Source organism: Chlamydotis macqueenii, chromosome 2 (genome assembly GCF_036417535.1).
Source record: "Chlamydotis macqueenii isolate bChlMac1 chromosome 2, bChlMac1.mat, whole genome shotgun sequence".
Taxonomy (NCBI): domain Eukaryota; kingdom Metazoa; phylum Chordata; class Aves; order Otidiformes; family Otididae; genus Chlamydotis; species Chlamydotis macqueenii.
In genome coordinates, this window is record NC_141557.1 from 48,823,779 (window position 1) to 49,112,136 (window position 288,358).

At 38.8% G+C, this 288,358-nt stretch overlaps 2 protein-coding genes and 1 long non-coding RNA gene across 32 annotated transcripts; 2 read left to right on the plus strand and 1 right to left on the minus strand.

Moving 5' to 3' along the window:
• Positions 1-5,353: 5,353 nt before the first annotated feature.
• CLASP2 (cytoplasmic linker associated protein 2) lies at positions 5,354-161,191 on the minus strand. Of its 29 annotated transcripts, XM_086742904.1 has the most exons (43): positions 160,215-161,191; positions 143,130-143,208; positions 130,978-131,081; positions 127,455-127,546; positions 127,048-127,123; positions 125,461-125,558; positions 116,683-116,753; positions 95,403-95,549; positions 78,554-78,633; positions 74,250-74,342; positions 73,476-73,621; positions 72,103-72,238; positions 68,860-68,930; positions 66,784-66,843; positions 65,528-65,605; positions 64,766-64,933; positions 61,973-62,028; positions 60,687-60,857; positions 57,476-57,499; positions 54,601-54,618; positions 52,573-52,674; positions 52,412-52,438; positions 49,357-49,383; positions 47,208-47,378; positions 46,228-46,335; positions 41,423-41,485; positions 40,631-40,737; positions 37,855-37,878; positions 37,154-37,398; positions 35,947-36,010; positions 30,660-30,823; positions 29,432-29,510; positions 29,225-29,275; positions 24,051-24,194; positions 20,268-20,411; positions 19,728-19,834; positions 19,100-19,253; positions 18,138-18,366; positions 14,134-14,327; positions 13,220-13,348; positions 11,341-11,547; positions 10,082-10,198; positions 5,354-9,003 (listed from the first exon to the last, which is right to left on the minus strand). In XM_086742904.1, exons 1-43 carry the CDS (start codon positions 160,407-160,409, stop codon positions 8,917-8,919), a joined length of 4,707 nt encoding a protein of 1,568 aa, XP_086599030.1. In that variant the 5' UTR covers positions 160,410-161,191; the 3' UTR covers positions 5,354-8,916. The 29 variants fall into 29 exon arrangements, with proteins under 29 accessions (XP_086599030.1, XP_086599007.1, XP_086599010.1 ...); XM_086742881.1 differs by lacking the exons at positions 49,357-49,383; positions 52,412-52,438; XM_086742884.1 differs by lacking the exons at positions 49,357-49,383; positions 52,412-52,438; positions 57,476-57,499.
• A 284-nt stretch (positions 161,192-161,475) lies between these two features.
• LOC147601657 (uncharacterized) lies at positions 161,476-166,544 on the plus strand. The gene is made up of 3 exons (XR_015257926.1): positions 161,476-161,645; positions 162,472-162,705; positions 164,861-166,544. It is a non-coding gene; the product is annotated as an uncharacterized LOC147601657 (long non-coding RNA).
• A 19,100-nt stretch (positions 166,545-185,644) lies between these two features.
• PDCD6IP (programmed cell death 6 interacting protein) lies at positions 185,645-220,227 on the plus strand. 2 transcript variants are annotated; one of them, XM_086742878.1, is made up of 18 exons: positions 185,645-185,898; positions 192,680-192,734; positions 194,495-194,564; positions 198,013-198,140; positions 198,730-198,883; positions 202,092-202,192; positions 205,565-205,696; positions 208,317-208,539; positions 209,316-209,439; positions 210,173-210,350; positions 210,707-210,818; positions 212,278-212,447; positions 213,197-213,445; positions 214,453-214,587; positions 215,515-215,609; positions 216,091-216,223; positions 216,590-216,822; positions 217,607-220,227. In XM_086742878.1, the coding sequence occupies exons 1-18, from the start codon at positions 185,693-185,695 to the stop codon at positions 217,773-217,775; spliced, it is 2,667 nt and encodes an 888-aa protein (XP_086599004.1). In that variant the 5' UTR covers positions 185,645-185,692; the 3' UTR covers positions 217,776-220,227. The 2 variants fall into 2 exon arrangements, with proteins under 2 accessions (XP_086599004.1, XP_086599006.1); XM_086742880.1 differs by having other exon boundaries at positions 185,646-185,898; positions 205,580-205,696.
• The last annotated feature ends 68,131 nt before the right edge of the window (positions 220,228-288,358 follow it).

Here is a 288,358-nt window from a genome sequence, read left to right on the forward strand (position 1 = left end):
TGTGTCTCCAGCCCTAGATTTAGGCAAAGGTGTCAAATGTGTACAGTGCATTTGGAAGCCTCATTTCCCTTTGCACTGATTATTCTCAGGAAAAGGACTACGCATTCCTCAGATCACTTCCACAATCTTGCCTTGGAACTGACATGAGTTTCCCACATAGAGGGTAGGCATTTGTTTTGTTCTGTGACCTGTGTTTCTATTAAATGGAAAGAGTAAAACCAGAGATTCCCCTTAACTTGAAGGGCTTTCAGTCCCTGGCACAGAATGGCTCCCACCTCTATGCATATCCCACAGAGCTCATGGGGCTTTAAATTATCAGGCACCTTTTTCCCTCCAAAGTAGGGAAAAGGCTTTTGACAGATGCTGCTTTGTCAAAATGCAAGTGGGAACACTGAACACTGCAGTTTTGATCAGTCTTTGTTTTTTTGTTTTTTTTTTTTGTTTTTTTTTTGTTTTTTTTTTTTTGTGAAATCCAGGAAGAAACTTGTGAACAAAAGCAATTGAGATTCCCAGACTAATCGGTAGCTTATTTTATATATATATACACACACATACGTACATCTACATTTGTATACTAAAAAACTGCACTCCTATTTTTCATCTTTAGCACAGCAGACTTTGTTACCAGCCCTTCCAGAATTAATTTTGGCATTTTTAAATAACACAAACACAACACATCAGAAGTCCTAGGTTTGTTCTTATTTCAAGACAGACAACTTGCTGTCGTTAAAAACAGCCACCCCAGCTGCAGATTAGGCTACTGGCCTGGGTTTGCCCCACATTTTGAGTGCGGACAGGGAGGGAGAGCTGTTAGGCCTAGGTACTTCAGTTCTCCGATTTCAGTCCTCTCTGTCATTAGCTTGCCCAGCTGTTGGCAAAGCTTTGACTCTACCGGCCACACAGGTAGGTTATAATAAAACAGCAGCACCACAGCAAATGTGCCCAGTCTCCTACCTTCACTTGATTTTTCAAGTATTATGCTCATGCACACAGAGTCATTTGTTATATCCAAAAAGCTATTGCCTCGAGGAAAGGGGATGTTTATTAGTAGAGGAGGACAAAATGATGAAGGCTATTCTGATCTCATTTTCCAAGTACCTGCTTCTTATAAAAGGCAAAGTTTAAGACCTGTGTTATGGCTACCCCTCATGGTATGCAAACTACTTCAGACTGGGAAGAGTGTGGCCATAAAAGCTGCTGCTACAAACCATCATATCCCACTGTGGCCACTGTCCCTTGACAGTGCAGAGAAGCAAAGCAAAACCAAATCTTGTGGACTCCCATGCAAAAGCACAGTGGAAGAGGAAAATTCGCCTCTCTCTTTTCCCTCCAAGGGCTGACAAGATGCTTGACTTATCACTCATAGAAGCTTTGAGTTCCTTGTATGTAAAGTACTAGACAGAACATGTAGGAAGTTCAAACTGAAATTAAACACTACCAAAAAAAAAAAATCAGTTAGCGTTTATTTTCTTTCTTCTCTTCACAGTCTTGTGTTTTGACTGATCTTTGTTGCAACAGTATATGGGTAAAACTTCAATTACAGTATAGCTTAAATCAGTACAGTATAGCTTAAACTTCCCTGGTTATATTTAGTTCTGGTATTTTGCCTCGTGAAGCACTGTATATTCCCCACACCCACACCTGCTGCCCTTGACTAACCTCCAGACAGAAAGGTATGTGGTTACACGGTCTTGCAAGTTTGGGGACAAATAAGGTGAGTTTTTTACCTTGTACTGTTTATTGTTAAGGGGCTTTGTAATCTGCCTGGTAAGTACTAAACCAGATCTCGGCAAAGGAGAATTGTATACACAAACAACAAGACATTATTTATTTAAAACATCTCCTGCTTTAAGGCTTGTGTATGGCATGCAAAGTCCAACCTGAAATTTAAGGTGGGGAGGCTAATGTTCTGTTAGCAGGTGGATCTGCACTGAAGTTAAGTACTTTAGCATATGGTACCTGAAGAGTTTGTCGGATTTTTCCATGAGCAGCATCCAAAATTATGAAGTCTCCTAAGGTATCATTCAATTTGCTAATCTTTTTTTATAGTTATCAGACTTCTCATTTCATTTTCTGATTGCCCTTCTGAGAAATACAGCAATTGACATTAAATATTAGTATTATAACTGGTTATATACACAGAATGTCATCTTTGCTCTTTGTTTTTAGCAAGTAAAAATTATTCTACAGACAACACCACATGGAAAAAACTCATCAGTTACCATGTAAGACATTGTAAATTCAGTATATATTCTGAAAAAAATATATTTAAAGGAAGTTTTTGCTGTCCAGTGATGATTTTTTATTTGTGCTTGAAATGCTAAGTCAGTTTAAAATTTATATGTTTGCAGGAGCAATCCCTACATACTTCAGCCCCAAAACAGAGTATAGAGGAGAAAGTAGTGCTATTTTGATGCATCCTGTTTGATCTTTGGACTCTTTTCAGTTGTGCAACAGTTGCTGCCAAATACAGGGTAACTTTGGAATGAAGACACCTGTCAAACCTGACACTGATGGCCCTCTTCACCCGAATCCCTACGTAACTGTGAGATATGCACTTCTAGATGATACTCCCTGCTTGGATGGGCTGTGAATCCATCATACATATATGTGAAAGGTCCTGAAATGTATTTCTAGCCCTTCCTTGTTTGAATACACAACCTCTGTCTTCTGTATACCTTGGTAATGGGACTGTATTCATTCCCATTACTATAATGAACTTAAAGCACTGACAGGTAACAATCAGAAGCAAGAAAAACTTCTGCAGGCAATCCATCACTGCACTGACTTGTAGTGCTCCCCACACATCTCCTGACGCATTAAGAGCTGACCCAGCCCAGTCCTATTGCTATGTCTGGTCATCCAAAGGTGGCAATGAGTACGCAATCACCGCTAACAAACACAAACAGCAATGCAAGGTGTCTGTTAAGTGCAGTAAAGGACAAGCAGCAAGGCCTACATATTGCCCATGTCCACCTGCCACCTTTACTCTGGATTGTTGGATGGTTTTAGACATCCTAATCTGGGCCTGCTTAATGTTGAAGCACTGTAAGAACTGCTGCATTTACCGGTACTCACTCTGTGATACAGAGGAACCCTTGAGAAGCAGGGCTGCCAACAAAAAAAAAAAAAAGGGGAAATACCAACATATTTTGGTAGACCTCTTAAATTCCAGTGGAAATCTTAGGGTGCTAACACCACAGAGACAAGGCAACACATCACACAGTATCTGACCAGAATGGCATGCGTAATGGCGCTGAACATACTAAATACAAAAAACTTATGTTTGGCTTTTTCTGAAGAACGCAGGGTATATTTCTTTACTCAGGAGATCCTCTTTTACAAAGAGTCGAGAGTCTCCACTGCAGGGTGTTACTGCTCTGTAATTTATTCCTCCGCCATCATATTCCTCACATAACCTACTTCTGAATCTAAGAGGATACGATTAAGGTGCCGAGGTATGAACTGAGGAATAAATGTCATACTGACTTCACATCTTATAAGATGGAGGCATGGTACATATATTACCTTCTCATTCCTAATGGAAAAAGTCCCTTTTCCCTGAGGCTCTGAGGCAGCTCTGGTACTCTGCCAGGTCTGACATTTTCTAGCATCATGCTGTCATAGCTTGGTGGACAAAATCCTCCAGTATCTGTGTTTTCCTCTTAATTCCCAGTGCAGAAAACAAGATATTCTGTACTGCAAGAAAATTCCCTTCCTGAAAACGTTACAAACCACATGGGATTTTTAAGGTTTTTAAGCAAAAGAGCTACAACTTACAGGGGGTTAAATTAAGTATATACATACATCATGTCTCTCTCCTCATATTCTGTTAACAACTCTGCGGTTTTCCATTACCTAACAGGGCAAAAATCTCCTTTCTTACATGGTTCAAGAAGCAATGGCTCAGTAACAGACTTCTGAGAAAGCGCAGCCTCCGAAGTTACCAGCAGTTACTTTGGAGTAAGGTTTTAAAAAGTTTCATCTGACAATTTTTGAACAATCAGGTAACATCCAATTAAGATTTCTCCTCTTCAGCAAATACCGGCTACATAAATAGTGATGCAAGAAAGCTCCTTAGGGAAAACAGATAATTTTGTCTGGGTAAAATAGTTCAACTGATTAGTTGGCCAGCATGGCCACAGCTGTCATCTGAAAGACCAAAAACCTTTCAGTTTCCTTGTCTTTCTTGGTATTTTAACATGAACTACATACACTCAGGCTAAACAAACTGTGCTAAGAAATAGTTGTTTGTTTGTTTGTTTGTTTTTTACCCCCCCAATTTTTTTTTTTATTTGATAGAAATCACACAGTATTCAAACTGCTTGCAAAATACCATTTCAAAGTTTCCAAGTGTTACTGTTGAACAGCAATTTACAAACATGGTTGCAATTCTGTCTGACCAGAAATTACCTATTGGCAAACTCCTCAGTAGGAAACTCCTCAGTAAGCATGCTCATTATCCCAAAATCCTATCAGCAAATGAAGAAACTTCTTTAACTGGAATAATCCAAGCCACACAGCTTGGGAACCCTGAGGTCTTAAAATATACTAAAATATAAAAGCATATACAAAATATAGGGGGGGAAAATGTAAATTAAGTTTGATTTTTTTTTTCCATTTGCCAGACTAGCACAATTAGTTTCTCAAACTTCCCATATTACTGAAAATTTTCCGTGTTTTAACAAAAAAGAAAGAAAAATGTTAATCTGTTTCAGAGAACATTTATAATACACGCAAATCCTTAAAGTATATGCTTCCAAAGAGTGGGAAGACTTAATTACAAAATGTAGGGGGCAAAATTTAAGACATTTTCTTTAGAGAACATAATATGAATATTGCCTTTCATCTTACCTCGAAGTAGACTGCAACTGCAAAACTGACCAGTTTACTGTTTTAACTGGGAGAAAACATCAGTTTTCTTTCTGCAGATAATCCTCCAGTTCCCAAACTGCCCATTTATTCCCATCACATTTATGTTTATCGGGTTCTATGTTTGTGTTTGCCAAGTCACAACCTGACATGTGTAAGTTACCACAACGAGCTGAACTGTTCTCACTACTCCATCCTGAGAAGTAACATGTAGTGTAACTCAACAAATTTATTCCTCAAGATTATTTTCTCTTTTAGGATTGTTTTCAAAGGGACAATGTCACATTCAGAGTTTGAATCCTTCTGCTGAAAATCTGTGAGCAGTTCAGGCCTGCATTCTTAACAGGCTTTTTATGTTTGTGCTTTTATTCAAACGTTTAAACATTCATAGAAACTACTAAGAATATGTAAGTGTTTCAGGACACAAATGTTTGTTCTTTTTGCTCTGAGCCTCAGACCACAAATAATAAACACAACTCAATCTGTTCCAACCTTTATCTTCAAAAACAAGCAAGCAACCAAACTCAGGAAAATTTACATGATCAGCTCTCCTTCCAACTTACATTTACTATCCCACTTCCTTGCTAAGACTTCAGCTGAACATAACATGTTACTCAAAATTCTTTAAAGCAAGTGACATCCAAGTTAGAGACATCCAAGACATGGACTTCCTATTCTGATTCTGTATGTAGCTTTCTTTGCTTCTTCCTCTTTTTTTTTTAAGCCTGAACCCAATCTTTAAGAATTACATTTCAGTATTCAAATGACTGCAAGGACCTATCTTTACAGAATGTTAGAAAGAACATAAATACACTCGTTCTGAAAGAACGGCAACTTATAATTGTCCTAGTTTTTCTCAGATCCTTATGCTAATCCATTAAAGAAACCATCTCCAGCAGGAACATAAGGCATGACTAAATTGCTTGAATTTAGCTGAACTAATGTCTATTTATAATACAGGAAATGAAGGCAAAAAGCAAGGCAGTGAATCTGGTAAGTGGCTGCAGTGGAAATAATTTTGTTGCAAATTCTGAGAGCTCCATGTAATACAAACAGATTCTATCCACCACAGCAGCCCCATATTTGTTGGAAAGAGAACTAGGCACATCGTAAGTAAAATAGTCATTTAAATATATTGCATTTAGATTTTTAATACATGGGATATCCACACTTAGAACATTTAAAGATGGCTTAGAAGCAAAACCGAGAGATAAACTTTGTTTAAATATCTTCCTCTCTCCCTACCTGGAGCAAAAATTTTCAGTCACATACGGGATAAGGTAATTTCTTTCTTATCAACATTTGTTCACACGTAAAAAAAATTAGATTCACCAACAATATATACTTCATGCTTCAATAACTTATTTTTTTTCAGTATGAAATTGCATCTTCAAAAAGATGACAAACAGCAGTCATCTTGAAATGATCCTCTGAAAAGAAATATTACCTGTAAAAAAAGCAGGAAAAACATTTGGGACTATTAAGCTTAGAATTTGTGCAATTTTTTTGAAGTCACCTTTTGTATAATCAAAACTACAAGACTGTAGACTGAAAAATATTTTTGAAATATTAAAAAAATAAAATGCAAACAATGTATAATATACAAATAAATGAAATAGTAAACAAGAAACCTGCCTAAATGAAGGAAACTAGGTGTTCATACAGAATCTATTCAATTTCAAAAAAACATTTTTGTCTAGCATACCCATATTCACAGCATGTTTTCAAATGCCAAGTCAGATTTAGCAACAAGAGTATATAAAGAAACGTAATTTGGACACACAAAACATGAAGAGAATTTTTTTTTAAACCAATGTTATATCAATCACATTTATAATTTTTCTTATAGCATGTGATCAAATAAAACAGAAAACCAGAATGTATACATTGCTAATTTTTAAAGTAATGTTATGTACATTTTATTGCCAGTATATGCACAATGGTAAGCATAGAACTATAAATACACAATGTAATTAAACAGTAGAAAACAACAATGATGTTACAGGTAACAAAGGAAAGAAAGAGGAGATACTATTTTCTTGATGTAGCTGCTAAAAAGGGCTAGTGACGAGTTATGACAGTCTTGGTTTTAAGTCTTTACATTTATTTCTACAACTTTTCCTCCAAATAAATCTCTGCAACAGCATTGCTTCTTTAACAACCACATCTTAGCTCTTTCTACTGCATTCACTTCAAACTAAAGTGAAAACAACCTTTCATGTAACTACAAGCATCTGACTTAATTTTTATTCAGTTCTGCTTTTCAGGGTTTCTAGCAAGTAAAGTGTATAAGTAGTTTCTTATGATATTTGGCTGCAATGTTGAAGAATAGTTTTGAATACACATTAAGTGATAATTTGGGAAAAAAAATAAAGAAGATTTTCTTTAGATAGTTCTTCTACCGGGTGCTATATGCAGCAGCTCAGTCAAAAATCAGTCATCCTGAAGAGGTAGAGAGAATTTTAGCCTAGCATAGATCATCATCCTTGGCACCGCTATTATCTCTCTTATTAGGATACGCTTCCTACAACTAGACAACATCACAGTCAAAGGGAAAAAAAAAGTCAGGAAAAAAAAGTTCCATCATTCCTGGGAAGGACACTGTTTCATCCCAGTTCTCAGTTAATTAGCTTGCTGCTTATATCCAAGACCAAAAAAAAGAAAAGAAAAAATAAAAAGACAGCATTTAGGGACACATTTACTTGATCTTTGTTCTTTTTTCATTATCAAGTTCATAAATACAAAGAACCATTATTCACAATAAACTAACTCTTTCTCAAAAATGGAAAAACAAACCCTGGAAACATTTCCACATCTTAATCCAGATGGGTCTTGAGGATGCTATTCAAGAAAACCATGCAAATAATTTGGTGCAGCTTTCCCAACTCATCCAAAATATATATATTTTTTTAAATTAAAAGGTGGCGAGATCCATAGCATTTGTGACTATTCCCCCTCCCCCCCATTTAAATTCAATGCAGAAACTCTTGGTGCTTTCAGGAAGGTAACAAATAAATAGTTTTCTGCACTGTTGTCATAAAATCCCAAGTGAATTACAATACAAGACTACTTGTTCCAGCAATTAGGTTGAGAGGAAACATTCTAGTGATAAAGATAAATACATACTGAGCATGCTTAGGCAGAGCACTCCATTCTGAAGCATCCTGCTTGAAGAATGAAAGGTGACAAGGATGGTTCACGTCCATCAAGTGACCATTAAACTCTGCTGCTAAAAAGCAGACTGCCACACTATCACCAGGTCGGCAATGCTACCCCGAAAGGGCTGTCTTCCACATTAAGAGGTACTGGTTGTACCAGTCCTCTACTGCGTACACGAAATTCTTATTTATGCAACAAACATACAACCAATGAACAGTATCACTTTTACAGAACTGGATCAATCCAGCTTTTTTTTTATAGGCATATTTCTCAATCTCCAGAATATCCCAAACAAGCTGTAAATAAGATGATGAACCACCAACACAGTGAACGAGCCTCACTGCAGTTCAGACTAGTTTAGCCTTGTTTCACATCACTTCTTGTTTCTAGTGAAGGACATGATACTCAAACAAAATAGCAATAAAAAAGTAATGTTATCTGCAGCTGAATAAAAGCAACAGAATTTATATTTTAGCTTCTGAAGCTTAAAGCATATCTTTTTAATTAGCATTAAAAAAAAAATCTTTTTCTTAATACAATAACACTGGCAAAAGTTAATGGGAAGACACAGAGGATTGCGAACAAAATAACTGATGGATTAGATGATTTTTAAATTTTATTCTGCTTTGATCAACTGATGTTAATACTGCTTTTCCTTGGATTTGGAATAATTCTATTGCAACAGTCACATGCAGGCTGAGGACAGTCATTGGTTAAAGGAAAAAAAAAAACAACAAACAAACAAAAAAAAAACCAAAAAAAAAAGGGGGGAAAAAAAAAAAAAAGAAAAAGAAAAAAGTTCCAAAAGTTGTATGTAAGAATTTTCCTTTCACTGAAGAAGGCCTTGCCCTTGCTTTAGGAGACCTGGTTAACCCGTCAGCTTCATTAGCTTTGTCCAGACATATCTGCTGTTGTATCCCCCGGTCCAGAGCCTGTTTGTGCACGTTTGATGTAAAGGTTCAATAATTTCATCTGCAAATTTAAGCCAGAAATTAACTTTGTTTAGTATTTGCAAACTGTAGACTACAGGAATAGTACAACAAAGGAGGCATTAAATAATTTTATTTTTCCCAAAACCAAAATTGTATTTTACAGAGTTGATTCAAAGGTAAATACTTGCCAATGAAAATATCAAACACAGCAAAATTTGTCACAAGGAAACTGCTCAAACTTCTTTAAGGATGTAATAAAGAGAATGATCTAAGTTAGCTAGACTAAGATAGATGGAATATTTTCCTCAAATTACGCTGCTGTTCTAAATAAGATAATTTTTTGTTTCCTTTTAAGTTAATGTTGAGATTTTAAGGCTCTAGTTAGAACTGTTGATGCTGGTACTTACTAAAGCTTCCAAGACTATTGAGAATCACATTCAACACAATCACTGCCAGAGAGTATTTTTAAGATATGACTAACTATGTTATTCAAAGATATACAAAATTAATTGTCCTGTTTTATTCCCAAGGACAAAGAGATTCACAGTTAACATACAGCTGTCTGCATACAAAAAACTGTATGTAAGAGATGTTAATAAAATCATAAATTGCCTGAACCAAAAAGGACCACAGACTGATTACTATTATTCTTATTTCCAACTAGAGGTACTGAAAGGACTGATGAACGCAAAGTAACGAGGAGGGAGAATAAATAAAATTGCTGTAATATATACATATTACATTTATTGCTTTCTAATCAGAACTTGCATGAAAAACAAGACAAGAAATACTGATAGGAAAAGCCATGCTGAGTATAGGGATTATAACTACTACCAGGGATACAACCAGTAACTAAATCCATTAAATAGCAATAAGAAACATAATTTAGTGTTTATCTTAATGCTAAAGTTCATACACTTACATAAATAAAGATCTATGGATTTTCTGTTTTGAACATTTTATGATGAAATTATATTAATCCTCAGAGGGTTTCAGTAGCCCTGATAGTCTCATACAAGCATATACTTTTATGAAACTTTCTAGTACCTACAACCAAAATGCAATTGCATACATGCAATTACGAACCAAGATTTCTTTAAACGGTATCTTTTACTTACTTTACTACCAGTGAGTTGACTGAGATGTGGTTTTAGTTCATCACCAATTACTGCATGAATGGCTACAAGGCAGAAAACACATGCCTTACGAACACTGCTCTCTGAATTATCATAACCCTAGAAAGCAATAAAATTAACATTAATACCGTATCAGTTAATGATTAAAAGCCTCAGAAAGCTATTTACTTATTTACTCTAATAAACACATTGAAGTCTACAGTAAATGAACGCTAGTGTAGCCCAGCGAAGCATTCCAACAATAAAAAACCAAACACGCAAATACAGAGCATGCACTTGAAAAGCAGGCTGATTGTTAATCACCATTGATAATAATTTTCCAGACTGAAATAAAAACTCACACAATCCTGTTCATAAGTTACACTGAAAACAGAGCTGCTGTCATGCAACAGGGGAGTACATAAGAGAAATTATTCTAGATTATACAGTTATTTACTTAAAACAGAAGACCACTCAATTTAGAGTTTCCTTACTCTGAGAGAAGTACTGCCTTAACAGCTAAGTTTTGTTAACTCCCATCTCATTCCTTAATGTTTTTTGTTTCTTTTACCACTTAGCTAGTACCCCATGCCTGGCTGTCTCACTCACATCCCTTCTCAGAGGGCCCCTTCTCTGCCTCTACCTTCCTGCAGATGTATGACTGGATCACACCCATTAAAGACAAATCTGCAGAAAGCAGCTGTCAAACTCCGAAGTCTTTATCCATCACATGTAAATTAATGCATCTTGGCTCTTGATAAGGTGGGAAAGAATTTATTTTCAAAGACAAAGGAAGAGAAACCCCTGATATCCTTCTCATTTTATTAAAATTTCCCTAATCAACTGCTTCTTTCCTCTTGCTTCCCCTAAACACCAAGTGATAAAACTCTACTATTATACACAAATACAACATGGACAATTTCAGACCAATTGATTACAACTTGGAAAAAGATACAAACAACACAAAACTATCTTACAACTAAAAGTATTTACGAAACTTAACTATAACCAGTACTTTATATCCTACCGAGATGTCCTTTGAGTCCTAACCACAGTTATAATTTAGCTACTTGCCAACGGAAGAGTTTTTTTCCCCACTATGTGAGTTATTTTTGGTCAAAGCAGCCATCAGCTATCAGACAAATAAAATCCTTCATGAGAGTCAAGTGATATTATTTCTAAAAAGTCTTTGCAATTCTTATGTATACAGTTTCTTCTGTTTCTTTGTGTCTTTTTTTTTTTTTTCTTTCTTCTCTCCTTACCTGTATTAGACCTGGCACAATCTCTGGTAAAAGCTGAGTAAGGGTTTCTTTAGATACTCTTTCTATGACTTTCGTCTGCATTTTGATTGCAGCCAGATTAATGGGGTAATCTGCAGTTTGGATAATTGGACAAAGAACTTTGATGCACTGATCTGGGCTAATGGAAGTGGCCAGCATGGAAGCAGCTTCTTCAGCAGATCTCACCACCTATTGAAAGAATAAGTAAAAGACATGGAAAAACAATTTAAGAGAGACTGTTACTATTGTCTGTCATCTGGCAGTAATGGTCTTAAGCATAAAAATGTCCCAGCAAGAGGTCTACAATATTACAGAAATACGTGAATGAAGAGCCCTTTGAAGATCTGTTTACAAGATTCCAACTGTTGGACATACTTTCCTAAAAAACAAGACTCTTCCCAATATTCTGTGGCTAGTCTATGCCCTCTGCAATATGCATATCAGTTTTTCAAACCTGCCTGTTGAATTGGATCTGAAATTTCTCTACTCTGCAATACCCTCCTCCAACACATTGAAATATCACTACGTTTAAATCTGTAATTTCTTGTGTTGTCATTTGTTACTGTTCGTTAGGTCAGTGATCACTGACAAGAGATGTTTTCACATTCATCTCAAGAACATGTTTAAATTACCTCCCTAGACTGCTAATTCTAGAAGTCAATCTAGTTGGTTTTCCTCCCCTCTAAGTCTGAAAGGAACTATAACAAGAGAGTACTTTAAGCCTGAAGAATATGCAGAACAAACAGAACAAGAGTAATTAGGTAGGAAGTCAACAGGTACAGAAGCTCAGGATACAACATGGGCAAACCAGGGGAAAATCTTCATGTTAGTGCAGCTGTGGCGTCTGCCATCTAAAATGACAAACTCTTGAAGATAATCAGTTGTTTGTACATCAATGATGTACAAAAACCTCCATAACTATTTTTCTCCATCCTTATGCCCCTTATTCACTCATATATGCAAACCAAGAGAGACAAAAAGCACAGTAACAGAGAAGGAAAGATGAAGGCAAGACACTGTAATAAATACAGTATATGAAACAAATCAAGAGGGTGCAGGGAAAAGAGAAATGGGTATCAGATGAGTGACAAAAGCCATTAGTATGGGAGGAACTGCAGTCAAACTTCAAAACCTGGAACTCCACTGTAAGTTCCATATAGAGTAAGTGCCCTTGCATGGGGAGGACAGGGAGAAGTTGTACTCTTTTAATAGTAAGCTTGGATTCTTTCCGTAGCATCAGTGGCACTAACTGTCCTTTATTGTGTAGGTGTGCATCACAAATACTTCTCAGCAAGATTACAGTTATTCTTCTGCTTCTCAGTTGCCTCAGTATTCTCAGCCATAACCAACTCTTCCCTTTAGTATGTACCTGTTCGTTCTCCCCTAATAATATTCAAAGCCATGCTCTCAAATGGTGCAGAGTTGGCTAAAAAGGAACAGTTGACAATTTCCTGCCATGTTCACTCCCATCTGTCAACCACGAACCTTTATGAAATCCAAAAGGTTGTTGCTGAGCTCCAGGGCACCCATATTTGGCTTAAGACGTCATACAAAGAAAAAACTCCCTTCAGTTTCTCCTTTAAGAGCTATAATAACACATCATTGGTCACTCCGTCCTCTTGGCCAGCACCCAGGGCAATTGTTATTAGGGCTGATATTAAGCATTTGTGAGCTTATAAAACTGCAGTTGTTTTTTTTTTTCTTGCACACTTGTGTTAACAAATAACAGCCGAATGCTTGATTATTAAACAAATTACTTCCTCAGAAAGATACGACTAATTTCTCAAACCTTTTTGGACAGTTGTTTAATTTTGTAATAATCTGTCATAACCTCAAACAAATAGACTAACAGATTACTAACCTCCTTATGAGGATCCTTATGCGCTTCTAATGTCTTCATGATTGTGAGCTCTGCATAATTTTTAAATCTTGCTGGCTGGTTTCTTAGAATTTCTCTTAGAACTTTCAATGCCAAAGCTCTTATTGCATGCTAGAGATTTAATATTAAAATAAATGAGTTATGTATCTTTACATAGACGTAAGTTTTAACATTTGTTCAGCAGCTGGAAGAGTATTCAATAATGGAAAAATACTAGATTATGCTCTATGCATATATAGAGTATGAACCTAGTGTTAATAAATATAGCTAGAAAAAAAAATCTTCAGTTTCTCATTCTTTTGATCTCTCTTTTTGCAGGTAATTCAGGTACACTACACTACCCAGAAGTATCTACACTACCCAGAAGTTAAGTTGCAAACAATTTTACTAATCACATGATGCAAATAAATTGTAAAATTTTTTTTTACAAGTTGTTATTTTTTAAAAATAAAAAGCAAGTATGTCTTTTTGATTCTCAGTAATTTAAAATACACGGCCCACATAGAGAACAATTACACAAACTGAGTCTCTTCATAATGAGCATTACTGTATTGTAGAAATTTATTTTTAAATGCTTTGCCACACATGATGTTTTGATGTTCTAGATTCCACCAGGGGCTATCAACAGATAAACTTTGAATCCCAGTGAAAAATGTTTCATACAATCTATCGTGTGAGAACCAACAAATAAGAATACTTGAGAAAAAGTATTACTGATGCCCTTCTTTTTCACCATTGGGGCATTCAGACTTCATGACATTTTTGTATTTCCAGTTTTTTGTTTTTCAGAATAAACTGGAATTTGTGTCCTCCCTACAAACCACACAAATTTCAAAGATACTGAAAGTAAATCATGTGCTCTGTTAACATTCTTAACTAGATTAATCTGAATTTACCTCTTTATCTCCAAGTGTTTCAAGCAGCAAAAGTAGTATTGTTTTGAAGTGCTCATCCCAAACACCAAAAGACTCTTCTTGAGTTAACTTCATGAGCTCATAGAGGGCAGCTTTTCTTTCCTCCACTCTCTCATTATGGTTTGATAACTCTTTCAGTAACTCTGCAACCAGATCAGAATGGTCCATGGGAGGCTCTGTCAAAAAGTAATACAGAAACACAGTTCTCAGATCATTGTAAGTAAATATTAGTATCTGGTGTACAGCTGAAGGATATTTTCTCAGATGACTAGCTAGCTTTCTAGCATGCTTATATTTTTTTCCCCAAAATTTGTCTGCAAAAATTGCAATTTAGCTACTACATTTCCAGTGCAGCCAACACTGCAAACAAGCTTACAATCACCAAAAAACCACTACAATGATATCAGAAAATCCCTGTAAGCTAGTTTACTGCAAAAGTTTCTATACTTGCAATACCCAAAGGTACTTACCCAAAGGGATAAGTACTCTGAATCTTTCAAAATCTGATCTATACACAAAGTGCTACCTTTCCTATATGACAAATTTGTCTTTTCTCTGTTGTTAGTATTACAGAATTGCTTAGACTTTTGCAAGCCATGGTTCCACAGTAATAGCTAGGCTGTTCAACACAAACAAGGAAAAAAAAAAAAAAAACCAACAAAAAAAAACACCCACAAAAATGGTGCTTGGTACAAAACACGTGAAATAAAAGCAAACCAAGGCCGTCAGTCCCACAGAGATTCCCAACAGCACTCATTACAAGATGGCTCTGGATTTTAGTTTTGATTAGAGAGGATTCCATGATAAAAAAAACGCATTAGTAACATTACCCGTATTTGTAAAGACTGGACTGCAGAGAGATGTGCCAACAGTCAAGAAACTTAAAAATGGTCTTAATGAAAATTAAATACCACGTTGTTGCCTTTATTCCATCATCAAGACCCATTTAAGCTTTAAGGAAGAAAAGCATATAACTTCCATCTTTGCACTAAGACTTCTGGATAAATTAACAGAAACACTTTTTTTTTTTCCCTAGAAAAAGGTTGAAAGTATTGGCATAAAATGCAAGTGTTCCTGCATTGCATCTTTCCTATAATTATTTCATTTATTAACACATGAAATACATTCTCCATAACAAATTTATTAGGTCATACACTGAAAAACCACAGCCCTCGAACACCTTATATTACTGGATGCAATGCTGTATCTTATAAATACTGTACAAAGCACCTGTACAAGAAACAAGTAAAAGCTGAATACCACGTATCAAGTATCTTAAAATCTCACATCAGTTACCTTAAAAATAACACCGTTTTTGTACCCAACATTCCTATTTGCATACTGTTTTGCATGAATACTCAGGAGCAAGAGCACCTGAAAGCAGAAACTTTCTTCTGCAAGCACTTCTGCCTCTGTATTAATGCATGCTTTGCAGACCCTTTAAATTGATTATTAGTGTTTTCCTAAAGGACAGACAAACTCCATTAGGCAAGTTATTAATTAGTACAGATGAGCAAAATGGACAATTACTTTTACAGAAGCAAGATCCTTACTTTTATTACCAGACCTATTACAGTTGTTCTACCAAACTTTAAGGATTACAGCTAAAGTAAATCCTGTTTTGGGGAATCCATATTCTCACATAAATAGCAAAACTACCCGTATCTTTTTTTTTTAAATAAAGTTATTTTCACAGTGGAAGTATCAGAATGAAAGAAGTTGCAACCTGAACATATGGAGGGAAGGGGTAAAGAGAGTGGAAGGTAGCAGCCATGTTCATGCAGGAATAATGGTAGGAAAGAAGCTCCATTACTGGAGAAAATAGCTGGAATTCCTGAAAAACATGAAGACAACCAGGAGGGATGTGCCTTCACAGCCTGTATTTTCCATTCCTCCGTGTGACTTAGCATCCAGTGGTTAATTTCCAAATATTCTCCAGATAAGAATGAAGAAGCATAAAAGAAGCAATATTCAGAGTCTACTCACAAAATTTCTTTTTCAGAAAGAAAACAAAACACAAATGAGGAGGAGCAGATGCAACTCCTTCATTTGAATGACATAAAATATGCATTAGAGATATAAATATTTGATGTAGAACAGAAGCTATGCAAACATAGTGGCCAAAAAAAGCCAACAAAGCTGTTGCAAAACTTGATGAATCACTTGCAGGGTGACTGGACTATAAATGGCTTTCTATTAATCTAGGAGGATATGAGTGATGTCCCTGCTCAGGCCTGTGCAGAGCCTGGTCTGTTTGATGCTTTTGTTAATGATACTGAAGAACATTGAGAGCATTTATAAAATCTGCAGATTACACCAGTTTAAGAACAGCTGCAAACATTCTGGAGAACAGGATAAAAATTGAGAATTGTCATGATAAATCAGAGGAATGGTCAGAAAGACAAAAGATGGTAAGTGTAAGGCAAGACACAGAAGCAGAAGTCTTATGCCCATATACTAAGCGGTAGGTAAAAAGGAAGATGTTTGGAGAACACAATCCATGAAAGTAAACTGAAATAGCTTCTTTGAAGAGGAACACTGTTTTTCAAACAGATACTGTGGACTGCGTTAAAGGAGCCTGAAAGTGACTTAGAAAGCAACATTTCCCTATGCTTCGGACAAAGAGCATCTCCCTTGTGGGGAAAAAAAAAAAAAGTGCAAGTGGTTGGAAGATTCAGACTGTTACTCTGAAAGCCTTTTTACTGTAAGAAAGGCAAAACACTCAAATGGCCATGTCAGGCACACTGTGGTGTCTCCTCTCCAGAAAGTTTCAACTGTTAGACAAACAGTCTGCAGATTACATATTCATGCTTCAGTGCTGTTGACATGACTGTTTGAGCAGCTAAGGTTTTCCCATCTAGCCCGGTATTTCTGCATCTTTCTCCAACTAACATGGAAGGGTAGCTGGGAGTTCAGTAAAAACAGGACTTTGTGTCATTAACAAGCAGTGATTCTGTGGAGTTTCTGAAAATTAAAATCTAACATCCAATGAGTGCTTCAGGTTTATGGGAAAAGCATGCAACTCCTAATTGAGAGACTGTAGGCACAATGTATTATGCTGAGTGTATCTTTTCTCATGCAGACTTTTTCAAAGTTATCTTAGATGGAATTTTGAAGTAACACATGAATGGCAGAATGCACACGGTATAACTAAAAACTAAGGGTGGACACGGGAATGAATTCAAGTATTTTATTAAGATCCATTAAAGAGCAGATCTAAATAATATATTGCACAACTCCTCCAGTCAGGGCAAACTAATGTGGGATGGGGATGCTTCACCTCAGCCAGACATGAGTTTTTACAAAAACAGAACATGCTGGTACAGCACAGACTGCTTTTGATTTAATGCAAAATCCAGAAATATGTCGTCAAAAGGCATAATAAGGCTTATTGCCAAAGACATACTGAGAAATATTAAAAAGAAGCTCTAAAAGCCTACAAAACAACAGCCCAAGTTCCTAGATTTACATGGGCTAAATGAACCACCTTCTTGGTAAAAGCTGATTTTGGGTTTTGGGTGGGGTTTTTTTTAAGATTGTTTAGTCAACAGAAAACTCCAATGTCATGTTTCACATACAAATATATTACTAACAAAATACTTAATCTTTTACCTAATTCCCAAACTGATTTGATCCAGTTTTACTTCCTCGCTGCAAGTCTTTTCCCCTTCGCCTTTAAATTTCAATCATAAAGCAATCTGATAAGTAAATTTATATTAACAGAACGTGCTACCAGAAGTATGCAATACATTTCAATATTTATCTCATTTCTACCCTTAATCTCTACAAATACCAAGTAATCCAACAATATTGCTCAAAAGGATTACTAACAAAGAAACTAATTTGAAATACAGTATTTGTAAAAACCTCTCAAAGAAGTGGCACTGGTGATACATAATATTGCTAATAACAAATTCAGAAACCAAACTAAAAGAAGGGAAATCTCACCATTTTTCTTCTAGCACAGAATACAATTGGAAGCTTACCATCAGGAAATTGCTCTGCATCATCATCAAACATGGCTTCTTTCAAAGCAGATTTATTAAATGAACTGATACCATCAGAATAATTATATGGGTTATAATCTCGTGAACGCGGTGAAGAGTGAGGAGGCATTGTGTTGAGTAATGATGTTTTGTTATCAAGAGCGGTTCGGCCTGTATCACTCACACCACTTCCTGCTCGTAGGTCTACGATTCCAGAAGCACTGCAAATCTGCAGGAAAAGAAATATCATATGAGCGCACGAAATACACACTTGCACTTTTCAATTAACTACATTACCAATTCATCTATCTAGCAAAAACGGACAAATTTAAAAAAATTTAGAATTAAAAATTTCAAACTAGCTTTCAAATAAAAAGTCTTAGAAACAGTTCCCTAAACTTTGCTTTCCTTAAAAAAAAGAAAACAAAAAGGGACATCAACATAGTCCAAAAAAATTTATGAACTAGAAACAGCTGTCAGTATTTTATCTCATAAGTCTGATGCTAAGTAATTAAAGACATGTTTAAGCATATACATATTTGGAAAGCTCAACAAATCTGAAAGCCAAAGTTCTACAGAAACACAATTGTAAAACACTGCATGCAGCACTGAAAAACCCACAAGTTTTGTATGAAATAAAATAAAACCTTTGTAAAAACATACATTAAGGTGCAGATCTCTCAAAAAAGGAACTCCAACTGTTTCACAAGATAAATCTATTTTTAAATTGCTAACATTTTAAATAAACAAACAGCTAGTGCTACTTAGAATTAGCCTTTACATTTCCAGAATGTGGTTCAATACTAGGAATATATTTTTGTAAATCTCTGAAGCAATTTAGGAGAAATGTCCCATTTCAGAATTCGTAACACATAAACCTACTGAAAAAAAATGCTTTATAATCTGTAATAAATCAGTCATTGGCTTGGTGATACCAATATGCACTGAATTTAAATACTCACCGAATCGCCGTCTTCTTTTTTGGAATCTCGTTTTACAGGCTCATTCATATCTTCCTGACTACGAAAACTGAAATTCTGAATGGCTTCAGTGACTCCACGAAGAGAGCTGTAAATATCTTCAGAATTCATATTTTCAGTGTCATAGTCAAATGCACTGTGGACCACGGAGAAGGACATAGGAATTAAGATAGATTTATTTTGTGACCCTATAATTTTAAATAACATTAGCATGGAACTACAGAGACTCAAGAAATATTAATAAAATTATTATTTTTCTTGAAACACATTAAGGAAGAAAGTTGGCTCTCCATACAACAAAATTGTATTATTATCTTAGTAAGTGTACTGCCACTGAGAGAAAAAGCACTAAGAGTAGCCAGCTGAGGGAAGGGCAGCATCTTATGTAGCAGCATCTGCCTGAAGAAACAAACATATTTTGCTCTGTTTTATGAATATGAAACAACTGGGATTTTTACACCATTCTCTCTTTCTGAAAAAAGTTTCAAAGTAAACAGGACTGATAAATCTCAACAGTTTGTTGATTGCTAAAAGCAAAATTTAAAAAATCCACTTCACTGGCAACATCAGTACCACAAAATTAAAAACTAGCAACAACACCCTACATTACCTTGGTGACAAAGTGTTCTGTGATGTATTGGTTGGGGAAGTGAGAGGACTTGACCAACTTGCTGGGGAGCGTGGAGTAGGTCTTGTTAAAGGACTTCCCATTGATCCCTGGAGGAGAGGTGAGAAGAAATACTCCAGTAGGACTTCAGCTTCCCTTTTAAATTATTATTATATTTATTTTCTACTGCTCAGAAACATTTTAAAACCTTCTATTTAATTTCTTGGATTGGCTAACCAATTACTAGTAACCTCAAACAAGTTAGAAATAAGTAAAGTAAAAGATAAACTACTTTCAAAAAGCACATTGAAACTTATTAAGTCACTTGGAAGCAACACAGACTTAGAAAGTATCATTCTCTGGGAGGAAAAAGAAAAGGCATTCCATAAAGACTGGTATCTATTACTAAGATAGACTTCTACACAGTATTTGGGTTGCCTCATCTCCTCTACCAACCTTTCTGCTCTCAGAAATAACTCAACTGAACTGGAATTAGGTTCAAAACACCAGTAACTTCAGAAAGAATAATTAAGAGAAGCATACCTGACCACTGTTGCCTGTATTCCGGAGATGATTATGGAGAAGCTTTGTGGCTCCATCCTGAAATGTTTTTGGTAAAGCACCCAATAGCATTGTAAACTCTGGAGTGTTGAGTTCAAAAAGTGAAATCAGCACTGACTGTGCAGCCTAGAAGCAGAAAATACAGATTGATGACATTAATTTGAGTTTCTAAAGTAATTTTATCAGCGAGAGATGCTATAATGAGTGGTAATCATAAAATGTGATATAAGTCTTGATCAGCTTGAATAAAGATGTTAACACATGTGAATAAAAGCAATTAATATCTGCCAGTAGGCTGGAAGTTGAGATATTGATAAATCCAGGCACACAACAACGAGCTTACACTTTGCACAGCCATTTTAACAAGTAGCCTTTCAGAAACATGCTGCTCAACACCCCCAACAAATGATGGATAATCAACACATTAGCTTGAAAAAAAAGTTATTGCTTTAGAAATTAAAACAAAACAAACCAAAAAAACACCCAAAAAAGCAAACCAAACAGATACTCTAATTTGGAGTTAGATAGTCTTGATTTCAAGTTGTGATCACAGCACTTGATGTTCTTCACAACTTATCCTACAGCCAAACTAGTTAGTTAACTTCCTCCTCCCTTCTCGTCCTGCTTCCTTTATCTTTTTAAAAGACAGGCAAACATAATGAGGAACTTTTTAGCTGACTACATATTCTAATGATGAAAACTGGTAAGTATTGGGATTTGTAGTCTACTGGATGTCACCTCCCAGACTCTCTATTTTAATAGTTTAATGTCATCCTCATCCTACAGCATGTTTGACTATTTTTTAAAAATCTGAATAAAAAAGTCAGAGCTCTTTACTGACAAAGCAACACAGTAAGTTACACAATGGCTGGGTTCCCTCTAGTAAAGGAATGTTGACTGCATGACTTAGTAATGTTTGTACAGTCTAATGAATATTCACTGAACAGTCTAACAAACCTGTCAACATAGCAACTAAACTAACACATGCAATAAAGGGCTAGAGATTAAGCTCTCAATAATTGTTTACTAGCTTTTTTTTTTGTAGTACAAAACTCTGATTCTAAGATTAACCACCTATATCTATTTTATGCAGCTCACCATCAAGGTCTGCCATGCACTGGAGAGAACCAGTGCCTCATGCTAGACAGAATGATAGCCAGCTTGCTTAAGCAGCAATATATTTTAAGCAAGTAGTTCATAAAATTCTTTTAGACATTTATTTCCCCTCTTTTGCTTCCAGAGCAATGAGCTGTAGCATTTTTTAATTAAAAGTGGAAAGCCAAGGTATGAGCACACATACCAGCACACATCTGAGTATTAAGTTTAGTGACAAAAATACCAGCATGTTAAGATTGCCACAAATTATATCTGCACACTCATGACTGGCTGTTTTCTTTAACTTTTATTCCCTTCTCCCTCTGATAGCCTTCCCCAAGACAACACTCTGAATATCCTCTACAACCCATCTTTAGTGCTTTTCCCTGTTAATTCTTATGGTCAATCTTTTAACAAAAATTGATACAAAATAAAACCAAAACAAATCCAGCAACTGAGCAAAGGCCTGGGAGTCGCCACTTTCCTTTTTCTGTCCTATTTCCATGTCTCCACTCCATAGCACTGCGTCTATTTAAGCTGCCAATAAAATAACACAATAGACACTCCAGAGTCATATCAGGAGAGAAACCAATACCATCAAGTCTACCCAAAATGAAGCTTAATCTGAAGTATCAAAACTGATACTGACTCACAGAAGGTTTTCAACTATGCTATTATCTATTTTCTCTCTCTCTTCCTTGACACACACAAAAAATGCATTTTAGAGTATCGGCAGGTTTTTCTTCTCCTCAGCATAAGCTCTCTTGAGATTTAAGTCTAGTTATACAGATAACATCTTTAAAAGCCTGCAATAAGGATCAGAATTATTTTTTTTTGCCTTTGTTTTGCTCTTAAAAGAACTCCAAACCCATCAATTAGACAGAAATACACTTGGCAAAAACATTTAATTTACATGAATTATATTAAATGCTATATAAGCTTATTAAAATAAATAAAATTTAAAAGCCTGTGGTAGCAGGCTGTGAAGCCTACTAAAAGAATGAAACATTTTATACCATCAGTATAACTCTTTTGACTACTTATTGGTGAAATTTCGTTTTCAGAAGTTATTAAAGGCTTTTGGCAGTTTGGTTAACAGTTGTGTTAGGGAAAGAAAAAATAAAATGAGAGAACTTAATATAATGAAGGTGTTCCAGATGATTAAACTCACTGGCAATTCTTTCCATGATTCAGTTACTTATTGACACAAAAATGCTTATTAGAGATATGAACCATCAGATAAGACAGCTTGCCACGTGTCTTAGTACTAAAACTTCACTGATTTAGAAGATAGTGCTGCTTCAATTCTCCTCCTGCTTTATGGTCTTATATATCTCATTAGAACATGGTACTAGGCAAGAAAAGTCCATAGGATATAATCTATTATTGCTTTCTCGTACTCATAAAGTTATATAAAGAAGTGAAAGACAAACATTATCTCCAATATAAACTCTCCTACATTTTTAAGTACATATTACAAACATTCCAGATATCAAGAAGTTGTGGAATTTATTATTATTTTTGTTCTCTTCACATTACATGCTTTGTGAAACAGCTCCCACTATTTTCTCTCAATTCTCTCCCACAAAACATCCCTCCTAAAGAAAGGAAGTTTTGGTACTGTTTCCAGAAATTATGAAGTTGCCAAAACACAAACTTAATTGAAAACAGCAAAGGAAATCTAAACAAATGAATTGTTGCAACTCTTCAAACTGCAGAAATAAACAAAGAAAAAGAAACAGAAGAGTTAGTTCTCTGTGTCTAAGATGCTTGCACTTAACAGCCATAAACTAAATCTGTTTACTTAGCATTCAAAAAGCGTTAGCATGCTGAAAATGGCAGCTAAGACAGAATGGCTAGTGACAACGAGAACAACAAAACTCTGTTCCATTAAACTGCAAACAAAATTCAAATATTTTTCCTTTCAATAATTGGAGGGACTATGTAGAAACCCTTTCCAAAGACTGCATTAGCACAATTCTCATTATTATTCTCTATCCATGATATATCTACGTCGTGCACAACTTATTAACTTTCACTTCACAACAGTTACATGGAAAAGGGACTCTTCTACTGGAACCGCAGCATTACAAGAACAAACCTTTGATACTATCTTATTAAAACACAAGGTTTCTTTTGTCAAAGCGTCAACAGTTATGTAGCTATTTTCTGTTAAACACAAATGATTCGGGGAAAATCCAACAGAGACTGATCCGAGTTTGCTACCAAATTTACCATTCCTGTTATGAATGTGCTATTAGTATCACAGAGGGGTCTCAAGTAATATTAAAACTGTATACAAAATGCCCATTGAAGAGATTTTAATACCAGATAGTACTGGAAACAAAGTTATTCCTTGTATTATGAAAGATCATCTCAACATATTAACATACATAAAAATACAACCCTAATGGAGAGTTTCAAGAAATGCTAATTTTAAATTTTTAATGAAATATTCTTAAACATATATTTCTATGAAAAGTTTTACTTTGTCACTTCTGATACTTTATACAGAAAAATTAGGTGTGTTTGCTGAAGATATAAGAAGTATCTTTTATCTACGAAAGAATATGCTTATTTCTGAAGACTTTTTTTTGTTGTTGTTTAGGCAAGAAATACTAGCCTCTTTAGTTTGCCAAGATGCTTGGAATGTACTGCATACAAACATACCTTCCTAACATCTGAGCTTTTAGGTTCTGTGGTCCAGGTGATGATACGAGACACTGCTAATCTAGTTTCACTAGAATTTACAAAATCTCCTGGATCCATCTGTTGCGCAAGTGTCTCTATGTATTTAAGGATTGCAACTTTGACCTGCAAAGAGAAATACAGTCAGGAAGACAATAAAAATGGTGTACTGCAAGAACTAGTGTTAATTCCTTAAAATAAAGATGATTTTTATTTCCAATTAAACTAAATATATTTTCAACATTGTTATAACACTATCAATAAGTCAATTTACAAATGGATATAACATTTCAAGGGAGTTTTCCACAGAAATTAAAATATTAATAGAAATCTTAGATTTCACTAGTAGCAACTAAAAGATACACAAACCATAGCATATGCAGAAGCTTGTATTTAACAAAAAGAAAAACCAAAGTACTCAGAATATTTACAAAATAATCCGGATTTAAAGAATTATTCAGAATTAAGAACTTTTTTCAAGTACTAAACTGAAAAATGGACATCACCTGACGAACCAATAATCAGTTCCTACCATGTGGTTAACACTCAGCATTCTTTTATTAGACACCAGAGTTGAGCAGTCACTATCTTTGGGGATAAGCCACATGAATCTTCCCATCAGATACTAAAAAGGTATGGAATAGAATTTCTACAAAACACTTAGAAGATGTCACATGCACACTTCTCCTTTGAAGATATTTATAAGATGTCTAGTTTCTCCAAAATTGCACCACTGCCAGCTTTGGGCAAAGGGCTATTATGCCTGAATCTCTTATAAATACTTATCTCCTCATCTCCTGCTGCCCCAGAGATTTGTCATGCAACTCATCAACAAAAGTGGTGAACATTTATTTAGGTCACCTATTTGACTTAGCTGCTTTTATTTCCACTAATAATTATAGTGAACCAGGAACATCTACCAGGAGGGAGAGACCTATGTCCATCAGAATCAGAAAGAAAAAAAAAAAAGAGTTATGGGTGCATTTTTAATTGTTCATGGCTTGTACTACAACTGTTCCAAGCAAAGCTATTTAGAAATTTCCTGTGGTCATGAAAACTTGCAAGCTATTAAAAATCAAGACACGCTAAGTGACACACATTCGTGCCAGCTGATACATGTAAATTAATAGTGAATACTTAATTTTCATAGCTGCTGCTAAAGCTTAACTTCTCCAAACTTATACAAGCAACAGCTGGAGGCTTTCATCTTATGCAGATCAATATCAACAAATGCAGTAAACCCCATACTGTTTGCTAGATTCTTTCCAAGGGAAAAAACTCCTACAAACATCTCCAGAGCAAAAAACCTTTGGCTATATGGTTTTCCAAATACGAAGTAACAGTTAAAATTTCTAGATTACCACGTGAAACCATTATGACAGCACTATGTTTCACTGTTCAAAATGTAAATATATATAATATCACACCTTAAAAAAAATACCGTTAAGAACTGTGACAGAACATCCGGAGGCATTTCTCCCAGTGAAAAAATTCTGGAGTACTCTGAGACAGTATTATTTAGTGTTTAAATTACTCCCACAGAGTAAATCGCACAGACTTAAGGAAAGATGGAGACTCTCAAGAAACGGGAAAGCACTGAACAGAAGATGAACAGGAAAGCTCACACTAATAAAGCTCTTCACAGTGAGACAGATACCCAAAGCTAAGTTTGATAGCTATTTTGAAGGACAGTGTTTTTGACAATTTGCTTTTGAGGTAAGAAATTCTGGAAGAGGTACCTTTCTGTGCTCAAATATAATGAGAGATGATTATTATGGATAAAAAGACTACTCTGAAGTAAAGTCCCTAATAGCAGCAAATCTACTTATGATGTCTTTTTGTCACTGTTTCCAGTACGTATGAAAAGAGTTGAGATTTAGAAATAAAAGGCCTAACACAGCCTTCCAACAAACCATTTAATCTCTATAAAAGAGGAGATAAACAATTTCTAACTGCAATGAAAGTAGCTTCAGGAAGCCTTACAATGAATATTTGTCATTATTCTGAAACCACTGTCTGTGAAGTTGTTTAATACTGTCTTGACTTTCAACCTCTTCTAGGTTGAATTTATTGTACTTTTGCTGGACTATAAACACCAAGACATTTTTCCTGTACAGCATACAGCACAAGCAGACATTTTGTTTAAGAACAGCACTCCTGTAGTAAGTAAGCTGAAATATAGATCAAGCCAGAATTAGCACTACTGCTTACAAAAAAAGATTAGACATAAATGAACTAAAGTGCTTCATAAACATCTTTCACAGATAATGAAATTACAAACTCTGGGACAAAAATATGTGCAACTACCTCCAGAGTCAGGAAATACTCTAAGTATGCTACACAGTCAGTGCCAGAAGGCAAATTGTTTTCCCATCCTGTGAAAAATTTGAGATGTACAGAGTTGTATTTACTGCCTCAGGTTAGACAAAATAAACATTTTACCTCACAGGAAAAAAGAAAAAGGAGAGAGGAATGTAAAGAAGCTGCTTTACTTAAACCAGAAAAAAAAGCTCATTGCTTACAGTGCTTTCCTGGGATATGAGAGAGACTACTCTGCTTACTCAGACTGAATACAAGCAATCACGCAAAATGACTTTCAGATTGCCACACCCCAGGTGCCTGTCCACAAGTTACAGGAGTGACTGCCTCTGCCATTATTTAACCAGAAGACTAAAATATACACTTAAAAGATTAATTTCGAAGGGCTCTCATTTCTGTGGATCTGTGTCATTGGTTAGTTGGGTTTTTTAAAATCCAGAAATTTTCATATGGACTTAGGGGGAGGGGAGGCGGGGGGAATCTTCTGATCAACTGCAGAAAAAACCTCTGTCAACAAATCAGTATTTTCAAAGCAAAGAAGGGTTCAGAAACTTGTAGTGAACTTTGGTCACAATGCTTAAATCAATTCCTCACTGAATGTGAGCCATTTGATAGTCAATTTAAGAAAAAGAAAGTGATGATTTGAACTGTATTTCAAGACAACATCCATCCTTTGGAAAGCATATGTTCTGCATCTGCAAAAATAAGCTTAACAGATTATATCCAATCTAGAAAATGTTACTCCTATGCCCATCCATACATTTGACCAAAACAGATACATGCATCTGGCACCTCTAGACTGTGTTTCAGCAGTTCACCGTGCCTACATGTAAAATCACAGCAAAAGAAAGTAAGATAGATACAGCACATCACACCGCGCTGCATCCTCCATGGATCAGATCAGTAGAATTTTATCTTCTCTACATTTGGTCCTCTTACTGGCTAACAATCCAAATTCATCTCTGTAGCCACCCTAAAAGTTTGATGTTTTTTATTGTCCAAGACTTAGCTGTGTTTTTAAGTGTAAGAACAACAATGACAGTTCACTCTAAATGACTATGATTATTTACTACTACCACAGGAAAAACAAAGGGAAAAGGCATTTGTAGAAGGCAATCCTTCCACAGAGCAAATTTCTGATCTATCATCCCTTCTTATATCTGATCATCTTTAAGGATGCTGAAAATCCTTTATCTGATTTTTCCTGTCACAGTGAATGCTGTTCCTCAGTATATCTAGCCCAAAGGCACACTCTGCAACAAAATAATATTTTATCAGCGTAAGAACAAAAGCTGAAGACTTCAAGAAATGGAGTAATGCCCTAGGTTTATCAATTAATCTGTTGGACATCTGGGTGCACTGAGGATGGGATTTAGACAAAATTTTCAAGAATGTGGATATTAAATAGATACTCGTGCAATTTATGTTCAGTAACTTTACTGTCTGGATCCTGAAGTTGTAGTTACCTCATAAACATGGAAGTAGGGGGTAGATACCACTTTGTTCTGAAAAAAGCTTACCTTCTCTTAAACAGTTACATACTTTACTGTCCCAAAAATTAATTTTAAATATTCTTGACTTTATTATAACCTAACAGATGTTCTTCTATGGAGGTAGTTTTTACCAGCACCTTGATTTCAGAAGTCTCTCTCAAACACTGGAAGTTGTTTTCAGAGTGACTTCCCGTTAAGTGTTTCAGATTTCTGAATTCCTTCTAGGTCACACAGTGAATATTCTTGAACTCAGCCCCAACTCAGTCTAGTAGGAGTCCATGTCTTGTTCCAAATCTACACTCCCAACTTTGAAACATGATCAATACGTGTTTACTAGCTATACTACTATATGAAAAAAAAAGAACATCTCAACCATCAAGTTTGCCTTCCTGGGGAGGAAAACCAAGTAAAACAAAACCAAGCCAAATTCGTTCCAAGGATTTATTTAAACAACAAACTGATTTTTACTACCTCATTTACTGTCTTCAATAAATGACAGCAGTCTCTTTTTAACACAGCTCTACGAAGCAACAGTGGTCAACGTATCAACTTTCCTCAAAAGCTTAAAAATTTAACTTTTACTGTATTGTAGACAAAAAAGGCATCGTCATGTGACTTTAGGTTCAACATAACTTGGAAAAGTAGTATTCTTTTGCAGTATCAAACCATGTAAAAAATATTTCGTGCAGGATAGAGCAGAGAATGCCAGTCATCATATGCTTGTTATTTCCCCATTTACATCACTTGTAAATCTTCTTAGGATTTAACGCATTTATCTTAAAATCAACTCTCTTTGGAACTGTATAGGTACTACAAAATACATATTTACTTTTCAGTTATACTGGCAGGTCTATGAACTACAGATTCTTATTTAAAAATGTGTGTAATTATAAAGCTACACACTGCTTTCAGAAAAGTGTATGACAAAGGCAGCTCATTTTTAATATAGTAACTCAAGTTCATATTAATATTAAAATAACTTAAATTGATTTAAGATCTATCAGGCTGAACACAGAAAAAAAAAATACATGAACTAGAAAAACACGATTGGGAAATCACAAACATAAAATTAGAAAAGACTTGATAGAGTGAGTTTGCATAACCAGCTTGATGTTAGGCGGCCATATTTTTGTTGCTCATTTTTATTGTACTGTGGTTTTATTAGATCTCTCTTGCAGCAAACATTTTCATACTAGTGTAATGTTTACAATTGAATAACTGCATGCTTAAAGTTTCTCGCAAAGGTTAGTAGCAGCATACAAATGCATTCAAATAAAAATTATTGGAAACACTGTAAGAGTTTGACATAGGGTTAAGAATAAAGACAATAATTCAGACAAAAACCTTTGAGCTCCAAAAAGAGCGAAGCTGGTCCTGTAGTGCTGGCTTCACTGTCTGAAAGTTTACAAAAACAAAATCCACTAATTGAAAACTTTTTTTTTAAAAAAAAACAAAACAAACAAACATAACAATCCAAATTAAAATACCAAGACAAGCAAATGTCTTATCAATGAACACTTTTGTTTGCAATGAAAGCCTGAAAATTCTTACCTTCAGGCTGGGTGTCTGGGTCTGGTCAACAGTAAATCTCATTAAAATACTGAACTGGAGATCATTTGGAAAGGATTCCCTGCAAAACAAACATATCAAGTAGTGTTAAGTTACAGGAAATTTTCTTTTAATACCTGTTGAGAGGCACTAAATAAGCTCTTACTCTTTTCAGTAAAGAAAAGCTTTAGTACTTCTAAAAGAAAAAAAAAATTTCTACCAGTTTTGTTGATATTGTATCTGACCTTCAGAAACATTAAGCTAGTGTGTAAAGGACAAAATTTAAGAAATTCGTGCTTTGAAGCAATTATAGCTAGAATAGATAATGCAAGTAACAAGGAATGATACAATAATGATACGGTACTATTTTGATTCTAAATCTATCCCACCCTCAAATTAACATGCAGTAGTACTACTAAAAGTACGCGCCACACCCCTCCTGCACACTCCTCTGAACCATTCGGTTCCACTTTGTCTGCCTCCACTCTCTTACATGCCACACTCCAGGTACGACCCTCAAGGGCTCTGCTGCAGCAGCAAAAAAGAGGTGTAGCAGATTATACTCCCTCTCTCCCTGCAACACACACCATATCCTTCCCCAGATTTCACAGAAGATCTGCCAAATGAATAGGTCAAGCAGAGGCCTTGACCACTTAAGTACTTCAAAGGATGGAGAATGAGAAGCAGTCCAGAGCCCCTCCAATTCTACTTTAAAATAGAGCTTTCATTTGGAAATAAAAATGGTCAGGGATGGGGAGCTCTGATGGCATCCAAAACAACGTAAGATCATTCTGGAATCAGGCTATTAGTAAAGTCTGGGGAGAGTGGAGGGAAGACAGAAAGCAAATCCGTTATTGCTGTAACTCCATAAAAGCCTGCTGACACTGAGAGATGAATATTGTGACAATATTTCTATATCAAAATAAAGAAGTTGAAACACAAGCACTGGATCACTGAACACAAGGCAAGACAACAAACATACATGGCTCAGATGCACATTTTGGAATTAGATAAGCAGCATCATATTAATTGTCCAGCATTAAGGACTCGAATCCTTTCGACTAAGAGTCATTTAGGAAACCAAAATGCTTCAGCAGTAAGGTTTACTGAAGTTTCACAGTCTGTTACTAGCTCAGCATTTTCTCAAGAAAATGCAAAAATTTGGAAGTAGCATGAGGGCTTGATTTTTTTTTTTTTTTAGTGTTGTTTTTTTTTTTTAAGAACTCATTACCTTGTGACATCAAGTGCCTTCTGAACTTTTGCTTGTACAGACCCAAGCAAATCAGCACCCATTTTTTTCAACAGCTGTGTCAGCAGTACAAACAGCCAGTCCTGCAGATCTTCTTTATGGACCTGGATGAAGTCTACCAGTGTCTCCAAAAACATACTGAACACCTAGAAGGCAGAAGAAGATGGAAAGAGGGTAGGACGGGGCAAAAGAGGAAACAACACTGACGTATGCTGAACTTACAAACAAGGAAGAAAGCAGTAAGGGAATCAGAGGCAGAGAAAGGCAGTGTTTTGCAGCCAAGCAGGAAAAAAAAAAAAAGAAAAAAAAAAGAAATCCATCTTGCTTTTTCATTGGATTTTGACACAAGAGTACATTGGAAATGTTAGCCAATTCCTGTAGAAGTTTGACAATTAGGTATTCCATGCAGTTTTGTCAAGAAAATAAATGCTTACTGTGATGGCTGGCGCAACATCATTTTTTTCAGTAAAACTTAATTTTTGATCCTTTCAAGCTTTATCATTCAGTTGATTTGACATACTCCTGGAAGACTACAAAAACCATTTTCTCTCTAAAACCAAAAAAAGCTGCTAGAGTTCTTTAGCAAAATACTCACTGTAAATATCTGCATTACTAAATACTGCAAAATCATGAAAGCTGGCCAATTCCTTTACATAAAATAGTTGTGGAACAGAACAAGATTCTCCTGCTATTGCAGGTATCAAACACAAAATCATTCACCAGCGTAGGGAAAAAAGCCATGATACACTTCAGATTGACAGGTGTTTAAAACACAGAAGTACTTTCGCCTTTTCAAAACCATGTTATCTATTGTGTTCTCTTCAACAAATAATGTTTAAAAGACTGCATTCGGTATAACAAAATATGTATATTATTGTATTTATAGTAACCTCAGCACTCAGACCAGAAAGAAGGGCTTTTTGGAGGGAAGGGGTAAAGCAGGGCATGACAAATAGGTAACTGTTTAAACAGCCTTCATAGTATTGCACTAGTTTTACATTTTTTCAAGACTTACAGTGAAATCAGGATGTGTATGCTCTATACCTGTGTGGCCCATGGGTCTCTCATTTCTCTGACAAGAAAAATGGGCTGAAAACGGTGCCTTCACAACTGATGTGCACTCCAGCTTCAGCACATAGTTGGGTACAGAAGCATTGCTATGATGGAAAAAGGGTTGGAGAGATACTGCCTCTTGAGTATTTATGACATGGGTACAAGGTTGGAAACAATTGCTGCAGAGAAAGGGCTGGAACTCCACATCCTCCTGCAGCTGACCTGGCTTGTCATAAGGCCAAATTCTGCTGCTACCCGTGAGACTGGATGATCCCAAACTGTGATTATACCTTCCATGGCTGCAGAAACCAGTCCACAGAAGTGGGCTTTCTTCGACAGCACTGCTTGAGTGTGGAGGAGCTGGTGCATGCAGCTGCATGCCTTCACTGCTGAGGAAATTAGATCTCTTTTCATGTTGATAATCAAACCAGAGTAAGCAAATTCACACCATGAAGTGAAAAAATCCATACAGGTATCTTTAAAAGTACCACCTCAAAATTTACTTTAAAAATAAAAAATAAATTCAGATTCTTTCAGGATCTAATAAAGACCAGGGAGAATCTTTTAATAGCCATCTTAAACACTGAAAAACTGTGTTAAAAATAAAACAATACAAATCCTACTCAACATAAAGCCCATCAGGATGAGCTATTTGAATTCAACTTCCCTTTCTGGGTAAACTACATCAAAAATTGTAAAAAAATTAAAATTGCTAGCTCCTCTGCTACCTGCCTAGATTTTTATTCAAGTGTGAGGTTTAAAAATTACCCTCCCAGTTGTGAGAAGAAATTTTTATGCTCAGGATTGGAAATATCTTCTGTATTTGGCGGAACTGAAACAACATACCACTTTGTGGACACAATTTTAAGACCTAGGCAAAACCAAACCAAAAAGTACTTTCTGTATTGTAATATGACAGTCTTTGCATTTCACAGCCCTAAAATAAGGGGAAAATATATTGTACTTAGGTAAACAACAACAAAAAAAATCTGGTGCTGTTACGATTACACTAGGAATCTTACAATTGTATTTAAAATCCTTCAAATTAAGCTATACAGCTCAGCAGAATTTAAAAACTGTCTCTGTTTCTTCAGGTTTGCAGACACTGACACATCTTTCATAAAAATCTGCAAGCTGAACAAACTGGTTAGAACCTCTTATTTGATGGAGTAATGTGGGCTTCTTATGACAATTTAAATATGTAAAGTGGATTAAATTGAAATCAGTATGAAGTGAATTATGAATCACTATGGCAAAAGTACTCTAAAGATAATGCGACAATGCTTTAACTGTTAAAAACATATATAGCCGAGGACTCAATTTTCTTTTCAAGCTTTGTTTGATTTTAGGTTTACCACAGTGAATGTCTGGAGAAAACTCAAATAAGTTGAGTCATTTTGTTGCACTTAAAATAAATACAAATAATACTGTTTTGTCTTAGGCCACAGCATGAAGAATTTAAGGAGGCTGTAAGAGCACTTAAGGTAAAGGATGAAATTTGGAATGGAAAATGGAACTCAACCATGTTGAACAACGTATGTGGGGACTGCGATTTTTGCAGTTTCCATTTTTATGATGTAAATTAAAAAACTCTGAAATCAAGCATCTAAAGTTGAAGTTTTTAATAATTTGATAGTGGAAAAAATAAACAGATACAAGAATAATTAGAAGTGATCTACCTTTAAGGTGAATTATTTCAGATGTGCCAACCACCACAATATAAAGCAGGAACGCATAACCAAACAATGTCAGTTAATTAGTAGATAAAGCACATCTCGAAACTTTACCACACAGTTTACATAATTGTATATAAGCATTTTATGATTGCAAAAGGCTTGACACTGCATGAACTCTTTGGGGAAGAAAAATAGAGAAAAAGGGTTAATTGCACATTCATGCAAGTAAGGTTAGGTTTCTGACAAATATTGAACCAACTTACTCTCTAAAGAGAGTTCCAACACAGGGGACAGCATGCAAAATGAAACAAAAACAAAACAAAACAAAACAACAACAAAAAAGGGAAAAAGATAAAAACACACAAATTAGTGGCCATCAATACAAAGTTCCTGTATGGAATATAAAACAAAAAACAAAACAAAAAAGGTATTTCCAAACGTTTATGATAAATTTAGCAATTTTACTGGGATATCCCATGTATTTAAAAGTAAGCACTTTTTATGTCCTTCAAGTCATTCTCCCATTTTCTCCTTCAAGGGATATTACTCTTTTTTTTCTAAGCAATTCCCTACATCCAGCTATCATGTTAAAGTAAACCTTAAAAAAAAAAAAGCAATGAGAGTAATTTCTATAAACATTTGAAAAGAATCTAAGATGAAATTTGTGTAGTCATGTGTATGTGATAAAAATTCACAATTCATGAGCTCTTATACTTAAAAGATCCTCCTAATAATATATTGATAACTATTAATAGTTTTGCAACACCATAAAGCAGTAAGGTTTCACTGACTGCAACAGGTGTACCTCGTGCTATAAGACAGGCCACATTTTCAAAATCAAAGCAACATTATTTTATGTCAGAATGTCCAGTAAACAAAACAAAACAATCAACTAGAATAACTGAATGTAACATTCCTAAAGGCTTAAAAGATAAAATGCTCTTCTAACACATACAACTAAATTTTGGAAAATTTTTATTATTTTATCCTTCCCTGGCTCCTCCACTACAAAAAAGTCTCCAGGGTAGTTCTGATGTATGCATAGCTGCAATATTAATTTAACACAAGAACAAGCAAAATTAAACCAAGTTTCTATTCACAATTTTGTTATTACTTAACTTGGAAATTAGTAATATTTCAACATTTAATTTTTTTTCCTCTCCTCTGACTTAACTGTTATTTTTTTTGGAATGTTTTTTCAGTCTCCCTTGAACTGCCTGGCTTTATTCTTTCTTTCTAGATTTCTCCAGTATGTGAGCAACATTAATCCCACGTTGCTGTGTGTAATGTAAGTTTCTTCCAAAATACACGGTGTCAAAGAGAGCAGCTAAGTCACTTTTTACAGAAAAAATATGGATGACAGATGAACATTAAGTTAACCTGTCAAGACTTCATCACTCTGAATTTAATTTTCCATTGCAACAATAAGGAAGATTTAAAAATATGTAAAATGTATTGCATGATCCAAGTAGTTTTTCATAATTCTGCTGGGAAAAAGTCAATAATCCTGAAATAACTATTTTGCTGTTAATTTTTCTGGGTTATCATTTTATCAATTCTGAAATATGGACACAAAATGGGACATGTTTATACTCAACATAAAATATAAGGTTTCTTCCAAACAAGCCTGTAATTCAAACAAAACATGAAGTTACGTGTTTTTTACATGATACCATTAGAACTTTATTCAGCTCCTTATTTATCTGCAGTCCTTTTGCTATGGGAATTACTGTATATATGAAGCTGTACTAATAACCCAGCTCCCCCACAAATTGTAAAAATACTTTCAAATGAAGTAGCTCAGTTAATAAGATTTTAATGGTCTTAGAAAACAGAAAGATTATTTTCCTTGTTATATCATCCATACTGAGTCTTTACCTAGGTAAAAGTGAATAAAACATCATATTTTCTTTTATACTGAAGTATAGTCTCCACCTTACTTACTGAATACCAGCAATAACGTAAAAATTATTCAATAGTCTCAACTGCCAGCCTCATCTATGAAATTTGAGGAAGAGATCACAAGCTATGATAATACAAAATACCTTGGAAAATAAAATACGTACACATTTGGCATAGTTCAGACTTATAATGTATGATTTAGTCAGACCGCTTTATGATTTAAATTACTGTACCAGAGCCTTTTGTTTCTAATTGAGAAAAAAACATTACTTATGCAGAAGTGGCCTCTATAAACAAAATAACTTCTTAAAAATACTTAAAAATTTTGAGCACAAACTGTTGAACTACTTCAATACATTTTACATTAAACTAACCTTTACTTTGTTTCAATTATCCTGGGAAAAAGGTGTAAAATTAGCTTGTTCAAAACTGCAAATTAAATGGACTGAAATCTGATAGCATCAATGCTTATAAAATACAGTTTGTGAAATTTTTATATGTGCAAATAGAATCATAGAACAGTTCGGGTTGGAACGGACCTTTAAAGCTCATCCAGTCCAACACATTTTACCTCAACTGGCTTTCTATTAATAAATGTTTTAAAACATTTACTGCAAGTAAGAAAAACTTAAACATACCTTACTGTGAGGATCAGCAAACATTCTTGTGAAGATTTCACACAACCTCTTCAATTCAACACGACTGTCAAAGTGACAACACCACATTAAGTCAACTCCCCTACTAGTACCACGAGAACATTAATGCATAACAATCAGTGAAATCAACTGTAAATATTGCATCAAATGATCTAGTAAACACAGTAAAAAAAAAAAACAAACAAAACACCTTTTTATTTTTTTCTTAAAGACATGGATAAAAATCCAAGAGATTTTGTGTAAAACGAGACTTTCAACCCGGAAAAGTATCTTTAAACTAATTCATATATTAAACTATTCTTGACTATTTTCACAGAGCAGATAATGAAAAAGGTATTGTTAGTAGCTTGTAGCAAAGAGTTTCTTCTGAAGAAATACCCAATAAATAATAATAATAAATAAATAAATTATAAGACTGTCCTGGTTCTGGCTAGGATAGACTTAATATTCACCTGAGCTGGGAGGAGAACTGGAGCTGATGGCCCCTATGGCTGGGGCACCCAGCTGGGATAATTAACTAATTAGCTAACAGCTGGGGTTAATTTACCCAAATTAGCCAAAGGGCTGTTCCATCCCATCTGACATCATGCTCAGTATATCAGTGAGGAGGGTGCTGAGGGGAGCCTCCTGCTACTTGGAAGAAACTAGGTGTGGAGATTTGTTGTAAGCCATCATACTGTATTTGTTTTTTATAGCTGTTTTGTTTTCTTCTGTTATTGCTGTTAATTTTTTTTTTTTGTTCCATCTCAACCCACATGTTTTTGCTGTTTTTTTTTTTTTTTTTTAACCAATTCTCCCTTCTGTCCCACTGGAGGGTGGGGGGAGTGAGAGAGAGACTGCGTAGTCTGGTCCCGATTGGGGCTGAACTACAACAAAGACACATAAAAATAAAGGCCTTCCCATCAATACTAGATGTGAGCATTTTGGGAATCTTCTGTATTGCAAGAATTCTCTTGATTTTTAAATTCAATTTCTTAAACTGAGCTTTTTAAATACATCCTATACACTAGCGGGCTGAAGCAGCAATAGCTTCCTCATTCCTTCCCCCCCTCTTACTCTCACAGACACACAGCCTGCTTTTCCTCTCCCCAACTTTCCCTATTCTTCAGAACGTTAACCCCCTTTCCTGCCTCCCTTCCCTCACTTCAACTGCAAAATAAAATGTTTTTCTGATAACATGTCTTCTTACCTTAAAGTTCTCTGGTTCTTTAATAAGTTTTGCAGGCCTAGAAGGCCTTCTTTTCTCTCTGACCAGTTGGAGCTGGCACAGCGATTTAGGACTTCAGCTACATCTTCTGTCTGTCTCATATATGTTGGTATGCTTCCATTCCTAGAGCTATAGGACCTTTCTGAACAGGCACTTGATGCATCACTGTTGGCATCGTCATCCGAGTACATCCCGTAGGACTCATATCTTCTTCGCACAGGCTTCTTCTATTGAAGAGAAACACCTCACATTAGTACTGGTTTTCAGAGACAGAAAGATAATCAGTAGAAAGACCAGCAGTTCAAATAATCTGTGTGACCCCTAGTCCCTGCAGTGACAAATGGCTCCAACTGTTCAACAGGTCAAACTGAGTTAATAAAAGTATTTTAAAGAAGTATGGCTTGCGTAGTATTCAGAATATAAAAGCAAAGCTAATGCAGAGAAGACATACGTTTAATGAAACATTCAACTTAAAATTTACTTGTAAAAATCCATAAAATTGCATTACAGAGTGACATAAAGACTGTACTGAAAGTTAGTTATTTCACTTAATAACTTTATCTATGTTACAGAACATAAGAATTAGGTCTAAATCCACATATTCTGTCATTTTAACTTACTTTGCATCAAGCATGTTAATAGCAAAATATTAAACTACTGAAAAAGGAAAATAGTTTCTATACCTTAGTCCGTATGTCTCCTAAGAGCTGTTAGCAGTAAATTATTGAAAAGAAACAGAAATTGAGAACAGGAAGGTAAGGCATAGCAGCATTGTGACTTTTAAACTACCTGTCACTGGAAACCATATAGCCTTATTGTAAAATTTGTTCTTAGCAATTTCTATCTGATTAGCATATCATGCATTGCCAATAAGCAGTTTGGTGAGCTTCCATTTGCAGGGAAATATTATGTATCATCTGCTGGTGGTCGCAAGGATTTCTCTGTTAAAATCTTTGTATCTTATACACTGATATATGAGCATGAAGACTTAACATATGCAGTCAATTCCTATCTAAGTATGAAATCTTCATTTAAAATTTATTTTCCCATCAATTTCATCTGTTTGACTTAATTTCAATATCTAAATTTTGTCATTGCAAGAATTACTACAGCAATGTCCTACAAAAAAATTAATTACATAATGCAAAATCACAAATCACTTAAAATCAAAATCAAGTCAACAACACAAAACACAACATGCCACAGGCCAGAGGGGAAAACAATAATGGTATTTATTCTAAAAGGAAAAACACACATCTGCAAAATAACTCTGCCATTCCAAGTTTGGAGTTGAAGCAAGTAGTTAAAATTCAGCTTCGCCGCATACGCAAAGAAACAGTAGTTTATTTCAGTATAAGTGATTGTTTTCCCCTTATTTACCACTGCCATTTGCATAGGGTTCTCATTTTTGACTGCAGAATAACTTAAAGGATATCGCAATATAAACTAGTCAATACATCATGAAACAAGTAAGCTTCATAGAAGGTGAATATGTACATGTATAAGAGAACAAAGGAAGGGAAAAATCAGAAAGACATGAGCAATTTTGAAAAGGGTCACCATAATTTAAAAAAAAAAAAAAAAAAAAAAAAAAGAGAGAGAGAGAGAAAGAATCTGAAATGTCAAGGACTGTGCCAAAGTAAAAGGTATAAAAACATGTAGAGATGACCACATGGCTGCATTTCATGCATTTTATACTCAAATCAGATCTTAGCCAGAAGGTTGATACCCCTTTGGCTTGAGCAGTAATGTAACTATGGTATAAAAACCTATGGTACTTTTCATACCATAAAAAGTCATACAATCCAGAATATTTTTGATTTTTATATTACACCTGCCAGGACTCTACATCATACCTTTTAAAAACACTGTTCTGAGGCAGGGCTTCAGTTTATTACTAAACAAGAAGGGTGTTTATAACCAAATTTCCATCTAAATTGAGCCATTTGTACAGGACAACCTGTACATTTAGAGCACAGTAGGTAACCAGGCATGCAAATACTACAATAATAAAATGTTGTTCTTGATCCTTCTTTGTAATGGCAGATTCTAGCTAAAATATATAAACAATTTTTCCTCTAACATTTCTAGAAGCATCATGCCATCTTGGATTTATGTAACACAAACCAGTTTCTACGAACAAACTTTATTACTTTAAGAAAGCAGGACACATTCAAGCCTCTAAAGCAGTCACTGGAAGCATGAGTCTCTCCTCTATTTATATTATTTACCACATACTTAACCCAGCTAAATTTGAAGAAGCTATGAAATTGCTAAAAGTACTGAAGATACTTATAATGTAGCACCAGTGTGGATAAATCTATAGCACAGGATTTCAAATTACAGCCAGAAACTTTCCATGTTCCATGGATAGCTTCTCTATTGTTCCCTATTCCAAAATCCAGACTGACTTCCAGTTTACTAACTAGCATTCCCCATCAATGCTGAAACATTTTGCAAGTTTACAGTATCAGAAAGGGGAAAATTCACTCAATCTCACCACGACCTCTTAGGCAAGACTTCACAGATATCCTGATCTCTATGTCAGTGAAGGCACAGGAAGTTTAAAGTAGTGTGCCAAGAAGATAACAAATTGCCGGACTATGAACATGATACAGTTCTTCAGATTTTTTTTTTCTTTGAATTTTTGTTTCCTCTCTATCCAGTGATATCTGGCAATAATTAAATTTTTTAGAGTCTAATTTTTACATTTTTTTACTATTGTTCCAAATAATCTTTCTGTTAAAACAGAGTAATAACAAATTCCTTAAAGCATTCTGATAACTAGATAACAAGTACCTATAAACATTTAATGATATGCAAATAATATACAATACCTGATAAAAATGTATCTGACTCACAGTGTCTATGTTTTAAATTAACTGAAGATTTCAGCTTGCTGGTGTAAATGTCAGAAAAGCAAAATACATGGTAAGTTCAGTTTGGCTAACTGGGGCAGGGAGACAGAGGAGCCAAAAAAGGTTAAGAAAGAGGATGGCATAACCAGTTTTAAATTCAGAGTAACATTTTGAAAGCAAAAGAAAATATCAGCATCAATCTCACACACAGAACAATTTTAGATGGAACCCAAGCTTACGACAAACAGAATGCTTTAGCTGTCATTCCCAGCTCTGACTTCAACCTATCCCTAAGTTTATCTGGCTGTTGTGGGAAACTGCTGGGTAGTGCTATCTGCTCAAGTGGCTTGTTGGGTCACTCCCACAGAACGGCCCAAGACTATTCCCTGTCTGTCATGGAATAGTGTACATTTCTCAAAAGTTAGACTTCTGTAGGGAACAAAAATTCCATACTTTGCAGCTCTAGTAATTCAGTTTCTCTTTTTCCCCAAACCTGGAAGCCAACACAATAATGACAACTTCTTTTGCATACTTTAATGTATAGATACCAAACATTTTAAGAGTCTGTATCCTACACACAAGATAAACGTGAGATTCTTACCAAAGCATCTGCTACTGCCTCTTCCACATCAGAACCTGTGTTCAGAACACGCATAGCACTAACTGATGATGACAATCTACTCGACTGACTAATTCCAAAGCCAGCACCTGTTATAACAACAACAAAAATGAATATAAAGAATTCAGTCAGAATAGCAACATGGGACATTAATACCATACTCACTTAAAAAAACCCAAGCAGAAGAAAAGCATTTGCCTAATATTCCTAATAAATTCTGTAGTGAATAAATACTAGTTATTTGCATTCTGAAGTCTTTAGTGGTGCAACAAAAAGAAATGTAAAAAAAAAAAAAGTCATATACAAACACTCTATTCCAATATCACAGGGATAAAAACCCCACAAAACAATGATTTTAATGGAAAGAACCTTTCCTTTTTTTTTTTTTTTAAATTAATGTCTTCTTCATTTTGGGTTTTTGTTTTAATCTAAAAACAAAGCAAATACAATAGGAAGGCTATTGAGAGTGCTGATTAGAAAACTACATGCATAAAGAATGCTATACAAATACTGAAAAATGGAAAACTAAAAAAAGTTCTTCTGCATGTAAAAATAAAATGACTGTTATTAAGGAAGAAAAGGATTGACATTGGAGGATGGGGGTGGAGACAAATCTACCAACATAAACACATCTACCTGGATTATTAAAACCACAAAACTCAAAATAATATAAATAATGCTTTTAAAAACTGAACTATGAGAATAACCAAGTGGGTGGGGAAAAAAAATCCAGGATGACTGCACAGATGACAGCAAAGTGTACTCATCCTTCACCTGTAGCCCCATAAACATCAGGAGTGTAGAGGGCACCAGTGGATCTGGAGTGATGTCTGGAAGCTGCAATAACAGGATCATATAAACCCTATCTATTACCATGGAATCAAAGTGCTGCAATAGTTGCTTAGATGAGCAAGAGAATATTTTTCAAAAAGATTCAGCTTTAGCACAAGAAACTTAGTATTACACAGAAGGAAAAAGCTTCAGAGATGTTGACTATATAAAATATGATTGTATAGAATTATATAGATTTATGTACACTGGACATTTCATGCATAATTTTTTGTAATTTAAAAGATTAAGAGCAGATTAAAAGCAAGTATGTTTAAGTCCAAAGAAGAAAAAACGCACAGACACACATGCGCACATTCACACAAACAGAATTCTCTGAAATATCTAAAAAGTTCCACTGATACTGGTTTCCATTTTAGACTTAATTAAATTCTACGCACTCTAGTTAGAGCCAGAGCTCACATACCAAATATTATCTGCAAAAAGTGACTACTGCACAAACTTAGTGTGTTAGCAGCTGACAATTTGTATAAGTTTGAGTTCTTGCCTATATGCAGGTAAGTCAACTTCAGTTAAAACGCACCACTATGTAGATGAAAGTTAAAATTATTCAATTTTAATTAAAAGTTTCAAATAATTTAATGGAATTAATATTTCACATTTGTATTGTTTTCTTTAAATAAATAAAATGTGAAATTGAAACATTTATGTTCGTTACTGTAGCTCATTAAGAGTCTTTAAAATTATGGAAAGTGGGAACCAAAAGGACTTCTGAATAAAACTGAGTACCCTCCTCCTTCCGGCACTTGCATAACACTGGTCTTTTAGAGATTCTGAAGTTGACTCACCATGGCTATTATTTTCTTTCTTAAACCAAGTAGTTTTAAATTTAATGTGTTTTTAAACAATTAATCTCCTTTCTTCAGTTCACTAAGTTGGAATTTTACAGGCACATAAATGAAACTGGTTTTGACAATTTGAACTTGAATTCAAATGTTCACCCACAGTGACACACACCCCAGATATAATTTAATAAATAACTGTAAATGCAAATATTTTACACCTTTGGATACATAAAGTAGTATAAAAAGAAACAAAGAATAAAATGAATCATCCTTTACTCTAATAAACATAGATAATTTAAGAGTCTAATTTGAATCAAACAACCCTGACATGGACCAAATAACATTTGGGGAAGCACACCTCTTAACCTGAGTTAACTCCAAAATGACCCTAAGTCTTTAAAGGTCCCAGAAACGATACTGTGAAGTTCTCTACTCCTTACAGAAGGTACAGCAATGTATTTTATTTCAAGCTAAACCTGCATGAAGCTGTTTAGCTAGGAGATTTTATTTTGCAAATAATGCTTTGTGGAACACTTGGTTCTTCAGAAAGTATGTCTCAGCATGGAAAAACAAACAGGCAGAGGATGTCAAGACATAGGCATCAAGGCTGACAGAGCTTTAAGTATAAGCGATAATGAGATAAACCTTTCTATTGCTTTCTATCAACAAGCGCCGAAAATTAAAAGTACAATTAAAAATTCAAACTTCAGGCATATTAATTTAAGACAATCCTGTACCCATGTAAATTTGAAATATTCTGGACAAGCTTTTAGGATAGTGAGAGGAAGCATTATATTGGATCAAACATATCTCACTCCAAAGTATATTTTCAAGAGTACTCTTTGTAACCCTCAATTGCAGAAATTGTGCAAATATATTTACTTTTGTTGTTTTATTTTTTAAAAAGATTAATCAAAATAAGAATTATTTTAAATGGACTCAAAATAACAATTTCTTGGCTAAAACATGGAGATTATACTGGTCTGATATTTAGTACAAACTACATGTAACAGAAAAATAGGCACTTTCATATAAATTACAAATCACTTGCTTCTCAGAGTGGCTGTTATCTCCCAGTTTATAATCTTATACTGAGATGCAAGATTACATAAATGCTTCATACCAATGTATACAGAGAAGCAACTATATAGCATCTGGGTCATTTTATGCCCCAAAGTGCTTAGCATTTGTAAGCAAAAATTTCTGTGCTGAGAATCAAATGCAATACAAAATACATTCCCCCCTCCAACCTGACAGAAAACTGTCTAGCTACAAACACAGAGCTGAATTTGCCTTATTTCATCTTCCACTTGTACCCGTGAAAAACACTAAATTTAATATATTTGATAGAAGTTAATAGCATCACATGTAACAAAACTGGTCCAAAAAAACACTGTATGACATTCAAAACAATTCAAATAAGAATTCATACTAGAAGGACTCCTCATTTATTACAGGTATAGCTCACTGTTGTTGTTTTTGGTTTTGGTTGTGTTTGTTTTGTTTTGTTTTTTAAACAACACTGGACTCCTATACACTCTTCTTTGCATGCTCTGTGCTATCAGACAATTCAACCTATTGTACTTGTACAGGTGTTTTGATAACTGAATACAAAAATTAAACTCCGTTAATAAAACTTCACGTAGCATCTGTCCTAATAACTCATCGTATGGTATTAGTTTAATACAGATTTCTTAAGATAACAAGTATTTGACCAAATATAAAATGCAAATCAGATCTCAGATGCATGCAATTGAAGTCAAGCTGTAAGGCAGCAAAAGCAGCACAAAGATCTGGAAAATGCCCTAGTTTTTAAAATAAAAAGAGTCAAGCGTGTACTACAACACAGTCTGCCAGAAGTGTTTTAGTTAAAGATACAAGTTTACTACTGGATGCTGCATAATGTCTACTTTTATTTTAAATTCCCAAATAAGTAGCATCTGGGTGAATTAACATTAGTTAGAAAAACAGCTTTCATCAATTAAATCTGTACTTTCCCAATAAAACCGTTGCTGACGGGAAGCATACTGCCTTAACAGACCACAACAGACTTCCAAGGCTAATTAGGCGTACAGTTGAGTGCCTCAATTTGAGAGAGAAAACAGAGATTTACTATTTTCAGGCTGTGTTTAACAGTTAGTATTAAGAAGTCCTTAACTGTAAGCTACACCTGATCAAACAAAAAAAAGAGGGATACATACTGAAGACTAACTCAGACAAAGTTAACACCAAAGACCAGTTTGAGGTACAACCTTACAAAGGCAGTTTCATATTACCCAACAGTAAAAAACTCCCTCCAATATGTAAAAAGACTCGTATCAAAATATACTACCAACCTCGTACGAACCCTGACAAGGGTACATGGAGATGAGAAGCTTCCCCAATTCTTAACCAACAACTTCATAAGCTAATGTTCCTATGCCTTTTTGACATTTCAGAAACATACAACAGCTTGAGAATCTTCAAAATCTTTTAAGTGTCAGGCCAGTAAGCTGAAACACTAAGTGAAAACAAAAGTTTTGCTTACAGCAGCTCTAGGAATGAGGACTGAATGTGGCTACGTATAACTGAATGTTAAAATTTTCAATTCTTCTCTTCCCTATGTAACAACAGCTGCTACTTCAGTTACTTATCTTGTTCTACACACATTAAAAGCAAACTCTAGAACCGTACTTTGGTTCATCTACCTGGATAAGAACTTTACTACTTGCCTTGTTCATTTTTAGAAAATGTAAAGCAGCCACAGAGCACAGTTCTGCTTCAGTAGATTGGTCCCCTATCTGCACCATCATATTTACTTGGCTTAATAGCAGAAAGTTAATTTTTAAATTATTATTTCACGTAATACAGTGATGGCAATATAGCTAAGGAGACATAAAAGTGAGGCATATTTTCTTCTTATACACCAAGATGATTCATTGACTAGGGAGTAATTTTGAATACTAGCAGATCTTAGCCATTGATGCAGGGAAAGGCAAAGGACGACAGCCACACTGTATTTCTTGCTGTAGCTGGTCAGTGATGAGAAACCATTATCTAATTGCACCCAAACAATAAGTGCTGTAATAAAGACAGAAACACATTGAGGGAGGTGACTCTCCCCCCTCTACTCTGCTCTCATGAGACCCCACCTGGAGTACTGCATTCAGCTATGGGGCCCCCAAGATAACAAGGGCATAGACGACTTGGACCAAGTCCAGACAAGGGCCACAAAGATGATCAGAAGGCTGGAGCACCTCTCCTATGATGACAGGCTGAGAGAGTTGGGGCTGTTCAGCCTGGAGAAGAGAAGGCTCTGGAGAGACCCCATAGCAGCCTTCCGGTACCTAAAGGGAGCTTATAGGAAAGCTGGAGAGGGACTTTTGACAAGGGTGTGTAGTGACACGACAACAGATAATGGCTTTAAACTGAAAGAGGGTAGATTTAGATCAAACATACGGAAGAAATTCTTCACTATGAGGGTGGTGGAACACTGGAACAGGTAGCCCAGAGTTTTGGATGCCCCATGCTTGGAAGTGTTCAAGGTCAGGTTGCATGGGACTTTAAGTAACCTGGTCTAGTGGAAGGCGTTTCTGCCCAAGGCAGGAGGGTTGGAACTAGATGATCTTTAAGGTCCCTTCCAACCCAAACCATTCTATGAATTTCAAAAAACTTTCCAGAAGTAGAATTCTCCTTTCGAAAAAAAGTATCTAGGCACAGCGTATCACACACCTTTTCAGATTTGGTATTCAAGACAAGACTAACACTAGCAAAGCAGTTATTTTTCAGCTGAGCAACCCATTCACACATTGGTCATTTCTCCATGGAAGTAAGTGGTGAGTGAGTCAAAGGAAGGGAAAATAACGGTGGCTGGCTACAAGCTAAATGAAGGAGGCACGGATTCGTTAGGTGCAAATAATGAAGGGCAAAGACAGCCATGCACAATGAGGGGCTCCGAGTACTTACCAAGGGGTGGAAAAGAGCGGACAGGGCTTGTGTCCCTGCTACTTTCGCGGCTGGCCTCCCGACTGCACCCCTGACTCACACTAGGCCGAGGAATGCGGCTGCCTCGCGCTAGTATGATTCAGGGTACAGACAAACAGCAGCACAGAAGGGAGAAGACATAAGAAAAGTTGCAGTTTTAATGGAATTCTGTTTTGCAGTAAGATCAAAGACGTATTTCTAAGAAGACACTGACAATTATGTCTTATTATAAGTCATAACTGTTTCCACACACTTTCTGGATTGCGCTGGATTACACTAACTGTAGCCAGTTCAATGAAATCACACAGCTAAAAATGGGGATTTACAAACTCTTTATGGAATGGTTGAAAAACCTCTTGAAAAAGATGGAGACGAAACAAGCAGCAAAAAATATAAACAGAGTATTTAAGCAGAATTTGTGCTCAAGATCAAATTCATCAACAGTAACCCAAATGAAAAAACATAGCTTTCTAAAGAAAAATATAAAGTTAATACAGCTAAGGTAAAAATCAAAATACAAAACAAAGAACAGCAGCAATGTCATTAAAATCAACTGACATGTATGACATATCACAGAAGTATATACATGCACGCATACATACGCAAAAGACACACAGAAGTAATGAAGAAAATATTTTCAAAATGGTATCACACTTTCACTCAATGGATGTGATTATTTTGGCAGTGAGGATAAGAAGTGAAGAAATGTGACAGAGAATGAAGAAAGGGAGATGAGGAAAAGAACAACTACTGCATTCTGACAGCAAAAAATTAAAGTTTCTCCTTACATGTAAAACTGTCTTGTATATCAAAGACTAGCCGCAAAAAACAGGCACGTTTTAGATTTTTATTAATATTTATTCTACTTTAATCATCCACCTATAACTAAACACAAGTAGTAGACATCCAGCACAAAGTAAGAAGGGCTATAAAGAAACCAGGAGTTATTCAGTGATTCTTACCTACTGACAATCTAGAAGGACTAGCTTCTCTACTGCATCCCTGACTTCGTGGAATTTTGCTTCGTTTTTGTGCAGTTGCAGGATTCACTAATACTCTCTGAACTCCTGTGTTCATAGTGGAAAGTGTGGTTGTTGTCAAAACTCTTCCAGGAGACCCAGATCTGCTACCAGCTGAAGGCAAAATGAATAAAGATAAGTTACAGCATAGAAGATAAACTATGATCAAAAACAAACAAAAAAATGCTTAAAGTTAGTAGGAAAGTGGTGGTAGATTGAAATGGTCTGAAAAAACTTACAAGGTAAAAACATGAAATAGAAAACCCTGTTCCCAGTTCTTCTAGCACTACATACAAGGTAGATAAAATTATCAATGCAAGGAAGGACTTGGCGTGGTATTTAGCACTAGATATGCTCAAGAAACCATAAATACTATTTCTAGTCTTCATCAACAGTTCCAACATCCCTAACATGAACATTAGTATGCTCATTTTTAAAGCTACATGGTCTAACTAATCACATTTTCTAGTAAAAAAAAAAAAGAAAAAAAGAAAAAGAGAAGAAAAAAAAAAAGAACTGCTAGAAATCTAAAGGGAGCAATTTAAAATTAGTTATTTCTTAATTACCCCAGCTCTTCCAATGCAACCAATGTTTACAATAAAACAACATCATTTTTGTGACATTTAAACTCTTCTGCCTTGCTTTTAAAAGCATGGAGTCTTGAAGCACTACTCTCCGAGAAGTTCAAGAAAATGTCACTGAAGACAATTAAAATATTCATGTTCACTTCTGTGGAGGTTACCCCACAAATTCAAAGAAACTCTTCAATTAATTTGAACAAGCTAAATAATTGATCAAGATGTATTTAATTGTCTTTTATTTTTATTGATCAAAACGGTACATTGCTAAGTGCTATAACTGGTCATTTCAACACACCGTACCCACTACCAGAAACTGGTCACTAATCCACAATTCTGATATTTCACTTATGGAAAATTTAAGCTCTAAATCCTATATTCTTGTCTAGTTATAGCCAATTTATACCACCAGTTAAGATATATTGTTCCAGCTGCAGAATTCAGGAAGTCTGACCAAATAAAAAGCAAAACATCATTTTAACCAAAGGTTAATTACATACATATACGAACCTTTCATTAATCTTTTAAAAATAATCAGGTAACTGTATGACCACAGCTACGCTAGCAGATCTACAGACCTAACATGCAACATCACAAGTGAGTTTCATGGGTTACTTCTTATGAGGCACATTTTAGAAAGGTACAAGTTTGATTAAAGCTTGACCATATGGGAAAAGAAACAAAATCCCAAACAAAATAAAACATATGCTGGGTGGAAGGGAGAAAACTAAAACAATGTACCATGCATATACTTTCAGATTCATTGTTTGAATTCAAAACTGGAAATAATTATTTAGCAAAATCCCTTTTCCAAACTACAGACCTATTCAGCAGAAATTATAATTAAAATGTTACACAGCCTGGAAAAAAAAACAAGCATAACTTCTGTAGTGAAAAAAAAGAATGGGAAAAATCTATAAAATTGTGGTCTGCAAAAATTAAGGTTTGGCAGTTTCGTCGTGCCAGGGCATTTCAACTTAGACTTGATATTACTATGCCTTCTTCCTAGTCTCCAAGATTTTATACCTCTTTAAAACAATGAAATTATTTTAAAATTTTTCACTGTGTCAGAGGACTTTAACAGGTCAGAAACTGGAAAAACTTACTCTTCTCAGAATATACAGAAAAAATGCAACCTCTCTTTCTAATACTTCATTTATCTTTGTATATTATCTGATCTGCAAAGTGTACCACTACAGCGTAAATAAAGCAGATGAAGCTTAATATCCTGAAAATATTATGCTAATAACAGCACTGGCATACTGTTGTTGGTACTACCATCAGTAGTAGGTCTAAGTGAACTGAATGATGAGAGAAGCATTTCTAAAAGAGTATTTCAAAATGACAAAAACCTCCCATCTCCACTGCCTTCTAAATAAGGATTGTATTCAATCAAGTAAGTGCAGTATATGGAAAAAAGTGCATCAGAATTTCTGCTGAATAGGGTCCTTAAATGAAATATGTCAAACGGGTGATCAAACAATGATGTATACACAAATTCTGTAGACTCTTACCACCAATGGGGTTAGCAGACTGTGATCCTGAACAAGTGTAAAGGCAGGATTAGGGTAGGGGTTTATAATCCAAGAAGAGGGAGGGAGCAGAGCAGATTAAAAAATGGATGGCAAATGGAAATAAAAAAGCTTTAGTCATTTCACACAGGAAAAAAAGCCACAAGCGGGTTATGCTAAAGCAGCGCTTTTAAGTAGCTTCCACAGTTGAAGAATTAAACTCAGATGCTATGTACAAAGCAGATGAAGCAAAGCTGCACAAGCAAATTACAATTCTTCAGCTTTCTAATCAACAAGTGGATAATACTGAAGAATTACATTTCAATTAAGCATGAAACTATAGCCTTTGTATTACTTCAAAAGAATATTGCGTTGCTAAAAAGGTTCAAGAAGTTCAATAGCTGAACAGAAATCACACACAAGGCCAAAACATTTTTTTTTGTGTGACAGACAGTAAAGGAACTGAGCTGCAGGTGCGGTGAATGACAAAAAAAAACCAAAAAACCTCACAATGGCACAACTTAAAAGACTTGCATAAAATTTCAGATTTTCCTCTTTAAAATTAACCCAAAGTATAAAAGTAAGAATTTGTTTCCATTCAGAAATTGAAATCTTTTTCTCTGAATGAAGATTGTAATGTAATTTCAGCACACATTGCTGAATTACCTGACAGCCAAACAGGAAGGGAGAGGGAAAAAAATGGAGAAATTTTTTTCCATAGATAAGAATAAAATAATGAGCTATACATTATATATGCATTTATTTTACGTTACAATTTAAAAATAAAGAGGAAGAGTAAAGGGCTTCTGAAACCCTAAAAAGTATATTTTGTAAAAGCATTCAAATTTGCAAGTCTTTCATAAAACGATCTTTGAACAAAAGTGCTGAATTGTTGTAATCCTGAATTTACAAAAGCATCTGTGTTACAGTTGTTTTTAAAAAATGAAAGCTTAAATCTAATATGAAGCTACTCTTCCACTACAAGCTGAGGAGCTAAAACAATCCTCTGTATGGAAACATCAAGCATCTTGCTACCCACAACGCTGTGAAAATTTTCAGTCACATAAAACAAAAACAGCTGGCATACAGTGCCTGACAACTCTCCTTCGCCTATCCATTTGTATTTGCCCTGTTTATCTTCCTTAAAACATCTCAGAATTCTTGTTCTCCCCCACTGACAGGTTATAATGAGCTATCTGAAGCCATCAATTCTGAACAGAAGTAGTAATAGAAGGCTGAAAAGATGCACTTAACTTTCACACATCATCACATGCAGACAAATCTAGTTATCTCAGTATCAATTCAACTTATCTCTTTAGACATTAATCCTGTGAAAAAATGAATTATCTTAGAAAAATATTGCCATTATTCATAAAAAGAAACTGAAAAATCTTCAGTTTGTTTCCCTGAAAATACAGTTTAATTAATATTCTAAGACAATGATCATCATAAAGTCTTATATTACTACCTAAATTTAACCTCTCCTCCAGTTTATCAAACACCTTAACTTTTTAAGAATTAATCATATCTATTGAAAGTACAAAGGTATTTTCAAAAAGCTTATTTCAGAACTTTCCTAATACTAATGAAAAGTGTGGTGGATACTGTTTACAGCTTTTCATAAAAGGAAAAAGTTATTTTACAGGACTGTACCTCCCTGGCCCTTAAATTATTAAGCAAAATATTCTTTGCTTATGACATAGTATAGTCAACACTGAAAACATAAAACAAGTTTTGCACAATCTTTGTCAGAGTCAATAACTAGACTTCATTTTCAAGCTCTCATCCCACAAACACTTGTGGGATTAGAGCACTGTAAAAGCAAGAAATTACTTAAGAGAACTTCAGCTACTGGATTTTATTATTTTGTATTTATCTGTTCAGATTTTTTTGTAAGTTTTATTTCACAAAACCTGCATGCATTGGATTAGGTTTGATCCAATTGTGTGTGTTGGAAAATGATGTAAAGCAAAACTAAATGGGAAGTACTCTAACGGGGGGGGGGGGGGGAACCCAAAACCAAAACCAAACTCTTCTACCTGCTTTTTTGAGTCTGAAGTAATTCTACTTATGATGCACGCAGTCATTGCTATGAAGATAAGTGTTTCTACCATTAAACACAGAATTAAGAGGGTTTTTTTTTTTTAAGAAAGTGGATATGGTTGCTGATAGCAAAATAACTACGTTGGAAAATTCAAAACCTATATAATTTACTGGGTTTATAACATAAGGCCTGACAAACTACAGGACTGGTTAGCTTATTTTAGCTTTACTGTTAATTTGTTTTCCTTTAATTAATTTCATTACATTTCACTTCCTTAGACAAAGACGAGTATTTAAAAACACTACAGAGCTTAGTCAGATAATGTCTGTTGGAGACATCAGATGCGTGAACAAACTGCTGTAGGTCAGCCAGTGCCGAAGAATATGAGGTCTTTTTAATTAATGACAGAGTGCTCAGCTAGATTGGGAATTTTACATTTGCTTTGGTTTCTAAACACACATAGAAAATTACTGTGGATTAGCCAACATACAGTAAACTGCTTGTTTTAACCCTTTGATTTAATATAAGCTAAGTAACTGAGTATCAAGTTAGGGTTTAGTGTTTTTACTTCAAAGAAGAGTTAAGTGAAAGTAACAGCTGACAAAACAAAAAAGAGAGTATATATCCAAGAGCTAGAGTAGTGTCTAGCTTAAAATGAAAATAGGTATTTCTGGCTGAAAAATAAAGACTTTTTGAAAACTGATAAATCAGGTTTTGCAGGTAACACTAAGGACACCATTCAGCCTACCCATGGTTCTGTATTAGTCATCCACGTGTCATACGCAACTGACACAAGTTTACTGGTGTTTCATATTTGAGAGGTCAGAAAGGGGGGAAAAAGAATGTTGAGAAGTTATAACTGAAGACAGAATTTAAGGGTAGATGTAATTTCCTGTTACATTATCTAATTTAATTGGTAAACTAAGACCTAACCTAGTATTTTGTCCAGAAAAAAACAACATGAATTAGGAAAGCATGCAAATACCACTGACCCAAAACACTGAAAAAAAATACCTTCATTTTTGTCTGGCGATGATGAACCTAAGGCACAGAACAACAACTCAGTATGTAGCTTTTTTAAAAAATTAACTTTGACCGTAGCCATTGGTCAATGAATATATGCTTAAGCATTTGGCCTCTTTATCAGGTATAACTGACAAACAGAAAATACATACGCTGAGACTGTGACACCACTTTGGTTCTACTCCGTCCTCTGGAATCTGTTTTAGAATTTCCAATACCAACAGAAGGCGTTGAAAGCTTTGTTCGTACACGACCTAGAAAAGAAAAATGGCATTAAATCAGTTTTTCACAGCAATGTAGAAAGTAGAGCATAAGTAGCATTTACTAATATTTTCTTAAGTTTCTGTAGATAAAAAAAGAAGCATAACATAACTTAATTGGTGAAAATTTGCTTGGGATAATTAGTAGAAATTTGAACATTAAAATACTTCTCTGATGCTACAAGTTTCAGTAAACAATTTACACATTATCTTTTAAACACTTTGAACTAGCTAGCTATTTCTTGCTTCCTACATAAATAGGTTGATCATATTAATAAAAGGGAAGTATATTAAATATAATAGGCAATGCATACACTAATGTTGCCGTATCAGGTACATTCTTCTCATGATTACTTGTGGTTGTAACTCTACCTTTGCTGTCATAAAACTACAAAAATATGTTGACTTTTTTTTAATAAGGTTCTGAGGTTTCTTCCTAACTTAACTCCTCTTTTTCAAAACCCAAATACTAGCTTTCCTGTTACTGAAAATTCTACTCGTTTTCTGGACAGTCATATAGACTTCTATGGGATTTCCCAAGCCTTTTACAGCATTTTGCAAAGACTAAGTACACTCAAGTGCTTCTCAGTGACCATGATATACGTAAATAATATTCTCCTCAACAGACAGAAGAACTGATGAAGAGAGATTAAACTGGGTATCTACAACTAAAACAATAAAGTCATTTCTCTCTAGAATGCCAAGCCATCTTGGGTTTGAGTTAAACCTTTCTGCATTATTAGCCATGTTCCTCATAACATCTACAGTACACAATGAAATTACAAAAGAAAGGAAGATCCCAGTTGGATGAATTATAGGTAACTGAAATATTATTTATAAAAGAAAATAGTAAGAGTTGTGTACCACGTTTCCCTAAGCCAACCTCTCAAAAAACAGAAACATTGAACAAAAATCAAAATCATGCTAATCATAATTCTTATAAGTTGCAAGAACAAAATCCAAAAAGCTTGTACAGAGTGGATCTAGCTCAACAAGTAATCCACCTTTAAAAGTAGCATCATTAAAATATTTCCTAGACATGTAGAGTCAACATTTGACCCAGAAGAACTAGGTACACAGACTGTTATTTATTTCTAGCCTCTTTAGGCTTTCCACAGCAGAATTTGGAGACCAACCAAGTTAATATTATTCATCCAAGCAGAGGGAATAGCCATAGATGAGAGTCTATAAGAAGAGAATCAGGATAAAGGAGGTTATTCACTAAACTATTAGAAAATAACATACTAGCAAGAACAGTTAGATTAACTAGTCCAAACTCTACTAGTTATCCCCGTGCAATGGCAATGTTTTCCCACTGAGTGCTGTGAGACTGCAAGGCATGTAACTGCGTTCAGAATTTGGCCCCAAAACCTAGGAACACAGAGTGCCACTATTTGGATACTATGTTAAATTATTGCTTGGAACCTTGTTCAGTTTTATAGAAGTAAAAAAGCAGTTTGTATTTGTGAGGCAAATGAACTGTTAATTCACTTGAAGTCTCTACATCCATTCACCAATGACAGACTTAAGTGTTAAGAGCATATTGAAAATGAATTCCCAAGCCTCAAAGAAATGAGTAATAGTAGCACCTGCTTCCCAGAGCACGAGCACATTTGATGAAATATTCTGTGACAATATTCGCTTTAAAAAACAAACGCAAAATTATAAAGCTCCTGTATTTTCACACCAAAAATGTTAAGCAATGACATTTCTACTGCAGATGAGTACTTGAGAATTAAAAGAAAAGCAAAAGAATTCAAAAAATACTACATGACAACCAAGTATTAGATGCATAAGCTACCTGGAGTTACGAATCTCCACAAAGCCCCAGAAGTCTATATTCTATTTTTAAAGCTTAATTTGTGTCAATGAAAATATGAAGCTGAAAATATTAGCTATTCTAACAAAATATTTTCTTACCATCTTCAGAAGCTGTTCCTAAACAGAAAAAATAATAAAATACATGATATTCCAAACAATACTGTGTCTCTCCAATTCCTTTTTGAGATTAATCTTATGAATGTTGACAAATTTTATCAATATGTCTAACGCTTTTGTCTTGCAACTCCATTATCAAACTGAAGCAAAATTATAAAGAAACATCCATACTATACTGTCAGTGATTTACAGGAATACAGTATATAGCATTGCCTTCCAGACTTGTTAACAAAACAACACCCCCGTCAAAGAAAAAAAAAATAAATCTATTAAATAAGTCAATAAACTGACATGTACAGATCAAAACAGACATTAAAAATATTTTCGTGCAAGCTCTTCTGAAAACATAAAACATATTATTATAAATTATTTAAGCGAAAAACACAAGGAAAGCGTTTCCCACACTGGATAGTGATAATTTGATGAGAACTTGCAGCAAGGATTTTTCTGAATTAAGTCCACGATTACTCTGAAAATCTACATGCACAAGATCAAGTTTTGCTCAGAGAAGTGGAAGCAATATGAGCTTGCTGAAACCAGATCACACTTGAACAAGTATGCCAACCTTAACAAGGCTTGATTTTGACAAAATGAGAGTCGGACAAATGTTTTTACTGACATCAGTACCTAGAAATTGATGGGAAGCTATCTAAGCAGCAGTTCCTCCTCTAAGTTGCTTTCAAATAAATTTGATTATGAAATAAAATATATATTAGTAGTGATAAAAATGTTAAATGTTAAAAAAAATATTAAAAAAAAAATCAAAGGGTATTTCCATTTTTGTTTTCATTCTATGCCATTTCTGCTTTATAAGAGGCCTACAATAATTGAAATGTCTGTTAGTGCCTTTGGCTAGCCTGAAGTTAACTTCCTTCGCAAATCTGGCTATGGCTTTCTCATATTATATATTTCATATTATATATTTCTCGTCACTATTTTTTAAAAACACCCTCTAAAAGTTAATTAAGTGTAAATTGCAGTGCTTCTTCACAAAAATCAGTTACAATAATACGTATGTAGGAGTGTCTAAAAGTTTTCCAGATCAAATTTGCTAGTCTGTATAAAAAAGTCCAGAGCTGGTTCTTGGAAAGTAGGTTCTATGCAACACCTAAACCAGGTGAACAGCTAGATGCTTCTATAAAGGGTGGTTCTGCTTCTCCTTTCTTCTCCACCCTTGTGCTACTACCTGGTTTGGATGGCTAAAGGCTCACTGTCAGCTCCAAAAGCTAAATAACAGAATGCTATTTCACTTCTGTTTTATGAAATCAGTTTTCTGTAGTTTGCTCACCTACAGTGATTGATAATGGAGTATTACAAGGCACTAGTGAAAGAAGTGGTAAAAACATGTGGCCAAGATTAGTGGGAAAAGGAAAAATGATTAGTTCCTCCTGGTGGTGGCTAGATTAGAGCAGCTATACCATACAACTACAGTTGGAGAGCTAAGATGTGTTCATTCTGTCTCGCACATCATCCCTACAGATATGCTGTAAAAAAAAACAAAACAAAACAAAACCCAAACCACAAAATCCTGTTATTCTGATCAACTGTGTAGCACTTCCTCTACTATTTTTAAACAGATGTGTGGGACACCATTATCTGTGATTACTGATCTGAAGAAAAAGCCTTTACACATGGCCCTAAGAACCTCTATTGCTGGTGACAATGAGCAAAAGCTCAAGATTAAGTGTTTAGCAGAGACAGTTATAAATAAATCCTATTATACGCAACATAAGGAAATCTGATATGGAAATAAGTGAGACAGACACTACTATCCTGTACAAACTCCCCTGGTTTTATCAAAAGTAGGCTTCCCATCTGCAATACTAAAAAATGGCTCAAATTCTTCCAAAAAGTATCTTTTATGAAACTGATTATTTGTACTTTAAAATGATTGAGGATTCCGGATTTTAGAGATCTACCTTCTTACTGGTTTTCATTTCTACAAAAAATATCACCTGCATTGCTTCCAGTAAACTACTTATTCTTCAAAACATGTACTGTTAATAAACATGTGACAAGAATTATTAAGCAAGCAGCAAACATAACTGACTTGTTAAGTGTTCCCCAGCGATAAATTAGAACTAGAACTACCAGGCACCAAGCTGGGACTCTGTCACTTTATTATATGGGAAGCACTAATTACACACACCTGAAACAGACAACTGCTACAAGAAGCCTGATTCTCAACTGCTTTACAGTTAACATAAAAATATATGACAGCATTCTCTGTGTGTTTAATACAAAGAATTAAGAAAAAGCAAGCACTAAAACTTAACTGGAATACTTGGTAAGCTATTTTACCAGCTAGTCCTTCTTAACAAACTATTGTTTAATAAAATTAGATTTTATTACAGGATTTACAGACACTAGATTTTGATGTAGTTACTTTTGAAAAAAAGAAGATTTTACGGGTTTGGTTTTGGTTTTTGTTTTTTTAAAATCCTTGATAATGTGGTCAAGTATCTTCTGCTCTGCCATTGCTGTTCTACCAAGTCAAAAAGTTTGACTCTACAGGTAAAACTATGAAACATGATAGAACTAGAGCTAGCTAAAAAAAGCATGCATGGATTATAGAATTGCTCAGCGATTAACAGAGTTGGTTTTTTTTTTAAAAAAAAAACTGAAATAATGTTCAATTTCTGATAAGTATTCTGTTGCTTATACAGATCTATCAAAAACATCCACAAATATAGCAATAACATACATATTAAGACATCAAGATTACATAGGCGTTAATGAAAATAGCACAGTATTTTGTTAATGAACAGATAAATATATTAAACATCAATAATTTTACATGAAAGACACTTTACTAAATATTTAAGAGAATTAGAGGACAGACTAAACAATTTCTTACCATCCATCTTGTCAGAAGTATCCTCTTTGTTGAAAAAGCAGGCAAAGAAACATGGAAAACTTAGTGTGTTAGAATAAAGGTGTTCACAGCAGAGTCATAAAACATTAATTAAGGAAAATACATTAATATTAAACACAGCAGACATGTTTATCTAATTCATGCATGTATAAGCTACCTTAAGTAAAATTGGTTTCCCTCAGTCCAAGGTACAAAAACACAGAACAAGGTACAAGTACCCTGCACAGGGCTGTTGAATCTCTCTGTATTACCCAGATTTGAGCCAACTCGTACTGTAAAATATTTATAAATTGTTTCATGCTTGGTGTCAACAGTTACTAAAGCATCAGTACATATTTATATCATTACTGAACCACAATATTCTATTTCTTATAAAATTTGCTATTGAGCACGAAGCCCCTCTGGGAGTAAGGGACAGGACAGAAAAAAACATCACATCCACAAGACGGAGGACAAATGGGAGAAAGTTGCACTCTGGCTTAAAAGTATTAAAGATTTATCAGTTCAGTTGGAAGGCAGTGCATACATATTCTGACAGTAACAACTGAAATTAAAATATTTAGCATGAGACATATAATTACAGCTCAAGTCTCCTCAAAAAGGACATTAATACTTAAGGATGTCAGAGATAGTCAACAATTAGAATAACTAAAGTTGAAAATGTCCTCCTGCTTCTAAACAGTGTTTAAAAAAACTAATACATTATCAAGCAGGAGTTGTTCTATCAACAATAAAAAGGAAAGAGATGGGTGGGTACAATTATGGATTATTATGCTCATGAACTTGTGGTCCTCCGAGGCTCTAAATTTGGCAGCTGATTAAGCAAAAGGTGGATGTTTCTCTTTAAGTAAGGTTGAAAATAAATTCAGGCTCCCGGAGACAATGTTATTTCTTTTGGTATTGACTGCAACACCCGAGATGTGGAAAGCATTATGGAAATACAGTAACATTTTCCAGGCATTTTAGCACCATGGTCAGCATTATCTTGACAATTCTGTAATTTAAGTGGCCATATTTGGATTTAGTATAAACATCCCCTTAAAATGAACAGAAAGGAGAAGTTTACAAATTAGCCCATTTTCTGAAATGCTGCACTTGCTCAGATTCACACTCTATTAACTTTAAGGTTAGCTTTTGAAAATCAAGAGCAAACCATATTTTGCGGTGGATTCCATAGCTAATTCATAACCGAACACAAAACAGTCACATTCTCTACATAGCCAAGAGGGGACAGATACGTGTCATTTAGTTTACCTCATTGCTATTAAAAAACTGTTAGGAGAATGAGCCAAGATCAATTAAGCAGTACTGTTTGTTTAAACAAACCTTGGTCTTCTTGACTACCACTGCCCTTGTACCATCTGTAATAGGATTTGACTTTACTATACACTGTTAATAACATATTGTTTTGCCATTTAAAAACACCATTGTACTCTTCTCCACAAGTGACTGCATCTGCTAGCAAGGCAAAGCTTTCCAGCTGCTCACATCCTTCTAAAGAATATGACCTGGACTTAACTGCCTATTTATGTCTCTCTTCAACCTCCACTCACCAAACCTATAAACTACAAAAAGAATAAGCTATTTCATTATTTCTGTTATTTTCCTTTATAAACTCACCACTATTTACTTCCCTGATAACCTCTGCGTCCTTCTCAACCCTTGCTTACAAAATCCTGGGCATGAACCACATAGTCCTTAAAATGTTCTGAAAGCAAGCCCATACTGCAATCAAGAGCTAATTTTCTGCAAAACTCGGGATCAAAGTAGTCCCTTAATTTCAGCAGCATGAAGACGACTAACAGAGAGAGGTCTGTCTCTGTTTTCCATTTGACATTTTATTCCTTCCACCACCATGCTCTGTGTCACTTTTACTTTTCACAATAGTTGAACTCAACTTTTGTCCAAGATTCAGAATACGTCCTGTTGCACATCAAAGCAGACCAGGTAATACTATGATCTCGGAGAATAACCATCCCACCTATTTCAGGCTTTTAGGCATTAAGTTAGGAGGAACAGAGAACTCCTCAAGTGATAACCACAAACTTATCTCCTCCACCAAGCAACTGAGCAGTCTAACTTCTGCTACCCAGCGGCTTCCCTGATTTCCCCCGCTGTGCGCACTAGAGGGAGCCCACACCCAAAATTACTATTTCAAGTCAGCCATTGCTCAAACTCAATCCTAAAATCAATGGTGTTCAAACCACTTCAAGCAGGTCCTGATGATAAAAGAATCAACTAATTTAAAACAGTTTTTAACTTAAATTTTAAAAAAGCAAAACCAAAACACTTAAAAACCATAGCCTAAGTGTATCCTAACATCTCCCCAAACACAAGGTAAATCAGAAGTACATAGTTTCTCTGCCTCTCTTGTGATCAGCTTCAGCAATGCTGACATTAGGACCTGCCTCCTTGGTGATCTAGCTGGCACACAAGCTGAGAATAAAAAACAAACTGTTTTGTGAACACTAAACCTCACTTCCCCCACTGCTACCCCTGCAGTATGGATAATCTGAAAAAAAAAAAACCAAACCAAACCAAAACAACAACAACAAAACCCAAACTTTCCCATATTCTTTTACTCTCCCTTCTTAGTGAAGGTTGTAGCGTCTACAACCACCACCACTATCAAATACTTTTCTGCATTCTTATGATTTGTAGCACTATGTCTAACAGCAAGTACTCCTATCAATGAAGACCATCACCTAAATAAAAACACACATGTAATTCCATCAATATGCTTAGGAAGAAATCAATGTTTTATATTGTTGTGTAAAGCACTTCTGTGTCACGTGAAGAAGCCACCACTTACTGCCAGGATGTCTCTTTAGCATTGCTGTAAAACAGTCAGCTAAAGAGCTGCGAAAAACAGGAAATCAAGACTCCTAAAGCTCATTTCCCTATTACTTCTAGAAACAAAAAACATAATGAACACTATCTGCTTTTAAGTGAAGGTATCACTCCTTTAAAGAGCACAGTATGAATACATTCTTTGCACTGGCATTCTTCCAGTACAAGAAAAAAACCCAAACCATCTAGCAAAGCTGCTGACTTCAGAACATCTGCTCTTTTGGAATACTCCAATACTACTAAAAATTATGACAATTTTTCAAATGTAGAAGTATTTTCCTGTAACTTTTTGATCAAAAACCTCAAAAAATATTTTACAGAGTTGTAAAGATGTTTCCCTTACCTAGTGAAGCGTAAGATCCCGGAGGTAGACCGGCTGCTGACAAGCGCCCAGCTCCAGCTGTCTGTCCAGCAGCATGGCGAGCCTTTGCACCTGCGGCAGCATTGACATCAATGTCGCTGCGAGACCTTTGCAGAGTTCCTGGGCTTGGAACACTCTTGCTGCTGCCTGAAACTAGGAAAAAAAAAATTAGGAAGTTATTTGTTAATCAATAAAATTAATTAAACTTAAAAGGTAAACATTTTCTACCATTGCGGCACACCTGCAAAAAGTAGAAAAAACCATGTAAAATAATGTAGGTCAAGTTAATACTAAATAAAGTATTATTGAGGTTAGGAGGCAAACTAGACCTGATGTTACCATGAAATTCAGATACAGAACAGCTTATTTTACAGTAGTATTTATCCTAATTCAGCATGAAATTTTACCTTTATTTAATATAAACTATGTACTCCCACCCTAGTACAAACTATATAATTCTGAACATGTTATTTATTACATTATTGAATGCTTCACAAATGTAAGGAAATCCACAGCATCCCTTGTGATACTGAGGGAAGACAATATTCCCACACTTCAGCTAAGAGCTGAATGCATACCCTGAATTGCTTTAGGGCCTAATCTTCTGTAAAGTATTTTTATATTATTTACTGAATATTAAGTATTCGCTTCAGTTAATTTTAACCACTGGTTTATGTCTTCAAAACTTGACTCCTCCTTAACTGTCCAGAAAACAAAAAGACTTTCAATTATTGGCAATTTGTAAAAAGGAGTTCAGTGATCTACTCTTCAAGAGTTACAAACATGTTATGTAAAATGAGAACAAAGATATTAAATTCCAAAAGCTCAAAACAGAATTAAACTCTTTGAATTACAAATTTGTGGTTTTGTTTTTTGGTTTTTTATAAGGAGCAGCAGCTACATGGGAATAGATGAAACGTACGGATCTTTTATGTCCAATTGCCATAAGCCTAATAAACATGAAGAGAACAATGTTTTTCTTCTTTGACGGTGACTGTTCCACGACAAAACTCCAAAACAGACGATCAATTAATAGTACCAATACACAGCAAATTACGTCTTATACTTGCAACAACTGAAAATACATAAAATGTGAAGCAACTATGAGGCAATCAGCTCCAAGCGGTTTGTAGTGACATATACCATTATTCAACCTGAAAACACAGTAAATGCTTCAGATACTAAAATTTTAAGCTACATTTAAAACTTCAGTTCAAAGAACATATGGAACAACTATTGTGCACTGCACTATATAGCAACCACCTTACCTCTGCCTGCAAGGCTTGCTGGGCTGGCTGCAGACCATTTAGAAGACAGAGGCCGACTGGGGGAAGAAAAAAAAAAGTCAGAAACCAAATAAGTAAGTCTCATGTATCAGATTCAAAAGGCAACAATAACAGACAGAAATTTAAATAAATCTTCTTTCCTCCCCTTCAATTTTCTCAGTATGTTTTAGATAAATACAATAAATACAGAATGACAAGGCAAACACAATCATCTTATCTTTTGTATTTTATAAAATTACATTCCTTTGGTTACCAAAAGGCACACTTTGGTAACACAAAGTTCAGGCATTCCAGACTTGGCCACCGATACATTTAAGGTTGTCAGTACAAAGTTTTAACCACAAAGCAGATCTTCTAAATCAACTGTTAAACAAAAACAGCGGGAGCTACACAAAAAGCTTTATTTATGAGAGAAGGTATGTGAACTGGTGTCTGCAGTAAAAAGGAAAATAGGTATACAATTCATAAGCCTTCTGCAGTCCTCGGTCTCCCAATTGAAAACGCTGGAACTTCCAAGCAGCTAAACTGAATTTCCCCTGCTTGAATGTTAGAGGCTCCTACAATTTATAAAATGACCAAAAATCCTATGTCTTTTCCTCTGTTTTCTCTCTGCTTTCCCTTTACTCTTACTGCAAAAATGAGTAGTTGCTGAAGCAAAATCTTTTTTGTCTACTTAAGTTTAACTGAGAGTCCTTCCTTCTGCCTGCTTCAAAAGAGTAAAATGCAGTCAAAAGGGTGAGGGAAAAGCCAGACTAGTAGAAGACAGTATGATACTTGATTCACTGATTCATATCTAGCCATCTAAACATTTATCTGACTGGGGAGCTCTGTATTTGCTGAAATAGTTGACTATTTCATCAATAGTCAAATTACAGTCTGAGTCCAGAGTCTCAGCTTTAGTAAAAATAATCCCTTTCTGATTTTAAACCGAAAAGCAGAGAGAAAAGAGATGCATAATACCGTGTATGTCTGAGTTATTAGATCAGGTGCTCAATGATAATACAGAGGTCAGCACTGTTACCCAGCACCTCACAGAAGATCATACATTTGCAACTCACGATGAATAATACCTGCTTTTCTGACATTACTAACTAGTGTTTTGGAGGTATTTTTCTGCAAGTAAGTGGAAGAGGCCCAGGCAGAGCTCCTGGGTGTATCCTGACCTCACAAGTTGCTCCAAATAGAAGGCCCAGACAACCATTACAATTTCAGCACTTGCACAATCTATTGTGATTGACATTTCATTTAAGCTGCTTCATATAGGTAGGCACAAATCACCACATTTCTCCCATTCCACCATCCTCTTTAAAACCATTTTTGACCAAGGATCTGTAAGAGCTCTAAGTTCAAAGGGTCAAAAATCATGGAGGATTAAGACTTTTAGGAAAACCGTATCTATATTTACAAAGCTAATTTGTACTGGGAAAACTCAGCATCTATACTGGAAGTCAGAAATGTAATTTTGGGTAACACAGGGAAAACAACATGCATCTAAAAGCAAAAACAGTGAAAAATCAATTAAAAATTAATTAATTTCCAGTATCATGATCTCTTCTGTTCATCTCTTATCTTACTCCTCCCTTTCTCTACAGCAGTACTTGCATATCTTGCAATACCGGAAGTAACACTTACTTGAGGATTTAAGAGTATTTTCAGACTCTAATTTCTTTGTTATTTAGTTTTTAACATTTTATTACTAGTAACCCACTAACAGAACTTTGATTTTGAGACAAGGAATATAGATTAATTTAAAGAAGTGTAATTAGTCTTTTAATAAATATTAGTGGATAATACAGTTTTAGCAATAGGCTACATTACAGACAATTATTTTTTAAATGTTTTTTTTTTTTTTTTATAATTACAAGTATCATAGGAAACATAAGATTTGACATAGAACAGGAAAAGCCTCTGGTATTTAAGGCAAAAGAAAATAAAAAAAAAAAAAGAGAGAAAAAACAACCTTCCCATACTCTGGAAGTACTCTTTGCTTTCAAGTCAAAAGTGAGCAGACGAGTTCTCTGGCTTTGGAAACAAAGCATCTGAACTGAAATCTTAAAAGGCTTAAATACTTTGTGGAAGCTTACTAGAACTTAAAGGGGAAAAAAAAAAACCACCACCACATACTACTACTACTATTCCACATTTCTACTAAAAAGCCAGTAGATTCCTTTTGCTATTGGTACCTAAGCAAACTTTAACCTGTTCAGCTCTAGATTCTCTATACATTTTAATACACTGACTGCAGCACAGACCCACCCTCTAGGAATTTGCTAATACATATTCAATACTGTGGAGATAGGGGGGGAAAAAAAAAAAAAAAAAAAAGGAAAAAAAAAAAAAAAAGACAAAACACCAACAAAAATGATAAACCAAAAAAAAAAAACTGTCTGTGATCTGAATGAATCTCACCGCCAATGTCTCTTTCTCATACTTCCCAGTGAAAAAGGATAAAAAAAGTAGTAACTTCATTATTTCTTTCCTAGACTTATTCATTGCACTAGAATGCTAGACATCAATATGTCAACCTTGAAGATCTTTTGGTGTAACAGAGCCTGCTAAGGACTAAATATATGAATAGGAATAGCCTGCTAAAATCCAGTTAATGACTGCCCTTATTTTTCATCTTGCTGGGGTAATACTGTCATATAGGAAAACACAATAAAAGATTTTTTTTTTTTAATTACAAAAAAACTAGAAGTGAGAATATACAATTGCTTTTCTGTACACCACAGAAGTCTGGCTCATTTCCTTGAAAAACAATTAAGTGACCCTTACTTGAGGCTCTCCTGTGAGCTGGAGGATGACCTGTCTGACTGAGGGAGAGATGCTATACTGCCAGAATTCTTCAAGTAGGTCTGGAGGCTTCTTTGATAGGGTGGCTCAAGAGAATTGTACAGAGTCTCGGCTTCACTAGGAAAGTGATTTCTAAGACCCAGATAAGCTCTGGAAAATAAAAAAAAAAAATAAAAAAAAAAGAGAATAACATGTAATTGCTCTATATTTTCTTCAAAGTGTGGAGTTGGGAAGTAAAGGTTACAGAATGAACCAGGGACGGGAGGGAAAGGAACTCAGACTGAAAATGTAATGCACACAATACTGCTCATCAAATCATAAAAGAAAATAGATACATTAACTGAATTAATATTTTAAAAATAACTTAAGTCTATCCTGTGAAATTCTCACATTCATATACTGATTCTGTGGGGAAGCAAGATAATCGTTTTCTGGCCTAGCCACTAGTCAAAGTGCTGCAGTTCTTTAATGACTTAATTAATGGGGAGGGGAAAGAATGATTACGCAGCAATATCAACCTTTATGATTCCTGTTCAGTAGAATCCTCAAATGCTGCACGACAGTATTAATTGCCTCAACTTTCAGAATGTCTTTTGCAAAAGAAACTAGGTATTAATTCAGGACTCCGGGAAAAGAAACACCAGTTTGCAACCTAACTCGTGTAGTTGGCAGCTCACATCCAATTAGAGTCTTCTATCACTCATGTAAAACAAAACTTTTCAGAGCAAAATGTAGTTAACTCACTTTCTTGCCTCCACTCTTGCTTCTGCATCAGCATCGTGAATGCCCTTCTTGATTGTTTCAACCAAGACAGCTGCGTGCCTAGAAAACAGACATTCTTCATGCTATTTTGCTACTCCAAATTATATTTTAAGCAGTAAAGCTTTACACTTTAATTAACATTTCTCTAAGTAAAATACAGCTAACAGTAGTTCTTTCTAAGATATGAAGTAAACAAATACTTAAGCACACTGATGACATAATTGTACCCTCTATAAAGGTTTAGGTAAGCTTTCTCCTTCAATCTGAAAGAATTATAATCTACTTTTCAGACATACATCCACCTATCACACTTAAAAAGCTATTTAAAAATACAATTTTTAGACACCTACTTTCCTGAAGTGGAAAAACTATTTCCCCTACTAGTAAGAAAAAGGAAACAGTTTGAATTAATAAGTTTGCTTTCCTGGAAATTCACCTCTGAAATCTTTTGGTGTATGAGTTCTAAACCTCAACACATGCTCAAAGAGCAGCAAAGCACCCATCAGAACAAGCAAAAACTGTGACAGAAAGCAAATCTGATTTCAAGACATGCTTGGGGATTTTTTTTTTTTGAGGGAGCAGGGTGCTGTTTTGGTGTTGTTTTTTTTTTTAATACAGGCATACATACTCTGCCATAAATCAAACAATCTCCCCATTGCTTCCTTTCTCAGGAGCACTGTGAGGGGTTGAAAGGTAACTATGGAGTTGGATGAGCTCTTCAGAGCCTTCTCTGGAGGCCCTGTAGTCCCCTTGCTCTTACTCTGTGCTTACAGTATACATTCTGCAGAGCTGATGTATGTACTACTTTCCTGTCTACCCAGAGAAGCTACAGTGTGCTCTTAATCGTTACCAGAAAAGTCCTCCACCCTAATGCCTCTTCCCCTCTTTTAGGGCAAACACACAAATTTCCACCTTTCAGGAGAAGAGACAGACGCTTCCATGTGCATCTTTGTTGCACAGGACACACAACATAAGTGAAACTCTGGGAAAGCATGGTACGTATTGGCTCACATGTGGTATATGAGAAGAGGCAGAGGGGAAGGAGAAGAGGCAACAGGAAGTCAAGGCTGGAGCACACAGTTCTCCCTGGTACTTGAATGAGCCACATGACCTGCTGTGCTAGAAAGGTTGTCTATGCTAGAAAGGTTGGTCAACGCTGAACAACGTAATCCAATTAAAGGATTCAATGAAAAGATTTGTGTCTTAAAATTCATTAGAAGGAAAAAGTATACCCATACCTTTCCAATGAATGTGTTTGCCACTCTTGTAACAACAGGTCTAAAAATTCAAAGGAGCGCCTAGAGACAAAAAGTTATAATTAATACTCATTTCTCTAATGTGCTTGTGGAATAAACAGTAACTTTATTCCTTCCATATGACATAAATGTACTTTTGGTTTACGTATTTGTTTGTCTGTCAAATAATAGCATTGGTTGTCTTATTGCAAAGTTAAAATATTCTGTATAGAAAGCAAACACGCAGGGTAACTAACCCTAAACTTAAAAAAAATAGATGTGGTTCAATTAATCATCTGTTGCTCAAGTTATGTTATTGCACATATGCTATGTTAGTTTTATTAGCCCCAAAATATCAGACAAAAATCAATAAAGTTTAAAAATTGTATGAACATCAAAATCTTAATTTAAAAAAAAAAAGTACTTTAAAAATTCAGCTATTAAGTCAAAACACAATGTTTCTATGGCAGTGTACTTCTGTCCCAAACACTATTCCCATTCTTTCATCTGTCACTACTGAGCATGCAGCATAAAGGAAAATAGGAGACCATTAGTACAGGGCTCTGCATATAGAAAGCACTCCTAAAGATTTGCTGGCACTGCTCAAACTAAGTTATGTAACCTTATTCATTATTAATTCTGAATCCTTAACAATTTAGCAGCCATTAGCAAAAAGCATTACTTTTAAAATAGGTCTGGAGCTAGATCCTGGTGAACAAATCCAAGTGACGTGGATCAGGAGGGTGTAGATAACAAGTCTCGAAAAAGATAGTGGACTCTACCGTCTGGAACTACTACTTTTTCTGCTTATGTTGCGTGTTTTACCTGTTCTGGAGTGGCAGATTTCATTTTTATTCTACCTAAACCCTTTGGACACTTACAACACAGGGCAAGAAACCCTGAAAGGGTTTTCACTATTACAATCAATTTTGTTTTACTTTGTCTTTCCAAAGGAATGAAGTCAGTATGAAAACAATGCAATTTGAGCCACCTTCACTGATGTTCACTGGATTGTGAACTGCAGTACCAAAGCCACCTACAGTCTAATGTTCCTCAGCAAAGTCGTGGTAAGTGGAGGCAATGAAGCCCTCTGAGTTTTTCTGCAGTCAAACCAGAAGTTATGACAGGTCACTATAATTTGGGTTGAGATAATACTTGCTTTGGATGCAAAGACAACTTAGATTCAGAGCAAACAGATTACACGCTCAAGCTATTTCCTGCATACATCACTGTGTCGCCTTCAGGGCTAGTGTGGGTCCAGAAACAGCATTAATTGCTTTTGTGAGATTCTGTGTGGAAAATGACACTATCAGAAATCAATTAATTTTGTCAAAAGTCAATACAAGTGTTCAAGTATCATGTTCTTGGAAAACGCAACATGCTGAAGATGCACCTCAATTGTTAAAACACGACTACGCATTTATCCACCACATCCTATCTAAAGCAGCAGCCACTGTTTCAATCCTGCAGTTCCCAGCATGGCAGGTTTATTATCTGGGCACAGTATGAGACAGTCTAGCTGCAAGCATTCGAACTGCACTGCATAGAAGTCCTCCAGGTGTCAGGAGAGCAAGATGCTGGCACACACTGGATGCAGTATGCTGCAGTGCTTCGACGACAGCTAACCTCGCTAGGTCTGTCAGGTCTGGCCCTAACAGTAATAGGCTCATGTCGATTCTTCGCAAACACATGCTTATCTGTTTCATGCACTCCCAATGCCTCTAAATACCTGTGGTGTTTATTCTAATTAGACTAAGCATCACAGATTCAATTGCAACTTTCATTTTCCTTCCAGTTCTAAATCCCAAGGTACTTTTTCAACAAGCGTTAGGAACATATTAAATTAGAATAAATTCTGCAGAAGGATAGAGTGTACATCCCCCAGAACAGCGGAAAGTACTACTCCTCAAAATCATCCAATATAACTTTGCTGAAATTTGTTTTAGCAGTTTACTGGATAACACAGTTTTGTGTATTCAGAGTTAGTCGTAAGCGTTCAAATCTGTTTATTTTCAACATATGATCATTAAATTTAAAAAAGAAACAGCTTTAGTTAATTGCCATTTATAACATACTCACCTTCTAACTGCAACTGATTTTGAGGTACAGTTGCTTGTTATTAAAGGTATGAGTCGTGGCACATGGGTATGCTGAAAAAAAAAAGATAAAGCAGTTAATGACAAAAGCATTCCTGAATGTGTACTGTACTGATTAAGTCAAACAAAATTAGCAACGTAATAAAAATTTCAATCACTGAGAATGTTTACTGAAACTAAATGTAGAATACTATTAAATAAGACCAGTATATGAATTGATTAAACCTATTTTTTTTTCCCCAAAATGTCAAGCAAAAAACACTTCCAATGCCATCAATCACATCATGATACGCAATATTTAGCTGTCAGAAGTCACATATGAAGGCTCAAATGTCAGTGTTTCCTCAAAGGAGTTGCACACTGATGCTATTTTAGTTTTGCCACAGAAAACAGACACAACAGTCTTAAAAATCAGAGTCATGGAGCAAAAAGCAAATCAATCAGTCTGAAACTACAGGCATTCTTTTAGGGATCAATCAATACAATTAGTGCTACAAAGATCAAATTTCCTTTAATGCAAAATATATCAATAAAATAATAAAAGCATGACGACATGTAACATAAGCAAGCTTATGTAAATAATCTATATGGAATCACCTAACATCCTCATTGGAAAAGAAAACCCTTGAACTACCATTAGAGTGGATAACAAACTACATTAAATCCAAATGCAATACTTGAGTTCAAAATTAAAGCAGCCTTACTTCAGCTTATCTTAACTAACTGTAGACACAAAGTATTAACATTTTAATTCCACTAAGAGTAACATGGTTCCACAAATCCATTTTCAGTTCATTTCTTTATGCCTTTCTTGATTAAACATGTAACTTCTAAACTGGTCCCCAATACAGTGTGAAACTGTAGCCTTTAAAAACACTGCTTAACAAGTACAGTACTGAATAATTCTTAGTCTCTCATGCATCATACTTCCTCCGTAGGTTACTGTTGTGGGATATAAACACACAAATCATCAAAAAAGCAGAGAGATAATTATCAGCTCTCAGAGTACTGACAACTTCAAAGTTAGGAGGGAATTAGTAAAGAAATCTGCCTTAGAGTTGCATTTGTTTGTACTTATGTACTTTTAAACAGGGTTTTAGGGTTTTTGTTTGTGTTTTGCATAGTTTTCAAATTGACAAGTGGCACATGACTGCCAGACAGGGAACAATAAGCAATACCAGGGGAAAGAATAAAACGTTTTTACAGATGGGGAAACCTATATGTTCCAAGTCTTTGGAGCTACTGACATTGTAATCTCTAGAATGTGTTTTGCAAAGGAATGAAAGCCTCAGGCTTGTTTTTGTTCAGCTTTAAGACTGCAGATTTCATCTGTTATCCCTTTTAAGCTGTAATGATACATGCTTCCTCCCAACCAACCTAGTAGCTCAATTGGTCAAACTGAATCTCGCCTCCCTCTGGAGAAGATTTTCTGCCATCATGCCACACCTTTCCTTTGCTTTTTTTTTATTTTTTATTTTTTAAAATTGGTTTCCTGATTTACCAAGAGCCAAGAAAGAGAAATCAGACTACAGTAGAAGAATTATCTAGAGGACAAATATGAAATCCAAGAAAGCTAAGATGGAGCTCCCAAAGATCACTGGTGTAATACAGCCTCCCTCTTTTTACGTACGCTCACTCTCACATCAATTAAATACTAATGCTCCAGGATCTCAACTGGCTGTCAGTGGATTCTGGTGGGAATTTTTGAGCAAAACGTTGACTCCAAAGCTGTAATGGCTTGGGCTCTAAATATTCAATGGATCACACACTCCCTGACCAACTCTCATTTAATCCAAATGATAGAAGCCCAAAGGAGAGTGGGGCTGCATTTCATTTAACTCTGATATTTATTTCTTTCTTTTTCCACTGAAACTCTAATTTTCTGTCAGAACACCTTGCATAAGCCATTTATTGGTTGAGTATTTGAACACTAACCATCGGATTTTCTGACTTCTATGCCTCCAATCTAGTATCTTAAATTACAGCTAAGAATAACAGAAGTTTAAACAAAATCAGGGCAGCTACAGCCAATGTGTAGGCTTGTCTCCAACTGAACAGAACCAATAAAGCCAATTTAATATAATCAGCGAATTTTTATTTCATGCTGCTTTTCTGGTGCTTGATTTGGCTCCTGTGAACAAGACAAGGTCAGTTTCTTACATGCCTGAGCTTGTCTAATACTACTGCAAATGGTATTCTCTTACAACTTTAATCATCCTATGTAAGGTGTGTACTCTCCTCCACTCTCAACTCTGTGCCATTAGCCATCTCACAGTACATTGTAAGAATCTGGGGAAAAAACGCCAATGGTTCTTAGCACAAGAGCTGACGCAAAGGTAATGCAGAAGTCTTGAAGCACATTCTCAGATGCATAGTTAGACAAAGTACAGATTCTGAAACATACTGAGAATGGCAATAAAGGGTGAGAGTGATTAAACCACTTAGGTTTCCAACAACTTACTAAATCAAAGCCATGGATGAGATCACAGTGAACAGCAGTGAACGCCTACCATTAAGAACACCACAGCTTTTAATGTAGAAACTACGGGCAACCTCCCACTTCTATTTGAAGCACAAAAATGTCGGTACAAGTTCCAAAAATCTAAATGTCTTGCCTCAGACACCAGTCAGGAGCAGACGCTTAAGAAACAGACAAGAAAAAGCAGCTGGTAGACAGCCTTCACCTCTACTACATGCTTTAAGGACTCATCTTAGAAAGTTCTTAAGCCTGAGGATTAAAACCTCTGTCGGGCTTTTCTTCCATGAACTTGTGCTTTCTAAATGGATTCACATATGTCTGGCCTCTTCAATATTCTATGACTAACTCCATGGTTCCATTTTTTTTTTTTTTAAATAAATAGTTTCGAGGTTTTTTTGTTTGTTTGGTTGGTTGGTTTTTTTTTTAAACCTTACTAGCTTAACTTTGTCTTTTCCAAAAAGGCAGTAAAAACCAGCTCCCTCTGAAATACATTTGCCATTTTCACAATTAACACATTACAAAAAAAAAAAAAATTAAAACACATTTGCTTTTCATACCTACTCCATCTTTATGACAGTTAATGCTGCCAATTGGTGTCAATGATAAATTAGATTTGTCCACCACTGAGAAAAATTACTTCTCCATTAAAGAATTACTTATAATTCTAAATTTCAGAATTGTTATTATCTCTGCTAAGAGCCACTATCTGAATATTCCTAGCAAGTAAAGTGAGAGAGGAACACCTACCCGAATAATGAACCTAATGGCTGCACACCCAGAAGTTGCCATCACTTTGGCGCTGTTGGGAACCAGATTAAAAAGAGTAGGCACAATAGCTTCAGCGCCATGGTCAAACTTGTTTCCCAGAACAGTTGAAAGATGGCTATGTAAGAAGAAGAAATTAAAGTTGTTAACAAAAATCAATTTCTTAGTCTTAAAATAAGAATGCTCACTGTACATTTTAAAGATTTATATCTTTCTAAACAACAGAATTTCCTAATTTCATTATTTCCAAGTCCGTGCCTCATTAGAAATGCAGGACTTGTGGTATATTTTTGTTACTTAGCAGACACATTAAGAGGTTCAACACTAGTAACTTTATTTTGTAACCAAAAACAAGTACCACAATTTGAGAGGCTAAAGTTCTCATGTCCACATAAAATACCATGGTATTTCTGCTTTTTAACATACCTTAAGAGTATATAAATCTAAAAGTCATATGGAAATTATTGTTTTAATTTTTTCCTTTGAATGCAGGCAAAACTGCTGAATTTATCATAACTAGTCAACTGTAAAATTTGACTCCCTTTTTTATTAAAGGTAGTGGTTTTAATTTCAACAAACATACAAACATATGGAACACAGTAATTTAACTGTCCAGTGGTGACAACAAACGCTTCTTCCATGCAGACAGACTATATAAAAATAATTTGCTGTCAGCAGCAAATGACACATCTAACACATTTAAGTTTTAGTGATCAAGAAAAATTCCAGGCTTTTAGGCCTGGATAAAGACATTTACACAGTACTTTAAACTACTCCTGACTTCACATTAGGAAATGTTAACATTATTTTCTCAAAGTCTCAATTTCCCTGGCAAGGACAGCTGTACGCTCCAACAAGTCCCCACAGTCTGTTCAATTAGGAGACCAGAATAGCTATGGCTTCTAAACTCACAGACATGAAAGATACTACGTCACCAAAATGTACAATGTTCACAACACTACAGGGCAGCTCACTTTGTTATTACACATAGTCACAGCCAAGTTCTGTGCCAGTCACCCAAGTGTAAGTGCTCCCAAGACTATCTCCCAGTGTTACAGTAGTATTTACAGCGGTTTGTATTAACTTGCACTAAGAACTCGGTGTAATGATGGTAACTTGTCCTTCACATACAATCTGTTACAGGATTATCAACTACGCATATTGCCTAAAAGAATAAATTCCTTTAAATGTTTCTGTTTCTTTACAGCTTCAGACGCTGGCTTGATTTTTTTATCAGTCATACTGTACAGCAGTCCAACAAGATAATCTTTCCTGCAACACTGATAAAGCATCTTTAACCCAAATTCATACTGAAAATCTAGCAATGCACACAAACACACATAAACTATACTTACGCTACAGTAATGCACGCTTCTCTGACCACCTGAGATCTGAGATCCTTGGCTGACAACTTGAAAGCACCATCCAACAACCGTAAATGCTGGAAAAATCCATCATACTGTGCAGCTCCAGCAACAAGCAATGATCGAACTTTCTTCAGCTAAAAAATTTAAGGCATTTAGTTTAGTACACTGCCAATATGCATTCCAAAATAAAAAAGTAACAACTTCATTGCAAAAATGTATGTAAGTATGCCTTTAAAGCAAAACATTATTTTGAAATATATGGCAGTAATTTAAAAAACTGTAGAAAAATGCTATTACTTAAACTCAAGAGCCAAAAAGTCTCTGATCCCAGCCTACAAATATACAGATACATAATTCTGTTCACATACCTGTTTTCAAACACTAAGATGCAATAAACCTGATTAAAAATAGAAATGTGACATACAAACATTTTAATCCTGCAAGTTAAACTTATCATAGAGGTACTTATGCTCGCAATTTACCAGCAGAATATTAATTCTGCATTAAACGGCAACTGAAACATACATAACAGCTTTTAGAAAAGTTTCCACTGAAGCGTCAGCAAAAATTTATTTCGGCCTTTTAAAATACTTGCTCAAATTTATTTGGTATAGGGAAATTCAATGTTTAAAACTTAAAACTAAAATTTTGTTGATTATCTGGAATGTAATTACTTAAAAAAAAAAACAATTTAAAAATATCTAGCTGTTTGTGTTTGATGAAATACACCCACTCAAACCTGAAACCAGATAAGAAGTTTACCGCATTAGTTCGTTGATCCCAATCATGTTTGTCATCTGAGAGAATTTCCCTGATTTTGTTCAACGTTTCTTCAAGCTCTCGACTAGAATAGATCTGAAGTATTAAAAAAACAGAAAGTTTATATTGTTAATATCCCAGGTAACCTGACGAAGGAAAATAGCTTGAGAAGATTGACAATTATAATTCTGAAAATCTTGCCCGAAAAGTTAGAGAACTGTATAAAAGGGCATTTTAAGGCACATCTTTGAGGATATCACTGAGTAGTGAATATTCATTAAAAGAAGAGCTGAAGAATCAACATCTTCCTCAAGATTTCACCTTTGTGACGATCTAATCATGTTATCTCGAATTTCATTAACTCCATTTAAAAAAAAACAAAACTCAATAAACAGCAGAGGTTTTAGATCATCTGTTGCAATTCTACTGCAATTCAATTTTGTTTTCATACTCGCTACTATAATGATATGCAACCAACAGATTTCAACCTGATGCAACTCTTTTGGGGCAGGGACTCTCTTCCACATTATAAGAGTGCATGGCTCTACAAGGGCCTAACTAGGCTGTTAATCAACAGCAGAATTAAAAATTTGCCTTAAAAAAATAAATTAAAAACTTCAATACCTTCTATGTGTATTACTAGTCCACGTCTATCATTTGTTAACTTAGGCAGTCAGTAAATAAGTGTAAGGAGCAGCCTCCAGTCAGAGCTCTCTATTCTCTGAATATGCTTTAACAACAAAACTGAAATTTTTATTACCACGTGGCTGCGTAAGATTTTCTAAGGTACGCTGCAGAAGTAGCCTTCCAGTTCTATACAGGGACAGGACCGCATCCATAAAAACCAAAAAGCTATTCCTCATGATTACCGTTTTCTTCTTTATTAGAAGTCAATAAACATCTGTTGCATAACTTATTTAAAAAGTATAAATGATTTAATGAAAATAGTGGGTCTAAGTATAACAGACTTTCTACTCCACTGCCCACAAAATCAAACGAGTTTTGTATCACCATTTAACTTACTTTCCTATACAGGTAGCGTATAATACTTGTTACGCAGCACTAAGTTACTCTAACACTAATTCTGTAAGTACCATACTTTTAAGAATAAACATTACATGTGCCTCCTAAGCATTTTTATAAAATTAAATTTCCATTATCAAAGAAAATGCTTGTTTTCCTTTTAAAAGTGGAAGGGTGTAGTTACCGGTTAACTAAAGATACAATTTCACGTTACGGTTGCTCTAATGCCATCAGAATTCATGACACTATTCAACATCCTCAGGTTCCCCCTTTACCATCACCCACTTTGCCCTGTCTCCTTCCCAATTTAGGGTTTTGACGTACAACAAGATAATCCTAGAAGAGGAACAGCAAAAATTTCTCTGTCAACTCAGCAGTCTATGACAACTTATCACAAAGTAGTGAAGTGTAAGGGAAGCAGGATCATGTCTTTCGGGTAGCAGCTAATTGAGATGCATTTAGTGCACACTCAAAACTTAGTCTGAGGTTCCGGTCAAGGTAGAAATACCTTTAGTAAGCTATTTCACTGCGTAGATCCTTAACAATAGGACATTTTTTGTTGTCAGCTATGTGTTATCAGAGATCATGTGCTGCAGTTACTGCCACAGGATTAAAACATGCTAAGCAATAAACAAGCACAGAAGCAACATGTACAATGGGTTTATGCCTGCCTTACTTGCATTTCTAGGCAAATAATTTAGCTTTTTCTTTAATTACCTGGCACAAACAGAATTAGATCTACGCAATTTCTGCTATTCAAATTGCCATTGTAATGAGTAAATTAATAAACAGCATAATTTTATCTTGCCATTAAATTAGAACTGTAATTCCACTTCAAAATCCTAAATTCTAGAAGGTTGTCCATACTTGTATTACTTTCAGAGGAATAAAAACTAATACTTTAATAATTTCTTTTCCCTCTGCCCTTCAATAATTATGCTTTTAAAAGGCCAAGATGAAATTCTGTGTTCAATGACATAATATATTTTTTCGTTCATAAGTTCCCACATCAGACTTTTATAAAAACAATTACATTTGTTTTGAAACAAATTCTAGCAATTAATGGGAGTTATTCCTAATAACCTGAAAACAGAATTGTCTCCAATTTAAGCAAATGCAAATAAACATAGCTGTAAAAACATTATGGTTGCAATCTTAAATATGAAGGTACAATCCCCTCACCACAGTACTTCTCTTTTTGGCACACAGATTCATCAGACTATATGTCAAAATTACCCATCTTCTCAATAAACTGCTGATATCCATTAGAGGGCAACACACACACATCATTAAAGTTAAGTGCAACATTAAAGACAGAAAAATTAAAAGCTCAAACACAAATAAGAATAGTAACTATACAGATGTAAAGTATTTTCAGTAAGGGGATTACAAACGAGATATGAGTAAACAATACGATATTCCTAAAAAAATAACAATTAGCACTCATTGGAACAGGTTATTGGAAAGGCAGATCCACCATTGGAGGCTTTTAAGAATGAGTTAAACATACACATCATAAGTAACCTCCATTTACTTAATTAATCCAGATGCACTTAATCTTGATTCAGAATTGGATTTTTTTTTCCATAATATAGTTCCCTTCCTTCCTTTCACCAAAGTAACTACTAAAACTCACAAATGTAATGAAAACAGAAAGACAGAAATAAGCTCAATAATGTACAACAACTCCCTCTCCCCATTCTGTCTAACAAGTTTCCTTTGCTATTAGAACAACCTGCCAAATTACAGGTCATGAACATTCTCTCTTCACAAGATCTAGTACAGAAACTTATTTCTTCCTTAGTAGTTAACATGGTCTCAGAATGTGGCATGTGCCTTTTTTTTTGAAAAATCAGACATTGTCCACAAGAGAAGCATGAAGTTGGACAGCAGGAAGTCATTATTCCTAAGGATACAAAAAAAACTCCCTTTTTTTTTTCGCCCCAACCTGGGCAGCAGGCCTTTCTTACATCCTCATCCATGAAACAGGTTATTTTGAGGTCAGTTACACATTTCTCCCCTGCATCCTCACCTCAACCTGGGTGAGGTTAGTACAGACAGATGGGTCTTTCTCCTCCACCTCTTGCAGTTTAGGAATGACCTACCCCCCTAGGTCATCCAGCAGTCAGACAAAAAAAATCACATGTGCTCGGCAATGACATACAGTTACTCACTTTCGTTCTTGAAATGTATTAACTGACTTGAGTGCTTAGAAAACTCTGCTTGGGAGTGCAAATATTAAGGCATCAAACTACTGGCAGCACATTTTCTGTGCTGTGGAATATGGCTCTGTTCAACATAATGGGATAAATAATAAGAGCTCCATGATTTCGCCCTCTCAAGAATTCTTAACACAGTTTGGAGAGGCAGAGCAACATAAAGGTTTTAAAATGTAAGACAAAATATTTCCTCAATGTGACAGGAACCATGGAGATTAAATATTCCTTCATAAAAGCAGACAGCATTTCTGCCTACAGAAGGAGATCTAACAAATAACTACACTATGATCTTGGGAAATAAAAATAGAGCAAAAGTATATATCAAGAAAAGGGAGCCAAACAAAATCCTTCTGATGTTTGGGAACTATGGCTGACAGTTTTTGGTTGCCTTCCACACCTCAGCTGGTCGAGGGAAACTTATTCAAAATAGGTCTAGGACACAAGCATGTTAAATGACTGAACTGTGTGAAAGCACCAAGTATGTGCAATTCCCAGACTTAAAAAACAGAAATTAAAATCTGATCTTTCAACTAAAAACTCAGCATCCAACGTTAGTATTCAAAGAAGGCACTAGTTTTGTTGTTTTTTTTTTAAAGTATCACTAGAGATAAGGACAGGTATGCCAGAGATGCACCACTACAATTTAGACATATTTGAAAATACAATTCTTTTAAATTATTTGCCTGTATTATTAATACTTGATTATCCCATGAAATTGCAGTCCTAAATTTTCCAAACATTACGGAAATCTTTTTCTTATTAAAATTAAAACATACAATTATTTTCAGTAGCTCCCTGGAAAAGATTAAGAAAATCAATAATGGATTTGAGCTGAAACACAATGTAATAATAATTAGTAGGACAGTAAAGAAAAGGTGGGGTTTTTGGTAACTAACTGGAGAAAGTGAAGAACTTTCCATGGAGACTGTAAATTCAGACAGAAGGAAAAGTAATGATACTTGCTTAGAAAATGGTAAAATTAAAGAAGTTTTAAAAGTAGACTAGTATATAGTATTGCAAATAGCATATTACTGAAAAAAAAAGCTAGTATACACAGCATCTTACCTGTACAGTAGGAACATCTGTAAAAGCCTTAATAAAATCATCCTCATCCACAGCTCCAGCTCCTCCTTCTTTAGAAGAACCTAAAGAAATGTAAAATAATGTTGAACAGTATGTAATGTACGTCAAGGTTTTCAAACTGACATAAGCATCTTTCATAGTACCTATTTTCAAACATTTAATATAACTTAGAAAAATCCCGAACATTCATCAGGTGTAAAGTTGCAAGGCCTTAAACTCTGATTTCACCATGAATAACAAAAAAGTTTTTTTTTTTCTTCAAAAATGAGCAATTCTGAGCAGTTTCCAATTTGAGAAAGTTAATGGTTTAATTTTATTATTTTTATTTTTATGTTTAACTGGAAACATGTTTAGTACAACAATCCTCTAGTAGCTGTCTGCAAAGATTTCTGAGACCTGCATTCTGATAATATAAATGTTCCCAAATACGGCAAAGAAATTTGAAATTATTTACTAAAGCAAGAGTTATTTGTCATTAAATGGAATTCCTCTGGATGAATTTTCACCTTAGCACACGTTCCACAAGCAATCAGCCCTAGAATGTATAGCAGCCTTAGAGGATTCATTTACTTTGTGCTTCCCAGTATTCTTCATGAAGAGCTAAAAAGTGTGAGGTGCGTTTCACAGTCTCAAAGCTCCAAGAACTTCAACAAAGAAAGCAAGAACATGGCGAAGGGAGTGTTGTGTTGGAGCAAAATCCAAAATCCACTGATTGAAGGCCTCCTTCTCAGAGCACTCATCCCCATGGGTGTTCCACAGTGGGGCTCCAGGATTTTAACACCTGGAGGAAGCTCCGAAGAACATTCCAGACACATTACTAAAAAACTGTCATACAAAAAACATTTTCTCTCCAAAAACTTCCATGGTAGTTATGCAAGTAGTAGGGCAGTTACTTCTGTGCAAGGTAATGATGGAGCTGTTCTCACATAACAGGCAAAGATGCTCCAAATCCCAAGAAAAAGCATCAGGGAAGAATACTAACAGGTTACCTGCTGGTTTCATACTGGCATATGGTTGCCAAATTTCATTAAAAGATGGGTAGAAACTAAGGCAAATAAAAAAATGATATAATTTGAAAACAGGGTCTGAATTTCACTTTCTTGCAGGTACTAGGGTTACCAAGAAAGCCCCTTTTTGAAAGGAATGAACTCAAGTTTGCTACCAAAGCAAAGAACAAGGTCATCAGATCCAGGCTGCACTACAAGCCTAGAACTCCCAATTACAAGGTGAAGCTCGGCACAATCCTTAAGCACCTTCAATAATCAAATCAAGCAGATAATATGACAAGACAGGTTAACTGCATGGAGACAATCAGTCCAGTAGAACCTTTCCTTCTTGAGAGGAAGAAAAAATCTCTTACAGCAAATGAGCACTCAGGAACAAGGGTCTTGTCTCAACTCTTTCAGAGTGAGGCCAACAGGATAGATGGCAGAATGTCCTCCCTAACTTGCAGAGCACAGCTGAAATGGAGGCATCGGGCAGAGAAGACATTTATTTTACGAACTACAGAACAAATAAAAAACATAAGGAAAATGCAGTTAAGGCTGAGTGGTCAACTAAAAAAGGTAGGATTTCTTGGTGGCTACACTCTTAAAAAATGTTTCACAGCTTACAGTCTCTGATCTCCTACTTATAGTGCAGGGAATTGTCTGCTGTGTTTGTATACTTGTGCAGTTTGGAAATATGAGGGTCCACTGCCACTACAAATTTGATGGCAAACTTATTAGATCTCAACACCTCTATGCAGCACAAGATCTCTCACATAGCTTTGTGGCTACTTAGTGTAAAAACACTGAAGTGATATCTAGCAAAATCTGGACATGGTGCCTGCAGTATGATACAGGAACATCTAACAGATTTTGACAGTCTAAGCAGTCTAAGCTCAAGGATGTTGTAGAGATGCTGTACGTAACTCACTTCTACATGTGTATCTCCAACACCATCTGTCATAACTGCCAATGGCAGCCAGAAGGGGAAAAAAGAAATTATAACTGCCTATTTCTTCCCCCTCCAGGCAGTAGAGGGAACAAGTCCTTCCACAAAAAGAATGAGTATCCGACTGGCCAAAAAAAAAAAAAAAAGGAAGAGGGAAAGGTCCTATATAAACCCAGAATACATCCTGCCACACAAACTTGTATCGGTCCTAAAAGGCAGGATGCCCTGGTCAGAGCAGAATTTTGTGGAAAAAAAAAAACCTTGAAAAGCATGAATTTGGCATATGGGCACCAGGCTAAACTAGGTGGTACAGCCACCTGGATGCTCAATTCATAACCTCATTTGTTCTTCCCAAAATACTCCAACATTTAAGAAAGATTCATAGTACCAAAATAATCACAATGTATATGCAGTACGTACTCAGGAAAAGTAAATGGAAAAGAAATCTTAAGTAGCCAAAAGGTTACCAGAAAACCTAATTTTTAAAACTTAAAACATCATTTTCATAAGGTCAAATAACTTATTTTTTAAATGTTTAAAAATATAACAGCTCATAAAAGGTTTCTGTTCTTATAAAAATTGTTTTAGTCAAAACTAACCAATTGTGTAAGTCACAGCACAGTACATTCTTACGAAGCTCGTATTACATGTTTCTTTGCAACCTGATAAAATATTAAGACTACAGTGATCCCAGGACACTAAAGGCAGAAGAATCTCCCTGCAATTAACAGTTTATACAAGTCTTGTATTATTATTCACTTATATAAATACCCAAACACCACTGTCAAAGCAAGGGAAAAAAGTACTTTGCATTCCCATCAATTACTTAGCAATTTTCTGTCAAGGGAATCAACTTACAGAAATCAAACATTAAAAATTGACACATACAGATCATGAACATAAAAACTATAGAAAATGTTTGGATTCCAAGTATTCATAGCACACTCCTGTATCCTATAAAGATTAAAAGGGGATGAAGTTGTCTTTGCTAAATAAGCAGACGTTGTCATCTTTAGTCTGCCTTAAAGTAATGCTTTTAAAAAATCAGAAAATAGCATGGACTACAAGACAGATTTTCTGTCACCTTAACATCATCCAATAGTTGTACCTTGAGGAATAACAAAAAAATCCTTTATCTAAGGAATAACAATTTATTACTTTAAAAAGAGAAAGAGGAAGGACAGACTACTATTTAAAATCCATTTGACACAGTCCAGAGACACAGCATTTCCCACCTTCCCTAGTCTCACCAACTAGTTCACTTCTACAGATCACTTCTCTTTGAAATTAATACTCCCAGAAAGTTGTTTTATTGCCTCTTTGCCTGGTAATAAAAAAAAAAAGTTATATTTTTTTTAGCAGGTGACACTTTTCAAGTTACTTCTAAAAGCACATTCACTTCTATATCTCTAGTATTTCTCCTCAACTGCATGATCACATATGTATATCAAAGTAAAGCATGAAGTTCTTCTCTTCATATTGTATACAAGTCGAAAGTCTATACCGCATGAGGAGAAAAACTGCTCAACCTTTCCCATCCCCTTCAATTTCTTCATAGTATGTTTACCAAGCCTGTTTACCAACTTACTGTTTCTGTAGAGACCTACCAAAAAATGACAGATCTCAATCCACTATTCCCCAATTCAGAAGAAAGTGTTTTACTATGCTAACAAGATAAATGATAGTCACACACACGCAGATGCCTTCAAAGAACTTCTCATTCTTTTGTAAGGCTTGACGCTCCTCCACAAAAGCAATAGTAGAGCTTTGCAAAATTCTCATTTCAGACAGTACTGCCTACAGACTCAAAACTGACACATCTGACAGAGCACGTATATTTTAACAAGCTGCTTTGTTGTTGTTGTTGCTTACCTTTTCAGATGAAGCTTTGACTATACATTTCTTAGAAGTATCTCTCTTGAGTGTTAATGCCTTCCACTGAATAGTACATGTTCGTCACTTTACCCACAGAACACAGAATCCTTTGACCAAGTACAGACAAGTTCAACTACTGCATTCCTAATGGCAAAAACACTATAAACAATTCTAAGCAGCTATAACCCCACTGCATTTAAAATCTTCAGGTTCTCAGTAGATAACTAAAATCCAGAGCCTCATTGACTTTTTTTTTTTTTCTTAAAATGAGTGCAATTTACATTACACTACCTTTGGACTTGGTCCACTGAACTCAACTGAGCCTCCCTCAGCTGAAACCCAGAAGAGAAAAGTGTCTGAAAGAGAGAGTACAATCCACCCAAGACATTTATTTACATTCTTTGTTAGTTAGTGAAATCCAGTTTGCCCATCTTATGGGCTTGCCACGCTTGTCTGACTCCAACAGTGGAACTGCACTCACTCGAGCAAATGCAGTTCAGGAGATTTCTAGAGAGGAGATTAGGCAGCTGGTCTCAGTTGCAACATATGCAACTGGCAACATTGGTTCTCTAGTTTCATCTCAAACAGCAAATATCCTAAATGCTCATATTTCCATAGTTAGAGGATCACTGTCATTCTCCTCTTGGGTACGTATGGAGGGGGATGAAGTTCTGACCAGTTACCTTCTTCAAACACTTCTCACCAGGCACAGACATCCTAACATTTATCTACATTCTTTGTTAGTGTTTCATAGCCTTTACTTATTCTTATCCTTCAAGCACTCAGGTTACACAGACTCAGAGGCCTGCAAGCCTAAATTCCAATTCAGGAAGCTGACAAGAATCTACCAAACATAACAAACAGATCTGATGTGGAAGTGGATGTCTTTTATCCCTCAGAATTCTCTAATTGCATGCGGTAATAATATCTTACTGAGCAATATCTCTAGAGTGAACCCCTAAAACTATACCCACATCAACTAATTCAAAACTTCACTTCTCATCTACCAGACACTGAAGCAGAAGTAAGAGATGCAGATCATTCCAGAGTTAATTTAAAAAAAAAAAAAAATAAAAAAAAAGGAAAGAAAAAAAGAAAAGAAAGTACTGTTACCTTTTTGATTTTAGAATCAGGAATTAAATTAGGCATTGGCAGCAGCTTCAGCTCAGCATAGGATAAGTGGACAGGATAAGCTCAAGTACTCACTCAGCTTTTTTTATAATAGGTTGACCAGCAACCCCCACTCACTCCTACTGACCTCCCTCATGCTAACACCAGTATAGCTGAATAGTAAATCACAACAAGGAGTTGCTAACTTGAGAACAAAATAAACTGGCCAAGAAGAATGATTTCAATGAGGCAGGTTCCCTGGTCTGCTTCACTGCAGGGCCATATAAACGCTGTGCTAGCACAATCCAATGGACGACCTGGGATACAAATGAGTTAGTGGAGATAAGGAAGGAAATAACTCCAGGCAGCTTAAACAGTACAGCTACGGAAAGCTTAAGTAAAGGCTCAAGGGAGTAGAGCAATATTCAAACAAAATTAACTCAAACAAGGACAAGAGCAAAGGCAGTCTAGTGGAACAAAGACCCTATCTCGCTATACACAAGGGGGGAAAAAAAAAATCTAAAGAAAGTGTTGATAGAAAACAAAAAGTAAATGCGCCCACATGTGTTACAAAAATTAAGTTACAGAAATCAGATTATGCTTCCTATAAATTCCAACAAACAATTTTTGGAATCCCTTTCAAACACAATGACACCAAATTTCATTGTTTGTGAGCAGAGTTCTGTAGCATGGAACTTGCAATGGAGAGAGACAGTGCTCAATAACCAAATTCTGTTCCCAGTCCCAATGGACAGATGTTGCAAAGGTCATATTTAATTCTTTCTCAGAATATATGTTCTGCTGTTCCTTAGTCTCTGAAATCAGGATTTTTCCTGAATCTTCTGCAGCTCTCAGACAGTCTTTGCAAAATCTACCTTTTTACCCTTGGACCAGTCCTTATTACTATTTGATAAAACTGACAGCTTACTTTTAAATAGGTATCTGGTGGGGGTGAGGGGGAAGGCACCAGCACTTCATGATCTGAAATACCACCTCTGAGATAGCAAGGATTAATTTTAAGACAATGATTCTGATAAAGCCCTGTGTGTAGTCTGAATTTCAGTAGCTCAGTAAGGAATCCTCTTTATCCTTCCAGGTATAAGATTACTGCTACAGTTAATAAAATAGTTCAGAATAATATATTTTCTTGTACACTTTTCACAATTCTGCTTCTGTAAAACATGAGCCAAGTGTTTGGAAAAGTAGCTGAAGATTGAGAATCTCTGAAAATTCCCTTCATGTTTTAAATTACTGGGTCATCTAAAGCAATTTGATATACTGTATACACACATCTTGACATTAACAAAAGACAGGAAACACTAGTGGTTTTACCTTAATTCTATCCATGTTCTGAATGTCCTTATTTCCATGTTTGAAAGACTGATCTTTAAATTTTTATCAAAACACTTAAATAAAAACCTTCCATAAGACAAGCAAAGAACTATTCTTCAGTCTCAAATAACTGGATAAAGCACAAAGGTGTTCCCTCGTCAGGGGACTAAGAGTCACTTAGCGTAGATGCCTTCAGGTTGCCTGCTTATGTCATGAAAACATTTGAGAGCAACAAAGAACTACCACTTGCTCCAGTAAAAACCACTTTGATCGACATTAGACAAGGTGGTTTTTTTGTAAACAAGGCAGACTTACTTTTAGATAGTTACACTGGTAAATCCTCAAGGAGGGATATAATTAGACTAATTTAAATAAAATTATGTTAGTGTAATAACCTGTACCAAATTCTACTCACAGCATAAATTGTATGAACTAATGCATAATTATTCTGGTGTAGCTGTAACTGCTATACAAGTCGAGAAGCTGATCACGCTGCTACTTGCCACAGCTTTGATAATAAAACTTAGGGGAAGATCAAACCATGAAAAGCTGTAGTGATCTTAGTTTAGAGAAAAATTATCATCAGAATTCCAGCTGCCTTGTGTCCATTTTCTGAGAAAAAGACAATTGCATCTAGAAACAAGTAAGTCCCCATCCTCAAAAACCTCTCTGTTATTATAAACTTGTCTATATTCATAGTGCTTTTGCAAGCACATACCTTGCCTACCAGAGAAATCTCACAAAAAAAAATTTAGGAAATCATTGGGAGATTACCTTACTGGGTTGCTGAACACATCTGTCTGATAGTAACTATTACGTGCACAGAGGGGAGAGAGAAGTAGGGAGAGGAACAGCAAAAGGGACATGTACCAGTCTCTTAAACCATGGCAGTTGATGATTTATTAAGCTAAAAAGCCTTTGACTTAAGCTGAACTGCCTTTGACAAAGACACTGAGCAAGCAATTAGGATCAGTAAACTTACTCAGTTGTTCCAATGCAAGTCACTGTAGTTTTCTGGAATAAGTTTCAAAAATAAAAATACTTTTAAATTATCAAATATGACATTAAACTCAAACCTTTTTTTTTTTTTTGGTAGAACCTTAACTGATAAAGCCTTCACGTTGTTTTAAACTAGCTTAGAAAACAATTCAAGTTATAACCAAGTGACTTAGCAGAGTAGAAAAGCCTTCGCTAGAAAGCCCACTTTTAAGGAAACTGACAGATGAATACTGACATGTGCAGCCCCACAGACTGACGTTCACTCTGAACTGACATGTCCACCTCAGCTCCTCCAATGCCAAAAGTAATTCTCCCTGAGGCAGCCAGAAAGACATTCAAGCTGAAACAGCTGCACAAACTGAACAAAATAACAAAATACCTTCATAACACCTTTTATTACTTACTTTATCTGCCTACATTAGAAATTTGGCGGACACGGTTAGAGAACTTCCCTGAAGATCCAACCTGTATCGTGTCTGCTTCACTAAAACATTCCTCCTACACATCCAAGACATTATTGCACGTGAACAGAAGTTTCCACCCAGCAAGTGAGTGAGCTGTCTCTGAGGACTGAGATGCTAAGCAGATCTCTCCATACAATTACTCACATCAGGAAAGAACAGAAGCAGGAGGCAGAAAAAAAATTAGGAGTGAGTTATGCTTACAAGGAAGAGGTGGTGCAAGGTGTTCAACTATTAGGATAGCACATCTCAATCCTTAAGGTGTGCCACATTAGTCAGCAGCAAATACTGGACTCATGTACTAAAAGGAAGCACAAAATAATTCTTACGTGGACCGAAGAGACCGAAGATCACTGCACCAACACACATACCTTAAAATCTCGAGATGCTCTCGAGTATGGAAACTCCTTTCATTTTGTGTACTGAACAATACATTCTCTGAGAAATTTAGTCAGTAGCATTTGAATCTGATTTCTAATACAAAATGCACAGTTTTAACAACTTTACCCTTGATTCCTATGTAGCACAGTTTCACAAGTAGAAAAAATTAATAATACTACCTCTTATATTCACAGGCATGCTATGGAGATCAATCCAATTCACAAGCATTTGTGAAGCAAGCAGAAAATATGACAACTATACAACAAAGACATTAACAGTGTTTCACTTAGTACAAGGTTTGGACAACATACATTAGGTAAGACAAAATCCTGGGTGTGGAGAAAAACTATCAGTTCCATGAGCTGCAAGAATACAGATACCTGATTTCTTTTAGGCTTATCTCACCATTGATTTATGTCTGTTTCTATTCAACTGGAAGCTCAGAGTAATTTTCAACTCATGCACAATGTTCATGCTCACACAGTAATCTTTTAAAGCACTCATGTATTTCTTTTCTCTAATGGCACTAATTTTTCACAAATACTCAAAAGAACAAACATGAGACCCTAGCTCATTCATCCAGTTTCAACAGGTGAGCTTTAAATTTATGCTAATTTTATGAGCATGATAGAATTAGTCTGATTTTCAGTTTCTAATACAGCTTTCGAATAACCTAATATTTATATTTTACTTGAACTTTTTCCTAGTTTCGCACTTGAATAGAGAAAATTGCAGAAATTATTTTATATTACAGAAATTACTGAGAACAACCAGGAACACAAACAGTTCATTGTGTAATCTACAATTCATGTCACAAAACAGAGTGGTTTAGGATACTGTGATTTTTTTGAGTCATTGTGGTGTAATAGTTTCAAAAAAAATAGTATTTTCATTACTGTTGTCAGTTCTCTTCAACTGTGCAGTCTTTTCTGAAACAATTTAAACAGATACTGTATTAAGAACAGTTGAGACTAACATTGCCTGTCATCGCAACCTACACAATTACAGTTTTTACACGTTTTAGAAAACACATTTTTACCTTTTACTTCTAGAAGTTCACTAGTGCAAGACAGAAGGTCAAAGTGATTTGATTTAAATGTATTTTTTTCCTCATATTTTTAGGAACATTTCATTTATTTGTCGCAAGTAATATTTGCACCTTTGGTGAAAATACTCTGCTCAAATTTAAAAAATAATTTGCACCTTACGCTTCTACATTTCTTCCCTATTTTAGAGCATATACAATTGTCAAAAAAAAAAAAAGGTTTTTAAAATACACTTTTCTCTCCTGCCCCCCCTACAAAGAGGAATTACATCTGCTACTCTGCAAAGCAGCAATGCAGGTATGTTTTGGAATGTTTGTCTTTGCTTGCTCTGTAACACAACCACAGTTCACGCAGACTCAAAGTAGTAGGGTCAGCTGATTTCAACCCAGTTTCGCCCTTCCTCTTTTTCCTTCTGGATTCACCCCTATAAAAAAAAAACAAATTGCTTCCCCTTCTTACTGCTTTAAAAAACTTAGTATTCAATGCTAGCAAACTAAGCAAGGGGTAGGTTGTCTTCCTTATTCTCATCACTGCCTGGTACTACCATGATTGCTGGTAGCCCATTTGGGACTACAACACAGAGTAGACATGTCAAAAGAAGGTTGCACAGTGTAGTGAGCTCTACCTCCAGACCTCCTGATTTCTGCTCTACTGTTACACCCTTCTCATTTTACCAATTTGTAAGCTGCCTTCTAGGCTATGAACCTTTTGAAAGAAGACTATGAGATACAGTACCATGCTTACACCAACACAATAAATCCTACAATCTAACTGAAGCTTCTAGAAATTAGTGCAAAGTAAACTAAAGTAGTATGAACTGCCATCTGTCCTTGGGTGATACATAGAAAACAGGGAGAGACTAATGAACAGTATTTATGAATATATATATCTATTCTTTGAAGGTATATGTATAGGTGTGTGTACATATATAAATAATTTATCATGTTTATCTATTTTCATTCAGAACCCTCATAAAGGCTGATTTTTCCAAACCACCTGCTGAGGCTAGCTGCAAAAGAAAGTATCTGTCAGAGGAATGGAAACCCCAGTGACCGGATAACCATTCATAATGGCCAAGGAAAACAGACCACTGACCACGTGCAAGAAAATCCTCTCCTGAAGTGGCGTTCAGGGGAGTACACAACAACAAAATCCAACAGCTCTGAGAGAACCTGGAAAGCTGGAAGTCCTCCTACTTCGCTGAGTTCCGGTTTAGGTTAAAACACCAGCAGTTCATGACTGCAGGATTGCAACCTAGCAATTCCACGGGCAAGGATGTCTCGAGAAAGGAAGTTAATTGACATTCACTGTGGGGACAAAGAAGCAAAAAAGCACTCTGTGACAAATCCTCTGATTCAGGCTCTGATACCCATGACTGATCTCAAAGGCTGCTCAAAAAGACAGACAGGCTGATTTCAGGTGGGATGTTGCAGAAAAATCCCGGAATTTCACAACAACCTGGAAACAAAAAGGGGAAGCAAGTGACACAGAATGCCAGGGATGCTTTGCTGACCAAAATTATCTGAGAGTAGTTCTATGTCATACAAAGGGCCAATATAAAAAAAAAAAAACAAACCAAAAACCACAAAAAAACCAAAACCAAACCAAAACAAAAAACCACACCTAGTTTCTTTTACATGACAAATACAGCACCTTTGAAATCACTTAATGAAGGCTAAACAAATAATAGAGGGAAGACTCATGAACTTATTTCCTGCAGAACTCAAAAGTTTAAAAAAAATCCTCGAGCATTAATTACTATGAAGCTTTTTTATGTGCAAATAAACACAGAACAGTATTGACGAGGCTGAAGACAACTGATACAGCAAGCATGATTTTATCTTCAGTACAAATACTGTAAATACAATTTGTATTTACAGTTCCACAATTATTGAAGTCCTTTTAACAAAAATGTTTAACTACAGTATGTAGTTTTCATGAGGCTAACTTCACCTGGCTAAGATTTCAGAAGGCAAGTATCCATTTTTCAGTACATTTGTTCTACGTAGAGCCTTTCCATTTAAACTGTTTCCTACTAAAGCCTCTAAACACTTCAAAATGTCTTCTGCTAGGAGGCAGAGACAAAAGAAGCAGATCAGTACCATTTTAATACTTCTCAAAGAGCTCTATTGCTATTATTGAGAAGGGAAAAAAAGCACTACAATGCTGATAGAACAGATTATAGAGATACACAAACCAAAACGAAATTTCCTGAAGTTGGGAATAGCTTCCTGCAGTTAAGAATGTGTTCCTGTACTTAAGAAAAACAGGTACGGTGTGATTATAGTTCTCACAGCCTTCTTTTTAAAAACTGTTTACCTGGTTCACTCAAGTTTTCCAATTACTTGCTTTCTGCCTCTACCTTGAGCAATCATCAAACTTTAGGAGGCTTTTTTTAAGAATTAAGACTATCCTAAAACTGAGGGTTATTTCAAACAATGCCAGCACCAAACCTCAAACTGGTTGAGCTGCAGTCTTCATTGAAGACCAGATCCTTTGAACATCTTAAGAAAAAGTGGCAACAGCACAATTTTCACATTTGAAAAAAAAATGCTTTTTGCACACAAATTTTTTTTTAAACAGAAAAAAACCCCAAACCTCTACACCCTTGGGGTTTCATTTCATGTTTTTGATGCTTGGCATCAACAACATTCTTATTCCAAAACATCTTTCTAAAAACCAGCTACAATAATTCAGATATTTGAATTAATAACATCCCTTTTGCTGTTTTGTCACTGGATGATTCATCCTAAAGCAACACAGGCTGTTTCAAAAAGTGTAACAAAGTTATCAGTGTCAAACAGTAAGCAATGTGTCATAATGCTAGTAGAGGTTAATACACTACAGATTGAAAGAGACAACAAACCATAGGTAAAAATATGTGATGTAGTATCTTACCACTGCAGACAACTGCAAAATTAGAAAGTCTGCCTTATTTCAAATTACAACATTAAGAATGATGTTCCAGCCCTACAGAGCTTCTCATAAAACATACAACTGGAAGTTAATACAAACTGTTTTCATGACTGGGTTTAACCAGCAAGCTTTTCTTCCAATGCCACACAGCTCTACTGAAATATTCCTACATTTAATCCATTTTAAAGACTACCAACTTAAATTGACATCCTGGGAAAAGAAAGGAGGCCAGTCATTCTGTTTAAGTACAGACTGAGGATCCCTACTAACATCTAGACTACATAAAAGCTTCTGAATAGTATACAAGGAAACAATTCCCTAGAAGACTTGGAACAGGGAGCATACATTTGCAAGAGAACCTGCCAAAGCCCTATAATAGATCTTGAACAGTGCAGTGACAAGAATATACCTCATTTGGCTAACATACTCAACTTGTGTTTTTCTACTGTACATTATGGTGTCCCTTACAACTGAAAAAGTGCTTGCCATACTGGCAGTAAAGAACCCATGAGTGTCCATTTCTGTAAGGGCAGAACATACACAATGCACTTCACTTTGCCTTAGAGCAAAGGGGTATTTCCAGAGGCTCTGGCACTTGAATGAAGAGCTGAAAGCAAGCATGTCAGAAGTAAGTAGATCAGCTGTGTGTTTCCTGGCAAAGGACTACCTCAGAATTGTATTGACCATAGAATAAGAAATACAACAAACAAAGCACTGCTCCATTAAGCTGAACACCCATCACTTCTCATTCACCACAAGCAACAAAGTCAGTGTCTGAACACCTTCCAACAGTAAAGTCAGATGAGAAACAGATTGATGGATTTCTTACTCTCAGAGTAGTATCCCACTGAGGCTGCCTGCTCTGACTCTTTTCCAGCAAGCTGTCTTCTACAGACTTAATGACACCTGTCAGCAAATGCACAAGTTCTACGAGCTCTCCCATCCCTACAGCCAACAGTCATTCCCAGCACAAGGAGAGAGAATTCCAGCCCGAGTAAGACATTGTTACTGCTAGTGTACATCCCTGTTTCACCTGCTTTCTTTTATAATGATTTTGCATTTCCAGTTTCACCAAAGTACATTTCTTATATTAAATGGAAAGTGCCCAATACAGTGAAAAAAATCTTTTTGTATATTTGATGCATCCTTTCACTTGAACAGAGCACCTGGTGAGTGGCTGGAATTATCCATTTCTTCAATAAGAAACATGTCCATGGAGTACATAACAAAAAGTCAAGCCCACGTGCATCTGAGGTATAATTCAGCAGGTATCAGCAGAAAAGAAAGCGAGTAGCATGGCTAGGAGGTTTAATTTTCTTAGCCTTAAGACAGGATAGCCTCCACTCCCTTTTGGAACCAGGAAAAAGCTGTACTTTCTTTATTGTCATCTACAGGTGACAGAAAAAGACATCTTTAACACAATTTCCTAGGAAAAGGATCTGTGGAAGGCAAAAGGCAGTTTAAATGAATGGAACTTGCAGTAATCTCAGCCTACGCTCAACACATTTTCTACCTGCACTAGCAATTCTGCCTGGTCACAGAAGCCTGAAGAGAAGAAACTGCAGCAAAGGATTGCTTCAGCTGCAGGTCACCGGCCTGACTTTGGAGATTTTTGTGAAAAGCAAAGAAAAAGTTAATGCAGCTGCTGCTACTTCTTCCTCCTAGGCTGAACAGCAACTTCTTAGTATGTATACAGCTATATATGAAAGAGAGAAAACTTAGGCAAGCAAGACCAACAGGTGGCAGAACTGCGAGGTGAGCAGTTATGAGCCTGAAATACCTGTAGCCAGTGCTTACCAGGGAAAGGTGAGAAATTACATTCCTGTTGATTACAGGCTTGGAATGCAGTGGTGAGCAGAAGGATTCGAGACTGCAGGATAAGGCAGAGCCTTAATAAAACAGCAAGAGCACACAACTTCCAGAACCATAGATTTGATCCATAAAGATGGTAATTTTGGGGCTGGAGAAAAATCTCAGGTGTCCTTTAGGCACTTGCAAAGGAGACCCTACGGAAAGTGGATGAGAAAGAGCATCAAGGTTTGTTTGTAACCATAAAGATCCATGAAGTATCAAGACAAGCAGAATAGGATGCCTTAACTGGAATCCTCAAAGATCGTGGTTCTCTGTGGAATAAAGCTCTCTAAATGCAGCATTTTGTCCCGTAATGACAGTGTGCTTCTAGACACTTGCCCTGTTCATATACATTTCTCTAGTATCCATTTCCGACTACTGTCAGATGGGACAGTGGACTATATAGACCTCTCGTCTGACCTAGTATCATTCTTCATACAAATAATGTTACAGGAAACTCCTCACTTCTGGAAGAGACTATGACTTGATTGATTTGTTTAATAAATACATTTGGTATCTACACTAATGTTCTTTACTAGCAAAGAGATGCAGGATTTGTAAATACTATGCAGCAGGGTAAGGCTCTCTTAAAGCAGATAGTTAAAATTTGTATCTGCTAGCAAGCTTGTTACCAGACAGCACTAGTTTAAACACTGCTAACCTCAAAAAAAAGTATGGAGATGGAGAAACACATTGAAAGACACAAATAATGAGGAGCAGGAGTAAAATGAAGACAAATAATAGCTGCTAAAAATGAAAATAGCCACAATAGCTTTGCTGATCAATGATGACATATGGAAAATGCTAATAAGAAAAGACTGAGGGTCAACTTAAGGAAAACTTGAAGGGAAAGAAACACCAAAGAAATATTAAACTAGGAAGAATACAGTTATATGTAATGAAAGAAATCTGTGCACAAGCAGATTAATAGACCTGTAGAAGTTTCTCCCTTGTAAACAGCAAGAAAAAAAAGTAGAGGTAGTCAAGAACACCTCAAGACTAGAAGACAAATTTCCACCTTCTACCTATTTGGTGGAGAATACAAAGCATAACACTTCCTACAAAACAGAATTCTCCATGGTCAAGCAACCACGCCATAGATGCACATACAGACAAGCATTCCAAGAACAATTTAATCAACATTAGAAAGGCTAGCCATTTAATCGTAAATGTTAAAAATTCTGACTACAGACATACCGACAGAATAAAATTAAAAAAAAAAGAAAAATAAAAAGAAAAATAATTAAAAAAAAAAAGAGGTGAAACGGATGCACATGTGAACACTCTTTAATATCTTCCAGAGTGGAAAGGAGATGGTATAAAGGAAAGACCAAAGTGTTCTGGTTTTGGCATGCTTAAATTTTATCCTTACTTCCTGTATTTCTTCATTTTAATTTTTTGAAGTTTGGAAATATAGGAAAATTAGAAAAAACAAAGTAACTTTTTTTTTTTTTAAATTTCATTTGCTATTTAATTTTTAGATAAACTGAAAAATCAGTCAAATTGTCAAATGGTCAGTGAAATGGTTTATTCTGTTCTTATTTCCCTTCCCATGCTGTCTTGTCTCCATGTTTTTACTGTGAAGCATGTGAAGGCCTACATGTAGACACAATTTTATTTAATAAAATAAATAAAATAAAATAAAATAAAATATTATTAAAAGTAGCACATACTGAAAGAAATAGGAATACTGAGCATTCAGTTCTGGTACTATATATGTCCATCTTGCATTCAAAACCCACCATGTTCAGGTTAAAGGAGATTATACCATTATCACTTATTTCTGCAATAATAAATACTAAGAGTCAATTTCAAAAGGTAACTTCCTTTAAGGAAGTGTTTTAGGTGGTACTTTCTGATTCATACTGCTATCAGTTTTGAGTTATACTATGGTAGTGTTGATCCCACCCTATGGGAATCTTTCCAATTTATTAAGCATTCTGAAGACCACATTAAAAAAACCAATAAATTACCAAAACATTAGCTATATGTTATTAAAATGAAAATAGTTAAAGTAGCTTCTTTGAGATGTGTCTCTTTTTTTCAGATTTTATCTTTGCTCTGCAGTCCACATAAGAAAATGTTACATCAACTAGGACACGAAAAAATTACTTACTCTTACAAAAAACACTTTGTGAAAAAAAAATTATTCATTAAAAAGCCATACCTGAAGCACAGTATATTTCCACTTAATGATATATTTTCTGAATGTGTACATGAACCATCATAAAAGCTGCCATTTCTTTAGCAGTAAACAGTTGCTTTTGTTAGATTACCCCCGCCCTAAAAAAATGCGGATTTCCATGTTCAAAGATTACAATTAGTAACCATCATCATTACACTGCTTTGAAGTCTACCATGTTAAAAAAAAAAAAAAAAAAAGCCTGGCAAAAGTTTTGGCCCTTGTTTTTTTTTTTTTATCTTTCGCAATCAATTTCACAATACTCTGACAGCTCAAGGAATAATAATAAAAGTCATTCAGGTATAACACACACCTCTGTTGAGGTGTGGTTGATGGCTAGTCCTTTCTAGCCATGTGAAACAGTGTGGACCTACTGTAAAAATTTTGTCTACACAGACCCAATACAGAATTTCACAGAATATTTATATATACAGTAATATGTGGATTCCATGAAAGAGGCACCCATATATTCATGTTACAAGCACAACTGCTATTTCCAGATGATAATTTTATTTATAACATGACAGGCCTTTATAAGCTAAATGTACATTCACAAAACTAGACAGACATGCACACACCTTTACATATGAATAATTACATAAAATAGGGTCCCTCACTGTTTTCAGCTCTGCAAGAATACTGCAGTCATGAATTAAACATCACCTTCCAAAGTTCTCTGTTTTGTGCCTGCTCTGGCAGGGTTTCTGGGAACACCGATTAGAATCTGAATAGCTTTACATTACCTCCAACCTTAGGCCCACCGGCTGATCCTGGCTTTCTTGCACTGTTTGAAGGATTTCCTGGCTTTTTAGGTGCCGGAACCTTGAAGGCTGAAGCAGCTGATGATGGCCTATTTCCATCCACTGACTCTTCATCATCAAAGCTTTTGTCTAGAAAAGGATACATTAAATAAAAATAAAACTATTAGAATGGATGTAGCTTTATTTCTTAAGCAACCATTCTGCTTCGCATTTCACAGAAACTCACAAAATGTATAAATAAACACAAATATGTATCAATTTGTCCTCTGTCTCTGACCTAGGAATAAAATGACAGTGAGAAATAAACAGCATTTTCTACACATTAAGTTCTTTGAAAATATTATTTTGCTTTCATAATTAACCACTGTAAATATGAACATAAAAATGAATCCTACACATTCATTCCCACAAAGGAAAAATATCTTTGCAGACATTGAATATTTTTGCCCATTTCTCTGTATTTTCCCCAAAGGAAAGCCCTTAATACAATTTCTATCATTCCAGGCTACTAAAGACAAACGCTTCTCCCTTTTCCTCTTTTACTCATGCATGCATTTTCTGCTACACATCCTCCCACAATGTGTCTAACCAGCACTCCCTGTCTCTTTCCTTCCACCCAGATTTTTCAACTTACAATCACAGATCCTCTTGCAGATCAGCCGCCTCATTCCTCTGGTAGCTCTTCAATCCCCTCACCCTAGGACGGACCCAGCACCTCACATGGCCACATGCAGTAAATCCTCAATACTAATCAAAGATTCTATCAAAAACTGCTCGCAAACACCCTAGATCCACCACTGAGATTTGTGCCGGCATCTTTCTCTCCCTTCCCCGCACTAGGTGCCGCACAACCAATGAGCTGCAAGGTGACATCATCTTCTGAGAGCCACCGCCAGAGGAAAAGGTAAAAATTCTCCATGCTAATAAATTCATTCCCACACATCGTATTTGCCACTATTCCAATCCTTCATTAAAAAAATTAGGCAGGCAGACAATACTCCGGGGTTTGCACTCCTCTTTCCTATAATTTCAGGTTTGTGTATTTTTAATCAAGAAAGAAATTAATCTCTAGCGACTAAATGAAAGTCTCAAGACAAAATATTCAGCCTTCAAAAAAAAAAAAAAACCCAACATATTCCAACAGTAGAATGTAACAGCTTCTCAGTCCACTTAGGGAAGAAGGATTTATCTATAAGCTAGAGCACAGAAAACATACCAGCCTATGGCTGCTATAATAAATAAATGGGCGAGGCTGAGACACAGCTGCACTACAGTAATGAAAGATCAATTTAGCACACTACCTGCTCTAAAATATGCCATTTCTAAAAAAAAAAAAAAAAAATGATAACAAAGCTTTGCAGTTAATTTTATATCTCTGGAATGGTGACTATTTACCTTTTGCTTATTCAGAACCTGCTCCCAGTGAAACGTCAACTATATTTAATAATATAGCCTCCCAAAGAAAGGCAAGCTATCATTAAAAGGGTAAAGCAAGGTTTTGTCCAACAGCACATGCAGAACACCTTGCATTTAACATGTCCATGATCAGTGCTGCTATAGTTGATACATTCTTCTAGCATTAGCAAAAAGCTGTGTGTTGTACTAACAAATTTTCATTATTAAAGATGAAACAAACCGCCACAAAAAACATCTGGATGTGTACTGACAATTTCACTAACGTTATTTCCTTTTCTCCTACAAACACTGATTTTTAAGAGAATCTTGCTAAGAATAATCATGTTTGGATACATAAACTCTCAAAATAAGGGAGAAGGCATCAGCCTCCTCCCCACTAGCCTGTGCGTTGCCATGGAAACAGCACTCCTGCTCAGCATACGGGCTGAGGCAGAATTCATTTTGATTCCTGCTGCTTTTACTCTTAGTATCTTAAATAGAACCAGACATCAAGGTTTTTGAACAGGGAAGAAACCACTAATCCAAATGCCAAATTAAGTGCCATGAACTAAACACTGTCATGGAAGTGCCAATAGTAATAGTGACTATCTAGAATACCTGCAACATCACAGGTACTTTAAAAACAGCATTAAGAAATATCTCGCAGGTTTTTAAACAGCACGAACAGAACACCACTGGTGCATGACTACGCTATTACAAAAACAGATTACAAGTGAAAACATGCTTTTCAAATAAAGATGGGTTTGTAGCTGCATTTTTAAGTTTGATAATAAAACAGGCTAGACTTTCATGTTACTAACAGCACTACAGTGCAGCATTGAAACGTACATATTGCACAAGAAGTCTTTGAAAAAAATAACATTATTTGCAGTACAATCTTAAAACCAGTAATTGAGTATTTGCTCATTTATGCAAAATCTCCTAACGAAGAAAAACCTAAATAACCCCAAACAACAGTGTACTTCGAGAACCAAAGGCTCAGATAAATTTATTTTATCGCTACCAAGCTATTAATTACAAAGGAGTATTGAAGATGGAAAACTGTAGAACTTACTACTCAACCCCAAAAAGCACAAACAGAATTTCAGGAAAACGTAAAGCCACTGACATGTTGTGTAAATTATAGGACAATATCTTAAACAATGGTCTTGATAATACTCTTAAATTACTTTGCCTAGTTTAGGAGTTTCATGCAGTTTCTTAGTTCACATAAAACAGAGCTTTTAAAGTAATTTTTTTTAACGCGTGTATTTTTGAGAGACATAGAACTGATCTTAACAACTGATACATGGGTGTTCTTAACTGGACTTTTCATTATTTATGTTAAAATAAATTAAAAATTTAAGTACAGTCACTAAAAGTGTTTCAAAATTACAGCACAGTACCATAAACATATAAAATTAATGGCTGAAAAGGATCTGGTTTAATTCTATTTAGTCTAAAGTGATAATGAAGCTGAGTTTCTTTTGTTGTAGGTTTGTTTGTTTTTAAATAAACAGGAGGTTTTTCCCACCCTTTTGGGCCTTTACACTTTTATTTCCCTAGACTTTAACAACATAACCCCAAGTGATCTTCAGAGACATTCCATTCTCAGAAAGACACTTAACAGTATTTATGAAGATCTGAAACCTGCAGTCTGTATTTATAGCTGTTAAAAAACCAAAAGCATTCTATTTGCCTCCAGTATGATTTGCTTTCCATGTGCTCTCACTCACATGCAACAATGCACTTGTTTGTATCGCTTCTAAGAGCTTTTCCATATACTTCAGCATCCAGAATCACAGCTTGAAGTATAACCATTACTCCGCAGGGTATAATCAAGGTGCAGTTCTGCTCCAGCCAGCTGAGTCAAAGTTGTTTACTAGGTGCCTTTGTTTAGCCAATGGACCAGAGCTGGAGCTCCTGACTGCCAACCTGCAGAGCGCGACGACGATTGTACTATCAGTATCAAACTGTGACTGTAATGTTAGTTTCATGCAATCCGCAAACAAAATTAATTTCTACAACAGAAGTCATACAAGCCTAAATATAATTGATATTTCAAAACAAATCTGAAGGATAAAAACACTTTTTCATTCTAAAATAGCTAGATAATTTTCATTCCAGGTAATTTTGAAGGCCACTTTCAGCATATCAAATTGTACACACAAAAATACATCTGACAGCTGAGAAAGCACTATCCAAAACAGTATTTTACAATAAAGCTCAACGTTACTAAAAATAGGAACAACTAGCTGTATGAGTTGCTAGCAAAGTATAGAACATCTTAAATGAAAAACACTATGAAAGACACTTAACCTCAGTCAAATCTCACAAGACTCTTCTTGTACTTGATATCTTCATTTTAAATCACAATGGGTAAGAAGAGTTTTGGAGGTACGCACACCCCTCAGAGAAGAGCTTGAAATCTAGTATTGCCAAAAGCTCCTGAAGAAAACTGATGAGCAGCAAATGTTCTCACTCTGGTACAACTTCTCTTCCAGATGAACAACTTCAAAGCAGGAAAGGAAAAAAAAAAAAAAAAAAAAAAATTCAAGAAAAGGTTGTTCTTATATTTAAAAACCTAGAAACACAAGATTCAACTTCCAAGCACTAGAAGTTTTCTCTTCAATAGAGGAAAGAGATCTGTACCGCAAAGGAGCGTTCTGCAGGTACTATGCCGCAAGTGAACTAGTATCAGTGATCTGCTGTGCGTTTCTACAAAACGTTTCAGAGGAGTCAAAAGAATGTTTCTAGTGAAAAACCCATCAAACCAACCTGCATGACACAGACCCTAGTGTTTACCACATCTTTGAAACTTTGAGTTTACCAAAGTTATTCTAAGTTTAAATCCAGACACATCTGCTCAATTAGAAACACAGAGCAAAACTCAACCATCGCAAAGGTTTAAACACTAAAATTGTTAAGAAATAAACTATACAACTAGACCTGAAAATAATGGAAAGATACGTGGTATCTTTGTAGCATTACTCTCTGAGGCTAGATTACGAATATGTAATATCTGTTTCTTAAAGTATTCAGAGAAACCAAAGGATACATATTTACAATCAAACTTGATATCCAACATTCTAGTACTCCCAACTCTAAAACCTTCTAAACAAGCTATTTACTGTGACTTGAGTATAGAATAATAACGGTAATTACAGATGTATCCAGAGACAAAGGAAAAACTAAAGTTTTCCATATCTAGACAGAAAAATGTTTTATTTTTCAAGAAAATTAAATTAAAATATATTTATTGTTACTGCAACTCAAGCCTTTACCTTAGCTGGTCTTAACATCCATAGAATTAATGCAACGTTTAATATATAACATTTTTTAAGTCATAGTCTACAACAGAAGAAAGAAAACACAGTATCAGCTACACCGCTGCAGAAATAGAAGATCTACATTCTACTTGTGCTACTCAGAAGCAGCCAATCAGAAGTTCACTGAACTTAAAGCAGATCCCCAAATAACATCACAGGGGAAAAAAAAAAAAAAAAGAAACCTGGATCCCCTGCAGTAACACTGAACTAAAGCTGGCCACAAAGGCAAATCTCAATATTCTGTCGTCGACATCTTAAACATCTAGCAGTACTAGTGTTGTAAATACCAACTTGCAGTATTTTTCAGTAGATTGACAACAGTCAAACCAGAGAACATAGTATCTTTAATAATACTGCTTTTAAACGTTTACTTGTTAAAAATGTGCCCTTCCTATATCCATCTTCCTTTCAAGTATTGCTAACTAAGTTTTTGAGCTACTGCTAACAGTTTTTGAGCTACTGCTAACAGTTCCTCTTTCACACCACAAGTTTATAATGACATGATTGCAAAATCGTGCCCAAGTAAAACAACAGCAAGTAGAGGAACACCTTACACTTCCCAAGTCACTCCCACATCCTGCGCCTACTAAGATACCAATTGCCAGTCTCCCTTCTGTGATTTACAAACATACACTGCATCAATTACTTGGAACATCTGGGACTGGATTATTATTAGCTCAATTCCAGATGAACCGGTGCAGCCTACAACAATTTCTGTCAAGCATGAAAACAGAGCCGCAAGCACTACAGATGCATCAGGTTAGCTGATCCTTCTAATCCATACTTCAAGCAAATGCCTCACAACATGTAGTGAGCACTTCATCCCTTACACACCAGGCATTCCATGCAGCCCGAATCTGTTTGTCCTGGCACAAAGGACAAGGTTCATTTGTCTAAGCACAGTCATCTAAAAACAGTTTAGACAGTCCTGGGTATCCTGTCCGGCTGCCAGCTGACATTCCAGAAGAGCACAGATCTCTTGCAGGTCTGGTGTCACACTTGTTTGCTCCGTATGGCTACTGTGGATACTGCAAGGCACCTCAAGACGCCTACGTCTGGGTAGCTGAATTGCACTTAAGATGCTTTAGATCTACCACAAAGGGCATTCTCCCTGTGCCACAGTAGACAGAGGAATCTTGCTCCAGCCCCGGAAACACTCAAGGCCAGGCTGGATGGGGCTCTGGGCAACCTGATCTGGTTGGAAATGTCCCTGCTCCTTGCAGGGGGGTTGGACTAGGTGATCTTTAAAGGTCCCTTCCAACCCAAACCATTTTGTGATTAGGACATGAATTCTCATACAAAAACAAAAACCTGCTTCCAACCATGATGGAGAATGGTTCTTCAGAAGACGACAGGGTGTAGTGACAGAAGTGACATGAGGTGAATTACTGAGAGATTTAACTTTCCTTCACGGTACCTGCCCTATTTCTCTTTGCTTTTCTGTAGGAGCCAACTGTAACTATGATTCAGAGCTGGCAAATGGTTCTCACGTTCTGTGCAACATATTCTGATGCTCCTCAGTAAAATCTCTAACCCTTACCAAAAGAGAGTCCTTTTTCCACAATAATCTCATAGGGTGGGGGGTTGGGGAGGACCAAAAAAATACCAGTGACAAAAGTAGCTAAATAATACAACTTAGTTAAAAAAAACCCTCCAATGTATTAAAACCAACTGTGAAGCCCAATGTATTCCTTCACATGCTAGTTTTCAAGGCAGTTCCAGTGGACTAGAGAGTCTTCAAAAAAAGAGCTAAAAAGGCAGCAAGCATGTGAAGTAGCAGTCAGTAATAGGAACGAGGCAAATACTTATCATTTAAATTGATGCTGTTGATCCAATCTCAAATTCTGATAAGAGTTCCCCTAACTTTTCAATAAGAGAGTACAGGTCTCCCAGATTCCATCGAACAGCTACAGCACACTTAAAGAGGCTCACACCAAATGCACTTGAAAAAAAAAAAAACAACAAAAAAAAACAACAACAACAAAAAACCAAACCAAAACCAAACCACAAACGGAATCTAAATGAATAGGGCAAAAGAGAATAAGGAGTGGCAATGGCACTTGCCACAATAATTATCCACATTTCTTACAGGCCTGCTCTATTTATACTAATAATTTATCCATTTCCTTCAATAGTTTCACAAAGGAATATGTTCAGGAAAGATTTAATTAAAAAAAATGCAAGATATTCCTAAGCATCACGAAAAGCTAGTCTTACAGTTCATCTTACTACTGTATGCCTGCAAGACAAGATTTAAATACAGGTTTCAAAAAAAGCTGCAACAAGTCAGCATCAGCAACTGAGCTAATTTTGCTCCCAAGCAAAGCTTCATTCCAATTTCTAGTTCTGGAACATATCCTTTAAACTTAAGTTATTTTCTGATTTTCTTCTATTAAAGTTGAAGATAGTTTCTGTAAATCTTGCTTTGTTTTTTACTATTCCAGCATCTGTAAAACTATTTCCACAGTCCAGTTAAATGTGTTAAAATAAGTAAAGAAAAAAATCCTTTAGTCAGTTTTATATTCTTGCAATTGGACTTCGCTTTGTTATCCATTTCCCAAACGCTACTCAGAGCAACTTACTGAAAACTGAAGATGTGATCAATATTACTGTACTTTAGAAATCATCAATTTCACCTAATTTACAGCCTTCCTCAGGCACATTCAATACCTTCTATATCAACACCTAATGGTCTATAATCTACTAGTAACCAAAGCATAGTTTTACCTGTAAAGGGCCAAGAGACAGATAGACAGGTCTCCAGAATTAATGACAATGCAACACATAAAACAGGATTAATGATGAAATACCAAGATTTTTTTTATTTTTTTTTTTTAAGTACATACCAACTCTTACTGTACTTCAACATTTGTACAATGTCATTGCTTTAGGCTACACCGTTTGGGCCACACTGCACTATGCCCAGCACTGAAATGTTAACAAGGGATATGTCTTTGGGCAGGGGGAAGGAAAAAAAGTGTAGAAAGGACACAGACATGCTTTACAGAAGTAATTAAAGACTGATAATTTCTGACACTTTAAATACATTATAGGTTGACTCAGTAGCTGTAATGGAGAAATCGATGGGTGTACTCCTCTGTTTTAGCACAAGGGAAAAGACATCTACCTCAGAACAGGTGTTTTGCTCTCCCATGAAATGTCAGAAGTAAAGCTGAGAAGGGCAGTAACTTCTGAAACAATCAAGACCTCTGGTAAATGAATGAGTACTCCCATGGAAAGTATCCCTATCCAGACACTGACTAAAATAAAACTAACTAGTTCACTCAAAATAGAAATACCACCAACAACAAAAAATTAAAAGCTTGAAGAGAATTTTTACTTGAGGCCTGATAAATCTGTGAGCCACAAGAAAGACTTACCATTTGTATCAAAAGTTATGGTTTATTTAACTGCTGTAGCCTCTCTGAATTCCAATCTCATTTTTGGCCTAACACTTCACTATGTTGCTCAAGTTGCCCTCTAAAAAACTACCACTTCAAATATTTTCTTTAAAGCCCCATTATTCACCTTTAAAATATTCTATAACTCAACAGCTAGTCTTTGCTCAGGAGGCCTGTTTTCATTACTGTCTTCATTACCTAGGCTTCAGAAGTAATTTTATTTCTTTCTTCACAAATTTCTTTTGCTTGTACATCAAGTATCTACTCTCCATAACACCAGTATTTACTTCAGTAAATCCAATGACCTATTTAAAACCAAGATATTAAGTATGAAAATACATTATATTTAGAATTCACTACCCATAAATTACAGTAATGTGACTAGCACTATTCATCTAAGTCCAGAAAAGTGAGAAAAAAATGACCATCATTTAAATAGCATCTGCAGCTAAGTCAATCAAACAACCGATATTCATTGAGGAAAAAGTAATTTGTGGCATTTCCAATATTTAATTAATTCACATAGAAACACTTAAAGAGTTTAATGATTTGATTTTTCAAACTATCAATTACATTACAGTAAAGGTAAGAGAGGTAGACACAAGGATCACGTTCATTCATCTTTAACATATATCACATGTGTATATGTGATGCGGACGCGAATCTGTCGGAGCGGGTCCAGAGGATGCTCTGAAGATGATAAAAGGGCTGGAGCACCTCTCCTATGAGGACAGGCTGAGAGAGTTGGGGCTGTTCAGCCTGGAGAAGAGGACACTCTGGGGAGACCTTATAGCAGGTTTCTAGTACCTAAAGGGGGCCTATAGGAAAGACAGGGAGAAGCCCTTTGGCAGGGCCTGTTGCGACAGGAGGAGGGGTAATGGTTTTAAAATAGAGGGAGGTAAATTTACATTAGATACTAGGAAAAAATTTTTTACAATGAGAGTTGTAGAACACTGGAACGGGTTGCCCAGAGAGGTGGTGGATGCCCCATCCCTGGAAACGTTCAAGGCCAGGCTGGATGAGGCTCTGAGCAACCTGATCTAGTCGGGGATGTCCTTGCTCCTTGCAGGTGCGTTGGACTAGATGACCTTTGAAGGTCCCTTCCAACCCTAACCATTCTGTAAGAAATTTTTTTTACAATGAGGGTGGTGGAACACTGGAACAGGTTGCCCAGAGAGGTGGTGGATGCCCCATCACTGGAAACATTCAAGGCCAAGCTGGACGGGGCTCTGAGCAACCTGATCCAGTTGAAGATGTCCCTGCTCCTTGCAGGAGGGCTGGACTAGATGACCTTTGAAGGTCCCTTCCAACTCAAACTACTCCTTGATTCTATGATATGTATCCTATCAATATGAAGGTTTATGAACAGTGAGCTTAAAATGCAATTTACTACTAGAGGCTGATAGTGACAAATTTACTTCTATCATCAGATAAATTATTTTAGTAGCAAGCACTTGCATTACTTTTTAGTGTGTGTTAAAATAAATTATTATGTTGAAAACTTAAACCAGTAAGGCAGATTCACAAATAAAACACACATCCTAGAAGCAGAAAGTGTAGTATGAACACACAGCAGATAAGATGTATAGAGATTTATTGTTCTAAATTTACTTTAAATCCCTATAGTTCACAAATGAGAAAGTAATATTAATCTCTGGACACGGAAATGTGCACACCACAGCAGAGAATAAAAATTATTAATGGTCTTTGAGCTCACTGACCAAGCTGTTCTCTACCTCATGTATTCAGAAGTAAGATTAAGAAATTATGGCAAATTATCTTTAATTTACTGTCAACGCTGCAACTTCACCATAGGTGACAAAACCTGTGGTTTTAAGAGGATAGACTCTCCTCAAACTGGACTTCTTAAAGAAGCTAAAGAACTCACACCAGATCTGGAAAATCTGAAGTCTCTGGTATATAGAACTGGGCAGCTTTAGTAGCTGTCATTTCTCCTCTTCCTTTGTGAGAACATCAACCAGTCCCAAAATAATACATATTGACTGCCTGCCTCAGTATTTCTGAGCAGTTCGCAAAAATCACCTCAACAACATGAAAAGATTTTAGACAGAAACAATCTACACAGCAATGCTTTTGACCTTTAAGTTCAATAGCAAACCTCATTGTACAAGTTGATTGACCAAATAACTTATCAGGTCAACACACAAAATCCGTAACGATAAAAGGACGTTTTTTCAAACATAAATCTACTTATATTCATTATTTAGGTGACCATGGAACATCATGGAGCTCTTCACTTTTGATGAAAGCAAAAATATCCAATTTGAAGAAAGTAAGTTTCTTCTGCAGGCTGTGAAGAGCTTTGTTCTACATCTTCATCCCTTCTTCTCATCTCTTCCTAAGCTCCAACTATCCATAATTTTGAGGGCTTTTAAGTGTTTCTCAGTTGAAGAGGATAATTTTCACATCAATTAAATACATGAAGTTGTACCAGAGAAACTTTAAACCAGTAACCATGAAAATCCTGTTGCCTATTCTCCATATAGCTGTGAAACTCCTTTGAGTTTTCAATTGTAGTTACTTCTTGTGAGAATCTACAGGCATAGTTGGTTTTCAAAAGGCCCTTTCAAGTTAAGCACTGCTCTTTCCTGCCACTGCTACAAAAGCATATGATGAAGGAGTTGGGAAAGGAAAAAATGCACAAACCACAATTCTTTAAAATTACAGTACTTTTATAAATACAATGTACAGAGTGGAATTTCTGATTCAGGTGAATACTACAGCAGAACCTTCACCTCTGAAGGCATTTCAGACACCTGAAACAATCCAATTATAGCTTACTTGCTCATCACTATTTAGTACAGTAAGATTTCATGAAAAATAATACATAACAGTAAGGAAAGGCTCCTCATATTTAACAGATAACAAAGATGAAAATTAACCCTGCAAGGCAAATATCCAATTAGTCATATGAAAGAGTTTTACAACATCTGTCAAAGAAAATCCTTACTAGATTTGAAATTTCTCCTTGGCCTCTTGGCAAGTCTAATGCTTATTTCAAAATGTAAGGTTTTTTTCAAAAATAAAAACAAAAACAAACAAAACCAAAAACCTAATATTAGCAATAGTCTGGAATAATCAAAGCTGTTTCAAAACAAATAAGGATATCAAGTGAAACATGAAAGGATTTTTTTTCTTTTATGTAACTTGTTCTCAAAACCAAATGCAAACAGACTCCAAAAGCAATCAACACTTTTGGATGTCAGATTAAACATGTCTGGAAATCTTTTTAGTGGACTGGTGTTTCACGTTTAATGAAACAACAACCACCACCCACAAGTTCCCCAGAACTGAACAGCAAAAATTCCTTGAAACTTTAAAAGCGTCATTTAGAAACAGGAAGATAAAATGTACTTGTAGTTATTATTCTAGAATATAAAAAAAACAGGCGCAATTATCAGTTTAGAATCTATGCTGGCTTTGAGAAACTGTGATTGTCATGTTTGCAGCTTTGTTTTTTAAGTAAGAAATGCTCTGAGTTGCATACTTCTTCCTTGAATTACTTTTTTTATTCATATCAGTGTTGAACCTTCCTGTATTCATCTATTCTCTGAGTAGAAACTGTGTCTTTTCATATAGCCCTTGGCTTGTTTACACATTCCCTCCCCCTCCCACTCAGTTGTTTCACTGTCCCACTGTTCTTTTACTGCCATTAGCAACGGTACGTGCACTTTATAGACAAAACACTACTCAGAATCTATGTTAATCACTGGGAGTAGCATATGACCTTACAGTGAAAAGAAGCTTTGCACTGGTTTGGTTCAAAACAGCAACCAAATTCCAACTCATGGTATCTGTCGCTCCTCTCTCAGGCACAGTGAGTAAAACCATTTCCCAAACCAATGTGCCCACCAACTGCTAACAACGGAAGAGGAGGGGTGCGGAGCAATTACAGGGAAAGAGGCCAATGCAGGCGCAGTCAGCATGTTAAAAAAAAAGGCCCAAAGAAGAACAGAAAAGGGAACAAGTGATGCATTGCTATGCTCCTGAAAAAAAAAAACTTTTGCTACTATCCGTATCTTTTTTCCCCAGGAAACAGCTTCGAATGGTACAAAGCACCACAGTTACACCCTGCCCAATTTCTAGGTCAGTGTAGTAATTCCCATCATTCACAGAACTCTGTTGGTTTAAAAAACCTCCTCCCTCCTACCACAGAAAAGGAAAAGCAGAAACACACATCAGAAATGCATATCCACTACAATTATATATATTTTAACATCTCAAACATCACTAGAGCCTCTGTACCTTTAATAGGTCCAATCTTTTTTTTTTCAGTCAAAAGTAAAATATTAAAGCTGTACAGCACTCACATTTTACAGAAACTAATCAGATTAAGGACTTAGGAAGACAGCCTTCCCTCAGAAGAATATCAGGGAGTAGAAGATAATTGTTCCTGTGCTCTAGGACCATGCATACATTAATGAAGTATTTTCAAAGAAAACAAAATCCATCATTTGATATGCATATGTGGTAAGACACAAGGATAATTCCTAGTCATAAACCAGTCACATATGCTTTATCATCTGAAATCTGACAAGCGCTTAAAGTCATGAACTATCATTACATTGTATGCCACTCAAATAAAAATCCACTAATAAAGAAGCAGATTTCTCTTATTCATCATATGATTCTGTATTAGGTTCTTGTGGCAAGGTTTTGGTAGCAAGTGGGCTACAGGGGTGGCTTCTGTGAGAAGCTGCCAGAAGCTTCCCCTAAGTCCCACAGGGCCAATGCCAGCCAGCTCCAAGACCGACCTGCTGCTGGCCAAGGCCAAGCCCATCAGCAACAGTGCTAACGCCTCTGGGATAACATGTTTGAAAAGGGGAAAAAACCGCTGTGCAACAACAGCAGCCGGAGAGAGAAGTGAGAATAGAGAAACAACTCTGCAGACACCGAGGTCAGTGAAGAAGAAGGGGGAGGAGGTGCTCCAGGCACCAGAGCAGAGATTCCCCTGCAGCCTGTGGTGCAGGCCATGGTGAAGCAGGCTGTGGCCCTGCAGTCCATGGAGGCCCATGGAGGAGCAGAGATCCACCTGCAGCCCCTGGAGGACCTCACACCGGAGCAAGTGGATGCACCCAAAGGAAGCTGTGGCCCCACAGGAAGCCATGCTGGAGTAGTCTGTCCCTGAAGGACCGCACCCCATAGAAGGGACCCACGCTGGAGCAGCTCATGAAGAACTGCAGCCTGTGGGAGAAGTTTGTGGAGGACTGTGTCCCTTGGGAGGGACCCCACGCTGGAGCAGGGGAAAAGCATGAGGAGGAAGAAGCAGCAGAGACAACATGCGATAGACTGACCGCAACCCCCAATCCCCATCCATCTTCCTGCATCAGTGTGGGGGAGGAGGTAGAGAATTCAGTAGTAAAGTTGATGCCAGGAAGAAGGGAGGGGTAGGGGGAAGGTATTTTTAAGATTTGGTTTTATTTTTCATGATCCTACTCTGATTTGACTGGTAACAAATTAAACTAATTTCCCAAGTCGAGTCTGTTTTACATGTGATAGTAATTGGTGAGTGATCTCTCCCTGTCCTTATCTCAACCCATGACCCTTTTGTTATATTTCCTCTCCCCTGTCCAGCTGAGGAGGGGGAGTGACAGAGCAGCTTTGGTGGGCACTGGCATCCAGCCAGGGTCAACTCACCACAGATTCAAAATAGTCTACTTAGTATACGCTAGTGCAACAAATGTGTGGACCAAATATGTCCTCTTCCAAAGCTGATTACATGCTTTTAGATAGCCCTCAAATACCTTATGTCTGGTACTGCAATATGTTTAGTACGTCTTAAGAAAACTATGTCTAATCTTCCCTTCATGACCCCTCATAGTTCTAGGTAGATAATTTTGTCCTTATTCTAATTACTTTGTTCAACTGGAAACAAGACAGTCCCTTACCCATGAAATAACAAAGTAGCACAGCACAGACTGACAAAAAGGTGAGAAAGCACTGGTGGAAGACGCTGGATCAGAAACCCCGAAGAGAATGTGATGTACCACGCTGCAGTTCTGTTAGCGACCTCCTAAACACCCTAATCTGGTTATCAACGGATAAGAGCAGAAATGCATTATCCTCTCCAAGGAACAAGAAATCCAGAGCAAGGAACGGTTCCTGACTGGTTTTCCTCAGCAGCCTCAGAACACAACCTGCAGGTCAAACACAGACCTAGATTCACTCAAATATGTGAAATGCCTTTAAGACTAAGAACAGTGCATGCTTTCCCACTGGCATGCATTCAGTACAATAGAAGTAGCAGTCCAATTGTATTCTGAGCCACAAATGCAGTACTGTTTTGTTTTTCCCCTACATTCTTCCAACAGAAGATTGGAGAGCTTGAGACAGACAACATGGGAGCTCTTCCCTTTAATCTTGAGAAATCAGATTAAGATTCAACAGTTAAGCACCATGTTTTATTTACATTTCTGCTTGTGCTCAAGAAAACAACAACAAAAAAAATCCAAAAGGTTACAGTAGGCAAGTGCCTTGCATTCAAGATAAAATGTTTACATTACCAGTTCTACATAGCATTTCCAAACATACTCTGTGCGATTTTGTAACATATCTAGGCTAAATAAGTCAGCAAACCAAAAAATTACTTTCTCTGAAGTATCTGCACAATGCCTTCCAGAAAAATGAGTCTCACAAATAATACATTAAACATATACACTGGCCACAAAAAGTAACATTTTGTCAACAAAAGCCATTTCTCAAAGGCTATAGAATCACTAACCTTCAAACAGATTGTTTATTCAATGCTGCATATATTAGGAGGATGTAGAAGATATTTGCAAAACAAAAGACCATGTCAAAACCTACATGTAAATTCATTTTTTTTAAATGAAAGTTTTCTTGATAGTAACTAAGGTTTTGTTTTCCCTAGCAGTTTCATAACACAACGTCAGAAGACTGAATTCCTTGTAAATGTGGTAAGCAGTAGTTTTAAGAGAGACCAACAGCTACATAATCATCCTACACACTGCTAATTGTATCTGGCATTATTGCTCAAAGCTCCTACACAGAATGTCAGCTGACTGCCTGAGCAGTACTTTGTTCTTAGTGCCTTTGTTAATGACGAATTTAATTATACAGAAGAGAACTCCACAGTCACCCTCACTTTATAAACACCGACTATTACAGAACCACAAAAATCCTATAGCTTTGCCTAGGGAATACAGTTATTTCTTAACATGCTAAAACTTGCATCCTTAATCTGCATGTTACCACAATCCATGTTTACACCACAGAACTGTGCTGCTTCACAGGAGGGAAACAAAGGCAAAGAAAAACACTCCTAGAAAAGAAAAACTCAACAAGAAAGAGCCTACTACTTGTTCAGTTCTACAAAGACCTTGACTTCCCTTGCATCTTACAGATGACAAACAAAAACAGAAACATCAAAGAAATGATTGATTTTTTTAAAAACTATACAGCCCAGCCTTAATTTCACTGCTCTGGTCACACTAATTATTCGGCCTCTACCATATCAAAGAACTGAGTGAAAAACATACATTTCGGGATGCTTTAAGAAAAGGTCTTTCTCAAGACTCACTGCTGATGTTTTGGCAAATTCAGACAAAAGAGTCACCTTAATCTGTGATCTTTATACGACCATCTTCCTTAATGTTATTTAAAACTATATACACAATCATTTGTAGAAGCACAGCCTTCCTACTACATTCCTAAACTTGCTGTAAGTCAAATGAACACTCCTCAAGTTTCTCTGAAAGTAATAATGCATATATAGAAAGTCATCAAGTTATTAAGCTCAAAGAACCTGTCTGTCACACAAAACCAAGAGACGTGAGGAAGATAAAACATTTCTCCAGTTTTCCATCAAAACACAACAATATATTCTGTACTGCTTCACTGACCTACTTTCCTTTGGTTTGTGTAACAATACACAGTGCACTGAAGGAAACGTAGTAACATCCCATGTCTTTATTAAATATATATTCCTAGCCCTAGAAGCAAGGCATTTATTTTGCGGCTACACTGAATTACTATACATTTCTTCACAGAACAGCACAGATGAACACATGCTTGCTGACAAACCGTTACGGTGAATGCAGTCTTATCTTACAGAGCGGGCTAACACAAGTAACCCTGAGACAAGAGGGGTAAACAGAATGCCAACATAAAAATGCAGAGTGGAAACTGCCAGCGCAGTAAATAATTAAGACCACGGACCATCCCAGAAATCCACGCGTGGTTAAAATTAAAAGAGAAGGAAAGGAAAGAAAAGAAAGCAAGCCCCGAGGTGCTACGCTCGGTGCCCCAGGCACCCTCGAGCTGCACGTGCCACACCGGGGTAAGACGCCAGCCTGCCAGACGGGAGACTGAACACACTTAACACAGCCAAACCTCGCTTGGGGGGGGGGGGGGGGGGGGGGGGCGCGAAAGAAGGGGAGCGGAGCCCGGCTGCCCGCGTTCCTCCTCACCGGCGAGCATCGCCCGGCCCTGCCAGCCACACCGCACCCGTTCCCCGCGCAGCCCCGCATCCCCCAGGGCTGCAAACAACCCCCTTCCGAACAAACATACCCTCCCTCTCCCCCAGCCCCGCAGCCGCCGAGGGGGCAGCGGCGGTGCCCGGCGGCGCGCACTCACCGTCCCCCACAGCCATCATGCCGCGGCCGTGCCGCGGGAGGGCAGGCGCGGCGGCTCCCGGCTCCCTGCCGCAACAGCTACAGCTACAGTCGCCGCCGCCGCCCCGCTTCAAAATAGCAGTCACGCCTCGCGCGGGAACCTCCCCCCGCCGCCGCGCCTGGCCCGATCGGCCCCGTCCCACCGGGGACTTTTACTGCGCGCTCCTCCCCCGACCCCGCTCGCCCCCGCCGCGGCGGTCACGTGCCCCGCGGGGTTCCCGTCGCCGCCCGCCCCCGCGCCCGCGCCCCTGCCCTTCCGCCCCGGCCCCAGCAACCGGGGAAGCGCGGGCCCACCCGCGACTCCCGTGGGGCGAAATTTCACCCGTGGGGTGAAGTTCCCCCACCACACGGAAAACGATGCGAGAGCCTCACGGCTTTCTGCGGGGCTGTCTTTATTCGGACAGGCATTCCGCGAAAAGAAATCAGTCAAAAACATAAGTAAAATAAAACAAAACTAAACCACAGGAAGCAGAAGACAGCTCATAGAAGGAGAGTGCTCTTTGACGAGAGTATTTGGAAATCCCCTCAAAACTTTTAAGAGAAACAGCTTTTTATGGCGTGCATGCAACAGATGCTGAAGAGCGTTTTGCAGTGGTATGGAAATTATAATGAAAACCTACCCAAAATCTCAACTTCTGCATACAGTTTATTCCCAAATCCATGTCTTAACTGATATACTGAAGGTAGAAAGAGTGCAAGCCAATAAAGTTATTTAAAAAAAAAAAAAAAATAGTTCCAATTTACTTCAACTTGCCTGAGGAAAAGTTTAAAACGCAGACGGACACACAGCTGTAACACGAAGGGAGTTGCGCAGCTCTTGTACCCATGCATTCGCGGGAGCCAGGGCACAATTCCCTGTAGTAGTAATTCAAAAACTCATGCAAGTTCCCTAAAAAACAGTGGAAGCATCAGCCTGCTGAGGCCCTTTACTTCGAAACAGGCTTAAACTGACTGTTACGCATCCCTGGTCAGTAAATTCTCCTATTTAAAATCATTAACCAGCGAGAAAAACAGCTGAAATTTAAAATAATGTGGCTGACCATCTGCATTGAGCAAGCCAAGAAACACATGCAGCTCAAAACTCTATAAAATAATCATGGCAGCTATTGCCAGTCTCTGTATTTCCCAAACTATATAGATTCCTACTGAGCCACACCGGTGAGCTCTGTCAGGAGTATGTCGTCATTGTCTCCATAGTAACTATATTTCCAAAAAGAAGACAGCAAAGGGAAATAAAAAAACAAGAGCGTAATGTGGAAAAACAGATACACATTTACACTATGGATTTTTGCCTTTTTTTTTTTTTTTTTGAATGCTGAACTGTATCCTTATCGCCCATAACACAGCTCCCCCATGACCGTGACACTAACATCACGGTATCCTACCTGGCACGGTTTCTGTTTAGAAAGCTAATGCTGTGAGGCGTACCATTAAAATGGGAACACTGCACGGCTAGAATAGAGATGCACAATTTAAATCCAGCTCAAATAATTCTGTCTGCTGAATGAGGCAAAGCAGAGAGCTCAATATTATTCTTTTCCCTACTTTTATTTTAATTCTCTGTCTCACAATTTACACTACTACCCAATATAGGAGTCTGTTTAAATTCTCTGAGAGAAAACAGTATTTACAAATCTCGGGCAGCAGAAACAAGTGCTTTTGCAGCTTTGAGATTGGCTGCCAGTTCTGTTTCCATAGAAATGAACATTCATTTGCTGAAAAATGGGGAGGTGCTTTTAAGAACCTTCTCCAGTTTGCAGGGATATATGTATTTCTGGTGGAGTTAAACTAGCAGCACATGTAAGATTTTGTTTAACAGGCAAACACCCTGACATGATTCTCTTAATATGCAACACCATTATGAATGTAAACAAGCCCCAAGGTTTTCATAGCAGCTAATTCATTCACATAATTTACATTAAAGAAATAGTGTCTGTTTTTACTACCCACTGCTGAGGGCAAGGCAAGATGGGAGAAGGGGGGAAAAACAATAATAATTAAAAAAATGATCATCATCAAAGGTCAGCTGGAGAAGTGAGTTAGTAGTGTGATATTATTTAAGCCTGTAAGTGGCCCCTGTCAAGCAAAAGCACTCAGACTGTTGCCCAGTCCCTGTGTTAGACACGGTGCCTTCTCATCTGTAGGCTTTTGAAACCACTTGCTACATTCTGCCCCCATTATTCCACCCATGCTTGTTTCAAGATGCTTTTCACCTTATCTGCCCTCCAAGAGGATCTATCAGTCTCTACCAGTAACTAACTCATTGCCCTCCTCCTCTTCACTGTTTCATCAGCGATCAGATTCAACAAAGGAAGACGGTAACACGCTACTAAAGGGACTGTTCACCCTAGGTCCGCTCTAACACAGTCACAGGGACAAAAAGATATTAGATCCACCAGTGTGCATAAGACTGCAAGTACAATATCTTTTCCTCTCCTCCTTGTATTTCTCCCACATACCTAAGCATAACAGTACAATGTTTGTAAAACCTCTCATGTGTTTAATCATGTTAGTACAAACTTTTAAAAAAATAAAATATAACTGTTTAACAGTTTTTTGCCCCCTCACCCCCAACTTTGGAAACATAAACCTATTCCCCTCCACCTTCCCAAACTCTACTCCAACATATCCAAAGCACTAGAACAATCCCCAACACTGTAACAAATGTATTTAGACATTAAAATCTGGCCTTTATCCAGAGATGTTTGATAAAGCTCCTAAAAGAAAAGTTGGTAACAAGGCTACAGGAATTCAACAGTAACTTTTAATCTACACGTGCAAGCAAGCCGTAAATACAAATTGTCCTTCAGAGAATAGCGAAGGACAAAGCCAAGATAAAGCACTAACAATGGAAGCATATCTTTTCAATAACATAAAAAAATCGTCTAGATGGATACAACAGATAAATTAGGTTCAGGCAAAAACACCGAAACCAATGTATTAGAGGGATTCTCCCTCTGTGGTACAAAAACAGAATCATAGTAACTTCCACATAGAAATTGCCACCTACAAGACAAAATAAAAGGTTTATACTGCTGCAGATCGGCATTAATATCTGTATCTAACAAATGAGATAAAAATGGCTTAAACAAAAATAAACTTAATCAACTCTATTAAAACAGAGACAAAAAGCTCAGAAGTGCTATGTAAACTAGTCCAGCAGTGTTGCAGTCATATTTTCATATATATTTAAATTATTTCAATGCATTTATATTCCCTCATGCAACTTCCTCTGATCTCCTGAGAACTAACCAACACAAAGACAGACATGTAAAATGCATCTTTGAACCTCTCAGATCTATATAGCAGCATTAACTTTAAATGCAAAAAATAATGGTTTACCCTTTCAAATGAGTAAATTTACAGTCTAACAGCATATTTATGCAAAACAGTTTTCCCCCAAATTTGTATGTTTTCTTTCGTTTTTTTTTTCTTTTAACATTAATCCTTACAAATCTACTTTTGTATTCTTTAAGTGTTCAACGTTTTATTTCAAAGCAGAATGCATCACAGAAAAGGTTGCAAAAACACATTCCTTTGAACCTACACAGTCTCTTCTGTTCTTACACTAACAAAGGTGAGAATATTTAAAATCAAAAGGTGTATTTGAGTACTTTAACAAATCATATGCATTCCTCAAAATATTTCTATTCTGGCATGGTTAAACTTTTCAGATCTAGAAGAGCCTCCTTTTCAGTCAGCGTTTGAAAGGAAAACAAACATCAGAAAACCCTCCTCTATAAAACAAGATCTACTGACTCCTTCTAGAAGACAGACAATGAAGCTTTCAAAACCAACTATATTAAAGCTACTGCCACAACACCTCCCATGTTGTGCTCTTATGTCACAGTTCTTTTTTCTTAAATTCTAATTTTAGGTAAGAAAGAATGACAGTTTTGCTCTTGTAGACTATAAAAATATCAACAATACAGTAGGAAGCAACAGGGATTCTCTGCACAACAGGTTTTCTTTTCATGAAATAGACCAAAAATAAAGAGCTTAAACTCAGTAAAGTCTTAACTTCAACATTTAAGTGTCTTTGAATGCTGCAAATTTCTGTAATTTAAAACTCCATGTATAAAATAATTATTATTTTAACTAAGAAATCAAACACATCCATCACTAAATTACCATTTTTTTTTCAGAAACATACTGTAAGATAGGATAGAGTTTCATCTGATCTTTTTTCCCATGCATGAATATATTGCAGCATTCTTGTATCCTCTACTGAGCACACGTGTAACTTGTTAAAGATTCACTGGTTGTTTCCATGCAGTTTCAACACCTTCTCCAATTTTATTCTGACTGCAGTCCAGCAAATACTTTCAGTAATACCATGTAAGTTTCTTTAATTAAGTGTCTTATTTTCTTAGTATTTACATATGTTTCTAGTCATCCATCTCACACTGATAATGCTAGTATTTAAACAGTTATCTTGTATCAATCCACAGTTGATTATAAATATATGATATTTCATACTCACCAGTGATGCTACTTAAAATCATATTGCCAGAGTTTCTTACTTCATCAAATTTTGCAAAGATTGTTTGCAACCTGTAAAAAACAACAACAATAAAATATTTTTACATCTCTGAAATCCCCCAGGGTACTGGCAAAAACAGAAATCAGTTTACTGCCGTATATAAAGCAGTAATAGAATCATAGAATAGTTTGGGTTGGAAGGGACCTTCAAGGGTCATCTAGTGCAACCCCCCTGCAAGGAGCAGGGACATCTCCAACCATATCAGGCTGCTCAGAGCCTCCTCCAACCTGGTCTTGAATGTTTCCAAGGATGGGGTATCCACCACCTCTCTGGGCAACCTGTTCCAGTGCTCCACCACCACCCTCACTGTAGAAATTTTTTTCCTTATGTCCGGTCTGAATCTACCTCCCTCTATTTTAGAGCCATTACCCCTTGCCCTATCACAGTAAGACCTGCTGAAGAGTTTCTCCCTGTCTTTCCTGTAGGCCCCCTTTAGGTACTGGAAGCCCGCTATAAGTTCTCCCCAGAGCCTAATGCAGAATATACAAGGGATTAAGAGTATCTAGAAATTCCTAAAGGATGCCTCTTAAGTTAATTGAGCATCTTCAGACAAATGCACTGAAAAATAAGCCAACTTAGCAAAGAACAAAACTGAGCATCATAATTAGCATGATCAAAAATAACTAAAATTCTAAAGTTCAGGTTCAGTAATAGTATATATTGGGTTCTGATAACTATGATATTACTCTATCTATACACAACACTAAAAAGCAACAATTTGAAGTATGGAATGTTCATGTGGGAAAAAAAATAGGGATTACTATTTTATTTGTTCTGAGGCAATTACTAATTTTTCCTCAAAATTTTTCTTCCTCACTTTCCTCAGTTTTGTAATGAAAATGCTTTTGTAGTAGTTAGCATTTCCACAGGGGAAAAGAAATATTTTTTTTTCTAAACTTAAGGTATACAATAAACACTTCAGTTATGTTAAACATGCACAGCACTGATTTAAACTCACAACAGAAAACACACTACAAGTGCTTAGCTATATGTAAATTGAAAAAAAAAAAAAAAAAGCAAGCAAAAAAAACCAAAACCCCAAAAACAAACCACCACAAAAACCCAAACAAACATCACCCAAAAAACCTCTAGATTTGCAATCTAGTCCCACAAGGTAGAAAACACTAGTCAAGCAAGAAAGCTGGCAAAACACTTAAGCAACCATTTCTCATCACTTCCACACAAAATTCAATAAAAGCAGTCGAAGTATCTCCTAGAAACAAATGGGACCCACACACCAGCACCGGGTTTGTACTCACATAATACACTGTTCAGCTGCAAACAGTTGAGAACATTTTCTTACATTTCTCCAATGACTTTCCTGCATTTTAGAGTACTCAGAATACAGTAATATCTAACATGCATGTCAATTTTTAGCTTCAAGACTAGCACGATTGAATCCTGACCTTAAATGCACAGAGTTATGAACTACAAATCACATGGTAGACTGCAATTCTCCCAACAGGCATGGTTCAGCTACATTACGAGTACTAGAGACTGTATTACCCAATTCAAAATTTGCTAAAAGAGAAAGTACTGAAAGGCTCTGTTTACAACTCACAGTCAAAACTATTTTAAGACAAACCAAGAAAAATGGGTAGGAGCAGTGCCGGGGTATGAAAATTCTCACAATACATAAAGGAACAAAGTCAAGGACACACAAAGATTTAACTCCAACATTTCCTTATGCACACACCACTTTTACTCAATGATCCGCGTGGAAAAGCTGTGCACAGCCTACGCTCTCTAACATACCACATACCCTTTCATTCACTAGTACCTCATTTATCTGATTATGAAGAATGCAATAAAATAATGAAATGCAACCAGACAACAGTATGAAAAGCCTGAGCCTTTCCCCACACTTTCCAATTTTTTAGGACTCTCACAACGCACTATTTTTACCTTCGCAATACTTCCAAGCAATCTGCTATAGAGCAAATTTGTGCTGTACTTAACACATCCACAGGAAGAACTACCTGGATTTAGCTGAGAATTCCACAAAAAGGCCCACCCTACTGCAAGCATCTAAAAAAAACAAAATCAAAAAACCCCTTAATCATGTAAGTCAATAACCCGTAACACAAAACAGCAGTTATTCTATACCATCTCAACTTCTCTCAGAACTCTATGTACCTCAGTAGTAATTTGCATCATCTTTCCCTTACGTACTTGTCAGTCTTCTCTCTAGAACTTATCCTCTCCCTTCTGCACCACCATTGTGTTTACAACCATCGCAGCCACAGCAAAATGTCTGAAATGGCAGCCACTCACAAACACTACACTGCTTTAATATTAAACCACAAGTATTTTAATGAAAAAGTCAATTTGTAAACCAAAGGCAATTCATACCAAAATGTTGGTTTTTTGTTTTTCTTTTTTTTTTTTTAACTTAGACTTGAAAAAGTAAAACTACAGTTATGTACCAGCATTTACCAATGACACTTGGAATCCCATTAACATGCTATGTGCTTTCAAACATACAAAGTGAAAAGTTCACACAAGAATCAATACACACAGCAACGCATTATGCCATCTTGCTTATATAAAAGAAAGTTAATGCATTTGCTTCGTATGTGCCATAGCAAGTATTTTTACTGTTTACCAGTAATTGCGAGTTCCACTCCACGCTGCTGGATTCTGTACTAAACACTGCATTACCAGTCCATGTAGCTAATTAGGAGGACTTAACACTACATCTGAAAGGCTGAAATTGTTATCCTGAAAGAAACTGAACATGAAGACTAGAGAGATTAATAGATTTCCTTTAAAATTTCACTTTGATTTTTATATCCTGTTAGGCTGATGTTATGCATTTGGCACACATATTTTACAGAATTCAAAAGAAAAAATATTTCCTGTCTTTTGAACTTACTTCTCAAAAATGCTTTCCTGAGTGTTTAAAACAGAAGAGAAAAATGAAATGCTTCCTTATAAATATACTACAATAATACACACATTGCCTCTCACTCTGGGCAAATTATCTGATAAAGTACTGACTACGAACATTTAAAAAGGTGTTTGTCAGCACTGGATGCTATGTAGTCAGTGGTGCAGGCTGGAGAACAACACAGTACTGCCACTCCTAAAACTTTCAAAGTATGCCTTTATGACCAGAGGCACACTCTACAGTATTTTGTCATAATTACCAAAAAACCAAGTTCAGTAAAACACAGCTGACAAAATGGTCAAGTGCTACTGTAGAACAAATCCTCTCTTTAGTACAGCTTACAGGAACTGTAACTACTACTTTGCAAAGACTCTCACAAGTTTCTTCCTCCCTCTCCTCCCACCCAGCTCTTCTTGCTACTCTCTTATCTTCTCATACTTCTTCACACAGCCATAGGCAGCAAAACAGTACGGGGTAAGGTCTCTAAAATTATTGCAACCACAATCAATTTAAGAATGTTTACAGAAGTTTAGTTCCTGGCAAAAGAGAGCCTGGCCAAGAGGAATTCAAAAAAAGTTTACAGAGCTGGGTGAAGACTAGTTTCACAGTCATCAGCAATGTGGAATGTTCTTTGAGAAGAGCAGCATTTTTACTCCTTTATCTCATATCTGCAAGCCCAAGTCTGGATATGACATACATAATCAATCAGTGAAGTCATCAGTCAACAGAAATATTATGTCACCAGTTAATAGAAATATTATCTTCTTTCTCCAAAAAGGCACAGATAGGTCTTCTGCAACTTCACATACGGGAGAAAAAATCCCCATTGACAAAAAACACATGTTCAGGACAGCAGGCCACTTCTGCATGGGCTGGATGTCTCAATGAGGAATGGATGTAGGAGGTTGTAGCACTTTAAATGGGGGCTCCTGGCAACCTGTTAAACCCTCTCCTATGGCAGGTGACAAGTCTCTATCAAATAACTGAAATATTATGGCAATTACGTTCAATGAGAGGAATACGTACCCTTTTAAGACACAGCTTGAGCTGACACGGATGCACATAGAAATGCAGATGCTAGCAAAGAAAATCCACTACACTTCTAGACTGAAAAGGCGTTCTTTATGACCATTCTTGATGGATTTCAACTGTTTGCATGACAGGCAGAGGAGGATAACTAAAAGTTTGGACCTTGTGATGAAGAAGCAAAAAAGCACCACTCCCCTGTCAATAGCAGGAGGATAAAGAACAAAGAGGGGTCAGTAGTCTGTTCTTCATGTCTAAATTGAGTCCAAAGCAGGAAACGGTCCATATGAAACCTTGCACTTACTTCCCCCTTCCAAAAGTTTAAAAAAAAAAAAAAAAAAAAAATGGATCTTGCACAGACATGTGTCCACATCTGGACACACAGATGGACCTCATCTACAACATGAGCTAGACAGATAAGTAGAATGTGCATACCACATAAAATGCGGTATTCAGAAATGCACACTGCAAAATGCTTTAACATTTCAGGATATGAAGTTGTGGCCCTAGACATAAGAACTAAACAAATAACTGGTTTTATACATTTATGTTTCTCAAGTAACAGTGGGAAAGTTATCAGATTACTTCCTAAAAGACGTTAAAAAGCTTTTAACGCTCAGACTAAGCAACTGCTATCCAAAGCCACATATATTATTTCCATTCAGGGAAGATCAATCACACAGATTCCATACTGTCGCAGTTTAGCCCCACTCAGGACCAAGCTACACTGCCTCTTGATCACTTCCCCCACCCTTCAAGGGAATAGGGAGAGATAATATAAGGAAAAAGGCTCGAGGTTTGAGATAAGGACAGGGAGACATCCTTAAAGTTACCATTATGGGCAAAACAGATTCAACTTGGGGAAAACTATTTGTTTATTATTAAAATCAAAACAGGATAATGAAAGAGAGAGCAAAGTGACTTCCTCCCACCCCTCCCTCTTAAAGGGCTTAACCTTATGTTGAATTATCCCTACCTTCTTCCCCCCTCGAGCAGCACAGGGGGAAACAGGGAATAGCGGTTATGGTCAGTTCATCACCTGTCGCTTTACACTGCTCCCTCCTCCTTGGGGAAAGAACTCCTCACATTCCTCCCCTGCTCCATCATGGGGTCCCTCCCATGGGCTACAGTCCTTCATGAACTGCTCCAGTGTGAGTAGTTTCTTCCATGGGGTGCAGTCCCTCCAGAATGGCCCCAGTACAGGCCCTCCATGGGTCACAGCCTCCTTCAGGCATCCCCCTGCCCCGATGTGGGGTCCTCCATGGGCTGCAGGTGGATCTCTGCTCCTCCATGGGCTGCAGGGGGACAACCTGCTCCACCATGGGCTGCACCACAGGCTGCAGGGGAATCCTGCCAGGAGCAGCATTATTCCTCCCCCTCTTTCTTCACTAACCTTGGTGTCTGCAGCTGTTCCTCTCACAAGAAATTCTTCACAACAGGCAGGCAGATGCCTCTCAGGATTCTCTTCACATCTCATCTCCTCTCCACTTCTTGCAGCCAGACTGGGCTGAGTCAGGCCCAGTCGGCTGCCCAGCGGGAGGCCAGAGGGTGAGGGGGGCAAGGCCCAACAAGGCTCACGCATCCCCGTCTCTGCCCCCCGCTTCAGCTTCTTCACATCATCTTCCTTTTTTTTTTTCCTTTTTCCTGTTTTTCCCTTCTTAAATATATTATTGCAGAGGTGTTATCAGGGAACATTCCGCCAGCAACCGGCTCAGCCCTGGCCAGCAGCGGGTCCACCCTAGGCCCGGCCAAGTCATAGGGACAAAGGGGAAACTTCTAGCAGCTTCTTGCAGAAGCTGCCATCATAGCCCCCCATCCCCACCAAAAAAAAAACCCGCCACACATACTGTAACAAATCCTGTTTGGTCCATATAGAACAAAATGTTCATTATTCTTGGCTCACAGAACATGTAATAACTGATTTTATTTATAAACTAACTCACAAATTAATCTCTGTAAAGATTAAAAATGCACTAAACTACAAAAGTAAGATCTCATCTTCTTTTATTGACCTCAACAGGTTCAGCAACCTTCCCTAGAAAACCCAGTATCTTCCACGAAGGCAAACCTACCAGGTGCATATTACATAACCTTTTAAGCCTCCTATTATTAAATTACTAACTACATTTGGCTTTGTATAGACACACCATGTCTATACCATTTGCATATTTAAGGAAGTTGAACAGTTTCTCAAAACAATGCTTGATTAACTTTCCTGCCTTCCTTTCAGCAGACATGAGCTCTTATTTTCAGTGCTATAGGGCAGAACGCATTCAAGCAACAACACAGATCTCTAATGTGCTATTTGTTATGTAAACTAAACAAGCCCACATTCTATTAAATCACATGTGCACCAAATACTGAAAAAATTGGGTTTTCTGCTAATATTTATGTTTACGCACAATTTTTAATGCACTGTCATACAGTGAAGGAGCCGCAGTGCAGTTCTTTTAAGGCTGAACTCAACAACTGAAAGCAGCTGTGTCTGAACTACAGATTATCCGTAATACTTAAAACCCTTAAAACCTACCCAGACACACAAATATGAAGACAGATTTCCCTCAAAACAATGATAAGATGACACTCTACATCAAAGGGTTTTTTTCCACAGATCATAGATCCTGCATAATCACATGAAAATTTTAATACATCTAAGAGAAGGGAAAACTTCTGACAGGCAGTGGAGAAGAAATGTCTTAAATCAGGTCTGCCTCTGAAGGAACAACGGTCTGAGCTACCATAAAGCTAATCTGTCTTTCCTGAGCTTTGTCAACCTCCTCGTCACTTGTGTGAAGGAGTAAGAGGCTACACTGACTCTGCTTTCTGCCAGCAATGGAAGTAAATCATAACTTCCCCCTCCATCCCAACCTGAAAACTACTGCAGAGGACACATGCACTGAGATTCAGCTGATGTATTTTTTTTACACTAGCCTTGACAGGTTCAAAACTGTTAAGATTCAGTGGCAACAACTTGTTTAACATGCACCAAGTAGAGCCTTGCTTCTTTATGTAAATACAAATGGTACAACTATGCTTGCTTTCAGATCAGGGGGAATTTTGTATTCAACTGATTCAGACAGTAGAAATAACAATTTGGCACCTACTGCAACTGAATTAGAAGCTGTTGATTGCCCTGAGGATACAAAGCTCCTATGGTGTTTAATCCTATTTGGATCTCAAGATTTAATCACTTTGTATCACATGGAAATGTGAGTGCTGAACCTAAACTTCTGGTCAGACACAACATTCATAGTACAAAGGCTGTTATTATCTGCACTCTCTTGCTCTTATTCTCTGTTGCAAAAGATGTCCAAGACTCTATCTTAATTCAAGAAGGATATTCTCTGGTATGTTACAATTATCTGCTATGAAACTCAATTTTTGGAATTGCAGTAATAATACGGTTTAAACTTCTGTGGTAACCATATCATCTCTTAATAGTGTAAAATTGTGACAGCCATTAAATAGAAGAGAACAACTTCCCACTCCCATAGGCAGGTTAAGCTTTTGTCCAAACAGGCTGAACTCTACTTGGAATGTGAAACAACAAATTCAACACCATTCTCCTATGATATTTCGATACCCTACAAATCATCATGAAAAACCAGGACAAATAATTTTTTAGAAGAGTCTGATAAGGCACAGTATCCATTCTGATATTCTCTCTGACACCATGTAGTAGATATAGTCAGCTTTATCAAAATAAACAAGTGAGATGAAGACTCAGAGTAAAGTGGTATGTTCATTGAGAAGGGGTTGATACATTTTAAAAAGTGTAAATTGTTTTAATAAGGAATTTGAAATACTTTATTGTATAAACAGTCTTTCTCACTAAGTACCGTTTCAAGCTGTCTTGCTTTCTTAATTAAACAAATACTTACCAAGGAAGCAACAAAACAATGACTACTTTTATTTCATATAAACTAATCTACACACAACACAGACCAGCCTTTAAAGATCGGAATTGCTCTTCAGAAAGAGGAAGGACCAATGAAGTACGCATTTTCAAAACTTCCTTGCACCTTTTGCAAGAAACATCCAGCGTCCCATGATGGCATGTGGAACACACCAATGAACATTCCTTTTGAACACCCCTTTCTAATTGAATGCTAGAATTGCAACTTCAGAATTGGGAAGCAGTTATTCTGAAAAGCACCTCTCTCTCATCTGACTGTATCCCATAAGCAAGTATCTAGGGTGGAAAGGATTGGTCTGATGTAATTAGCAAGAAGCAAAGGAGGACAATTTTTTTTTTTTAATTACATCTACCTTCAAGAAAGTAGTAGGGTGTTGATTTGCCATACTTTCATTGCACACTTACACATGTCCACACACACTCGTTCTCTCTCACGTGCACAATACATGAAAAGTATTCATTTAAGTGCTTCAGTTGAGACTCTTCTACAGAGAGGCTAAACAGCAACTCTAGAACAAGCAACAAGATGTTTATATTCAAGTATTTTCTAATTATTTCCTCACTGAACTCAGTATATATTTGCTTAATTTTGAAAAATATTTCTACTACTGTCCAGCTCTCAGCTTCTCTTACAATCAGGGGGGTTAACTGGTGAACGTAAGGCTGCTTTTCATCATACACCTATATGCCTCTTTCCAAGCAGAAAAGACAACAGCAAAAGAAAGTCAGGAACACCAGTAACATCACAAAGGAAGTAAAACTCATTAGAAGATAAAGTAAAAATTGTAACAATTTTAAAACAAAGTTTTTTTGTGAGTTTAAAGTTCTGAGAAAGAACAGTAACACTGAATGGCTCAAGATTAAAAAATTGAAACAGCTAACTCACCTTCCAGGAGGAATTCCTCTCTTTGTAAGATCTATTCGTACTTTTTCTCCCACATGTCTATAAACCTCTACAATGGCTAGTATGGCAGCATCCCTCACCTGTGAACACAGAGTTTAAATTGTTAATTTCAGGGTTACAGATATGAAAACAACATTTGCTGACAACCCACTGATCTTCCAGTTTCTATCAACCTGCATGCCAACTCATTTCACAAAACAGCTCAAACAGTGAGTATGGAAGGGAAAGGAAATACAACTGTTATTTCAAGATAGTATTTGTTTCAAGTTAGAGCATTTCCAGATGGTAAATGAAAAATCCTAGAAATAACAGCTCTAGAGGGAATTTCTGGGCTTGACATAAATTAATTTGTGGGGAAAATGTGCTTTATTTAGGACTCTACCATAGTAGTACTTCCAAAAGTTAGTCCCTGCATTCAGTCTTGATACTTCATCTTGCTTTCATCTGTTTCTGCAAAACTAGGGATCTGACTGCCCACAAGAGTGGGCAAAAGTGATCAGCATTTTCTTTACTTCCTTCAACAGGACTTACATGGCATCACATAAGCACAAGAAAGGGAGTAAGACAATAAGGGAAAGGGAAAGAACAATTAAAGCAAGGAGATGGGCTACCTCTTTAAAAAATTTAAGCCATAGTCATCACAATAAGAACTGCCAAAAATGCATATTAGTAAATGCCATTATTCTCTATAAAGAATTACTGGGATGATTTTAGTATTGTTCTTTGTAACAGTTTGAATTAAATGCACAATTGCTCCATCAAGATATGAGCCACATCTTTACTAATTATCAATAAATACGAAAATTCTTAACAGATTTTCTCTAGAACAGAACAATGCTATGCTATACAGAGGAGACAAGGACTTTGCTGCACCCAGAAAATAAGCATAAAGACCTATCCTGCTTATTTGCTCATCTCCTAACAATGCTACCTTCTTTACTGTATTCTTAGTCTTTTCTCTCAGACATAACTTTAGATAAAACAAGAGAGATCTTAGCAATTTCATGTGAAAGTTTCCTGAGGTTCAGATTTCACCATTATGAACTACATCTTGATTTTCACTGCAGAGGTCCTTAATTAACTGATTGTCACTGCGGTCCTTCCATGAGCTCAAATGCCATTTGTGTTGCATTTAGGAAATTATTACCTGTCTGGCACATGATAATGTTATCTTTAGTAAATTTGTCAGACTATTACACGTCTCATGTAGGGGCTCCTTCTGGAGGCAATACTTTCTGTCAGTATGGTTTTGGTTTGGTTTTTTTTCTTTTATTTCAACATGCTTTATAAGAAACAACTATGCTCAGTAACGACTAGTTTCAACCTCTGAAGACAAAACTAAAGGGGCTAGTATATCGCAACACTGCTGCCTTTGCAACTCTACTTTCATCTGCCAATGGATGGGCTGATTCAGAAGAAAATGGGTTTATTGTTCCCCATGGTAGAAAATAATGATCTCTTGTGTACAAGCAAACCTATTGGCTTTTCTTAAATGCCTACATTTATTTTGCTTTCAGTCCTCTGTCAAAGAATAGTTGTTGAAGCACTATTAACTAATGAAATCCTTACCTGACTATTTGAGTCACCAAACGCTGTACACAGATGTGGTACCAACTTGCTGAGGATTAATGGTTGTGCACCATAACTAAAAAACAGGTAAGTTAAAAGTATATATATATTTTTTTTTAGATAAAACCAGAAAAAAAAAAATCACACATAGGTTAACTTTTAGCTTAGCATTGATAAAATATAACGTTACATCAATCAAGCTCCATCTCTCTACTAGACCTTTGTCTACTTTTAAATAAGACAAAAATACTATACCTTTAGTTTTTCTTTCAGAAAGTTCACAAGATAAGTTGTTTGATTTTTCCTATTAATTTAATGGAATCAGATTTCCTAAAGTATTAGTTTCAGAGGAAAACGACATTCAGAAGGATATAACCCTTACATCACCATAGAAACAAAAAGCTTACATGTTTAAGGTAGCAATAAGACACAAACACACTCCTTCTCGGGATCGGTAATTCTTGTGTTTAAAACCAGCAGCAAGGCGTTCCCAAATGTACTATAAAAACAGAAATAATTGCCTTTGATTACCAGGAGCACAATACAATGTAATTCTATCCATATTTTATAATTACATTCATAACAGTTCCAAAAGAATGACAGAAGACAGGTCCACTGGAAAAGTAAAAGGACTTCTCAGATAAAATTAAGTTATAAAATGCACAGTATGGAACAGTACACAGATTATTCCTATGCCAAAAACAATTTCTAAAAAGCATCCTTCAGAAATCTAGCTGAGTATTTTTATTGTTTGAGAAACAGCTTTTAAAAACATACAGAATTGTTATAGTTAGCACACACAAAACAAACATTACAAACTACTGACTCAAGCAGAAGTTGCTATATTCTTTTTGCTTCATATTCTGTTTCCCTGACAAAATTTCCCTTCATCCATTTTAGCTTGTCCTTATCCATACTCCCACTGTCCACTTCTTCCCTGCTTTTGCTTCAAATTTATTTCTTAATTTTTCAATTATTTCTTGCTCATTCATTCTAATTCCTTTGCTTCCATTTTCATTCTGCTTTCGTTTCTCCTTTTGTGCTGGTGCCACTTCCTGTGGTGCGACTCTCTGGCTCACTAAACCCTCATTTACCTTCTTGCGCACTCGTTTTTCATTGCCTGTCTTTAGCCTTTCCCTCCTCAGTTTCCCTTTTTACCTTTCCATCTCCTTGTCGTTCTCTAGCTGTATGTTACGGTGTAAAAAGTGTAAACGTGACGCTTACGAGCCTTGGGATTCTCAGTGGTATTTCGGAGCAGATGCACAGACTCCAACTGCAACTCCTCCAGCTGCAACGCTGCCATTACAGCTCAGCAGCCAGCAAGCATCCGCGGGGAGCGTTGCCTAGCGATGGCTGCACACTGGCAATTGCACATTTTGCAGCCTTGGCACCACCCTCATTCCTACCCCTCGAGTGGGGAAATCACAAGATATAACGATTTCATACAAATGTGCTAAAATGTATTCGATACCAATTATTGCAATCATTACCAGCTTTCTGAAACAGAAAAAAACTTAACAAACAGCTACCAATCAACAGCGTAAAAGCAGGGAATACTGCATCCTCTTTATTAATGATGCAGCACACTTCATAGCAGATGTAAAATTTTCCAATCAGAGCCTTGCTTGATCATTTTGTCCCATCTGTGGTTTCTTGTTTGTTTGTTTTACACTTCATTACATTTAGAGAAAACAAACCTTAGTCAAGCAGGATACTTGCCAAAACTGCCCAGCTTAACAACAAAGAATAGGATTTTACGTAAGAAAACATCCTTCCAATAACCCACTCCTGGACAAACGTGGAAAAAAGAGAATCTTCTTGCTAGGTGTACAAAAATACAGGTAGAAAGGGAACTGTAGAGTACTGATACAAACAAAACAGACTGAAGAAAAATTTAATCTTTCACTAAATTAACCCTACTTTAAGAACTTAATTCTTCTAACAGAGAAATTCAAATGGCTGCTTAGAAATTTCAAGTCTCGCTTGCTAGCAACAGTTGATGTGAACCTCCCTTTGTCTCATTCATGAATCTATACTGCCTATATTATTATTTTTATGCTTTCCTGCTCATAACCAGCTAAGTCTAGTTCTCAAAAGAAAACTCTCAAAAAAAACAAACCAAACAAACAAAAAACCCAAACACATTTAAAACAAGAAAAGGGATTTGACAACAGGACAAATTACATATTATTCAACAAAACAGTAGAACAGAGAAGATGAGTTGATTAGAAAGAAACTTACAGGACTTATCCCCCCAAAAATATTCCACTCAGCTCTTCTAAAGGGATGTTTCTGTGCGGCAAAGGGAGTGTAAAACTCTGTATTTCAGTGTTGCAGACACAGGAAAGACTTCTCTGTTTTGGTCCCTGCTGTGAGGATGATTTATGCTTTTCACCCAAATTTTTAATGCTATAACTTCCACCCTATGGAAGTTACCAGGAGAGCCACACCTTCTCTTACTTACGCATGCTGTTCCTTGGACCCCATGAACCTTGTATTCCTTCTGACACTGCAAGTCAGCTTCCAAGGGTATGGAAGCTTCCTTCCATCACCTCAATGTAACCAAACAACTCTTCAGAAACTGAAAGATGGACTCATAATCGAAAACTCTTTCATGATGAGGGCCCAGCATGAAGCAACTATCACCACATTCTTCATGAGCAATTGTTCAAGTGCATGTGTCGACAAGATACTCTGCTGTGCACTTATTCAAATATTATTACCGTAGAAGTAGGTGTACTTTCAGGTCTGCATGCCAGGTACTTCAGAGCATCTTGGGCACAGAAACATGTCACTCATGAACTACTTGCACTTAGGCATGAAAAAGTGCTGCAATGTCTCCTGTCAATGAATACAATCAAAACTAGATCTCATGAAAAGGTAAAGGCATGTCTTTGTGGATGAAACTACTAGCATTTCATGTGTAAATCTGACTCAGATCTGTGACCAAATCATGTGAGAAAACACCTCATGCTTGAAGGGAGAGAAATGTTTCCGTAGTTGCCTAATATGCTACCTGTTTTTCCTATCAGGCAAACAAAGCAATCGAAAACAATTTTCTTCCTGCAGATGAAGTCTGCAAAATCGTATTCCCTACACACAAACATTCAATCCTGTATCTATGAGTAAGCAAGGCCAGGAATTAGCATGTGAAAGAATCTAATCTTTGTCCACAAAAAAAATAACATGTTCCCTATTAACTTCTGCACTTAAAACTCAGAAACAGATTTTATTTGCAAATTAAAAACTCAAATAACAGTTCCTACTGACAACCAGGGTCTCCAGTTGCACGTAACATCATTGCTCAAACAATATAATCATGTTAAATAATCCTACATTTTTCAGACTCACACAGTAGAAATGCAAGATTTAGCATTTGGAAGCCACATAGGGCTAAGAACTGTAAAAAGGTTTGCTTAACTCAAACTTCAACCTACGATGATGAGGCAGAGGAAAACTTGTCCCCATCTCAGTTTGTCAAAGGTTCACAGAGCATGTTTGTCATACATCTAGAAAGCCAGATTTTCTAAGTTAGAATGCATCGTCTCAACTGCAGGACTACTCCTACTGTTCAAGTATAAAGCTAATTTTAAAATAAATTCAGACCTAAACAAAGTTGTTTATTCTTACTATCCAAACTCAAACCCAGGAAGTTGTTTCAAACATGTTTTAATTAACAAAGTCCTACCACATGACATGAAAACATCTACTCAAAATTTAGCTACAACACGCAAAAACTGCAGAATCGCACTGTGACAGATTTTTATCTTTAGCTGAACTGAATGCATCAGTGTCAATCCATTAAGAATATCTTTAACGTTTACACTATTAATGATCGCCATAACATTGTGACAAATTCAAAGTCAAGCTCATGCATAAGTCATAAGCTCACCCGAGGCCTACATCTGAATCTACATTAAGTAATCATACCATGGGCGGTGCGGCTTCCTGCATCAATTTCAATATAAGATTCTGTGCTTGCTCTCGAACTTGGTCTTTGGCATCTCCCATACGATCTATCAAAGGCAGGAGAACTACAGGAGAGGAAAATAAAAAAGAAAAATTATTAAACATCCAATGAAGATTTTCTAATACTTAAGGATATTTCCTGAAACAGAATTAAGATACATCTCATTCAAAAATAAAAGCTGATTTTAAGTTGGACAAAATATTCTAAAGTCTCAAATGTATTTCTGTTACAAGACTAACAACAAATGCATTGGACTGAAATTGAAGAAAATAGTATATACTCCAATAGGCTAAAAAGAAAGCAAGCTTCCTGTCTTAAGAACTGTATGAATGACTTCAATTTAATCTTCAAAAAGTATGCCAGTAGCTTCTGAATGTCTGGCTTTTCTGAAAAATAATGCTAGGCCTGGTGAGTGGGAAAGAACTGGGATAGCAAAAAAGGGCTATTTTAAAATCAGTGGGATTTTGCTGTTGAATTACAGAAAATTTTAAAAGTTTTAAATCCTCCTATTCAAACAGCATATCTTCTGGAAACTCAGCTTTACCTCAGTAAAAGTATTCATAAAAGTTACTGTTTTAAAACAAGTGTCCTCAAATAATATTTAACTAAAAGCACATGACAGCTGATGACTTCACATCCTAAAAATCAGAACTCACTCAAAATGAAGGGACTCACCAATTATTTTCATTTGCTTATCCAGAGAGGAGTTTCTAATTACAACTAATGAACAAATTAATGTTACGATATTTAAGAAATCTGAATGAATGCTCAGATCAGCACTGTGCAAGACATCCTGCTATACTGGTTCCCAGTCTGCCATCTGCGGCTGACACATACGCTTCGTGAGACTCTTCCCTCAGTGCTTTTGGTACCAGTTCTTCAAAATGAGGGGTGACGACATTGAGTGTGCTGCCTTCCCTCAGGAAGTACGACTGACATGGAGTTGGCAGAGATGTCATCTCCCGCGGGACAGGGCTTTTGAAGTTGGTTTGAGCATGCAAAAAACACCATGTAGAAAAAGCAGTGTCGCATACCAACACAAACATTTACCTGTCAGCAGCTCAACCTTCTGCATTAGCTTTTGTTTCTGATCTGAGCTACAGTTTTCAAAGAGCTGCAAGTGGCAGCCACGTAATCGAGGTGGAACTTAACTCAACACAGACCACCATACTCACCCAGCCCATCCTTCTGCTCCTGCACTCTAGTTAAGCGGGGGATAAGTTTGCAATTACCATGCCACTTATTCCAAACTTCTAAAAGTAGCATAATGTTTACCTTGAGAGACTTGTCCATATTCCAACCAAAAAAAAAAAAAAAAAGATACAGTAACAGCTAAAATCACCTTTTGCTGCATTTGGTGTAATATCTCTGAACATCTGAGAGTATTTTACAGTTGCTGCCTGATCTGCTGTAAAACTAACTTTCCTATTCTACACTGTAGAATATACTGTAGAAGAAATAACTGTATCATCCTATTTTTTGGAAAGAGAGATCTGAAATAATTTTAAAAGTACTTAATGATTTTATAGTAACAACTAAACAATAGCATTGTCAGCAAAAGAAAAGGAACAGAATCCGTAACCCGGGGAGGTCTCCTCGGTCTCCTGTTCCTACATTAAAACCAGCAGCCATTTCTGAACTATGATTGTTACTGGACAAATACACTGAAGAAGTTTGAATTTCCCCTCCTGCTGTATCTGTATTTGTCCTAATCTAAATATTTAATTCTACTGGCTTTGGATATTCCACTGACATCTTTAGCTACCATTATTAAGTTTTTGCATTTTTCATCTATCTTCTCTTCCCCTTCTCCTCTGAATAAGTTATTACAGCTACTTGAATTTTACAGTCTGAAGAGCTGGGAGTTTTTTTGGTTCAGGCTGGGCTTTTTGTTGTTGTTTTGCTGGTGAGGGGTTCTGGTTCTGTGTTTTGGTTTAGTATTTTGAAGGACGTTTTTGTATTGTTTGGTCATTTGTTTGGTTGGCTTTTCCCCCCACATTGTAAACACTGAAGAAACATCTAGAACTCAATAAGTTATTTTTGGGAGTACACAGCTGACCCTTCCGGTAAACTTCTAATCATTCATAAACTTACTGATTACATTTTTCTTGACAATGGTACTGTTCATTACTATTTTTAGCACTTCGAAATTGACCTTTTACCCCTACCATACGTCACTGGTTGAGGTCTGCTAAGTTAACCTGACTGTTGGGCAGCTGAAGGTAACTCTGGCTTTACAGCGAGAGAAACAAAGCAAGCCACTGAGAAGCTGTTCCAGCCGAGGGAAACACAGCGAGTGCCAGTCCTGGGGGAACACGGCTCCTTTGTGACTCATTAGCACGCCGAGGCGGTTGACGGAGCTGCAGATACCAGGGCTCTGCTGAAACCACTGAGGCAAGCACAGAGGACAGCTACTAGAAGCCGCTGAACAGAGGTGAGGTCATCGAGTTAAACTAAGCTATGACACAGCCTGCAGATTTCAGCACGCGTAGCTACTGAACACGCCAGCCTTTGTCACTCAGAGAGCTCCCAGCCTGCTGTGGCAGTTGTTAAAGGGCCCAGATGTCTACGGGCTTGACTTCCCCCCACCCTAAATCTCAAGTTTCTGTAAGACCTCATATATGGCATGATATATTCTGTTTGCATAAGACAAATGAAACAAGGCTATTGAATGCTGGCAACTATCAGCTGGTTTTCTGTTTGGTAGTTCATCTTTTCTGTCAAAATAAGCTCCAATAGGAAATTACTTGAAGTTGGCTGCTATTGATGAAGTTTCAGAATGCTCAGCCAGAAGGGGATTGCCACCAAACATATTTCAACTTCAGTTCCTAATGCCTTCATCACGCTTTCTCCAAATCCTAGACATGCCTAGGGAGAACTACTTATTTTCTTGGGTTTTGTGCATTAGTGAAAAATTGCTGAATTGTGTTAGCTGTCCTGTTAGTAGGAAACACATTCCCCTACCTAAAAGTTGTGACATTTTAAAGGCACTTGGGTCCATCCCAGTACCCTCTTTTGCTGACCCCCCCTCTATATTCTCTACTTTAGGCTTAGTTGCCTAGCTTGCAGTGAATATCTCCCGGCCTCCTCTCCTTGCTCCTCTCTAGTCCTGCCTAGCTAAGATCACAGAGCATGAGAAACTTTGAGTTCTCATAAGAAACCTCACCTACACCCAACACAGCAATTACAGTGGAGTGTCAGAGACAACAGTACAAACACAGGCTTTGCTCTACATCAGGATAAGCTAGCGCTGTCACTAGAAAGCTTTGCCTACTCACTACCCCAACCACTATTGCCCCCTCCAAGCCCATCCCATCCCTTGTACCAGTATTTGTCTGTGGTTCACACTGTAAACAGACATTTTCAAACATACAAGATGATACAGACATGTCAATTAAAAGCAGGAGCTAAAAGGTGTGTTGGAACTGAGTCATCTGGAACAGCCTGAGGAGATTTTGGCACCTTAAGGTATCTGCTGGGTATTTGTGCACTAAGATTTTACAAAAAAGGTTTTTACCTTGGCCAGCTTTAGGCAGATTTCTATCCTTACCAGGAACAATTGAAGTCATATTTTCAATACAAGGGCACCCTTTACCAAAAATCACGTCTCTGCTTTAGAAGATTAGAACACTACTACATCCCAAAGAATAGATTACCAGAAAATACATCACTAAGAACAATGCGCCTTTTTCTTTTTCACTCAACTACATTCCAAATACAACTGAACAATCATTTTGGCTGATACTTTTCCTTTAAGTTTTATATACTCTCTCATCACCATTATCAAATTAGCATCCTTCTTTATGCTGCAAAGCAAATATACACATTTGGTCATACATCAGTCTGCAAACTAAGTAATCTCAAATAGATGTTGCAGTTAAAAGAAAGTGAGGAAGGAGAAGTAGGACCAGGCAAGACGGCAGTATCCAAAGCAGTAGTCTCCAAACAAGTTACCCCGTGAAGTATAATTTATTACATATGCATTCACGCATTCCTACTGTTTTATATTAACCTTATCCAGCTTACTTCTTGTGTTGCCTAGTTTAATTATTTCAAAGGGATTTTGGAAAACCTAATAACATATGACAACTTTCTCCCTCTTATTTATTTCTGCTGATATGCAGAAAAACATGACACTAAATTTAGGACACTGATTCCCTTTGCAGTTGCTGGTTATTTTTTTGCGGAGCCAAGAAGCACTATATCCCATTCACAATTTGCCTTTCCACCACATTTTAGCATGTTGTCAAAGTTTCCTAGCAGGACCAGCCACTCCTGAGTTTTCTCTGTTAAGATTTCTGCATTGTTATACCACAATTTTGCAGGTTTTGATTACTGAAGGAAACTTAAGTGTCAGTAAAAATATTCTATAGCACACATTAATTCTACCAGATCTACCTCAAACTGACCTCCTATTTACATCTGAGCTGCTACTCACACCTTTTCCCTTTCTAATTGCATAATAATTACCTTTCTATTGTATCCCTAACAGAGCTTATTATCCTATCAGTTTCTTTTCCATTGTTTGTTTTCCTTCTCTTGGCTTAGTGAATGTAAATAAATTTTCATTTATACAAATTCTAGTTAGACAGTAGATGTAAGAGTTAAGGCCAAAACCAGCCTGGAGACTCAGACTACAGCCTTTAAAGATCAAATATTTATTTCCTTTACCAGAACTGAAGATGATAAACAAGTAAATCACTGAAGTCAGTGCCTAGAATGGCACTCAATGTATTTTTCAAAATCCCGTGCAGCTTAGCTGTATGACTCCCTGAAGCAAAGAATGCCATAGGTAGCACAAACAATTTCCTTGTGTTAAAGTTTAACAAGAGTTCCTTCTGTTGTGACACAAACATGGAGCTTTTCAGTTTGTTTTATCGCTCACAGCTCCCTCTCTATTCCTTCTCGCTTGACCACTTCTATCTGCGCTTTCTAAGTGCCCATTTTACGCAGACCCTCTCATGGCTACCCATTTCTATGAACCAGCTTTAGATAGTGCATGTCTGCTCTACTGCAGAGGCTTACAAAAAAAAGCATTAAGCAAATAAGAATCTTTACCAAGGAAACAACATCAGTGTTTATAAAAATTCTGCTACTATAAAGTCTAACTTCTTGTCTTATACATGAAAAGACAAGGCTTTGAGGACAGAAACAGACTAAACCTAGCAATATTTTCCTAGTTTTCTCAGGAACCTTGCCAGCTCAGGCAGCAGCGTTAAACAGCTGCCATTAGAAGGGAGGGAGAGAAACAGCAGCCTCTGCAATTAGAGCAGCCTCTGTTCTTCTGGTCAAGATCCACAGGAGAGAATGGAGTCTCACAGAAGCCCCTATGGGGCCAGCAGTAGGGCCGGTCTGACAGACCCATATGGCCATGGGCTACTTCTTAGCAAAGAATTATGAGCAGGCTCTCAGAGAGGGCCTCGTTGCTCCCCTCCTCAAGATAAAGTCTAGTCCACAGTAAATTTAATCAAAAGCCATCTCAGACATTTATAAGCTTCTTCGGGACTTTCCAGGAGCCAACTAAGAAAAGCATTAATGGAATAAATGAGATATACTCTTCAGCACCAGTAGTGGAGGGGAAAAAAAAAAACAAATACTTTTTTTTTTTTAATATGATACAACGATGAATCTGTCAGGGTCTCAGTCTCAGGAACATGTCAAGAGAGCCTTCAAGTCCAAAGAATTTCAACCAGCAAGAAAACTAGAAGGTAGAGAACAAGAGTTCATGTCATCTTCTGAATTTTTTTTAGCTCTAGGCTAGGTTTTTACAGAATTAGGCTTAATTAGAACCAAAGAGAAACCAAGGAAGGCTAGGATTTCTCTACTGTTATTTCACGGCACTGCATTTCTAGGTGTCATACAGTGAAGTGTCCACAGACAGCAAGCAGATGGTACTCTAAATCACAGCCTATCACTCAAGCGTGGATCACTTGAGGTAAAATTCATTCCCACTACTAATAAATTCCAGTGCTAGCCAGCCAGGACACAAAGAGCTTTAAAAGCCAGCACAGATTTTTTTTTTTTTTTTTTTTTTTTTTTTACACTAAAGCTTTAGGGAATCTGTCGCAAAGATTAAAAAAAATCGCAGCTTAAATCAGATATGGCAATTAGCTATGATCATTAACTACAGAGGGAACCAAAGAAAATTTAAGAATTTTCTGAGATGTTGCAGGAAGTTCACCTTTTTGTTAAATTTGAAAATATAAAAGCAATTCAAAACATCTATTCTGGAGAAAAAAAAAATACAAATAATAGAATCTCCTCTAAAAGCCTTTTCTAAAAAAGTCTGAAATATTCAGCATTTTATTGTTTAAGGAAATCCTACAACACATATCCCATCCAGCTTTTTCTGAGGTCAATAAGCAATAAAATTAAAAGGAAGTATCAGACAAAACACCTGACTTGGATTTAGATGCAACAAGGTTATCTTTGAGACCACAGTTCTCCCACATAAACAGAAAAGCTTGCTTTACATTATCTGAATGTAAATTTCTTGAATTATTTGATTTAATTCCAAAGTTTTATCTAACATCTGAGGTTGGCCATACTTTAAGCAAAGATAGGGGCCAGATGATCTTGAAGGTCCCTTCCAATATAAATTATTCAAGGTTTTATGTTAAGGTGTTCTGTAAGCATTTGTAATCTGGACTCCTACAGCAGATAATGCTATTAGCCTCAAGATTTTAATTAAATTAATAAAAATTAAAAATACAAATAAAAATCAGTCAGTCCCTAAAAACCTGAGGATCCAATATTTTTCTACATGCCATAATACCCATGGTAGCTCATGCTAAAACAATTCTTGGTTTTCATAGTGTTAAGGAAAGCATTTCTCCACACATCACTAAAATAACTTATAAAAGAGTCACATCTTGATTAAACTGGGCATTTAAGTCTTTTCCACCCAAAAGACTCAATCATTAAGCAGGAGAAAAAGCAAAAACTAAGACTTATCTAAATGCAGTCTTATTCAAACAAATATTTCCAAATTCTTGTACCAAATGCTTTTAATTAAAATTCACTCAAAAAAAAATAAAGCACATTGAAAGTCCACACAATGGCTTTAAAATAAATCAAGCAACATACTTGCATTCTTTATTATGACACTGAATTTGAAAGAATATTTAAATTATTCTGAAGAGTCTAATTTAAAGGTTCTTCCATCACTTCTGGGAGCCACCTGGGAAAGAATTTAAATACTTCAAACTGGTTTCACATCTTAGTATACAGCACTACAACAATCTTACAAAATTATTTTTACCCACTGGTTTCTTTTTACAGTAAAAAGTACTTGAAAGTGCTTTTCAAGTACACACATACACACATTTACACATGATGTCTGTGTAAAATGTGTATCTATATTCAGAATTACACATGTATAAATGCAACATGTCTATCTGGTTTTGGTCTTTTTTAAAGTGTCAAGTATCTTTGCTTTAATTTGCAGAAGAAAATATACTTTGCAACATCTTGTAAGGTTGTAGGTAAAAGTGAATGACTATTCACTCCATTATAGGCTATTCACTCATATCATAGAGTAATGGACAGTCTAATATATGCAGAAAAATGTCATGATATACTGCCACATTAAAACTGAAACACATTCCATATACTTTTATTATACCTTTTCTTTTCCCATTCCTTTGATAACACCAAGAGGGCAAAATAACATTCACTCCTTTTAGAAAATGAAACGACGAGTAGAGACTTTTCTCAGAAACTCTATCATCCAGTCACATCTGCCCATAATTCTAACATTCTCTTTTATTTCTGATATATAATGCTTTAATAATTAATGCCATCACTTGGGAAAAGAGATTGTGACAGGGTAATTATGTACTCTTACATAATCTCTTTTAATCACAGAACAGGCTTTAGTTTTAAATACTACAAGATGTAACTCTCAAACACTTCTTAATCTGCTTTATGTTTTCCAGAGTATAGTCTTATGACTACAGTCTTATGAACTAACACATATCCTGGTATTTATTGCTTGCAACGTATTTTCAAGCCTATTCACTGCAAGTACTAAAAAAGAGATTCCCAATTTGTGTGTCCAAGTTCCCAGAACACTCACGGCAGCTGTAGGGAGCGTGTGATGTGGTTAATCATAAAAGGCTAACACCTTGGAAGAAAGTTCCTGCAACATTAGATTGTTGCCTAGGAAACTGAATTAAGTCTCTTATCAGGCACTATGCTTCAATACAAAGACCACTAACATGCTCTTCAGAATGCTGGAAAGCATCTGCCCTACAACTGTTGTATTGATTTTGCCCAAATCTAATTTATAGCATGTATGTAGGCTTTAATGATGGAAATAATAAAGCATTAGTGGTTTTCACTTTGTAGCAAAAAGCCTGTCATGCTTATGAAGATGACTATTCAGTCACATTAGTTGTTCTTCTCTGCACTTTAAGAAATCTACCCCCATCCTAACTGAACAGCAAATTAAACAGACTAAACTATGATTCTATGAGTGTTGATCTGCTCGAGGGTAGGAAGGCTCTGCAGAAGGGTCTGGACAGGCTGGATCAATGGGCCAAGGTGAACTGTATGAGGTTCAACAAGGCCAAGTGCTGGGTCCTGCACTTCAGTCACAACAATCCCATGCAATGCTACAGGCTTGGAGAAGAGTGGCTGGAAAGCTGCCCAGCGGAAAAGGACCTGGGGGTGTCGGCTGACAACTGCCTGAACATGAGCCAGCAGTGTGCCCAGGTGGCCAAGAGCATCCTGGCTTGCATCAGTGTGGCCAGCAGGAGTAGGGAAGTGATTGTGCCCTGTACTTAGCACTGGTGAGGCTAAACCTCAAATACTGTGTTCAGTTTTGGGCCCTTCACTACCAGAAGGACATTGAGGTACTGGAATATGTCCAAAGAAAAGCAACGAAGCTGCTTCACTGCTGAGTGCTATGAAGAGTGGCTGAGGGAACTGGAGTTATTTAGCCTGGAGAAAAGAGGCCTGAAGGAAGACCTTATCGTGCTCTACAACTACCTGAAAGGAGGCTGTAGCGAGGTGGGTGTCACTCTCTTTTTGCAAGTAACAAGCGATAGGATAAGAAGAAACGGCCTTAAGTTGTGCCAAGGGAGGTTTAGATTGGATATGATTCACCAAAAAGGTTGTCAAGCATTATAACAGGCTGCTCAGGGAGGTGGTTGAGTCACCATCCCTGGAGGTATTTAAAAGACATGCAGATGTACCATTTAGGGGCGTGGTTTAGGGGTGGACTTGGCCATGTCACGTTTACAGTTGGACTCAATGATCTTAAGGGTCTCTTCCAACCTAAATGACTCTATGATTCTGCTTTCTACTGGCATCTGTAAAGAAGTCACTATAGTTAGAGTTAGTATACACAGTCAGCTATGGCATAGAAGAGACAATATAGCTTTCATAAAAGGAAGTGGCATCTCACAAGCTGTGCAGAAGGTAACTCAGCTAACAGAGTGCAGTGGGATTTTCACATAATTCTCAAGAAGGGGTCTTACAGGAAGGAGGAAGAGACACCACCCTGGACAGCTGACCCTAAATCTACCATCACTGCACAGGAAACAAGTTGTTACAGTAGACAGTCTCATGAATACATTAGGTCAGTTTTCAGGAAGCAGCAATGTAACAAAGAAATAGATTATCAATAATTATGAAAGTAATAGATGACATCATAAAACCAAACAGAATTATGCCGCTATAAACACATGCTTCATCTGTGCTGTTATGGCTTCCTCAACTCAAAAGCACTAGGACAGAAAGGGACTGAAAGGGGAAATAAGAACAATAAAAACTGTACAACCATATGTATACAAGAAACAATTAGACTGGGACTCTTATCTGGGGCAAGGGAGGAAGGATAGCAGAGAAGAGGCACAGAAGAGATCCGTGAAAAGATGACTGGCAGTCAAGAAGATAAGAAATGATGGCTCACCTCTCTCACACAAGATCTAGCAAGCATCAAATTATCAGGCAGCCAGTCCAAAACAAAGAGTTTTGCATAATTAAGCATTACTACAGAACACTGTAGAAGCCAAAGATCTATGTGGGTTCAAAAACCAATCAGATAAAGCTGTAGAAAAAACAAGGTGACACGGGAGACACTAAGATACCAACTGCCTCAGCTGGCTCTAAACTGAAAGACTGCTGACAGCTAGGTGGTCATACTGAAGGAGTTATCACTGCATATTTATCCTGTCCTTACTTTCTTCTCCGGCTTCTGCAAACGCAGAGACACGAGTCTTTGGGTCTGACTTACTGGAGTCATTCTCGGATTATGTTAGAAGCCAAATCTGTGCAGTTAACAGAACATGATTTGGGAAACTGCTGGTTCTTTAAGTTTTATTGAAGGAAAACTTTTCTTGCTCACCAGTGTGCTTTTAATTACTCTCATAAACCTCAGACTATCCACACTCCTAAACATTTACAATAGTTTTTGTATTAGTGCTTCACTGACAAAAACTGAAAGTGATCCAAATCTTGTTATAAGACTTAGGGAGAAGCTACCAGCTGAAGGGAATTCCCACTATAAATCACTTTTTACAAGTCTTCTAAAATACAAGTTTTCTGCCTTTACTGAGACTAACATTTCAGCATCTGTTAAGCTCCTATAAAAGCTGATCATGCACAAGAGTGACTTGCACATTTAGCGTAATGCACTGTACAAGTCTTGATTCTAGAGATGCTCAGTTGAAGGCACCACTACTCTGCCTTACTAAAAAGTACTTCCGGAATACACAGCTTCAGATGTCTGTTCATGCATGTTCAATGGTCACCTGGTGCCAGTACCTTTTTTTTTTTTTTTTTTTTTAATATAAATGCTACTGAGTACTGAAATTTGTATTTTTAATTTGCTCATAATCTCAAACTACTCAAATATGAGGATTAAAAAAAATTAGCATTTCCAAACTATTCTCAAATAGTTCACACTTAAAAAAAACCAAAAACTAAAGAAATAAAAAAAGCTATCCCATCTTTAATAAAGTTGCTGTAATTTTAAATTCTACACACCTCTAAAATATAAATTAAAACAGAATAAAGCTCTGAAGCCTAGCACTGTTTGTAGCTGTAAATGGAGACTATTCAGAAATCAATATCTGCACAGCAGAATACACCTCCAATTCCCTTACACTCTTCCAATACAAAACTAATCAGCCAAAGAAAAACTCACTGCAACAAAACTGATTTAAGTTCTGTAGCACTCTACTGCAGTAGTTCTACAGCATCTTGAAATATGTTTTCAGTGAATTCAGTTAGTAACTTGTCATAAACTATAATTTGTATTCCTAAACTTTTAAAATTTTGCTGATTTCTTAACTGTTAAATAGAACAGTAGACACATAAAGAAGAAGCAGTTTAATATTTTGACAGACAATTTGAGATGGCTGGGGATGTGGGAACAAGATGCAAGATAATTCACACAAATTTTGGAAAAGGACATTAAGCTAGAAACTTCTGTTAAAAATAGCCAGTGATAAAACACCAATGTTAATGTCCTAGTATCACTATCTCTTTTCAAGGACAGCAGCAAAATGGCCTGAGCAGCGTAGTTTGCCCATACTTCCCAGAACAGCTGTTTCACACTCAGGCACACATAGAGCCATTAATTTGAAATTCATTCGAGTAAACATGTCACACAAGAATAACAGTACTTTTTTTTCATCCCATAAACAGTTTAGACAACTAAAAGCTACCATCCAGTTATCTAACAGGAGGTGGGCCACACAGTTCTCTGAGACCACAGGCTTCAACATAAGGCTCTAATTAAACTGATCTGCAAATAAAACCTTCAATATTTAACACAAGTTAAAGGTAACACATTCCAATGTCATTTTTAGATTACTGTCTTGGGGAGCGATAAGCAAGTACATAGCATGAAACTAATTACTGAAGTGATATTCCTGGAATCTTTAAAAAATCCTAACCGTCACCTAGAAATCAGTGATTGCATGACAAATAAATATTTACAAGTTAATATAAAATTATTTAATTCCAATAACAGCAATAAGATCCCTACCATTAGCTCAGAAAGCTTTTAACATGTCCCCACTTCAGCTGCTAGAAGTGGGGGGGGGGGGGGGAAGTCTTTTACTTTTTAGTCTTAAGAAAAATAAAGCAGTATTTCACTTACCAGTTCCTATATAGGATTTAAAGCGTCCTGATAGTCTGTCGACAAAGGCACCTAAAACATCTAATCCCAGTAATGCTACCTGTTGAAACAAAAGCATCAGATATACAAGACAGATCATTAAGAAGTTCTTCAGAATATTTTAAAGAAATTACACGTACATATGCAAGCCTGTTGAAAGACTGTATCTTAACCTAAATATAAATTCAAGTTCCAATCAGAGATTATTGTATAATTGGATAATTCCTTGAAACCTTTCATAAAGACAAAGTTATCAGAATGTTTGGAATTGGACATCACAAGACATACATCAGAGCAGTTCAGATTTTTCAGTACTTGCCTTAAAATAGAAAGAAAATAAATATTAGAAATACTATGTTTTAGTATTTTCAACTACAAGTGATTACAATTAATAATTATGATGACTGAGGAGTTGGAAGAGGCTCCCCCCCACCCCCGGATCATATGTTAGGACTGCAGTTCTGTCCCTTATTTTCTTTAAAAGATTACTCTAGAGGTCAAACTCAGTATTAACTGAAAATCAAAATTCCTTTGAAATAGGTACCAGTAAGGCTTCAGGCCTTACCTCCTCTACCAAGTTTCTAAGCTCTTGAAAGAAAAAAGAATACCTTGAGGACAAAAAAAAAAGAAAAAGGGGGAGGGGGCGATGTGCAGTTACCAGACTCAGAAAAAGCAAACAGCTTAAAATGGAAAACTAACCAAGCCCCCAAACACAAGCAGTAATACAAGCTGGGAAAAAAAAAAAAAGCGTTTAAATAGTTTCCCAGATGCTAAGAGCTTACTTCAGTCTGGCTACTTAGCTCATCCACTAAGGTCATTACATGGTTTTCTAAACTCCCAAAAGAAAACAACTGAGAGAAGCAGAGAAACTACTGCTGTCTTCCCCAGCAGTTCAGATCACACCATTCATCCTCCTTCTTAAACTAGGGAAGTTTTATTTCTCTTCATTTGCTCTTGTTAAAAACAATAACAAACCAAACCAAACTACAACCTCCCCCAAAAAAAATCAGGGAAAAAAAGGAAGTTCAAAATACTATTAGGATTGTGAGGAAGTTCCCATCTATGAACAGAAACTAGATGAGAGGACAATATCCACTAATATAGAAACAAAAACATGATCAGAAATTACCAGTTAAACGTAATTATTTTAACAAGTCAGGACACTTTTTCACCCTTAACTATCCTGCATGCTGTTCCAAGACTTCATCATTGATTTCCTACAACAGTTAATCATGAACACCAGAACAAGCATTTTCACATCTTTTAGTTAACTGTCATGCTGTCCATGAAGGTGTGAATGCCAAATGAAGGACCTCCTAAAGCTTGGGCGTTCATAACAGTTTTTCCTCTTATTTGTCTTCTGGACAGACACACACTACAAATTTTTCCCCACAAAGACTTGAGCAGAATTACTTCCCTCTATTCACTATTGATTTTCATAAAACTTGGAACCACATTTTTTTGAACACTCTGTTTTCTTATGATCCTTCTCTGTCACAACTGCCCACACTAGACAACAGGAAAAAAAAAAAAATCTGACTGGAGATGAATGTGAATATATGTGGCCCACACACAGAGGATCACATGAGCCTTGCTTCCCCAGGAAACTAGAAAAATAAGGTGCCCTTAAAATCTAGGCTCTGAAACAACTGCATAATTGAGCTTATTTTAATAAATTCAGTATTTGTACAACAGACCACCTTTTAAACAGGAGGTACAAAACTTAGTTCCAAGTAAGTACAACTTACTTGGACATAAACACAATGTTACCACATACTGAAACACAGAGCAGCCACATTGCCAACAAGTGACTGCAGCTGTGGCTTAGGATGAGAAAATAGAATACTCCAATTGATAACTTGCTTAGACAAAAAAAATATGACAGCTCTTCGGGTAATACCAAGGCTTCCCAAAAGCTCTTTCCTTCAGTGCTCTTATTCAGACTGTTAAACCATATGAGACACGAGACAAAAAAAATCTCAATCTAAAAAGTGATGCCTGAAAGAAAAAAGTTCATTCTGGATATACATGGTTTTACTATGCGCCTGTTTCCCGACTACAAGACCCACCTTAGACTTGTCTTTAAGGGATAACTTTTAAGGTATCTTTCCCGTGCAAGAATTTTGGGGTCTATTAATGCACAAAGTGTAGCCTTTCCTTCTGTAAAGGTACTTACAGACAGTCTCTGACTTCTCTGCGTATTTGATTATCTTTCTAAAATCTCTCTTGAAGGCTTCTACCATTCTGAACAGCAGCAGCTCAGAGATTTAAAAAAGTAAAACACACATAGTTGGTTTTTTACTATAGATCTACTCTTTACTAATCCCGAAGAGGAGTTTTAAGTAAGATGGAGAGTATTTCTTGATTAATTTGTCCAATGCTTAGCCTCTAGGGTTTGGAGGGGGTTTTGTGAGATTTTTTTTTTTTTTTCCTTTTTTTTGGTTGGTTGGTTTTGGGTGGGGGGCAGCTGGGATTGTTTCTTTTTAAAGCCTCACCTCACCTGGGTAAAAACAGTGGCCATATAGAAGATCTGAATCCCCATATACATAAGGGCCAGAGGCTTGATAACTACCAGAGAAATGGCTATGCATCCTACCATGACTGTTATTGCCAAAGAATCTGATCACCTATATTTCATTTGTGTAGAAGTGTTTTATTTGGATCAAGAGCACTCACTGAGATAATGCCTGCATATTGCATATTTTTGTAGTCCTCCCTGTGAATGGGTAAAGTTCCACCACCTCTGAGGACACAGGCCACATTTATCTTGATTAACATTCAAGCAGTTGTCAATATGGTGTCAGCTCTTCGCTTATCAACGATTTGCTTAATGAATGCAGTAGGGTTCTACTTCCATAATTAGCGTACAAAAGCCAATTCAAGAAAATACTATCAATTTAAATATCCCAATGAGAAGTTTTGTCTTGTGATGTCCTTACTGTATGAAAACATATAGTTCAGACTGCATGGGATCAAATAACGCTTTCAAAAGTTACCTTTGTAAATCAGAGTAAGGTATGAGACTAACCCTGGCTTTAAGAAATGCAAAAGTAACAAACACTGCTGCGAAATTCTCATCTCCAACAGCTACAAAACAAGAACCTTTACAGGTTAGAGAGCAAGGGAACAGGTTAGCATGGTCTTAAAGGAGCAATCCTCTACCTACAACGTGATGGTTATTGTTCAGCTCATACAAAGTCCTCTACGGTCAGCAACTTGGAAAAGATAACAGGTATGAAATGTCATGACATCTGCAGAGTGAGAAAGTATGATGTGACCTCAGGCCGAAAATGATAGGAAACTGCTCTAGCTACAAAATTGGTTCTCATTCCACATTTCAAAACAAGTCAGTTGAAGCATACCACTACAGAGTACACCAAATAAGATACTTCTTCCTGGTTTTGTAAATCGGTCTTAATATTTCTCTACTTTGATACACAATGTTCTGAATTTCAGCACCTCTAGTAGGTATTCAAGCAGCCCTTTGGAAAGAGTCCTTAACAACTGATATGGGGTCACATGAACAGCATTCAAAGAATAAAATAAAATAAAAAAAAAAAAAAGTCACAAGTAGAGGCAGAACTGATCTGCAAGACAGATTCCAAGCTCTCAGACATTGTCTGGAACCATGTACCAATACAGGCCCAGGCTCTCCACTACCAACAGAAAAACCTCTCACTAGCCTGACGGCTGTTTCCCCATAGGCTTCAATAAGGGACGTATTTCTTCTGGGATTAAAATCATTGGATCTGTTTCTTACTCTGCATTCAATAAGCCTTTTGCCTGCTGCCTAGAAAGAGCCTTTGTATGCCGAGATTGATTCATCAGCTCACTATTGTTTGATGCATGTAAACACTGCTTGAGGTTCACAGTGGAAAGAAATTTAGGCTTATTTGAACCGGAGTTGGTTAGCTGTTGAGCTACTCTTTAACAAGCAAGCATTCAGGATCATCCCTGACTTCTCAGATCACAACAAAATTGCAAACCCAACTGAGAAATATTTTATCCATTCTGGAAAGGAACGGACTCTTTAGTGAAATCAAGATGTTCCAATCAAAATGTAATTACTAATTGAGCCAGTGATTAGAAACTGAGCCTATTTCTTGCTCTGCAGCTTGTTCCTTTGCCAGCTCTCCTTCTACATACTCTTTCTAGCACTGCCAGTGCTCTTCTGTGGGCAACTTCCAGCCATCTAAATCTGCTAGGAAAAGAAATACTGTTCTTCAAACCACACCTGCTTAACCATGCCTGCTTACTATTATTCTCACTGTGTTTCTGTATTTTCCCATCTCTGTGTGGGACATCTGGGGGAGGACTGCCAGGAAACCATCTCTAGTTACATAAGTTGCCAAGTGAACTTAATACAAACATCCTTGGATTTGGTTATAGGATCTCCAAACTGTATATGGAAATAGGGATTCTGCAGATCACAGTCTGCAAATTAGTCATGAGAATCTAATGGGGGAATTATGGAGGTCACTATCTGGAACTCCAAAAGAATGAAGTGGTCGAAAGAATGAAGTTAAGGAACTGGACATCCTGTCACCATGGGGACAGCTGGGGTATCACCAACAATCAACTAACAAACACAAAACAGTATGCCAAAAAACCAACGCCTTACAAGAACAAGCATTGTTTGAGCACTGCAGTGCTGGAATAAGACATACACAAGAACATAATGAGATTTGGTTTTTTTTTTTTTTTTTTAAGTATTGCCAGTCAGGCCTAAAGGTGTACTTTCTCAATTCTCAAAGAATCTCAAGCACCTTGCAAGTAGCTAAACATGAAACAAAAACATGTGTGTACGTGCACTCTCTTCTGCTTCACTTGTTGAGGTTTCTTATCCTAGTTCCCTTTCCTCATCTAGTCCAACTCCCCTGCAAGGAGCAGGGACATCTCCAACCAGATCAGGTTGCTCAGAGCCCTGTCCAGCCTGGCCTTGAATGTTTCCAGGGATGGGGCATCCACCACCTCTCTGGGCAACCTGTGCCAGTGTTCTACAACTCTCATCGTAAAAATTTTTTTCCTAATATCTAATCTAAATCTACCCCCCTCTGTTTTAAAACCATTACCCCTCGTCCTGTCGCAACAGGCCCTGCTGAAGAGTTTCTCCCCATCTTTCTTGTAGCCCCCCTTTAGGCATTGGAAGGCTGCTGTAAGGTCTCCCCACAGCCTCCTCTTCTCCAGGCTGAACAGCCCCAACTCTCTCAGCCTGTCCTCATCAGAGAGGTTCTGCAGCCCTGTGATTATCTCTGTGGCCCTCCTCTGGTGCCGCTCTAACAGGTTCGTGTCTTTCTTATGTTGGGGGCTCCAGAGCTGGATGCAGTGCTCCAGGTGGGGTCTCACCAGAGCAGAGTAGAGGGGAAAAATCACCTCCCTTGACCTGCTAGCCTCGCTTCTTTTGATGTGGCCCTGGATGTGGGCGGCTTCCTGGGCTGCAAGCACGAATTGCTGACTCATGTTGAGCTTCTCGTCCACCAGCACTCCCAAGTCCTTCTCCTCAGGGCTGTTCTCAATCCATTCTCTGCCCAGTCTGTATCTGTGCTTGGGATTACCCTGTCCCATGTGCAGGACCCTGCATTTGGACTTGTTCAACTTCATGAGGTTCTCACAGACCCACCTCTCCAGCCTGTCAAGGTCCCTCTGGATGGCATTCCTTCCCTCCAGTGTGTTGACTGCACCACACAGCTTGGTGTTGTCAGCGAACTTGCTGAGGGTGCACTCAGTCCCACTGTCCATGTCACTGACAAAGATATTAAACAGCACTGGTTGCAATACCAGCCCCGGAGGAATGCCACTTGTCACCAGTCTCTACTTGGACATAGAGTTGTCGACCACAACTCTCTGAGTGTGGCCATCCAGCCAATTCCTTGTCCACTGAGTATTCTGTCCATTAAATCTATGTCTTGCCAGTTTAGAGACAAGATGTCATGTGGGACAGTGTCAAATGCTTTGCACAAGTCCAGGCAGATGACATCAGTTGGTTGTCCCTTGTGCACCAATGCTGTAACCTCATCACAGAAGGCCACCAAGTTGGTCAGTCATGTTGGCTGTCACCCATCACCTCCTTATTTTCCGTGTGCCTTAGCACGGTCTCCAGGAGAATCTGCTTCTTCCCAAGCACAGACGTGAGACTGACTGGCCTGTAGTTTCCCAGGTCTTCCTTGATGTCCTTTTTAAATATGGAGGCTATGTTTCCTCTTTTCCAGTTGGCAGGAACCTCACCAGACTACCACTACTTCTCAAATATGATGGACAGTGACTTGGCAACTTCATCTGCCAGTTCCCTCAGGACCTCTGGATGCATCTCATCAGGTCCCATATGCAATGTGCACTTGCAGCCAAGACAGACAACCATATCCTGGGCTGCATCAAAAGAAGCATGGCCAGCAGGTCAAGGGAGGTGATTTTGCCCCTCTACTCTGCTCTGGTGAGACCCCACCTGGAGTACTGCATCCAGCTCTGGAGCCCCCAACATAAGAAAGACACGAACCTGTTGAAGCGGCACCAGAGGAGGGCCACAGAGATAATCACAGGGCTGCAGAACCTCTCTGATGAGGACAGGCTGAGAGAGTTGGGGCTGTTCAGCCTGGAGAAGAGAAGGCTGTGGGGAGACCTTATAGCAGCTTTCCAATGCCTAAAGGGGGGCTACAAGAAAGATGGGGAGAAACTCTTCAGCAGGGCCTGTTGTGATAGGACAAGGGGTAATGGTTCTAAAATAGGAGGTGGTGGATTCAGATTGAATATAACGAAGAAATTTTTTACACTGCCAGTGGTGGAACACTGGCACAGGTTGCCCAGAGAGGTGGTGGATGCCCCATCCCTGGAAACATTCAAGGCCAGGTTGGAGGGGGCTCTGAGCAACCCAATCTGGTTGGAGATGTCCCTGCTCTTTGCAGGGGGGCTGGACTAGATGACCTTTAAAGGTCCCTTCCAACCCAAACTATTCTATGATTCTATGAGTTTTGCACCTTCAGGTTCTTTAGAAGGCCTCAAACCTGCTCTTCTCCTACAGTCGGCAGTTCTTCATTCTTCCTGTCCCTGCTTTTGCCTTCTGAGACTTGGGCAGTGTGGCTAGAGCTCTTTTTTGTGAAGACTGAGGCAAAAAGAATCATTAAGCAACTAAGCCATGGTGTCCTGGGTAACCATGTCTCCTGTTTCCTCCCAGAGAGGGCCCACATTCTCCCTCATCTTCCTTTTATCCCCAATGTACCTAAAGAAGCTTTTCTTGTTGCCCTTGACATCCCTGGCCAGATTTAATTGTGTCAAGGCTTTAACCTTCCTTACCTGATCCCTGGCCACTCGGACAATCTCTCTGTAATCCTCCCAGGCTACCCATCCTTTCTTCCACCCTCTGCAGGCTTACTTTTTGTTTTCAAGTTGCTCCAGGAGCTCCTTGTTCATCCATGTAGGCTGTCTGCTGTTTTTGCCCAACTTCCTCTTTGTTAGGTTGCATCAGTCCTGAGCTTAGAGGAGGTGCTCCTTGAATTATCAACCAACTTTCCTGAGCCTCTCTTCCCTCGAGGGCTGTATCCCATGGTACTCTGCACAGCAGATCCCTGAAGATGCCAAAGTCTGCTCTCCTAACATCTAGGGTAGAGAGCTTGCCCTCCTCACTGCTCTTGAACTCCACCATCTCATGGTCACTGCAGCCAAGGCCGCCCTTGAGCTCCACATTCCCCACCAGCCCCTCCTTGTTGTTGAGAACAAGGTCCAGCATAGCACCTCTCCTCATTGGCTCCTCTATCACTTGGAGAAGGAAGTTATCATCCATGCATTCCAGGAACTTCCTGAGTTGCTTGCGTCCTGCTGTGTTGTCCTTCTGACAGATATCAGGGTGGCTCAAGTCCCCCGTGAGGACCAGGGCTTGTGACTGTAAGTCTGCTCCTATCTGTCTATAGAGGGCCTCATCCACTCAGTCCTCCTGGTCAGATGGCCTGTAACAGACCCCCACCACAGTGTCACCTGTCCCTGCCCTCCCTTTAATCCTGACCCATGAGTTCTCTGTCAGCTTCTCATCAATCCCCAGGCAGAGCTCCATGCACCCCAGCTGGTCACGATGAAGAGGGTGACACCCTCTCCTTGTCTCCCCTGCCTGTCCTTCCTAAAGAGCCTGTATCCCTCCATTCCAAAACTCCAGTCATAGGAGTCATCCCATCACGTCTCCGTGATGCCAACAAGGTCACAGTGCTGCAGGCGTGCACACATCTCTAACTTTTCCTGTTTGTTCCCTATGCTACATGCGTTAGCACAGAGGCACTTAAGATGGGCCACCCACGAAGCCGACTTGCTGGCTGGAGCAGCTGGAATTCCTTTGAGCTGCACTTTAGGTGCTCTCCTACTTACCTGTGATCCTTACCCAGGTTCTGGGCACCTGTTGGTGGCACTGGCACCATAGGGACAGTTGTGGGATGGATTGTGCTTCCCCTCCTCCAGCAATGTTAATTTAAATACCTCTTCACCATGCTTCCGCTTTTCAGCGTCATTGGCCTGCTTACCTTCTGTATGTGTCAGTGGGGGAGTTTTCGGCTGTTTGGTCAGGGGCTGTGGTTCCAGTGCAGACTGCACTTGGAACCTACCATCCAGCTCCTCCTCAGCCTCCCTGATGTTACGTAGCTCAGCCACCTGCCACAGGAGCTGCCACCTGTCCCTGCCCCAGGAGAAAGGTCCAGGCACTGCCTGCAGTCTGAGGTCTGCACTGCTGCCTCTCCCTTCAGCAGCTCCATCTGTGTGGAGGCATTGGCCATGGCTGGAGTAGCTGGTGCAGGCCTCCCAACCAGAGCTGCAGCCTTTGCTCTCAGGCGAGTGCCCACCATTCTGCCTTGTGGGTCAGGTAGGGTGAGTGCCCTTGGCTGGTGTCCAGATGTTGGGTTCCGTTCATCTCCCTGAATACACTTCTCTCCTATTTCACAGGACACTCAATCACTTTTTGCTCCCTTTACTGTTTCCCACTCCAGTTCTCTCCACATCGCCTACCTGCCGAGATCTACCCCGTATTCTATTCCCTTCCTTAATCCAAAATCTTGCAGATACCAAAAACTGCCCCTAACTCCACACGCAGAAGGAAGCTTCTATTTTCCTGGGTTATTTCTTCAACCCAGGTGGTTCTTCAATCCCAGCCAGGTCATCGTTAGGCTCCTTTCTCCCTTCTACAAGGAAACGCATTGCTGCCATCCTCCCACTCAGCATCAGCTGGGCAGCTGCCTCTGCTGGCAGCAGCCAAAATTACAGTCCCAGCTGCTACCACACACATCATCTATACTTTAGATATTTTAGCTAACAAGAAAGCATTATTTCCATTCTCTTGCTTCTTTCCTCTTCAAGGGTAGAAATGACACACTTCCAAAGATGTGTACAATCTTTTTTCCCTTTTTCTTTCTTTTTTTTTTTTTTTTTAAATGTATATATCACATTACACTGCAAGGACAGAGAGGAGTTGCTGGGAATCTAAAGTCTTCAAGCTCAACAATTTGACTAGCAAGCTCTTTAGCAAATGCAGAACCTCCTCTATCTAAAAATGCACGTTTACTGACTTCAAAGCAATGATTTGCAACTATAATTTGGACTACAAGCTGAGATTCCTCTGAGAGTATCAAATCTTTGCTACTGTTAAAACTACACACCAGCTGCAGCCCTCACTGTCTCAAAAGGGGTAAAGACTACCAAACTTCTTATGATAATCTTCCTTTCATAATCCTCCTATGATGGCCGACCACAAATCATTTCAGCATCGCAGTGCAAGTAACCACACTACCAGAGGACTGCTGAATGAATCACCCATATTTATTCAGAGACTGATGACTCTTTTCAGACACTTAGTGCGGCACTCGATGGGCATAGATCTGAGAGGTCCTTGTTATGCTGACCTCTCCTGTACAGCAGCCAAAACAAGCAAGCATAGTGCTATCATAAACATTTTAAAGTCTATAGGGAAAAAAAAAAAAAGATCTGGATTACTGTCCCATGATGGCAACTGTAACATTCCTCCTTCTCACATTAATTAAGAAACATTTACCCAATTTTGAAGAACACATTAGTGTAACACTCAAAATGGTTACTGGAGAAGCGTTTACAACCTTCTATTATTTCAAAATCTCTCACAATTTTCTAACTGACTTGAGTTCACACTGAAAGTGTGATCTCCAAGTTGTTCTGTATTCTGTGGACAATACAGTGATCAGCACTCTAAAATGTGTTGTGAACTCTCTCCAGCTTGATCCATTACAGGAATATCTACAGTTTACTTCATACGTACATGAAATGTTCCTCCCTTGACCATTGCCACAAATTCTTCGCAGACATTGTTCCAAGGACAGCGAGCATAAAATAAAAGTATATGATACAGCAACACCTGACATTTTAAGCCATTTTCTTTTTGAGATTGTCTGGCTTAAACTTTATGTGCTGCATTGGCAAAGTTAGAAAACAGAGTCTCTTTCAAAGCAAGGCTCAGTGGGAAGTCAATGAGATGTACGGTATTTATCTTTAGAATATATAATTTTTTTTAAAATAGCTTTTTTTCCCCCCAAAGAAAATCACACTTGAAAGCCTTTCTAAGTATGCTGATGAAGCAAATTAAAGAAACACTTCATTTTAGGACTTCCAGTACTTCCAAAAGAATATTACTACTTTCGTGCCCAAGGTTACTTATTTTCTTTCCCATTTCCTCTTATTTAAATTGCACTCAGCATACAGTGATTCCCATTCTCTGCTGCTTACTCCTACTCCTGCACCAGCTCCTCTATTGTGAGGAGACAAGTATTGATGCAGCTGAACAGTAACACTTAAGGAAACCAGTCCAACAAATGAACAAGGGAAAGCATCTTCTCAGCCAGATCTCTTCCCTGAGCCTGTTTACTGCGCAGCCTTTCACGCGCTGGCATCACAGCAACGAAGGCACGATGCACCATCACAATTCAGCAGCCAGGGAAAGAAACTGCTTAAAACTGCGTTTTTGCTAAAAATGCATATTGAACTATGTATGGCTCATGCACATTCTGCAAATTCTGTTCTGAAGGATGCACCTCTCCTCTTACACACTGCACAGAGCTTGGAAAGGGTCTCTGTTCACACCCAAAGCAATCCAACTGCAGGCTACAAGGGAGAGAGTCTTGTTCTCCCTCTTGACTTGCAGGCATCTTTGATCTGGTGCACTTTCTGGGGAGAAAATCTTTAGCAGAGCCTGTTGCGACAGGACGAGGGGTAATGATTCTAAAATAGAAAGAAGATAAATTCAGACTTAATATAAGGAATTTTTTTTTTTTTTTTTACAATGAAGGTGGTGAAATATTGGAACAGGTTGCCCAGATTCGTTCCCATCCCTGGAAACATTCAAGGCCAGGTTGGACGGGGCTCTGAGCAGCCTGATCTGGTTGGAGATGTCCCTGCTCCTTGCAGGGGGGTTGGACTAGATGACCTTTAAAAGTCCCTTCCAACCCAAAACGTTCTACGAAATCTCCTGTAGCATCAGTTAAATTGGCTTGTTGAAACACTGGAAAATTAATTTAACATCAACAAAAAATTAATTGCCTCAAGAATGTGAGGGAGAATGCCTGGCCACAGGAGAAGCAGAACTGCTATTTCAACTACAGTTGAAATAGGGACTACAGTTAGGCTGGATTACGCAAACTGAAGCTGCAAAACATTTAAGAACTGTCAATTCCACCTCTGGAGGAGATGCCTGAGAGTTTGAGACTATATATTCGACATTCCTAATTAAAGGCTAGACAAAATTAATTTTAATTAAACTTAAAATAATCAAAACTTCTTGCAAGTTTCCCTCATCTTCTGGAGATCTGCTTAGTTATTTGGCTAACATTCAATAGTTTACATTCTATGAAGAGAATATAAATAATACATGAAAAAATAATAATTATTACTCAAGAAAAATAAATCATTGAGCTTGAAAACTAAAACTGGATTCACAGACGGACAGGTCAAACCACATCCTTATTACATAGAAATATGTGAAGTCGCTCCCACATAGCCAAGATGAAACAAACAACTTGAAAAGAATAATGAAATTCAGCAAGGACCTCAAAGACAAACATTTCTCCTCCAACAAAGTCATTTAAATTACCACTATTTGCTAACAGAGACTAAGGACATACCAGGATCTATACAGTAACTGAGAAATAAAGGTTGAGGTGGGTCCTCTTTTATTCCATTTTTCTGTCCTGCAGGTTACAGTCCTACAACTCACTACAGCATTTGCCTTTTGTGTAGCGTATGTTGGCTCGTGTTCAATTTCAGATCCAAAATACCCCACACATTTTCTTCCTAAGGACTGCTACTTAATCACATGCCCCACATCCTGCATTTGTGCATTCAATTATTCTTACTGAAATGTAGGACTTCACGTTTTTTATTTCTGAACTTCCCTTCGCTTCCCCTCCCCCCGACCTCAGTATCTCCACTTTGTTCAAATAATTTTACATTCTAGCTTCCACCTCACACACTTTCACGCAGTGAACGAAGTGAACGAACTGCTGCTATCTCTTTGCAAGGACTTCAGACAAAAGGTCCTAAGCACTTGTCTTTACTACTTGCCAAATTACAGTTCAAATCCCCCCTTCCTTGCTGGAAACTGAAAGCTCCTCCTGCTGGCCTTTGGTTGAACTGAAGACAAACCAAAATAAATAACTTGCCAAATCGAGGAAATAGAAAAATGCAACAACAACATGACTGGTATTTTTAGTATCTTTCAGTATTTGGTGTGGACACAAACAAAGCTAAGAAAAATCTCACTCTACAGGAAGCATACAATAAAAGATAACTCCAACGATTTCCCTAAAAGAAACAGACTATCCACGCTACCAGAAACAGTGAGAAAAAAAATTTTTTCATTGCATGGCAAACAATCTGCTGCTCTAACATAAAAACAGCTATTACTAATTATTTTACTGCTGCAGTTGAGGAATAAAACAAACTAAAATATCAACTAGAAAGGTAAGAAAACCAAAGATGACTCACAGTAACAAATGTTACTGATCTGTCTTCTCATACAAAACTACCTTTAATAATTACCACAATTTTAGTCATAGCTTTTTATTACTTCTGATCAGGTGTGATTTGCATAAATAATTAAAAGGTGGCTTTATCGTCCAAAAAATAAAATTTCAGAGGATAACTACTCAATTTTGGTAGGCTTAAATAAAAATATAACATACTAACAGCCAAGAGTAGACTTGCAAGTGTCTACCTGAAAAGTAGCATTTCTCCCTCCGACATCTCTTTAGCAGAAGTTCAGAGCAGATTTCCAGATCACCTAAGTCAAGCACAGAACAGCTTGAGCCACTAGATTGCACAAAGGCAGATAATCTTGTAATTATTTCAAGTGACTATCGAGTACAAGTGAGACTTAAGAGATGTGTTAATTAAAATTTATGTATACCTAGATGAACATCCAGGTTAACACAGTAAAGCCAGCAAATATCTATGAGTAGTGATACTCTCAGAACGGGAAATTAATTTATTGCTTGAAGTTCACCGGAGAGTCTGAACTCAAACATTAGCACTCAAACATTAGCAATTTTCTGAGATTGTCAGATACTTCAGTTTGAGGAGAACAAACTCTAGCAGAATAATACCACCATTCAACTCTTAATACTTCACTTCCAACTTAACTAGTCAAAAAGATTTCAGAATTCACTACCCTTATTTTGTTTCTCCACTATTCCTCACAACCTTGTGAAAACAGTAAGGGGGGGGGGGGAGGGGGACGACGGACGGGGACAACGACACACGACACAGACACAACAAAAAACCAAAGCTCTATATTGCAGGGAGAGGACAGTCCCAATCAACATGAAATAAGCCAAGTCATGGTACCAGGACATTAAGCAAACTATTTTCAGTTCAGTGAGCAACTCTCTGAGATCAAAAATAAAAGTTTAAATTATGCACATCTTCTGTATACTCCCTGGTGTTGCAAAGTTTTCAGCACTTTTGGGAAGCTAATTTGTCACTGACTGCATAGGCATTGTAACTGAAGTTCCCATCACGTAACATTAAGGTCAGCCTTTAAACATGACTCATCATCCTCTCTAGGTCACTCCCAACTTTCACTAGAACTCCATATGATTTGGAGATGAGCCAACACATACTCTTAATCCCATCTTTTTGATTTATCAGTACCTCAAACTGGTAATTGTGTTTTCCACTTCAATGAGCTATCTGAACTCAGAAATTGTCCTATCTGCCCTCTTAATTTGGAACTGCCAGATTGCTTATTAAACATTATAAATAGCTGCAAACTACAGAAAAGCAAAAGCACTATTTAGATGGCCAAAATTTTTTTTAAGTCACGTTCATTCAACTGTGCTGATAACAAGTCCCTACTCGTTTAGTGAACCCTCTTTTTCCCCTGCTCGTTATCAAGTCTGCTCATAATCAACTCTCCTATTTCTACTCTCTTCTGACCCTTACCCTTCTGGTTACGCGAGGCAGAATCTTTCCAGGGTGGCATTTCATAGAAAGTTTTCTCTTCTCATGCACAACATAAGAGTTGAGCGTAGAGCTCCCAGATCATGCATCTTCTCTTTCAATATGGTCAGCAAAATGCGCTGCATGCAAGAACTGAGTCCTCACATGAAAGGAAAGCTATGGCACATCCAGGGCAAATTACATCAGTTATTCCCTCATTATCCGTACCAGTCACCTACAGTGGAAAGAATGCTCCCCTTCCAAACTTCCTCCAGCATTCCCCACTTGTCACTTCAACTCATCTAGCTCAGCAGTTCTGATAAATAAGCCAGTCCCCAGTCACTATCGCTGCTCAATTACACAGCCATGTCAACAGGGAGGAATTAATTACTTTCGGACTTTGACGACCTGCAAGACCTTTAGCAAGATATAAGAAGAAACAGATGATAAGCAGAATTGTTTAAGTGCTCTACATACCCATTCCTCAGCAGAGGAAAGAAAGGGTAACCAACAAATCATTAAAAGTCCAGTAATAAAAAATAAAGACTACCTCAATATTTTTCTTGAAAATACATGTAAGCCTGTGGTACTCACTACTTTATAACATAATTCCTGAGTTTAATAACAAACTCAAATCTAAGATTTAAACATGTTACATCTACGCTTGCATAAGATAAAATACACGAATAAGATGCAAACCACAGTCTTCCAGAATATTTTTAATATTATTTTTGAAGCAGCAGATGCTTGGCAGTCACCACCACAGCCAGAAACACTGGAACTGATCATGAGCAAAAACATCCAAGATCTTGTGCACTTGCAGTTAATACAAGGTATCTAATACGCTTTGAACGGGAATGTTGTACGTATAAAGAAACACTGGTAAGTGGACATAGAGGAGTAAAAAACCAAAAAAAATTATGCAAGCTATTTTAAAAACTCTTAGAATCTGTAATACGCTTAACCTTATATTGTATGACTGAGGCTTGTGATCTGGAGTGCTGCATACTCCTATTTGTCCGACAGTCCTAACAGCCAAGGAGTTCTGTCACCACACATTAACAGCAAGCAGAATGTCTTGCGTTTTGAAGAATACATCTTGACAAGCAAATGTCAAGTATTAATGTCCAATTTTGTCAATTTAAAAGTGCAGGGGAAAAAAAAAAACCCAACTTTTATATTATCCTGTTGAGATACTTAAGTATCTATTCTTCTTTACACAAATGGGTATTTTTAAAGATCTGCCTAGGTTTCATAGTAATAAATTATTGCCAACAACTGCTCTCAGATTAGGAGTTTAAAAGCAAATAAATTATACTTATCCAACATAACGTTATTTCCTCAAGCCAGCCTGACCTTTCATGAGAAATACACTTCCAAAAAAAATAAATCATCCGCGCAAATACAGTTAAGCCTTATTAGTTTCAGACCTCAAACTCGGAAGCACTATGTGCAAACACTGGCAAGTACACAGCAGCGTAAAGCCAACAGAGAAGAAAAAAAAAAAAAAAAAAAAATACCCATTTCATGAACATACTGCCCTTACAAGTTATTCCTGCGTTTGCCTCCCGAGCCTAAGCAAACAGGAAAAAAAAAAATGACAATAACCTCTCTACGCCAAGCTGAAAGGCCCGAAGTGCAAGTCAATCATCTGCGAGGGCCAGGCAGCGCGGTGAGGGATGGGCGGATCTCGCCCGGCCGGCAGAGCCCAGCTCAGCGCCGCGGACCGACACCGCCACCCGCCGACGGCAGCCCAAAAAAAAAAAAAAAAAAAAAAAAAAACCCCAAACCAAACCCACATCACCCCCCCCCCAAAAAAAAAAAAAAAAAAAAAGCGCTAACGCGAATACGGTTGTCCTTGGTAATAAAACTACGTTGTCAAGCCTGTTATCGGCTGACTAACGCCGGAAAAATGCACAAATATCACAAGAGATGGGTGCAGGAGTAATCACTGTTTTCCTGGAGCTCAGCCTAAAGCGCATAAAAAAAAAAAAAAAGCAAAACATGAGTCATCATTGGGCTGCTACAAAGATACTATATAACTTCCCACGTACAGAAAAGTCACCTAAAAACGATATAAACAACCTTAAACTTACAATTGGAACCCCAAGAAACAAATTATTCATTAAATCGTCTAAAACACTGACGGCGTAGTACAGACGCCGTGAAACAGCACGCTGTAGGGCCTACTGAAAATAATGGCAATCCCATGAAACATTACACTCAAGTACAGAGACGGTGGGATGGGAGTGGTAATAAAAATAATAATAATATTTTTTTTAAAATCACCACATATACTATTTCAGAATCAGAAACACAACCCGAGTACGTAAAACAGTTGTGTGGGGTTTTTTTTTAATATAACGTACAAAAAACGTTTAACCAAGGATAAGGGAAAAAAAAACCCCATTACTACTTCTTTTAGGACAGAGGCATGGAAACAAAAAAACGTGGACCAATCCCTCACCAAAAAAAAAAAAAAAAAAAATCTGTATTTCCCTTTATGGGGGGAAGGGATAAAAACTGGTACAAATGGAGTTTTCTTTCTGCCCGCATCTCATTAAAAAGTCATCCGGCGCTCTGTAGCTCCCTACCATGACGAATCACGGTCTTCCCGCAGCAAGCCCCGCCGGCCAACCTCACCTTAAAATTGCTGGAGTTGACCCACCCCGTCAACTCGTCGATCACTTTGTCGAGGCGCTGCTGGTCCTGCTCCAGGTCGGGGGACCGCGCCGGCTCGCTCAGGTACTCCAGAAGCTCCTGGCCCACCTGCATCCTGCGGCCCACGTCCTTCTGCTGCACCTGGTCGCAGAAATAATCCATACTGGCGGGCTCCATCTTCGGCCGCTGCGGAAAAGTTTTTTTGTTGTTGTTCTTTTTTTTTTTTTTTTCTCTTCGGAGACGAGCCGAGCAGTTTTAAAGTCGGAAATCCGTCCCGGGCAGGGCAGGGCGGGCAGTGGTGGTGGTAGCGGGGGAGACTCCCGGCAGGGCCGCGGCGATCATGAAGCCTCTCCTCGCCCTCTCCGCCCCGGCTCCGCGCCCGGCGCCTCCATGCGCACACGCAGCGGGGCACCCGCCGCCTTCCTCCGGCCTCTTCCCCGGGCCCGCCCGTAAGGTGAAGCCCGAAGCGGGGAAGGGAACGGTTCGCAGGCTGCAGCGGGCGGAGGGGATCGACGGGAGCCGCCTCCTCGGGCTCGGGGCTTTCCAGCCGCCTCCGCCTCGTCCTAGGGGATCCCGGGAGGGCTCCTTGCCGCCGCCGCCCCTCCTCCTCTTCTTCCCCCGCCGGAGGAAGGGAAACGGAGAGCGGGAAGGGGCACTGACGCTCACCCTGCGGGGCGGAGGGGACTCGCAGGCACCTCAGAGGAGAGTGGGCAGCCCTGGAGTCCCGCAGGCGCCGAGGAGCGATCGCCGGGGCCGCCTCTCACCGCCGCGGGCACCGGTCCGTCCTCGCCCGGACGCAGCAGCGGCGAGGCCGGGGCGGACTTCTCATGTTCCCGACGGCGCGGCCTCTCGCCCCTCCTGCTCGCCCGCCGGGCAGCTTCGAAACTTCGCCCCGGCGGCTCTCAGCGCCACTCAGCGCTTCCCGTCGTGCCCGACCGCGAACCGGGTCGGTCGAGATCCGCTCCGCCGCCGCACCGCCTCCCGTCCCGTGGAAGTTCCGTCTCCGTCTTTCCCGCCCCCCACCACGCCAGGGGCCGCCCCGGCCGGCGCCAGTGAGACTGGGCGTGGCCAGAGTGCGCGCGAGACTGCCCCGCCACGCCACGCCCCCCGCGCCGCGCCCCGCCCCGCCCCCCCGACTCGTCTCCTCCCTTTCCCCCGCCGGCCGGCCGCCCGCCTCTACTGGCGCCGAGCGCGCGCCCAGGTGGCTCGCCCCGCCCCGCGCTGCGGCGGGGGCGCGCGCTCCCTTCCTGCGGGTTGCTGCCCTCCGGCTGGGAGCGCATGCGCCTTCCGCCCCGCGCGGCACCGCTGGCCGCAGACGGGAGGGCGGTGCGGGGCTCGGCCCTGCGGAACCAACCGGAGCCCTGGGGGCAGGCGGCGGCGTGTTTTTCCCTTCTTCCCCCACGCAGGGTGTAGGTTAGTCGGGTTCCGCAGGGTGGCTGCTTGCCGGCCTCTCCGTACCGCGGCGAAGGGGAGCAGGGAGGAAGCCGCGTGAGAGCGAGCAGTGCGGGAAGCGGGACGGTAAAGCGCAGAGGGCGGGAAGCGGAGCTGCTGCCTTTGCGGTGCTGTCCCGACTTCGTCAGGGGGTGGCCTGCAACCTCTGTCCCTCCGCGCCAGGGAGCCGCGTGGGTGGGCAGGGTGCGGTTAACCCCGCAGCGCAGCTAAGCCGCAGGCAGGCTGCCAGGGACTGGCTGTGTCTAAAACGGAGACCCGTTACTGCAGGGGCTGTGACTTGGGGTGTTGTTGCAGGGTCAGTGTGTTCGTGTGGCCTCTCAGGCCTCAGAGCACCGTTTTGGTTTCCACGTGCAGGGAGAGGAAAGGCGAGGAGGTCGCTTTCCCCCTCCCTCGGGCCCCAGCTGCTCTGCTTGGGCCCAGTCTCGTCCCCTGCGCTGGGCCCTGCGCTGCCTGACCGCTTCGGGTTGATTCACCAGGCTAAATGGCGGGGTTGGTATCGGTGAGTTGGGCTGGCTCACGGATCCTAAGGGCAGAAGCACAGGACTCTTGGAAGTGTAATGTCCCCTGTCAGTGCAGTGGACAGCGATGTTGGCCCGCTGTCCCTCTGATATTGGGAGGATTCATGTTACGCTAGACTGCAAGCTGCTGTTGATACAGGCAGTCCTTTTCTTCCCCTGCTATCGTGTATAGAATCCTTCCCTTTCTTACACCAGAGCTGATGTTTACTTGACTTCATGTAATAAATTCAGTGAGCTATTCTTTTTTTTTTTTTTTTTTTTTCCTACAGCATTAGCATTTTATTGATTGAGATTCCTAAATTGCCTCATTCTGGGATTAAGTGAGTGCCAGAATTGGTGCAGGGAAAGTAGAAGCAGCCAGCCAGAAGCTAGATGAGGGCTGGTGGGACCTCTTCCGCTGACAGCCGTTGTGTCATGAAAGCTCAACTTAGCTTCAAGACAGCGCAGTCTGGCTGTCTGGCCTCATTAGTCCTGCTGCTGGAGAAGGGTGAGACTGCAGAAAGGTGAGGTACTCCCTTCATTTAGCTGCAGGATTTAGACAGGTATAAACTGACTGAGGAACCACACCTGCAAATTGCAGTTTCACAGGAGTGTAAACCAAACTAAATTGGTGCTACAGTGGTCCCAATTGCCTACTTGTCAGAAATCCCATTTTCAGGAATTCTGTGCTTCCTTTCTGTCCCAGGCACTGGCATTTGCATGACTTTGCAGAGGGCTAGTTCAGGGAGTTGATCTGGCCAAAAAAAAAAAAAGCGATCTACTTCCACAGCTGCAGCAGAAAGCAAGATCACAAACAGCCTTTTCTTGATTTTGGTTTGATGTAGCAAATTTGGCATCCCATGCTTGATCGGGCCCTAGGCATTACAATAATGAAAAATTAAAAGATTATAGATGCCTTTAAAACAGAAATGTATGTATTGTACTTTGGACTTATAAGTTTGCAAGAAGATGATGAACTGCTCATTGTGTTTTCACAGTGGATTTCCCTGTGCACATATAAAGAACTGTAATTTTGGATGCAACTGAATAGTTCTTGTCCTGTGTGTGTGCAATGCCGTTTACGAAGACAGATTATGAAAACTTAGTGTGGAATTACTAATTGCTTTTATTGAAAATGAGACTCAAGAAACTGCAGGAAATAGAAAAAAAAATCAGAAAAATAAAATTACAGTGTTCTATTTTTTCAGTGTACTATAATCTGATTCACTGGTGCTGTAAGTTTAAAAAGTACATTTCTTGCAGTTAAAGTTTTAAAAGTAACTGTTGATCTAATAAGATTGGCTAAATAAGAAAGAACTGAGTAGATAATATTGAACTCTTGGAGTATCAAGAACTGTAAACAGTTTCAGTCCACCTAACTTTCTGAAAAAAAAAACCCAACAGGTAATTTAAAATTCACCTTTCATTATAGTCCAAATTAATGTCAATCTCTTAGGAGGGAAAATCCTAAGCAAAATGAGGAGGGAAAGCTTGCAGCACTAGCTTTTCTGGATTTCTCTTGATTCAAAGCACTTAACACTGATTAGGTAATCTAATTGCTGTGAATAGCATTAAAGCTGAGGAGAAGGGTAAAGATACACACTTGAAATGTTGAAACTATTTTGTCAACTCAAAGGCGACATCACAAAGCTATGTTAAGGGCCAAAGCCATGCTGGGCTATGTGGCTTTTTTTTTTTTTTAATTTTTTTATTTCATGTAATAAGTATTCTTTTAGAAAACACATGAGAAAATGATTGCCTTGCTGTAAAATCAGAGTATTAGACTACTGTATTTCATCCTGTTACTCCCTGCCAGCAGTAGTGCCTTTATACTGGATGGACACTGATATGACACTAGAAAATTGGCAACCTTTTTATTGCTGAGCTGTTCTGATAAGATCAAGGCAATTTCCTATGGCGTCCTAGCACTGAACAGAGTTAACGTTTTTGTGCAATCGATAAATGTTGGTTGATTTCTTCCTCTGCAAACAAATAGCATTTTGATTTGGCAAATAGAGCTTCTGGATACTCATTTCTTTTTTTCTAGCAAGACGAGTAACACTGTAACGTTGAATCTAAAGCAGTCCCCCAGCTTGGACAAAGGACATGGTTTTGTTGTTAGACGTTCTCACGAAGTCCTACTGGATTTTATGCCTAGGGATATGGGCTAGGCTCCAAAAAGAAGGCATTTTCATTCAAGCTGAAGATCTTCTAAAGCCTCTTATTCTCAGTTAAGGAGATTTCTTCCTTTGGAATGCAATCTGGTTTTTGATATGCAAGCATGTGAGCGTAAATCCACTACTCTTGTGTATTTGTACAATGCATAATATTTTGTAGAGCAATTAAGCCCTGTAATTGAATGCAGAATCAAAATTTCTGTCATTCCTCTCAATATGACTTGCTAGCAACCAGAGCAATTACAGCAGGAGCTGAGGTAAATGACACTAATCCAGCGAGACGCATTTCCAACCTGAATTGCACACCAAACCTGTTTCTACGCCCCCATCCCATACAAGTGCGCTGCACAATTATCACATGCAACATCCTGCTCTGAAAAAAGCAAGAATCATACAGATAAACAGGCTGGGGAGGGAGAATGCCGTGCTCCTCATTCCTTTGGCTGATAAGAATGCACGTACTGTGTCTCAGGCTCTGTTTCTACCCTCTTTCCTTTCCTAGCAGTGTCTTTCAACAGTCCAAGATCTTGAGCAACCCACTTACCGATCTGTAGGAGGCCTGTCAGTCATTCCAGCAGAAAGCTCCTTCCACAGACTGACTTCCCCTTCTGAAAAATCCTTCCTATACAGAAGATGTAATCCCATCACTGAAATAACCATAAAAATCTCTAAAACTCTTCTGATTAAGAGGTCTCTTTATCACAAATAGCAAGCGCAGGCCACAATATTAAAAATAGAGTGAATTTAAACATGAGTCACTGAGAAAGTTCCCGTAAATCACACTTGATGTAGCCTAAGTTGACAGTGAAGAAATCTAAGAGAAAGTTTTCCTTACATTCCTGTTGGATTCCTCAGCAGCCGGGACTTCTACATCGTGTTCCACCCTGAGTGGCTTGAAGCAAATGTTCAGATTGCGTCTTGGATGTGGTGTCCTTCAATCATATACTTCCTCCTTTTAATGTATTGTGAAATAACCATAGGCTATTATTTGTTTATAAGTCAACGATCAGTACATCGAGGTTTTAATACTGTCAGGAGGTAAAATAGTGTCATATTGTGTCATATTTTAAGCAGAAATGGGGCATTTTTTTGTTATCCATGTCATGTCATATAGGTATTTGTTTGGCATCTTTTCTTACATTAATTGTAAAAGGATGATGTGTATCTTTTCAAGCTGAATTTATCACTGTTTTGAATTCCTCCCTCCAAAATGAAGAATATCAGAATAATGAAGTAATATCTTCTGAATATAAATCAATTAAATCACTAAAGAAAGTTCTGATGATGGTGTTGCAATATATGTACTGAGCTAGTTGACATATTGCCCATTTTTCTCAAAAGGCCTTAAAGATGAAATTGGATGTAGCTGTATTAAAAATGTGAACTCTGCTACATTTTTTCTTCTGCCACGAATGTTCTTAAAATCGCATATTTAATACAGATTGCTTTAATAGAGTTATTTATAAAACAGTCAGAAGTTGAAACTAGTAGTCTGGTATTTTTCTTGTACAAACTAAGTCAATTTGATTACAGAAATGAGGCATGAGGGGCGTCAGACTGATGACTGATTACTGGATTACTCCAAGGCATTAATTTGTTCCTTATTGTCAAATATGTTGTAACATGTAGATACTGCAATTAAATAATTCATCTTGATAAATCTTTTGTGATTAATTTGCTAATTTTCTTGGTACATGTGATACAGAGAAGGAAGAACAAATGAAAAATACTGAAAAATAGTAATAACAGATCAAGAGAATAGTGTCAGAATTAACGTGTAAGTGGTCACTTCTCTTTTATCATGTTAGTCTATTATGCCTTCTATAATTACCCAGAGCACTGCTACATAACTTAGTATTCTTTATGTAATTTTTGTACAGTGGTAGAGATGTTTGTCTCTACTGGTAGAAGTGTTTAACTATGGTTTTTCAGGTGAATGATTGGATCTGTTTTGTGCAGCAGGTGAGTTTGCTAGACCTTAATCAATTATGCTTTTCTATCCGATTTCTGTGGTGGAGTACGATATGCCAGTGTTCTGTGTAAAACCTTTATATAAAGTTGCTGTATAATGATTTTACGTCATGCTGAAAAAATTTGGGATGCAATAGCTTGATATAATAGTCCATCAATACAGAATCTTCTGAACTGTTAAACTTAATAAATTGATTAAACTTTTAGTTAAAATACCTGTGAGAACTATTTAAATATACATGTAATTATCTTTGTATTGTCATGCTAGTGTTTGTAACAGCAGTATGAAAGAACTAGAAAAGGATCCAAAATACTTAATTCATCTGACCTGAGAAGTAAAAAACTAGTGAGCACACAGCGTACTGCATAGCAGTATCAAGGGATGTGTAGCTGGGTGTATTTTGACCTTGGACTGGCAAAATCTCTATTCTTGCAAAACAAGTCACAGCATTTTTATTATCTTCTGCAAGCAGGAAGCTTGCAGGACTGTGAATGTACTCAACAATGTGAAAAACCATGCAGGATTGTATCCTTCTCATTACATAGAAATAACTTTTAAAAGTGTCTTGATAGTCTTCCTAGTAACACCAGCACAGTGGCAGACTGTGCCCACGTTTACACAAAGCAACCCACTTCTCACTGCATGGGAATTAGAAGGGAAAAGGGAAAATGATCTGATTTGTTGGTCTCTGGTTTGGCTTGCCTTTTTTTTTTTTTTCCTCCCCTGTAATGCAAACCCTGCTATAAATAGGACCAGATTCAGCAGTTATTTATTACTTGAGTAACTCCTGCATTACCAGTATCGATCAAGAAAGGTTTTCTCAGGTAAATAGCAGCTGCAGGGTTCGTCCTCAGAGAGAAAGTTTTCCTTACATACCTATAGTTTAATGCATACACCAAGTTACAAACATGTAGTTTAAAATGCTTTTTTAATTAAAAATTGTACGCATTTACATTTTAGGATTAAGCTGACTGAATTTTTTGCTTGTTGCCTAATTTTGACCTGCTTTTTCCTCTGTAGTTTGAAAAAAAAAAAAAAAACTTGTCTGGCTGCTTGAGAGCTCCCTCTCGTGGTAAACTCCTGGAAAAGCTTCGCAAGTATTCCCGTCCAAGGGCACGTAGTTGAAACTTTACCTACTGTATCTATTACAGATAACGCTGTGCAGCAAAAGAAAGAAGCCAAGCCAGCAGTTGTTACGGATCATATTTTTTGCTTGGCTGTCCACCCTTCTCACATAGAAACCTACTGGGTTGCTATGGATGCAAATATCATTTGGTATTTTGAGGGAATTTCTGTAAAGGAGTACGCGTATGAAAAAAAAGGTAAGTATTCACCTGTGTTCTAGGGAAAAAAAAAATTAATGGATGATTTTATTTTTTACCCTGAAGAGAATAAATTACTGTCCTTGTCTAGAATAGTTTAGAATCTCTTGTATCTGGGTTGCTACTGCTGAACGTGCAGTTCGAAGCAGACTGTACTTACAGCCATCAGCAGCTTTGACCAAATACCCACTATTATGGGTCAATGCTGTACAAGGGTGTGTTTTTACTAAATTGCTTTGCAGTTCAGAACTGTTGCCCACTCCGTGCAGGAGTAATACCAAGGATTGGGAAAAAGAGGTTGAAACATTCTCCTTCCTCCCCCACTAAGTCTAGACTGACTGTGCCTTACCTGGGAAAATATGTGGATCTGCAGTGTCAGGGACTGAAACAGCAGCCACAAATCCTGCAAACCTCTTGCGCAACATGGTGGAGTCAGTGCAACTGGCTCTTCATATCTCCTGTGAGAGAGGCTGAGTCATGCTTTTTGGTACTTCCACACCAGCAGATACAAGGGAGTGTGAAGGCTGCTGCTAAGAATACAGAGGGTGCACCAGTTCTCCCTGTTTTCCTATGGTTAAAGTGATGGCCTGTCCAGCTCTTCCAAGCTAGAGTGAATTACATTGTTTTAAAGTGAAAATTGAAATGAGGTAATAGCCATAAATACAGCTCTGAAAATAATAGCACTGTAAATCAAGTGAAATAGTGGGAAAAGCAAGGTAGATTATAGGGGAAGACAGTAAGGTTGGTTTTGTGTTTGTGTATGTTTTGGGTTGTGAAGTGGATTGTTTAAATTAAATGTAGTTGAATTCATAGTGCTTTAATGACCAACAGCTCACACTGTCAAGAAAATAAAGCATTCAGTCACATGCAATTGTCGAAGTGGGAAACAAGTAACAAAACCACATGAATCCAGGCAACTCAAATTCAGGCAATTTTTGAGAACTAAGGTTGGATTCAGATCCTATGGCTCTGACCAGTATCAGGGATTGGGCTTGCTATTTTCCTGGGTTTTATTTGCAGGAAAATGTTGGGGTACTGATGTGATGTGTAGTGGTGAGATCTTTTACAGGATGCATGTGAAAATAATAATTAATTGAATTAATTAAGTAAAAGTTTATTGCAATTAAAATGTAATATAATTGTCAGAACTTAATGATAAATTGTTATATAAACATATATGCACAAATTTAATTTAAAAAAAAACCTCTTTCAAATAATTGTTTGGAACAACTTCTAACTTTTCTTTGATATTTCTTGAACCCATGTAGATCTTCAGTTTACTTCCCAATAAATTCCATAGCCAGTAATTTATTTGATGTTTGCAGATGCCTTTTGACACACGTATATAAGGAAACTGATATTCATTCACCCTAATCCATAAAGTTGCAGTTAGGACGTTCATAAAGCAACATTTAGGTGCCAACTTAGCAATATTTCAATAATAGCTTTAGGTACTTCACCCTTTCTATATTTTAGAGTGGAAATGGTTAAAGAAGTGAACATACAGATTTGATACACAAGCACTTTGAACAGACAAAATTTCTTAGACTCCAGTTATGAACAGGGGTTTTGTTCCCCTTTTGGAGCCTCTATCTTTCCACTGAGAAAACTCACTTACCCACATTACAGGTCTAGGGGACTATTTCACTCTAGACAAATCAAGACAAATACATCATAATATAGGCAACAATAGAATATAACTTTTTTTTTTTCTATAAAATCCCAAGTAATATCATGCAAATTTGTGGCAGCAGAAGTGGGCTTTTTTTGATCTGCTTTTAACTGAGTAGCTATAGTGTCTATGATGACTCAATTATGAATTCCCTTTTTTTTCTTAATATTGAATGACTCATAGCAGAAACATTCTTGTATTCATTGCCAGCGTTTAAAGACAATAACCAGCCTATTTAGAAGTAAATTCCTATTGAAATAAAAATCTCTGCATACGGGTATTTCTGCATACAAACATATCCTGTGCTATGGATTTTCCAGAACGTGTGCCCAGTGCGTAAATAAGCAAGCGTGTCAGTGCTCAAAGTGATGACAGATGCAAAGCGCTACCCCCAGCACGGTACACGGCCGTCTCTGCCATGGATGTCTGAACCTTCCCCTGCATTCACTCTAACAGACGTCATGCCAGACATTTGTAGGAAATCGGGAGTGTATAAAAGTGAGCATGACTAGCTAAACATCATCTGTAACCAGACTTGTAGTTCATTCAGTTTAGGTACTTGCTTATGTTAAACATGTTGGCTGATTTTAAACTAGTTTAAAGGCCAATCTATAGCCTGATGCTTTAGAAAGGAAAAGACTACAACCTCAGCTGAAATCATATCAATTTAGTGTCCAGTAGCTTGTTTTGTTTGATAAAACCACATTCTTCATTCTTAGGTCTCAACAATGTAACTATTATTAAAGGATCCTGGTATCAAGCGGATGTTCTTCTAGGTTCACATCAGATCCTGTGAACCACATGGGGATGACAGCAGCGACGACTGTAGCCGAAGTGGGCTGCTCCATGAGCGGAGGCAAACCACCAGCTGGGGGTGACAACGGGGAGCAGAGTGGTCCCTTGGCAGTGCCCAGGGTCAGCCAGGAGCCCCGTGGCTGCCAGACAGGTCTGCAGTCACAAGGCAGGTCCCAGGTCAAGCCAGGTGTCTGACTCAGTGAAGTGCATGACTTGGGCTCAGGCACAGTGGCAGTGTACCTCAGGCAGGGGCCCAGGGTGAGAGCTGGAGCTTAAATGCAGCTCCCAAGTGAAGCAGAAAGGCCTCCAGCGAGTCTTCCCGCAGCTCTTTCTCGCCCACCAGCTTTTCACAGCCATCTGATCCAAGGTTACACAGCTACACCCCATCAGTGCTGGCCTCCAGCACCGGCAGTCAGACCTCTGCTGGGGGACTGCACCCAGGGTCCTCATACTGTGGATTTAATGGTGTATTTGTGATCTCTGATTTGATGGTTGCAATTAAAATAAACTAATTTCTTACCTCTATATATACTCTCTCATTTTCTGAACTGTAAAAATACATGCTTCTTTATGTGTACGCGAATGGCAGTGTGCCTTTATCTTAAATGCTTTAAACATCTAGTACTGAATGGAGAACTTGTATCCCACTTCTGTCACAAAGCTACACGGTGAAGGAGTAAGAGCAGTAGAACCAGTCCATCTGAACTGCAGATTAAAATTTGTGATGGACCTGAATGACAGCATCTAAAATTTCAACATAGAGTTTGATTTTCCACCCACGATTCACTTTTATTCATCTCTGTGGTTTTGCTGTGGACCATTATAAGTCTAAGGACTAGTTTCAAAACTGTAGCTATAGACTTGGGCTGAGATTCAGAAATCCAGAAAATCCTGTTATGATGAGGCTTAGTGTGAGTCCTTACCTAAGCACAACTTCCCTTGAGTGCAATGAGTGTTGCTTTAGTATGAACTTCCGAAGTATGCCCAAAAATAGGAATGAAGCACATCTTGGCAATAGCTACAATTCCTCATATTTATGAAAGCAATCCTGGGGCATGATGACATTTTCAAAACTAGCATCCAGTTATATGTATTTTTGGAAAAAAAAAAATTGAGACATACTTCAACAGAGGATAAGAATGTATTCTCCCAGTCTCATTTTCCTGAAGTATGTATGATGAAAGGAAAGTGCTTCCCAATCATTCATTTTATTTCTCCAAGCAACACTTCCATCAATCAGATTTTGCTAACTGAGAAGACCTTTAGAGAAGTTGCAACATTCCTGGCACTTTGGAGCACTACTTTCTTTCCCCTGGGATCCTGAAAGTTTCACAAGGACTGTGCTCTCTGGGTTTCACTAGGACAGTTTAGACCAGCCACATTTTGCTTCTTTGATGCAATGTAATCGGTATCTTGATGCTGCTTCAGGAAATGCTAACTTGAGCCTAGGGAATGAAGCAGATATGCTGGCTATGCCTACACTGCATTTTAGGTTACTCTATCCATGTTCACACTGCAGGCTGCAGGGTGCTTCCAGACCATTACAGGGATACACTATAGCTATGTCAGGAGAAGAAATCAGACCTTTTGGCTTTGAAAGCATTTTTGAGTGCCTATTTGTGCAACCTTACATGTTTAAAGACGTGAGTTTGTGCAAACTAAAAGCTGCTTCCAAGGCACCATTTCAGGAAGGATGGTACGTGTATGGTTATGTGACCATATTCCTGCCCAGGCCAGGAATTTTATTTAAGGAGCATTATTCAATACGAAATACTTTTGCTGTCCTTACTACCATAAGTTGTAGCCAGCGTCCGTCAAAGTCAGCTCCAGAGAGTCTTGCTAGGCAATGCTTGGCACCCCAGGGTTTGGTGTTCAGCTGGCTTTGCTGGAGGAAGGTTTTGCAGCTGCAAGTAAAAGTCAAAGCGAAAACATAGGTATAGCTGCTGTGGCTGTGCTTCTCTACTACCAACATTGCTTTTTGCTTGTCATTGTAGGTGCAAGGCAGACGTGGGCTCCTACAGTCTCCAAGCGTTTGGCCCTTCCGGAGCTGGAGTGTGGTGTGATGTCCTCTCTTGTGCCTTGTCGCCGTGATGCTGTAGTCAGCCTTGCAAACAAGACGGCTGAATACACCCCCGTGCTGTAGAGTACCTGAAGGAGCAGGTTCCAGGTGAAGGCGAGCACCGGTGGTGCAGGCTGTGGTGTGGCCCTGCGGGGTACGTGCTGTCCCAGCAGCAGTGCTTGAGAGTAGATCAGGGCAGGCCTCCTCATCGCATGTACTGGTGGACATGTGGGGAGGATCCTCTGCTAGCTGAATGAGGTTACTCTCTCAGTATCTTGGAGTGTGCATAAATAATTGACAGTGGACAGTCAGGGTTTCTGGCCTCAGGCAGTGTACAGTCTAATCAGGTGAAACAGCTGAGATCACAGAACATTTATCACAAAACAGTTTTCAAGTGTACTCTGTGCCTCCCATGCCAAGACATGATCATTACATGAAAATCCAGGAACACAATTATCACAAAAAGATTTCCTGAGCCGAAACTGCGTCCAGTAGTCCATGTAAACAAATATTTAATCCAAACAATATTTTTTTCCCACAAAGAGCCATACCCCATCAAAAGATAATGCAACATGTATCTCACAGAACTGGGCAATAGTTATGTAATCATTGCCTGAATCCAGACAGTCTTTATCAGCTTTAAAATGTGTCTGTAATCTCTCTTTAAAAGCATATAGATCTCAGCAGGTGTTTTGCCTGAAGGGTTGTACAGCAGCGGGCCTTCTGAGAGTAATCAAGCCAAAGCTCATCATATTATTTTAGTATAAAACTGTTACTAGTATTTTAAATACTTCCAGCTTTAATTAAGTTTAGCCACCATTACTCACTTCTGTTTAATGTACCACTATTATAGTTTAATTGCAGATTGACTTTCTTTCCATAACCACTAACTATCCGTTGGTTTTCTGAGCCCTGCTTTTCTCCCGCTCTGATAAAAGTCCATTATACAATAAAATCTGACTTAATTTCAAATGTGTTCTGGTCACTGCGTTTTATTTTGCGTGTCAGTAGTCATAAAGCAAAGAGCTGATCCTGCAACAAGGAGAAAATCCAATATTAAATTAATACATAACACCTTTATACAGCATAATCTTTTGACACTGAGAGATGGATTTTGTCAGCACAGCACTTGCAGTTGGTAGTAGATTCAAGAGATACAGTACTCCTCTCAGGAAACAAGTCAAAAGCATGGCATGAATCTTATTACTTTTAGCTTTATCTTGTGGCTAGAAAAAATGAGCTCCCTGTCACTTCTATCAGTATCCCCTATTTATTTAGGCAGTACTGAGGGTAAGGGTGGAAACATGATTTACATGGTAATTGTATTTCAAGTTTTTTTCATTCTCTTCTAGAAGTGATTTTTTAAGACAGAAGGGAAAAAGTGCATTTTGTTTCTTGATAGTAACAATATTGTAGGCTGTACAGTATGGTATGACACTTACCTCTGTGCTGTAATACAGAGCTAGATGGCTTGGGGCAGCGCTTCTGGAGGCTTCTGCTTGGAGAAGTAGTTCTGGTGGGGTTATATGAGGAATCTCTGCACTGTGTGTTAGGTAAGCAACCTTGTACATTTCCATCTGTCTTCATCTGTTAGCTCTTTACAACTGAATGTTGCTTTGGACAGCATTTCTTTATTTGCTTGTACAGTAATTCATGCAGTTGTGTTCTTCCTCTGCAGCACAGTAATACTGACAATACTAGAAAATTGAGACAATGTCAGACAGCTTAGTTCCTTTCAGGTGTAGCACAGAGCAGAAAGCAAATGCAAAATATATGTATTTATCTCCATTCTGAAGTTGCCACAGGCCAGTTTGGTCCCTGGAAAAATTCCAGCTACCCTAAAGAGTTGCCCTGACTTGTACTGTAATTGCTATGTTTCCCACAGGACTTTTCAGCACTATGCATGCCAAGTGAAGAACATCTCGGCCACACCTCAGACGGCTTTCATGCTGGCTCTCACAGGGGAAGATCTACCAGTCTTGTATTCTCTTCATTTTTTGGGGGAAGACCTCTTCTGGTACAGGTGTTCTGGGGAATGTGAAGAGAAGTAAAAGGGGAGAGACAGGGACAGCTAATGGCCACACTATATTAATGAATTCTGCTAAAACAGAAATCCCTGGTTCTTCTCCTGGGCCTGGCATGTCAACTCCTCTAGCAGATAAATTCTCTAGTATATTTAAGATAGGTCTATTAATATGTCATTGCTTCAATTATTGTCTAACTTAATTAACATTTACAAAGTGTTCCTAAATCTTTGCAAAGACCCTTGCATGCACCTATAGTTATCTTCTAGGTATTATGGCAAACAAACCCACACTCCCTATGTTCCTCATTGAACATGTTTAAAACCCTAAAAATTTTACACTCAACTTAATGAGGACACCATGAACTTGAACCGTTCTTTCACAAGTATTCTGAGTCATCACCTCAGCTTGCAGTAATTGCCCACAGTCCTCCATTCTTTACAGCATTCCCTTTTCCATTTCCTAAAGAGTCACCATTCTTAATTCTTCTGTTTCCCTGTATATAATCCAGCTAATATGCCATTCTCAAACATGGTCTATTATTTTTTTTGTGAGTATATTTGAAGTAGGAGGGAAAATTAGTTGGAGAAATTTTTTGTTTGTCAGTGATGAGATATGGTGTCAGCACGCTGTCACAACCCAAGAGTGCAAATTACTGGGTACAACTATAGCACTTCTGAAAAAAAATTCTGATGAGCCTTACGTTTTCATCTTTAATTTTTATCTTTACCCTGAACAAATAATACATCACAAGTAAAATTTCCATTTGAGAGGCAGGCCTGTGCAAACCTCATGAATTTGAACAAAGCCAAGTGCAAGGTCCTGCACATGTGTCAGGGCAATCCCAAGCACAAATACAGACTGGGCAGAGAACAGATTGAGAACAGCCGTGAGGAGAACAATTTGGGGGGGCTGGTGGACAAGAAGCTCAACATGAGCCGGCAATGCGCCCTTGCGGCCCAGAAGGCCAACCACATCCTGGGCTGCATCAAGAGGAGCATGGCCAGCAGGTCGAGGGAGGTGATTCTGCCCCTCTACTCTGCTCTGGTGAGACCCCATCTGGAGTACTGTGTCCAGTTCTGGAGCCCCCAACATAAGAAGGACATGGACCTGTTGGAGCAAGTGCAGAGGAGGGCCATGAAGATGATCAGAGGGCTGGAGGACCTCTCCTATGAGGACAGGCTGAGAGAGTTGGGGCTGTTCAGCCTGGAGATGAGAAAGCTCCAGGGAGACCTTATAGCAGTTTCTAGTACCTGAAGGGTGCTTATAGGAAAGATGAGGAGAAACTCTTCAGCAGGTCATGTTGTGATAGGACACGGGGTAATGGTTTTAAAATAGAGGGAGGTAGATTCAGACTGGACATGAAATTTTTTACAATGAGGTTGCCCAGAGAGCTGGTGGATGCCCCATCCCTGGAAACAGTTAAGACCAGGTTGGAGGGAGCTCTGAGCAACCGGATCTGGTTGGAGATGTCCCTGTTCCTTGCAGGGAGGTTGGACTAGATTACCTATAAAGGTCCCTTCCAACCCAAACCATTCTATGATTCTATTTCTCACTGAACTGGTTTTGGGGCACATATTTTGATGTGCATGTATTTAGACCTTACACAAGTTTTATACAAATGGAGGTGGTTACCATTGAATCACTGTATACATTTCTGGCCAATAAAACAGAACATTTAAATAATTTGCTTATAAACACTAGGTACATTGAATGAAAAGTCATATTAAATCATCTACATAGTAAAGAAAAAAATCCATTTGCTGCTTCATCCCTGAAAATAGATGTCTCATTAGTCACTGATAAACTGCCATGCAAAGCAGGTAATACTAGTAAGATCAAAATGGAAAAAATGACAGTCATGAGGTAGAACAAAACATGCCATGGGAAAAATAATTGACCTGCTATGATGACTCACATCTAGCTAACCAATCCAAAGCATATTCTTTGAACCCTGTGAAAAATGGAGGAAGCAGATGCTAGAAACAAATGCACATATAGGGGTACAGAAAGGATACACAAAAACACGAGCCTGGAAGTGGACAGACACACCTGGTGTTATCAGAGTTACAGAAGCAAGAAGGATTCTATAGGTCAAGAAATGGTTAGTCTTTGCTTTTTACTTTGGGGAATTTAGTTGCTGTCCTAGAGTGATTCCAAGGACAATTTATGCCTAGCCATCGTCAAACTCCTAGCTAAGTAGTTTGTAAGTAGTGCCAGCTGATTCCAAAAGTAACTGCTGATAAGCCTGTCAATGCTTGCATGGAGAATGGATAGTAATTAAGCATTCATTTAAACGTAATATTTGAAGCACAAATATATTATCTCATGTTCCTTGAAATATCTTATTTGCCTATGTCAACTTCTGCGTATCTGAAAGGAGAGGAAACAGTGTTAAGTTGCTAGCCATCCTAGTTTGAAAGGAACGCGACATTACAGTTTATACCCATAAGTGTGAATGGAAGAAATGTTGCATATACAAATCAGCTGAATGTCTGATTCCACAGAAGAAAGTATCAGTTAAGAAAATGGATTTTTTTTTCCCCCTAAAAGTGATTCATTATAAAAATTTCAGTTTGTGTATATGACGGTAAGACCTTCCCGGAACTTCAGAGGGAACGTCAGGCAGAGCAACCTGAGAATTCATGAAGTAAGTATTAGGGATAATCTCCTGAGCTTGCAGAACACAATTTGCATGCTAAATTCCTTACAGTAACATTTTGGGTACTGGCATTAGTCAAGCCATGTCCAGATACTTCATGCCAGGATGAATCATATATGACAAACAGTGCACTGAAATCTGCCATAATTTATATAACTTGCAAAGGTGTCGGCTGAAGTGCAGTCTCATAGCACAAACTGGCTCATCCAGCATCTCTCAAAATCTCCCCTTTAATGTCTGAGTCAGTCAGACTCTGTGATGTCCTATGGATGTCCTACCACAATAAGAAGCAACTTGAGCCACAATTATCTCCTTTGATGAAAAAAAAAAAAAAAAGAAAAAAAAAAAGAAAAAGGCATGTATTGTAAAAATACCCTCAATCAAATAATCCTCTTCTCCCCCTTTTTTTTTGTGCAAAAGCACACTGCTAATGCTGGATTTTGTTGCCTGCTTGCACTGCATATGTTCATCTACAGCCAGGAGAATGATGAAATAGAAGACTAAACCACATTTTTTGCATCTCACTTCTAGCAGACTGCGCCAGTGCAAGTTTGTCTGTCATTTCTCCTTTGAACATTGCAAAGCAAGCATTTTTAGGAGGAATTATCTGGCAATGTTGTCGGCAAATCCTGTCGCCATTTCTTTATCCCCAAATTTTTGTGGTTGGACCAAACTTTGCAAAAGAGCTGTCTGTACTGGTGTTTGTTACATGTTATAACAGAGAAACTTTGTTCTGATTCATTATGTTTGGAATGTGTAAGATAAAAACACCGTATTATGGACAAGTTTAACAGCAGGACATGAGGATCTTCACTGCTTTCAGAGATGGATTCTCTATATTGCTATTAGAGGTGGCTCTTGTAAGCCTGTCAGTGTGAGTGTTAAGGAGATGTTTTGAACTGGGAAAAGTCATAAACTCTTCTCTGCATGGACCATGGAACAACCATGATCTCAGGATCGTCTGTCTTTTGTTTGATTTTCCCATTTTGTTTTTGTGAAGTCTCAGATTTCTGCACTGGAGTGGGTTGTTTCCACAGACTGAGGACCAAGCTGTTCTTCCTGGACTGCGTTCCCAGGGAACAATTAATTAAATTCCCATATTAGAAGGAGAAACTTTGAATTTACAGCTTTTAAATCAGGTCCTTGCCTTCCTCCTTACATGCTTGTCATCCCGCTTGGACCTAAACTTAAGCCTTGGCCCCTGCTGTCGTCTCCTAACGCTGCTTCAGCAGTGTGATTCTGCTCTGTCCGGCACGTAATAGCAAATTCTTCCCCCTTTACTTAACATATCCCATCTACACAGGGGAAATAGCCATACGCACAGATGGAGATACGAGGACTGGCCCATACGAGTGTGCTCAAAAGCATGTCTGGCTTTGGATTCACCTCAGTTCAAAACCCCTCCACGTCACTTTATGGAGGAGGCAGAGCACAGTGTCTCATTGTTTATCTGAATTAGCGAGTAGGCGGCAACGAGTGAAGGGCTGAACCACAGATTTTGGCAGCCACTGCTACAGGCACACAAGTCGAGGCACATGCCCCCAACCAAATGAAAGATGCTCCCCGCCGCACACATGAGCAACAAGCTTGTCTCTGTTGGGGCACATGTATGCAGCCCACAAGAGGGACAACGTTTATTACTGTCTTTTCGAAAAATAAGACTACTTTGGTAGTAAAGGAGTTCCAGATGTTTGAACTGCGACTTAGGACAGGCTCTTCTCTGCCTCAAATGCTGAAAACAAAACACTTCACTGTCAATAAAGAGGACTGCTTATAGAATCATAGAATGGTTTGGGTTGGAAAGGACCTTTAAAGGTCATCTAGTCCAACCCCCCCTGCAAGGAGCAGAGACATCTCCAACCAGATCTGGTTGCTCAGAGCCCCCTCCAACCTGGCCTTGAACGTTTCCAGGGATGGGGCATCCACCACCTCTCTGGGCAACCTATGCCAGTGTTCTACCACCCTCATTGTAAAATTTTTTTTCCTAATGTCTAATCTGAATCTACCTGCTTCTATTTTAAAACCATTACCTCTCATCCTATCGCAATAGGCCCTGATAAATAGTTTCTCCTCATCTTTCCTGTAGGCCCCCTTAGTGATGGAAACCTCTCACTTGCTATAAAAAGAGTCCATTGAATGACTGAACTGAATTTCAACAGTGTTTTTAAGTGAAATTTACCAAGTGAAGGCATTTCTGTCGGGATCTTATTTACTGTCCTGCTTATTCCATGTAGCAAAAAGTGATTTTATGCAGCAAGCATTATGCTGCATTATGCTGTGTAATGACTGACTACCTAATTCGCTACTTTCATCCAGACCTATTTCAAGATATGTAGAATTATTTCTAATCTAATATTTTATAAAGTATTTCAGGATAAGAAACATTCCAAATAGAAAATACTATTGAAATAAATGCTAAGTCAATGATGACTTATAAAAGATCTTCCTTAGTTAACCAGATTTAATTTCTTTCATAACTTCAGTGTAATAAACCTAGTAGTCTTCAGATTATACACAGAGTTTTCTAGTTGAGCCTTCTAATTGTAATGCAATAAACAGGAGATGGTATTTTTCTTGCATTGAATATACAGGCAAAACAAATATAAAATTTAATTACATACTGTAAAATACCAACAAAGGGAAAATATTAATTCCTGCCTCTTTGAAGGCTACTCTGTCCTTTGGTGCAAAAAGTATTTGGATTGAATTGATGACATATTTGGACACAATTCTTTATAAAATGTGAAATACAATGCTTTAAATAAAGAAAGTAATGTTTTAAAGTGAATAAAATAAAGCCGTTGCTTTAGGTATACCCCATATTGCAATAATTAAGAGGTTCAAAGTTACTAGTTATCTTTCATTTGTTTTATTACTTTCCATTATTGATATATTTGCATTATTTAGTAATACAGAATTTAAGTTAAAACTTTCTGAGTTTCAAATCTTAAGGGGTAGCTTAATTAGCCAAGCTTGTAACAGCAATTTGTAAAATGAAAAGCTCTTCTCTCTTCTGGAATGAATAAAGAATCACATACTTACATTTTGGTTGTTTATTTTTTTTTTAATTAGAAGCGGTAAAAACAAAGCATAGTTAAGGGAAGGATATATTGCAAGACACTTGTGTTTCAAGGTCACCAATCCTTTCTTCTTTAAACTTTTAATTAAAGAAGTGATAACATTAGAACACTACCCATCTCCTGTTGGGGCTTCTGAAATCATAGAATCATAGAATGGTTAGAGTTGGAAGGGACCTTCAAAGGTCATCTAGTCCAACCCCCCTGCAAGGAGCAGGGACATCTCCAACCAGATCAGGTTGCTCAGAGCCTCATCCAGCCTGGCCTTGAACGTTTCCAGGGATGGGGCCTCCACCACCTTTCTGGGCAACCTGTTCCAGTGTTCTATAACTTGCATTGTGAAAAATTTTTTCCAAATTTCCAATCTAAATCTACCCCCCACTATTTTAAAACCATTACTCCTTTGACCATTACATCCTATGACAGTTCAAGGAAACATTCATAGCAAGAATAAGTGCAGTGTAAGGCAAAATTTAGTCCATTATAGCAAAAAGAAGACGTTTGATATTTCATCTGCTTTTAATGCAATATGACAGGTACTTTGTTTTCCATTGCTAATGGTACAAATTATTTAAACCTCCATGTTTTCTATATGTAAAGTAAAATTAATGACTTACTAAGTAACACTAAGTTCAACACTGAACAAAGGTAGAACAAACCTTTTCCTTCTTTCAACAAACTTTCAGCAGAAGGCTCTGAGCTTTTTTCAAACTGCACACCATAAACATTGGACCAAAATGTGTCAATTACAGAGATTTCATGCCAAAATCTAAGTCAAATACTCATGCATTACTTCGGATTTTTCAGAAACTTATACACAAAGTTGGATTCAGTAAATAGCAGTGCAGTCTGCCCAGGATTAAATGACAATGTTATTCTCTGTTACATCCACCTCTTCTTATGCATAGTTGCCCCACAACAAATAGACAGGAAACAGGGTGTAAATTTATATCCTCACTAACACTCTCATTCAGAGTAGAAGTGACCATTTTGGGGGCTACTAGTCACCTGACTTGCATCAGTATATCTATATATATACCACACATTTATGCTTTGCTTTGTATCAAGATAATTACCTATGTAAACATTGCTTCTTTTTTAAGTAAAGTGTGTATCTGGAGGCAGAATGTGACTGTACCCTAATATACTGCATACAGGACTATGGGGAGTGGGTTTTAATCACCTATCAGCTATTTCTTACAGAGCTGAAAGTTGCTGCTGTCTTATACAAGCTGTTCTGCTTTGTAAATCTTCTATAATCACAGTGATATGAATAGTACAAGCAGTAAAAATAATAACATTTAACAAATCTTGTAAATCCGTTTGAGTGGGACATAATTTTACCACAGATTTTTAATAGGATGAAAATACTTGAGCAATGCTTTTGGTGCTTATTATGGAGATGCAGTACTACAAACCATGACGTGGGACAGTGAAGAGCTGTTTCTTCTTGTTTACGTGGCGTATTTGAGTAAGAAGCACAGGCACTATCATTATGTGATCAGTAATATGGCATATTTCTGAAGCCTGCTGAAACTTGAGGAAAATCCTAGCCGCGTTCTAATTGGTCTAATAGCTAATATTCTTGTAACCATTTGTGGAAAGTATTGCACTAATGCTGGTTGGATTCCCTGTTTGCTCTGCTCTAGTCCTTCCACAATGCAGCAGGCAAAATTATTTACCCAGGTCAACAATTTCCAGGCCTTGCATAATCTCTTTCCCTCTCATATCTCATCAAAGTTCGTATTACTTCATGTCTATCTTCTCTTTAGCCTTCCGTGATCCCCACTTCTGCTCCTGTTTGCCATTTATTTCTTCACAAGGTTCTTTTCCATGCCACTAGCTATGCGTGTGATGCCCTTCTTATTCCTGACCATTCTGCCAGCACCCTCTCCTCAAGGAAAAGTCAGACACAGTCGCTATCCTTATTTTAGCTTGTGGTTGAAAAGCAACTTTGTTGTAATTACCACTATACACAAGTGTCTGCCCTAAGTAAGTGTACCGACAGTATTGATTTACACCTGTTTTCCCTGTTCTCCAGCCTCTCATTTCTTCATCCTGACCTGCATCACATGTAGAATTTAGACTGAAGATGTGCTTTTCTTATTTATCATTGGAACAGCGGGAGGATGGTATATTGAGCATTCTTGTGAACGCAGCTCTACAAGCACAAAGATAAGCACAGACTCTGCGCAGCTGAGTTTGCTATCAATGTATCTTCTGGTTCAGGTCCCTCCTCAACCAAGAGAAATATAAAACTCTAATAAATGCAAATTAGATTTGAAGAAAATAGGATTAATAGTTCCTCTAAATTTTGAAACAAAGGTAAAGGAGTGTCAAATTTGAAGGAAATTGTAGGAATTCTTCCTTGTGCTTTTGATTATGGGCTGTCAGACAGAAATTTCATTCATAGGTCCTAAGAATTTTACATTTTCTCCTACATAGGCAGTAGGACTAGATGGGTTATTTAGATCCAATCAGAGCTGCTTCTGACATACAACTTGTTTTCTGTGTTCCCTCATTTTGGCAACTGATGAGAAACACTCCTGAAACTTATGGTCAAAAGATAATGGTGAGAAAAGACTTAGTCCTTACCCTACGTCATTGAAAGATTATATTAGGAGTATCAAAATGGGGTTAGGTCTGAGTGATTAAATTAAGCTCTAGGCAATAGGACCATCAGATTTAACAAAATTAACAACTAGCTGCCTTATCACTTCCTTTTGCTGATTTTTGATTTGTTCAGTATAGCATCCCGTTCCCCATTAGTGCTATTGCTACAGGGCAATTCTTATGGTATGGATAAAGCAGCATGAACTACAGAATAAAATACAGCAAATGCAGAATAAAATCTTGCTTCAATGAAATATCTGTGCACAGAATTTGTGAACAGAAAGCAAGCATAAAATAGAACATCAGAGTTTAGTGAAAAGTTTTCCATCTGAAAATTGTAGATTAAAACCATGAAGCATACAGAAAAGCTAGTTTGCATACTGAAAGTAAATCTGACTTTTAGAAAAGCTGTTGCAGAACTGCGGTGCTCTACATATACATGATGGTTGTTTAGGAAAAAGAGGAAAACTGGGGACATCTAATGATCTGTCTACACTAAAATTAAATGTATCAGTGACCTGGGTAAAGCTTAAATATGGCTATAACTTGTTTATACTGCATTACTTCAAACATTTTAGGGGAAACCTGTTTTAAAGTGGTTCCCTTAGATACTGTCATAAATTTGTTGAAGAAGGAAGTACGTTCTGCTGTTTAAAGCACAGGACTCTGAGTCAGAAATGGAGATTATGCCCCCTGCACTGATAACTACTATGTGGCTTCCTCATCTCTAAACTGGGAAATAGTACTTAACTAGTCAGAGGTAACTAGGAGACAAGTCATTACTGCTTATAATTGTAATAATCTGAACAAAGCCTTCAGAGGAGTACTGATTTATTAAGAAATCAGTGGGGAAGAAGCAAATCACTTCTACGTTTGAAGTTCTGGTGACCTGTTTGAAGACAAAATTTCTGTGCTCTGCTGGTGGACGGTTTAGGAATGCAAAGTATCAGTCCTTGCATTTGTTAAGCAACAGCCACCTAAAGGTCACCACGGCTCCAAAGTAGAACTATGATCTCATAGCTGCAGTTTTTGCCCTTCCCTGTTCACACCCTTTCTGTGTTTATGACTGTTACGCTGGAAGGTATTGATGGCTTCCATCTTCCATATATAGGCAGCCACGTATCTTGTAATGATGTGTGGGCTAACTATACCCGGTAAGGTCTTGATGTTGGAAACAAAGGGAGGCGACTGCCCAGCTGACTGTGTCTTAAGACTGATCAGAATCTAAGCTTGTGAGGGTGGAGGTTTTCCTTGGGACAGGGAAGTGCAGACAGTGCAAGGCTGACTCAGGCTAAGAGACCAAATGCTTCCAACTGCATCTGGGCAATAAAACCCGGGGGAAAAAAAAAAAAGCAGTGAGGAACTCACATACCCAGATGAGAGTAGGGCAGGACAGCTTGCTTTCCGTATTCATTGTGTGATAAAAATATATTTTTTTTAAGAATGTAAAATAAAGTCAACTGTCTCTTGGTTTTGATTGTGTTATGAGAAATTGAGCCAGGTGATTACTCAGCGCAGGGAGGCAGGAGTGCACCAAGGAATTGTTAACATATATTTTCACTTTTTGGGAATGTAACAAAGGTTTGTAACAGAAGCAACCCAGAAGGCTCTGAAGGATAACCACTTGGGCCCCACCGAAGGTGTCTGGAAGCAGGAGAACAAGGACAATTCCACTGCCTCCTTCCCTGCACCAGTACCGGGGAAGGTCTGGCTGCTGTTAACGCAGCATCTCTGGATTATTTACAGGGCCAGTTAATCCTGGGGGAGCTGCCCCTCCCAGTGGCGAGAGGAGCAGCTAAGACTGATTTCCCAGGCTCTACCCTTTTCTTATGCTGCCACTTTAGACGTTCCTGAGATGACAAAGGAGATAGCTCTATCTAGTAGAGTACACTTTCAGTAGAAAGGGATCATCAGCTTTAATTTACAGCAAAACTCGTGGTCTGCTGCAACATGAGACCAAACCCTTTTACATAATTTTAAATGAATGCACTTTTACCACTCCTTTTTATGGTATCATCACCTCAGGGCGTATATAGTAAGAAAATAGCAGGCTTACAGCTTTAGCTATCTGCAAGAAGTGGCAGAAGAAAGGGGGAAAAGAGAATACGGGTTGAATATCCCTTTTTGGTCTTCAGGCAAGCCAGCCTTGCAGATTGCCTGTTTTGCCTATTTGAGCTATGCTGGGCTGACACAGCAGAAAGCAAGCCTGATGTGGATGACAGATCCATAATTACAGCAACACGTGTCACTGCCAATACAGTCATTTCAACGTTTGCTACGGAGAAGTAACATTTTACTTTATTTGAAATATCGATTCTTAGGGTGGGTTGAGTATGAAGAAAATTTTTACAGTGAGAGTGGTGGAACACTGGCACGGGTTGCCCTGAGAGGTGGTGGATGCCCCATCCCTGGAAACATTCAAGGCCAGGTTGGACGGGGCTCTGAGCAACCTGATCTGGTGGGAGGTGTCCCTGCTCCTTGCAGGGGGGCTGTAAGGGTCACTTCCAACCCAAACTATTCTGTGATTCTATGGGGCTCCTTGCAGGGGGGCTGTAAGGGTCACTTCCAACCCAAACTATTCTGTGATTCTATGGGGCCCTTTGCTCCCCTCTCACGCGTTACAAGCCGGAACATCTCACTTACCTTCCAGTAGCCACTACTCTCACCGGCCTGTGACGACTTACGTTACCGGCCAGCCAAATTTCCCTTACCAAAGCTCAGCTCCCCGGTCACGTCTTTCGCTAACCCGCGCTTCTCCAGCAGCAGCCCTCAAGCTCCCTGCCTGCCTTGGGATCCAGTCGCCTCCCCGCCGTCCCCGTACCGCCCTCCTCCAACACCCCCCCGCTCCTCTCCGTAAAACCGGTCCGGCTGGGCCGACCCCCCGATCGGGGTAAGGGGCGGGGGGGGGGCGGGGCTGGCACTCCCGTCAGGCGGTAACGGCGCACCGAGGCTGCGCGAGGGAGGCGGGGATACTGTGTGACGGCGCTGCGTCGTGGGGCGCGCGCGACGATCCCGGAAGCGCGGGGCTACGGCCGGCGGCGCACACGGCAGGCCGGGGGCGGTCGCGGAGGAAAGGGAGCGCGAAGCTACGGTGACGGCGGCGCCTGCTGCCCGCCCCCCACCCCTTCCCCCGCCGCCATGACGAACTTCATCTCGGTGCAGCTGAAGAAGGCCTCGGAGGTGGACCTGGCCAAACCGCTCTGCAAGTTCATTCAGCAGAGCTACCCGGGCGGCGACGCCCAGGCCGAGCACTGCCGCGCCGCCGAGGAGCTCAGCAAGCTCCGCAAGAGCGCGCTCGGCCGTCAGCTCGACAAGCACGAGAGCGCGCTTGAGACCCTCCTCAGGTAGGGCCGGGCCGGGCCGGCCCAGGCTCCTCGGCGGCCGAGTCCCCCCCGGGCTTACACCCCGCTCCGCCATCCCTCCCCTCAACCCCCGCTTTCCGGGGGCGCGGGCGGGTGCGCACCCCCCGCCTCCCTTCCCCGGGTGCCCTGCGCGGCTGAGGGGCCCCGGTAGTAGCTCCAAGCCCAGGCCCTGGGCGCGGCGGAGCCGGGCCCAGGTGTGGGCGGAGCAGAGCGGTGCGGAGGGGACGTTCCGCCGGGAGGAAGCGGCCGGGGCTGCCGGGCCGGCTCCGGCAGCCTGTGGGTTGCGTGCCCGCCGCAGGCTCCGCCTCTGGGGCAGGCGGCCCAGCGCTGGGGTGTCCGGCAGCATCCGGAGGTCCCGCACGGCTCGGGCGCCGTGGGGTGGCATGTGATGAGAGCGCGGGGCCGGCCCTGGGGGAGGCGTAGAGAGGAGGCCTTGCCCCCGTCAACTTCCCCTTCCCAGTGTTTGTAACATACCAGTCGCGGTGGGATCTAGGCAGAAATCACAGACTATTTTCCTTCTCAGAAGAGAGCGGGTGTGTGGGTTTTTTTCAGTGTTACGTTTTGCTGTTACAGCCAATAGGTTTCTTTTCAGTTTGTGTTTTTTTTTTTTTACTGTCATATTTTCCTTCTTTTTTTTTTTTTGTGTTTAGCAGCTTGTTAATGTATTTGCAAAATCACATCCTTATTTTCTACTTAACATACTCAGTTTGCTGAGAAAAAGGAAGTTTACTGGTGCTACTGCTGTGCTGGAATTATCATAGGTTAGATGCGCAAAAGATTAATCTATGCCTTCTGCCCAGTAAACTGCATAAAGCCTGTTTCAGGGCTAACTGCTCCATCACCTACAAAAGCACTCTTTCTTATCTCTAGAGTGTTTATGGATTGCAGTATTGACTTACTGTGGTAATCCTGTTATTCTGTTTCTCCATGTTGGAAACATTTTGAGCTCATTTATTTGTAGCTCATCTACTCACTGGGATCACTGTGATTCATTCACTAGGTTAATACTAAGTACACACTTCTATTTGCAAAGCTGTAATCAAAGATTTGCAATACTAGAATATGAGTTTTTACATAGTGGCAGCAAGTTGGTTTTTTTTAAGAAGGAAGAAAGATAGATTTTTCTAGTGTGGGGAGGAGTGGTATTTGTAGACATGACAGATTTCTGCGATGTCATGAACAAGTAGAAATACATTTGATATCCACTAGAATTTCTTATTTATAAACTAAAAAAAAACAAAGAGGAAAGGAAAAGCAACAAGTGACTTACTAAAAAGAAGGCAAGACTTGTAAAGTGAGTTACTGATGTTTTTTGAGCTTATCAACCCTTCACTGGGTGTTTGGGCTGTAAAAGCTGTGACTGTACTGATCATGTTTTATGGTATCTTTGTAGTTTCCTGTTCTATTCTTGTTTATTACTACATCTGCTTTTGAAGGTAGTACTGTGTATGCCTTTTGAAGGTCAGGGAAATAATGAGCATCTATCAACTGGAAGAGGGACTCTGCTAGCCCAGTTGAAAGGCATATTATTATCTTCCCTTGAACACTGGAATTGAGCTGCTGCTTCTAATGGTACCAGTCATGAAAACATGAGTTTCTATCTGAAATCCCTGTTTGGCCAAGCCACATCGTAGGATTTCACCCTATCTAACGGCTCTATGCTGCCAAAAGAAGAAAGCAGTCTCTTCAGTTCTGGTCATTCTCTTACACCATTTCTGGAAGGCAAAAGGTGTGCATGTCTTTCTGATGGATGAGCAACTTAGATGAGTTCGTGGAAGGTCTGATGAATATCAGAGCTGGTGCAAAAGAGGATAAAAATAGTGTCACTGAAAGCCACAGGGCTGAGCGGGACCTCCTTCTTTCAGCGTCAGCAGGTCGTAAAATTAATTCAAGCTATAGAATGTAACGTCACCTTACATTTTCTCTCTGAATAATGAAGAGTAACCACTTGCAATTGCATAATTAACGTTTTCCTTTTAAGTAAATTCCATATGCAGTGTTCTGTTCTCTCTGCTGTTGATCAGTAGATGACTTCAGCTGGCCCAGGTGTTGTTGCAGTAGTCAGGAGGTGTTGAATGTGGCTCTGCACCGGTGCCACCTTATATGTGAACAGGAAGTGATATCCCTGCCACACAGAAGCTGTACTAAGGCATCCTCTTACAAAATACCTGCATTTTAAACTGCATCATTTGAGAATATTTGTTCCCTTTACAGTGGAAGTGAGATGAGATGAAGGTCTGAATTAGCTTAAAGTAGAGAAAATAAAGTCATATGTATGTTTTACCTTATCTCTGACAAGTTATGAGTGCTTTGTCCCTTTTGTCCCTGTCTGACCATTTATATTCATTAGAGTTGCTGGGAAATAAGCTTGTTTCTATTCTGTGAGAATATTCTGACATGTATTCTGTTAATATTCTGTAAGGCACAGTTACTTTTAAAAGTCAGACTGCACACCCAGAAGTTGGAAGTATCCAGCTGAACTTGTGATTGAGAGAGCACAAGCCTCTGAGTGCCTTGTGTTTCCTCTAAAAATTCCCTTACCTCTCCAACTTCCAGGATTTTTTTGTTGCTGTTTTAAGAGTTGTACTCAGTCTTATGTTTAAGTAACACCTTTAGCGAGATTTTTATTAAAGTTGGCATTTAAAACTGGATTGTTAGTGAAGCCAAGTTGGAAGAGCTAATTACAGTGTGGATACCCTTTGCATACATTTACTTCTTTGTGGCTTTTTATAGACCGTAATACCTAGTAGAGTACTGTTGACCATTTAACTGTTAAGAAATGAGGGTTTAATCTTCTGCTAGTTAATCTGGGATTTTCCCACGGTTTTCTGATCTTTAGAAGCCTTGTTTTGCTGAATAGCTACTGCAGAATTTTTTCTTTTGTGGAAGAAACAACTCAATTGCAGCTCCATTTCCTAGGCAAACAGCGAGCAGTAAAGCTTTAAGCTTTGAAAGTGTGTAATGTGTTGTTGTTTGACTGATGAACACAAGTGCTTCTCTTGGAGAAGTGTTTGAGGTACCCAGTGAAAACAGGCACAGTGTAACTGGGAAAGATCTCAGCCTGCTTCCAAGCTTTCTTTGCTTTCTGAGAATCTGAGTGCTCTAAAGGGGATGTAGGTGAGCTTGGTACGGATGTTTCCCCTTAAATTCTGTCATAGCAGGCTTGATTTAGTGGTTGGTGGTGTTTTGGTTTTTTTTTTTTTTCTTTTTCCCTAAGTGTAATTATAGCTTCAAAGGGTTCCTTTCTTCCTTTCTTAATATTAAAGATACCCTAGACTTCATTTCCGTTTTCTGGAGGGATGGGGTGGTGGTGAGAGTTTGATTAGTTTAATTTTGCAAACAACTCTTGCAGTTCTTTTTTTAAAAAAGAAAAAGGAGCAAAGAAAGAGGGAGAGTGCGTTGTGTTATTCTGAATGGTCAAATTCTCTGAGGGCTAAAAGTTGCAGTTCTGGTTTCCAGCTGTGGGTTGAGGACTCCAGTTCTTAACTAGAAGAGTGAAGGCAGATCTTAGACTCTTTTATGTTCTTTTGAAGGAGATTTTTCTTTATGATTCTTTGAAGGAGGGATAGGATTTGAGGTTCCTAATGCAATATATATATTTTAATTAAATTCTAGTTTAAACCTTGACTTCCAACTCATTTTATTGCTATAACTAATTTTTAGTAGCATTTAGGAGTGTGTAATGCCTGTTTTGACAGAAAATTGCAGTACTTCAAGAACTAGGTCTGTGTTGCTGACATATGCCTTCTCTTTCATTGCTGTAGCTGGAACTCAGGCAGTTGATATGTTTGTATGGTTTTCTATAGTTCATCACTCTAGCACAGCCAAACACACAATGCTCATCTGTGTTGCCCGGCAACTTCTATTCTTTGTGTCTTGTTAGTTAGATTACAGTAAATTTTATTTTAAATAACACACACCTTTACCTTCATCCTTCAATATGTAACTAACTTTGTGCATCAGATGTGACCCTTCCTTTGATATTTATTTTCTGTCTTTGTGCTGCCAGTTTTACGCTGTTCTATGGTTAACATCTTTATTTACTGTTTTATTTATGTATGTTTAGTTTATGTATACCATTATATATGGTAAACAAAACTAAATTATTTTACTTTTTTTTTTTTTTTGGTCTGCAGAGTTTTAAAGAGCTCTTAAATCTTGAGTAGAATTTGAAGTCCTTTAATAAAAAGAAATGACACCACAGGCTTAAAATAGTAAAGAAAATAGTAACATAAGTTCTGAACTTGTTTAAAACCAACCAAACAGAAAGCCCTATGTTCTTGGGATTCATTGATGTTAAATGCAACAATGTGCATGTCTGGAAGGAGCATACACCTCCTTGGCTTATTTTCTTGTTTCTTGGTGGTTCTGTTGACGTACAAAGAATAGTCTGTTCGCAGACAGCCAGTGCTTAGGCATGCTGGACTTCACAAGGACGTTTAACAAGCTTTGCTTCTTGACCATACTCTCATGGCAGATGAGGACAGGGTATTTCGGGAATGTGGGAAGACAACTCTGCTTTATTGGTGGCTTTTGGTTTAACAAATTAAATTGAAGCAGAAGGAGATGGCATGGGAAGTCTCATTATCTTTGTGATACTACGTGAAAATGATTGTGACACTAGCCAAAGGCAGTGAAGAAAGTCCACTTAAGTATATCGGCTGAAGTGATCTTCAGTGCTAGTATTGAACTAATTTTTGTACTGCGTGTGTTAATCTGTATCAGTGAAAGCAATTAGATCAGGAAATGGAAAAAAAAGTGTGACGATGTGATAAATCAGACCCAACTTAAACTGATGAGAGAGCATAAATATGCAAAGCTGAATTTCTTTAACTACAAAAGGAGTGCTCTCTCTGATTTTTATAGATCAAACCTTAGATGTAAGGTCACTTTAAAAAAAAATTGTAATTAAATTATATTCAAATCTTGCTTCATTTCAAGTGCTATGTGCTTTCAAAGATAAAAATAACAGACAAATGAAAGTCTTTTACTAAAAATAAATATACATTCTTTTAAAGCCAGTGCCTTTCATGTGCTAGATTCATAAATGTTGGAAGATATTAGTGACTTTACTATCACATAGTTTAAAATTATGAGACTGTTATTGCCAGTATTTTAGTTCTTTCTGAAAAACACCTTTGATTTATACAGTTAAGTCTCTCAGTGGAAGTGTATTTGAAATCTGACTTCATAATGGCTGCTCTTGTACTAGCAACCTTAATGCTGAGGTATGGCAAGGTAGAATACAGATTCAGATTTGTGTAGACAGTGAGAAAAATTGTCATTAGCTTCAAAATATGCATTAAGGTTTGGTTTTTGTGTTTTGTGGTGCTTTTTTTTTTTTAACTATACCCTTGACATACTTGGTAAGTTGTTAAAAGTAAAAATTAATCTTGATTAGACTTGTGTCACACCAGACATCTGCAGACTTTTTTTTTTTAACCTTGGAAGCAATTTCTTTCAACTTAGTTATTAGTGGAAGTCCTGCTGGGTTACTGTTGCAGATTGTTTTAGCTTCTGATATGGCTTAGTATATTATGTCTTAAATTGCCATGGCTCAGCTGAAGCCAGGAACCTGTAGTATTATATACGCTGGCAGATTCAATTCACTGAAGAATGTGCTAACACTATTTTTATGATTGTGTATGACTTTTAAAAATACTTCTTGAGTTTTTAAATAAACACTTATTGCCTGCAGAACATAGGTATTGTACATCTGCTTCTTGTCTAGATCAACAGTGATTGATGTTTAATAATGTAATGTAAGGAAACAGGAACAATGTTAACCCTGTTTCACAGAATGTGAAACTCATTACTGCAAAGTGTTTTAGATATTGGGAATATAAATTGTTAAAAAAAGAACTTGACCAATATAGTGTTGGGTGTATGGGAAGTGCTATAGGAAGAGTATAGGAAACAGGCTTCACATGTTATGTGTTCACAGCAGCTGACATTTTAAAGGTTTTGAGTTCTGCATCCAGTCTGTTGTGTTTAACAAGTGGTGCAGGTGTAGGGTGCAACTCGGGGAAACTTTGAATTGCTTAACTGTTGCTTTGGTAGATTGTGTGCTATACTTGCTATTATCTTTCTGGCATTCTTTCCTGAACACTTTCCTCTGTGAGTAGACCAAGTATTGGCACAGAGAAACTTCTAGTTTTAATTCACTGTGACTGCTGCCATATGCTCTAATGAAAACTAAGCTTACAACTGAAGAATTTTGTCAAGGATTAGGCTTTCCAGTTGATACTGTGCAAGGCAAATGGCATCTATTTCAAAGACACTGAGCTTTAAACAGATGAGTCAGAAGTTGCAGGGGAGCGGGATATGATGCGAGTGCAGTGTAGCTTGTTTGATATTATGTTAAATGCTGTATTTAATTTACCTTTGCAGTGTGACTTAATGTTTAATTTACTCTTTGTCTTCCTGTGTGTATACAGGGACTCCTTTGCATGACATTCTTTTTTAATCCATCCTCCATCAGAAAGTGGAATGAGGCAGCTTTGCCTGTGATACTCTTCTACTTCTGATTGAGATGGAGTTTCCACGCTATCTGTGGAAGACTACCTTGTATTGAACTTGTTACTCTACTGAAAAAATGTCTTAAGGCAGAATTTCTATCTGTCCTGCAAATCGTCCATAGTTACAAATAAGCTTCACAATTTATATGTGTGTGGGATTTTTGCAGCCTTTTCTGTGTGTGCCAGTGCAAGAAACAGAACACTGAATTTGATTTATCTAATAGCTGTTTCTTCCTTTTTTGTAGATACTATGATCAGCTGTGTTCAATTGAACCTAAGTTTCCATTCTCTGAAAATCAGGTAAGAAGACATTAAACTGAATCACAGCACTGACGATGTATGACTTCTAAGCCTGTACCTAATCCACTGAACAGTATTTCTCTTGGGCAAGGCATGTAATCTTGCTGAGCCTTATTTTCCTAATCTCTGTTTATTTTCTAGTAGGTGCTTTTGTATAGTCTGTACGGAAACTTCACCTCTTGTGGCCGTAATTGTCTTTGTTTTACAGATGCAGAAATGTTTTGATTTTGGCTACTGGTCGCTGTAGTCTTGGTCAGAAAGAGTTGTGCTGATTCTTCAACTCTCTTTTTTCCTAGAAGCCTATTTTGTACTATGTTACAAAAGCTTTTAAAAACATAATTTCTATGGGAAAACCTTTGGTAATATATGAAATATGGTCTTTGCTTTTTGTAATAGAACAGATGTTTCATTCACAACAGCTAACGGAATAAGCCCGTTTAAGAGCTTACCACTTTTTTCTTGCCTTTGCATCTAAAAATTACGTAATTTTTGTATAGGCGTGGTGTTCATTAAGCTCATTTTCCCCCTACCTACCGTATTTCATTAGAATCATATCTCTAAGGAGAAATTAAGCTTAACTCCTGCCTATTCAAGTCTTCCTCAGGTGGAAGCTGGAATAGATCTTTAGGCTTCTGTATTTTGGTGGAAAAAGATGTGGATTTTCTTTGGATATGTTTACAAATAGGATAAAAATTCAATTACTTTCCTGATTCAAATAATATTTAAATGGTTATGTTATGATTTAAAGAAAAGGTTTCTTTCAGACTTAGAGATGACAAGTAAGGAAATAGTTTTAGTGCAGTTCAAACTGATTTCAGTTTTGCATGTAGCTGCATTCACTTGTAGCCAAGAACTACACTTTGGTTTTTAGTGTGCAAATACAGTGATCTGCAAACTGAGACATGGAAAACTGGAAAACTTTAGGAGCAAGTTCTGCAAATCTGTAAACTGTTCTATCAAAGGGAATCAGTGAAATCAGTGAATCAGTGAAATTAACAATGAACAGCTGGGAACCAGAACTTCCTGAACTAGCATTGCTGCTAGAGGAAAATAAATTAGCAAACAGTACTGTGCTCTTTCTAAGTTATTCTCCATAAAATGAGAATTTTGCTGTCTTTTCTGGTCTGATACGGTTGCCTACAACTGGTTTGATCAATTGAATAAGGAGTCAAATTGTGAAACTTCAAAACAGATTCTGTGAAATGTTTGGATTTTCTATGAAATACATGCTGGAAGTGTACTGTAAACCACACTGTTTTTACCTGTGTTCTCTTTTCTGAGTGCGTTTCCTGATAATACTGGTATTGAATTCACTAATAAAAATGAGTGAATTTTGGTATTAAAAACCAGTTCCAAATATGCTGGTAATTTGGAACAGTGGAAATTGCTTGATTGGGTAGTTTCCTTTAACTATGACTCTACCTGACTGTCACATTTCTTGGGAGAGGAATATCTTGGTGTGGAAATAAATTTCTCTCTCACTCAGAATATGAGCAGAGTTGAAAGATTATTTTGAGTTATTCTGTCTTGTCTGCTTGAGATGTTTTGAGCAAACTAACAGGAAGGAAAGAGGTAGAATACAGGTTTTTGAAATAACTCTTCATAATTTCCTGAAACTTCCAGAATGCTTGTAAAGTTACAGATGAATTAAATGTTTTATGCAATTAGAATATAAAAGAATAAATACATGAATTTCGGATATGTTATGAAGATTTCGTATTTAATTTTGGAGATAAAGATCTTTTTTCCCCGACTTTCAGATCTGTGTCACATTTACATGGAAAGATGCTTTTGATAAAGGATCGCTTTTTGGAGGATCTGCCAAATTGGGTATGTGAATGTACTGAAGGTGCAAGTATTAATTATATTAAATTTTGAGGATATTTTTTAGGTAGCTGAACTGTTAATAGTCTTTCTAATAGTCTTAACATAGCTTTCAAATGAGTACCACTGTATTGGTAACAGATTAATCACTTCAACATTGGTAATAAATAAATGGACACTATGCAAAGAATTTCTATAAAACTGAGATTTAATATTAGTTTTCTGGAGGCACAAATAGATGTGCAGTCTGGTAACAGTTGTGCTGTCTGCTTCTCAGACTTTGAGGGATCAGCTGCAACTGACATGAATCAAAATTGTTCAAGTTAACATTAAGTTTCAGCAGTAGGTTTTTGGTAAGCCAGCTCTTACTGTTCTAAATGAATAAGACCCTCTTGGGATGTGCTTGTGAGAGAGTAAGTCCCCTCCAGAAGAAGAGGAGTGATGGTAGCTGGCTTCAGTAACCTTGTGTGATGTCACATTTTGTTCAAGAGAACAGAAGGATCTGCCTGTGCTGTGAAATGATTCCCATATTGCTTCTTTTAAAATATTTTAATGCAGATTTGAACACTTACAAACATAAGGCATTTGAGTCTAGAACTTGTTTTAGTCATATAGGGACAATTCTGCACTGCAAATTCAGGATCATTAAATGGGTTTGGAACACGTGCCAGTAGAGAAACTAAGACTAAATCCTTTTGAGTTAAGTGAGGAACTCTTCACCCATGTGTCATCATTCTTTTAGTGTTTCTATTAATACCTAAGTGTTCATCATGACTAGCATCGGATGATGACCATTGCAATTTTGAAGCTTCAGACAAAGCTTGAGAAAATGTTAGCATAGTTCTTCTTTTTAGATTTTAAAAAGTTTTTGTGCCCTTTATATAGTTCTTTGTTAGCAACTACTGAAATTCTTTGCAGTTTTCCATGCTCTGTGTAAACCCGCTGAAGTTGTGCTTGTGTGAACTATGTATGTAACAGTACATTGCATTCCTATGCATAAGCAAGTGGTGCTTACCTTTCTGTGCTTTATTTTCTAACTGTTCTAAGTTCTTCTGGATAATTGGAGACTTTCCTGAAGATGCTGTGTTTTTTTTTTTCTCAGAATTTGGTTGGTTTTGTTGTCTTTGGGGATAGTATTTCATGATGATTGAACCTGTTTCATAGTAATGTTCAGGATATTTAATTGTGACTTAAACATAGTCTATGAATTGCCAGAGACTTACAATAATTATGAGAAAATGAGTCAATAATCATAATGTTGATGATTACCCTGAGAATTTGAATAAATGTGATGTTACAGCAGCTTGAGAAAGCTTGCTTGTCTGCAGGTTAATTATATACTAGTCTAAATAATCTGTGAGGCAGATGGTGAGAGATTTATGCAACAGTCCATGTGAGTATCAGATAAATTCTTAACTGAGATGTGAGTAATGCTCAGTTAACAAGCAGTGGAATAAATCTTATTTTGAAACTTTAAAGCAGATCTTGGTGGAAAGAAATTAACAAAAGGAGTCTTTTAGTGTGTAACTTTACAGTGCTATATCACACATATCCGGATGCTGCTTTCCTGATTAGCTATACCATGTCTGTATCTCTATTTCAGATCAGAATTAGCAGTGGAGTTTTTTGGTGTAAAGCAGAGTTTTCAGTTACTGAGGGAGCAAAATTTCTGTTGACTTTTAAGAGGAGGCGATCCTGTCTCCATGTGGAAATTCAATGTAAAACTCCTCTGAATTTCGTGAGGCCAAAATGCAGAGGTGTGACTTGAGAGTTCTGACTCTTGCTGTGGTGGCAAACTGTTTTCTTCCCATCTTCTCCCGAATCCCAAGTCGGTATCATATGGGTAGCTGACAGGTACTGTGCCTGCTTGAAACGTGACCCAGTTCACAGCATGGAATGTAATCTGAAATATGTTAGCTTAAGTGCATAGGTAGAGCTATAAACAGATGAGTCTGAGGAAAATCTATATTGCTAAACAACTGTTCTCACTGTAGTAAATCACACTTGAGATACAGTCCCAAGTATAAGGTAATTCTGAGTATAAGGTAATTCTGAATTTCATAAACTTTAAAGCCATATTTTCTTTCCTTTCTTGTGTTTGTTTTAGTCTTTTGAATGATGTGTAAGTTGTACGAGATATTCTTTTTAGAAAAAATATGGAAAATCAACTACAGAAGTGAGATGATCTAGATAGATTACTATTATCTCTGTGAAATACAGTGACTGTGTAACTCACTTTTCACTCAGGGAACAAAATGGGGAAAATGGCATGTCGTATTTGTGGCTGCTTGTTTGAAAATTTGGTGCAGGTCAGGGAGTGCTAACACAGAAACTTCAGGCATATGTTAGATAAATATGTAGCTATTTAAGGAAGCTGAATGTTAGTGAAATGAAACAAATGTGCCTCTTTAGTACCTTTATATTTTAAGGATAACTTAGAAGTTGTATCTGGGTTTGTGAAATTGAAAATTTACTAGTTGAGCTTTGTTTTCTGCAAGAGGATTGTCTAGACACTTTTTAACAGTACTAGGAAACTAATACCTGCAGTCTTTTGTTTTTTCCAGCACTTGTGTATGGCCACTAACCTTTTGAAAACAATTAATAGATACAAAATGGTTCCTGTTGAGATATTACTGTTTCTAGAAATGTGGGCTTCATCCTCTGGGACTAATAAGTACTATAGGAGTTGGCCATACTGCGGTCTAGCGAGCACAAGTTTTAATTAAGTAAATCATTAGCTGTTTCAGTACATGTATAACCAAAATATTTGTCAGCATTTTCAGTCTGAAACAATAGCTTTGGGAGGTGAAAAGTTCCCTGTAATTCATACTGTAAGAGCATGCAATTGGACAGTTATTGCAAAGTGATTAATTTATAGAAATTCGTATTTCAGATTATCCTTCAGTAATGCGTGTGTTTCTGTATCTTCAGGAGCAGAAAAGCTATACTCTAGTTAGAAAGACTGATAAATTTTTTTTGTGTACTGTGTAGGTTTTCATACTACTGCTTTTATGCTTTATGCCACTCTATATTTTCTCATGTCAAAATATTTTGTGGAAGTACTAAATTAGACTGTGTAAAGCCTTCAGAATCGTAGAACGGTTTGGGTTGGAAGGGACCTTTTAAAGGTCGTCTGATCCAACCCTCCTGCAAGGAGCGGAGACATCTTCAGCTGGATCAGGTTGCTCAGAGCCTCATCCAACGTAGCCTTGAATATTTCCAGGGATGAAGATGACTTCAGCTTTAAAAGCTCAGTATGATTGGGATTGTGGGGCTTTTTTGGGGTTTGTTTTTGTGTTTTTGCTTTTTTTAAAATTTTTTTTTTTTTTTTTTACTTGAAGCTGTTGATATCTTTTAACTACAGATATTAGTTGTGTTGGCCTCATCTGTAGGATGCTAGAGTACTGAAGTTTATTTTCTTAACAGTATTGGCAACTGTCTGTCTTGATTGCAGCTCTGGCAAGTTTGGGGTATGAGAAGACCTGTGTTCTGTTCAACTGTGGAGCATTGGCAAGCCAGATTGCAGCAGAGCAGAATCTAGATAATGATGAAGGACTAAAAGCTGCAGCTAAGCACTATCAGGTACAGAGGCTCCCTGCTTATGCTTAAGAATTCATAATTATTAATCTTAGAACATCAAATAAGTATGTCTCAATTTTAAAGCTATATATACACATTCATAAGTATGTGTGTGTGTATATATATATATATATTTCCACCCCTCTTAATTGCAAAGGTGTATTGTAAATAGTTGGTCTTGGCTCATTTTTATTTACTGGCTTTGAAGGATTTAATTCCATACAGTTCCCCATAGCCCTTCCCCTAAGCATGTTGGTAACTGATAACCTTCAGCTTAAGATTTAATAATTTTACCTAATATAAATTTTAGTTTTAACAAGTTATACAGTAATAATCTCTTTTTCTTTGTGGAATGCATTAACATTGTCATGTTCTTATGCTGTTAGCTGTAACGAATATATCTTTACTTATAGTCTGTCATGATAAATGTCTTGGTGTAAATGACTTCAAGAATAGGAAGTCACAAGGAATTGTTTTCAGTGGCTAAATGATAAATAAGCTCTTTTTTAAAAAAATATTCTAAGTATTTTATTTGTAAGAGAAAAATCTATTTGGAAACATGAGTGATAATGTATCATTTTGTTTTACTTAGTTTGCAAGTGGTGCTTTCCAACACATTAAAGACACGGTTTTGTCAGCGTTAAATCGAGAACCTACAGTGGACATCTCTCCAGACACAGTTGGAACTCTCAGTCTTATTATGTTGGCTCAAGCCCAAGAAGTCTTTTTTTTGAAAGCTACAAGAGGTATATCTTTATTTTTGGCTTGTATATTTATGTGCTCACTACAACTTGCACAAAAACTTACAAGTGTTTTAAGTTATTGAGAGCTTGTAAAGGACCTTTCAGAAGTTTTTATTTTTGCCTTTACTAATTTCCTGTCTACCTGTCCCTGCCATAGAAGATCATTTAACACAAGCTACAGATGCCACTTCAGAATTTCTCTGAGGTTCACCTGACAATGCAGTTCTCCCATTTGACTTTTCTTTCTTTTTACATTTAAAACCATTAGTCTTCATCTTTACAAAGGATTTTTCTGGTTTATATTTTTTCCTTTTCCCTCTTGAGAACAGATTATGTTCTCTAAAATAACATGAGAGTACTAGAAATGGTGCATAGGGGTTTTACCACTACTCCCCTCCTCCTCTCTCTGTGGAATAATTTCATGAGAATTTACAGATATAGATGTGACTATACTGAGAAACAAAGTAAGTTTCCTAAGCGTTTAGGGGAAACAAACTATGTTTGATTGCTTCTATTTTTAAGATACTAACTCTTTGACCTAATCTAACATTGAGAGTACCCCGTTTATCTTGGAAAGTGAAATTCTGAAGAGAGACAAAGAATTATGTCCCTAACTGCTACAGGCTGATTCTGAAATACTGTTTCAGAGGCTGCATATTTTAGTACAACTATTAAACAACATATGCTTCGAAGTACTTTCATGTGGAACAGTACTGTCTTTGGTACAAGATCTCTTACTCTTTGCTATTCTGCTCATCTTTCTCTATTTGCAAGAAGTTGTGCATATAGAAATTACAGATATCTAAAAGTAAAGCTAAGAACATAGAGGTCACGTGATTGCCCACCAACTCCTCTCTTTCACCATGTTGGTGAGAATGCAATGAAGGAAGAGAGGGGTTATCTTAACTGGGATGTTTCTTCTCTTGAGAAGGAAGATCCCTGAAAATTCTTGTAGTCTTACTGCCTTTAGGAGAATATCAAGGAGAAACTATTGTCCTTCAGCCAACTGATAAATTATGTTTATGTTCTTTGTATTTTAGTCTCTGGCTATTTTGGACATTGCTTTTAAATAAATTTGTATAACAAATGTGTGAAACTTTTCTTCAGAGAAGGAGCAGACACTTAACCTCACTTTGCATGGGAAATAGATCTTTCTGATCATCATCTGAAATAGATTTCTTTTTCAAAATGTGAAAAAGATAAAGCAAGGCTAATCCAAAACCCACATGTGTACAGTCAACTGAAGATTTTTGTGACTACTGCTAAGACCACAAGTCTGCCAGTGTTACAAGGACAGTAAGGTCAATAGTCATCTGACTATGGGGGCTGTAGATCTTTACAGATGTAGAGAGGTTCCTTTACTTGTAAGAAAAGATATTTTGTGAAGAATCATGTTTGACAACATAATTAACTTCAGAACTCTATTTTTGAAGTGGAAATGCTTCAAAGTTTGATCTCAAAACCCAAATTCAGTTTCTTCCTGCAGTGACTGTTTACCTTACTTGCAATTTTCTGTTTTTTCTCTCATGTAAGACAGTCTGTTTAGCAGCTCACCAACTGATGTTATTTCTGATAGAACTGAATTTGTTCACAAGTTGAAAGAAAGTGGAAATACTTAGCAGAAACAAAATGGATCAGTCAAATCTAACTCCTGTGCATAACTACAGATCAGTTCTTTAATTTCTGAGCCTTTCTTAATGTTTTCTTTAAGTGTCTTTATGTCTGAGTGTGTTTGCTATTCCATCTCAAGGCTTGCATTGTAGCTGCAGTATTCTAAAGATACATGAGTGAAAACAACCTTCTGATGGTGAAAGATCTGTTCTGAGCTATCTGCATGGACCAGTGAATCTCTTCTGATGCTTCCTTCGTTAATAGAAATGTAGTTAATATGCCAGTGTTTTTTCTTTTATTTTCTTGGAACTCAAGCTCTCTGAAGGAAGAGGCAACTACCACACACTAGGTGGGGGTGGAAGGACAGTCTATTTAGATTTTATTTGTTGTAGTTGTACTACATATTTAGTGCAATGCACAGAAACATTTTGGCAAAGAAGTAAGTTGCTCATAAGCTCCTTTCTCTGGGTTTGTCATCTAAATCCTGTTCCATAGTGAAAAGGTCTTTCTGGCATACCTTAAATGCATTTACCTCCCAGAAGGTAAGTGTATTACATCATAGCTCATACCTGAAGAGTTGTAGATAGATGTGTAAATATGCTGGAATGAGGAGACCACTTCAGAATTTTTTTGATTTATTTTTGGCAATTAAGCATACTCTGCAGACTTCCTGATCTCCCCATACCCCCCACTCATGCTTATCAGTCTGGCAGTACATAAAAATCACCCGAATCAGAGGATACTTGTTTTTAAGGGCAGCTATTTTGAGTGGATGGCCAATTTTTGCATTGATTTTCCTGCCTTCTCTTAAAAGCTAAATTGCTAGTGCAGGCCAGAGGTGATTATAAAAGGAGGTAAAGATAGATGCAGCATGTTCCTGTTTTTTCGCTTCAGGAACAGGCCGAGAGTGTGAGGCAGGGAATATTGCTGGTGCTAAGCACATGTGGCTCTGATATAAAGTAGTGGATACTATTTGGAAGAACTGTGGTTATTTATGTCTATGAATGGTGTTTCTATACTTACTGTAAGCTTGCAGTGGTGTGGACTGCCGTGGAAAGGACCAGTCCCTTCTCTTCTGTTAAACTTCAGCAAATTTTTGAGAGTCCTGACATAGAGTTGAGTTAGAGAACAGATCCTGCTGAAAATTAACTGGTGTTTTTTTTTTTTTTTTTTTTTTTTTCCTAACTAGATTTCAGCTAAATTCTTTGACTATGGCTGCACAAATGCTTGTGCTGGCACAAGGGGAGGGCTGGGAACAAGCTGCCAGAGTTAGAGTGGGACTGTGATATTTTTTTTTTTTTATTGGCAGCTTGCCATTGGTCTGAGGTAAAGCATCACTCTTAATCCTGCATAAATGCCAGCAGCTGCCAAAAGATTTCTTGTACAACTGACTGAACCTTCAGCGTCATGTTTGAAATAGAAAATCTGGAAACTGCTGCTGGATGTCAGTAGAGAAGAATGGGATCCCACCTTTCAGCTATGCTGTAAAGCTATACCCTTAGAATGCAGTTGTTGCTGTTTGAAGAAGTATTTTACCTGTTTATGTATAAAAACTGATGAGAATCGTAATTGTTTTTTGTTTTTTCTCCTTCTTCCCCAGATAAAATGAAAGATGGTATCATAGCTAAACTAGCTAATCAAGCTGCAGATTACTATGGTGATGCTTACAAACAATGTCAATATAAAGATACCTTGCCCAAGGTTAGTAACTCTCATGGAAATAATCTGGGATCTGCTCTTATTGTGAATAGCTGTTACTCTTTACAATGCACTTGATGAAATACACTTAAAACGTATCCTCAAAAAAGCTGACATATTGCTGCATTTAAGGGAAGTGAACCTGTAATTTGAAAAACAGTGAAGAGTACAGGAGGCAAAAGATAGTGTGTGGATTTTTCTTTTTTTAATAAGTAAAATCTTATTACATGAAGTGTGTTTACTTGCAACACGTTTCATTTAAAGTGAACTTGAAATGTTTGTGGTAGCATTTAGAGGGATGCCTTCTTAGTGCTTAATGCCTTACTAAATCTGTTCTTCAACTAACACTTTCTAATGGGGTTTAATTGGCTTCTAGTCTTAATGTTTTTGTGTGAAATTTGCTGTCATGTTGACAGCATGAATGCAGTGGTACTGTTCACTTGTTAATGAAAAAAGTAACAGGAAGTCAATGTATGTCTTCTGTCCTGCCTGCCTTCCTTCTCTTTCACCACCACAAAACATTCTTGATATTTGTCAATTATCTCAGTTTAGTCTTGACTGTTCATTTGAGTGCTGTTGGTTTTGGGAGTTACAGAAGGATCTTTTTTTTGTGCTCTTTGAATATATACTGTATAACAATACTTTAAAAATGAGCAGGTTTTCAGTGTATCAAATGTATCAATTATGTTCAAATCATAGAATAGTAGAAAACCTTTTGTGCAGTGTTATAAATGTAAAAGTTGGGTAAAATTTACTTACTTTTGATATTGTTTGACTCTTGAAGTTTATATCTAGCTCAAGTAGGAAATTGATTTCCATAACACTTTCTTTGTGAATGTCTGTGGGAAGCATCCTTCATTGCTAATTTGCAATTATTATTCATTCATAGTTTCAAAACTCTAAAATAATTATTCCAGCTTGCAGTAGTCTTTCTTGTTAGAAACAAAATGTGAAATATACTAAATTTACTAAAAGTACGCTAGAAAACTTACTAAAAATATTTTTACAAGTGATAAATGGAAGTGGTTGACATCTGGTCCTATAACTTAATATGCTATCTTAGTCAAGTAAGTCTATCTTAGTCAAGTTCGCCGATGACACCAAGCTGTGTGGTCCCATCGCCACGCTGGAAGGGAGGGATGCCATCCGGAGGGACCTTGGCAGGCTGGAGAGGTGGGCCCGTGCCAACCTTATGAAGTTCAACCAGGCCAAGTGCAAGGTCCTGCACATGGGACAGGGCAATCCCAGGCACAAATACAGGCTGGGCGGGGAATGGATTGAGAGCAGCCCTGAGGAGAAGGACTTGGGAGTGCTGGTGGCCGAGAAGCTTAACATGAGCAGGCAATGCGCCCTTGCGGCCCAGAAGGCCGACCGCATCCTGGGCTGCATCAAGAGGAGCGTGGCCAGCAGGTCGAGGAAGGTGATTCTCCCCCTCTACTCTGCTCTGGTGAGACCCCATCTGGAGTACTGTGTCCAGTTCTGGAGCCCCCAACACAAGAAGGACATGGACTAGTTGGAAAAGGTCCAGAGAAGGGCCATGAAGATAAGAGGGCTGGAGCACCTCTCATATGAGGCTGAGAGAGTTGGGGCTGTTCAGCCTGCAGAAGAGGAGGCTCCGGGGAGACCTTATAGTGGTCTTCCAGTACCTCAAGGGGGCCTACAAGAAAGATGGGGAGAGGCTGTTCAGTAGGGCCTGTTGTGACAGGAGGAGGGGTAATGGTTTTAAAATAGAGGGGGGTAGATTTAGATTAGATATTAGGAAAAAATTTTTTACAATGCGAGTTGTAGAACACTGGAGCAGGTTGCCCGGAGAGGTGCTGGCGGCCCCATCCCTGGAAACGTTCAAGGCCAGGCTGGATGAGGCTCTGAGCAACCTGATCTGGTTGGAGATGTCCCTGCTTCTTGCAGGGGGGTTGGACTAGATGACCTTTGAAGGTCCCTTCCAACTCATTGATTCTGTGATTCTGAACAACTGCCAAAATATTTGCTAAAGGCACTTCTATCCTCTCTGGGGAGGAAAAATCAGGTAATTTTTTTTTTTTTTAATCCCCTATGATTTCTAATGCAGAATAGAATCTCGATAGTGATATATGGTAAGGACTACTGTATGAAAGTAAAACTATGCATTTTTATTCTTAAGCTATAAATTACACCTTTGTAGGCCAGTTGGTGACTTTTTCTGGTTTTTTAAAGATTTTAAGTTAAATTGATCTTGGCTACAACTTGATAGATTCTTTTTTATGTGCCCATTTCCACTCATGCATTCTATGGCATTTTACATATTGGACTGATTCCTCACTTAGGTATTATGTTTATGATTGATTTCTGAGAGGCAGTGAGATATAATAAAGCCATTGCTTTGTCACTTGTTATTGGGGACCTTTCTGAACCACAGATCTGCTCCCTGTTCTAGTTGCACAGTAACCTGTCAATTGATTATCTGAAAGAACATGATGAGGTTTGCTGGTTCCATCAGTTAGCACCAGCTCTGAAAAGAGTTACGTGTTTAGGAGTGTGAAATAAAGGCTGACTTGATGTGTCACACTCCAATTGCAAGGCCTGCCACACAGCTTTTTCTTCCAAATTTAGAAATTTACCCTCTTTATTTTTTTTTCCATCTCTGAGGGAGTCACAAGTTTGCACAAATGTGAAGAAGCAGGTCTTTATATGAGGTCTTTAAAACATCACTCTGGTTTTCCAGTGGCCCTTGATTTAAGAAATAAAACAGTAAGGCAAAATCCTTGATCAAAGACTATGCCTATACTGTGGGCTGCAGCATAATGTTTTCTTCATGTCTTGTTTGGTACTTCTGCAAAGATAAGTGCATTTGTATAAAAGTCTAAAAATTACTTTTAAGTTGCTTTCCATGTCAATAGTTATTGGTCCTCTTTATTTGCTCTTTGCTTTCGTGATTGTAGAGTTCCTTTCTTGGTAGGCCTGCTGCAGTTTTAAATGTAATTGCTTTGTTAAATTAAAAGAGGAAAAAAAAAAGGCCTGTCCTTCCTCCTCCCCCCTTCTTTTAAGAACACTTTGTCTTGGCTTTGTCTTGGGGGCATTTGGGTGTGTTCTTGCAACTATCCTTTCTAATATATGCATGCATATATCTTTGAAGTAAATGTTGTGACTTCATGGCTTGAATTTAAATTGTTGTTCATCTAAAAGTAATGGACACTAAGAATTTTGCAACAACTGGCTAAAAAAAAACCCCTGAATTCAATCCATGCGAAGTCACCTGGTCTGTGACATTTACCTCTAATGTTTTAACCTATCTAAATCATTAATTGGGTGATTCTAATTTCCTTTTCTTCTTCCTTTTTCTTCCTGCATCCCATGTTGTCTGTGGTGGTTAATGTGGTTGGACTTTCCCCTGGTCAGTATTTTTATTTCCAGGAGGTGTTTCCTGTTCTGGCTGCAAAGCACTGCATTATGCAGGCCAATGCAGAATATCATCAGTCTATCCTGGCAAAACAGCAGAAGAAATTTGGTGAAGAAATTGGGAGGTTACAGGTGGGTCACTTTTTTTCTTCTCTGAAACATATGAGAAAACTTTAAATCCTTGAAAGGTAGCTTAGAGTTCTAAAATTCAAATAACTAAGAATGAAGCATTCAAAAATTGCAGAGCATTGTTAGTAGCTCCAAATATGAGAGGTATCTTTGTAGCTTCTATAATTATGTATTTTAATGATTTTTGTGCATTTTGGTACTACTTGACAGGTTAAGTCTGTATCTTTACTGTTTGCATAGGCTTCTTTTCTCAGTATAGCTAATGTAACAGATCTGTTAATAAATTTTCCTAAGTAAAGTTACTAAAAAATCCCCAAAACACTACAACTCTGCCTGATCTATACCTAACTCCTTTCCTGTAATCCTCATTTAAATCTGAATAATTTTTGAAAAACATATGAACAATTGTATTTTTAGTCTTTTTAATTTTTTTGCCTTTATCTGGTTTGTAGAGGGACTCAGGTACAGATATTTTAATGAATAAGGTCTTCTCATCTCTTGAGTACAGAAGAGGAAAAAAATGACTAAGAATAACTACTTTCTTCCAAGTCCCCTGCTCCTAAAAAAAAAAAAGTGCCACTTTGACTTTGTAGGATCGATATGCAATACCTATTTATTGGTATGCAGGAGAGTTGAGACACTTATATAAGACTGCAGTGTTGACATTTCGAAAGTCACCATTATGAATTTATTGGTTTGGTGTGAGATGGAGCTTGAAACTTTTTATTGTATGATTGTGTGACAATGAAATACCTATATGAATTTCTAATAGCAAATTGCGATGTTATGACTACATTACTAGGTGATGGATGAAGGTGTATCTTTGTTTATTCTTGGGTTTCAAATCTGCCTAGCAGACCTTCTTTTCTGGGATGCTACTGTAATAGAATATTAATGTCTTTTTTTTTTTTTTTTTTTTCTTTAAGCACTCACCACTGACAAGTCATTTGTTAAGTTGTGGAGTAAATTAGCTTGTGTTCATGATTGATTGGGGTTTTTTTGTGTTGTATTACAGGAAGTATCCCTTCGTGCTGAGTAGGTAAAGTCTGTAGTTTGGATTTTTTTTCTTTTTTTTTTTTTTTTTTTTTTTAGTGAAGCCTGAGGGGAAATACTCCATTATTACTTAATTTAGCACATGTACAGCATGTGCTTAAACAGCATGTAATCAGAAGTTAAAATCCTGAGTCTTCTTATTAAATACACTTAGTAAGATGAAACTTAAATCCTGTTTTCCACAATTATTAAAATACTGCTTCCATAACTAACCTAAATTAGAGATCTAGTATCCTTTTTGATGAATTTTTGAAAACTTCAGTTACTAAAAAGTAATACTCTTTTTAAAAGCTAGAATAAAGATGGATTAAATTGGGGAGAGAGGGAGAGTTTGATGTAAATTCTTCCAAATTAAAGTATATACACACACCTCTATTTCTTCTCCTTTCATTTTCTGTTTCTGGCAAATGCTTGTTAGACTGTAGTATTGTATCAAACGAGAACTACTGTTATGTGATTTGTGGCACAATGGAAAGTGGCAAAAAATCTCAGGAAACTTCAATTATACTTCACTTCTAGTGTAGCTCAGGTTCAGCTTCACAATCCCAAGAAGTTTGACTTTTCGAATTTTTGTGACTTCATGTAAATCTCAACTGATACTGCTTCTTAGTATTTTGGTTTTACACATTCACAACACAAATGTGATCAGGATTGAACAGATACATTAAAAGGACAGTGTTTTATCTTGGATATCTCCTGCAGTAAATTGGATGTAGGAAAACCAGATAAACTGAGCAGACAGAAATAAAGAGACAGCAGACTTTGTTTTTTATTTTATTTTGTAGTAGGATCCCAGCATAATTTCTGTTACTTCTGAGCTGAAGGTTAGACAGGTGTTAGTAGCAAATGTGAAAAGCAGGACTTTGGCCTCTTTCTTCGTGTGTGTGAGCAAGGTTTGAGAAACTATTTGCAGTACCTGCAAAAGGAAACTGAGTTTCATGAAACAACAGGAAAATGACATGGTGACAGGGCTAGGGTAATGGTTTCAAAATAGAGGGAGATAGATTTAGATTAGATATTAGGAAAAATTTTTTTACAGTGAGGGTGATAGAACACTGGAGCAGGTTGCCCAGAGAGGTGGTGGATGCCCCATCCCTGGAAACATTCAAGGCCAGGTTGGACGGGGATCTGAGCAACCTGATCTGGTTGGAGATGTCCCTGCTTCTTGCGGGGGGGTTGGACTAGATGACCCTTGAAGGTCCCTTCCAACCCAAACCATTCTATGATTTTAATTTTTTTTTTTTTGTGAATGAGCATTCAAAGTGTTATTGTCTCTAACTCATGATCACTTGTTTTGGATTTCAGGGAGTCATAGTGAGACTATTGTGAGATATTAACTCGGTTAGTGTGTTGATGTGGTGTGGGGTTGTTCTTGTTTTTTTTTTTTCCCTCCAGTGAACTATTTTTGTTAGTAAAATCTCCTTTTTTCCTTTTTAATACATAAGAGGGAAGAATATTTAAGGAAATAATACTGATCTTATGCATTGACAGTAGTTACTTGGCAAACTAGGAAGCTTATCTGTTTTCCTAAGTTATTATCTTAATTTTGACTGTATTTTTATTTTTTTAGCATGCAGCAGACTTGGTGAAAACAGTGGCATCTCGTTATGATGAATATATAAATGTTAAAGATCTGGTTGACAAAATCAACCGTGCACTTACAGCTGCCAAAAAAGACAATGACTTCATTTACCATGACCGGGTTCCTGACCTGAAAGACTTGGAGTCCATTGGAAAAGCCAGTCTTGTGAAGTCTACTCCAGTTGTTGTTCCCCTCAGTCAGAAATTCACTGGTAAGTGAAACACGTGGAGCGCAGAGGGTACTTGTTACCTTGTGAAACATACGGCCGCCAAAGTTCACTTATGCCATGAAAAAGTAAAAGTTTACTTTTGAGTTGTATTAAGCGTGCAGTAGTGTTTTTGAAAGTGCTGTTTTTCTTTTCCAGTACTACTTGATTATAAAAGTACTAGAAGAATAAACCACAGATTGAAAATAATTATTTTCAATGTGTCCTTCTCTTAAAGATTTTTCTCAGACTTTCTCAGCAACTGTATTTTGTGTATTGAACTAACATTTTAATTTCAGAAGGAACACTAATGTAAGGGAAGGGTATCACATTGTACAATCTTAACTTACCTAATTGCTGGCCTTCCATAAAGCTGAAAAGTTTCAGCTTGTTGGCAGTACAGGGGAGTTATGAAACATGATCCTCTCTTCCCTTTCTCGTTTTCTTCCTTTAAAGAAGCAAAATTAGAAATGAAGCCTTAAGGAAAATCTGATTTGTAATCCTACAGTTGTTTTAAAATATAATGCCTTTAAATTATTTCTAACTCAATTTCAGTCTTAATCTAATCTAAAGATCTGTAGAAATGTTTTGGTTTTTTGTGGGTTTTTTTTTTGTTTGGTTTTTTTTGTTTTTTTTAAAGACGTCTTAGCCAGTGGGGGAGAGTATCTTAAACTGTTTAGATCAATCTCTGTAGTGCAACCTGTCCGAAAGAGCTGTGAAGGTGTTTGTGTCCTTTTACATTCACAGTGCAACCTGAGTAATTTATTCTACTTTAATTGCAGACCTGTTTGAGAAGATGGTTCCATTGCAAGTTCAGCAGTCTCTGAGTGTTTATAATCAGAGAAAGGCAGATCTAGTAAATAGATCAATAGCCCAGATGAGAGAAGCCACAAATTTGGCAAATGGGTAAGTACGACTTCTTGTTAAATTTCTCAAGAGGAGTTACAGAACAGCCTATAAACATTGGCTGCCTTGCAGCCTGCAGACATTCAGATTACAGCAGCGTTTTTTAAATTTCTATATGGTAGGCTGGCAAACTTAAGCTATAACTTAAGATATTTACAAGTACTTTTCTGCAGATTTCTGCAGATCCTGCAGTTAAGACTGAAAACATATTAAGAACAAATAGTATTTAATTTTCTTCAATATTTCCTCATTTTTTAGGAGTCTAACACTTGCTCAGAGAAAGTTCCAGTACCGTTAATCTAGAAGGATTTTCATGTTCCAGTGTTTGGCTTGATTGTACCTGTGACCTAATATATACTTTTCCCCTCCAAATTGTGTTCTTTAAAATAAATAATACGAAAAAAAATATATCAAGCTGAAATATAGGAATGTAACTCAATGCAGTTGGTTCTTTATATACTAGACAGTTACAATTGAAAATGTTTGCCGTATTTTGTATATGCTAGAAAACTAGGATTTGCTTAGCTTCTTAAGAGCTTTGAAACGTGTTTTTGGTGAGGTATACACTAGGAATAAGTTTAGAGTTTTCAGTTTGAAATTTCTGTCCAGGAGTGCATTATACTTTTCTTCTGTTATAATTGGCTGTGTGATTGTTTGGATAGCAGTGTTGTTTACAGGATGAAACCATCTAATACTACAAACAAGTTGCCATTTAACATGTTGTCTTTTTCAGTGTGTTGGCTTCCCTCAATCTTCCTGCTGCTATCGAAGATGTGTCTGGTGATACTGTTCCTCAGTCTATTTTGAACAAGTCTAAGTCTGTGATTGAACAGGGTGGAATTCAGACTGTTGATCAGCTGATCAAAGATCTGCCTGAACTGCTACAAAGGAACAAAGAAATTTTAGATGAAGTAAGCTTAGCAACTGCTAACACTAAAATGTAACACTGCCACTGAAATTTTTCTCTTTAAATGGCAATAGAAAAAGTGCACAACTATCCAAAATGCTTGTAACTTTAATACCAGTTTAAAACTATGCCATTTAAGTGTTTAGTCCATCCAAAACTGTGCTTACAAGTGTATTGTTTTAAAAATAGTTGGGGGAGCGGGGGAGGAATTCTGAAGAAATGTGAGTGATTTGTGCCTTTCACACCTGTTTTTTATTTGCTGAATTAAATTTATAAAGGATGTATAAGCATCCTTTATATTTTTCTATGCCAGCTTTACATTTTGTAGCTTATAATGCATGTAACATTTTGCTCTTGTAGTCACTAAGATTATTAGATGAAGAAGAAAATACAGACAATGACCTACGAACAAAATTCAAAGAACGTTGGCAGAGAACACCATCCAACGAACTGTATAAGCCTTTAAGGGCAGGTAAAGTTCACGTTTCATGCTTTGGATTCTGGGCATACTCTAAAAATGTCCATTCTCATCATGTGATTTGAAGTAGCTTTCAGTGCTTTGATGTTATCTTTGTTATGGTTTAATCCCAGATGACAACTAAGTACCATGCAGCCGCTCGATTCCCCCTCCCCATCTGAGTGGGATGGGGGAGAGAATAGGAAAGAAAGGAAGACTCCTGGGTTGAGATAAAAATGGTTTGCTAGGACAGCAAAGGAAGAGATAATAATGATAATACTAGAGAGAGAGAGAGAGAATGATAATAGTAACAATAATAGAATATACAAATTGAACAATGCACAATTTCTCGCCACCCAACAATCTGATGACCGATACAGCCTGTCCTGAGCAGCAATCATGGAATGGAACCGAGAGCAATCTCGGAATGATCCTGAGAGAGAGAAAAAGAGCGAGAGCTGCACACCGGCCAACCCCTCCTTATATACTGAGCATGGAATACTTCCACTGGCCAGTGTGGGTCAGCTGTACTGGCTATATCTCTCCCAGCTTCTTGCACCTGCACATTGGCCAAACCTGGGAAGCTGAGAAGAGTCTCTTAGGAACAACTCGCAACATCAGTGTATTATCAGCATTCTTCACATACCAAATCCCCTGCTAAATCCAAAACACAGCAGCTACTGGGAAGAAAGTCTATCCTAGACAAAACCAGGAGAGTCTTTAAAGATACAGATTTCAGTTCAGGAGGTGTTATGCCATAATATCCTGATTATAATCTCTACCCTTATTTGGAGTTGAGAGATGATGTAACAGCAGAGAATTTGCTGCTGCTTTTGCACCCCTGGAGTGCATGGGCATGCTAAATTTCAGAAAGCATATGCAATGAAAAATGGTTGCCCTCCTAAGAATCTGGTTGCAATTACCTCTTAAATACTTTAGTGTATTTTTTCTTTGTATATTAACATCTTTTTTTTTTATTTATTTCCAGTTAAGGTGTTCTTTTCTCTTTGATTTGATGTTTTGTGGGTGGGGTTTTTTGGTTTTTTGGTGTTTTTTTTTTTTTTTTCTCCCCGCCTAGCAGTTTGTCAAACTACTTAGGACCATCACTATAGCATATTTTCTATGTGCTTAATATGTGTTCTTTTGAAGCTAACAAGGGACTGATACCAGTGCCTTAGTCTGACAAAGTTACAGAGGTTTAAATCTGGGGAGTAGCTCAAACCGGTGTTTGTTCATATACTTTTGTATGCTTCTCTGGAGAATTAATATGCACTATTTAAAACACAACTTAGGAGCCCAAGTTTTATTTATAAGTTTTAATAACATCATAATGTGCAGGCTCGTAAAAATATATGAAGACTTGCTGAAAAGCACGAAAACTGCTGTGCTGCAAGACTTTGAAGCAACTTTTGAAATAATACACACTTTTTTCTTTTTTCCTTTTTCTTTTTTTTTTCTTTCCTGCCACCACCAGAGGGAGCCAATTACCATAATATCTTGAATAAAGCTGTGCAAGCAGATGGCCAAGTTAAAGAGCGCTATCAGTCTCACCGGGATACGATTGCACTTCTGTGTAAGCCAGAGTCAGAACTCAATGCAGCCATTCCTTCTGCTAACCCAGCAAAAACATTACAAGGAAATGAGGTAAAGTGTTGAAACTTGTCTCTATTTTGATTAAAAGTGCTATTAATCTAACAGAGTAAACTTACGTGAATTGGTGTGGAAGCTGATCTTTAACTGCTCTTGTTTCTGTTACGATACAGGAGGTAACTAACATTTGTAAAAGAAGTCTTTTTGTTTAAAATTTGCTTGAGTATATTTTGTTGCACTTAATGTAAGCAAGTTCAATCACCATGGACAGCAAAACTGGTTGACTATTATAAAAGGAGCAATTCTTGATCAATATTTTTGTTATGTAGTGTGGTGGGCTCTAATGCTCATGTTCTTGGGACCATTAGGCAATGTAAAATACGTGGTCCAGTATTTTAAAGTATTAGGAAATTACATCAACTTGCTTTCCAAGAAAGTCATGGCTTATTCTCAGCAATGTAATTATTTTTCTCCTGTGAGTGATTTGAAGTAAGTGTGTTTGTCTGCCATTTTTAGGATATCCTATTGGAAGGTATCTGATAGTTCTACAAAAACAGATTTAAAAATCTTTTTAGTAATTTAGCGTTATTAATGGAAACAAATCTTTAGAGGTTAATACAGCTTTAGAAATACTTCAAGATCTTTGTTTCATTGCATTTTGTCTTAAAGACATTTATAAAGAAATACTTACGCAGTAGTGTTGCCAGCATCAGTGAGGAGTGCAAGATGGAAACAAGTAATAGAGTATCCTTCCGCAATAATTCCTCTAAACATGGTAACTTATAACAATTTTTATTGCCTAGGTCGTTAATATCTTAAGAACTTTATTGGCTAATCTGGATGAAGTTAAGAAGGAGAGAGAACAGTTGGAAAATGACCTGAAATCTGTAAATTTTGATATGACAAGCAAATTCCTGACTGCACTTGCTCAGGATGGTGCTATAAATGAGGAGGTTATCTCTGTGACTGAGTTGGACAGACTTTATGGAAGTTACACACAGAAAGTGCAAGAGTCCCTAAAGAAGCAGGAAGAACTTCTCAAAAGCATTCAGGTACAACACCTTGTATATCTTCCTTCCCCTTAAACTAAGGAGCAATGATTCCTCTACCTTGGTTTGTTTCTAGTTGCTTTTTACAATGTGCTTGACTTCCAGCATGTACAAAGCTGATCAGAGTAAAAATTAATGAGAATTTTCAAAAGCTTATTTATGAATTCAGCCTTAATTTGTCAGTAACACTAGAGACAGTTAGCTGGAACATCTGGTAAAAGGGGAAGTCTTAGTGCTTGGACAAGTGACAATAGTGGCTTGAGTAATGATGGGGCTTATTTGTGCACAAGATTACTTGTGACTTCTGGCTGCAACTGGATTGCAACAATAAGAGACTTTTCCAAAAGGGAAGAAATTGTTTCAGAATGACCATATGGCCCGTGTTTTTCAAGGATTTTTATATGCAGTTATCTTTTAACATGATAGACTCTCAAAATCTTCATGGATATTACTTTGATGTTTGAATGTCCTGGAGTTCAATTTTGGCTGCTTGTGGCAACTGAAGTAGTTTTAAGTTTGCTTGTTTCTTTATTTCCCAAAAGAAATTAGATTGTAGGTGATGCTTCTGTAAGTTTTCCACTTCCCTGTCCTTTTAATAGCTTGCCAATGTCAATTGAATTTGAGGTAGCACTTCTTAAAAATACTAACTTTCAATATGATTTTATGAATATCAATGGAGGGAAGTACAGGAGAGAGCCTAATTAGTATAGTCACTGAAGGAGAGTCTGCAGTATGAGCTTGAGAATTACCTGAAGGCAGCCCACAACAGAGCAGATAATTAGCTGATACCTACTGCCACTGAGTTAATATATGTATAGTTCTGAAATAGCCGCTGCACTTGGCAGACAGCAAGTGTACAATGTATGGATGGAAGGTGAGGAAAGGCAGGTATTGGGAAAAGGGAGTAGAAGCAATGAGTAAGAAGGGAAAAAACCAAAAGCGTACGTAATCTTACACAGAACTAGCTTGCATTGTTTTCATTGGATTTTTTTTTTCTCTGTACTTTTAAGAATGCACATCAAGATTTTTCGAAGATGAAACAATCAAACAATGAATCTAATTTAAGAGAAGAAGTTTTGAAGAACTTAGCTATGGCAAATGACAACTTTGTGGAACTTGTAGCCAATTTAAAAGAAGGCACAAAGGTATGGTAACACGTAAGGGATTGGAAGAACTTTTTATTTACACAATGAGATTTGAATCAAAAATCATAATAAACTTTGCAGATATGCTAGATGAGAGGTAAATTTTTGAGGATTTTACTATTGAAATGAGAACAGAGTTGCTCAAATTTTGATTGTTTTGACAATTGTGAAATGCTGCTTTGTTCCTATCTGAAAAGTAAACTTTTCTGAGCATTGCTTTGTATTAAAATAGAAAAAAGTGTTAATTACAACTGAGTAACTGATGCTGAAGTACCCAGATGAGCCATTTCATCTGAGGAATTCTTTCATCTCTTCTCCCATGGTATTTAATCACCATATCGAATTTGTGCTTTATATACTGCTCCTGCATACATGAGGAGAGATGTGCGGGGCTTTATTTTGCTTGCCTTTTTTGATCTAGGCTTCTGGAAGATATCTTGCTGCTTCTGTATTAAGTACTTCTTGCTGGTTTATTGATAGCTTACTAGAGGAAAAAAAGAAAATAAAATTCTGAAATGTCAATACAAATGAAATGCATGGAATTGACCAAAGGCAGTACAAATAAAAGAAAAAGAAAAAATTATCCTTTAAAAAATAAATAGTTAATCACTAGAAGTGATCTGGTTTTGTTCTGTTTTTAATATGCTTTCTAGTTGTCTTAAACTATTTTTATGTTTATATACACACACACATATACATATGTACACAAACACACAAAATTGCGTAATATTACAGAGACGGACAACAGCTGACTAATACTTGTTTTAGAAAGGCAGAACAAAATGCACTAGCAGACTACTGAAGTGGCAGGTTTTGGGCACTGTAATAATACTGGATCAATATGTAGAAATGTACTAGCATAGAGTCTGAAAGTATTGATTGAGCATGTTGGTGTGGTTTGTTTGTTTGTTTTTTGTCCTTCATTAGTTTTACAATGAGCTGACAGAAATTCTGCTGAAATTCCAAAACAAATGCAGTGACATTGTCTTTGCTCGCAAGACTGAAAGAGATGAACTGCTCAAGTAAGATTTCAATATTTTGTTTAAGCATTGTAGAAACAGTTAAGTATTTATCAGAAATTAATCTTCAGGGACATGTTTATTATGGTACTTGATGAAATGAGACAGAATAGGTGTGTTAAGAGTCGCTTTTTCTTTGCTTTGATGCTAACCCCACTCTCCCCTCCCCTGAAAAACTAGGGAAGTGATAGGAGAAGTAAATGGAAGAATCTACTTTGAAGTCTGTTCTGCTGTTCCTATATACAATTCAGCATGAATCTATTTTGTCTTATCATTTCACTCTCTGTTCTTTTTGGCATGTGTTTGTAAATAATCTTATTTTTCTGTGGAAGTGATTTGGACTCCAAATTTAGTTTGAGCTACCTCAGTGATCATGCTTTAAATACTAGATCTACTCTGTGGCATCTTTTTAGCTTAGCTTGCTGAAATTTATAACATAAAATTCTTAAACTAAACTGTACTGTTGCTTGTTTGTTTTTAATAGAGATTTGCAGCAAAGCATTGCTAGGGAACCCAGTGCTCCCTCTATTCCTCTGCCTACTTATCAGACCACATCAGGTGGAGGAAGTAAGCCTGCTGCATCATCGACTCCTACTCCAGCACCCAGAACCATGGTGGTAAATATATGCTTCGGAATTAGTGGGTTGAAAATAGAAGGCTCATACTTTGGAACTCCAAACTGATCTGTAATTTGTTTGTATCTCTCCTTAATGTATTGGTGTATTTGGAAATGCATTGAAGTGAAATAGAGGGCGAAGTCTAAAGACTTTGCAGAGAGGTGTATCACCTGCTATTGGTGTTCATAATTTATAGATTTGAAATGGAAAGCTTACTGCTTTCAAGATGCTTTGTATTATTGTCTGTATAGAGTAAATATAGAATGTCCATTTAAAATGAAAATAAAATCAAGCAATCCTACAGCCGCAGTGTTTGATTCCAAGATTTCAAGAAAAGCTCCAGCTTAATTCACTTTTTCTTGTTAGGGGACTAAACCACAGCCACCAGCACGGCCACCACCACCAGTGATTTCTGCAGCAAGCAGTTCCTCTTCCTCATCAGCACCTTCTGGAACAGCTGCAGCTCCTCCTGCCGCTGCTCCTGCTCCTGCTGCTGCTCCTGCTCCTACTCCTACTCCAGGAGCCAGTGCACCTGCTGCAAGCACTGCACCTTCGCAGGCGCAGGGACCTCCTTACCCAACTTACCCAGGTTACCCAGGGTAAGCTATGGGAGTACTTAATCAGTTCTTTATCCTGTTATCTAAAAGCACTTGTGTGTTGCATGTGATTTTTTAAAATCAGTTGTTATAATTGAAGATGTGTTTAGTGTTTGAGGCAAGATGGGTTTTCTTTAGTTTTAATCATGTAATCCTTATTGGAATCGTGTGCTGTTACCATTTGTGTGAGGGTTCATTTTAGGTTTTTGCAGTTTGGCTTTTTTAAAGGAGAAGGGAGATAGGACTGCAGTTCCTTAACTGTGGTTTGAGGATTTTAGCCAGCTCTTGCATAATCAGTTGGCATTGTTTATCTCAAAAGTGTTGGCATAACTCATTTTTCGAATCTTGGTATCTTGCTAAACGTGATAAAAAATACAGAAAAAAACCCCAGTTGAGTAGTGTGCCTTGTTCTGATGCTTTTTTCCATCTTTTTGGAGTCCTCACGAGGAATTGAAGGCAGCTGCTCTCTCCTTCAGTAGCAGGCTCAGCAAATATTAAAATATGTATGATGATATTAAACATAAGAGAATCAATTTAGATCAGTTTTAGTTCCAGCGAGTTGCCTTTAACTCCACCTTCTGTCTATATTTCTGTTGCACGCATTGTATTTTTTTCATGTTTAATCTTTGAAAGTTACCACACTTTCTACTGCACAAAAAGGAAACTGAAAGGAAAGCATTTGTGGTGATTGCATGCCTTTTTGTGTCTATTAATGAGTTGTTATTTGCAAATTAACATCATCAATCTTCTACAACTAAAGTATGCTTTTTATTTCCTGCCCCCCCAGGTATTGCCAGATGCCGATGCCAATGGGCTATAATCCATACATGTATGGTCAGTATAATCTGCCGTATGCACCGTCACCTGTGTATCAAAACCCTGGACAAGCACCATATCCGGCACCTCAACAACCTGGATACCCTTTTCCTCAACAGCCTTATTACCCTCAGCAATAATGCATCTACAGAGAAGTTCTGCTTGTTAAAATTTGGGCGAAATTGGCAATAAGCATACTAAAACTTTTAGCTTCAGTTAGTATACCATACTGAACTGTATGCAGTCTATAACTCCTGTTTATTGTTAACTGCTCAAAAATGTCTAGATCAGTTTTTGATTCCACTAAACACTTTGCAAGATCTGCTGCAGTGGTTTAGACTGTAGACTAATGCCAGAATTAGAGCCTAATTCAGTGGTCTGAAACCATACACTACATGTTGTCTGGGCCAAAAGATTTCTTTGCAAAAATCCTCCAAGTAACAAATGGGTTCAGATGAGAAAAATGAAGCAGTGCGTGCACTGGGTGTGATATATTCTTGGAACCATATAGCATTTCCTTCTATATTCTATTGGTTTGTATTTTGGGGGTTTTAGTTAAAATATGCTATTTTGTCTAATAATCAAGGCCTTGTAAATCATCAGTAAAAAAATAAATTACTTAAGAATGGTTTAAACACTTGGCATTCTCATTACCATAAATATCTTTTGTGTGTCTGTAGATTACTTTATTTGTCCCTTGACTTGAATAACATAAAGATAACTTCACAAGTGTTTAGCCTTACAGCTGAATTTCCACCTCTTTTCCTTGATTCTGTGTTTTTGTGACAGAATCTGTAATTGACCGTTTGAGTCTTGGTAGATCAAGTCTTACAGGTAGAATTTTCCTGTAATTCTGAAGTGCATTGAACTAAAATATGTTCATTACTCTTTTAAAAGAAAGATTGCTCTCATCTCCAGAATACTACCTAAAAGAAGGGAGGTCAGGGTCCCTCTTATAGGACCAGTGACTGGTTGGTCTAACACGTTTTCCAAAGAAACGTTTCCATCAGAAATGTGTTATTGCTCAAAATAGCACAGCTATTGATTGTTGGAGCTTTTCAGATTATGTTTTTAGATGATTACTTTTTTCCCTTGAAAAACTAATGTATTCCCTCAGGGAGCTTGTTATCAGTGGTGAAACTTTTTTTTTGGTGGGGAAAAATATGTATTACCTTGTAAATTAAAGCACATTGAATGTTTATTTTTGGATCCATCTTCTCAAGGGATTAATAACCTTGCACTACATTTTGCATTAGATAGTGAAGAAAATAAGTTTGTGGTTAATGGCTTCTACCAAATATTTGCTGTCTTTTGGTTTGTGTGTGGTTTTGTTGTTTTTTTTTTTTTTTTTCTTCAAGACATGCTTGTCTAGTGAGGGACTCTCCATTCCTTTATCCCTTGACGTGAGTTACTTGGTTCTGTGGGACACAGAATTTCCTGAATACTTCATACAAGATGTTCTGGCCTTACAGAATAGCTCTCAATACATATGTTAAATGTTACTGCTTTGTTTTTCTATTTAAGTGCCTGATTAAAATATTGAGGTATATTTTAATGTAGGGGTTTAGAGGGTGCCAGTTATTGTAGCATCTGGATGGAAACCTCACTGGATCTTGAATACTCTTCCTCATAAGGAAAGCAGCATACATATCCATACGAGCTCCTTTCTTTCTGTCTCAAGTTCTTCTTGCTGTGTGATCACTTCAATTATTTTGGAAGACTACTTGTCTTTTAATACTCCCTGATCCCTGTAGAAAGTGTTGATCAAAAGGTGAAAGTAAGCATTCCTCATAGGACATAAGTGTCTAATTCTAAACAAACTTATTAACCCTGTAAAAGCTCAGTGATGTAGGTGAACAGGGTGAAGTAAAGAAATACAGCGCTGTAGATACAAAGCATCTGTCCTTGTGCACAGTTGTATTTCTTTATAAACATTGCTGAACGAGGTTGCACAGAAACCTCTCCAGTTTTTTCCCCTGATGATAATACGTAAGAGGCAAGCGAAGACAATGAGAAAAAGCTAGGAAGATAACTGTTTGGAACCAACAATCAGAACCTACTTTTACTCTAACTGGAAAAGCAGTAGTTTTCCACTAATTTCACTGTGTCAGTGTAAGCAAGTGCAGGTCTAATGCAACCTTTTAAGTTTTAAATTTCTGGTACACTATGGCCTGTAGATCTTTCAGTTTGCACCTTAGATGCATTTGAGCTTTTGTGTAAGTTTGTTTCTAGTGCCTGAATTTATAAAACTTACTTCAATGCTGTATAGAAATGTAACTCGTTCAGCATAAAGATTCCTAGAACTGAAATTTCCTTTTAAAAATTTCATGGATCTGGAATCACTATTAAAACACTTTTCCAGTTGTGTTACTGCTTGCTTTAGTTTGCTATTATTTGAATATATACAGAAATCTATGCATTATGTTCAGCTTTCACATGAACCTTTTTCTCCCTTTCTTTTCTCCATGAAGAGAACAGAAAAATCTAGAGACATGTATGTATCTGCTTTTAAGCATGCAGCTGTCATGACTTTGGTTGAAATGTTATCTTGTTCTTCTATAGTTTATTAAAAAAATCAGTTAGAAAACCTGATTTCCTGGCTTTTCTCTTGAGTCCTTTGGCTTCAGACAAGTATTATCTTGGAAAGGATGGAAATAAATGATGGGCCCCCAAGTAAGTTTGTGCTGTGGTGAAGGCACTCAGGGTATCAGCTCCTGTGTGAAATGGTAGCCTGGGTATCTGCAGGTGCTTTACGGTAGAGCTGCTGCTCTGTAATAACAGCTGTGTTTAAATCCTGGTAGTTGTGTTTATTTCTAAAGCTGATGGAGTACATTTCCCTTTGATTACTTGAGAAGGAAATGGGAAGGTCCTTCTGCCTTCAGAAACTTTAGTGGAAAGTTTGTTTTCATGAACTTATGTTAGACTGAGTTTCTTACGGCTCACAGCGGCATGGGTATGCCAGGCAAAGCGATTAAAAGCTTGAAGGCCAAAGTTAACTTGTCCCAGCAGATAAATGGCTCCTATGGTCACTCCAACAAGTTGATTTTTTTTTTCTTTTTAGAATTAATTTTGAATTTTACAAATAGACTGTATAATACCATGTTTATTGCAGTTGCTGTGTGGAGACAAAAGTTACAATCGTGTCCTTTTGGAAACTTTGAGGTCAAGCATTTATTTAGTCTTGCATAAAAGCTTTCAATGCAATTAATGAGAAAAGCAAGTCTTATGAAGCAAACTAATTACAGATCATCAGTGAAATTCCAAACTATTGCAGAGGTAGTTGGTCTTTTGTAAATTTTTTTTTTTCCTTTTAACGTGGTTTCAGCCCATATGAGAAGGCATCTTCTTTCCTGACCACTAATTTGACATTGCCAGCTAATGATGGTTCTTTCGCTATCTTCCCGAATAGGATGTAAGATTGTTTTGAGTGCTTTTAGGGCTGATCTGCGCGATCTGAATTACGCTGAACGTAGTCCTTTGCTATTTCAAAGGACCTTGAAGCAGTATTTGGACTTTGACATTCTGAAACAATGTTACACATGGCCAGGTAGCTGAAAACTACAAGAAAATTCTTTGGAAAGCAAAATTTTTCTTTTTGGAGCTGAGAGATGTACTTGTTTGTTACTGAAATGTCTTTGATTCTGAAGTGACTTGGATCACAGAACCTGTTTTCTGGCATGTATTTATCCTGACAAAACATTAAAATAGACTAAGCTGAGTGATTGTGTTTAAGTTGTGATTGTATACTATCAGATGAAGCTACTTGAATTTTCAAAACTTCACTCTGTTTAGTTTAAAAGAAGAAAGTTCTAGTTCTTGAAAAGATGAGAAGGGCCAGCTGGCCCTAGCCTGTGCTTGTGGGCATGGGTCATGCACCTCAGCAGCTGATAGCACCTGGGTGTCAAACACGTGTTAGAGACTTGGTTCTGGCTTGCCATGTGGACATTGGTGGGACTTAAACCAAAACCAAATTTGAAATCAAGTAACCTTTGACTTAGAGGAACTTTGCACCTAGGGTACCCTCTATTCTGTGACCTGCAGTAAATTTTGTCTTAGACTAACTTTTGACCTTCAGGAACCTCTATTCTGTGACCTCAATTAACACTTAACCTTGAGGAACCTTTGACATCAGTTAACCTCTGATGTTAAGTAACTTTTTACATTGATTAATTACCCTCTGAGCTTGAGGAGTCTTTAACCTTGAGTAACCTCTGCCCTCTGACCTAAAATAAACTGTACTATGACCTAAAGTAACCTTTGACCTGAAGTAACCTCTGTCCTGTGATCTCAAGTAACTGTTGGCCTCAAGTAACCCCATGCTATGATCTCAAATAATCCCATGCCCTGATCTCAAGTAAGCTTTGACCTCAACTAACCTTTGATGTCAAGTAACCCTGTCCTGTGATCTCAAGTAACCTTTGACCTCAAATAACCTCTGTGTGATGATCTCAAGTAACCTCTCAGGACCTCAAGAAATCTTTGACCTCAAGTAACCTTTGACCTCAAGTAATCCTGTCCTGTGATCTCAAGTAACCTTTGACCTGGAGTAACACCTGTGTTATGACCTTAAGTAACCTCATGCTATGACCTCAAGTAACCCTTTACATCAAGTAACCCCAGTCCTGTCATCTCAAGTAACTTTCAACTTCTAATCTCAAGTAACCTTTGGGGCCCGTCACGCGAGCAACATGGGGCAAAGGGGTTCCCATGCCGTGGTCGAGCTCCAGCTCCTCCTGGCCCATCCCAGGAGGTTACCTGTGGCGGGAGTACCTGCTGTCTTCAACCTGGGTGTGTGGTTCCTCCTTTACTCAAGGTTAAAGACTGTGGAGCTACAGCCCCAGGGCCAAGGTAGAGGGGCTGGAGGGCTGTCACTGCGTGGTGTGGTGCGGGTTGGGTCTCCCAGTTCTTGCTAATGCTGACTTCTGGAACGGAGCAGCTGACTGACATAGAAGGGTGCCCTATGCGTTGGCCGGCACAGTGATCACAGGTTATTGCACGTAGCTGGGCTGTGCCATTGGTCTGCCTGCTTTTCAGGCTGTGTCAGGGAGAGTGCACATAGCATACTACGGGGAGTAAACCGTGGTGTAAGCGTGAGCTGCCTCACACCTAGAGGTGTGCTCTCTGCAGGATGATGTATCTGCACGACTCTTGTTTCGGATTTCCTGCTGAGGGCTTTTTAGTCTCATTGGCACATCTGATTGGACCTCTTAATTTTTGCCGATTTAAACTAAACTTTTCTGAGTCACGTATCCATGTAAGACAGGCCCAGCTCGTGCTGTCAGCGTTCTCGGAAAATAAAAGGCAAGGGGAGGTGGACTGACATGGTGCTGTGTGCTGGACCCACAGCAGAGGGCAGGCTGAAATCCCATCACTGAGAAACATTCTGCGTTGCCAACAAATCATTTTGGTGCAACTGCATGCAAGAAGAGTTTTTTTTGTTTTTTTTTTTTTGAGTTCATGTTGGTGAAAGAACAGGCAAATCTCTTTTAATTAAGCATTGTGAATTTTAAGTGCCTGTAGATATCATGAACGCTCCTTGGTTGATGACCTGGAGCTCAAACTGCAGAATCAGCCAAGTGCAGGGCCAACCAGCTGCCCACGTCCACCATCCTGACCAGCTGCAAAGCGGACTCAGAGCCCTGTGCTGCGAAGGTGAAGAGATAGGTAGGACTTCACGGTCATCCTGAATTGCTTTATTGTTCTGCAAGAGTTATGTAGGTTTGCCATATTTTCTACCTTTAGCCTGCATACCCAGACAGTCTCTTTCTGAATGAAAAAGGACGAAAAGCTCAACATGAGACAACAATGTGTGCTTGCAGCCCCGAAAGCCAACCACATACTGGGCTGCATCAAGGGGAGTGTGGCCAGCAGGTCGAGGGAGGTGATTCTGCCCCTTTACTCTGCTCTCATGAGACCCCGCCTTGAGTACTGTGTCCAGTTCTGGAGCCCCCAACATCATAAGGACATGGACCAGTTGGAGAGGCTCCAGAGGGCCACAAAGATGATCAAAGGGCTAGAGCTCCTCTCCTATGAGGGCAAGCTGAGAGAATTGGACCTGTTCAACCTGGAGAAGAAAAGGCTCTGGGGAGACCTTGTAGCGGTCTTCTAGTATCTCAAGGGGGCTTATAGGAAAGATGAGGAGAAACTCTTCAGCAGGGCCTGTTGTGATAGGACAAGAGGTAATAGTTTTAAAACAGAGGGAGGTAGATTCAGACTAGACATAAGGAAGAATTTTTTACACTGAGGGTGGTGGAACACTGGCACAGGTTGCCCAGAGAGGTGGTGGATGCCCCATCCCTGGAAACATTCAAGGCCAGGTTGGAGGGGACTCTGAGCAACCTGATCTGGTTGGAGATGTCCCTGCTCCTTGCAGGGGGGTTGGGCTAGGTGGCCTTTAAAGGTCCCTCCCAACCCTAATGATTCTGTGATTCTAATCTGCCTGATGTGGTCTACAAATTCATCCCCTCATCTGACATGATAAATAAAAGATGGTGTGCATGCTCGTTACCCGGTGCAGTGCAAAGTTACCCATTTAGGCTTAAACCGCTGCTGCGATGAAGTGACACTGGAGCAAAGCAGATGGCTTTGCTCATGACCTGTTCTGAGAGCAGGAGTAGGAAAAGGAGCATGTGCTGCTGCTAGAAGAAAAGCACATCAAGAGTAACAGCTCTCTTACTGTGGGGCAGCTGCAATGATAACAGCAGACTTTGCACCAAGGGGATGAAAACCCCTTAGAAAGGGAAGGTGCCAAAGTGGTCAGAGAGGAGAAAGAGCCAGGGTAAAGTGGAAGGAAAGCTGAGGGACAGCTGATGGCTGAGGGAACAGGGAGCTTGTCAAATGAATTTAGGAAGAGGAGGGAGCACGGAAGAAAGGCCCTAGGATTTTGACAGCGTGAAGTAAGAAATCTTAACATTTTGGGTGGTGTGAGGAAAACAGAATTCAAGTTGGAAGGGCTTAACAATTAACTGAAACAGAAGAAAGAACAACGGTAGTAAAATGAAGGAAAAAAGAGATGGAGTTTCACCTGTAGAGGCAGGGAGGGAGAGTTCAGAAAAGGAATTTAAAGGTCAAGAAAACTCATTTTTTTTCCCCCTCCTTCTCGAGAGAGGAGAGAAGTGTAATGGTAAGGAAAGAAGTTAATCAAGAAGGTGATTTCCAGTGGGTCTGAAGATCTGGAGAGCTTGGTGAAAGCCAGAAACTGGTGATGGGCAGAGAGGGTCTGTGGAAGGGAAGAGAGAAGATGCAGCAGATCAGGTGGACTTGACAACGTTGGCTGGATGTAACAGGGTATTAGGTCTTAGAAAGGAGTAGGATCATCCGTGGAGTGACCAATCTGAGTAGAGGAATCAAGGCGGGTGCTTACATGCCAGTCTCCAGTGCTGAAGACAAAAAAAAAGGGGCGATGTGAGTGTCCAGCCTATACAGAAAAGGAGAGACAGAAGGTCAAGGTGCAAGAACCCAAGAACTGGTGGTAGATATGAGTATCTCAAAGCAGATGGAGTTTCTTGTTTGAGTAAGAAAGCTTTCTTCTCTACTAAGCCTCTTGCTGCCACTAGTTACATTTCATTAGAGAAGGAGCATTTCATATTCTATTAGTAAATTTTTCATTAGTCAGTACTTTGCCGGCAAGTATTGATTTCCATGAGCAGGAAAGGAGTGTGTGATCTGGCACAGAAACAGATGTAGGCCCAGCAAAAAAAAAACCCTGGCCTAGTGTGTTGCTGTTGCCCAGTGCTGTCATACGGCCACGCTGAAACACTTTTTCTTGTTACTTTGAAGTAAACAAAACTTTGCAGTGCCCTTCCAATCCCCAAATGTAAGGAAGAAATGACTCACCCAGGCTGTCTGGCAGTTTCCGTACAACGCACGCTAGATGGCATTATGTGAAAAGACATAACGTAAACCCAGCTCATCCCACAGGCGCTGCACTGCCGTTAAATCCCTGCATCTCAATGGCATCATCAGCTTTCTGTGGAAAATTTTGAACAGCGTTGTTAAGGGTCAGGATGAAATGATACAAGCAGATGCAAGAAAAAGTTGTGCTGTGCTACAAAAGGAGGCTCTTGTGAAGATATTAGAGAAATCAAAACACTACCTGTAAGTCTCTAGAAGAGAGTTTTCTGGGTTTAGAGATTTTTTTCCCCACCTTTGGCTATGTTAAGCATGTGGTATTTTACCACAGGTTTGTCAATGGGGCTTAACAATGAAGCCCCTCCATTGCCACCCCAATTTTCTGTGAAATAATACCTCATGCCCATTATTTTTAATTAAGGGGCAGAAGGGCAGTAGATTGTGTGAAATACCGGTAGCAATGACCTACATCATCAGTTAATAACCTTGCTAGCATAAAATATTTCTTCTAATCTCTGAAGAGGAGGCACTAGAGGACACGAGAGTCTTCCCCTTCCTCCCCTCTGGACAAGGGCCACCTCTTGAGACAACTGTTTGTGCTGTTGGGTAACAAAAGCAAAGTGTCCCAAAGGTGACCATGCTACTGGTTTCTGCTGTGATGTAGAACTGACAGAAGGACCTTGAATTTTACACAGGCTGGTTATGGCAGGGCAAGAGCGTGTGCCCAGGGTGAATTTCCCTGGGCTAATTTTTTTACCTTCTATGACTTGTGGTGGCTGTGTTTTGTATAGCCTCTCATGCACCGTTGAGAGGAGCATGAGGAGGTGCGGTGGAAACTCAAGGTAATATGAGCAGAAACTTCCTATGCCTTGGTGTACTATTCCCTTGAGCGGTGCTCGTTGTCTTTTAGGGTGGTGTGAAGAGATCTATACCCTGTACAGCTGCAACAATATTCACATCACATGACACAGAAAATGTGCTGGTGTTTGGAGCACACTCACTAGATTTTTACTTGTTACTGAGTGTTACCTACACACAGGTTATTGAAACTCTCTATCTGTATCAGTAGGTACAAAGCTCATGTTGCAAAGAGGACAATCCTGAAATACTACTCAACAGTCATAGAGGTCACTTTGAAAATGACCGTAGGTGTAAATAGAGTTTTCCTCTTCTAGAGCGTTGATTAACGCAGGTCACAGTGCTTTTATGAGCTAAACTTAAACATGGATGATTTCTTAAAACGTATTCAAAATAAGGCTGACAGGGCTTTGACACAAATATCCTATACGATAGCCTCTGAAGCTTTTGAAGAAATGCAAATACTCCAGCTAGCTGGTGTCTCGTTCAACCAGATCCTTCTGCCTCCGTATGTGCTCTGAGTGATACCTGTCGTGGAAGCGTTGCTTTGCATACCGCACATTCCCGCTGTGTGCACGGGGAAGACCAAATACAAACAGAAATTTTGCCATCAGAATGACCTTGAGTTCTGATTGAGAGCCACACAGTAAGGCGAGAGCAAAACGGGGCTCTGTGGGAAAGCATCTGTTGTGTGTCTCTGCTGACAGCCTCTGCTGCAGCGAGCGGAGAAATGGCTGCCAGCTCTTGCAGAGAGCGGATTAGAGATTAGAAAGTGCAGTAAAAGAAGACAAAGGTACAGGTTATACACTTGCATGCGCTTGCAGCCTACTAGGGTGCAGTCTTATGTAACTCAGTCCTTGTAATTGGATTAGTAACAGTGAGAGAGGGGCATAAAAACAGTGAATATAAAGGTATGCTGAAGGATTTAATCTCTTCTTGAAATGAGGAATGTAGTGAGAGACGATTAGAGGTTGTCTTTAATTTAGCTTGATGATTTGACCTGTCCTTTTTCTTGCATACGTGGCTGTGATGGCAGCACGGCAGCTCATTTTGAAGGAATGAAGAGATGTGCCAAACTGGGCTGACTACTTCATTTTCTTTTTCTGAAGAGTGCAGGCGCAGGGCAAGGCACCCCAAAAGACAGACAAACAGACAAGACACGTTGGTTATTTTGTTGGCATCCCAAACCTTCAGGCAGGATATCTTGCATTTTGACAGTTTCTAAACAGGAGCCTTGACTTCCAAACCCAAGAACAGATTTTCCATGGATCTGTGCCTTGCAGCAGGCAGCGTGTCACCGTGTTGGATGTCCAAGCAAGTATGAGCTTCCCTCCTGGAGCATGTTCTGCAGATGCAGCAGTTATAGAGGTGGCCTTGTTCTTCTCTTGTGCAGGTTCTCTACTATCTCAAGAGATTTCTTTGGCTGGAGATCTTATAAGATCACTTCTCCCTTACCTGAATGCTTCCACAAAACTGTTTGCATCTAATTACCCTTGAAAGCTCAACTTTCCTGGCAAACTTGTTCAAAGTTGCTGGACGCCAGGAGAAGAAGATACAGATGTACATACACATGTGTGCATCCACTCACTCCCTTGCAGGACAGCATCATTGCACAAGTGCTGTTTCCATGGAAACAAGGCTAAAAATACTGAATAATGGAAATTAGAGACTCATCTAACAAGTATTTTACATCCTGGACAAGGTTATTCTCATCTATGTGCTCTGTCTCTGTGTGTCTTCATGGGTTTCTGAAAGAGTGTGGATTTTATTTTGTTTTTTTTGTTGGTACTCTTTTATAAGCAAAGGACCCTCAGCAATAGCCCCTATTGTTATTCCTTCTGAAGAAAAATACTGCATTGCATCACTATGTGCTGCTGAAGCACCTCAATGAGATAAGAAATTCATGTTAAGGATGTTTCTTCCCCTGTGTTTGTTGCTCTGTGAACATGTCCCGCAAAAAGCAGCCCTTAGGGCACTGAAATAGGTAGCCTGAAGCATGCTGTCCGCTGGCCGTTCTTGGTCTTTGAATCAGGGACAAGCACCTGCCTCACGCCAGCACGGGGAGTATCCGAAAGGCACATTAGACACTGATTTATCCTTGCCCTGCAGCTCTCCCAAACGGGCGTTCAGGACAGCTGGGCTCTGAGCCCACGGCCTAATGCGCCCCAGGAACTGGTTGTGCGTGCCCTGTGCCCTGCCCCAAGCAAGCTGCCGCCGCCAAACAAAGCCTCTAGACGCCTAGAAAAGTGCTCTTGCAATTTACACACAAGCAAGACTCCGCACTTCAGAAAATCTTACATTTTATTTCATAAACACAGGCATCTGCTGCTAATTAAAGTAGCAGCATATAATTATACCCTTTCTTATTAGTAGATATAGAGTCTGACAGTTGCTTAGATACAAAATAAGCAACTGCAGATTGTCTTCTGCACTTTAACAAGCACAGGGAGCTGGAACAATGGAATTGTAAACTTCTTCTATATTATGTTCAGTGAATGTGCCTGGGAAAAACATGTTTAAACTCATTGGTAGCTTGTAATTTTAACTGTAAGGTTCTTCAGCTACTTCTCTGCTTTGCTCCATGAAGTTCCAATCAAAAACTTTCCATGGAGAGGGCAGGATACTTCCTTGGGGAAAACATTAGACAGAAGCAACAACGGTGCAGCTAACAGCCACCATTTTGCTGAGACCCCGTTTGCTAGTTTTTTATTTCCAATGAAAATAAGTTTCTTCTTATTGATTAAAAAAGTCCAGGAGCTAGTGTAGTGATCGCTGTAGACACCGAAGATAAATAGGAACATAAACTGTGTGCACACCATAGCTAACATTTTTAAAAGGCAGATATTGCACAACGCGGTTGCCTTCTTTTTTTATGGGTTAAGTTCACAGCCAAAGCACTCGGGATGTGACAAGATGGATCTACAGCTTTTCTAGCAAAGTCCCTGTTGCTCCTTATCAGAAAACTCATGATGCTCTATTAAGAAATCACTTTTCTTGTCCCATGTAATATGTCAGCTGTATCCTGAGAGGCACATTTGAGTGTGTGACCTTTTCTTTTCTCCCATTCTGCTAATAACCCCCAACTCACTTTGCTCACAAATCCAAAACTCTGCTGATACACCTACAGTCTCACTGCTCTTGTTATTAAACTACAGGGAATGCAATCAGAGCAGTTAATGCCACAATAATCCTTCTGATCCATGCGGTTATCTCTGAAGATGCTGCCTGTAAAAGAAATGATGTATGTTCTGGTTAATTCTGCACCAGCAAAACCTTTGGAGGAACACACTGAGCTTACCTTCAAGATGCTGAAATACTGGAAGCCGCGATGAGATTTCAAATGCCTTTGCTATCGACTATCAGAAACGTTCAATATTTCTCGATAGAAGTAGTTAGCTTATTCCTTTAAAAAAAAAAAGTTCATTTTGGATACTGTCTGTCTTTCCTCTACAGCATTATTGACAGAGACCTAAACAAAGGGATGAGGCTTGCGGGAATGCTGGTAGGGCTTGGGCTGCAGGGGGTGCCCGGGGAACGCCGCAGCCAGCCTCGCTTCTCTGGGAGCGAAACCGCTCTTTTTCCGCTCTGCCCAGTTTGGAGAATCAGGGCTTGAGCAAAAAGCCAAAGTTTCTTTTTCACTTAGTTAGAGCAGCTTTACCAGAATTTAGGGCATCGTTTTGTGAAAAGGTGGAAGCAAAGTTAATATGCAGACAAGCTGATGAAACTTGCTCCTCAGCAGGGGAGGTTCGGGCAGCGCTCAGTGTGCTGCCGGATCTCCAGTACAACAGCTAGCTTGGACAAGGAGATAATGGGATTTTTATTTTTTTTTTCAGTCCCCTGCATAATTTTCTAAAGTCTTTTAAGTTCTGCTAACTGTGACTGTTTGCCACCTGGGGTCAGAGGTGAAATGACCCTTTTGTACAAGAATCTTAATTTCTGATTTTCCTCATCCTTCCCAAATACGTGATAACAGTTGCCATCCATGCTAACAAGTACTAAATATTACAGCCAGCAGGGTCTCAGGCAGGAGCTAGGCTTCAAGACAGAGGTGGCTGCAGTGTTTGCTGCTTGTAGCTCACAAGCAACCTTGTCCCAGGAAGGCCCTCTTGGTGCACACAAGTCCAGGAAACGGGTTGCTGATCGATAGTGGAGAATGATGGTTTGCTTACCGCTGCCTGTGCAGCCTGGTGGGGCTGGCAAGTTGACAAAGATTAGGCAGGTGAAGTTAGGCTGTTGTTTTTTTTTTTTTCAAAAAAAAAAAAAGGGGGGAGGGGGAAAAAGAGAAAGAAGAGAGAATAAGAAAGAGGGGGAAAATATAAGGAATAAAAAGAAAAAAGGAAAAAGAAAAAGAAAAAAGAAAGGAGAAGAAAGAAAAAATACAAAAAGAAGAAAGGAAGAGGTTTCTGAGCCTGGTGCAGTCACTGGGTTAAATATTGTGTAAGTACCCTCTGATGACTGAGTGTTGGTGGGTTTGGAGCACCTCTTCCTCTGTCCAGATGGCCTTTTAGTATCGGTGGGTTGTTGCTGTTCTCTCTCCCCTGAAGCATCATCAGTTTTAGATTCTGCCTTATCATTTTGGCCAATGTGCCTCTCAGTAGCTGGCACGAATACCTCATCACTCTACTTGGCACTTTCCAAGTTAAGCAGATCACAGGCATTCCTGAAATGTGGATAAAAATGCTTTCTCGTTCAGAGTTTTTGTTCTACAGACAGCATCAGGATGCCAGTAGGTGAAGGCCAAGGCAACTTTTATTCTTGCTGTGTCGATCCCTGAAGTCTGAATCCCCATCTCCTTCCAGTCTGCATGCGAGATGTTGGTTTGCTCTGTGCTCCGTGTCTCCTTACAGCCCATTGTGAACTGACATAAAGGAGGACGCACAGATCAAAACACACCAGTACACAGAGATGTGGGGAAAACATTACAAGAAGGTAAAATGCTGCAGTGAAGAACTCTTAACATGTTTTCCCATCTCTGTTTTTGCTACTGGGCTATTTCACTTTCCTTCCCAGCGTGATATAAATTTTACTATCCCAGTAACATTAATTTGCTAGATCCTCTCTCTGAAAGACTCCTGACAAGAGGGCTGCACTGCGAGTTCTTCTGCTCTTTACTTCCCCATCAGATTTTTCAAATATTTTGATGTGGGTTCAGAAGATTCTTTCTTCTGCTGTTTTTATTTCTCAGCACGAACTTCACGGTCCCCAGAGGTAGATTCAGAGTTTAAAGGTAACTGTAATCCAGCGTCACTGAGTATGCTTCAGGCTCTTCCACATGAAATGCAGAAGCATAACAATCCCTTCACCTCCTTCCAAACATAAGAGTAGCTCTACTTCCCATTGGACAAAGTCATGCAAAAATCAGTAAAACCCTTAGTATAGCCAGCTGAGTTGGCTGCTCACCCTTTTGATCTGTGGGCAGTGGACAGGTACGTGATATGTTGTTTTTTAGCAACTTTCTGATGAAGCTGCTTGTAAATTCTGCTCCCTCCAGAGCACCATGAATCCTTTTCGGGAAACCAAATTTCAAAACAAGGTAACCTAAGAGGTTGGCTACCACAGTCTTGCTTGACATTTTGGCTTCAGGCAAGACATGCAAGTGCGTTGGTGTGCTGCACCAAAAATGCATTTATCTTTTTTTTTTTTTCCTTTGATAGGAAGCATTTTCTATCCCAAGTTCAGGTGATGAAGTTACCTAGAGGCACTACAGATGATTTGCACTTTGTGCTGGGACGCAGATACGGGCTTCACTGACAGAACACGTGAGGCTCACATGTGGTAAGAAAACCAACCTCCAATGAGCTTACATACTTACTCTGTTCCTCAATATCCCATTTTTTTTTCATAGACCTCATTACATCTCCTTTTCTGTACTTTTCAGATCCCTCACCTTTATTAAATAGGATTTTAATAGTGGGGTTTTTTTTTTTAATATGGGGTTTTTAAATAAGAGATTCTACTCAGCCAGCGTACCTCTTTCCAGACAACACCTCAGGCACCTCACGTTATGGACCCCTAACAGGCTGTGCATGTCCTGTCCAGTGGCTCAATGTCCATTTGCCAGTCATCCTGTCAAGGGTTTTGCCACTTCAGCAGCACAAGAGCAGCAACCAGACCCCATTTCTCACAAAGGGCTTCACAAGAAAAGAAGAGGCAGTTCCCAGCCATCTTTAGCTGTTGAGCTGCAGAAGAAGGCTCTCCACGGGAGCAAGTGCTGCCTGTGGACCAGCTGGGGTGGAAAGGTTTCTCCCAAGGCCTAGGTCCATGGGCTTTCAGTCCAAGTGGGTGTCTGTGTGTGGCTAAGGAGGTAGGGTCTGGCTGTAGAGGGAGGGGTATGGGGTTATGACAACAGAATAGGATGGGAGGGCAGAGAGCATCCTTTTCGCTCCATCTGGGGAGCATGTGTGGGCTGATGTAGGACTGGTACCACTTTGTCTCGCGGTCACTGTGGAGGGATCGCTGCAGGGGGGGCCTAAGCAGGATCAATCTGAGAGCGCTGTCAGGGCAGATATCTATCATAGTATGCAAGATACACATTACTACAGATCTGGGAGTGAGTTCCTAATGCAACACGTGATCTGGGAAAGAAGGTGTCTGAGAGTTGGAAAGGTGATCCTCCAGCTAGAGTGGGTGTAAAACACCAAAGTGCCAAAATGGCTTCTTATATCCCCGCACGGGCTGAAGCAATATTTAATTTGTGGTCTCACAAATGCACAGAGCTCATCAAGGCTGTAAATGCAATTAGTATCTGTAAACAGATTAGCAAGAAAGGAGGAAAACTGAGGACCCATGACCTGCTTTGAGGCTTCAACGTGTCACCTTGATGAACTGCAGGTGTCACCAGTGAGAGGGACAGCCTGGAGCAGGGTCCCCTTTGGCAGACAGCTCTTTTCAGGCTGGCCAGTGCTTACCTATTGCAGTTAAGGGATGTCTGAAAGGTATAACTAATTGGAATTCCTTGCTGTATATTGACACATCTCATAGCTCTAGTGTCAGTAGTATCTTTGCTAAAAGGTGCCCTGGAGAAACCTTAAATAATTCCTTGACAGAAAATTAGATTTCAAGTACAGGTCAAGTTTATCTTTATTGACATCATGCTTTTCTTTTGTAACTTTACTTCCAAGATGTTACTCAAGAACTCGCCTCATTGCTTTGCCAGGAAAAAAAAAGTTTTGTTTTTCTCCAAAGCTTGTTGGCTGTTCAGCATGAACTTCAGTGAATTTGAAAAATCTGGGATGCTTTTGCTTCAGTGGACTAAAAGATACCCAGATAAATCCTGTTGCACTGAAAACTGTTTTGGTGTCTGCAGTCTAGGCAAAATGGGGAAACATCCATGGTGTCACAGTGGGATCCTGTTGTTCCCTCTGAAAAAAGATTTGTGTTTTTTTTTTTATAGAGTATGGGTTTTTACCCATTGTTAGACATAGTGTTTTTAAAAAAGAACCTCTGATTTTCCTGTTAGTTAGTGCTCTTCCTGTGGTGTAAACAGTAATGCTTGATCAAACATCCTGACGCCATTACAATGAGCTGTACCTCATACCTTAATGAAAACCTGTGTGGAGGCTACAGGAGAGGTGAAAAGCAATAGAGACTATTTTTCCGACTGTATCAAGCATTCAAAACTCTGTAGTCTGTATGGTCCAGCTGGGTAGTCTCTGTGCATACCTTTCCCTGTTGGTTTTCTTCTTTTTCTAAACCTCCTCTGGGTACGCAGTCCCAGCCCCAAGTCACCAGCTCAGGCGGCAGTTCTGCTGCTCCAGGCTGTACCATTGGCGGTGAGGAAATCCGACAACTAGCAAAGACTGTGGCGATGGTCTGTGGCTTCTCTGCAAGTACATGCCATGTGCCATGTTGCTCTGTTCTCTAATCCCCTTGAGCAGACATTTTGATTCCCATGTCATGTGCTTCTGACTTAGACCACATTTAAGACCTTCACCTCCTCTTTCTCCAACGGATAGAATATTTTTCTTGCGTTATCTGTGCGTCCCTCCAAGGCACTACCATGCACGAGAGCATCATTCAGCACACAGTACCTCATTCATAATTTTTCCCAGGCACTCTTCTGGACCCAGCCAACAAGGGTGTTTGTTAACTGAAGCGGGATTTCGACCTATCTGATACAGTATCTGTGGAGTTGACTGAGCCTGCGGAAAGCTGACAAGAGATGATTTCTTTCGACTGTGAAGCCTTGAACCGTGAAGTTCGCAGCATGGCTCATCCTTTCAGAACACTGTCATAATTTGATGGATTAATCAGGGTTACTTAGCAGGGATGCTTACCTGGCAAGACAATTCTCTAGCTTTCCTGCCTCTTGTGTATAAACCTCAAGGCCAATGAGCAGCTGCATCTGGCTCAAACAGCACCACTAAACTTCAGTACCAAGACCTATGTGAGTTTCATGTTTCACACGTCATTTTTTTTCTCCTTTGAAGATATTGCTGTACTTTGTCTTGCTGAGGTGCACACTGCATTGTAACCCACGTTGTTGTATCTGATGACATTCATAGGGCCTTTTTCCCCAGCAGCATTGAGGAGATGTGTGTTTTCTCTCTCTGATATACGTTTGTAATAGACAGTCCAGTGCATGTCAGCATTATTGTTTACAGGATATTTGGGCTTCAAGCCCTCCAGTGCAAGTTCTGTTGACTCCTTTGAAATCACACTTTCTGCTCTTCCCCAGTAAGTCTTCAAGCTTCCTAAATCCGATCTTGGGAGGTGATCACTCTCAAACATAAGACAGTGCACAGATGTTGTGCCAGCGTCCTAAGGCTCAAATGTTCTTTGTCCTGAGGAAAGGTCATGAAATGCCTTTTGCTAGTGAAGCTGAGGCCCTTGTTCAGATTGGCTGCGAGATGGCAAAGACAGGACCCTCATTGCTACCTGGATGCAGCGTGCTCGGGTCAGACTTTGCAGCTTGTGATTCCTCCTGCACCCCTCTGCAGGGCAGCCTGACATTCAAGTTTCTTTCTTGAAAGGGAGGTCAAAAGCAAGATAGCTTGCTGCTTTCCTGCCTGCCCTGGTCCGTGTATCATGCTCTGTGCTTTTGGCACCTGCCTGGGCAGTTTGTGTTAATACTTTGATTTTAGTTTTCAGCCTTTAATCTACTCTCTTTTAGCTATTAATCATCTTATCTCATTCATCAGTGAGACTGCTTTTCTCCCCAGAGGAGATGCTCTCTTCCTCTGCCCTGTTTTCCCTCATATTAGAGCTACAACATGTTCACTGTGCCTGAACTGAGCTCTGCAACCTATTTTTCTCCCACGCATTGCACACAGCAGAATGCAGCTTCTCAAATGGCATCTCATCTGCAGATGGACTCACGTTTAAACAAAGTCTCGTATCTGACTGTGACCATGCCAAAGTAGTGTCAGGGCTGAAGGGAGGAACGTGTTTTGCAGAATGGCAGGGTTGTATTTCAGATTGGAGTCAGCCCCTTGTGAAGCAAATGATGCTTCTGCCTCGGATCAAATGCTCAGACTAGAAAATGCTGATCTCTCTCCTCTGTGACTCACCTGGGTCTGCAAGTTCAGCTTAATAGTGTCTTACTCCTGGTAACAGAGATTTTCAGAAGCTCCCCAGTGTTGGAAGGCTTGGATCACCTTTCCCCCCACAAAGAGCTCCAGCAGACCAGGAGCGAGCAATGTGGTCTGATTACAGCTTCCAGACTGGACTTCACGACTGTTTCGATAAACCCAAAAGCAAAGGCTTAATCTTTTTCCTAGGCATCTCCTCACAAATTGTTTTCCGCTAAGTGAAAGCCTTTTTTAATTAACATTTTCAGAGTATCCTTCTTGAATAGCCCCTAATTAATGTTTGCTCTATTTTGGCGTAGTACCCATTATAAAACATCTTTTTAATTGTTTCTGTTTAAACCTTTGCAATTTGGAGAGTTTTACACCTTCCAAGTGTTTTGGTTTTTCACTGTTTAGGTAGCTTAAATATATATATATAAAAATTTTTTTTTGTTGTTTTTTGTTTTTCTTTTCCTTGTTGTTCTGCTGCAGTCAGTCCTGGAAATATCCTGAACCACAGATTTCTCCTCTGTGCTAATTCTGTAAATGCCGTAAAGTCTTCCTGCTTCCACATGAAGGTTTTTTTTAACCTTCTCTTACCCAGAAGACAACTTCTGTTTGCTGCAGAGGAATTCAGCCTGCTCTTGGCCATGTTGCTTCAATACAGCTACCTCTTGGCTTGCTAAATATTTTACTTCAGGGTGAGAGGCAGTTTTAAAAGTAAAATTTTAGTCAATTGAGTATTTCCTTCTTTTTTTCACAACAAAATAAAACCCCTTTCATCCCTAAACACACTCAGCTTGTTCCAGCCTCGCTGCTGCTGAGCGTTAGCAGCATGGTACAATGAAACCTTATTGTTCTGAGTTCCAGAAGGTCCTCTCCACTTGTGCCCTGCTGGATATCCACCCGCTCGCTCTCCACACCTGCCTGTGCCGGTCTGCAATGCTGCATGTGGGAAACTCCAACCTTCCAGCAGTTGATCTGGCTCCAGAGCTGGGGGCAGATTTTGAACTGGAAGCAGTGGGCGTCGACAGTATGATTCCCCCGGATGATTTGCCCCGGGGGCTTGTACCACGGTACTGATGTGACCCTCCAGGCTTTGGAGGGTGCCAGACCAGCACCTCCCACTGACAGGGGGCAGCTGGGGCCGGAGCCAGTTTGGGAGCGAGGGGGACAGGCTGAACGCTCCCAGAGGAGCAGTAACCCCAAAGACAGTATTTTCCATATCTAACATTTTGCCTTTGCAGGCACTCGTTTTTCAAGCCCATCCTGCTGCACAGGGTGATGTGCCTTATTCTGAGTAAAGGTGGGTCTGGCTGCTTCTGGCAGGATGGACTGTACTGCTCTGCACTCCTCTGACTTCGAGCCATGCCGACAGCCCCTCCTGAACCTTGCTAGATCCTCAGATGCTCCGAGAACTCCAGATAAGAATAGACACAGGGTTGTTCTTTCATTTCTAGTTGTCAAAAAGATTGCAAGACCATTTTTTTCTACAGATGGATGAGAACTTGCCCGAACTATCCAAGCCTTTTCCATCTTCATATTAAATTACTTCAGCATATTTCTACATGGGGCTATGCCGAGTCCAGCATACAGGAAAGTTAATAATGGAAAAGCAAAGAATTTCAAAGTGAATCTGGAGTTTTAAAATTCGTTCATTTTAATAATACAAACTGCTACTTTTTACAATTCCTTGCTATGTTTCTACAGTGTTATTTCAAAAATCTCTCCACAAAGAAGTCTAAAAGTCAAATAGAACTCATAACTTTTAAAGTTGGTTATGATTTTAATTGAGAAGCTGCTAGTGTCCATTAGTTCAATGATTCACCTGAAGACCTTAGGAGCATTGAAAGAAATTGAGGAAAGGTCACATACTTCCTTTTGTCTTTCTGTTGCTTGTGCCATCCCTACAACACACTGCCACACTCAGTGAGGCTTCTCTGCTGACAGCTTGTTAGTGTGCTGCCAACTCCAAATGCTGTCCTAGCATGAGGTTTAAAAGAGAAGAACCAAATTGGTTCTTCTCACCCTCTACTTTAACTTTTGATGTTTGTGTGGGAATGTTTTCTAAAGTCTGGAAGGCTGGATGTTTTCTCTCTTTCTTTCTAAAAGGTGGTTAAATTTTCCCTGGAATTACCTGATGTAAAAAGCCTGAAGCGACAGAAGTCTGAATATTTGTGAACAGTCAAGCCCTGGCATGATGTTGGATGCTCAGATAGGAAAGCTGTCAGCACACAAAGATTTCTCTTCATGAGTTTTCATACTGTTAGCACTGCTCAAAAGCTGTTCTTCATTTAGTGGTACTTAGTGGACTCATAGAGGCTTTGATATGGGGCAATTTGGCAGATTAACACTGACTTAGAGCAGTTTAACAGTTCTTAGGTGCAGTATGTTCACTGAACTGGAAATACTTATTTGGCAAAGTATGTATGGAAGAAAGAAAAACATTCTTAATATCATTAAGATACATTTGATTAAAAAGTAGAAAAGACTTGGCAAACAGAACTTGCTGCTTCTAAACACCAGAACAGATAGAAGTACCAGGCCAGTTTTGGGGACTTGAAGTTTAATCCTCGAAGAAAGCAGATTGGAGGGGTGCAGCTGCAACTGGCCAAATAAGATGGTTCCAAATCAGCGCTCATGACAAATGCAGGACCTCCTTCGGCAGCCACCTCCGCAAGGGCAGGCCTGTGGCTAGTGGCTCATGTGGACAGATCACGGATGTTAGATTCCCTGATGTCCAATTCTAAAAAGCGATTAACTTGATTTTGTCTGGGACCCTTCTGGCTGGAGAGCATGAGCAGCAATCAAAAAGCACCAGGTGGAGGCAATACCTCCCCCCAGGACCACACCAGCCTCTCAACCCCTTAATGGACCCAGCTGACCTCACCTGGGCTCATTCCCCACCCCTGACCATGGCCCAGGAGCCCCATTTCAGCCTAGCCTGGGTTGCTACCTGTGCCCTGGGAGTAGCTGGTTTTTTTTTTTGCTGTGGGTCATGCAGGTATGTGCAGGTGTGTGTGGTCTCACCAGGTGCTGGGTCTGTGCTGGGGCTAAACCTTACCTGGTAGTACACTGTAATTTGAGGCTTGTACTGAGGTTTGCACTGCTCTGACTATGTGTCCAGTGCCTGCTTGCTCTGTTATGCCAGGTCTGCTTGTGCCTATGCAGCAGTGGCTATGTAGGAGCAATCTGTTCCTCTGAAAACCATGTGCTGGTCAGGGTAAGGCTGAAACAGTAAGCGTTATGCTGCTAGCAGTCAAGATTAGCTGAGTTCATGAGTTCTCTCAAGGAGGTACCTATGGATGAAATCTAACAGGGTAAATGAGATAACCCTCTGGAAAGGGTCCAGAGGTCCTTGCAGGAGAGGTGGTCGTGGGTCCTACAGAATGACAGTGCTTGTGAGGCTGGTTGCTTATAAAGCAAGTCTGCAAGCCCCCTGTTGCCTTTGCGTCTCTAGGAGATCCTAACCCGATGCCATACTTTTCCCTGTTGCCCAAGTTGTCTTCGCCCTGGAGCTGGTTGTTGTGATAGCAATGCAGGATTTCACCGCAGCTTGTTGTTTGATTTTCACGATGTTAGCAGGGTGAGCTGAAGAGTTTGAAAGGAAAGAGGATAGTTTCCTTATTTAGGGGTGCTGGTAACTCTGGGAGCCCTTTCCAGCCTTGTATTTGCCAACCACTTCACCAGTGGGAAGCCTGAAGGAGCAAAAGTAATCTATTTCCTACTGTTTAGCTGTATTTATTTTCCACTGGCTGCCTTTCTGCCTGCAGCACCACTAATGTTCCCAAAGAACCTGAAGTGATTTATTTTCTACCTCAGCCTATGACAGTGATATTGCACCCTAGAAGGTTTTGCTCGAAGCCTTCTGGGCTTTACTGGAGGTGCTCTAGGCATGTGAGAAAATAAATAAACTTGGGAATGGTATGTGTTAAATCCACAGTGGGTGTCTAGACTGCCAAGGTTTGTGTGTGTTTTCACTTTTAATAAGTGTACATAGATGTATTACTAAGTGTCTGGTAGACAAACATACTCTAGATGCTGCAAGCTTGCTGTTTGTATGGTCCTCTCAGGAGCCATTTGAACAGCATTGGCTTCCCTTTATAAACACTGCAACATTTCTTGAAAAACTTAAATTACTTTTGATGGTCTCCATTTAATTAGGAAAATCTTTGCTATGTTTGCCTGGTTTTATGAGCTTTTCTGGGTCATCCAAAGTCCCCTGTGAATAAGGAGGATGCTCTGTCATTGCTGGGGCTGCTCAGGTCTCGCTGCTCTGACCTGAGCTATGTGTGCACAGACCAAGGTTCAGGCGTTTGGGAGAGATCAGCTGAGGAAAGGAGCCGGTTGGCTGATTGTTTTGAAGAATTATGAGGTTTGGCGTGATTAAATGGCTACAGGCTTCAAAAGTAACAAGACTTTCATTCTTCTCTGTGATTATAAATGGCTGAGAATCAAAATGGGTCCATTTATTTCCATGACTGGCTGCTTCCATGCCTGGTTCATGCTTTGAATAATTTGTGTTTTCCCCTCCTTCCTGCCCTCAGTTTCTGCTAGTCTATCACAGAGGTACCTATGCATACTTCACATTTCTATCAGCTGTGTTTCCTTACCCCAGGTGCTGTCACTGATGTCACCTCTAGATCTTCACTGGCAGCTTTTCTGACTGTTGGTTCAGTCATATATATAAAAAAAAAAAAAAAAAAAAAAAAAAAAAGGGGGGGGGGGTGTGTCTGCTTCAAGATGGAGCTGGTTAGCAGGGCTGCTGTCCCCAGTTTATAGCCAGTCTGGCCTCTAATGGTGAGCCTGCAGCCAGGGAAGATCTGAGGAAGGGACACCTGAGGGTGAGCCAAGCCTGTTTTGCTCTTATTTCACTTTGGTGCTTTCCCTTTTTCGCCTGGATCTTGCTAGCAAAGGCACCTGCTGCTTGTCTGACAACCGCCTAAGACTTAAGCTGGAAAAAAGCCCATGAGATACTTAAAACTTCTGTAATTTGAGCTCCTGTATAGCTTCCCTGCTTACCACAGAGGAAACAAATCCTCTTACCCAACTGTTGAATAAGCAAAGCTGGGAAATAAGCTATGCATGACTGCTTGGTCTCTGTGGGAGCTCCTGGCACTGCGCTTGGCCCTCTCCTGCCTTACAGGTGTTGCCTGGAGTTCTGTGGGGACCTCTGGGGTCATCCTGGGCACTCTGGCCTCGAAGAAGTCCCCTCTGCTCAGCAGAGTCACCCAAGGTGACAAAAGTGGTTTGAGCAATTGACACAGCTTGAAGTTACAGATGAAAAGGGGAACTTCTCATCAAATAATTCAACTTTTCCTGTAGTGCTGCTGCCCCCAGGCTTGCTCTCCTGATGACCCTCTGTTGGCCTGTGCTCACAGGGGTCATAGGGAAACCTCACTCTCTATTGAGGAGGGGGCGGTGGAGGAGGAGAAAATAAAAAGAAATAGGTGTTGGGTTTTTTTTTTCCCTTGAAATTGAAAGATGTTAAGTTTTCTAGAACATCACGTCAATCTGGTCTTGCTATGGAGCAAGATTAGTGCCATATATAAATACAGATGTTAGGGAAAAAAATTAAAGTCAATGTCTTATTCCTGTGCAAGCTGGAACGACTGTGCAATAAATACGAAGTATCTGGTCTGTGTTTAACGTATTACAAGAAACCATAAAAAAATAAGACTTCTTTCCCCTTTTACTGAAGTCATTCAAAGACCTATGAAATTAAAATAACAGCTGATTCTTATGAATTTTCCTTCCTAGGGGTTTATAAATATCTTGGGTATTTTTGTTTTGGACTATGTTTGACACTCACACAGCCCAATGCAGAAGGTGTGTATAAGACAACTAGCTCTAACATGCCGCTTTGGAACATTTTTGAGATTTCTGAGCAGGCGCTGTGTTGAGGCAGAATTGACATTATGGCATCTATCCTGCCTCTCTTAAAAGTTAAAACTGAAGCATAAAAAACCCCATTTCTCCAGTGTACTCTCTCAGGTCACAGTCCAAACTCTGCTGCTTTTTAGCAGTGTGGACTTTTTTTTTTTAAAAACAAACAAACAAACAAACAAACCTTGTCAGGAGGTAAGGGAACTTTGCAACCCCTCTATTGAGGCTGCACTTGAGCCAGCTGCTCCTCCAGGTCCTGCGAGACTGGTGCGGGTATGGCTCACAGCATTCTGTCTCCAGGAAAAAGCAGGTTTCTCAAACAAGAAGGGTGCCATTGAGAGCTTTCAAAGCTCCAGGTTGCTCACCTTCAGCAAAGTAAGGAGCTGCAAAGTAACCAGGCATCCAGTAGGAAAGCGCACTAGGTAAGGCGGTATTTAAGAATTTGCCAAGACTGGGCATTTATCTGCTATTTAATCAGCACCCATCAGGATAGCAACTAATTGAAGCCAAAGGGACCACTCATGGTGTAAGCTACTAGCAGTGTGAGCAATGATAATGCTATTTGGCCTTTTGTTAGTCATTTACAGTCCATTTCAGAGCTACAGAGCTCAGGCTGGATCTACTGCTCCTGCATATGTGTTCCTTGCGGATTAATTTGTGGCTCCTACAAAAGCCATGAAGGGCTGGTGACTGCAGAGCTGCTGATGTTTGCACCACTCTCTTACCCCTTCCATTCATCATCTGAGAAATCACGCTTTTTCTCATCCTTTGTCACAAAATATCTGTGGTCTCTCAAGTGTCTGATTATTTCTCTAGGTGCCTGCTAAATTGCAGGAGCTTTGCTGCAGGATAACAAGCCTGGCTATCTCCCAGCTGGTTTCTTTGCTGGTTGTCCAGCTGTTAACCTCACCAGGAAAGTGCTATGGATGCCTGTCATAACACAGGATTTGTTTTTTCTCTCTCATTCCTCATGTTGCTGTAGGCATGTTTGATTAAGGTTGAACACCTGAAGTCTGTGGGAATTAAAATTCTTGATTATTGCCCATTAACATTTATGTTGGGAGACCTGTTCTCAACAGGGCTGGATGGGGTTTTTTTTTTGGTGTTTTTTTTTTTTTGTTATTTTTTTTTCTTCCTTAGTGATGGGTTTCTATTAGGAATGTATCTTCCTGGAAAGCTGCTTTTTTTTTTTTCCCTTCTGTTGCTCTCTGTGTATTTTAACAGGTAGACTGACTACTGTGGTGATTGACGCAGAAAATTGTTGAATGGGCAGATAGGATTACTGATAGGTTTCAGTTCACCCTTAGCATGTGTCCCTTGAGATCTGGGGCCTTTCCTGGGATCTTGTGCTCTGGCTACTGTGATTCAATGTGAATTGCTGCTTCAGCATTGCCTCTGCTCATTAGATTTGACATTGCTGTGGTTTAGAGAGGTGGTTTACTGTTAATCCGCTTCTCTGTTAATATCACACATGTTCCGCTGCTGTGTAAAAACTCCCCATGAACTTATACTGGAGCATCTTCTTGGCTTTGTCTCCTTGTTTCTGTTTATGCTTGGCATAAACAGTTGTATTCATTGCAGTAAGTAACGTATCATTTGCTGAATTTTCCCAAGAAAACAGTCTACTATTCTTCATAGATGATTTTTTTTTTTTTTGGTAAGCTGGCTTCTGGTAGCATCAGTCCTTATCTGTTCTGGAAATTAATCCTTTGCTGAAAACATTTTTCACCAATACCTCTTGCTATACGAGTACTGAAAGCGGGCCTCATCTTGACAAGGGTACATATGCATTAGCAATGCTCCCTTTTGAAAATGTGACTAGGACTGAGGGATCTATTTTGGTACCTTTGACCTTCTGTGTTGCTACTAATGGATCATCAATGGGACATGCTCTTATTTGAATTTTAAGTGGGTACAGCTTCAAAGGAAAGCTACCCGGACAGTGAAATCTAGAGCTGAGTATCCTGTGAAAGGCAGTGAATGCCTATCGTGCGGAGGGGGGGTGCACATGTTCGGGTACCTCAGGTCAATGTTAAACTTAAGCACAACAGCAGCAATCAACTTCAATATGATTGCTACCTGATCTGTTTGTTCCCACCAAAAAGGTCCTCAAAGAGAACAACCTACAATATGGACTACCAGATCTAAGGGTGGGAGGGAAGTTGCTGAGGGGTGACGAGCAAAGCAAAAGAGCATAAATTTTTACCATTTCTGAAACAGAAGCATCTAGATTTAGATCCTGTCTAGAAGCCTTACCCTGCAAAAATAACAGTCATCATAGCACTGGGTTAGTTCCTCACAATTTGTTCATGAAAAAGGAAGGCTTGGCTTCCCTCTGTCCCCAGCTCCTGCAGTCTAAAGCTGTTGCTATCCTTGTTAAAAGGGGAAGAGAAACAAACCACAAAAAGTTGTATACTTTATCAATTAGCAGATGGGAGCTGGAAAAAGAATTATGACTATCTGTCCTCAGCAGTTTCCTATTTGCTGGAGTTATTGAGCCTGTTCCTCTTGACTGAAACACACCTCTGAATAGACAAGATTTCATGCTGCCGCTTAATACGCGTGGAGAATTAAAAAATTTAAAAATCATCCTTTTGAGAAGCAAATGTTTTCAGCCCTTCACTCTTTCACTCTTCTGCCTTTTCATTCTGTTCTCCAAGCTGTGAAAGGTTTTGATTTCTTGGCATTTGACTGTCACCCCTGAGGATGTGACCCATCCGTGAAGGGATGGACACAAAGTTTGTGTTCTGCAGTTTCTTTACAGGGACACATCTGTCCTCAGGCAGTGGCTGCTTTTTAAGTAGCAGGGTGCTTTAGTGAGTAGAACAAAGGTGTTTTTGACTAGGAATGATAAAGGTTATCTAGTAAAGGCTTCTAAGAAAAATGGTCCCCTTAATTCCTTCTATTGTGTGTTAATAGTGCTTTGTGTCAGTGAGCATCCAAAGGCAGAGCTTGGTCTGTGGAGGCAGCACAAAAAGATGCGGGCATCCTAGAGGGCCACCTTTTCCTGTATTGCTCTGAGCTTGGAAGGGTGACTTCTCTGCTTTTGAGCACAGATCCAGAAAGAAAGAGAGAGGTCTTACTTACATAGCAAATGAAACTGTGGGGTGTATCTGAGCTCTGACACAGAGCTCTAGGGAGAGCTCCCAGCCTCAGCTTTCTCTGTGCAGCCTCTCATTCTTTCCTTTGTCCCTTAGGTTGTTCCCACCATCCTGGTGTCAGGATGAGCCAGGGGGTTTTGCAGCTTGAATTAGCTCATGCTGACTAACTTACCTGAAGGCTCTGAGGCACAGATGTTTGCCACTTAGCACAGAGGTTCAACAGCACTTGGAACCGAGTCACAAAAGTTTGCTTCTGGACAGATACAAATGCCTTTGAAGTGCTTGGTCTTGCCTGTGAAAAGGCAATAGCTAGTGTGGTCATCTCTGACCTTATGGTCTCTGTTCAACCCCAAGGAAAGAACAAAGACTTTCCAAATAAATCAGTTCAACTGATTGACAAGGAGTGCGATGTCGTAGGAGGAGTGGGCATTTTGGTCCTAGAGAATTTACAGCTGGCGTGATGGGTGCAGTTTGAAGAGTGTTAATGAAGAGAATGGAGAACAGGAATGTTAAACTAGAGAGCAAATGTGAGGCAGCTGCTTAATACACAGACTTTTCTGGTTTTCAAACCTAGGAAGGAGCATATCAATAATAAATCTAGAAGCACCTTGTATGTGTACTGTTGAATCAGTATGACAGATAATGCATAATTGATATAGTAAAGCTGTAGTATTGACTCTTAGTCAAAAATGAGGGTTTTTTTTGGATGATGGTGTGTGGAGCAGTGAAGCATCTTGAAATGTCTCGCACCTTCAGACCACTTCACTGACTGGTATGTGCAGGAGAGGTTGGATAAGAGTCCTGTGGAAGGGAAAGCTGCTTAAAGCCACTTTCTCTCGATCTTGCCAAGTGGGGTGAGCAGTTTTCCTCTTTAAACAGATTAGCCCCAGAAATGTTTCTTTGCTGACTGTCTGCTATTTTAGGGCATCCTCGGAAGATATTTTATGAAGTTCATGAGTGAGTTCAGCAAATGCATGTAATATTTTTCAAACTTTCACTACTGTTTCACTACTTCTGGGATTTTGCTTTTTCTATTAAAGATGACTACAGGTGTGTATGAATCTAACTTCATAAGCCCATGAACTTCAAGCAAATGAATACATTTCCTCCAGTCTCCCACGGCTTTAAACTCAATAGACTTTAATAATGTAAGAACAGGGGAAGGACAGCTTGTTGTGATGGACAGTTTAATCTTACCTGTCTGCTGGTAAGATACCCTGGCCAAACTAGAGAACTGCAAAGTATAAAATTGCCTTTTTAATACTAATAAATGGTAAGGGGGAGGGGAAACATAAGGAACTATTACATCTTAATTTTAGTTCTCTGCTGGGATCAACAAATCTGGTTCATCCTTGAACTTCTGCTGTTTACTAAGTCTCTCAGTTCCACAATAATTATTTCTTTAACCCTTAGTAGGTTGATGATATAATCTGTGGCACAGTAGTTGTTATAGAACAGCTTGATGATGGGACATTTTTGTCCATGCTTATTATATGACCAAAATAATCAGCCAGCTAAGTACCTGCCTGATTCTTCTGTGACTCTGTAAGCAAATTTATAATCTAAATGATGTCTTAATACAAAGAGAGGGGGGTTAGATAATCCCCCTAGTCTCTTAAAAGAGGGTAAGCTACATTCACTGTTACTTCACCCTCTTTGCATAGGAAAGGGGTAACAGGGAAAAGGTTGAAAATAATTTACTTAATCATAGAACTGTAGGGCTGGCAGTGACACTTCAAGAGTTTGTCACACCCAGTCCTTCGTTCTGCCCTGGGAAGAGACAGGGTCCTTTCAAGAACTTCTTACTGCATCTTACCTCTCTATCATAAGGCACGACTGGCTCTTATCAGATTTAAAAGATGATCTAAGAGAGATTAAAAGTCCTACAACCTGTCAGCTGATGACCAAGCAGCCTACAGATGTCATGTTTTTGGAATACAAGGGTGGATATTGTTTGAGAAGAGATAACATGGGAACTCAGATTGAAATTGAGTCTAGGCTGAATATCAGGCTAATGTTTCCCAGCAGTGAGGTCTACCAGGCTGCAGAATACTTCTGGGAAAACAGTTGCAGAAATGAGCAGTCACAGGCTAAGCTGGCTGTGATAGAAGCCACTTGCTGCAGGAGCATCTTGCTTCCATATCTGGGCAGTAAATTATATGTTCGTTAATTGACTTCAGTCTAAGGAAGGACCTAACCCTATTTAACAAAGATGGATATTATCTCTTGTTTATCCAAGAAGAGGCTGAAGTTCGCGGGAACTGAAGAAGCAATTTGGTAACCTGTCCATCTCCCAGACCATGCTCTGACCTGCAGGTGTGCTGACCCTGATCCACCTGTGGCACTGCTGGTGGCACCTTAGTTCAGTCTGATTTCAATGTATTACACTGAAGTCCTCTCGTAGCAAATCAAGCCCACTGAGTCCAGACTGATGGCCTACTCTGACAAAGGGGATCTATTGAATTTTCCTACTAAGCCTTGTTTTAGATGATTTATTTTTCTTTCTACTCCAAGGTCCTGAATCCCAAAGCACTTAAAAGAACAGGCTCAGTTACCTACCCTGCAGGAGCGGGGCAGTGTCAGAAGCGTATGATCATGCTCAGTGTGGCTATCTCTGGTTGACACATGATGGGCACTAAGAAATGGCACAAGCTCAGTGTTTTAAACAACTAGGAATGGGCAGAGTTTTGTTGTCATGTGTTGGGGAAAATGATCCCCTTGAGAATAATGGGATATGCTATCATCATGATAGGAAAACTCATAGGTTGAGATAAAGATAGTTTACTAGGACAGCAAAGGAAGAGATGATAATTCTACTACTATATGTATAATGATGATGATAATAATAGAATATTCAAAACAAATGATGCACAACTGCTCTGTATTCTCACTTAAACCTTTCCTTGGCATTTTCCTTCTGTGATGTGTGTCCTGCCTCTTCTCCTTCCCTCAGCAGCCCCTAACTTCTTTCTCTTAATAGGTTGTGTGAAAGAATGGTTAAAAAAAACCCCAACACCAACCACCAAAAGAAAAGTGCAAATTTAGCAGAACTGAGCATTGCATTTTCCGAGGAGCCATTTATCATCCTCAGAAAGTTTTGATTCTTCACAAATAATAAAGAAAAGGACTGGTAATTGCTGTTTTCAGCTAATTGACAGAATTGTGTCTTGAGAGAGGGAGAATTTCTGCACTGCCTTTGCTGATGACACTTGAAGGTTGTTTTAAACTTTTCATTGCTATTAAATTAAGAGATTGTCCCTTGTCGGCGTTCATCATTAATCCAGTAGCTGGGTTTTTATTTTGTTTTTAATACTATTAGATGACAGGGAAGTGGTAAGTGCAAGTTATGTTTCCATTGTCGTAGTTCAGCCCTGATCAGGACCAGACTACGCAGTCTCTCTCTCACTCCCCCCACCTTCCGAGAGAACAGGGAGAGAAAATATAAGGAAAAACGGCTCGAGGTTTGAGATAAGGACAGGGAGAAATCCTTAAAGTTACCGTCACGGGCAAAACAGACTCGACTTGGGGAAAACTATTCTTTATTACTACAAACAGCAGGATAATGAGACAGAGAACAAGGTAACCTCCCTCCACCCCTCCCTCTTCCCAAGCTTAACATTATCTCTACTACCTTCCCCTCCCTGAGCGGCACAGGGGGGAAGAGGGAATGGGGGTTGCAGTCAGTTCATCATATGTTGTTTCATGCCACTGCTTCATGGTCGGGGGAAGAACTCCTCACATTCCTCCCCTGCTCCATCGTGGGGTCCCTCCCACGGGCCACAGTCCTTTGTGGAACTGCTCCGGCGTGGGTCATCTCTTCCACGGAGTACAGTCCCTTCAGAACAGCTGTCCCAGCGGGCCCTCCACAGGCCACAGCTGCCTTCAGGCATCCACCTCCCCCGGTACGGGGTCCTTCATGGGCTCCAAGTGGATCTCTGCTCCTCCGTGGACCTCCATGGGCTGCAGGGGGACAACCTGCTCCACCATGGTCGTCACCACAGGCTGCAGGGGAATCTTGGCCAGGAGCCGCATTACTCCTCCCCCTCCTTCTTCACTGACCTTGGCATCTGCAGCCGTTCCTCACAACAGGCTGGTAGATGTCTCTCAGGATCTTTTTTTACATCTTATTCATATCTCATCTCCTCTCCACTTCTTGCAGCCGGGCTGGACCGAGTCGGGCCCAGTCGGCTGCCTGGCGAGAGGCCAGAGGGTGAGGCCTGCAAGGCCCATGAGGCCTGCGCCTCCCCCTCTGCGCCTCTGCCCCCGCTCAGCTTCTTCACATCTTCTCTTCTCTCTTTTTTTTTTTTTCTGTTTTCCCCTTCTTAAATACGTTATCGCAGAGGCGTTATCACGGAACATTCTGCTACCAATTGGCTCGGCCTTGGCCAGCAGCAGGTCTGCCCTAGGCCTGGCCAAGTCCCCTGAACAAAGGGGAGCGACTTCTAGCAGTTTCCTACAGAAGCTACCACCTTAGGCCCCCTCTCACTAAACAAAACCACGACTGAGTTTGTATGATAAAGCTCTACAGGTTTGTCATACTCACCTTAATATTACAAGGTAGTGCCTGATTCAGATCTTACTTTGCAACCTTTGTACTGGTTTCACTGGGAAGTAGATGGAGGCTTCTGAATATCAGGTGCTTTAATGCATAACCCTTCATACAGCTTCCTAGGTGTCTCTAACTCCTTCTCTCCCGAGCCTGGAGCTGTTCAATGGTTGCTAAACACACAAAGGCTCTCTTCGTGGTTTGTTCAATTTCAGAGTTAGTTGTTGGTAGAGTTCTGTGAAGCTGAAAGCTGATGCCAGCAGCTGCATGTTGAGAGGAGTATAAGGCTTGTGAGGCAGCCAGGGTGATGCAAGGGAGGATTCTGGGTGCCCAAAGATTGTGTGTGCAGAGGTACCAGGCAGCAGCAAGGACTACCAGGTGCTGGAGGAGACCAAGATGCTGGGGGACGGTCTTCACCAGCCAGACTCTCTGCCCCCAGGCCCCTGCCACCAGTCATAATCCACCCACTGGGAATTCAGGCAATGATGGCCCCCCAGCAGAAAGCTATGTCCTCTGCGTCCCCTGTGGTATTAGCACCCACTGCGACCAATGCAGCTACCCAGACAAAGAACCCAAGGGAACGTGCAGCCTTCTAGGTCTCCAGCTGCAGGATATGCCAGCGATTTCTACTGATGTCTGAGGGCAGCAGTGAGAACTCCTGTGGTAGAAGAACTGCTCAGCTTGGTGGCCAAGCTTCAGGAGGAAGTGGACAGGCTGAGGAGCATCTGGGAGTCCAAGAAGGAGATTGACTGGTGAACCATATTCTGCCCTCTCTGGAACAGAAATGTCAACTAGGTAGAACACATGGCAAGGGGGATGCTGCACCCTTTCCTCACTAGGTAGAAGGTAGTGACTTGAGGGATAGAGGTGAATGGACACAAGATTCTGCTTGGAGCAATGAGAGAAGCTACTCCTTGTCTACCTTGTTTTCCCAGATGTCCTTATACAACAGATAACAGGCTCTGAAAATGGAAGGACAGGGACATGATGAGGAGGGAGAACTAGAGGAGTCACTGAGATCAGGTCAGTCTATCCCACACTTCGTGACCAGCTCCATGAAATAAAAATGGCAGGTTATTGTCATAGGTGGCTCCTTTTTGTGAGGAACAGATGGCCCAATCTGCCAACCAGACCCACCTTTTGGGCAAGTTTGCTGCCTCCATGACACTTGGGTTAAAGACACTGACGTTGCCAGGAAACTTCCTAGCCTGGTACATCCCTCAGATCTGCCATTGCTTTTTCATGTGAGTACCAATGAAGTTGCAATGAGAGTCCAAGGGAGATCAAAAAAAGACTTCAGGATCTTGGGGAGATTGGTAAAGCGATCAGGAGCACAGCTGGTATTCTCCTCTATCTTCCTAGTTGTAGGGATTGACATTGAAAGAAACAGGCAAATCCAGCTTATCAATACCTGCCTCTGAGGCTAGTGTTGCTGGCAGAATTTGGAGGTTTCCAGTCACAGGATAGATATGGAACACCAGGTCTGCTGGGGCCTGATGTGGTTCACCTTTCTCAATGGGGGAAAAGTTATCAAGGCTGATTGAAAGAGCATTAAACTAGGTTCCATGGGGAAAAGGGCTAAAATCAGGCTTACTAGTGTTAAGCTATGGGATGACATGACAACATTTGAGGGATGGTGTGCTAGTGAGGGCTTTCACTGTACTCCATGATGTACTGCGTACACTGGAGCATGCTTGAAATGTTTATTCACTAATGCACGTGATATAAGGAATAAACAAGAGGGTCTAGAAGCTTTGGCTCAGCCTCAGAGCTGGTATAAGTTGGACATGGTGGGATGAGTCCTGTGATTGGAGTGCTGTGAGGGACAGTTATAGGCTCTTCAGGAGAAATAGGCATGCAAGGCAGAGGGATAGCACTATCTGTAAAGGAGATGTTGAACCATGCAGCGCTTGCTGTTGGGGACGATATGGTTAAGAGCCTCTGGGTAAGGATTAGGGGTAAAGCTAATTAAGTGGATGCTGTTGTGGGACTCTACTATAGGTCATCTAGCCAGGATGGTGACACAAATATATTATTCTAAAAGGAATTAAGGGAAATCTGTAGATGAGTTGCCCTTATCCTTATGGGAGACTTCAGTTTCTCAAACTTCTAACTGGGACTATCATACAGCAGGTGTAAACAAGTGCAGGAAATTCCTGAAGCATGTTTAGGTTAATTTTTTTCAAGTATGTCCTAAGGGAGTCAACTAGGAAAGGTGGACTCCTAGACCTGTTGTTTGTCAACAAGATGATCTCATGGGTGAAACAATGATTGGTGGCTGTCTTGGCCAGAGTCATCACGAAAGAGTTGCTTCAAAAATCTTTGATACGAGGAAAAATTGTCAGCAGGGCTTCTACTCTGGATTTTGGAACAGCAGACTTCAGGCTGCTCGAAAAACTACTTAGTGAGGTTCCCCTGAGAATCTACTTTCAAGAATAGTGGGGTCCATAAATGCTGGTCACTATTTAAGAGCCATATTTTAAGAGTGCAGGAGCAGGCAATTCCAATGTGTGTCAGAAGTCAAGCAACTAACCAAGACTGACTTGGCTGAAGGGGTATCTCCTGGAACTTAGGCAAAAATGAAAACTTATGGACTTTGGAAGCAAGGTTGGGCTACACACAAGGACTACAGAGATGCTGTTTATCACTGGAGAGAGAAAATTTGCATGACCAAAGCTCAATTGGAGTTGAAGCTTGTCAGTACTGTGGTGGATAACAAAGTAGTCTTTTTAAAGTATGTTAACAGCAACAGGAGTACTAGAGAAAATATTGATCTGTTACTTGATGAGATTGGTTACCTCGCATATAGTGATGAAGACAAAGCAGAGATATTTAATGCTTCCTTTGCCTTAGTCTTTTACACAAATCATGGGCCCTGGGAATCCTAGAGCCCTGGATTGGAGGACTGTAACTGAGGGTGTGATAAGCTCCCTGTTGACTTTTGACTGGTGCAGGATTTGCTGCTGCAACTGAATGCACATAAATCTATGGGACCCAATGGGATTCATCCCAGGGTACTGAAAGAGTTGGTCAATATTGTTGTGAGACCTGTCTGTTATTTATGAATAGTCTTGGGAATCTGGAGAGCTCCGAGTAGACTGGAAACTAAAAAGTGTTATTCCAATTTTCAAGAAAGGCAAGAAAAAGGACCCTGGTAATTATAGGTCTGTCAATCTCACTTTGGTGCCTGGTAAAATTATGGAGAAGATTGTTTTGGGACTTATTGAAAACATTGCTTGAAAGACAATGCAGTCATTGGTCAAAGCCAACACGAGTTCATGAAGGGAAAGTCATACCTTACTGACTTAATATCCTTTTATTAAAGGTTATCTTTCTAGTGGACAAAAGGAAGGCAGTGGATATGTGTGTATTTTTTTCTCTTTTCAATTTTTAGCAAATCTTTTGATACTATCTCTCACAATGTCCTGGACAAAATGTCCAGCATACAGCTACATGTAAACAATGTGATGGGTGAACAATTGGCTGAAGAGTTGGGCTCGAAGAGTTGGGCTGGCAGCCAGTTGCTAGTGGTGTCCCCCAGGGCTCCATTTTAGGGCTATTTTTCTTTAATGTTTTTATCAGTGACCTGGATACAGGATTTGAGTGCACAGTAAGTAAGTTTACTGGTAATGCTAAATTAAGAGGAGCTGTTGATTCCCTTGAGGGTAGTGAGGATTTACAGAGAGATCTTAACAGATTAGAGCACTGAGCAATCACCAACTGTATGAAATTTAACAAAAACAAATGTTACATTCTGCACCTGGAACATTAATTCTGGATGTATGTACAGACTAGGGGACAAGAGGCTGGAGTGAAGCCCTTCAGAAGGGGATTTAGGGGTTTTGGTTGATGGCAAGCTCAATATGAGTCTGAAGTTGAGGGATGACTTTATCGTTGTCTACAACTCCCTCCTGACAAGGAGCAGAGAGAGGTGCTGATCTCTTCTTTCCGGTGTCCAGTGATAGGATGAGAGCAAATGGCTTAAAGTTGTGCCAGGGGAAGTTCAGGTTGGATGTTAGGAAAAAGTTCTTCACTGAGAGAATGGGCAAGCACTGGAACAGGCTCTCCAGGTGAGTGATCATGGCCCCAGGTCCCATGGCCAGTGTTCAAGAAACATTTGGATAACACTCTTGGATATATGGCTCCACTTTTATGTTGCCATGTGTGGAGTTAGGAGTTGGACTCGATGATCCCTGTGGATCCCTTCTAACTCAGGGTATTCTATAATTCTAAGCTGTCACCTGGCTCCCAGTTTTTAAGCCTCTGATATGGCAGAGTGGAAAAGAAACTGGCCAGAGTGGTAATACGCAAATTTAACTTTCTACTGGGTTAAACAAAATACTTAGGTAAAATCCTGTGCTTTTCCCTTCCATTCCAGTTTTATCAGTTGTACTTGTGTATACCCATAAATCTATGCAGGAGAGGAAAGCCCAAAACTTTCTGAAGTAAGTTTGATATTTTTCATGTAATTTAGACATCATGATCATACTGCAAATAGAGGGCAAATGCGTGAGTGGAATTTTACCTGCTTATAATATGCACAACACAGTTTACTTACTTCTTACTTCTTCCATGAAGGTGACTTTGGTCCACTTCCTACACTTCTCATTTTACTACTGAGATCGTCAATGTTTTTTTTACCTTCACTGCCTAGGGCTGGAGAGTTCCTCAAACATTATTTTTACAGAACATGTTTCCAACCACATCTCTAAATTTGCATGTTAGAGCGCTTCAAGGACAGCTTTCCAGACTGCAGACCCAACTGTCATTCAGGTACAGAGGACACCTAATCCAAGCCTCTGAATGGAGTTCAGCACATGTACAACATGCAACCATTGCACAAGCATTGCTGTTATGTCCCTATGTAGGAAATGGGGAAATATTTACAGCTTTGGATACAGATATGAGAGCTGTATGAGGAGAAGTCTATGGTGTTCATAGCTCAAGAACATGCACTAGCTTAAAACCAGGGCTGTGCCCATGCAAACCTCTAATTCAATACAGCTACAGAGGTTGAGAACCTCTTAAAATGATAGTGCAAACGAAAGCTGGGTTTTGCTTATGCAACTACAGGCAAGCTTGTTCTCCAAGGATGGTATTACTGCAAAAATCAAACAAGAATGCTGTAGGATTCAGCAAAACTCAGGGAACGGGTTTGTGGGAATACTTGCCCACGGAGTGCAGCGGCGGAGTCATCCCAGACCCTTTTCCTTGTGCCACTGGGGAGAAAGGTGTGTTTTTTTTTTTTTTTTTCTTTTTTTAGTTTTTTTTTTTTTTTTCTGCCTGCTTCTTACTGAGATTTTAAAGCAGCAATTGATGTAAAGGCTGATCTCAGCTCAATCTGCAATTGAAAAAAAAACAGACCAAAAAACCTACAGGCAGAGATTGTCCTCTACTGAATGTTAAATGAAAATGAGAGCTTGAAAGAATGCGTATTGGTGTACGCCTTAGACTAGAGCTTATTATCCCGCTACTCACTGAGCTTAGAGCCTTATCCTTCCCTTCCCAAAAAACATCAAATGTGAAGAAAAATACATGGTGAAGTGGTGGGGTAGGGCGAGGGGAGCCCCCAGACTACTGGACAGTGCTCTCTGCAGCACCACTGTTTGGGAGGTTGAAGAGTTTAGCTATGTGGATGTTAGGCACATTGTGCTATTGGCCAGCTGGAACTTTTTTTTTTACTGTTATAGATTTAGTCACAAAGTCCAGCCTTGTACCCAAAGCACTAGCACATTCATCAGGATACATTATGCTCTTTAGGGTTCTTTATTTTATTTTCTTTAAATAAAGACTGTATTTGGTTTCATATTAGAAATCTGCTTTGAGAGAAGATTGATGTTTTCAGCTGATTTTGGTATTTTATGATATTTACAAAGCACAGAGAAGTGCAGAGGGAAAACAAAGTGACAATAATTTTTCTTGAATACCCCAAATAGTTAAATGGAGGTAAAATTCTTTATAGTTTACTGTTGGTTTTTTTTTTTTTTGGTTTTTTTTTTTTTTTTTTTTTGTGAGGTAATTGTGGATTTTCATGAGCACTCCTTGCTAGTTGGTTTAACAACACTAAACCCAAATCACATTATAGTTGTTTTCCTAGGCTGTGTTGGAGACATGCCACATTAACCCAAAAGAACAAAGCATAGAGATGACAACAACAAGAAAAGCAGTGGCAAAAAGAAAAAAGGGAATGTTAGAGAAGCAAGATTCTTATCACCTGTGACTCTACCTCTTGCACAATGAGTGGCACAGCACTAGAGGAATAGGTGCTGGTAAAATGATTGATAAATAGCATTGTCCTTGAATCTTCTGGAAACCTAAGGGACTTCGGAAAAATATTTGTTCTTATTTTTTTCTTCTTTATTAAAATGTCTAGCTGATTAAGCTAACAAAAAACCCCCTATGCCTTGCAGTGTTATATTATTTTATTGTAACATGGTATTGCTTATTGCTTGCTAAACTTAACCTTGCTCAGTATTTCAGTACCAAGGGTTATGGCTGAGTCTTGGTCAGGAGCTCATGAAGTGAAGAAAAAGCTTGGGTGTTTGGGAGATAGAGGAAATCTCTACAAGAAATCAACAGTGGAACCTCACGCCCCTGGTAACGTGTAAGGCTTTAGCAAGGGCGTGAAAGGTGCGGCCCCCAGCAAATACCATCTGACTGGGAAGCTGTTTGCTTCTGGTCTCCTTAGATCTCTTGTGCCTTTTGAGGACATCATATGCCAACATAGTAAATACCAGTGTGGGTTGCCCGCTTTCTTCCATACTCTCCTGCATTTACCTCTCCTCTGTATGTGTAAAAACACATGTATTCTGTATTTTGTTGAGGCTAAATACATTTAATCTATCACTTAACATACTAGGTGCTGGCTCTCTGGGAAAGTATTACTTTGAAAAATTTGGAATAATAGAGCCAATTAAAAAAGAAATGTATCTTTCTTTCTTTATTTTTTTTTCCTCCTAAAAACCCAGAGGGTAATAGAGTTTGCATGTTTTTCCCTTGGCTGGGTAATAATTTTGGAAAGCCTGTCCATACCGACTGTGTTGCAAATAAAGACTTGATAGGAATTTTATTACCAAACTGAGAAAGGGATATAATCAAGCTAGAAGTATCTTGATATTCATACACAGAGCATACCTTTACATATATGCACCTTCTTAGTCCTGGTAAGAAAATAAAACAACACACAGATGCATTTGTATCCATTTTGCTGTTTGTCATGTGCTCTTATTACTTAAAATGCTCCTTGTCTTCCTTTAATACTTACAGAGGGGTTAAGATAAATCATGCCATGAGCCTTCCTACATTATAATTTTGCTTTTTGGCCTCCATAAAACACCTTGAGAACTTAATCTGTAAGTAGTATGTGAGTTATTTGTGGTATTGTAAAGTACCAACCCACTCTAACTGTTGTTTTTTGGCACTACACAACTCTCAAAAATGGAGATGTGGTCTAGGATATCATCAATCTTTTCTTTGTGGTTCAGAAAAGGAATCCATTTTCTTTGATAAAAGACCCATTGGTCTTTGTGATCTATAAATCATTCTTTCAAAAGAAACCCTTTGAAATATCAATTCAAGGTGTTCTCATAGAATATGAGTTTATATAGAGTTTATAGCTTTTTCTAGGGATGCGAGATAATACTGGCGCCTATCAAAAAGAAAGATCTGTACTATTTTTCACTGAATTTTGCAACTTCAGTAGAAACTCTCTAAAGGCCTAATATTACCATCTCTAGTCTTGTGTGCTGTGTCAAAATAACCTTTCTCTAATGTCCAGCAGTCTGAGATGACTACATTAAAAATAGATCCTATGAAACAGCATTCCTTACAGTGTTGAAAATCCTTAGCCACTTTAATGAGAAATGTTGGCATTTTGTGTGTGTGTGTTTGTTTTTTAAATGTTTTTCCTATTGTTGTTTGGTGGAGGTTGAGGGGGTTGTCTGTTTTAGATGAAGAACTGCTTTTCTATCCCTGGAAAACTGCTTTAAAGACCCTGCTGCAGTAGCTCTTCTATTAGAGGCCTTTCTTATAACTCAGTTTGAACTTATCTTATGTTCTGTGGAAATACCTGATGTTACATGAACTTGTCCTGGATACACCTGCCTGTACCAAGACTACAAAGCAGTATGTGATAACAGCATGGACCTTGGTGGAACAGATGAAGAGAATGTTGCCAGTTGTCAGTGTTGCTATGCTGTTGCTCTCCTACAGCTGGAATAAGTATGTGGTGTGGCGGGTCTTTGTTTTTTTTTTTTTCTTTCTTTCTTTTCTCTTTTGAAAGCATTCATATTTTCAAGTTTTTTTTGTTACTCTATGAAGGACAAAAATCTTTACTTCAGATAATATGAAAACTGCAGCCATAACTTTAAGGAAAATGCTACATGCTGTAAAAATGCCTGAAAAAATTATCAGGGGAGGCAACAGAGCAGTCCCAGGGTGGCTGCCTTTCAGTGGTGTAAGAAATGAGCAGCCTTTAAATGTGCAAACTTTATCATTCCTTGGAGGCCTTCAGGAACCTGCTGTACAAACTAAATAATAATAAAAAAATGTAGCTCTTTTACATAAATAATCCTTTCTGTTTCTAATCTACTGGTTTATTCCCACAGTGGCGTATCATTTGCAGTATATATCTCAAGGTATTGTTATTGATCTCTATTGTGCAAAGGAAATGAATTTATCTGCTTGGAACTACATTGTTGGAGAGGCATTCTATGGCTGTATTTACAGTTTCCTTCTGTTTAGCGATTACAGTGCATCTTTATTTTCTTTTCTTCCCTCCTCAATTTACCTTTTGGTTGGCTGGCTCAGAGCAGCAGGATGTTTGGTGTGGGCTGTGAAACAGACTTAAGAAGTCAGAGTTAGTTTTAATCCAGCCTTAACTTCTTCAGTCTCTAACGTGCCTGTGGAAACATTATTATTTGTTTCCCCTTTTATAGCTTTCTTACAGGGACAACATCAATCTGTACTTTAAGCATTTCTAAAGAAGTGAGGATGGTCAATAGAAGAGGGGAGAGAGGGTGGTGGTCAGGGAAGCCTGTTGAAATTACATCCTTAGTAAACCCAAATATGGTGGTCCTAAAGCGTGAGAAAGGGACCAAGATCTGAATCTAGCTGGAGGCCACGCAGGAGGGATGGCAAACATGTTCATCAGCCTATATTCCCTGCTGGGAGGAAAATGTGAGGACTGAAGGCTTGTCAAAGAGCGGAGCCTTCACCACACACTTGTCTCATCTAAAACTACGTAACAAAGACGGAGAAGCCTCTTAAATCTCATCCTAGAATGAGAGAATAAAAGACAAAAATCATACTTCTATTTCTGTTCACTTGTCCTTCGCAACATTAGAAACAGGGCAGTTGTTTTTTAGATTTCAGTAAGTCAATTATTTCTTTGCTTTTTACTTGGCTTGTATTATGACTGGTGGCAAGGTAACTGACAACTACCAAAGCGCTCATACTGCTCCCTTAAGTTTTCTCACCCTTAAAAAATGGAACTGAACTTTTGTGAGACCCAGCATCCTGAGTTGGTCCTCCAGAAGATCCAGAGCAACCAGGTGGATCTCAGCCCAGCTGCATGGGCCGACTCAGCAGCTGGTTCCTGGGGTCTGAGGAGAAGAAGAGTGTCTTGGTGATTGTCCTTGGGGGCAGGGAGGGAGTGAGGGAAGGAGAGGAGGGAAAGTCTCCTTGACCTGCAGCAGGATGTTAGGAATGGGATTTGAACTCAGGAGAGTTCTTAAGAATTATCCTTAGAGAACGCCTTTGCTTTTCCTTATGGAGCTCAGATGCCAGTTCACTCCTTTCTGCTGGATAAGTCAGCCCCACAGAATGGCTGTGGAAATCTACTGGCTTCTGCTTCTTGTTTGACTGCCAGAAACAAGGCAATCCATGTCCTCCTTGCCAGTTGTTCAGCAGAACCAACCTGCTCGCTCCTGGGCGGCTGGGTGAATGGGATTTTGGAAGGATGCTTTGTGTCTTTGAAGTCTTTTCTGGCTAAATATAATTAATCTTCAGAGTGATTCAATTCTTAAGGTAATTTGTGGCTTTCTTTTTTTTCTTTTCTTTAAATCTTTTAAAGGCGTGATATGGAAAAACTTCTTTCCTTCAAGATTATTCAATGTAATTAGAGCAGTGTCACTCAACTTAAAGTCCTTTATGGATGTGTTTTCCTTTGTCTAGTTAAAATGTAAATCCGCAATACATGGGAAAAGGTGCAAGTTATTGTTCTTTTATTCTGTATCTCCCCGTACACTGGGAGACTAGTGTCAAAAACTAGTCAGCGCTTCTTTTTGGTTTTGTGGCTTTTAGGATGTGATATTTAGCACAACTAGCACTGTGAGGGGGTTGCAGTCTCTGCAGAAGGCTTTGAGGTGCTTTCCGCTTGTATCAGGTTTACTAATTGTCTTTGCAATGTAAGAAATCCTTGTGTAAAGGATGACTGTGCAACAAGGCAGTGCAACCAGGATGCCAAATATTAATTTACGAGGCTTCCCTTACTTATGTGTCTCTGTTAAGGAAAAAGGGAAACCACTTGCTAGCCCACCTCCATAAAAGCCTTGTTCCTTGGAGGGTGAAATACTACTATGTCACTAGTATCTAGTTTTGGTGTTTCCACATTCTCTCAATTTTAAGAGACAGACTGGAGTGAGGCCAGTGAAGAGCTATTAATATGGTCAAGACATACTGGGGAGCCTGAAGGACATGGGTTTGTTTAGCCTTGAGATGGCTAAGAAGATCTAGGGATCTATTTGCAACCTTTCTGTTACCTAAAGGGGGGCTGTAGAGAAGATGAAGTTTTTTCAGATGTACAGTGAGAGGACAAGAGGCCACAGCAGAAAAAAACACAATGGAAATTTCTATGCGATTAAGGAAAATTCTTCACAACAAAGGGCGCTCAAGTGTGGCAACAGGGCTCGGAGAGGCTGTGGACTCTAACTCCCAAGACTTTCAAATCTTAATGGGCCAAGGCTCCAAGCAACTTGGTCTAACTTTGAAGCTGGCCCTGCTTTGAGCAGGGAATGGGCCTAGATGACTTGCAAATCTCCCTTGCAACCTATATTTTTCTATGATTATTAAAATTATGGCTTTTTTTTTCCCTTTTAAAAGGCTACCTGCAGTGTTATTTTCCGCTAATACGTTGTCTTTGCTGGAATATTTGCTGTGAATCCTTCTGGTCCTCAACCAGGAGCTGAATATAACTTGTTGACCTCAACTTCAGCTTGGGCTGTGACTTTCCAGGCTGTGTGGAAAAGATTGCTCTCATTTCCAGTGCTCAGAATGATACAGAAGCTGGGTTTTCTCTGCTTCAGTGCTTCATTTGGATGTAGAAAACCTTATTGCCCAGATGTATCTTCATTCTGCAAACACCTTGGTTTGGTGGAGAGCTGACTGAGAAGTAATGAGATGCTGCTCCCTTCTGCTTGTTTGTCACTTTAAACTTTGTTCATTTGAGTTAAGACTATTTCCAACACTATACATTATTAGATTTTTGGATTGCTAAATGTGACATTCTCTTGCTCCTTGTGTAACCATTCCTCATCATAAAGGTATGACCATGCTGTTTAGTAGCCATTTTGCGCAGATGTAAATGACTATAGAAGGTAAAAAAAGATTTAAGATAGCCCTGTGCTAGCTGCATATCTATAATAACTGTTTTCCAAGTATTTTATTTGTTTTGGCTTTCTTATTCTTTGGAATTGTCTGTTAGTGTTGAAAGGTGTCTCCTTTTTCTTTTTTTTTTTTTGGCCTTGGTTTTCTATGCTTCTCATGGCTCTTTGTTTTTAAGTATCACAATTTATTCCGTTATCCATACAATGATAAAATCTTCTCCTAGTTTCTTTTTCAAAGATTTGACTGACTTGTTCACCACTTGAACGTCTGAAATGAGTTTGATTTGTAGTCTGCCAGATCCATAATAATTCTTTGTCCATGTAGCTCACATTATTTGTCAGAAATAGCTATTTCTCACAAATTGCTGAATTGCACTGTATTTTGCTTGCTTCCTGTTTGTGGTGATTTCCTAGCAGCTTTCACCATTACCTATTTGCCATTACTGTAATCTGTTCAGAGTTCAGTTTTCTCACTTCTACAAGTCTTTTGGTATTCCAGTTGTCCCATGCGAAGCCTTCAACAGGCCTGATCTTGTCTACTGAATATCTGTTTCCACGACTTCATGAGTTACCTTTCACCTGACAGTTTCCTAGGGGGAACTCTTTCCCTATACCTTCCTGACGGGGAGTACCTGGCTAGATTGCTCACTTGTGGAAAGAACTTAACAGAAAGCTGTTATTTGCAGACATTGCTCCTGCTGTGTCTGAAAGACAGAGGAAGACAATGGAGCTTTCTCATGAGCCTGTGAAGGCAGTTTAACAGCAGGTAGTCATGCACAAGTCTAATTCCAAGGACAGGAACAGGGATTTCTATCAAAAAATATAATCTTCATAGTCCAGTTTAATTTTCTTTCTTTGTGGAGCAAGAGAGTCATGCTTTATCATCATGATCTGGAAACTAATTTTGATTTGACAAAATGCCCGGAAAATATTGGGAGAGGCAAAATACTGGTGTTAAACGCCAAGCTAAATGTTCCTCTTAAATGCTTCAAGAGTATAGAATTTTTTTTTTTTTTTTGTCAGTTTGATTGTCTTAACTCAAAATCTTTTAAAATACTACTAGGAGTTTGGGAATTGCCATAAACTGCCAGATGCATGGTCCGTCTCATAGTCTGTCTTTCCAGGAGAACAGAAAAGAATGCGAAGCTGCCCGTAAGCCAGTTTTGAAGTAGTGCTGATTCGGTTCACATCCAGAGATGTGAAGAGATCACATCCCTAACACTTTGAAACAGTTAGTGCATGTGCTTAAATTGTCCTTTCTGTTAACCTTGACCTAAAACCACCATGGAAATGCTTTTCACAGCTCAGCTGTGCGTTGATTAATATTTTATTTGTAGATTATAATTGAAGGTTTCAAAAATATAAAATCTAATTATTATAGCTGTGCAACTGAGGTAATTGAGATCTTTAGAGAAGGCCTGACAGTGAAATAAAGGATTAAGGAGCAGAACATCAGTAATCTATCAAAGGACTAAGCGTGGTCTGTGGAAGGCCTGTATGGCTCTGAACAAGGAGAACATACGGCTGGAAAAATTGAATGTGTAACATCTGCAGGTAACAGTTCATAATGTCAGCTATGTCCATGGTGCTGCTGATCACTGGAGCTTGTGAGCATTTTTCCTATGGGGAAAAATAATTAACCAAATAGAAAACTTATCGTAAGTATTAATCAATAAGACAGTGTGCAATGTAGCATATTGAAAACACATATGATATAGCCCACAGGTTTGGTTCTTGGGATTCAAAGGGCTGGAGTGTTGGACACCACCACTTGTTGTTTAATCTGGAAGTTAAGTTTGAGGGAATTGGATTCATTGAAAGAGATGGGATAAGAAATGGCTTCAAGATCAGTGAACCAACCAGTGGCTGACCGGTTGCATTCTGGAGTGCTCAGAGTCATAGCAGTGATAGTCTTTGAAATGCAGACACTGCTATCAGCAGGAGGCACTAGGTTGTTCTTGTTTAATTAAAAACTTACTGCGTTCTCATTTTTTTCCAGTCACTTTTTCTTGAGGAGAAATAGTTTTTGTTTATTGGGTGTATAGCTCTTTTGCCCTCTTCTTTTGTTTTTTTTTTTTTTTTTTTTTGTAAAGGGGAATGTTGTTTTTCAGCTGATTAGGAACTTTTATAATATGTCATTTTGCAGAAAGGAAGGTTAGTTAAGGTTAGTTTTTTTCTCCTTTGCAGGGTGGAAAGTGCTGCCATTTAAGTCAGTGGAACTGCTCTGTTGCTTAATATACATTGGGAATCAAGTTAAAGGAATTATTTCAGCCAGTTGGACCATACTGGTTCCCTGGTTTTGGACCTGTTTGCTGCTTCATCTTTGTGTATCATAACTCTGCAGTCAGGTTTTGGTATCAGAGAAATTTCTGGAGCTCTTGCAGATTTTGTTTCCAGAAACTCTTCCCTAATCTGAGTAGGTGTTTCTTATAGAGTTCAAATTCTATTCACAAATAACTTGTCTCTATTTGTATACCCCCACTGGCTCTGTGCCTCAGCATGCACCATAGTATTGCAGTTGAATTCATTAAAATGCTTAGACATTCATTGCTGACATTTGTTCTGTTTAATTGAAATAATTTCTTCACCTTCTAAACTTAGCTTTTATGAGACATCAAAACTTTGGAACATTTCTTTTCAATTATTTATAAGCCTTACAAGTTATTTCTTAACTGGGACAACTAAACAAGAAATTAATGTTTTTATGCAAATACATATTCATATAATAATATACCCTTCATCTTAAAAATGCTGCCTAACTTCTAACTTCCTAGAAAATGCATCTTCTACGAGCTGTAGGATGAATGTACAACACACACTACTCTATTAAAATGCATAGACCGTAGTGATGTTATGCTTTTGAAACAGGACCACTTTGAATTAATGTGTGTTTCTTTGTCCTGTATCCTGTCCACTGCTGCAAGTAACCCAGCATCTGGAGCTGCCTAAATGAGGATTGCTTTGTAACTCAACTATGTTATGACGACAGAAAATGCAGAACAGTCTGTCTTCACTTACAGTTTTTCCAATTTACTGAAATCATGGAGGTTTTCATGACTGAACCTGAGCTTAATTACCTTAACTTACTGATATATAAGCCTGCTCTACCATGATGCATCCATTCTGAGAGTTTGTAATTTAGCTGGAGGAAGGTAAGGGTTTATTGACAGAACAGCATGTTTTGTGTTCACAGACTTCAGCGCGGTCTTATATTATCAACTGAAACATTGCTTCCTCAGCATATAGCTGCTCTCTGGCTGTCTTAATCATTTTGCATTCTAGCCTCTCACAGTGCCTTCAGTGTGTTAGTAGCAGCAGGGTCACTCTGTAAATGAGCCTGAGGAAATTTTTTTTTTTTTTTTGTCGCATTTGAGGGGAAAGAAAAAAAAAACCCCAGTTCTGCAACATAGAGAGTTTTTACTTGAATGTGGCAAACTCCAAAGGGTGGCGAGGTTTTTAAATGTGGGAATCTCTTTCTAGATTCTTACATCTACAGCAAAGACACCAGGATTAACAGCCTGGTTAAATTTATCTGCCTACACAACTCCCCTGTTCCTGAGAGCTGCAAGGGCTCAAGTTTTTTTTTCAGGTTGAGAGGCTTTTTTTCCCCCTGACTTTTAAAACTTGATTTGTCCAGCCAGCCACTTGAGAAGGTGAAGATAGCACTGAGGTGATTTGCAAGCCTGAGTCCTCAAAACTGCAAACCTCTCTTCTTGCTCACGTTCAAGTGTGCATATCTCAGGACCCATAGTTGAGGCATGTGTTTGATCTTACTCTCAGTACAGAAGTTCTCTCAGTTTCTAGGACTGTGTTCTTGCTAAATAGGATTTTTTTTTTTTTATAGAGTTATAATTGATGATCAGTGTTGGAATGAATATCTTTGGACTGGGCAAGAGAGCTTCAGAAAGACCACAGGATTCCTGTTAGGTGCAGTGAAAAGCAATGGTATCTTCTAAAACAAAAAATAACTTCCTGTGGAGATGTCTGTTTTCTTGATCTTCACGTATGTGTTCAGTACTAGTGTTCATAAAAAGATCTTAGTGCTAATCCTCCTGCATGTTCCTTTGAAATATAATGTATATAATGAAATATAAGGTTTTTTTTTTATTATTACCTTAGAAGTTTTTAACATGCCTCCTACACTTCTTTCAACGAACACAGTCTCTGATTTATTAATGCATAATGTGTCCCAGAGATCAGTTTAACTGATTCCCATCCATCAGTCAACATCACTTTTTCTATTATCTTGCAGAACAGGTTTCTTTGAAGCCCCATTTTGTAGACTGTGGATGATATCTTTGTCTAACTTTTCTGAATAAGAGAGAGAACCTATCAATTTTATTATTTAAGACTGAAGGGTGCATTAATAAGAGTCAGAAACCTACTTTGTGTATGGATATTGAATTTCAGTTTTCAGAAGCTGACTTTCACTCACACTTTTTAACCCTTAGAAATGAATTTAATGATGAAGAAAGGACTAACAACACTAGCTAAAGCAATATTTAAGGCCAGGTCTGTATAGAAATGACAGATCTCTAACCATGGAGTATGCTTTCCAAATAAATCTAAACTGGAAATGTTATGCCTCAGAGGCATACAGCACACAAACCTGGTGCAAAGACCAGATTTATCTTTATATGTTGTCAAGCAAGCATCTTCCACTCTGCCATTTCATGTCTGTCCTTCCCCAAACCGTACTCCTAGCTGCCTGTCCTGAGGCACTGGTCGATACCAAATACAGAATATGTTGATCTGCATTTCTGCTCTGTGGTATTACTGAAGCCTGTGTAGAGGGATGTAAAGCGATTATTTGTTACGCCACTTCAGCCATAAAATAATGCCTGTACCAGAGCAATCTAGCGGTTTCTGGTCAGAAAGCAGGCAACGACTGGGGCACAACGACAAGCCTTTTCCTTGAGGACCTGTTATCTTGGCTTGCATCTGGGAATGATTCAGAGCCTCCCCTAGACAAACACACCCAAACCTGCAGCTGAAAAAGCTCTGCTGCAACTATAGACTTGCATCTCCTATAGAGTAAATTAAGAAAGAAGCACCAAAAACGAGTCGGGCAACAGTGAGTTGTACCTAAGCTGGAAATATTTAAGCAGAAGACTGGAATTTGCATTCAAGCAAAGAAAGTGAGAGACATGAGAAATTTCTGTGCTTATTAATTCTACACTCTAAGCATAAAGATGAGTAGAAGTAGTCCCTTAAAGCGCGGGTTTGCTGACGGAAAAGCTGTGTTATCAGATTTCCCTCTATGCACTGGGACAATTGAGATTGTCTACTTTTTGAACCAAGAAGCTTTCTATCTTTGAGCAAGAGTTTGCAAAGCGTTAGATTGGTTTCCCAGAGATTTCTGGGTGTGAAATCTCCATGCAAGTCCACAAGCAAGGCTCCGTTTCACTGTTTCACAGTAAAACAGTGCCTGCAGCTTTGTGCCTTTTCCCAGAGTGTGTGGAGTGGATATGGAATCTATAATGAACAGTAGCACTTAAAAGTTAGCTAAGAGGCAGATTGTGTATTAGCACTGCGGAGAACTTGAGCAAGCAGTTCATGGCCACCCCGCGCAACTGAGTCATCGCAGTGTTAGAGCGCTAACTGCTGCGCCCTGTACAAACTGTTAAACAGATGAGTTAGGATTGCTAATGAATGTAGGCAATTTGGGAGTATGAAAATGTGTGCATCAGCATCTCTAAAACGAGAAAAGAAGTAGAAGCCTCGAGTCTGGAAAAGTTTTACAGGTAGGCAGCACCTATTTGCTTTAATCAAGACTACAGGAGAAGAGCTGAAGGTGACCTGTAAGGGTCTGCTGCTTTACTGGGTATAAAAAGAGACTCGAAACTGATGTGTTCGTAATAGCATAATAGTAACTTAAAGACCCAAGAGAAGAGAGCTTGCTGTTGATACTTGCTGGTGAGGTAGAGGAAGCCATGGCTTTTCGGTTGAGCAGAGACCTCCCAGCTCCCTGAGGGTAGGACTTAGCTCATTTAACCATTCAGTAGGAACCTATACGAATTGAATGTAGCCCCTTTCTTCCCACTAAGCAGAGGCTGACAGACTATTACAACAAATTTCAGCCTTTTCCTGGTTTGTGATTTTAATAAGATTCTGACAAAAGGGAACAGGTCATCCTTGTGACTGTTCTCAGAGGATAGAGTTCAGAGGTGTAGGCACAAAGAATAGCATCTCCCTTTTCAGAAAATGTATTGCTTCTGTTCAGAGGCAGATTCTGGACTTTGTGAAGCCCTAAGGTAGATCTACTGAGAACTCTGGTACAACAGGTAAATAGACAGTGGCAGAATTTAATATTTAGCATCAGGAAGCCTTCATTAACTAATGAAATTAAATTGGTATTGAAGAACAAACAGGAAAGGGGATTAGAATACCCCAGGTTCTCCTCTGAAATGGAGAGCAATGACGTGAAAGACAGGTAGTGAGCTCTTTATATGGGAAGACATTTCTGGATGATCTTCTGAACACAGATGCCAATACTTGATTTGTTTTCCAGGCTGTATCTATGCTGGATAGTTTCATGTTGACAGGACCCTAGTACTTGCTTGCAGTAAGATTGCTGGGTCGTTTATGCCTGAGGGAGAGTCCCAGTCTCAATATCTGGGCTGTGTGCTCTACATGCTATATAGCTGTCAGCGTTTGTGCCCATGACCTTCTTCGGACTGACGCATCCCATCCCATGCTCTGGAAAACACACACATGCACACTCGCGACTGCACAGAGTTCACAGAGAGGACACATGAATCACACAAACTTTCTTATTGAAATCTGTGGTCTTTGCCCTTTGCTTATTTGTTTGTAAATGTTTTTATGTACAAGAGTGCTCTGCATGTTTCTGCCTAGTTTATAAGTGACAAAATCCGATCTCGCTTTATGGTCACACTTGTTTACGTCCAGAGGTGGTGTGATACAGGTGATGAGAGATGCATCTATTGTGAAAACAAAACAAAAAGGCTCAGAATTGCTCAAATACTTTGTTTCTGTGTGTTGTGGTTTTGTTTAGTAGGGGGGGCCTAAGGTGGTAGCTTCTGTAGGAAACTGCTAGAAGTCGCTCCCCTTTGTTCAGGGGACTTGGCCAGGCCTAGGGTGGACCCGCTGCTGGCCAAGGCCGAGCCGATTGGTAGCAGAATGTCTCGTGATAACGCCTCTGCGATAACGTATTTAAGAATGGGAAAACAGAAAAAAAGGAGAGAAGAGAAGATGTGAAGAAGCTGAGCGGGGGCAGAGGCGCAGAGGGGGAGGCGCAGGCCTCATGGGCCTTGCAGGTCTCACCCTCTGGCCTCTCGCCAGGCAGCCGACTGGGCCCGACTCGGTCCAGCCCGGCTGCAAGAAGTGGAGAGGAGATGAGAAGTGAATGAGATGTAAAAAAGATCCTGAGAGGTGTCTGCCTGCCTGTTGTGAGGAACGGCTGCAGACGCCAAGGTCAGTGAAGAAGGAGGGGGAGGAGTAATATGGCTCCTGGCCAAGATTCCTCTGCAGCCTGTGGTGACGACCATGGTGGAGCAGGTTGTCCCCCTGCAGCCCATGGAGGTCCACGGAAGAGCAGAGATACACTTGGAGCCCGTGAAGGACCCCGCACCGGGGGAGGTGGATGCCTGAAGGCAGCTGTGGCCCGTGGAGGGCCCGCTGGGACAGCTGTTCTGGAGAGACTGAACTCCGTGGAAGAGATGACCCACGCCGGAGCAGTTCCACAAAGGACTGTGGCCCGTGGGAGGGACCCCACACTGGAGCAAGGGAGGAATGTGAGGAGTTCTTCCCCCGACCATGAAGCAGCGGCGTAAAACAACGTATGATGAACTGACTGCAACCCCCATTCCCTCTTTCCCCCTGTGCCGCTCGGGGAGGGAAGGTAGTAGAGATAATGTTAAGCTTGGGAAGAGGGAGGGGTGGATGGAGGTTATCTTGTTCTCTGTCTCATCCTGCTGTTTGTAGTAATAAATGAATAGTTTTCCCCAAGTCGAGTCTGTTTTGCCCGTGACGGTAACTTTAAGGATTTCTCCCTGTCCTTATCTCAAACCTCGAGCCGTTTTTCCTTATATTTTCTCTCCCTGTTCTCTCGGAAGGTGGGGGGAGTGAGAGAGAGACTGCGTAGTCTGGTCCAATCGGGGCTGAACTACGACACTGTGATTAAAGATTTTTCTTCTTCATTATCTTCAAATCAAATTTGCAGTTAGGTTATAGGGCAAAGAATGTCCTAAGCAAAGCCCAGGGACACTTATTAGGTAATCTCTTCATAACATAGTCATAGCTTTGGATGGTACCTTATACGATGCTGGTATTAGATGGCCGGTGAGTAAAGGACACGCGGTTGCTATAAATAAAAACCTCAAACCTAAACCAGCTTCTAAGTCTCAAGTCATTAGAAAGATGAGTTCTGAACTTCTGTGTAATCATTAGCACCAGGGCAAAGTGGATGGAGTACGTTGTGACTAGCTCTGCAGCTAGTAAGCACCAGGTGTAAACAATCACGTAAGAGGTGAAAGAGGACAATTGCATGCAGAGGTTTGGTTAGTACTTCATGTTGCTGTGAAAACTTGAGTAAAGGGTGATAGAGAGGAATTGTAACTTTTTTTTTTTTAATTACTCTATGAGAACAAGATGAATCATGCTGAAAAAGCCTTGGTTTTTCCTGGCAAGTAGCTTCAAAGGTCAAATATGGATTTAGGGTGTGATTGTTTTTCCTTTGAAAATAATGATGTATGGAATCTAATTTCACTGTGCAATAAATCAATCTTAACAATTTTCCTAAATGAACATGACACTAAACAAACTTGTAGATGACTAGCAGAAGCTTGTGTTTATGCAGGAAAGCAACATTAGTAGGCACTAAAAATACTGACCTGAGTTCGCAAGTGCTGTTGTATCCTCAAATTTGGAGATTTTTTGTGTTTTATGGTTGTGTGTGTAAATTTTTCATGTGCACCTAGTGCTCTTCCTTTGAAATAGCACAAAAACGTCTTTTGTCCTTTCTTTCTCAAAGGAAGGTCAAGAATTCTGTGGTGTATTGACATACCAGTGCTTGCATAGGGCAATTTTCCTGGGATAAGGTGCTAATTAAACTTGAATCAAAAAGAACTTGAACTAGAACTCACCCTCTGTTGGGTGAGGCATATAATATGGTGAAACTAGCAGCTAGCCTGTGAAAAATGGGACTTGTGTAAGAAGGTTAGTCTTCTGTGGTGGGACACACTCTGAAATTCTGCAAAGTGAATTTGGAAAGTATTTTACAAGATGTGGTGGGCAACAGGTCTCCACTTCAGTCCCAATAAATACAGAATGATCTTCACTGTGCTCCCCTTGTAGTCCCTAGTCACTGTGCTGCACAGGGAATTTCTGTGCTGGATTCTGATTGTGAGTTTTAAATTTAGTGGTCAAATTCTTGAAGCTTTCTTCCTGGCTCAGGACTGCATATCTCCTCTGTGCATGCACACACCTTCCTCAGCCACAGAAAGTAAGATAGCGTCAAAGCAAAAGTTTGTTGTGCCGTACGATGGCCATAGATGATATTGCCTGCCTTGGATGCATCACATGGATAGGTGACAAGAAATCATTGTCCATATTCTTTGCTGGACTATTTGTTACAGGTGACTAACTTGGCTGTATTGCAGAAGACTGGTGGGTTCTTTTTCCTATTTCTATTTTCTCTTCTCCCTTGTTTACTGAGCTTTTCTGATTGTGTAGAATGCAGTGTATTATCACTCAGACCTATCCAAAGAGATGCAGCCTTTGCAGCCAGAAAAATATAGTTCAAGTGTATCTAATGTGAGGAGAATGCCATTTATACTTTACAACTTCTTATTGTTGAACAACTTGATACTGTTGACCATGGAGTAGCCTTGATTAGTCTTAGTGTAACGCAGACAAATTCATTAGACAAGAGGAGATTGATGTAGAATCAGGATAAATGTTCTTAATAAGCTCTTTCACTTAACAAAGTAGTAGAAATAAACTTGTAATTGTTGTATGTGTATTTCCAGACAAGTCAATAATTTTCTTCCAAAACCACTGAGAATTACGTAATGAAAAGGTTTGTTCTGGTTAATCTTCAGCACGTATCTTTTAATCTCTCATTGAAGATTGAACTATGATGCCTAACACGGTTCTTGAAAGGGATACCATTGTTAAGCTTTGCTAAAAGGAAGTGCTGTACTTGTAGTTTTAAAGTGGATGAAATCAAACTTGACAATGCTGCTGTGAAGAGGAGAAGTAGGGAGAGACCAGGATCACTGAAGTAATCACTGGAAAACAGCACAGCTCTTCATCAGTGCCGTGGTAATCTTGCTACAATGAGGTATGGATAGAATCTAAAGAAAATGGTGTAAACTCCCTCTTAGCTTCAGGCTCCTTAATTCCTCAAGTAAAACACATTTGTGAATCTGCACAGATATAACAGAGCAAAATATGTCCTGCTAAGCTCCTTTTCATGGGTCTAACTTAACCAACTTCAGCAAAATGCCCAGTCACCTAAGAGAAATGTTCTAGGTACCAGTAAAGCCACAAGCTTAACTCCTTTTGTTGATGCTACTTTAAATTGTCCTAATAAATTTACAAGATAAGAAGGTCAGAGGGAAATGGAAAACACCGATCTTTTATGTTCAGGACATGCAAAACTGTTCTGAGCTGTTGGAAAATTTGAAAGGCATATGTTACTCCACTTGTGAGCAGCCTTATGAATGTTTTTGCCTTTAATGAAGTCTTCAGAATTCATGGCATTCTGGCAAAGCCCCGCAAAGCATCTAGCTTTTGCCAGGACTTGAAACAACTGAATTGGTGTGTCTGGGTGGTGGACAACCAAGGAGGAATTTGCCTTGTGTAGGTGCTATGGCCTTGTTCCTTGCATCAGCCCTTTGTGTCTGAATGGGTAGGAGCAAAATACTTTAGAGGTGGAGATGGAAGCCACAGAAACTTCACCAAAAAACCACCGCTGTTTGATTAAGAGGGATTCATTTCAGACTGAAAGATATGAAGAGTTTGTAAGGATCTTTATACAACTGTAGTAAAGACACTCGTGCTTGGAGCCTGCCCTAAACACCAGAATTAAAATTTCTGGAAGCTAGTACAGAGCAGGCTTCTATGTTCAGGGCTAGGGTTGGATATGTTTTGGTGTCTTTTCAGTAATCCAAATTCTCACCATGGAGAGCTACGGCTTGATTTACTTGCCTATAAATCCACAAGTGGTTTTATTTGAAATGACCTAGGATATTCTACCTGACCTCCAGCTGTTGCTCCAGGTCTGCCATGTGGCTATCTCTGATATTCCAGAAAATGTCAAAGGTTGGTAGGTGACCTTTGCTTTGGCATCAGGTTCAGGATATACCTCCTCCTTGAAGAGTAAGGTGGGAAAGGCTGTTTGTGCTTGCTGGAGGCTGAAAGGTTTTGACATGGTTGCTCTTCCTTGGAGGTTTCACTATGGAAGAACAGCTCAGTTCTCTGGTAGTTATGGAGGTCACCTGGAAGATAATTCTGTACCAGTGACACTGAATCCCTGGCTAGGCTAGACACTCTTTGGTTATTGAGCTGGGTACTTCTGTGTCATTCATTGTTTTGACCATCTGTGCTCCCCGGACAGCTGTGTGATGTTTTGGTAGGTGCCAGCGTGAAGGCCACTACAGTTGTTCCCACTTCTGAACATGGTGGCCCGTTCAATTCTTGTGAAGCTGAAGCTGAAATCCTTATGTTCACTTCTGAATGGAAAGGTTTTGCTTGTCTCTTACGGCTGCATCTGGGCTTTGGCTCAGATGTCTTGCATGCTCAAGATTTCTTTCAGAAGCTTTGGCAGAGTACTCTGTGTTAGTTTTTCCTTCTCTTGGGACTTTTGAGTGTTTTGGAAATGTAAGGAAGTGCCATTCTTGCTGTACAGGCAAGAAATCTGAGACTGGGGACTCAGCACATCAGCTGCAGTCACATGTGGTTATTAGCTACATTTACAGATAAAGATAACTAGGTCTTTTTTAAATTAAAACCATCACAAATTATGAGAACATTAATAAAGGAAATAAAACATGTTTACAACTGACACTAAGATAGAAGACTTGTAATCCGTATTATTAATGTTATGTTAAAAATCCCACAATTAAATTTTAATGGCTTGTTATGGACTTTATATTAGTAGGAGCAAGGTGAACAACAGATATCAATGATCATTTTTTCAGAACAGTAATTATTTTTAATGGAAGCTTTGACTTTATTTCTTAATAATAAAGTATGCATCTTAATCTGTGTTGTTTTTTTTTCTTTTATTTGTGCTGTTATCACCAGAAATGTAGTGTGGTTAAATATAAAGTACCGTCAGAAAATAAAACTTTACTGGAGTCTTATATGGGCCCTTGACATTGAAACATCTTTATTATCAGTTTATAGACCCTTGAAATGTCATTGTCCTATAAGGTTAATCACTCTTGCAACTTCAATTACGACAATTACCTGGCCTGCCTTGTATTGAATTAAACCATTTTGTAGATGTGTCTAGAGTCATATGCTTCTTCCACTTTAAGTACTCTTATATATGTTACGGAAATTAACAAAACTTTTTTAGACAGGCTTTTTAAAGGCTGATGCAACTTTTTAATCATATTTGGCTTCTGTTTGTTTACTTGCAGAGCTGTTAAAAGAGAGCCCTAAGTGTAAGTGATATTGTAATGCACTCAATGCCTGACTAAAATAAGGGTCTTGTCATACTCAACTGTTATCCCTGTTCTCACCCTTGTACCAGTCTGCTCTTCTAGCAAAGGTGAAGAGGGTATTTACTGCTTTTAACAGCTTGGGTGTGAAAAAGGACCTGTAGGAAATAATAAACTGATTCATTTATTATCTATTTTAAAGCAATAATGCAAGGACTGTTATGTCTTCGATATGGGCAAACAGGGGAGGCAAAGAGATCAGAGTGAAAAACAATGAGGTGATGCAATGAGTTGTCACGGCATACTGGCATATAAGCATCAATGCATTTTGTAGGAGTGTTTGCCTGTGTACAGTGCTCCCGAGCCTGATGCATAGAGATGGTGTTGGCAATTGCCCACAGGGCAGGTTGGCACGCAGCTCCCCGCTGTGTATGCACAACAGCTTAGCAGAGTGCACAAAATGTAATTTGCGCATGCATAAAAATATGTGCTGAGAATATAACTCCTCAGGAGCAAGTGTACTGATCATTTGACTCAAATTGTTTCTTAATTGAAGCACAAAGCAGCTCCTCTCTAAACTTCAGACTATTTGAAATCGCGTCTGGTAGGGAATATATAAACTGTGTCTTCGAGGAATGGTGTGTCTACTTTTTTCCACTAACAGATGCCATTTGGATTGACAAATAAGGATTCTGCTCACAGCAGCAGTATCTGATGTGGTTATCAAATTCTCAGAAATTAGAGAACTTTACAATGACATAAATAAGATGTTATTGCTGCACATACAAATGTTAATTTGTTAGCTCAAGTAGTAGTTCATTTCCGCGCAGCTGAGGAATTCCTTTCTTTCAAAATCTGATGATAATTCAGTGGTATATTTGACCAGGGTTGTATATATGAACAACTTCAGTAGCACCCACAAGTGTTTGTTCCTCATCCTGGGGCTTTTTATCATCAGAGCTCTGTCTTTTTTGGCTTGTGGCAAGGTAATTTCAACTCAGAACTTCCTTTGGTAGTTTCACAGATATGTGTGTTTCACCTGTGATTTTATTAAATTAAGCATAGGTCTGAGATGTTAAATTCCAGTCTTAATTAAACCTATATCAGATCTGAGGTGTCTGAACCTCGAATGTTTCACTTTCATTTTATTACAGAACAGAGATCAGTATTAAAAACCCAATTTTGATCCTTAATGTTTGGGGGTGTTAGGCACTAGATTTTTTTTTTTTTTTTTTTGTGTGTGTGTGTAACCTTGCCTTTGTGGTCTTAAACAGAGTAATTTGCACTAGTGGCTATGTTATGTAGCTAAGTATAATCACTCTGTATGTTGATAATACCTGGGCTTAGCAGTTTTCCTTTTTCACAGCCTTATCGGGCATAGTAATGGCTCCTGTGTGTCAAAAGCCTTTGCCTAGGCAATATCCTCTGTTCCTTTCTCAGTCAACCTTCTCTTACCACTAAGGTTCCCAACAGGACAAAAATATTTTGCATTCATTTCTGATTTCCTAGAGGAGAAGTTGGTCACTGTAGCGTTTTTTTCAGGCCTTGAACTTTGAAGAGATCCACTTCCTTACAATTGCTATTACAGGAACAAATGAAAAGATCAGTAAAAAACCCACCATCACCCCACAGCCGCTGTACATTAGCACTCAGTGCATTACATAAACTTTCTGAGCTGTTTTGCTAATTTAGCAGTGTTTTTCAATGCTTAGTAGGTGGGAGTCAGGAGAATCTTGGTGGTCTGTTTTTTTTTTCCTAACAGTTCAGGATTTAGTCTGTAAATTATATTGTGATCCTTCCATAGTGGGACATGAAGTAAAAATCTACACGTCTGTGTGAATATGACCACAGTGGGACTTAAGTCTCTGTACTGAGTGATGTTAATCCATGGAGGGGAGGTCCTCCTGTCCACACTCTTTCTGGTCTGTAAGAATTTGCTTTGCTTTTAACACATTTAAGAAAAACAACTAAGGCACGCTTCGCACTGCTGCGTTTTTCCTCAAAGTATGCAGGAGGGCAAAAGCACAGGGAATTGCGTTCATTCCCAAGGAGGGCAGAATCTGTGGAATCCCAATCCGTGTTCACACTTATTGGTGAAGAGGGGCAGATGATTGAGGGTGTAGGAATTGCACTTGGAAAAATCTCTGACAAATATTTGGTTCTTTAGGTAGTCTTTTGGACAGACCTATATATAATCTCTGTAGAAAAATGCTATAGCTATGCCCGTTTCTTTACAACCGTAGTATTTGCTTTGAAAGGTACAATCTGACCTTGCTTTGTTTGCGTGCGCATGTTATTTCTAGTTTAAAAAGTGTGCTGCGAGTAAAAGCAGTGACAGGGTAGGATTCATCTGCCTACAACTGAGTTTTCTTTACAGTCAGTGGAGAGCAAATCAGGACAGTCAATAGATTCTGGAGTGCAATTCCTGCTATCCTAAACCGGGACTTACATGGGTCAGATAAACCATGCCTGAGAAGCTTATTTCTTCCCATTGATTTTTAGAGGGAGAGTAGGTGGCTGCATTAGTCATCAACTCCATAGACACTGAAGTCTGGTGATGTGCGTCCCACCCATTGTGCCAATGGAGAGTGGGTTCCTACAGTGAGATGCCCGTGCTTATAAGGCTGTGGCACTGCCCTTCTAAGGGCTGAAATATAATGTTTGAATTTACATGATGTACAGGAAAGGAATTGAGGTGCTGGCATGAGTTTTTTGGTGAAACAGGCCTTTTGTTGTAAACCTAGAGCAAGTTAGCGCTGTTTTAAGCAGGAGTTGGATTATGTGACCTCCAAAGGTCTCTTCCAGTCTAGTTTATTCTGTGGTTCTTCTGCCAAAAAGTCTTCCTATTGCATGATTATTTAGTACTAGATTTGGAATCGGTCTGTGTTTAACAGGTATCCGGATCACAAAACAATTCGCAGTCTGAGGTGTGGACCCTATAATATTTTCAAACCTGTCGCTGAGGCCAGATGAGGTCTGATCTGCTGCTGAGGTCTGATTAGCTTTTCTGACTGAGATAAAGTTAGATCTTTGTAGATACCCAGAGCATTGCTTTGCAGTACTAAATTAATTTCTTTCACCTCCTCTACAAAGAATAAATACATAAATTACAGTGGAAGATGATATTTTTCTGTTCTGCTAGGAATATTTTGTAAGACTTGGCATGAGTATCCTGAGAGTCTGAGCTAAAGATGGTGAACATATGGGAAAGCCCAGGGGGAAGCATACATCTTTAGTTTTCAAACCTTGCTCTTGGATTGTTACACTAATGTAATGAAAGGACATTAAATGAGCTGAGGTTATTAAACCCTAAAAATTACCGAATTCTATTGGAGATCACATTCAAAATGTAATTAAACCAAGTCCAGATATTTTAATTTCTAGCTGGAGATTTACGCAACATAAGCAGATTCTTCTTCTAGTTCTGAACTTTATTGAAAAAGGAATAAGCGAATTAAAAAGCCCTTTTTAATAGTAGCTGAATAGACATTGGTTAGACCCACTTGGCGTTAGTAAAACTGTAAGTACCAGTATCAATGTCATGGTTCAAATCAGATCAAGTATCTGGGAAGACAGATGCTTGTGCACTGTTATTAAAATTTCACTCCCCCCAAGCAATGTAAAGTCTCCAAACAGATATCCTCTAAGGTTCCAGCTGTGTATTGTTCCAGACGCTCCATTGCTGGTGTAATGTTCTCCATTACGGTGTGAGCAGGAACAATAGCCTAAACTGTTAATTCCGCTCATTAGGAATATGAGATTGCACTTATTAATACAGGATTGTTTCCATCTATAGTGTTCCAATTTCATTGTAAGATGAAATCAATTATTTTAACTCTTTAATTCTAAGAACACTAAGTATCCTATTAAAAGAAGAAATATAACTAAGTCATGATCTTTTGAGTAAATAAACCAAAGTTTTGTGGATTTGACTTAACTTCTGGTGTCAGACTCAGTTATTGGAGTGGTTTCTCTTCTACTTCCCTATGACTAGCTTAGCTCTCTTCTGTGACAGTTTGGCTCTACAATGTATTTTGCTAAGGTGTGAAGCTGGTCTGAGGGGTTCAAGTCCCTGGTGCTGTGATTTGCAGTATGCTGGAAAGTTAACTATTGAAAGTTAAGGCTGAAGTTAAAACAATGACTCCTCCCCACAACTTATTTCTTGGACTATTTCAGTGACCTTTTTGACATTATGACTCCACACAAAAAAGCACATTTCTGTGCGAAGCATGATTTGAGCGTATCCTGTGACTGCTCTGGAGTGAGGGATTTTTCCCCTGACAATACCATCTGTATTCATGCAGAATATATGAAAATCAATTGAGAGAGCAAGGGGACAGCTGTCTACCTTGGTGATGTCTGCACACACTTGCTGGCTTTGACTGACCCAGGATGACTGGGCACTGTGACAGGGTGCAGCTGGGGACTGTGAAAGATGTGGGTTAAAATCCCTACAATCAGGACAGAGACTCAAACCTAAGACTCACACCTGGGGTGGTTGCTTTGACTGTTGGAGGAAATAGAATGGTACTACGAAAACATTCAGGTTTTGAATTTTAGAAATAATTCTGGGATAACCGAAGCCACTTTTTTAGGAATACATACTACTGGCTCTTAATTTTTTGCCTGCTACACCTGTGAGAACATGAAAAGGAGAAATCATAGGACAAAAAGGAGGATGAGGAATGTTTTTAGGGAGACAGACAATTTATTTCTTAATACCCAGGTATTGGATAAACAAGTCTGCTGTGCCTGAGACCACCAGGGTAGAGGAAAACTTCTAAGAGATCTACTTTCCTGCTAGAAAGTATTCCTGATTGAGGGTACTAATGATGATTTAAAGATTGTAGGCAGGCTGGGGTAAGAGTTGTTTCAAGGACTGAATTTGGGGACAACAGTTTGTATGCAGAGGAAGGAGGATGTGAACCTTTCTTTTTGCTTACCCCTCTGTGGTAGGGGTGCATCTTCTTGGGCTGTGTAGGTGTGGGCTATTTAACTGTGTCAAATTAGGGAAAAGGCCAATTTGGGATACTTTCCCCCTTTCTATCAGTGATCAGAAAGAATCATAGACAATTGGGAAGCATCTCATACTGTGTGATAGTAGCCTTAATATGCAGAACAACCCACAGAAACTGGCTTAGCAGCAGATCTGTACGTGGGAGTCAGCTGATGCTCCCACTTTAATGAGGTGAGGAAACAAATGGAAATGCTCGTTCTCCAAGTTCATTTTCTATGGAAGATTTATCTGGAAAAGCTTATAAGTAGAATTAATGGAGATCTATGCACTCCTGAAAATAATGTGTACATATAGTTCTGGGCTGTTTGAATGGAGGTCCCAAAAATAGAGTAGGGCAAGCGATGAAGTGTTTCCCCCTGTTGGTTATTTCAGGTTTTATTTATTTCCTAGCAAGTGAAAGTTCTATGGAGTTGAGGGCAATACTTGAGCCAGTTATTCTCCTGTCCTCACTGGGGGCTGCTCCCTGCAGGAGTATTTCCTGAGGAAGAACTGATGAAGAAGTGGGGGTTAAGGAACCACATTCCCCCCCGCCTCCCGCCCAGAATTGCAGATCTGGTAGTTTTGTCTTCAAAAGGTGCATGTTAGCACAGGCCAATGTATGAATGTATTCCACACGTAAAGTGCTTCCCTTAATGCTGGCAACACACCAATGACTTAAAAAAATGGAGGAGGAGGTGGGTAGTGATGGAAGATGAGACCAAGCGCAGCGGCGTATAGAATACATCCAGCTGAAAGGAACAAAGGGATAAAGTGAAAAGCAATTGTGCTGTGGGCAAGGGAAGCTATTTTAGGTGAGGTCAAAATGGAGAGGGGAACAGGTCATGAATGCAAGCTGGAGAAGGTGGGGTTTGAAAGGCACTTGGATGAACTTTCTCTGTGGTGAGGAGAGGCAGCAGCAAGTCTTGACTCTGCTGTTAGGGCTGAGTTTTGAACTAGCACTTGTTGCATATGAACGGGGCAACAGATCCTCATCAAAATGTTGGCTGAGAGCAAAATTGAGTTTCCAGGGAGCGCAGGAATAAGTCAATTGATTGGCTTATGAGCTAAAATGAGTGAGAACTGAGTCACTATGGAAAGTCAGAGCCCCATGGCACTGATTGATTTGCCTTAAGTGATCCCAGCAATTCTGTGTGCTCTCTGTGGGCTCTCAACTGCGTGGTGGCTGATGCTGGCAAAAGAGGTGTAAAGCAAGCAAGGGATCCAAACTCTTTTGTTTCTTTATTAATGTCGGCTTGATGCTGTACTGCACTCCTAGTTGCCCTTACAGACAAAAAACCCCACACTTTGAGTCAGTGTTATGGCAAGGGGATGAAGCATCTGCTGGGCTTGGGTGTGTTGATTTGAGTGCTGCTGGGGCTGTTGCTCTCCATTTGGTGTGCAGTTGTGTTAAAAAAAAAAAAAAAAAAAAAAGTAAGCCAGCAGCTAATGCTGGTGCTGAATGCCAATAACTGAACTTAGGAGATTGTAACATCCAGAACCAAGCACTCAAAATGTAGAAAGTCCAGAAGCAGTCAAGTGCAAGACAGACCTAAATAGTGAAAAGCCTGGAAATATACAGCTAGGAAACTTCTGAAGCTTTAGCTTCAACAAATAGTGTAAGGAATAAAAAAAGAAAAAAAACATTCCTTGTATCACCTAAAATCCTCCTCGACAAACAACGCCCCTCAGGTCTCAGGTGTTTTTGAAAATTAGTGGGACCATAAATAATCTTATACAGCACTCTGAACAGTATCGTTACCTTTCAAAAAGGAAAAAATTGTATTGTGTGACTTAATAATGCATTTCCATGCATCACATTTTACTTAGATTTTCTTTTCAATTTAAACTTCAGTTGAAATTTCTTTAGCTTTATGATTCTTGTTTGAGGGATTCTTACAATAGTCCTATAATGCTTTTGCCTTTACTGTACTGCTGTAACTCTGGATTAATTAAGTTTGATCTAAAATAGAGAATGGAATAGAGCTAGTGCAGGAGTTTGAGTGGACTTGAAATTGTGTGCATTTTAGAAGAAGCCTCCTCTTTGGTAAAATTGTTTGAATAATGGAGGCAAGGTACCCCTATGTTTTCAGAAAAGTGGTGGGGAAAATGCTGGATAAACTGGAGATATTGTTCAATCAGTTCTATTGCCTCCCACTCTCGCACACAGTGCTAAGCTCAAGTGGGAGCTCCAGGGACTGGAACCAATTTTATAGAGTAAACAGGTTCCCTTTTATTACAGCTTATTTCCTCAGCTTTGCAGAACTGAACTTAGTGCCCTGCTGTTGATGTAATTTAAAAACCTATCACTTAAGTATTTTTCAATCTTTGACAGACCAATTACAATTAACATGATGGACCTAAATCGCACAAGAATTCTCAGCTTTTCTCTTGAAGTATCTGGTATGTCAACATAAAATAAATAAATAAATAAATGCAGTCTCTCACTTTAAGTTTTTAGCATACTTTAGTCTTCCACCTTGTAATAATTGTATCCCCGAGATACTTGTGCCCTTAGCTTTTTTGCTAGTTTTTTTCTTTTAGGCTCGGTACCTGTGGGACCAGTAGACCTTAGTGGTTACAAATATTGTGTTGAAATTTGAATTAGTAATTTTTTTTATTTCCTCTTTCTTTGTCTGAACTAGCATAGATTAGGTAGTTCAGGGTGTATGGCACATAGATACCATTTGGCTGAGAATTTCCAAGGGGGAGTGAAGATGCTTGTGAGCAATGTCCATCCTTTTCAACAAGAGCTGTCCTCCAGACTCCAGAAGCCTGAAACAACTGCAGCTATACTTTGCAGTAATCTACAAGGCAGGAGAAAGATTAGGCTGATAAGGAAATAAAGCATTTCAAATGGGCAACTTTCCCCCTTTTTCTGGATATATTAAAAGTCTGTGTTGTTTGGTGATCCCTCTCCAACTCTCACCAAAGGTTTTGTTGTGATGTTTGCTTTGAAACTCTAGCAGAGTGCTGCTGCAGAACAAGACTTAATGCGAGCATCAACAACCTGGTCTCATTCGACAGCAAACTCCATGGTCACCTAAGTGTCACTGGTGCCATACCTCTGATACATCCTGGTATGGTTTTCCTCAGAAGAAAAGATGACAGTTTTGACAAAAGCCATGAAGCAGGAATTAGCAAAGCAAAGTAAATAGGAGTGTGTTCACTGAAGAAAGGAGAAGTTTCCTTCTGGGATTGGGGGAGGGATGGATATGAAATGGATCTTTATTGTAAATGTTATGTGCTCGGGAGCGGTGGAGGAAAAACTTTGGAGTAAACTCTTTGCAGGCTTTGCTGAATGATGAAGTTAGCATGAAGTAAGCTAGAGAATGAATTGTATAGACAATCATATAGGCAGACCCTGAATTTTTTCATGAAGACACTTTCCTGTGTGATGTTAATGCCACTAATAAGACTCTCAGTTCTCCCTTACTTTTCCAAAGGTTTGCTGGATGGTTGTTACAAACTTTCCACAACCTTGGGAAATCTAAGGGTTTAGTTTGAACTATTCTACTGAATTTGTTTACAGTCATGCACTGGCAGCTAAACGGTGGATTATTATAGTGGTCCCCTTTTTTCCTTTATCATCTATTTTCCTATCAATCAGTCTGTGATAATTTTTTATCCAACATTATTTTTGAAAGAGTGCTTCTAAGAGCAATCAGACCTTTGGAATCAGCATAAATGGAAGAGAGAATTTTCCTGTTGTCCCCTGGATGCAGAAACATAACTGTACCTACAAAAAGGTAGCTACGTATAAATCATGAACAGAATGTGAATTTGCTGAAAGGGGTGGTTATAGGCTCCTTAGGTTAGAACAACTTGATGTTTCCTTATAGTGCATACCTTAAAGGCATTCAAAATTGAGAACTTGATATGCTTGATGCATGGTGGAAGCTATGCATGGCATTTTAATATTTAGAGCTTTAACTAGGGGATGGAAAAAACCTAGTGGCTACATCTACATGAGTTCTAGCAGTCCACCACCCATGCAGTCCACCCTTTTCTATTAGGCACTCAAGGGATATCTCACTGTAGAGAGTGCTAAGTTTGCAAGCTTTAATTTAAAATCCTGCTTAAATAGAGTTTAACTAAGACCTTAACTCTTTTGACATGGGACATAATTGTTAGGCGAAGGAAGTACTGTCCTTTATCAAACTAACTGGTACAGCTGGAAAGAGTAGGCTAGCTCCTGGGCATGCAAGGATTTATCTGCTTTTTCCACCTCTCCTAGTCAGTCTAAGAAAAAAAAAAAAAGAAAACAAAACCAACTACAAACAAACCCCCCAAAAAGATGTTTTCTCTTTTCGTTCAAACTTTCTTGCATATATCCTCAGATTACCGTAACTCCAGCAGCACTGAAGTATACATTCTTATTAACTATAACTTGTATTGTAGTGGTACTATACAAATATGTTTAAAAGATGGGTCTTGCTGGGGGAGGTTACAGTATAACTGGAAACCAGACTCCACTGCGAAGGGTAACGTGCGTAAGAGGATGGAGCTTACCGAAAAAGTGTGTTTACGTAAGTCAGCTCTCCATACAGCTCATTTCAAGGAGCAGGCATGTGCTGGAGTGCGCTTCAGAAGTTGCCAATAGCTTCTACTCCTCCTTGCTGACAGTTATTTAAGGGCTTGATGGTAAAAGAGGCAGTTTTGAAGGATGAGTGAAGGCGTATGGCTAGAACTGATATATAACTTAGAAGGTTACATGTTAATATCCAGTAGATATGAGTTTCCAGTGCTAAGCTGGCCTCTGTGTTGTGTCACAGATCTCTGGAAAATGAAAGATTTGGGAAAGCATGAGGAGTTCAGACCTAGGACCTGGATTAGGGTCTTGAAGGAGGTAGAGAACATTCAAAAAAATCAGTATGAATTGGGGTTTTGAACAACTGGAAATTGAGAGGCTCAGCTTTGATGTTAATTTAAAACTTTAGCTGGTAAAATGCTTGAGCATCTCTCTTCTGCTCAGATTGTAAAACAGGGCTGAAGTCTATTTAGATTTTTCAGATATGGATTTTCCAGTTTAGCAGAATTTTAACTGGTGCAACTCATGCTTAAATGGTATTTGCACGGTGCTGTGGATCCCTGAACACACCCTGGGTGCAAACAGGAGCAGTGGCTACTGTGTCCTGTTCTCCATCAGTCTCTGGACTTGAGGTGTGGTATCTGTTAGAGAATGATGCAGATATCCCTGGACAGTTGGAAAGCCACAACAAGGAGACCTTCCTACAAAAATTAGTCTGGTTTTGCAAGAATAATTTATTTACCTGCATTGTTCTGAGACCATGTTTTCTAGAATAAAATGGGAATATGAATAATGAATTTCAGTGAATGTCCATCAGATCTGCTAGAATGGGAGCCTAAAATGTTCAGATTTGGTATGAGACTCAGGAAAAGGGGATTAAGTCTCTCAAAGCCATATCCTTTCTACTGCCCCATACTAGCCAACATCACCTCCTAACTAAGCTTGATAGGGCCTTCTACGAGGGTGAGATGTGTAGTGCTTGGCCCCAGAACTAGGCATGGATTTAACTAGACAGTGATTTATATCAAGGTTCAAACCATATGTAACCCATTTCTGTGAAATATTTATATTCTCAAGAAGAATTTTATCATGGGAGGATTCCTCAGCAGGTTAGGCATATACCTATGCAGCCTTCATTTTTCATACTCTGATTTAACTGGGTCTATTCCAGAAATGAATAATTGCTCTGCTGCCTTGATTTTTTGTATTCTCTTTGAATTGCAAGTTTACCTGTTGCCTGCAAAGTTCTAACCTGTACCTTTGTCGTGGTTTTCTTAGTGAGGGGGGGCCTAAGGTGGTAGCTTCTGTAGGAAACTGCTAGAAGTCGCTCCCCTTTGTTCAGTGGACTCGGCCGGGCCTAGGGCGAACCCGCTGCTGGCCAAGGCCGAGCCGATTGGTAGCAGAATGTCCCGTGATAACGCCTCTGTGATAACGTATTTAAGAAGGGGAAAACAGAAAAAAAAAAAGAGAGGAGAGAAGATGTGAAGAAGCTGAGTGGGGGCAGAGGCGCAGAGGGGGAGGCGCAGGCCTCATGGGCCTTGCAGGCCTCACCCTCTGGCTTCTCGTCAGGTGGCTGACTGGGCCTGACTCGGTCCAGCCTGGCTGCAAGAAGTGGAGAGGAGATGAGAAGTGAATAAGATGTAAAAAAGATCCTGAGAGACATCTACCAGCCTGTTGTGAGGAATGGCTGCAGATGCCAAGGTCAGTTCAGAAGGAGGGGGAGGAGTAACGCAGCTCCTGGCCAAGATTCCCCTGCAGCCTGTGGTGACGACCATAGTGGAGCAGGTTGTCCCCCTGCAGCCCATGGAGGTCCACGGAGGAGCAGAAATCCACTTGGAGCCCGTGAAGGACCCCGTACCGGGGGAGGTGGATGCCTGAAGGCGGCTGTGGCCCGTGGAGGGCCCACTGGGACAGCTGTTCTGGAGAGACTGCACCCGTGGAAGAGATGACCCACGCCGGAGCAGTTCCACGAAGGACTGTGGCGTAGGGGTGAGACCCCACAATGGAGCAGGGGAGGAATGTGAGGAGTTCTTCCCCCAACCATGAAGCAGCGGCATGAAACAACATGTGATGAACTGACCGCAACCCCCATTCCCTCTTCCCCGCTGTGCTGCTCAGAGAGGGGAAGGTAGTAGAGATAATGTTAAGCTTGGGAAGAGGAAGGGGTGGAGGGAGGTTATCTTGTTCTCTGTCTCATTATCCTGCTGTTTGTAGTAATAAAGAATAGTTTTCCCCAAGTCGAGTCTGTTTTGCCCGTGACGGTAACTTTAAGGATTTCTCCCTGTCCTTATCTCAAACCTCGAGCCGTTTTTCCTTATATTTTCTCTCCCTGTTCTCTTGGAAGGTGGGGGGAGTGAGAGAGAGACTGCGTAGTCTGGTCCTGATCGGGGCTGAACTACGACAACCTTATAAAACAAGAACAAGGTGCTGCCTTGAATTGTAGGTGAAGTTGAATCTTGACTTAAATATCTTTGCATGATTCCTGGAATAATCTGCAATGTGTCCAACACTACAACTACAACTGCTTAACTTTAAAGGGTAGTAGGCAGTGACTTCTTCCAAGTCAGCAAAAAGTCCTCTAAACGGAGAAATTCATACCCCACGGCCCCAGTAATGCTGTGCTGTTCTAGCAAAGTGTCCTCAAGGATGGAGTGGCACCGGTGAGTCCTGCTGCAAGGGACGGTCAGTCAGTGCCCCTCATCTATCGGCTTTCTGGAGCACATGTTTATGAGGAAATGCTCTCCAGACTCAAACACTTCCAGGCTGTTGTACTTCCAATGTTTTCACTTACGGTTGGAGGGCTAGGAAAATAATTTTCAGTACCTTCCACTTGCTAATTGTCATCTCTAGCCCTGTTTATCTGATGGTTTCAGAAGGCCCTGAGAGTAAGAGCTTTGCTTCGCTGCGTGTGAATGATCTGGCCTACATCTACCGGTTGTTTAACTTTTCCAAGTTGCTTTTTTTTAAAAGAAAAACAACAGAGCAGTCAAAAAATATGTACGTTTGCAGTAATTATTGTAGTAAAATTTCCTTGTAAAAACATTTCTAGTGGTATCCAAGACAGCAAGTGAGGATCTTTTCTTTGCCTTCTCAACCTTATGCTTCAAACATCTAAGATGTGTATTGATTTTTTGGGGGAAGCCTGTTTTGGTCATGTGTTTATTTTCTATTGACTTTTCAAGAGAATTTTTTCTGCTAATGAAGATTGTTCACATAGTCAAAAAAAAAAAAAAAGAAAAAGAATGAAAATTGAGGTATAGCCAAAGAAGTCCATCTAGTACTAGTACCACATCGCAATATGAATCATAATTCTCACCAGCCACAAAAACGCTGTAGTTTAGTTTAGGCTTCCCAAGCTTACTTGTGTTACTTGAGGAGCTCTAAAACACAAGGCTGAGCTAGGCAAAGATGACTCTACTACATGCAATTTTCTAAAATGCAAAGCCTTTCCCCCTTTGCAGCATAATAACTCACTTTTTCATTTTTGATGTATTTTCAGACCGTTTGCTTTTAGTTCCAGAAAAAGAAGTATTACGGAAGTCGTACGTGAGAAAGAGATTGAGGGATTTGCTTCAGGCCACAGAGGGAGCTCATATCAGGTCTAAAATCTGGTTTCTGTCATTCCTGTCAAAGGTTTTGAAGATCTGTGCCGTATTTTATGTTATGTTGCTCCACCTCCACTGCAGCAACACTAATGCAAGTTTCAGCACTGCAGCGGTGAGAATATGAGGTCTTTGTCAGGTGATGGCTTAGTGTTTTTCACAGCATCTCCAGACACAGGATGACTCAAAAATTCTCTGTTCGAGTTATCTGATGGAGACAAGATTTTCAGAATCAAAGGTATTGGGATAATTAGGACTCTTGCTAATCATTCTGTGCACTTTTATTTTTTTCTTTCTCAATGAAATGAGATTCACATGGATTAATTACTACCTGCTATAAATAAACCCTGCGAATGGCAATTTGCATGGCAGAGGGTAGCTGTCGTTTAATATATCGCAGCTTTCCACGCACCTGTTCCCCGATGCTGTTGCCATGGGAACCTCACTTTATAAGAGAAGCTCTGCATAATTAGCATGGATCGAAGTCTATATCAATCAGAATAATTTGGAGGAGTACGAAGAGCCCAAAGGAGAAGGCAAAGCTACTTGTCTCTGTAGGGAAGGTAGGAGACCTCCGCTGCGTGGTAAATAGCGAGGCAGTTACTGGAAGAATTCAGCAGAATTAGCAAATCTAAGTGAACCAAATTATGCAAAAGACAGAAAACTTTGTCCCCTTGGTTGTTATCATGAAATGCTGTTAGAATGGACTTCGAAAAAAGAACAAAGGCAAAAAAAACCCACTTCTGTAATTAACTCGGAGGCTTTGTCACCAAAAAAGAGATTTCACAGGCTTCAGTAGTACCATCAGTCTGGGACTCTGGCCGTGATGCATGGCACTTCTGGTGATGCACAGCTATGCTTTTTGGACCTTCTTCTGACTATATCAAGATAACAAAAAATAATTTTAATAATTTTCTGAAATAGATGAGAGAAAGTTCATAACTTATGTATTCCCAAGCAGCTGTTTCATAAGCCCTTGTGCCTAGAGCTCATTGTTTTTTACCTAAACCTGCAAGACACATGGCAAACCTACAGATGCTGTTATCTAGCCAGTGCATCAGTCTAATCACAATGCAGCAGATTAAGGATAGAACAACAGCTTTAACTTTATTTTTTCTTCCTTCTTGTCAGCTGGTAGTCAGAAATATCTTTAAAGAAAAGGGCTTAATGGTTTTGCAAAATGCCTGAAATTGAAAAGTTGTTTTTAAAAAAAGCTGAAGAGCTCTGTGTGTGTGTCCATGCACAAGTAAGTGACTAAGTGAGTGAGTCTGCTAACATTGTCTTGGCTCCGAGTCTCAGCTGCGTGTGACAATATTAGTGGAGTGACTGCAGCATGGGAGCTGTCTTATACCATAGCTGTATGTGAAGCAATAACTTTGAATTCTGTAGGGGTTCAGTTTGAATGTAAGTGTCAATGTAGTATTATATATCTGGAAGCGTTCAAGGCCAGGCTGGATGAGGCTCTGAGCAACCTGACCTAGTCAGGGATGTCCCTGCTCCTTGCAGGGGGGTTGGACTAGATGACCTTTGAAGGTCCCTTCCAACCCTAACCATTCTATGATTCTATGATTTCTGTCTTGATGTGCATTGATAATATGCATCCAAACA

What these genes read in the sequence shown, in the direction of transcription:
- CLASP2 (XM_086742904.1), bottom strand. Translation starts at nt 160,409, where the DNA reads ATGGAGCCCGCCAGTATGGATTATTTCTGCGACCAGGTGCAGCAGAAG. An exon ending in CCGCTCTTTTCCACCCCTTG is followed by an intron (nt 41,486 to 46,227) that starts GTAAGTACTCGG and finishes CTGTTATTGCAG; the next exon opens with CTTCCAGACATCACTCCAGA. An exon ending in ATAAGGATCCTCATAAGGAG is followed by an intron (nt 11,548 to 13,219) that starts GTTAGTAATCTG and finishes TTCTTTCAATAG; the next exon opens with GTGGTGAGATCTGCTGAAGA.
- PDCD6IP (XM_086742878.1), top strand. Translation starts at nt 185,693, where the DNA reads ATGACGAACTTCATCTCGGTGCAGCTGAAGAAGGCCTCGGAGGTGGAC. An exon ending in GCCACAAATTTGGCAAATGG is followed by an intron (nt 209,440 to 210,172) that starts GTAAGTACGACT and finishes TGTCTTTTTCAG; the next exon opens with TGTGTTGGCTTCCCTCAATC. An exon ending in ACAAAGAAATTTTAGATGAA is followed by an intron (nt 210,351 to 210,706) that starts GTAAGCTTAGCA and finishes TTGCTCTTGTAG; the next exon opens with TCACTAAGATTATTAGATGA.